A 288,358-nucleotide genomic window follows, 5' to 3' on the forward strand; every position below is an offset into this window, starting at 1 on the left:
GCTATTCTAATACGAAGTTATTAGTCATTGTTTTTGTTATTATAATTTTAAACAACAAATAATTTCTCCCGTTGTTTGTCTCAAGTGCCACCTTACGTTTTGACAAATATTATTCAATCTCTAACTTGACCTTGAAATTCTTATGATCTGTGTTGCGAATTGGCGCCAATCCATAAGTGACTTGTTTTTTTGTAGTAACCAAATCTTATAAGTAGCTATCGCCATCTTTAACTAAGCTGGGGGCTCTATAGCACACAAGAATTTGCCCGTTTTTGGAAAGTGAAAAAAGGGATTTTTTACCAAGTATGCTGTATGACCAATTATAAAAGCTTATAAATTATAATTATAATAATAAATACAGTATGATATAATAATAATATGTCATCAAATATAATATGTCATTAAAGATACAGACAGTATGTTTTATTTCGACTGGATAGTGCTTGACTGACATTCCACCCATTGGAAGTTGCAAATGATTGATGATGATGATTATTATGATAAGGGTTTTTTTTTCGAGATTTCTGTTGAGTTAAATCTTCTATGAATATTCTATACGAAGCGGCGGCAACCTTTGATAGGAATATTTAGGATTTCAAAATTTGTTTTAAATGCTATCAGCTATATATATTGCGCATTATGTTCATCCATAGGCAAAAATTGAAAAATTCGCCCAATAGGCTGTCTGTCTTTTACTTATCCACCTATGAAAGGTCAATTGGTCAGCGTAGGACAGATCTGGTGTAGAATTCATGCTATATAAGTTACTATATTTCAAATGTGTATACCTATAAAGAGAAATTAAATTATATTCATCACCAGTAATGGTATTAAATAGATGGCAGCAATAATGGTATACAGATTTCTTAGCTGGTGAATAGAGAAGCTATTTTCTTTCTAAACGCTCGCCATTCGTCAATTTGCAAAAAAAATATATTTTTTTATTCAAGTATCTAGTGTTCGTTTTTCGTTCAATCTAGAAAAGTTATAAAAGTTTCGTAGAAATTAATTAAAACTTGTGTTTTCTTACTCAATTTCAAGTATTAAATGAAACAAAATAAGTAATAACGTAACTCCCACTTATCATACTGTTAGTTTAATACATTATTCGGGGATTCCCCCAACCATAGAAAATGTGAACATTTATGTTAGAGTTTAGACTTTTAGACGATGCAGCGTAGCTTTGGAATCAGAGTGATTGCTAGGTGGGGTACATAATCAATTAGATAGGATGCGTTCGGAAATATTTTAAATAGATACAAACAGGAAAAGGCGCAGCCATCGATATAATGATATAGTATATGACTTGTAAAATGTATTTTATTTATAAATTTAGATACTTAATACCTCCTGATAAGATTACTCATTTGTGAGAGAAACTGTCCTTCGGGCGCCCTTGAGAATATGGGTCATAGGCACGGGACCTGTGCGCCTTTATTGTCACGTTAGCAGTGACATGACAATACATTACTCTTGTTATTTTTAAGTGATATATATTTTGATGAACGTTGGACTATACTTTGCTATTGTTGAATCAATCCTTTCAGATGTGAATATACAATTTGGTAATATTTTTTTAAAGTTGTCTTATCATTTTTATTATCTGTGCAAAGAAATGTATGTATATATCAAAGGTAAATAAAATGATAATTATGACCTCGGATATCAACTGCGCAGTTTAATGTTACATAACATTGATAGAGGAACTTAGGTTTTGCATTTCAAAGACTGAGAATAATAAAACATCAGGTTTTATTTTACAAGTCGAGTATTTATTACGAACGGAAGTGAATAATATTGTAACTTTTAGGTTCGTATGTTTGCATCATAGAATAAGTATTATCTTTATACTGTATTTTTTATACTCAAAACATTTATTTTAAATCGATTAATATAGGGTTATTCTTTTATGTATGTAGATTAAATTTTAAATAGACAGTTTATTTTCAAGAACCACTGTTCTGGTCTGAATATAAGATATTATCGTTCCGAAACGGGTTTTGTATAATAAATGGAACAATATATATACTTTTAGATTTGCATTTATGTCCGGTGGATCTTTTCACTTTCATAGTTTTCCAGTCCTGTACGACATTTCAGTCCCACTAGTAACTTTATGAAGCCGTACCCAAGTCGGAATTAAGAAGTAATAGATTAGCGTTGTATGGGCATATTATGTGAAGGGATGAATGTCACGTGACAAGAATGTTGGACATGCATGCGTGAACGATGACATGAATAAAGGCGTGACCGTTAAGATGACGCTGATAGTCTAAAGTGTAAGCTAAGAATGTGGTTTGCGGACCACATATAAAGTGGGACCAGGTCAGAAAATAGAAGACCATAAGTCAGCATTATTATACCAAAACATTGATAATTACTCGTACAATATTTTATAAGACAGAAAATTACAAGCAAATTTATGATAAAGGTACCAATATCGGCTTAGAACATCGGAAGAGAGGAGTGGGACTGATGATGAATCGGGTTCAGGAATGTTTTTGCCATGTCCAATAGAGTCTCGAAAGCAACTTAATTTGGTCGCTATTATGGAAAGTTGAGATCTCAGTGAAGATCGGAGTTATTCATGAAACGGGATGGATCAGTAGATATGCCCAATTTGCTGTATCACCTGAGTAGGACTAGGAAGTAAATAATGTAGTGTTCTTATATGGTTCTCTTTTGCCTTGTAATGTTGATATTTTTTGCTCCATTGAAATCCACGAAGATTTAAATTTGTTGAACTTCCTGTTATAGAAACGTGAGAAGAGACTACGAGAGGAGCCCTTAGTGAACTTTTAGATACACGGAGCGGTGCCCTCTTCTTGACGCCGGAAGTTATTAGATCGGAATTACAGTATATGCTTTTGCCAGGCTGACATTGATATTATTATAAATTAAGCCATTTTGATAGAATTTATCAAAAGATCTATAGCCCTAAGTATAGATCTTTATTGAAGTTTGTGGGGCAATGCAGAGGATCGATGCTGTGATATTTGGTTTTGAAGCAAATCTCCAGGACTACTACCTAATTCACACTGTATAGTTCCTTATATGCCATAGTTCGCAGCCTAGTAATTTGAACAGTTTGACTTGACATTCGTTGGTCTTCTAATAGCATTAAGTACGAATGTGACTGTAAAGAGGATTTATATGTGATTTTTAGAAGTGGACATTGTAGGAGGTTGCTCGTAATGCGATCAAGGTCCAATATTTGAAGAATATATACATAGCTTTGAATTCAAAGAGTAATGTTTCTTTAATCCGGGCGACCACGGTCTTCTACGAAAGAAATTGAAATTTTGTTGGGACTGTTGGACTTTTGAAATCTTGGAGGTCTTCTTTTTTAGTTGATTTCAAGGGCAAAGAAGTAGTTACCCTCCAAAGCTTCTAACATCAGCGGGGAGGAGATTGTTGAGAAGGTGGACGTAAGGGCAAAATTTTAACTTTGCAATTACGTCATATATCTTTATGCATTATTTTCTGCCTCGCTCGAACGTCCCTCTAGTCTGTTTAGAACGAGAGAAAAAGATAATCTTTCCTGATCATTTCGATAAAAGTAAATATTTATGGTATATATAATAAGCGTATATTATTCTCCGTCTCGCTCACGCCTTGCTCCACTACTGCCTAGTGTGAGTGAGACAGTATTCCCTGAGCGGCCGTACTCCCCCCTCGGCCGCCACTCTCACAGTGTCTCCTCTGAGTGTGGTGTTGATGTGAGCGTTGTGTAGTTCGGACACCTGTGTAGAACACGCGGCCGCTGGGTCACCTGAACCTGATAGACTTCCTATCCTAAAATGAAAAAATATTTAATAAGTTCTAAAACAAAAAAAATATCATGATATTTATTTTAGAATTTAATCAAAATAAAAAGATACAATGGTTATTTTAAAAAAATCATAGAAATTTAATGGAAGCAATTTTTTGATTACATATTACATATTTTATTGCAGTTCATTTCTTAAGGAAATCTATATGTTACCAAAATTCGTTTCCTGGGTGTGCGTTTCCGTCCCAGGGGTAAGTCATCACTAGTAACTTGCCCGCGTGTTCGCCTGACAACTTGGAGGAAGGCTCTCTGTTCTCCAACTGAATGTTTACTCCACCTTTTATAAGACAAATAATTATAATTTTGCTTAAGTAACAAACCACACGTAGCATTATATTTCCTCCTCGACTTAATTAAATTCTTTTACAAAAAGTATTCACTTAATGTGTGCTTAGTATGAGAACCAATTACTTATTACTTATCTAAGCATAGTTTCAATGTTTCTATATATGTATATATATATATATATATATACCTTTTGGATGTCCCTCGTGATGTATTAATTTCCTTCCTACCGTACCGCTTGATGATTGCTGAAATATACCTGCAAGATATATATTTTTACTAATAAAATTTCTGTTACTATTTCGTTTTTGTTTAACAATGAAACCACACGAGGGTAGTTGTAATAAAGTTACCTCTGACGTCATCAGATACTCTGATATACGAGAAATTAATATCGCTAACGTGATCTATTAAACCTTTTTTAAGGAAATCTTCAATTCTTTGTATGAATGTGAGAATGTACACGTCCGATTGATGTGACGATATACGCCACACACCTAGACCTGGAGGAAAATCATGAAAATAAAAAAATAGTATTAGTTATAAAAAAAAAACAGAACAAAAAGGTTTAATATCATGTTTTATATTAATATTCTCGATATAATCCCTTATTAGAAGCGGTCGTGTCTCTACTGGCCTTCATACGAAGCAAATTAAAGGGATTTGGGGTTTATGAAAAATTATCTCTATTAATAAAGAATATCTAATAGTTAATAAATATTGTTCAGAAACATTTTAATGAAATTATTAAATAGAGCCATTCACGATATGTTTATTAATTAAAAAGCAAAACGTTTTTGAACTATTCTTTTTTAAGCATCCATGCAAGAGATTCATTACGTCATAACTTTGTGTGTGTGTGTGTGTGTGTATGCACGTGTTTGTGCGTGTATACATCTATGTCTGTACGAATGTATGTGTGCTCGTCCGTGTGGCAAACGGATCGGCCGATTTATTTAAAAGCATGTTTCTTACAGTATTTCTTACCTATGTTTTGTTAATACCCTACTAGTAGTGTAAAAGTATCATCTCTTGTAAAATTATGTAATGCATTTTTGGCCTATAATTACTCGACTAAGAGCGTGATTTGTGAGAGTATAATATTAAAATGAGAATTAATGCGTAATATATTTTTTATTAAGTAAAATTTCTAGTCATTCAAACATTCTCATTAGTTTAAGGGTATTATATTTTTTCACTCACCGCATCCAATAACATTAATAAACGCGTTTTTTCCCGTTTCTTTGGCTCTGAACTCAGCTTCTAAGAGTGTTGTATCCGCCAATACGCTAATTCTTTTATAATAGACCTCGTTACTAAATACAGTATTATCATCTATTCTCACATAATTAGTGAGATATTTTTTTTCGTCTGTTCTTATATCTGGCAGATCTTTATAAAGAAGTGATGGAATCTATATTTGAATATTATTTATAAATTAAAATGTCATTGCTATTTTCTTATTACAGTAATAATAAAAGCATATTATTCCAGATATAAAATGCAATAGTTAAATTTATTCACAAGAGAGCATAGACAAAAAAAACTTTATCCATAGACAAAAAAATCAAAGACAATACCAATTTAGAAAGCGCTGATTATAAACCTACAACAGTTTTTATGCTCTTAATTTATGACCAGCTGATACCCGCGACTTTGTCCTCTGCATTTAATATACTAAGTTGTCGGATGTTCACTGAACAAATAGGTCCTTTTAAAAAAAATGTCTTAAAACTTTATATTAATTGAAAACAACGTAACATTTGTTTGATATAAGCCAATTCTAATAAAAATCTACTCAAAACTTTTGCCGTTAGGAAAGCATAACTGCAGAACGCCATTATTTTATTTAATAAAGCAAATGCTTATTTCTGTATCGCAATATTATGGATTGTCTATGATTTTTTTCACTATTAATATGGTTTCCTTACATCGTAAAACTCAGACCACATCTGGCGCCACCTGGAAATCCAGCTATCTGTATTATTATCAGGTTGTCCGAAGCCATTTTGAACAGTGTTTTGGTCTTTCGTTATGAGAACATCTTCGAAATCCATTTTGCGAGGACGTTCAAAACGTGCACCTATAAGACCTAAAAAGTATATATATATATATGAGGGTATTCCAACCAGTACAAAAAGTACATTAAGTAGTACCTAAATATTGATGGAAATCCTTCAATAATAGTTAATTTATTTGAATGTAACAAAAAAATTTTCACGGCAACAAGTTAGTCGCAATTACTGTATAGTATAATTAAATTTGACTCAATATTTACATAGAGGTATGTACTTGTATGATGACTTTGTCCTCATATTCGGACATTTTCTTTTGCTTTGTCTATCAGTTATTACCTCATTATAAACGTAACACATTATACATTTTAAGGTTCCTATCGCGAAATATTTAATACGTTAAAGGCTTAAGTTGAGCACCGCTTAAAATATTATTCGATCTATTAATGATTTTAATGTAATTTGACAAAAATTTTTTTTTGTCAAAAACCCAATTAAAAAACATCAAAAAAATTGGCTAATATTTTTATCTGTGATCCTTTATCACGTAAGCTAGGTTTAAAACTTTAGCTTTATCCCATACTAATGTTTCGTCTCTCACTCACCAATGATAACCGCCTCCTCTTCCACTCCGTCCTCGTCCACGACTCCCGAGTTGTTTCTCTTGCCATCATTGATACAGTAAGTGAACCCGCTCACATACAACATAGCAGACAGCTTCATCTCATCATAACTCAAACAATTCTCCAGTAGTAGGGGAGGCTTTTGTTGTAATGTACCTACAGACTCCCATCCCCCTGTACTAAGTACAGTTAAATATTCTATTTAATAGTTTATAATATTATTATCCTATTAGTTTTAAAAGGACATGTTAGAAAAATTGTAATCGATAAAATTGCAAGATATTTTATTTTTGGGCTTGACGTCTATAGGGGAATCCCGAAATTTTTACATAGTCATATAAGTTCAAGAATGCTTTCAAGTTAATTTATTAAATTTATTATATGTTACGACCACGAATTTGAAAGAAATTTTGCAGAAAATTACCCAAAGCATGACAGAAGTATATATTCATTTTATAAAAATAAATATTAAAAGGAATGAATGAATGAATGAATGAATGATTGAATATGATTCAATAAAAGCAATATAACTCACTCTCTTTCTCCAGTTAACAGCACAAAGAAATCTTCCGGATACATGAAAGTGACTGCCCTTTTAAATAAAAGCCTATCAACAAATTGTGGAACTGTCATGTCTTTGTACAATTTTCTTTCAACACTCGATCCATATTCTCTAAAACAATATATTTATCTTATAAATTAGTAATAGGTCACCATTACATTACACACATATAAATATATAATAAGTTGAAAATGTATTCCTATCTAGTGAGACAACCTATTTTTTTTATTATTTTTGATAATAAACCACACAGTTTTGTTTAACACACCTAAAACTTGCCACTTCCTCCAAAAAGTGAACTATCAAATTTTTGTTATCTAATTCAAAAGAATAACATGCAAAATTGATTAGAGATTTACCCACCACAACACTAAAACTAATTTGTTTGATGATTCAAGCTAATAATTTGGACATGGTGAAAGTAATTTTTTTATAAAGGTATATCCTTTTATCATTTACCTAAGTACCTTTTAAAAACTAAGAAATTGGCCATTTGCAGCAAAACTCTTTCATGAACAAGTGCATATGTTGATTCAATGTTTCTCATAATTTTTTCCAATGGTTTTCTTTTCCTTAACTCTGACAATCTGAAATTATATATTACATAATATCTATAAATATTTTTTTACTATCAACAAATACTTCACTAACAATCTATTTAATATAAAGTTAATAATTATTATGGGTGTCCAGGCAAATCAAGCTCAAAAGAAACTGGTTTTATGAAGATTGTCTATAGTGATATTAGACTTTCAGGAACCCTTGGGAAAATTGGATGTTACAACATTAAGTAATAATTGGTTTTCCTTGTTATGATTTGAGATCTTGTGAAAAGAGTTTTAATATGACATATCAAATATATTATCTTTAACAAGTTATATATGTTGCATCACTAACCTTACAGTATGTATAGGGAATGGTATAGGAAAGGAATTACTATTGTTAATTAAAGAATTCAAATCTATTAATCCCTCCTCTTTTGGTATAGATCTACATTGCTTTAATATTTCTTCTGATTTATTTTTCATTTTCAATAAGTTCCAGCACTGTTTGATCCTGGAAAAGTAACATTTTCATATAATAGAATTTGAAACAAGATAAATCATAGAGTTTTATTAAATTATTTCGCATACACTGCTAATAGACTTACCAAACAGCGCTTTTGAAATTCTGTATGATATCCATTTTATTTGATTTCGTTTATATTTGTTAATAAATATAACTATTTATTTATTTTATTATTTTTTATATATGATTAAATAATATTAAAAAAATGACATTTAAGTTTCATTCGTCACAATTTATTGCAATAATGTTAATAAAGCAAAATATATTAACTACCTACAATATAAGAATTGATAATGATAAGTGATAACAAAACGTACGTTGCTGACACTTTCAGCAACACATTTAAATTAAATAACATAATTGAAATATACTTCAGTTAAGTCCATGACGTAAATTGGTATCTAAAATAAATTTTGTTAATTCCCTAGTTAAAGTTATTGCTAAATATATTTTACACAAACCTTAACATCAAAACCATTATCGCTAATATGTTGTTATTCGAGATTTATTCTCTTGTCATTTAAAGTTTAATTTCTATATATAAAAAAAAATAAAATACGGCTTCATTTACAACAGAAATGTGGAATATTTTACAAATTTCAACGGTTTTATTTAATGAAAGAACTATATTATATTTTTGAATATTATGAGGACTACAAGTTCTTGTCTATAGAATCGACGAGCCTATGGGCTATGACATCTACCACAAACATATGATATGTGACATAAGTTTGACATACAGCCGATTTGCGTTTTGCGTATCAGATTAGAGTTAGACGATAGAGAATGGTTGCAGGTTTATAAATTGCTATGTATTGCACAATAAGCGGCTGTGTCTGTTCCTAAAGTACAGAAATTTAACAAGATTTTGAATCAATAACTTCATCTCGTACAGAGCGACCGTTTCAATAACCTATTTCGTGGTGTAAAAAGTATTATACTTTTGAATAAGTATTTATTACATTAACGTTTATTTAAATATCCGTAACATATTATACGATGGATATTTTACGCCATTTTCAAAACATTGCTTGGTAAGCGGTGATATAAATGCATTAATATAATATTTACGTTAATTAAAATATACCTCACCTTATGAAGTGCTTTATTACAGGAAATGAAATATAAATATTGGTATTTCTCTTGCAGATATACAAAAATTTATGTTTATGTTAGATTCTCAACATTATTTTATATTTTAGGTGTAAGCCGGACTGGTGCTATCCAAGTATGAGTAAAGAAACGAATGAATTACTGAGACAGTGTGTTGACTTGCCACAAGTTGAATTAAGTGATGACATTGAAGAGATTATCAAAAAGAGTAAAGCTTTCCCCATTCCATTTCCCATAAACACAGTAAGGTAATTAATTATGGATATATTTAAGATACTTTGTGTATTAGGTACACATCTTTTTTGAATATAAATAAAGTTGAGGTACCTTATTTAATCGTAATTTTTGTACATTATACAGAAGGTGAGCTTTAAATCTGATTTATATGTACAGGTTGGAAGAGTTAAAAGGACGCAAATCACTAGATAAGTTAAAAAGGAACATTGTTTCAACATACCCCTTAATACATGAGAGAGTACTGCTACTGATGACTCATTTCCTCATTTATAAAAGGTTAGTAATGATGTTGGAATTTATCTCATAATGTTTTAATGTTTCATCTTAAATGAAAATGATATATATATGTGATATTTTTATTAAAATTGTTTATTTGAATGAAATCATGAGTAATATTAATTTTTAATTTTAGTTTTACACTTTATTTATTAATAAGGATACATATGTGGTTCTTTAAAAAAAAAATTCTTGAAAAAGTATATATATATTTTTAAATTTCTATACTTTATCTTAGAGAGTTTGGGTCCAGTATTGAAAAAACATTCTACAAAGACATGACTGTGCCTGAATTAATTGAAAGAATATTAAAGAATAGAGCAATATCGTTCTTAGGCCCACATGACAGATACCAACTTATTACTGGAGAAACTGGGTAAGTAATCAAAGGATTTAAAAGAAAATAATTACTGTAAATATTAATAGTCTGTGCTAAAAAAACCCGAGAGGAAGGAATGAAGATATTTAAACACATCATTCATTCATTCTTGCATTCACATTCATTTAAGTAAGATTTCAATGGTCAGTTCTACTTTAACCATATCCCAATATGTAGTAATATTTATTTTTAAGTACTTATTTGATTTCTAAATTTAGCTAATAATTCTACCTATGTTAACTACTTGTATGTATGTGTTTATATATAATATAGAAAATAATTCTATGTTTGAAATTTATATAATTTAGTTTTCCATACCAATCAGTATGAAACCAATTTTCTTTAACCCTTTCTGTTTTTCATTTATAAGTCAATCATATGAATATATCCAGTAATTTATGCAAGAAAACTTGATAATTGATAGTTGGTGTACAGACTGTAGATGAACATTTTGTAATATTAATTTTTTTTATCTTACTCTGTGAAATATTTTTTATCTATGGTAGGCATAAACCATACCATCATTTTTTTTTTAATTCTATTTATAAGATAGCACTTTGTTTAATATATGCGGCGGAAATTTGGTCATTATTTATTCCCTAATCATTATATAGAATTAATTTGTTTCAATAGTTCAGAGGGATGGGAGTCTGTAGGTACATTACAACAAAAGCCTCCCCTACTACTGGAGAATTGTTTGAGTTATGATGAGATGAAGCTGTCTGCTATGTTGTATGTGAGCGGGTTCACTTACTGTATCAATGATGGTAAGAGAAACAACTCGGGAGTCGTGGACGAGGACGGAGTGGAAGAGGAGGCGGTTATCATTGGTGAGTGAGAGATGAAACATTAGTATGGGATAAAGCCATAGGTTTTAAAAGCTGGCTTAAGTGATGAATGTAATAAGAATTAAATAATAGATATGGTTTTAGTTTAAAAAAAGATATTTGAAAAGAAATCAGATACTATGACTGAAATATAATAATATTATTTTTATTCCTTGAAACATACTTTTCTTGTTAATTTCTTACATTGCGGCTTATTTAACGCTCTAAATGTGTATTATAGCCAGTAGGTTTGTTAATACAGCATACGTTCGGAACTAATCTATGTATTATATGAAAGGGCTCATTGGACCTCGTTTCCAACGTCGCTGCCGGATGGACAACGAGGACATTCTGATAACGGAAGAGCAGAATTGTATTGAGAACGGTTATGGCGAGGAAGTCACCCCAACCACTTGCCTCAATGTATTGAAGACTACGTACGTTAGAAATAATCAGTCGTCGAAACACATGTGGAGACAGATGTGGTCGGAGTTTTATCAAGTTGGTGATATTTCATTAAATATATGATTTTTTAAATCCATCTTTAAATGTAAAACTTTTTGCAATATATTGTTGTGTTCACACCCTTATAATATAAATTTAAAGGTCCACAGTTACACTTATGAGGAACTTTCATCCTATATAACAATACATGATAAAGATAAAAGGTACATGGAGAGATATGTAAAGAAACCAAACAGTGAAGACATATTTGACAATGAGGTGTATTACAAACGGATATGCATTTTAGCCGAAACCACTCTTATGGAGGCCGAGTATAGAGCGAGTGAATGTGGAAAGAATGCATTCATTAATGTTATTGGATGCGGTAAGTTCGTACATTTGTCATTCATTCGTTCTTTCATTCATTAGATCACTTTCTCATATCTATGGTTTATTCAAAGTGTTCACTTTATTGATGTCATTTAACAATCTAATACTATTCCAATTATGGTGTTAATGTTTTTACTTACGTTCGTTTTGCCGTTCATTCGTTCGTTCGTTCATATATATATATATATTATTTGGCTTTGTGTCATTGCAACTTCTGACAGAACCTATGTTAAAAGCAAACACAGAGGTAAATGATAAAATCTTATGAGGCCCATCACTAGCAAATTTTTTTCTAATATCGTATCTATCGATAAAAAAATATTTTTTTAAGGTTTGGGTGTATGGATGACATCCCCCCATCAACCGGATGTGTATATACTTACATTCTTAGAGAGGATCCGGGCTTTCCTTAAGAAGGACCTATTAAGCCACGTCACAGACGTTAACTTTTCCTATATACAAGCCAGTCCAAGTATAGATGGTAATTTTTTTTTTTATTGCAACCATTATTATTTAATACCTGAAATGATAAAATTCTGAATATTTCAGCTCTCTTCACAAATTCTGAGCAGAATGATTCGCCGGTTGATAAGCGTATATTCTTTGAAAGTAAACGACATCCAAATGGTGGGTAGATTTGAATTAGTATTCAATATGGGAGGCAATTTACACATGGTATTTTTTTTTTTAAATAAAAGGTGGAATAAACATTCAGTTGGAGAACAGAGAGCCTTCCTCCAAGTTGTCAGGCGAACACGCGGGCAAGTTACTAGTGATGACTTACCCCTGGGACGGAAACGCACACCCAGGAAACGAATTCTGGTAAGGATATTTGCATTTTGCATAGATGTTTCTTGCCTGTGGTAGATTTTTATTATTTCAGGTTCGGTTCGCTGAAAACGTCAGGTGACCCAGCGGCCGCGTGTTCAACACAGGTGTCCGAACTACACAACGCTCACATCAACACGACACTCAGAGGAGACACTGTGAGAGTGGCGGCCGAGGGGGGAGTACGGCCGCTCAGGGAATACTGTCTCACTCACACTAAGCAGTAGTAGAGGAAGGTGTGAGCGAGACGGAGAATAATATATCATTAAACATACCATAAATAGACATGTTATTATCGGAATTGAGAGATCATATTGTCCGTTTCACTCGCACTAAACAGAGTAGAGGGAGGTGCGACCGAGATAGAGGATACTTTAAGCTGCATGCTCCATTTATTGCAAGGTTGAAATGGTATTCAAAATTAATATGTTCTCGTTATAATTCACATGTACATTAATATCATGAACAAATGACACAAGCTCTACATGTTAATATACCTTATGAACTACATAGAAAGATATGAAGAAAATTCACAGATGAAATCTGTGTCTACCCACTGTAAACTGAAAACTATAATCCTTCCAAGGTTGAAGAAGCTGGGATCATCAGGTGACCCAGCGGCCGCGTGTTCAACACAAGTGTCTGAACTACACAACGCTTACATTAACCCGGCGGTCGCCGGTCACAACCTGAGGGTGGCCGGTCGCAGGGGAATCAAACCACTCGCGGAATACTGTCTCGCTCTAACATCCGAATAACTCGTGTGTTCGAGCGAGAGGACAGATTTGTGGCTAGTGGAACTAACTCGCTCTTATCCAATTGTCGCTAGCAACATAGAATTAAGTCGACTAGTAAAAGCCAAATAGTATTTTGAGTTTCGATTTTGTCACAAAAGCAAGCATGGAAATAAGAAGGTTATAATTTTTTTATTTCCATAGTATTGACGTGACAAACATGCTTTTTGTCGCTCCAAGACATTATGTATTCTTGTTTTATACTTTTTTTTACCGGTGTTGCCACTAGCGAATGTACGAATTTCTTATTGAATATAAAAAAAATGTAGATTAAATAATAGAAATGCAATTTAGGTGCGTTCATATAATCTATAGCGTGTTATTTTATGTCAATTCTTAATATATAGTCCGGAATTTAGGCTGTAGCCAATAGGAATATGAGAATCGCACATATAGTTAGTTAATTAGTGGTATTTTTTTTTGTATACAATTTTACAGAACATTACCGCTATACCTAATACGTTTAACATAAATTTTGGCTATCCCATGACGAATAAATTAAAGTATTATCTATATTCTAAATATTTTAACAAATACTTTTTTTGTTTTTTACGTTAAAATATAAAAATATATATTTCAACGGCACTAATAATCTGAGATTTCTCGAGATACCCTCTCGTTATGCAAACGATTTATAAGTTGTCAATTTACCTACATGATTTTAATTTTTGTATATCAAGTAATATATAAGTCACTGAAATTTTATATTATTGAACGAATAATATAAAATCAAATGACAACATTATATTTTAAAGCTTTCATAAATAATCTGGTATTTGTAACGGATGAAAATATTGACGGTAGTTGCAAAACGGGCTGTTGCTGTTGTGGAATATAACATCAGATCTATCAATGTGGGTAAGTTATAAGACTGTGATTTGTATTTATAATGACAATTATTAGGTAATATTTTAAATTCTATGAAATGTATGTATGTTGACATTATTTTATGCATTTATTTCTATGAAGGCTATATACATATATATGTAACTTTTTGTTCTATATAAGCATAATAAAATAAGCCTAAACTTGCTATACTTTTAGATAGTATATATAAGTGTAAATCATATATGAAATATTTTGTATAACTATGTATCGTTTATTTATATTATACGACGTAGTGTAGACAAATATAATATTAGACCGAACATTAATGTTTTATTTTATTTTTTTAAACTATTAAAACAGTTTTCTGTCTCTTATTAATAATCGATGTAGGTAGTTCTTGAAAGAATCCAATGAGTGTTTCAGTATAATAAGTATGTTATTGCTGGATTTTATTATTCTCGAAGAAAATAATACTTCACACTGCACCATTAAGCGAATGATGGTGTGCGTTAACATGGTGCACACTAGGGATGGCATAAAAAATATTTTATGTTGATAACGGTCTATTGGGACCACTAAAAGAGCATGGGATGTTCTATTTCTCTTTCCACTTATGAGTTATATGTGAATAAAGACGTTTAGAAAGGTTTATATAAATATTCTCATATTTTCCTGGCGATGTATTTTATGCAAGATCTGAGGGTAGCTTGAAATATTTTGGGGGATATTCATAATGAATTTTTAAAACGCTCTTTTGACTTTGCGTCATGGGCTCTATTAAAAAAGCGTTTTTTATTTGAAGTAGACATTCCAAAAAGATAACCACGAGAAAGTTTGATAAAATTTTTAGTATATTCCAAAACACGGACTAAACCCAAATTATATACACATGATTGATATAAAAAAAAAATGCCTGCAATCCCTCCGCGCGGAAGAATTGAAGCTTCTTTATGTTTTAATGAAAACAGGAAGGGGTAGAAATTGATTTTTGAGGAATTTTTGTTTTCTTTAAAACAAATTTTATTTACAAGTCACAATTTATTGCCACGCCACTGCGCCGATTGGGCGCCACGCATTCCCTCCCGCTTTGTCTCTTTTAACCCCCCCCCCAAGAAGCCTAAAACATTTAACGCAACCTTGTAGGAAGTCGCTTAAGAAGTTTCATTCCTGAAACTGTATTTGCTTAAGAAACCTTTACCCTTCATTACTTGTCATCCATTCCTTTAATCCAAAGCCCATGAAGGTCTGGTGGTCGTGGGCCTTACTCTACTTGGTATCAAGGAACATCTCTATAGAAACGTCTAGTCTATGACAATTGACACAAACATATTTGACATAAGTCATTAAAAGTTACACAAAGTATATCATTGGAGATTGGCAGAATATACTGTGCACGTCTTTCTAGGGAATTTAGGCCTTTAAAGCCATATTTAAAAAAAAACAAAACAACTATATTGATATATGAATGATAAGTTGATGATATGTGCTTGCATATAAAGTGTATAAATTAAACGAGGTTAATAGTATAAACATTACGAACAGTGTGTGATGACGTGATACTTTATCGAATAAAATACACTGTACATAACTTGAACATAGCATTAAGTATTGTTTATTTACAATTCTGCCTAATATAATAAGATGGATATTTTACGCCATTTTGAAAATTTTCCTTGGTAAGTTTTAAATAAAATAATTTGCATTAAAAAATGTGACAACAACAATGTTTATTATTTAACAAAAATAACCCAATCCATAGAGGTAACATTCTTTTATATTGTAGGTGTAGGCCGGACTGGAGTTATCCCAGTATGAGTAAAGAAACGAATGAATTACTAAGACAGTGTGTTGACTTGCCACAAGTTGAATTAAGTGATGACATTGAAGAGATTATCAAAAAGAGTAAAGCTTTCCCCATTCCATTTCCCATAAACACAGTGAGGTAATTAATTATGGATATATTAAATCATTTAAATCTAAATGGTAATCAAGTTTTTATGACAGATAAGATTTGATATCCAAATTGATATTATTACTGTAAGTTTATTTAATGACAAAGAACGGCCCTCTAATTCTGAAAATTGATACTATCTTGTTCCAACCACAGATAAATTAACTAATCGTCTTTTTGTGCGTTTGTTGTGCGGCCGCAACGACATGCTTTTGTTATGTTAATAATAGGCACGACATTAATCATAAAACATTTTAATACTTGTTCTGAAAAAAGGCGTGTGTGCAAGTCACACGCTAGAAGCGGAACTTCCGAAAAGTCCCTGACTATAAAACTTATTGGAAAGTATTGAAAAAATTAATAGCCGCTTCAACTAAACTGTATATTTATAAGAACATAAAAAAGGAATTAGAATTACTGAAAACAATTAAAATTTTATCATTTTCCATTACTCTTCAATGAGTATTTTTGATCAGGGCTAGGCTATGAGAGATATATGATTTGAACTTTCGTAAGCTATGTTGCTTCTAAACAATAATAATATTGACAGTTAGACAGACCCTGATAGAGATTCTTCTTAATGCGGATTTATAGTTCTGCTTAATTTTTAGTAACAATTACATTGTTGTGTTTACGTAAGGCACTCAAAATATACTTATAAGATTTTACAAATATACATACATACTTTCAAATATAGAAGATGCCAATATTCTACGTCTTCCCGACAAGAAGCCGTTGTTGTCTCAAAATAGATTACCCTAAATTTAAAGACGGTTAGGCTCTTTCTTGCTATGCATTTAGCCAAAAAAGACGTTTCAAAAAGATTGTATTTCCCATCAACCAAAAAGTTACAGTCTCGGGACAGTTCATTTCGTGAACCTAATGCCATTGTTTCCCGGACCTATCGTTATACTTATAGATTTCTTTCCTGCCGATATCTGAACAGGATACTTCTAAAGAAAATGATAGGGACTGAGAAATACCCTTGTTTCTTTAATCAATAATTGGATAGAGCTTTAGTAACGTATCATTATTGGGGACAAAGTAATAGATGGTTAACACACTATACCAGTAAAATCGTACTCGGTGCTACTTTGAAGACATCGAAATCCCTATGATAATGTGTTCAATGGTAAAGCAATAGATAGAACTGTAATTAAAATTTAAATAGAATATATAAAACGAAAAATGTAAAGGTGTACGAAGGACCAAGTTTGTAACTCCATCGCGTTCAGTTTCTTTACTCATTGTGCTATCGTGCCCTACCTCGATTAAGTAAACTAGCATTTATGAAAATTGAGCCGTGGCATTATAGAAATGGCTGACAGAAAATATCTATATAATCTCAGAGAAACAAGGGCTGCTCCTTTATGTGGCACCTGGGTTCTCTTTATAGAGTAATATACAATCTTTTTAAAATATATTACTATGTGATAAGTTCTGGTCTCTATTAGCAAAAAACTGTAATTTTCTTTTTTTACAATATTTCCTAGTGGACCATTGTTTAATAATAAAGAAATGTTGCATTGCAAGAAAAAGATAGTAATTGCTTGGTGCTAACTTCCCACCCAAGCTCCCAAAGTTTGTGGTCACTGGTGGTGTCCTAACATTGTCCTGGTGGAACTTGTCACCTGTCCTGTTAGCCAGCCCTAGCCGTTTCTGTAAGACCCCTACCTTCAAACGGTTAAGTGGTTGATAGCAGTGCATTTACTGTTTGGCCATATAGAAGCAGCTCATGAAAGAAAAATAAAAAATGCGACTAAAAACTATTTTAGGACCGATTTTATGTTCCCGTGGGATGTTATGACTGCTAACATCGCGGTCAACCTCGATCATTTATCCAATTTTAGCAACATTTTTGACCACTGGCCTACCTATCGAAAATTCCTGAACGGAATCTACGAAACTACTGCATCGAGACCCCTAATATTATTCACAATTATAGCAGCCTATCTTGCATTTAAGCCTTAAAAGAAAAGTTGTAAAATGTACCGACGTTTCTCTTTGTTCAGTCCCATTTTTAATTATGGATTTCTTTTTCTCCAACCTATTATAAAATTATTCTGTTGTGTTTGTATAAATTCATGGTTTTCGATGTACTTTTTAGAAAAAAATCATTTCCTAGAATTGTTCTTTTTTTTTTTGAAAACTTGTTATACTTCTCTCACCAAATTTTTACAGCAAGGAAAGAATTATTTATACTGTAATTAAAATATGTCATCCTCTTCTAATATATCTTCAGGTTAGTTGAGCTAAAAAAGCGCAAATCACTAGATAAGTTAAAAAGGAACATTGTTTCAACATACCCCTTAATACATGAGAGAGTACTGCTACTGATGACTCATTTCCTCATTTATAAAAGGTTAGTTAAAACGAAATAATTTACCTTACGAAATGAGATCTAAGATTTTCGCGAGTATTCATTTAAATGAAACTAGTATTATTCGGATTTACTACGCGGATTTTATTATTTAAAAATAATAATACTAGTTTCATTTAAATTTACCTTACGATTTTATATAAATCCTTTTACATTAAAAATGTTATTTCTGATCTTTGTAACAGTGATATGCTTATTACACAAATAATTTTGTATTTAAATTTTTCATTAAAATTAAATATGCAGTTAAAAAAAAATTATTATAATTTTATAATTTCCGCAAAACCCAAATGCGTGTGTGACGTCTGATAAGATAAAGTTTTTATCATTAATATATTTCATATAAATAGAAATATCAACTCTTATAGGTTATTCCCCTCGTATGGCAACATTTTGCACAAACACTCCACAATTTAACATTATTACGTCATAATCAAGACGACCAATTTTGGCGAGATTGAAGTCGGGTCATGAAAAAAAAAATTATTTAAGGGATCCAATTTTCATTTAAATTTCTTGCTTTCCATTGTTTTTACAACATCAACATAATTCTTACCAATAATTGTAATGTATACAATATTTTTTTTGAACGACTCATTTATTAATATAAATACAGCTTTCGTTTTTTAGTTCCAAAATATCTGTATTTATTTATTTTGAACATTTTGTCACAGGCAGTTTGGGTCTAATATTGAAAAAGCTCTTTACAAAGATATGACTGTGCCAGATTTCATTGAAAGGATATTAAACAATAGAGCAATATCATTCTTAGGATCGCGCGACAGATACCAACTTATCACCGGAGCAACCGGGTAAGGGATAAATCCTAGCTAGGAAATAGACACATTTATGTAAAAAAAAATCTTTTGAGTGAAACATCAACGAGAAGAATTAAACGTGTAATTCACTTATATAACCGATTCATTTATATATTATATATATATATATATATATATGAATTATTAATAACTATGCCCAAATAACACCAATATTCAGTTATAATTTCATATTCACTTAAACATGTCTATATAATGCTGTTATTTATACATTTTTTTTTCTTTTTCATAAAAAAAATATTTTCAAAAATAGAATATGCTAGATTACTCGAAATATGCACCTGAAAATTTCCATTTGCCATTTGCTTAGTGATTCTTCTGATGTAATTTATTTAGTCCTTGTAGATTTCCCAACTAAATACTTTCATTGTATCACTAAGAGAACACTTACCTGTGTATATTCGAACTTCATAGACAAAGCAGAGTGAATAGAGGTATAGAAGTTTGTCTATTACGGCTACAGTTCCGCTTTTCATTTATATATTTTTTTTATAACATAGTTCAGGGGGATGGGAGTCTGTAGGTACATTACAACAAAAGCCTCCCCTACTACTGGAGAATTGTTTGAGTTATGATGAGATGAAGCTGTCTGCTATGTTGTATGTGAGCGGGTTCACTTACTGTATCAATGATGGTAAGAGAAAGAACTCGGGAGTCGTGGACGAGGACGGAGTGGAAGAGGAGGCGGTTATCATTGGTGAGTGAGAGATGAAACATTAGTATGGGATAAAGCCATAGGTTTTAAAAGCTGGCTTAAGTGATGAATGTAATAAGAATTAAATAATAGATATGGTTTTAGTTTAAAAAAAGATATTTGAAAAGAAATCAAATACTATGACTGAAATATAATAATATTGTTTTTATTCCTTTAAACATACTTTTCTGGTAAATTTCTTACATTGCGGCTTATTTAACGCTCTAAGTGGGTATTATAGCCAGTGGTTTGTTAATACAGCATACATTCGGAACTAATATATGTATTATATAAAAGGGCTCATTGGACCTCGTTTCCAACGTCGCTGTCGGATGGACAACGAGGACATTCTGATAACGGAAGAGCAGAATTGTATTGAGAACGGTTATGGCGAGGAAGTCACCCCAACAGCCAGCAACTCAGCGAAGTATATGTGGCGGAAGATGTGGTCAGAGTTTTATCAAGTAAGTAATTCATTTGTTCACTCTTTCATTCACCCTTTCATTCATTACACCCAATAATTATACACAGAATCCATTTTAGCCTTAACTGACGATCTCGCATTACTGATACGTAACCCCAAACACTGTCAGGTACTATTAGATGAAGTGGATAAATTCTCGCAGCGGTAGACGGAATACAAAATATACCTCATACGATCCGGGACTATCGTTAGGCGGTCAATGTGTTTCTACGGTTACGGAAAATGCTTCATTGAAATTTTTCGGTCGTAAGTTATTAATTTAGGTTATACTCCATCCTTAGAAGGAATAGTAGATAGCTTTTTAAAAGATCTTATCAAGATAGATAACCAACCGATGAGTAACGTCAAAAAAGCTGGGATCTACGATAATTACCTAAAGTTGGATGCAAGCGGGAGAAAGGTATTGAAGTTGTGGCTCTTGCTTGCGCTATTGACTGATTCGTCAGTTTTATTCAGGTATCGCAATAGTTTTGGGATGAATTTAAAAAGGCCATCGGAGCTCTGTAAACACCTAAGAGGTTCCAAGAGACATATCCTGGGGAAATCCCATGATGACGTCGTTACATCGCTCCCAAAAGACAAGAGCTAGAGTCAAGACTTCAATTCCATAAACAGTTTATGATAGGAGCACAAACAAACAGAGTAGGATTAGGATTGAGTAAGAGGGCCCAAGATACGGATATAGAGAAGTCTTTTATTCGGCAAGACGAGAATGCTAAATATAAGACCAATAGAGCCAAGAGCTTAGAAATGCAGAACGAGTGGCTATACATTGCAGATCTTTGCATCTCATTAGCACTAAAATGGCGCACCTTAATTCATCATTCATTGGTCGCCAACATTGCTAAAAAAAATTCCAATGCGTTCCAGATAACTCTCCCACATCAGAGTGATTAGGTAGGATGGGGTAAAGGTACCGAAAAAACTTGCTACATCTACGGGGAGGTAGTTGGAACTGCAAAGCATTTGCTGGTGGGATGTAGGGTACTCTTGGGTAGCGGTCAATACTCGGGTCGTCACGATAGGGTTTTAGGAACGATAAGTAAAGTGGTTAGTCTTTCGGTAGCCAGAGCGAAAAAGAAATAAACACAAACAAGCTATCAATAGGTTTTGTGAGAGGAGGTACGAGGGCTGCAAAATCAAACGTCAAGCCGTACTCACAAAAGCGGCTCAGGATTGGACTATAATCACAGATACGTATAAAAAGCAATATAAAATCCCAGAAGATATTTGTGCGTCGGCGTCCAGGCCAGATATATATTTATATTCGCGAATTTTATAGAGCGTTGTGCTAATAGAGCATACGGTTCCTAGGGGAACTAACATGCCCAAAGACCATGCCATCAAGGTTATGAAGTATTACGAACTCACTAAGAATATGTTCGCTGTAAATTTGTACGCTGTAGAAGTGGGAGCGAAAGGTATAACAGCTAAATCTCTCTAAAATCTACTAAAAGATTTGGGCCTGTCCAGAACTAATATCAATTCATTCTTAGAACGTACTTCGAAGGCAGACCTTGTAGGTTCGTATGTATAGAGAAGTGCTTTTACTTTGAAGGTGGGCGTTTAAGGCTCGTTAGATAGGAGCCCCTTAAACCTACACCTGGGTCGGAAGTCCCAGGCGCTGTTGAAGCTCCTCTCCCTGCAACGATGGACCCGGCACCCGCACGGTGAATCCATGAAATGCTGAGACATTTCATCTCATCTCCTTATACTGTAATTATTGTCATAGTGAACTTGGTTGGGGAAAGTGGAAGGACAATAGAAATTTGAAAAACTAAGAGGAAAAACTATGATATAATTTTTTATATGATATACTATTTAAATTAACATCTCAAAAATCCAAACACCCACATTTGTGTACCCTCAATAATTAATTTTCAGGCTAACCGTTATACATACGGCGAACTATTATCGCGAGTAAAAATACAAAATAAAAGTAAAAAGTACATGGAGAGATATGTAAAGAAACCGAAAAGCGAAGACATATTTGACAATGAGGTGTATTACAAACGGATATGCATTTTAGCCGAAACCACTCTTATGGAGGCCGAGTATAGAGCGAGTGAATGTGGAAAGAACGCATTCATTAATATTATTGGATGCGGTAAGTTCGTACATTTATCATTCATTCGTTCATACATTAATATTCACACATCAACGTTACATTCAAATATGTGTTAGTAAGAAACTTTTATTTTGGCTGTTTTTATTCACAATAATATTTATTTTTGTAAATCGTATGTAAAATAGAAGTTTTATTTATTGAAATTGAAATTTTACTCTACCATTATGGTAGTCCATAGACCATAACTAACTAGACTTGTAAAAGGAACGAAACAATGACTGACGAAAGTCTAATTTTTCTTCTTGACAATTTATGCCAGCATTAGCCAGGGTCTGCCATATATGGTCTGGCATATAGCAAAAGTTAATACAGTTCAATAATATATAAAGTGTAAAATGTTCAAATAATGTGACAAAATCCTGAATGATTTGCTACTTAGTGCTGGCCGCTGCACGGTTTTAGACTATTTTTTAAAATATTACTAAGCTTTATATTATTCGCAAATTCTGCTGACTTTAAGACTAGAAAGATAAGGAAATCTCCAAGGTTCTTGCCACTCGAGTGATCTTGAAAGATTTGGTTAAGAAAGTTCATCTACCTTCACTGCTACAGATCGATAATAGATAATTTATGCTATTTAATTTCTTAAACTGAGAGATTACATTCCTTAGTAGTATATCGCATAAAAAGACTAACGAAGAACAAAAAAAAAAATCTATAAGAGCTAGTTCAACAGAATAAAAATTTTAAAAATCAGTCTTTCGACATCTCTATACTTTTTGATAGCACATGTTGCATAAAACTGCAATATTTTAACTACATACGTATAAAAAAGGTAGCACTCACAAAATAATTGCATGGTTCAGGGCACCTTTACCCTTCCCATGGCAAGAAAAGGAGAATGGAAGGCTACTTAAGACGACATCAGAAAGCTAGTTTCGATTCATACACACTTACGCCTAAAAGAATCTCAATGGGGATTAGGCATTATATAAATATGGAGCGAAAAGAGTTGTTGATTGGTCCTATGGTCTCACTTCTGATCTAAGCCCCACGAAATTTAACAGTTTGTATTTTTAGATGAGTGATATCTGTACCTGAGACGGAATATGTTTGAAGGGTTCAGATTTTCGCGGGTCCAACTGTACTTGTCCAATACTAGCTATTTATTCAATCTATTCGACTTTTTAAAAATACATACCTATTTATCTTTTTTAAATCTCGTATATCTGAATGTTCGCAATATAATTTGAAATAAAGAGACTAGTTTCTTGGCAGTGATAACCGATAGTAGCAAATATCAATCACCGAGTTAAATAACGCACAACCAATTAATTTATAATTTTTTTCCAGGATTTACATAATGTTACAGTCTAAAAAACACCTGACCCATGAACAACGGTTTTATTTGTTGCTAAGCCGTATACTCTGCAAAATATTTTTTTTAAGGTTTGGGTGTGTGGAAGACATCCCCACATCAACCGGATGTGTATATACTTACATTCTTAGAGAGGATCCGGGCTTTCCTTAAGAAGGATCTATTAAACCACGTCACAGACGTTAACTTCGGTTACATAAAAGCCAGTCCAAGTATAAAAGGTAACTCTAAGTGTTATGTTTGGTTTCTTTTAATTTCATTACATTTTTGTAAAGAATGCTCAATAAATGTGTCTATATTACAGCACTCTTCACAAATTCTAAGAAGAATAATTCGTCAGGCGAAAAGTTTATATCCTTTGAGAGTGAACGGCATCCGAGTGGTGTGTATCTTTTAAGCCAATAGTAGAATAGAATTCAATTTATATTGTACTGTTTTTTCTATTAAAGGTGGTATAAAAATACAATTGGAGAACAGAGAGCCTTCCTCCAAGTTGTCAGGCGAACACGCGGGCAAGTTACTAGTGATGACTTACCCCTGGGACGGAAACGCGCATCCAGGAAACGAATTCTGGTAAATTTTTAAAAAATTCCAAAATAGTCACCTAGTAGTGCATTATATAGTTCTCTTACTATGTGCATTTTATCATGAATTAAGGAATCAATAAATATTAAAACTTATATTTCCGAATTCACAGGTTCAAACTCTTCCGTGTCTGTACGTTTTTAATCCTGTATTTTCTATTTGATTTTTATTCCAAGCTTCTTTATAACACAGATAAACAATTTTTAGGCATAGAAATTTTACAGGTTTGTAGCGTTGTTATTAATCTGTAACATCTGTCTACCCGCTATAAATTAAAAAATTTAATCCTTCCAAGGTTGAAGAAGCTGGGATCATCGGGTGACCCAGCGGCCGCGTGTTCAACACAAGTATCTGAACTACACAACGCTTACATTAACCCGGCGGTCGCCGGTCACAACCTGAGGGTGGCCGGTCGCAGGGGAATCAAACCACTCGCGGAATACTGTCTCGCTCTAACATCCGAATAACTCGTGTGTGACAATTTTTATATTACGTGACATAATATAGTTGTATAATTATTTTCATCTGAATTATAGATTTATTGCACAATAAAATACGCCACAAATAAATAAATTTACATAAAATATAATTACGATGTGAAATATTTTACGTAACTATGGGATTATATATGTGTATTATATTAAAGATAGTTGTTTTATTAATCTTTAAACTTTTTTCTTAATAAAAGTTCAACGTTAGGTGTGTGTTTCGCTATTGGATTACTTTTTTTTATAATACCGTGATTTTTTAATTGAGTTCCAAGGACTTTTTCCAGCGAAATTTGCGAGTCATATACTAAGTAGTGTTTAACTTTCGTTGCTCTTTTCAAAAACCGATCCTATTAAAACAACTTGTAGATTTAATGTGTGATGTTAAAAAGCAATATGCCTCTTTTGTTCTTATAGATTGTCTCAATAATTTCAAACCAAATACTTAATCAAGTTTTTAAACTTACGATTTCCGATTTACAAATATTGAATGTCAATGTCAAGATAAACGTCAGATTATGTTTCATGTTTTGTTTTGGCGGTTTCATCCCGCGTTTAAAATGAACAATTTTAAGTTTTGTTAATGTATTTTTTACTTGTTTTTACTTAAATAAGCTGAATATAAAAGACAATGGCAGACTTGCAAATTGTACGTTCTGAAGTGAATAGCGCTTTCAAACTCAACGGGTTTACAATTCGAAAAGAAGCTAGCACTTTTGTTGCTGAGCAAGTGGCTGCGGTATCAAAAGAGGAACGTAAAAAAATACTAGATAAATTAATAGAGCACCTTTTACACCAATGTTTGTCTCAACCAGTATTAGAGAAGCAGCATCTAGAAGTGGCCTACAAAGAATGTTTGTCTTCAGGTCTCGAAGAAAGCGAAACCATATTAAATGTCATTGATGCTTTGAATGTCCCCAAGCTTCGTTATGATTGTGATAGAAAGAAGTTTACTAAAGAAACGAATGTCAAGAATAATTTATACCCGGGACCAAAGTGGCAGGCACAGCTTTTTATCGAACGCTATACCATCATTCAGCAGAGAACATCACGTAATAAACTATTTGCGAGAGAGGCTTTGCCGTCCATGGAAAATGAAAATCGTTTTCAGTTACGAACTATTGAGGTTTTACAGAGTTCTTCAAGTCGAGTGGATGAGGTCATTGTTTTGGGTCTTATAACACAATTGACGGAGGGTAAATATTATTTAGAGGACCCAACCGGCAGCGTTCCTTTAGATATGAGTCAAACTCGCTATCATTCCGGTTTGTTTACTGAGAGTAGTTTTGTCTTAGCTGAGGGTTATTACGATGATAAAGTTTTACATGTAATGGGTCTTGTGCTACCACCTTCTGAGACACGAGAAACGTCATTACCATATTTTGGTAATTTGAATACATTTGGAGGTATATCAAAAACTTTATTGAAGCATTCAAAAAATTTGTTAAAAATTGAACAGGAGAATGAAGATGGTATGATAATATTTCTATCAGAGGTTTGGTTTGACAATATAAAAGTGATATCGAAGTTAAAAACTTTATTTTCTGGCTATAATGATTTTCCTCCTATAGCCATAGTGTTTATGGGTGAATTTTTATCTTGTCCATATGGATACGAGCATAGCACACAGTTAAAAGCTGCTCTTGGTAACTTGTGTGATATGATTCTTCCTTTCAAAAAGCTTAGGGAATCATGCAAATTTATATTTGTGCCAGGCAGAGGTGACCCAGCGGCTCCGAACATACTGCCCCGTCCAGCTATACCGAGTTTCATCACACAAGACATTAAAAGCAAATTGGGTGATTCGGTTATATTCACAACGAATCCATGTAGAATTCAATACTGTACACAGGAAATTGTTGTTATAAGACAGGATTTGGTGACAAAGATGTGTAGGAATTCGGTTCACTTTCCTGATGCTGGTGACATACCAGATCATTTGACGAAGACATTGTTAAGCCAATGTACATTATCACCGTTATCATTAGCCGTCCAACCTATATATTGGAAGCATGCGGACTCTTTGAGTTTATATCCAACCCCGGATTTAGTGGTTGTGGCTGATAGCTTCCAACCTTATACCAGATCATACCAGAATTGCCAAATAATTAACCCTGGATCATTCCCACATACGGAATACTCATTTAAGGTTTATGTACCGGCCTCGAGACTTGTTGAAGATTCACAAATACCTAATGAAGATACTTGATAAATAAGTTTAATTCTATGCATGTTTATGTTTTTGAGGATATGTTGTATAAATATATATATTATTTATTTCTGAGTTTTTCATTACGAGCCAAATTATGTCCCCGGGTAGAATAACCTAATCTTATTTATTAGTTGCAATTACATTGTAAGGATCATACAAAAAATCGGAAACTACAATAATTTGGTTTGTCTATATTTTAAAATTGGCAATTTTTTATTTGCTTTTTAATTTGTGGATTGCCATATTTAAGTGTTAATAAGTTAAATAACGGAGATAAAATTAAAATATCAATAAAACAAAAAAATATATATTTTTTTTATTAACATTTATTTACATTATCTAAAATGGTAAGGTCTTATATTAAAAAGGTATCCATAGCCAAATTAGTCAATTATTAATTGTCAATGTCACTTGATGAAAGTTGCAACTCAAAAATATAAAAAACAAAAATCTGTATGAAGTATTCCTTCATTCTCAACTATATTTAAATTTGTTCGGAATATAAAAACTTTTTAGATATCAGCAATTTTAATTCTTGGGGTAACTCAATTTAAGCTACACTTTCAAAAATTTCATCATTGTGTAACAATCGCAAAATCGCCTTATAATTTTATAAAATTATTATTATTATGAAATGTGTAACTTATACTTAATATAAAATGTATAAACTTTGGACGGATATTAAATAACTTAAATGAAAATAGTGTAAAAGGTTTGTAAAAGTCAGGAAAAGGATCACAAGGGTGAATGATATAACTATAGCAAATAAATATGGACAATAAATAAAAAAAATTAACTTAATAATAATATTTGTGCACTGTACAATTTGTAATATAACAAAGTTGTCACCTATTATATAATACTTTAAGTTAACATGAGTTTAATTCATTACAGGTGCTAAAATAATAATATAAAACTTTTTTATTTGTAATCTTGATTCATGAAATAAAAAATGTTTTAAAAATGGCAACATTATACAGGAATGTCTTTAAGTTCCAACCATGCCAGTATATCCAGCGATTGGCGCCAACGCCACAAGAGTGATCATAGCGACTGTGAAAAGTAAAATTATCGGTGTGTAAATTCCCAGCAGGTTTTTTCTGAACGACGAGAACTGGAAAAGAAACAAATTATAGTAATTAATTCTGTGTTATAAAACAGTTGTGGAGTACGCGTATGGAAAGTTATAATAAAAAGATGACTTATTTAGATTAATAGAAAAGAATTACAAATGAATATTAAGAATCCCTCAATCCTTGACGAGAATTATTTCGATAGAAAAAAATAAAAAACTGATTTTGCTTTTGCGACAGTATCTTCCATAACTAATTTATAATTATCTAGAATTAGAATTAAGGGAAGTACTTTTATCCGACGCGTGTTTATATTTCTTTATTTTATATTAGATTCTAATAAAAAAGGTGTTTTTTTTTATAAAAAAAATAAAAAAGGTTTTTTTTTTATTTGAAGTAGCTTCAATAAATCTGATTAAATTTTTAATAAAATAACAATACTTTTAACTCATGCAAGTAAAAAAAAATATAGAAAAACATGCAGAGAAAGTTTTAAATAAAAAAAATTAGATTACACTGTCAAAATGCTCAAACGACATTACTGCATCGTGCATACAACCTTAAACCACAATAATTAAAAAAAGTAAGATTAGTTTAACGTAATGACAACGAAATAAGATTATGGTTAATTATAGATGAAATAGGTGAATATGAAGAAGCAGTATGTAAATGAAAAAGATTGAAAAAACCATAGACAAGAATATATTATTAATCTATAGTATAGCGTCTATCTCACCGGTGCGTCAGCGCTCCTGTCAACACTAGTGACCTGTCTCTGACCCATCATGTCTTTCATGGGGAAGGAATTCACACGTCCGTTGCTTATTCGACCCTCGGACACACAAACCGTCAGCTACAATCACGTCAAAATTACTTGTTATTTATGAAAAATCACTTTATACTTACTAATTTATTAATATATCAAACATTTTTTCCTTTTTGCATTGCTCTAAGAACTGGTTCCAGCATTTTAAAGTTTTATTTTTAAATTTAGAACGTTAAATCCGAATGTCTTATGGTTTGAATAATAAAATATTTATTAAATATTTTGTACGATTGTCGTTTTTTTTGGTTTTATTAATTTATTTATATGAATTAATGTTAACAAACGATTTAATTTTAATATATACTTTTAATCAAATTCGTTTCCCTAACGATTATAACTTATATGGCTGAAAATGTAAAACCTAAAAATTTTTTTTTTGGGGTCATCAAAATTAAAAAGTTATAGAATTTATGTGCATAATTAATTCTATCTAATTAATATGAATTTTAAAACTTATGTCCGTATAATGTAACTCACCGATAGTACGATGTGTGTTATAACGTGGAATATCACGTATGCCGCCATTATGAAGACGGCCCAAGATGGCAGATCAGTCTTCACGAGATACACAGAGAGGAAGATGCTTGCGACTGAAACAATAAACAGGTATCCGGAATTAACACAGAACTTACAGTACAAATAATTCAACAAAATTCACTTCAATGTTACGATTTTTATATATTGTGTTTAAAATAATAAAAGATATAATTTATGTAGCGTATGTAAACTTAATAGATTTGATTTTTAGATCGTTGCTTTGTTCGAGTTATAGAAATCGTGTCTGGGTGGAAGAGGACGATATTGACGATCAATCTATCCTCAATAGTCAATACCACCCTCTCTTTAAGTCTTTAAAGACGTCATAAGCCGTCACGGCCTTATTATAGACACCCTTGAGGGGGTTCCCCGGACTCTTTAGGAGTTAACTTTATGCGTCAATCTCATTCAAACATCTTTCCTATCCGGTGATTCTATCCACGCGATTAATGCTAACAGACACTTCAAGGTATTTCTTTCACTGAATATACACGAACTAGTCCAAATACATGAAAGTTAAATTAGAAAACATGCTATTTGAAGTTCTTAAATATATTTATATAAAATTTTAAAATAAATTTATTTACGTTCCAACAGTTATGACGTGTAAGTATGAAATATATTCGTGTGTGTTTAAAAAATGTATATGTCAACAATCAACGCCATCTATCGTCCGTGTAGCGTAACTTCGTAGAAAGTATGACTGTTGCTGTTGTCTCGCATAATTACATCGAATTTCAGAATTAATCATAGCCTATAATCATATTATTTTTATCTTATCTATAACAGTGAAAAAGTTTCATAAGGATCCGCTCGGAAACTTTCGGAACGAACGTCCAGCAATACACTTCTTCCAGTGTATAATATTATTAAAAATGTATCCAGGAAGCATTATAGATTGTTGACAGATAATATTTTAGTTATTCTTTTTTTAAATTTCAAGCATTGAAACGCATTAATATGCCAAAGCACAGATAAAAAATGTATTCAGTTTCTGTATAAATAATCAATCAGAATGTTACTTAATAGATTGAATGAAATCTTAATAAGACGTATATTATTTTAATTAGCAAATAATCTGATAACTCAAGTATAGTACAAGATTTTGACTTACTCCCGAGTATGTGTGCCGCGTTACCAATGAACCAATGGATCCAGTTGAAGAGAGCTCGCCGTTTGGTTCCCGGGTGAGGACGGAAATACGCACCTTATGATACAAAATAGGACGAATTTAATAAAAAAAAAATAACAAAAAAAAAAAAAATTTCGGTTTTTTGAATTATATCAATATAAATAAAATATGTATATATAAATATTAAGTTCCATTGAAATCTTTTTATGCTAAATAACTCACGAACATCTTGACACGTACACGATAAATATGCATCTATAAATACCATCTAAACACATATATATATATATATGCTATCATTACCGATAGGTTGTATGAAGCACAGTACTACAGTGATGATCCCTGTGATGGCGTGTATGCTGTCCATTCTAATGCCGCCGGCCTCTAGCACTATCAGGATACAGGCGATTATGGTCAACACCCACGTTAACATCATCAGTATTCTGTGAGACTGGCAGATAAAAAATACATATATATAGAAACTCGTTTCTAATGACATTGGCAGAATACAGTGTGCGCGTTGGTGACAGATGAAAGAAAAAAGTTTTAAATTAAGTAAGTATAAATTACTTTATGAAAATTGTATATATCCATTATTTTTTAATCTATATGGACTTGTACGATAAACTGCTTGGAAATATTCGAAGAAAAAAAAAACATTAATTTACCAAGAAACAATTGACTTTAGGACTTTCATTCCTATTTTATAACAAATGAAGAACGTAGAACTTTATAAATCTTACATTGAAATCTTTCACTTTAATCAGGTTCTAGTTTAATACAAATATATAAAAAATACGTAGTATATTATATCAGACAATAGAGAAATACATTAGTGTGAACCCGTCTTTATTTTTATTATTTATTGGCAATATTACGTTAATCATTATAAGATAACGAGTAAAGAATACTTACGCCGAACCATACATCTTTTCCGCCAAGAGTTTTTCCTACCCACGTCTTTTTGAAATATCTATAATCAAAAATATACTCTATAGTGATACGCTTAAGATAGCATTTACAAATGATGGATCTATATATAGTCTTATTAGTTTTACATTTTATTCATCACGATTATGAGTTGAATATTAATACAAGTCTCTTTATTTTATTAAAATCTTTTAGGTTGGTCCAAATTGGACAAATATGAGCACCAAGTGTATGCCAAATATGCCATTCATAAAATCAAACTGGTCAAAAATGGTCACACTCACCTGGCCAATAAGATTCCCAGCGAAGTCGCTCCCATCCATGCAGTGATCATGAAAGAACCGTGTAGTTTAATGAGCAGTCTAGAGGCAGGCGCCGCCGCACCGACTGTTGCGAGCGAGTACGGCGCGCCGGACGCCTCATAGGCCAGGTTGTGAAAACCGACGCGGTCTGCATCTGTGGGTGGAGTTAGTCTGTGGTTAACTTAGATATTATCACCATAACCAGCGATTTAGTACGAGATAGATTTTGTTGTAACTGTAATAGACAAAGATTTCGATCATCGTAAGATCTGTTTCTCTCCTCTAGTTTGTGTTTTTTTTTTCAATATGTACCTTGCAGATTCAATGATTCGTTGGGACGAAAGCGCAAAAAGAAGACATATTATAATAAATCCAAAAAAAAATTGCGAATTTATGACTGTACGATATACATTACGTACCCTTCATGTCGCTACCGGACAAAACCATCAGATAGTACTGTTCGTTGATCAAATCAAACGTTTGTCCGTTCACGGTCGACACAGCATCTCTCCTGAACTTGCAATACAACTTCCCGTCTATGACCGAAGATTCTAGCAACTGCACTATATCCTGCGGAGACTCCGACCTCCGCACATACGGCTCCACCTTCGGGTAGGTCCACGACGTGAACAAACTGACCCTGCCATTGTCATTCCTAACACACTCCATGGCACTATCGTCGCCCATCTTGTTGTTGGTACTCAATCCCGCGGACACGTATTTAGGGTTGTCAATACCCTGGATTTCGAAAGTGTAAGTGTCGCCGGCCACGAAAACAGCGACGACGGCTTTGCAGTTCCCTGATTGAATACAATTTACGGGAACGCCGAAACACAGTTTGGTGTCAGCACAACCCTGGTATATTGTGTCGAGGGGCGCTTGAGTGGTTTTAACCTGGAATTATTAATATTATAATAGATTTAAGAGTAAGAAGCAGTTACATTTTGTGAGAGAAGGTTTAATACAAAACAATTTGTATGTACGGAAGTGACTGTTACGAGTGGCGCCATCTGTGACCTACTAATTATAATATACTACATTCCTTATAATTATCTTCATGACTGATTATAATTAATCATAATACTGAACCATTGTGATTTTGCAATGGCAACATTTAAGTATCAATCTGTATTTGAAAACTATAAAATGGTTCCGCCGTTTTGCAGGGCATTACTGGAAGTAACGCTGAACATTGAAAGCAAATCTGAATCTGTACCTCGGACGTATGCTTTCAGTAAAAATATATAGACACATATGAATTTAAATAAACATCTCAAGTCAACGGTATAATGTAACTTATGTAATTAATAATAACAGTCATAAACAAATATGTTATTCTTTTCAGAACTAATTTTATTCAGTCCCATATACACAACAATTACTAAGATTGTATTGACAATTCTCAAACTTTGGCGAGAAGAGATTTGAAGAAAACTTAGTACGTTTTTACGTTACGTCAATACATACTTATGTTACGTAATTTTTTATAATTATCAATTTAAAACTATATTTTACTAAGGTAAATCTTACGAAAATATACCACAGATAACTAAACTTCTTTATCGATATAATTTTTTATTTTTCAACATTACACTAAGTCTTTCTATGACTGATCATTTATTATCACTGTATATTAGTCAGCATAAATCTCGATATATTAAAAAAAAATTAAAATCATATAAAACTGGCCGTTCATCAAAGGTTACAAATAGTGACATTACCGTATTCTGTGTCATAACTGGCGCTGGTGGTGTTGTCCCTTGACTGGGGGCTGGTGGCGAGGATGTCGTTATAACTGTATCAGGAGTTACGACTTCCACTAACGAAGATTCAACGTTCGTCCAAAAAGTGGCGTAACTTTGTGCCACAGTAGCTCTGCATAACAATAATTTTAATTGAACATTACTTATCTATGTTGACTTCCTCAGAAAATTGTTATTAATGTGACGAAAATATAAACATACATATATATTCTATTTTAAACAATGGTAATATTATGTCACAGTATGCTTAGTCTAAGAATACACGATAAATACGGAGCGTTAACAGTTCATACATAAATCTTCCCACATTATAGTATTAACGTAGGTTATTGAATGACAAACGGGAAACGCTTCGTGTGTAGTGTGACGATGAAGACTTGGATTAAGCGCACAGGACTTAGTCTAGCTAACGGTATGATACTCATAGACATACATAACGAGATCTAAGACTTACGCTAGTTTTATTCATTTAAATGAAACTAATATTATTCGGATATACTACGCTTGCTTTATTTTTTGTTAAAACTACATGACATCTCGTCTGCCCGCGATCACGGTTGCTGAAAAGTAACCGAAATGTCGGGAGTTTAAAGTTTAAAGTTTTTTTACAAAAAAAAGCACGCGTAGTATATCCGAAAATATTAGTTTCATTTAAATATACCGACTCGACATCGTTTTACATTTCAAGACTTTTTAGTTTTCATATTAAGTAAATAATGTACCTACCGTCCTGACATTTATGGTGTGATATTTAAAAATATGCTCGTTTTATTAGTAAATATAGTTTTAAAGAAACAACACGTCCATGAATCGATTTCTAATGTGAAGTTTAATTATTAAATGGAATCCATACTTCATGTTCATTTTAATAATTTTTCATATATATATATAAAATTACGTAGAAAACCTCTAGTCTTAGTGTCCCATGAAAACTCCGAGTAGGTATATCCACTGTTACGTCATCACGCGGAAATCATACGGAATATCGGAATAAATTAAACTATAATATCTTATATTATGTCATGATTCTGTCAGAGTTTTATTAAAGGAAAATTCCTTTAACGTACATTCACTAGTTTTCACCGTAAAGGGACACGAACATACATAAATACTAACAAATTTTCGCATATAATTAAGACTTGTATATGTCATTTATATTAAACTAATATTTTTTGATTACTACGCGAAACGCTTAGATATCAGTATGTGAACCAGTACGAAATGGAAATCGCTAACAAAATACACCGGTTCGTGTAACTCAAGACGTAGGTAGGTAGGTAGACCTCAAGTAGTAAACCGAAAAGATTAGTAACATTTAAATGAATAGTCGCGGTAGTCTTAATCTCACTGTATCTTCTACCTGAACTCGATGCCGCCAAGGAAGTCAGCGGGCGCGTTCCATACGAAGCTGAGAGGCGGTTTGTCTTCGGGGGACGTGTGAGTGACTGTGTCGTTGTCACCGCGACATGAGCTTATTTTCGCCATGTCGCTTGGCACCCGAACGAACTTGCCAACTATTTTGTCTCGATCCTGTAACGTTTTGAGAGCAATCATATAATGAGTGTAGTCTTTGGATCAATCCGTATTAATTATATAAATCTAAAAGTATTTAAACATCCGCTTGTTCGTTGGCTACTTGTAAACCGTTGAAATTATTTAAATTAAAGTTTCCCGTGAAGATAGTTGGCGAAGGACTTATGATTTTTGAAACAAAAATAATATATTTTTCTTATTAAAATATAAAAAGGTTTATATTACAATGTTTTTAACTTCTTTCTCTACATAGAAATATTATATGGCAGCATTATTATGAGCTCTTACGTTTTAGTATACAACAATTTATTTATATGTATGAATACCTGTATGGTCCTAGCCTGGAGAATGAAACCTCCAATGGGTGTGGGTGCACCAAATGGACTTCCAATAGTAACATTGAGGGTGTCACCCTGACGCACTTGGGGTGACGTAAAAATGGAGTACGGAGGCGCCGAGGTTTGAGCAGGAATGTCGCTGTGACGTGGAAATTGATCTAGACATGCCTGGAATCAATATATTATATTTAGTGATGGATTTAACTTGTCGGTGTTAAAAATTATTAAATTACTTAAATTTTTATATTTTAATTACTTTAAAATGAGATATGGCTATTATAAAGTTGCAGGCGTTAAAAATATAATGATATGAGATCTCTATATCTTTGTCTTTGAAACTATTATATAATTTAGTATTTAAGATTATGTTTTAATAGAGGATTTTTTGTGTTTTTAAGACATGCCATCAATTAATGATTATGTCAAAGTTACTAACAAAACAGTAAATGAATTGTGATTAATTTGCAACAACAGTAAGGCTAAAGAAGCAGTACCTACTTATTAAGAATTTAAGGCTAATACAAACTGTCACGCTTTACAAAAATTAAAATAATACGTTTTAAGTTTGTCTATGCTCTTAGAAATAAATCTTAATTATCTATGGGTTCAGGATTAAACTTGATAAATCTTTCTTCAAATACTTTTCTGAATATCCAAATTTAATTAAAACATAATATTTTTTTGATATTTCTTTTCATAAATACTAAGTTCATATTCTTTCTTAATTTTTCTTACCAATGGCGGCGCCCCGGAACCGTATTCTTGTGAGAATTTGACAAGCGATAGTAGTGACAGCAACAATAGCATTCTTTTACGCGGCATTATGGTTGCTGAAAATTAAAAAAATAATAATTAAACATTTATATCTATTTGTTGTATGCAAATAATTAATTTATTATTTTTAATAATATAGATAAAAAATGGTATATTGTTTTGGTTTGATAAATATGGAAAAAATAAGATTTTCGGATATACTACGCGTGTTTTATCATTTATCAAGATGAAAATGTCTAATGTCAGACATATTGATCTCGTCTGCCCGTGATCACGGCTGCTGCAAAGCGCAAAGTAACCGAAACGTCGGGAGTATGGAGTTCAAAATAATAAAAAAGTATAGTGTAGTATTCGAAAATATATATATTTTTTTAATGAATACACATAAAAATCTTAGACATCGTTAAATAAATATGGAATTTTAAGTTAAAGTCCAAATATATTCGATACGACTAAAAATTAAAGAAATTTATGCATGATAAATTACAAACAATAATTCCGTATTTAATTTTAAGTCACCGTACGTATGTACGTAATTAACGTCACGGGTTTTTTCGTCAGTCATACCGAATGGTCTCCGGCTGTATCAGCCAAGGATAAACGTACACCCTTTCACTTACCGTGACCCTCACTTCCTATTCACGACGCAAGACAATGACGAAATGAATTCCTTTATCACTTTATTCATTTAAAGCGACTTTTAAAGGCTAACTTTGTATGTACTTGTAAGTTGTGTGTTTATGCTTTTATTTTGGTACAAAGAAAAATGTTTCTCTTAGAAATGGTTTGGTTTTATGTCATAAAAATTTATGAACCACTTTTTGGCTGAGACTCTTGAATATTTCTGATACTTAAGGTTTTTTTTTTTAGTTTGAATGATCAAAATACTCAGACGAGTAATATGCAGGGGCGTAGCTAACATGGCATGGTCGATATGGGGCCAGTATAGGGGGCAATAAATGTTGTTTAAAATATCATTTATTATTATTAATTTTCACGGGAATAAACTTGAAATATAGAAAATGTAGAAATAGATAGTAGATAATCTAAATTAGCTTCACTTGTAGCTTTTTTGTGATCAACAGCGATGTTGTAAATAGGTTAATGTAAGTACGTAACAAAGAGGCACAACCAAATTTCAATAAAATACCTTTCAAGGGTTCACACAACCCTGCTGTTAAGTGATAGCATACAGTTCAGATTGTATTGTATACTATACGATACTTTGTTAAGAGAAGCGTTTATGAGTTATCATCTATCAAAAATAAACATTACAACATTAGCAAGTATAAAAATTAAGGTACTGAAACCTTAGTAGGCATTTATATCCTCAACTTAAAACTGACAGTATGTTTTGTTTTCCAATACTTTATATGTGATAGTAAATCAATAATAATAAATTGAAGTAATATTTCGATGTCAATAACTTTGCGATTGTAAAAATAAAAAATCCATCGTAAATACAAGGAGTTCCCAAAAAATATTTTACAAAAACCGAACCATTACTGAGATCTACGACTTTCGCGAGTATACATATAAATAAAAAATATTATTTGCGGATTACTACGCGTTACTTTACTGTTGGCTTTTGCCCGCGTTAGTTTCATGATGAGAAAAATCTAGCTGACCAAGCGAAGCGTTTCGATTGAGAGGAAGTAAATAAACAGATTTTGGATTTTATTATCAAATTTTTTGATTTTTTCGGTCGAACGAATTCAAAAGTATCCTATGTCCGTCTCCCGATTCCAACCTACCTCCCCACAAATCTCCAGCCAAATCCGTAGAGCCTTTCTTGAGTTAAAAAGAGTTTAACTGACACGACTTTCTTATATATCTAAATTAGATTTTAAAGTAAACTATCCCGACTTTTCAGTTACTTTGTAGCAACCGTGATCACGGACGGACGCGATGAGAACGAACTATTAATTATTAAGTAGTAGGTGTTGTTATGATTTCTGAAGTGTAATGATTTAAAATGTATTTTAATAGATTATAACTACTGAACATTCAGCCAATATTCTTTAGGATTACTTTGTTTCTTTCAACATTTTCGTGTTTTATTATTTTTTATGTAGGTCTTTTTACGTTTCCATTTATTGTGAGGATTTTATGTGAGCACTTAAAGATTACTTACGTTATGTTTGAATTCATTACTTCAATGGACTTAAAGAATTCTGCTCGCGATATTTAAACGCATATATTTGGGAGATTTATTTTAAATTTTTGTGTACGAATTGTAATAATTTCGTAATGTTAGTCAGATTTAGATTTTTCAAAAAAAAATTTATACTTTGCAAAATTTCAAATTAAGTAAAAGTATATGTAAGTCAATGTAGGTTACTGTAAGTGTAACATACTTTGGAAATATTTACCAAATCAAACGACTTCCCTATCGTATGTTCAGTTGATCTCGGACTGGCAACACTGATGGATTAGCTTTCGACATTAAAAACACATTTTTATATTTTATAACGTATTTTTGATATTTAAAAGGAATATTTGCTGGATGGAAAGAACATTAAGTAATTTATGACGAGATATCATAACAAATATACAAAAAACTATTGTTTTTAAAGACTGAACTCTTATAATGTGGTAGGTTAAGATAAATATGAATATTTCAGTTATAAACTTATATTAAAACTATTTTATACTTTCATAAAAAAAAATACAAATAAAACAAATTTAATTATTGTAATTAATTAGTGACAAATAAAAAAATATTGTGCGTGGTGTCCCTCCGCGCGGAAGAACTGGAGCTCCTATGATGGAATGGCATCAGGAAGGGGTAGAAATTGATTTATAAGGATTTTGTAGTGTTCCTTCAAGACAAACTTTATTAACATTATTTACAACTAAGCCACAATTGATAGCCCGCATGCGTTTCTCTCGCTCTGTCTCTTTTTACCCCCCCCCCCCCCCCCCGGATTGTAAAAGTTTTACGCAGCCTTGTTAGAAGTCCCATAAGAAGTTTCACTTCAATATTAAATAGATATACAGATGTCTTATATATTATAAATAAATAAAAAACTAAATATATATATATATAACTGCTTCTTTTATTTTACAAAATAAACGTCAGTACAGATCTACGTAATGTTATCGTTTATTTTAAATCCATTTATACAACAAAATTTACGAGAAAAAGATATTTTTCATGTTATCTTAATCCATTTTTATCTTCAAACAAATAACCGACTTGTATTATTATCGTACAATCGCCTCCAAATTCTAAGTTTATCACCATGTATCAATAGTGTATACAGTTCTAAGAATTTAGCGGGTGCCAGTGAAGGATAATCTCAAGGTTCTTTCAAGCACCGCGAATCTGGCTGTGACCTTTGGCGGTGTTCAGTTAAAGCTGAATTAACTAAAAAAGAATAATATCAGCAATAGAGGATTTATGAGTACTCAATAATTTTATATTAAAATTATTACTATTTCTAGTTAACAATCGATTCGTTACTGACATTACTGACATTATTGACATTGACATTCATTACTGACATTAACGTCATAGAAATATTAAAATCTTTTATCAGAATATTATAAATTATATTATTATCTATGAAATTTAAGGAAGTATGAACTAATGACAGGCGAAAAACATTACAATTAAATGACTAGACAATGTTGACCAATCAATATCAATATATACTTGGAAAAATGTCACAAATAATGAGATCATTCGTGACTCACACAATTTTTCTATTTGATAAAGATTTATGGAATTGCAAACGTTTCTTATGATTGCCAGGCTAAAAAAATAAATAAATTCTGCTGTAAACTGATATTTTTGTCAAAAAATATCATATCATTATGGAAGATCAAGAAAAAAATAATAATGAAGGGTTAAAAAAATATGAATAAAAATCTATGTTAGATGTACGTTTCTGTATCTTGTAAAACATAAAACAAGTTACAGTATCGCCACCTATCAAGATAAAGAACAGATAAAAAAAATTATAACTTCCTTGTTGTATATAGTCATAAATTATAATTTAGTTTTAAACATTAAAAATATATGAAAACTATTAAATATATTAAATATTTTTTAATTAAATTTTCTTTTATTTGTCATCAAAAACATACATTTATCCTCATCGTGTCGCAGGAAGTTATCTCAATACTTAACATTAATTTATAGGACAGTTAGACATTGTTACTTGTTAAGTCAAGGTTCTGTTTAACAGGTAGTTACCTCGTGTAGTTTTATAGGATTTCAATATCTTAGATCAGGGGTTCCCAAATGTATTTTGTCTATTGCCAACTTTGAGAATATTTATTTTTTTAGCGTACCCATTTTTTTAAATTAAATACCACTATAATTTATCCTAAGTCAATAAAATTACAAATCAGCCCCTTTTTTTTTGGGTCTCTTACCGCCTCCCTTACCCTCCTTTGCACTTTGGGAACGGCTGGCTTAGATTAAACTTGGTTTATCAGTCAACATCAAATCAAACGGTTCTAATAAAAATCATTATTTTTGTTACAATAGTAGTAGTTGAGTTAGTCATAATAATTAATTTAGTATTTTTTTTCCCCTTTTCTTTTCAACTTTTCGTAAGATTTGGAATGAAGAAATTTTTTTTTTCTTAATTTTGTAGCAAATGTAAGGGCAAGTCTCGACTTATGTTATTACTTATAATTCGCTTATTTTTATTTATCACACATAAGTATGTATGGTTAAAAAATTTCGTAATTGTGAATCATGATAATGAGAACGTTTGCAGGCTATTTCCTTTGTTAATATAATTATCTATTATTATTTATATAGGATATACCAAGCGGTTAGATTAAGAGTTTAATTAAGCTATAAGGTCCTTGTCGTTTAATACCGGAAACCGGAATTGTATACGTATTTTACGGACACCATAGTTTCCGGCATTTTTGAGTCGTTTTGTTAGTAATAACTGAATGGAACATTAATTGTTATTATTGCATAATAATCTCGATGATTCAAATAAAGAGATGGTTTTTAAATAACTAAATTAGGTTCATATCAAAAAGTAAAAAAAAAATTGTTGTAAAAAATATATTAATACCAACGGTATGCGCGTTTGTGAGGTAAACGCTATTAATACGAGTTATTAGTTTTTTTGTAAAACGATCGAAGATTCATAATAGTTTTCTTATTTGACGTAATTTAAAAACGTAAGTATTTCTTAGACTACATCACAGATCGAGGTCAAGCAAGCCTGTTCTGGTTGACCTTAACTTACTGTCACATTTTTTGCATAAAAATACAAGCTCTTAAATAAAATTAATCTGTAAAACCTTTTTACTAAGTATTAATTAATATGACATAACGTCTGCCTTACTTTAATATGGTTTGGTTTTATGTTCGTTAAGGCTGTAAATATGTGCTAATAGTAGCTATTAACACATTTTTATAACCTTTAACTACACAGATATCAGTGGCTTCATTCATTCATTCTATTTTTATCCGTACAAAAAAAATTGAAATTTTATTGATAATATATTTAGAAGTGTAATTTTAATTTTGTCATTTCGCTTCAAACGAAAATACTTACTTAGTTTCTTTTGTTATTTTTGCACCTAAATGATGCGGTATAAATGGTATGCAAAAATGTTTTACGAAATTTAGGGAGTTAAAATCTTTGTTTCACATCAAAATAATGGGGCTTAATTTTATGTTATGTTCAAATATGACATGGCTAAAAATATGTTTGTTTGAATTCTTTAAGAATTAACATCGAATAACCTAACTAAATAACAAAACTTACCTGTCATTACATTTCATTTAATTTTTATTAGTCATTTAAAACCAAGAATCAGAATTTATCAGAAATTGATTAAAGTCGGACCTAGTAACCTTCTTGGAAACTCCTTACGTTTTATAATCTGTGTCAAAGTTTTAACATGTAATTTGTTATCTGGGTCGGTCATCGACTTCAAAGAAATGTTCCTTAGCTTAACAAACAGGTAAATTAGGTCATTTGTATGTGGGGTAGTATAAATATTATATTACAACCGTTGTTATAAAAGACCATTGACTTATACCGAGTCTTTTGTTTTTATAGAAACAGTATTAAATTACAGCGAGCAACACGATTTGTAGAATGTTTGGTGAGTCGAAACACTTTAGTTACATGTGTAATATTATCTAAGGTCTTGATTTGGGACAGATCTTATTACGTTCTGATGATAATATATTCTGCTTTGTTGTTATAACATTATAAATTATTTAATAACTTGCGGGATATAGTCCCTAGGGGATAATTATGATTTCGGTGATATTAGGAGCGATTTAAGTTGTACTGTCATATTTTTTGGACGACAGTTCTATAGATTTATGACTTTGACAGTTTAATTTTTTTTTTGTTTTAAGGAAATATTTTACGGAACATTGGCTGAATAGTTTTGGCTAGCCCGAATTTGGCCAGTATGAAGGCCATATATGTAGGAATTGAAGTATTCAAATACGTTTCAAAATATTAATGAAAAACTCGTACGTTTTAATTTATAAAGAATGTTGAGGTTGAATTGAAATTGAGATAGAAAATATAGAATGCAAATTACATCCACACACGAGCTGGTTTCGAATCTGCAACCTTCGAATTATTGCCTTTCAGTTGGTTTACCCATTAAGCTATCGTGCCGTGACTAGAGACGTTGAGTTAAGCGTTACATAATATATATGTGAATTACGAATGAAACAATCAGAAGTAAAGTTTGATATGAAAATACGAATTTCTAAATATGTTTTAAAAAGAATGAAAGAAAACGTAGTTAAGGTTAGTTAATAAACCTTATAAGTCTTGCAGTATATTAAGACGTGTATCGTTCTGTACGTTTACTACTTGTTCGCATTAAAACTAAATAAGGTAATCTCACTTTATAGTGATGTAGGTTAGTCGATATGAAATTGTGGTAAATTTACCGATAATAAAATGAGTTATTACAGTATGTAAGTAAGGAAATCAAGAATTGATATTAATTACAATACGAAATGTCTTTATGAATCAGTTAATATAACAGGATACTTTGTAGACCAATGAGCCAATATTATTCGTTCTATTTATTATTAATATATAAAGAGTATTTACTAATATTTAAACTGAAATATATTATGTATGTATAAGTTTATTTATAGTCTGTGTCACGTGACTTCATATGTAATGCAAATGTCATCAAAAGTGACTACTTATAGCTATATATTGGATAGCTCGTGTCTTAGTATGTTCAAGATCACTGAAGTTTTATAAGAATCTTTTGAGTATTTTAAAAATTATCGCTTTCATTTTGTTAGAAGAATTAGAACATTCCTAGTAATAATATTTATAATTAAATTAAATGTGTCTTTGGGTAAAAAAATAATAATATTATAATATATATACTAAGTTTTGAGGAAAAAATATTCTCTTTATAACTCGGTTTGTGGAGGTGAGCTTTTAACGCGCGTTAGATACTTAAATCCACACCTGGGTCGTAAGTCCCAGGCACGGTTGAAGCTCCTCTCCCTGCAACGCGGTGGACCTGCCGAATGCTGAGACGTTTGCGCCTGAACAAACTTATAATGTATCCAAAACTGACGATTTCATAATATTTATTTATCTAAATATAAAACACCAAAAAGAATCTATGGATTACATTCTATAGGATATATCGGCGCAATTGCTATTATTTGAATAACTAATAATTGAGGGTAGTTGAAATTATCAGGTGTCACCCGCACAACCACCTGCGGAGCTACCTGTGCAAGTGTAGTCACAATGATGTTGGTATAAATAGTGGCGAGAGTATAGAATAGGGAGGCCCGCTTCCGCACATCCCTCGCGAGAGGGCATCGGTGGCCGTCGCTGGCAATCCCTCCTTAATCCACAACGTCCTAAGTTCGTGGTCCGAGCCTCACTTTTAGCAGGCGCACTTAGAACGTACGTACCCTAGGGGCCCTTCAGGCCCCTTCGTAATGGGCCGGTCCCAGCACAGGCCCACTCTTCCGGTGAGGCTGTAAAAGCCGCAGGGCTAACAGCATTATACATTTAAAAAAAAAAAGAATAGGGAGAGTCTCGCTCGAGCCGTTGCAGGGTGCGGACCTCTTCGAAGTAAGGTGTTCGTATAACCGTCTACGAGGTTACCTTGAAGAGTCTGAGATCCTGATGACAATTAAAAATATTGGCATCGGAGACGTCGGTTATGCTGACGTCACTCTTCAAAAACGACGAAGTGCTTCCTACTCCGACAGATACGTTTATATTGACCCTGTCTTGAGAAATAATCGCATGGGAATATTTGTAGGGAGGTAAAAAGTATGAGAACCTACTACTTGAATGTCAGTTTGAATAAATTGTTGCTTATGGTATCAACGTAGGCTATTGAAATAAAAACGGGAAACGATTAGTATGTGCGACGATGGAAACATGTGTTAAGCATACAATAGTTAGCTGGTTGCGTATATCACTTGTCATTCAAAGGTACACTAACATTGTTACTATCACGTACGTCAATTTTTTCAATATCCGCCTGTATTTAGTGTATTTGTTCAAACTCGTAGTAATCGTTCCGTGCAATTGTTTAAATGAATTCATTAATTTTTTATTTCTCCCGCCTTCTATTGTCCTAAATATTGGTTTTTTAAATCACATTATTACAGAAATATATTGAATTATGTATAATTCTTTAGCACAGTGACATTTTTAATAGTTTTAAATATTGTATTATTATATTATAAATTAGGAAATAGTTAAGTAATGTTTCCTTTCCATTTCGCTATAATAATTTAGCAAATTATTTTTATATTTTCTAAAAAATTCATATGGTCAAGAATTTAATATAAATGTATTATGAAGTACATACTTTGAATTGATGACTAAGGAAAGTATTTAAACAAATAATATTATATATATGCAACAATTAATTCTTATGAACATTATATTATAACAATATACTTAATTCTATGTTTCTTATTCATAACCGACGTTAATACTTTATTGTGACAAGATTTATGAATGAAATTCTCTAAACAATAAGAGTAAGCAAATGTAAAATAAAAAATTTGCTAAAACAAATGTTCGTAGCAAGACACAAGGCACAAGACACGACCACATAGAGACTAAGTTCTTTACAAATTTACCACATCATTATTATTAAATGAAAATTAATATATCCACGATAATACTAACATGTGCGAGAGTATGAAGGAAACTGTCGGTTGTTTAGATTGACGATAACATAGAGAGGGATAACCTCGTGTTAAGGAGACAACCCGAATAATCAGCGTGCTCCTGAAGAATCAATTTCTTCTCATAGAATGGCATATCCTGTATGGTATCCCAGAAATAGCTACGTTTCTTAATATTTAATAGTGATGCGACTTAAAAGTGTTTAATATATGGGAATGTACGGCGTTGTTTAAAAGCACATTAGTATGAGTCATGGTTCATCAAGGTCATACAAACAGGTTTTATAGCGAATAAAAAACATACACACATCTGTAGTAACCTATCAATAAATGTAAAATGATTGTTTGCTTTTATAAAACTGAAAAAAAAATATGTCGCTCAAATTTACTATTGCTTATATTTGATATTAGAATATTTTTGGTTACGTTCTGAAATTTAGTTGCATGGAAATAGTTGTTTTTTTATATATAATCTTATTCTCTCGCTCTTTTAGTTATTGGGTACAAACTTATCAAACAGACAAAATATTATGATGTAATGAATACTTCAAACTGAAAAGTCATTTTATATTCACCTAAGACATACAGCCAAAATAAAAAAAATAGTGATACCAAGACGGACAAAGGCATAGAATATTCAGCTAACGCAAATTAAATATATAAATAAAAATATCATAGTATTACAAATATACAGAAAATTTTTACCTTATTAATTGTTTTATTTATCATACGCTAGATTTAGTAAGAGCAACTATTTATTATTTAAACAGACATTTTTATGATTTCTTTAATATAAATTCTAATTAAATTTAAGCAGAATAAAATAATAATAATTGTCATCTGCTACAACGGTTGATGTTAAAACGAAATAAAAACAAAATACACTTATTTTTTTAAATATATTAATGTATCTTACATATTTCATAACAATTAATGTTCATTATATTGTTTTATAGGAATAACGTCTTGTATTATAAGATTTTATTATAAATAGGGTTTATTTTCGTCTGAACGTATATTACGCTCGATGTGAAAATTATTCGCCAGTGTTCGCTTTCTTCAAACATTGCTTTCACTTGTACGTCTAGTTTGATATTATCTGTGTGTGACCGTCTTAATAAAGGGTGTTCCACATAAATGACATTAACATAGCGAGTTACACCTTCGTGTAACACGGCTATAAAAGATGGACTTACTATTGTTGAGGAAAAAATATCAGTTCGTTTATTGTATATACTAAGTAAAGTAGTAAGATTTTGAGTCATTGTGGTAGTTTGTTAGTTGTTGCGGTCTTTTTCATACAATTAGCACTTGAATATCTGTAGATTTATAAAATTTTACTAATTATGTAATTACTTTTGTCTAAATAATTAGGTCTTTTAATATTAAATGTGATTTAAAATATAACCATGTAAATAAAGTTCAATGACCTAGTTCAATTATAATAGCTTTCAAGTAACACGCGATGGCAGTCATTTTATATCTATAGGAATTTCACAATAAAATGCATTTATGTTTTTTTTTATAGGGAAAAAAGTGAAGGTATAACTTCATACAGCCGGATTCAAATAATTTATTATAGTTATTAGTTTTAGATTTATCTTATTTGTGATAATTCAGTAAGAAAATGTTCACTGTATTCAGCCAATGTCATTTATTGAGACGAAGATTGTTTTCATTATATTAATTCTATTCGCATCTTTGCGAAATTACAGATAAACAGAAAAAAAATAATTAATGTTAAATAAGTATTTTGTTTTGACTTATAAAAATAAGGTTTTTATTTATACCTAAATATCAGAGTAGGTATTTTATTAAAAATAATGAAATGAATAATTAATAAGTACATACAATTTTTAAAACATCTTCAAACAATGGAATTATTTCTATATAAATCGTACGGTTCCTCATATGATGCCAGTGTTGATCACAATCGAATTAAGTCAATTGTCTTCAACGGCTTCATTAAAAAAACCTATGTGAATTTAATATAAATTTAATTTATTAAATTTCTAATAATATATTTCTTTATAACAATTATTAATTTACATTTAAATTCGTTGGTTGCGGATTATATAACATAATCATGTTTATGTTTGACAATGGATTTTTTTTTTTAAATTTCAACAAAAGCTATGCAACATACCATAGTATTCAGCCATCAAATTTTATAACGTATTAAATTTATAGATTTTATGATTATCAACTGTTAAAAAAATATATATTTTAAAGTGAATTGTTTTAATTAACATTTTGTTAATTGTACCGACTTTCACATAGTAATAAAAACACTAAATGGTATTCTTTAGTTTAATCACTTATACTTATGTGCGAATTAATGTCTGGAATTACGAATGATTTTCTTTACCTTGGCAATTTTTTTTACGTAATATGTCGCGTATAAAAGAATGTATCACAGATTAAAAATGAAATTATATTCCTTTCTAAATAATATAATATACATTACGTACTAAAAAATTGTTACTTAAATTCTGTTATGAAAGGAAGTTGTTTATAATGAGGTTTATGTTAATATGGAGGTCAAAAATATATAAATTTTATAACGACCTCACTACACAGACGGAAATTGATTACCATATTTGATTGTAGGTCGTGTGGGAACGCCTTAAATTATTGCGTTTACTTATATTGGAATGATGAAAAACATATTTAATATGTACTTACTGGGAAATTACTTATATTTTAAAATGTATTATTTATTATAAAACTGTTATTCATTAAAATATGCTTCAGTTGAATTAGTGCGATGAAAGGTTTTAATTTCGTTGTCAGTTTTATATTTTTTTTTACATATGGATATGATATTTAGAAGAAGAATTTCACAAAACATGACTAAATCTGATAAAAAACACCATATTAACAAATTTAGCTATCCTTAAAAAAAGGTTATATAATTAGGTTAAGACATAATAATAAGTAAAAAACATCAAAACACTTAATACGAAAAAATATCTGCGATTATGAATATAATAAAAAAAAAAGTTGTCAGATTTAAATTTATGTTTAATTAAATTAGGAAAACGGTAACGATAAGAGTTTGACTGATTACGCAGCGTTTTGAGTTTTCATTGATTAATACATTTGAATACTATTAATATATCACTGACATATTAAATGTCGTAAATTCTCCCCATTCATGTAAATATTTTGATAGTAATCTCGTAGATGAAGCCGGAGACATAAGATAAAATCAAAACCAATAGCACTTTTTAATTATTATTTTTTCTTGACACCATAGTAGCAACTGTTATCGTAAGTATTATAAGTAAATAGTTTTTTCTTAAACACAAATACACGTATAAAAATTTCGTGTATGTATGTAGCGTTATATTTTGATATTGGTTTTTCATTCAGACGAAGATAGATTATATAAAATTCGAAGCTTTTATCAATATAAAAAAATTAATGAATTTTTTTGTCTTTCAATCCTAAATGTTTGTTAAAATTGATTAAAACTCTAATGAATATTATAATATTTATTTTAAGATTTCATTAGTTTTTACAATTACTACCTGACATGTGTCATAAATGTCAAAACAAACGTCATTTTTATGACAAATGACATTCCGCTCGGTTAGACTATTACGATCTGGCAGCTTTTAGTAATATTAAAAATTCCTAGTATTCAATATTAGTAATGTCCTTTTAAATAATTATTTATATGTAATAAGTCGTTTTTTATGAAGTAATATTAAAATTATTATATTTTTATAGACTATTGCTTTAAATTGTTAGATATATTTTAATATTTTTTCAATTTTATTTATAAACGTGGACTCCTTTACAAATATTTTTGGTGGAACTACGTCGAGATACTGTATATTTGTATAGCTTGAAATGAACCGAATTTATATCGAAAACAAAGATTATAGAATAATATTTATTCCTATTTTAAAAATTTACTTACTGATCACCACACGTCTTACAGAATTACAAAATGTTTGCCGTTCCTACAACTATATTTGGGTATAAGGTGCGAAGATTTATGAATGGAAAACTGGAAACGCTACGTGTGCTGTTTCGATGCAGACCTGTGGTGGTTCAGCCAAATAAGAGTTCAACGACATACAACTCAAACAAGAAATGGTTTAACATTTTGGCATACGAGTGGACTTAAAAGTATAAGGTTGATATTTAAAGAGTATTTATATTTTTTTTAATTTAAATTGTACCTAATTTTGTGGGTTACATCAGTTTAATGTTTGGAATTGAAAAAAAATTACGTCAATATTTATGGATGCGAAATTCATAAAGTTTATAATTAAATATATATTTCATTATCGATTCTTAAAAGTGAGACAAAATAATTGCACGTTTAACCTAAGCATGTAGTTTTTCACAATAATTACGTCTTTGAATTCAAATCTGAAGGTTTTGTCACGGTGTCTGAGTTAGTACGTGTCAATGACATAGTTTTGTCGGGGCTAGGGTGACGAGCATTTAAACTAAAATTAGGATAATATATAAAAAAGAAGACATAAACTAGGAATGTCAGTTTGTACTATTAAAATGGCCGCTTCGTATTAACTGCGGCTGGGCCGATTTTGATTAAAATTTCACAAACGGATAGTTCTAGTAAAAATAATTTGTTACTTTTTTTTTTAGCATTTTTCTTTTTTTTAATTTTAAATTCGATATTAAATTAAACCTAACTATGTATGTACACTTATTTCGTGTTTATCTAACTAATGACGTTTTATGGTTAGGTAGTTAAAAAAAATATATATTCGTACTAATACATAAATTTTTATTGCCTTCATAATTTTTATTCCGTGGAATGTCAATTTTTCAATTACAATTAAATATTAATTTCCAATAAGTAATGTTAATGTATACTAAATAAATCTCTCGCGTGAGAGAAGAATTTAGAACGATAATTATATAATTGCACTTAAATGAGTTGAGCGTATTTTTTAAAACGTAATTTACGAATAATTTCATCTTTCACGTCAATTAAAGTACTGTGAAAAAAATATCTCGTCGAATAAAACGCAATTGTAATGATTGATATTTATAAATCTAACCTTAAGCATTATATACAGTTTTGTGATATACTTTGAAACCATCAGTTTATCCGTTAGGACGTCATAGCTAGTGTTATTTCAACGTATGCATCGTCAAAATAGATATCTAAAGATAAAAGATCATTTATCCATAAATTTCCTTACAGTCAATAATCGTATTTTATTTTTTTTATTGTGATATAATAAAGATGAAAAAAAAAATCTGAAAAAAAAAAGATTTATTTCATTTAAAATTTAATATTAATTTCAATTAAAATACTTTAAACGCAAATTGTGTTCGTCTTAAAAAGTTTGTATATATTTTGAAACTTTTTCCTCATCTGTGCTTCAAGTAGTGAGGACTAATAGTATACCTATTGTATAGGAATGAAGGTGACAAAAAAAATATTTGATTATTTTTTATACGGGCAAGTATATTATTAGCACTTTGGGTTATAACACCAGCGTATTTTAAAAATATAATAAATCAAAATTAAAATACAATTTTATGTGAAAAACTACGCAAGTGATTTTAAAAATATATTCTTAATAGAATTGTTAAATTATTTTACATATTATTCTAGACACATCAGTTAAATAAATAGGTGTATTATATAAAGTAGTTAGGTTGTCGACGAAAAAAACAACAATTCTAATAAAATAAATAAGTATAGTTATAAAGTGTAAAAGCGTCAAATCCTATTTTAAATAGTTTGTAATATTAAATTAACATAATTAAATACCAACAAACCTGTCCGTATGTGATTTCTAAACGCACAATATTTTCACACAAACACACATATATCACATAAACAGTAGGAAAGTATAAAAACTATTTGTTTAAAAAAACTCATTCATATTATAGAAGATATGCGGTTTTCAACAACAAAAAAAGTTTTATTTTAAAGTTTTCAAACCTATATTTATCGAGCGACACAACAACTCGCCCTCAAAGTTTATAGCGACTGGTTAAAAGTTAAAACTGTAAACGGTGTCGAGACTTTATAGTGTTGCCAGTTCTCCAAGTCTAAAATCCCATGTAAAATAACAAATGTTAAGGAGATTAAATCTCATTATGAAAAGTTCCAAAAAGGTTTTAAATGGATAAAATAATATTTGATATTCTATGAATTACATAATAACTTAATATTCATTTGTTTTTGATCATTTTTTTGTTAGGATCTATTATTATAATTTCTATTATACGCATAACACAAATTATTAACGACGTATTCTAGTTACAAATTTTATTATTAAGAATAAAACGAATAATAATATTGAGTTATTGTACCAATTTTTATTCTTCTTTTATTTAACATTTGTTTCTTTTTTTCATAACTGGCAGCACTGATCGAGTGACTGACCAACTAATGACATTGAAGCTAGTAGGCTCGCACTAGCAAATGTTTTGCAAGTATGGTTTTCCCGTCGGAAGGCTGTGTTACAATTTTGATTCACAAAAACCTGCGTGACGTCATCAAGATCATGCCTTGATTTTTGTATTAGTAGTGTTATAAGTGGCGCCATCTGCGCCGTACTTGTTATAATATATGTATTATAATCCTAAGAATAATTTTTTGGACTGATTATAATGAATAATAAATTAAGGTACTTTTGAATACTAAAATTAAGTAATACAGTAAAAATATAATTTTATTGAAATCAATATTTGTTTATTTTGTGATGGCAACGTTTGGGTATTAATTTGTATTTAAAAGCTATAAATACTGGCTTCAGACATTTTGTAGGACATTACTAGAAATAGTTTAAGAAAACTAAAAAAAACACGCTTTTATAGCTAACCGAACTGATAAATAGAAAATAATTTTCAATAACAAAGAAATTTTATAACAGTAGTACAAGGTCAAACAACCATTCATAGTCGACCACCTCAAAATAAAAGCCTAATAAAATTTAAGTTATTAACAGAATAATTTAATTCAGAGTAAAAGCGTGGTTTGCATTAGACTATATTTCATATCTTTGCTCTCATAGATAGTTGCCACTAGAGTGATTGTAACATTCAATATCAAGCACCCCACGCTTTTAATCTGAATTAAATTATTCCGTTAATAATTAAAATATTATTTTGAGTTGATTAACTATGAATGATTGTTTGACCTTGTACTACTGTAATAAAATTTATTTGTTATTGAAAATTATTTTCTATTTTTCAGTTCGGTAAGCTATAAAAGCGTGTTTTTTTAAACTATTATTTATTTTTTATTTAGATTAATTTTAAAAGCTTGTTTTTCAGTTTTTTTTAACTATTATGGAACTTCAGACATGCGCAGTCCGCGCACTAGCTCTATCTCTCTCACTGGCGGTCCTTATAAGGATAATGGAAAACTGTAATCAAATTATTGCATTGTCATCGGTTCTCGATACGTACGCGGAGTTTCAAATTATTCAGACTTCTAGAAACTAGTGAAAATTAAGCTTAAAGACTCCGTTACATACATACATACAAGCTAATAAAAGCGTGTTAAAAACATCGAATATTAGGAATGAAGGCAGAAACTTTGCCTCGAACAAGAGATCATCGAATAACTAGTAGTAATGTTTTGTAACGGCTGTCTTTTCCTCTTAATGTTACTTATGGCATTTGTTTCAGATGAGTATCGAAGTCCGCTTAGAAAATTTATATTAATTATAAATGTCCTATAAATCTTATAATTTTGCCCATTTACAAGTTATTAAGTTGAGCCCAACGACTGACTGTATTTCATCCAAATGCCTTGATGCAATTTTATATAATATAATGATAAATTAAAATAACACATTTTAAACATCGCGGAGTTCGATATTTTCATATAAACTGTATAGACGATTAACTTTCTAATCAATAATTGATTTTCGCACCTTTTAAAGGCTCACGTAAATAGCGTCATGGCTCCGGACTCTTACCACAATTTTGCACCGTTACCTAAATGCGGGTAGTCTATAGTTTTTCATGTATATTAAATAAGAACCGGAAACTGTCCGTATTCAGTTAGATTCGTCAAACTTTTGGTAATAATAACGTGTAGTTATAAAATAAATAAAACACATTATATATATATTTAATTGATATAATTTTTGTACAAATAACGGCGTATAATACATCGGACAGGTCTCACATACAAAACTAATTCTAGTCAAGCTATTATGTCACAAGATCTACACAAAAATAATTTATACACAATCTAATCAAACGTGATAAAAATTGTAAACATTTTCTTGACATATTCGACTCGTTCTGAAAGGAGTATTACGTACATTTAATTTCACAGAAGAATTAATTTGTATTCATTAAAAGAATGTACGGAACGTTACATTTAAATTCATTAATGTTATGTGACGTACGAAGAATGAATGTATGAATGGAAAAAAAATATTAAGTGAATGAATAAGAACGAATGAAGGTTATTGAAGGAGACCGCAATGAACATGTATATAAATAATTTTAATAACCCTGTGAAGTATATAATTGACAGAAATTATTGGTGAAAAGAAATCCCTCGAGGGAAGACTTAGGAAATATACAATATAAATTAACGAGAATTATTTACTAAATTTTATTGTTCTTTGGTCAGGACGCTGTCATTAATTCAATGATAAGTCGATATTTAAATGTTAGATACGATTAGAATTTACCATATCATTCGTTTCGAGATACAGTCAGTTACATACAAAGCGCGTTTTGAATTAATTCTACGAGATATATTTCCGTCTATGTATATAGTGCTGTCGTTAAATAAAGCCACGCGAAATCCTGCAAAATATACACGTAACACTTACAATAGAAGCTCAATAGTATGCTATATTTATTTCTACGTACATTCTTCTAAAACTTTCATATTAAAATCCAGTTATACAAACGCTAGTCTTAAACTAACATGAAAACTATCGTAACACTCTCGGTGAAATGAAAAAAAAAAAATTTTTTTTTTTTAGATTAAAACGATACGCGTGCTTTGTTACACTAATATACATTAATTTTATAATAACGTTAGTAATATTTCATATCTAGATAGTAAAGCACTTTGAAGAGTTCTCATACAGGTGGAGTGAATTAAACCACGACGATTGTATGGAAAGATAAATGTTCCATATTTGAATTTTTTTTTTATTTTTTTTTATCTAAATTGACTAAATAGTTCTCATATAAAATTCAACTGACGAGACCATATATGAACGAATTCATTTTATTGCCTCCGAATTATATTGATATGTCGTGTCGTTAAATAATTTTCTTTATTCAGACTTAATAACACAATTTATTTGGTTTAAATGAAAACATTTTATTATTTATTTATTTATAATGAATGTAAATGAATTGCAGTTCATTTATTTATGGCGTGCATCTGCCGACGTTGTTGGTTATTGTGTGTGGTAGTTTCGACAGTGTGAGTGGTATGTCGAAGTCGCCGCTCAGTGATATCTGAGACACGCATCCTATGAGACCGCTCTTGTATTTCCCCATCGCGTTCATTTCTATCGACGGCAGACCACCTGGGACAGATAATTAAAATTGTTGTTATAACTTATAAATAATAAAACAGAACTCCTTTATGTTCAACTTTATATGACATTGGCAGAATATTTTGCATTTTTGCATTCATGAGGAATAAGAATAATTTATATTATTAATTCCATAAAAGTGACAGATTGTAAGTCAAAAAAAAATTCTTTTCGTATGTATCTTATAAACAAATTTGTCGATCTTTTTCACGTCGATCACGCTAATAAATAAATGAATTTCAAATTAATGAGTAATTAATTTTAAGTAGCTGGTGCTAAAAATATTTTTTTTTTTTTTTTGATTTAATACAGTGATTTTATATGAGCGATAAATGAATCAAATGATTATATTTTCCAACCTCAACAACACCTACCGATATAAAGTCCGTTCTCGGTGTTCAGTTGTTTCAGTTTTCCAGGTGATATTTTCCCAACAGACCCCAAGCCGTCTACTTCCAGAACACCTGCTTGTCTGTTCCTAGAATATAATAGTATATAACAGCCGTAAATATTTTGATTGCATTTCCGAACGAAATATTTTTTTTTTATTTTTTTTTTTAATGAGTTCCTTATTTAAAAGATTAAGTTGTAAATATTAAAATATTGTTATCTCAACTTGAAGATTTCCAATGGACATTTTTTTTTTTTTTTTGAAATGTGATTCTGTTAAGTTCTGAACGGATATTCAAACAAACGTGTCTCAATGTTAAAAATCAATATTAATATATACATGGTCATAATAAAGTAAAATATTTGAAATTTGATGGCATCACGAATGTATAAAACGACCTGTACGTTATAAGTACACATATAAATATATTTATATATACAGCATATTCACCTGGTTGCTCTCGCTCTGTGCCACAGACCGTCGTCCACTTTCGTGTGGTTCGCTATAATGACCACCTCGCCGCTGCCGAGATCGTATCTGGAATACATTATCTCATCTGCTTATATTATCTAACAAAATAGTCCCCGATTTATTACGTCTATAGTTACGTGTATATTTTTAAACTAAACCGTTGATATTTTTTATCTATTTAATGTACGAAAGTTTGAAGGTAAAATATTGATTTAAATGTTTTCCGTACGTAAAGAATATTTATCACAGGAATTTTTATTGAATAATAACTGATATGAAATTTATATTTTATATAACGTATTGGGTACGTGATAATAATGAGGTTTATTTGTGAAATAAATACTCGCAACGTTTCGTATTAAGTATGACGTTTGAAACTTGTGGTAGGGATACTAGATTTATACGGATGTTTGAATATCACTAATGTTATTCTATGGCTTGTCTTGCCAAAACTATCATTATTCCATGTATCCACCGTGCGGGTGCCGGGTCCATCGCGTTGCAGGGAGAGGAGCTCCGACAGTGCCTGGGATTTGCGACCCAGGTGTAGGTTTATGGGGCCCCTATCTACCGCGCGTTAAACGCTCACCTCCACCGTCCAAACTCCTCTCTTAATTTAATCAAATTTATATAAAACTAAATTTACTAGGGCTGCCTAATAAGTACGTTCCAAGAATGTATTGATGTGAGTTCTGGACAGGCCCAAGTCTTTTAGTAGGTTGTAGAGAGATTTTTCCGTTATACCTGGCGCTCCCACTTCTACCGCGTACGAATCCACGACGAACCTATTTCGAGTGAGTTCGTTAGTGAGCTCTTAATATTTATTGACCTTGATGGCATAGTCTTTGGGATGTTGGTTTCCCAAGAAACCGTAAGCTCTATCATCACAACGCGCTTTAAAATTCGCGAATACATAAATATGTTTGATCTAGAGGCCGACGCACAAATATCCTCTAGGATTTTATATTGCTTCTCATACGTATCCATCATTATAGTCCAATCCGAAGCCGCTTTAAGGATAGAGAAAGGATTGACGTTTGTTTTTATTACCAAACAAGGAAAGTGTATAGACATATATATATTATATACCTGAATACAAGCACGGAGTTTTCCACAGCCAATGAAAGGAAGTCGCTTGTGTGTGTGTTCGTGTTCATATTGTTCTCTGTGTGCGTGTGTGTGACCCGACCGCTCCACACTAACAGACCGTTGGAGGACACGGAACGGAAACGGATGTTGATGTCCAGGGTGTAGCTCAGCAACCTGCGGATAGTTGTATTAGTTGATGGGATATTGATACTTAACTATATAAAATAAGATTCATTTTACCAGATACGATTTATCTAAAGTAAATTATGCTACATGGACGTTATGGTTTAATTTCATATATTTTTATTTAAGACGAGAACATTAATTTTTAACAGTAATAAAATTTAAACCGATATAAAATTCTCGGTTCCTGAGAAATATTCATACAAACAGACATACATAATACAATGTATATATATATATATATATAATCTCACCTTTTCATAGTCTCTTCGTCATCTATATGTATAAAGCTATCAGTTCCCGTGAAACTCGGGTAGGTGTTCGTGTCCCCCCAGTTGATCTCGTTGGAGTCTAGGTATTTCACTTGCATGTATGTCCGTCCGTCGTAAGGCTGTTCCGTAACACCCTTGTCTATATCGTTCTGCATATGCACGCCATTTTGTACGTACTTCTTAGGATATTTCTTTTTCTCGTGATGTTTTTTAGTTTTGGTTTTGTGATTTTTGATTTTGAATCCTTTTTTCGCGACTATAGAGTGGTGGATGGCTGATACCTCGCGTGGGTATTCTGGTGTTTGGTATAACGTCTCTTTGCAGTCCCTAACAACACGAAAGATAGAATCAGACTAGGAGATGAGCATCCGCATCGAGTGCAATTGAATGAAGCGACCTTAGCATTTCGTTACCGAACAATTTTTTGGGACATGGGTTTCGTTTTCAAACCCTAAAATTAATATTAGTAGTCCAATATGTATATATTTTTTAATAATAACCACCCCAGATGACAAAAAGTCCCGGTTCTATACAACATTAGGTTATCGAGGTCATATCTGTGGATGACCTGACGCGCATTATAGCGTTAATCGCTTAGATCGCTTCACTCAATAAAGAAGTAGTTTGTAGTTTTGGCCCCAAAGAGCAAATACCCTTATAACATATATTGCTTTACAAATATTGTAGGCGCTAACAATATATCAATGATAAGGCGGTATAAGTTCCATACGACGGTTGCTACTTTAATTTTATTGCTGTCATCAGTCATTGAATGTCAAAGTGACAAATAGTTATTAATTTGCCAGAGTTTATAAAAAAAATTGTTATAATAATCAATAAGATTGATCAAAAACTATTTACGAAACAAAAAGTGGGTAGGACTGTTTTTGTATCACGTGATATTAACCAATATTTTATATATAAATAGTCCAGTTGAGGAAAATACACAAGTAAACTAAATGTTTATGGAATTGTTTGGACAGAATATTTTGAAGCCTACAGAAAATAGTGACGTCATCAACAATGACGTCATTCTTTTTAAGGGCAATGAAAATGGGAATTAATACGCATCTTCCTATGTCAGTTATCGAAATTGATTTGTTATTATAATTATGTAGTAAGGTTCTATTTTTAAACTACGCCTGTATTTACAACTTCATAGTAAATAAAATTATAGGTATTACAAGGATCCAAATGTTATTTTAAATTACTTTTTTTTTACAACAAAACTTTTTACTAAATAAAATATAAAATAGTATGCCATACCTAGAAAACATTTTTAATTGTTTGTCTGTCCGTTTGTCCAGCTCATCTCTAGAACGAATTGACTTATTTTGAAAGAAATTTTACTCCGAAGTAGGTTATGTCATAAAGAGTAACTCAGGCTACTTTATAACCAACTTCAAAAGGAGGAAGTTTTCAAACTATATATTGGTTACGACGTTACTCTTTCATTTTAATGTAGATTTTTATAAAATTATTATTTTTTGATTGAAATATCAATATCATGATGAAGGGGAAACTCTAGGAAACGAATCAAACTTCATAGGAATGATAAGTCGTATCTGAACCGGGGTTCAATATGCGGGCAAAACCGCATGCAATGGCTTGTTGGAAACTGAAACGGTTATATCTGTGTGTGTGTGTATGTGTGTGTGTGTTCGTGTTAATATACATACGTGCACGTGTTGTGAGGCGCGTCACAGTTGTCGACATCAACGCCGCCGAGAGCAGCGGAAACTACAGACAATTCCTCCTCGTTGATCACCAACTGAGGATACATATTTAGAAGAACTGAACGAATGAATGAATGACTGAACGGAGCAATATACTTGATAATTAATGTTTTGCTTTTTGTGAAATCATTCGAAAGACTATACAATTTCAAAACATATCACACTGGTGAGCAAATTTCATGTGATTTATCGAATTAATCATGAAAATTACTATAATAATATTGATAACGTAACTATCTAATAATGTTATTATAAATAAACCACGAACCTTGCCCACGCAGCCACTGAAGGAGGTTTTCAAGGCGAGTCTCTGTGGCAACGGGTAGGGCGCGCCTCCTAGCAACATCGGCTGGGTGAGGGTGAGTCTCCTCGCGGCGCCGCGTGACGTCACCGATCGCGTCGTATCCGTCACGTCGCTCGTGTCGTAAGATCTAACGCGGATCGACGCGTGACGACCCGTACGGCTTATTGATATGCTATGCCACTTGTTTGGTGACAGCGGGTAGGCGGATCTGTTATTTATACGTATTATATATTAATAATACCGTCAATGAAAAATTGTTTTGAAATCTTGTATTGAAATGTTTATTAAGAATCATGGATTTAAATATAGAAATAGTTGAAAGTGAATATATAATAAAAAAAGGTGCGAGATTATTAAGTGAAAATATATTTCAGTAACCTAATAATTGATAATTACCTCACAAGAGCGATCCCAGATCCAAGATCGAAGGCGAATTCGACGAAAAAATCACGAAGATGAAGGGAGAAGAAGTCGCCATCGCCGCTGGGGTGTTCCGCGTCATACAACAGAAGCCCATCACCGCTAGTCGGTTTTACGGTTATCTAGAAGATAAAGACATACATACACACTAACACGTACAGACAGATAATAGAAATATACGACAAACGATTGTAAAACAATCGTAATGTGTAAAATGGGCTTAGATTAATAAATAAAAGAGAAATATTGTGTCACATTGACGTATGTAAGTGTCAAGTACACGTCACTGTCATTGTAATGTTTTTTTTTTGACTAAACTACAGTCAGCGGCCATGATCGCAAGTTAACTTCCGTTTTTGATCGATAGACTATTATATTTAATGATTTGGCAACATTCAATACTAGGTCAGATAGCTATAAACAGTGTATCATGATACCCTGGGAAGCAATAAACCAATTTAAAAATATTATTTTCGAGTTTCCCTCATAATCTTAAAATATTGAAAGGGGTTCTTTGGTGATGTGAATTTTGCATGAATACTTTTGACCATTAAAGCTTGTTTTAAAAAGTCAATTCTTCTTTTGTATTTATTACAAATGTTTTACTGTATAATAGCGTTGTTGTTAGTCTCCTTGTTTTATTAAGCATTATATTTTGCTAAATATACATCGGTAAGTTTAAGTCTAGACGTCTCGTGTAAAAGTCCTTCGCTGAGAGTAATTTCACACTTTTCAAAGACTACAAATAAAAAAAGTATAAAGGAAGTCGCGAATTTGATTTCCTTGTTATTTTTCTCTTTCACTTTGTACGGTTCAAGAAAAAAATCTTTATAATTTGCGAATACCCTTCATTTAATTATTTTGATGAGTAGTTACGGTATACTAGAAAATATTTCAGTACTTTCTGTCATCCCTCCATTAGAATATTATGATATTACTTATAAATAAAAGTAAAAAAACACGCTTTTAAATCAACGAAAAGTAGATAATCATTTTTAATTACAAGAAGTTTATGTTACACTTCCATAATCGTGAACAATCAATCATAATTTATTACTTCCAAATAAAATTATCATAAAAATTTAATTCAGAGTTAAAATTTGTTAGAAAAGAATATCTTAAATAATAGGCATTGAGACATGTGACAGTGGACGGCGATCAAAGAATGTGACGTCACGCCTTGAATGTGGGACAAAAGTTTTCAGATATCTCCTCTCTTAGATAGTTGTCAATGGGATCAACGTTTTACATAAAAAACCTACAATACGTCCTAGACCTAAGTCCTAGGATTTATGAATAGAAAACTGCAAACGCTTAGTTACTTACTTAGTTTGACGATGAAACTTACGGTAAGCAAATTATATAAAAATCAAATATAAGTTAAATATAAAACCATAGTTTTATTAATAATTCAAATATGTTTTTTGCAAATTACAAACAGACAAAAAAATACTTTTTTTTATTAATAATATTATTTTTATTTGATGGCTATTAAAGAATTTCTATGATATATTTAACTTAAAAAATATAAAGTTTACCTTTTATAACATAGCCGTAATGTTTTTGTCCATCTATTGCAAGTCGCATTACATCCGGCCGCGAAGTGAGGCTAAAGTAGACCGAGTTCCGCATGGTCTAAGTAATATGGCCTAAATACCTCGCGCCAGTGTTTATTGACGACCGTACATTTATTAAAGTTCCCTATTTTTCGCATTATTCAGTAAAAAAAGCGATTTTCTCGAACACGAAATCTTAGACATTTTATACTTAAACTTGAAAGAAAGTTTCCCTTGCACTGTGGTTTAAAACAGCCACAAAACACTTTTTTATCAATCTGTGCAGACATTTTCATTTGAATATATTATGTTATCTGTATTAATAATAGTATTTTCAAATTAAACATACCCGAATATCCAGCCAAGATTGCGCTGTGTTTCCCAGACCGGGCAATCGTAAGTACGACGAACCGTTGAAGCGTGGCACCTATAAATTAATAATGTTATTATTTTTGTAATAAAACAAAATAAGGAATTTTAAGGTTGAAAAGAAAAAAGGGAATTAGAACATTTCGTTCGATGTTATAATAAAACGTAAATTCCTTTGTAAATAATATTCAGTATATTATATTTTTCACAATAGTTTAATTTTGATGCCGTATTCTCTTTACGGAATGTTCAAAGGCAGAAAATTTATAAAAGCTCCGTATAAAGTCAAAAGTAATTACTTAATTTCGTTGTATAAGGAGTCTTAGAGTTTTTTTAAACTTCTTCTAAAGTTGAACGCAAGGGAATGTATTTACGTTAAAAACTAAAAGGACATTTACATGAGTACTTCTCGGAGGCTTTAAATTATACTGCATAAAGCCCCCTTTCAATACGACGTCTGTAATTTATAAATTTAATTTCAACTTAGCTGAAAGGAATTCTTAGTGCTCTTTGCCTGTGACATGCACGGGTCAAGAGGGCGGTTCGAGAAAGTTGAGGTAAATATTATTACATTTTTTTTTTTTATCAATACCTCTTATTCTTAATGAAGTAAGAAGTTTAGAAGCAATTATTGAATAACTGTCTTTAGTAATATTTTCCTTAAAAAAATATATGTAAAAATAAAAAACATGTTTTTTTTTTAATTAATTAAAAAAAAATTAATTAAATGCAATAATTGCAATTCATTATAATGTCAGTTGCAAAGCTATTTTTCTTCAGTTACATTATAAGTAGATCAAGCAAAATAACACCAGGAATTTATTTCTAAAATTATAATTTTTTCAATGAAAAATATAATTTTTTTGTGTTATAAAATAAATAATTGCAACAATTAAAGCACTCTACAGAAACGTCTTCCGCTACAGTATTTTTCCCTTAAACAAAAGAAAATTACCCCCAAAATTAAATCGCGCAATTTATTACAGCGACAGACGTAATGAGAGGAATTATGATCAAAAATAAAATCATCTCACAATCTTAATGATTATTATACTAATTGTTGCATTCTAAGCTTTCCTTTACACAGCAATTTTTCGCAAATAATTCGTTCACGCACACATACAGAACGTTTTAATGCATTGTAATATATTTATAGTCTTAATACAGTAACCCCCCCTATAACACGGTACTCTTATAACGCGTTTTCATATAACGCGATTTCATGTCCCTCGTATAACACGTGTTTTCCCCCATATAACACGGGGATTCCCAAATGTTCTTGGTTTGATTTTAATAAAACGCATATATTTCGTTCATAACATAGTTTTTCCTTAATATTCGATTTAAACCCTCTTTAACAAGAAAAGTTAAACGTGAATCATTTGTATATAACGCGTTATACGAGGTCATACGAGCGCGTTTTACGAGAATTTTCGTACAACGCGTTTTCCTATAACGCGGAACAAATATACCGTGTAATAGGGGGGATTACTGTATATAGTACATAAAGAAGCAAAGGTCTTTATATATTATTCCCTACCATTATATTTTTTCCTTTCAAATAAACGTCATTAATTTTCTCAAAATATAATATGCTGAGTCACCTTTAGGTCCAAAGTGATTTCGCATCTCTCTCCCGCATATCCAAGAGGACAGAGACAGCCATGTTCCACACAACCTCCCCCATGCTCACATTTACAGTCCTGAACACTCAGTTCATTATCAATGTCATTGAGTTTCTTATCATCAATCAAGTCGTATTTGTCATTGAACATTTTAACGTTGTAATGTATGGAATTGTCCAGTTTATTGTGGTCCTTGGCGTCTCTCATAACTATGTCGTTGTCCTCAAAGTGTACTATATCGTTAATGTCATATATATGTGATTCGGTTTTAGGTCTCCTTGGTATTTCACTGGTCACTTCGCTCGGTCTCCACGGAGCGAGGGTTGGTGCACATTCAGCTGTAAGAATAGATATATTTTAATACGTAATGACAATGTATAGCTATAATTCAAGCAAAGTTCTCCATTGCTTGCCGGTAATTCAAACAAAAGATCGAAAATTCATAGAGAATAAAGTATTCTTTTTCGTCGTTTGTATACAAAATCTTCAATTTTTATTACTGCTAGCAACATTTGGCCTTTCCAAATTCGATTAAAGAGGATTTATTGTCTGGTATTTTTTGCAATATAAGATTTGAATCTTATTCCCTCTACGGACAAGAAACAGTGAGGTATTCGCATTAGAAAAAAATAAAGTAATGGTTGGTTTAAGTTTTTGCAATTATTATTATTGGTAATAAATCTCTTGTAACTGGATATTTTTCGATTTAGTCTGCTAAAAATCAAAAATGGTATTCTGTGTTGTATACACACATATATATATATATATAATTTCATAAGCCATAAGTTTTAGCCTTATAAGGCTCAGAATTAATGTCTCTTATGGTATTTTTTTTGGAATTTTTCAAATTAATCATACTCTTGATAACAATATAGAAAAAAAAATAACTAAAGATAATGATTTAGCATAACGTCATACGTTTAGGTTCGTAAAAAAACAAACAGGTTATGTTATTCTTGCAATTATCTGAAATGAAACTTCTGTGACTAAAATTGGTATAGACAACCATTCGTATAAAAAAAGTTTTATTTAAATATCGAAGTATGTATTGCAATATTTTTTTTTGTGATTTTGACAGAAAATAAAATGTGAAAAGATAACAAGCAATTTGAATGTCATGTAAACAAAAGAATTCGATAACTTCATATCCTCTGTGTAAATATTGATTGTGAGCCAGCAATGATAGAATTTTTTTGGGCGGAATATCCTTAAACCAATATCGGAAAGGTGATTTTTTTTTTTAAAAGGTTTAGATTTTTTTTTTTATGAAGTTGACAGTTACATAAGAATGTGTGCATATTGTTTTATTATTCAAATATACGAGAAAAGAAAAACACTAATCCTCTTTATTTATTTCAATTATAATTATTAATTTAGTACATGATATGTACAAATATGTATAACAGTATTTTCTTTATATCATAATATTTCCATATAACAGTTACAGCGGTACGCCCAAAATTCTTTCAAGAAGAATCATTTTTTACGTTTAACGTCAGCACTAAATCATTCAACTCGTATTCTGCCAGAGTTAATGATACAGAAGTTTAATATCTTGTATATTGGAAGATTAAAATTCACTTTGTTATAATGAAATATTATCTTCATAAAACTGCATTTATACATTATTAAAACTATAAAGATTATATTAATATTTATAAAATACTGATTTATATTTTTTAAATAGATTATAATTTTATAATATGGCGGCTTGACATATGTCAGAATATAACAATTGCCAGATGACATGTGACATCAGCTGGTCATTTACTATTATAACTAACTTACTCCGTACCCTATATATATGGGAGTATTTACGTCCAGGAATATATGGAGTAATCTATATAAACAATGTCATTGACCCCAAAACGGAGTTTGCGAAACCGAATTGTATAGTTTCCGGGCTTGCACTGTTTTGAAGTTGGATTGTTCTAGACTGTTCGGTTGAGTTAATTTTAATAACAAGCGTGAGTTTGTATTTACTGAGTGGTATACGTATATATATTTACTTATCAGACATCGATATATTTATGTAATTATTGTATTTGTAAATATTGTCTTACATTAAGTGTATATTATCTAGGATTTCAATAAACACTATATCAGACAAGCCTTTGAATCTAATTAGATCGTAATCTGTCCAGAACTACTTCCAAAACAAATTACATTTAGAAATGTTTAGTGGTTGATGAAAACAGACAGACAGACGTAATTATTTTCACATTTATAAAATGAAAAAAAATGTCATTTTCGATATACCAATTACGTAGTTAGGTATAAAACAAAAATCACCATCAGGATCCAAAGTAATTCGCCGTCATTGCGGTTTACAACAGATTGTTAAAATTTATATATTGTTAACCTGCCCGTTAAAAGTTTTAGAACCGAAAAAAAAATAAATTAGAATTATTTTAATAAAAAAGAACACCTTCAATTTTTTATTGAAATAATCAATATATTAAAAATGTAATAAAACCCCCGACCCAGAAAACGTACGTAATTATTATGACGAAAGGTTAGTGTTTCAAATGTCAGATCCCACGTATGTTTGCAAGCAAACTGTGCGTGTAACATTCCTATCACACGTAATAAACGACCTGATGACCTTGAAGACCTGAACCGATTTCCACCAAACATGGCTAAGAACACTCTCGACGGATGTACCTTTCAAACAAAAAAAACCGCATTTAAATCGGATCATCCGTTTGGGAGCTACGTTGCCTCAGACAGACACATACACACATAGACACGTCAAACTTATAACAACCGTCGTTTTTGCGTCGGGGGTTAAAAAAAATATTCTAAAAATTAACACATTGCCATGTATTTCAAAACAATGTCCTATCCTACTAAAATTATAAATGCGAAAGTCTCTGAGGATATACGATAGTATGGAAGTTTGTTGCTCTTTCACACAAAAACAACTAAACAGACTTCGGTGAAACTTCATAGTAAGGTAGCTTAGAGATCAGAATAAGACATGAGCTACAGCTATAGAAACTTTAGTACATATATACACCATTGAGTGTAGTTCTTGTAGATTAAGTCATACCGGTTGTTTGATGTATGAGATCACGTGTCGAAAATAGAGACGTCATATGTAATGTCTTAGCAAACTTTAAATATACCTCACTAAGTGCAACACCAAAGACTACGCGGACCAATTTATTAATGTTTTAGACAAAATCTTAATGCATTTCTTACGTACTGATATTTAAACACGGCATAGACGAAATATTTGCAATGGTTCATGCGAAATAAATTTGGGTCTTGTTGTGTAGTGAAAACACGATTTTTTATATAAGTTGATATAGATTTTTGATTTAAAATAAACGAATTATTTAAACCTTAACAATAAGCTAATAAGGAAGGTCACTTGGACTAAACAATAACTTATATTTCTGGGGATTTGTTTCTTGATATTTGTCTTTAGAAAGATCAGTGACAGTTTAGGGTCCGAATTTTATTGTTTTCATCTAACGGTTAATGTTTTAAAATAGATTTTTTTATTTATGTATGGTAAGTATTACGTATTTCCAGTAATATATAAGAATATTAAAGATAATTATATAGGAATTTATGAAATAATATCTATGGAATTCTTTGGTTTGCTATTTTGTATGGAAATTTAATTACTGTTCATTTTATTTATTTTTTTCAATTATACGTTAATAATATTTTGTTCTTATATTTCACACTTCTTTGACATTAGTCACTCACTCATATCGAAAATCTGAGTTTAATGAGCAATTAAATTTTATATATATTTTGCAAATAATTCGAAGGTATGTTAGTAATAGTTATTATCATCATACAATTTAAATGTCTTTGCGCTAAACGACTGAGTTTTAAGGTAGTTTATATTGATGGAAAAAATAACAAAAACATATTTCATTTCTAAAATGGACGAAATAAAATATTTTCGATATTTAAAATTAATCATGACAAAAGAATTAAATAAAATTAAAAAAAAACTGTCTCATTCAGCCAAATGAGTAAATAATAATTAATAGTTCATTCATTTATGGAATAAAATATATATGAAATAAATCCATTGAAAATATGGATTTATAAACAAAAAGCTATATACCTAAAACGCATTTTTGCATTGTCACCAAGCTTGACAATACTGTCCCTGTAGACAGCTGTCAAAGTCATGAGTTTGCATATTTAAAATAAACTTAGACAGGTTCGTAAAAACTAGACAAAACTGTCTGTGTTAAATTTGACGAGGCAAACTCTTGATAAGGGCAATGAACATCACGTTTAATGTAGATGTGTGATAAGAAATAGTTTGTTAAAGAATAAAGCGACGACAGCAGCTTTAAAGCAAACGAGGACGATTATGATGAGCATGTTAGACAGCGCTTCAGAGATGTTTCTAGAAAGGTTTCAAGGTATTGAAAGCGTACTCAAACATTCATTTCCCCATTTTTGTTTATTGGTTTGGCTTCAATGGAATTCTAACCTGAAAATCAATTCCCTCAAAGATATTTTGATATATCGTAAAGAAACATTCACTTCAGAAATAATATTATCATAAGAATATTTAAAAATATTTTTCAAATAGCAGATTAACAAGTAAAATAAAAAACCAAACACAATGTATGAGAGGTTTGTTCAAATAGTACTGAAATGTCCAATCGTTGGATGTGGAATGGGTAAACTGATTGAAATGTCAAGATGAAAAGTTAAATCGATCCACTACATGTGTTGAATAAACGTCGTAATAAATAAAATGTGGATGAAAAAAAAATTCGAGCACAGATTAAATATAATTCATAGCAATCATAAAATTATGAATGAATATAATTTTAAGGTATTTGTCATCTGTGAATATATATATTTTTTAAACCTTGTCACCGTCATTCCCAGATCTGACATTTCAAGAGCTCAATTGTCAAACGCTCGTCGAAAATATGTGAATTCTTCCCGTTTCAAATATCTCAAATCAAAATCTATTTAAGAATGCTATAGGCATCAAAAGTATGTTTCAAAAAATTTGGATAAAGTTATTTACTGTTGTTAATATAACATTTTTTTTATTATGATTACTAGAAGTAATTGATAATAATTTGGTTACCTAGGCAAATTATTAGGCGTGCACATTTAGAGATAATTACGATTATATTTTGGATATTTTAAGATAAAGATAATATTGTGGGGAGTTTAAATAAATGCTCGAGACTAGTATTACGTGACAGTTCCCTAGAAATTGTCATTCGTTTGAAATCTGTATCTCTACAGATAACAAAAACATGACAAGGTATTATATTATTTTGTTGGTATAATTTAATATTATTTATAAAAAAATAAAAAACGTAAAATAATTAAAAAATTCTCATGACACATTAATAAAATTTATAATAATGTTGAAGAAGTTCTCTCGTATGTAGTTCAGTTTGAAGCTTCATTTATAACGTCATTTCCTTGTCATGCGAGTTGCGGAAACGGAAGAGGGTTATATCATATATTCTAGATTATAAATTGATATAAAGTTTATAAAAATTTAAATGAAACTAATATTTTTCGGATATACTACGCGTGATTTATTTTTTGTTAAAACTACATACTCCCGACGTTTCGGTTACTTTTCAGCAACCGTGATCACGGGCGGGCGAGATGTGACAAAAATAAAGCACGTGTAGTATAACCGAAAAATATTAGTTTCATTTAAATGAATAGAACTCGCGTAAGTCTTAGATCTCATTAAGGTTCTAAAACCCAGACGCTTTTAAATTAAGAGACTTTGCATAGAGAATTCAAAATGTGATTGTAATCCTTTCTTGCTTTAAAGAATGTTATGTTATCGTCATTCTATTTCCAATTTACTTAAACTATAAAACAAATTAAACCAGTATGTTTGTTTGAAGTTAATTTCTGTTTGGTAATCGCTAGTCAGCAAGAAAGTACTCGGTTTGATTAGCAGAGGTGTTTACTGAAAGTTAATACAGGAACCCGCATTGTTTTAATTAAACAAATTTAGTTTCCAAGGAAACCTTATTAGATACAGTCATATAATTCTGTAACTGTACGCGTGTATTATATTGCAGTCCTAAACGGCTGGACCGATTTGAATGGATTTTTTTGCATGCATTTACGTGGCGCCCCAGAGGGTTTAGATTTACAAATCAGCCCGGCAGATGGCGCTGTAATCAGTAATTAGGTTATTTAAAATTATAAGGCTGCATGTCGGCAACTATATGTATTGTAATAACACACTTAATAAAGTTCTCTCAGAGCGCAACTTTGATGTCTACGTGGACAGAGTCGCGAGAAAAAACTAGTTCAATTATAAATAAACTTTCAGTTTGATACAGTTAATAAATAATTATAAAAATCTCACGTGCGTACATACTACATACCTAGACATGTTTACGTATGACACATTCAAAATGGCGATTTGGCATCTGTCAACTATTACAGATCTTAAATTGCTTATCAACAATGCGAATGGCGTAAGTAAAATCCGCTATTTCAAATGTCACTAGAGGGTGGAGAATCTATTCAGTAATTAAATTTGTCACATCCAGTAATGATTTTGCTGTTTCCGAGTATAGGCATCATGTAATGAGAATTAATGATTTTGGTGAATAATAGAATTGCGTGGCCACGACGCATCGACAGCACACTATTATATTTCTACGTAATTAATTCAAAAACATCATTATGAATAAAATTCTTTAGATACAATTACCTAGTCCGTTACATTATTAAATAAAAAATTCAAACCAGTGTTGATTTAAAAAAAAATTATATACATTTAAGAGATGTAATTATGACTTACTTTTGAAAAGAATATAAATATGTCACATAAATCATCTTTTGGATCAGAAGTAATTTTAGGTGGCAGAGCCTAGCTGTGGTCAAGTTACTACAGCTCGGACACGCGCTGGCTCGACCGGGGAAGTACCACCTTACAGTAGATCAGCGTGAAGTAGTCTTAACAGCTGCGTTTCGTCCGATGAGTGAGAGAGCCGGTTGCCCTTTCCTTTTCCCTTCCCTTCCCACCTTTTCCTCCCCTTGTTCCCCAATCAAGGGTGGCAACACATCCGCAAATTTTCGTTTCGGATGTCCATGGGTAACGGCACTACCATCAGATAGGCTGCCTGCTCAGTTGCCCCTTTTAGCATAAAAAAAAGTAATGGCCACCATCTTGACGAATTGGATATCATTAAGAATTATGTTTTGTATGAAAAAATTATTGTTTAAGTTGATTAAGATCTAAAATGACTGCAAATATTAAGACTTATTGTCATTGAACTGTTATATTAAAGAAATGTTGGTGAAAATAGAAAAATGTATTATTTAAAATACAATTCCGATTTTTATTAAAAAAAAATACAGACGAATTTATATACTCTTCTTTGTTTGAAGTCCAAACAGCCAAAATTGTCGGCGATCGTATTATCACAATCTCATACAAATATGTTTTACTCACTTAAAAACGATTTAAATTTAATATAATTTTTCAGAAAAGACTTAATTTTTAAACAGGTTTTTTTATTTAATATAAATGTATGCAGAATGAGTCTACATAGCTATGTAAATATTGTATAAGGTAGTAATAAAATTATATAAGGAAGTGATGAACGCTGGTTTAAGTTAGCTAGCGACAGAATATAATGATTTTCAAAGTCATTCTTTCATTCGTTCACTCAAAAAGGGGTTCGTTCTTTGCAGTGCAAACGCCAAAGAACTAAAGTAGTGCTTGTTATAAGAAATGATTTGTTACAGAATAAAGCGATGACAGCAGATTTAAAGGAAACGGCAACGATTGAAGTGTACATGTTAGATTGTTTGACTTCGCTTTAAAGCTTTGAACGATTTGAAGGAAATTTACGCTTGAAATGCTTCTATTGACATATCCACAATACTTGAACAGTCCACTTGAGAATTCAATAAACATTACATTTATTTAAATCGTTTTCAAATGTCAGAATGTAATAAAATTTAATTCTTATTTTGTATTTCATAAAAACTACAAAATTATTATTTTCAGTAATATTTGGAAACTTTTAGAAATAGTAAAATGTCATCACGTCTGATGTCGTTTGTAGATATAGGGGGGACGTGACTAAGACGTCTTTGAAAGACTTAAGACTAAAGACTAAGACGTCTTTGAAGAAAATGGCATACATTAAAAAACTTTACTATACGTATAGAGTTTTTAATCGATACAGAAAGATGACTGTCTTTTAAGGTTTGTATTTGTGTGTGTGCTTTCGTGTATATATGGGTGTTCTTGTGTTTGTGCTTATGGGTGTGTATGTGTGCGTACTTAAGTGTGTTTGTGTCTGCTCATGCCTGTGTGTGTGAGTATTTTATGTGTGCGTACATTCAATATAACTTTTTTACTAAAATTATTATTTTTTACGCACCATTCATGTAAAATAACGGAGCTTCCGAGGACTGTTAAATGTATTTATCTCCAGTGCAATTAATTGCAATTCGAGTAGCAATTGTAATTATCATACGAATATTATGAATAAATTTAATTGTTTAATTAGTTCGCGCATCAATTGTATTTTACCGGGAATTTAATTTATGCTGTCGTCCTTTTGAATTATGGTTTAAAATGGTCGCTTAAAAAATTTAAACGACAAAGATTTTGTCACTGTGTCACTTTGTTCATAATATTAGTAAGGTGTAGGACTCCATGCCATTATCACAGGTAATCACAATGGGATCCAAATATGGGAATCGATAATTTACTACCGTTGGTTTTTTGAACTTACGACAATTTTCTATGAAAAATTTAGGCGTTCCGGTGTGGAATACTCACCAAAGTATTTTTTTATGTCAAAATAATTACCTCAGTCTGATGTTTTAAAAAAGTCACGTGTTTGGAGTTCTGTGTATATTAAAAAACGAAATACAAAAGGTTTTTAAATGGGTATCGCATGAAAAATTCATAGACAATATTTGGTTGGAGGACCTGCAACCTCTGGAATATGCTCCAGGTGATTGAGCTTTAATTCCAGCGGTTACAATATCGTATCCCGCTCGTGTATTTGCTTATTTACATCGAAATAAAAGTATAAGGACAATTGCTTCATTATCACGAACATAAATTTAAAAAATACCAAATAATAATTGATAGTTTTTTCTATAAAAATATAAACATATACCAAGATATATTTAATATCATTTTAGTGACAACTGTATATAGCATTTACCGAGGAAGATATGGACTTATACGTAGAGCCCCACGAGTAAATACCTCTGACCGTCTTTATTATCCGATACAATACTTTATGTTGTTTGCAGTAAGAGCTACAATCGAATATAATATAATATAATACTAATTCCAGTCACGTATCAGGGATGTAGAGAAGATGCAATCGATCCTCAACAACGAGTAATGTCAGGTTGGTAATATATATAAAAATGCTCTGAAGTTGGCAACACTGGTTTTCTTTATGAGTTTTTTTCAATTATATATCTATATAATGTTTGTTCTTATAAAACAATTGTCCATTTCGTTTATTGACAAACTATATTTACTAACATTTTTATATGCATTAACATTTCGTATAAAAATATTAATCATGTTTTGGCGGTTACTTTAAAAAAATTATTTTATTCATATGATTGTAAAAATATCTTCTGAAACATTTAAAATTATCCATAAAATTTTTGTTCTTAATTTCGTTGGAAAGAATCGCAGTGACTACTTATGACGGTATTATGTTCGGACATCAAAAGTGAAGTACGCCAAGATTTCTGTCGAGTGTTTTAGGAATACCTTTAAATAAATATTTCTTTATGCTTAAAAATGTTTTCAAACTCTATCTGAATTCAATAAAACGTAAGTAGGTTTAAAGTTCGCGGTTCGTCGTAAATATAGAAACTTATCTTCAACTGTCACGCTTGAAGTACTGGTCTTCGTTTGACTCATCTACATTTTTTGTAACTTAATAAATTTTTAGAATTTATTGTTGTTCTAAATGCTGGAAAAAATATTACTAGAGTCTTCTTTAAACTAATAATAGTGATAATAAATTAAATAAACGCATTTATTCAAATAATAATAATAACAAAATAAAACAAACTCCTACGTGTTTTCTCCACACAGTACTCGAGATTATAATTCGTCCAACAAATAAAGACGCTGACATTCGCAAAGTATTTCACGATTCCAGTGCGAATGAAGCCTTAGCTTAAAAAAAATAGCACCGATTTGATCGTTTTTTGATGGTCACATTAAGCCTTACTTTTAAACGCTTAGTATATAGTGTAACGAACAAAATCGTTTTATACACGCAGGCCTAAGCCGATTTTTAAGAAATTATTATATAGAATTTATATTATATAAAATCTCATTTCTGTTTTTCATATTTAGTTTCTAATTTATTCTTCACATTGTCTTATATAAACAGTATTGAATAAAATTCATAAAACATAAACATATGCATATTTTTATACGTTTAAAATTATTTATATAAGTGATACGTTTGAACTAAAATTTTGCTTCAATAATGGCATTGTGTTAGTAAATTAAAAATATCTGTTTCATAACTGTCAAACTGGAGAATTCCTCTGAAGTTCACCACTGAATCGGAAACTCTATCATTAGTACAAATACATCTTTATATTTAATATTCCATAGCTCGTTATTCGCCGTTAAATTGATTTAAAAAAAAAAGTATTTCGTTTCAAACCCGTTGCAATGGAAAGTTATTATTTTGATATTTTAATATTAAGTGCGGTTTTTGTTCGACCATTTTGTTTTTTGTTTTTTTTTTAATGTACGAATGAGCGTATACTGTGAGGTCGTTCGTTTACCAGCATTAAATATAATATGTAATCTGTGGTATTTGATTTTTTTTTATCTGTGTAATATTATAATATAGCTAATATTTCATTTATATTAAGATGATTTATTTTATACATTGGGGAAAAATAAACAACACGTACTCAAATCAGAGCAGCAGATTTAAACGACGTTTTGCTATTCTCATTGATAACAAAATAAATGTAATTAATCGATTTCATTACGATTCAATTAATAAGATTAGATAACTAATCGATTACGAATAGCATCAAAAGCTTTACTGTAAGTCTGAATTGTAAAAAATAAATACGATGAGTATAGAGTTTTTATTCACAAACCTCCATAAACATTATCATTTGCGAAGAATATATTGGAAGCCTGCGATAAATTTTCTAAATAACTCACCGATATCAAGTGTGGAGACAGCATCTTTCACTAAACGGTAACTGTCACCGTTAATTCTCAAGAAGTCGACGCAGCCGAGCAATCCTTCGGAGAGGCCGAGCTTGTTCTGCAAACCAGTAGTGTTACCAGCACCTCCGACCCACACAGGCTCCCGGAAGGTCATCCGCGAGAAGAGGCCCTTGAATGACCAAAAAATTAATGTTACCAAAATTGTTCACTAATGTCTATGGTATAAAACTTCTTAGCATTCTATGGATTCACCGTGCGGGTGCCGAGTCCATCGCGTTGTAAGGAGAGGAGCTTTAACAGTGGCTGGGACTTGTGACTCAGGTGATTTTTAAGGGGCCCCATATAACGCGCGATAAACGCTCAAATCTACCGTCAAAGCGTCCCTCCCGAACCAAATTTGAAAAGAGCCTACTAGGTCTTATTATTCTTAATATTAAACCGACGTTGGGATTGCATTTTAAATAGATAAGACTGCTTCAACTACCGACTTGAGTTCCACTATAGTTTAGGTGCTAAAGCGTCTGGAACACGATATTCCAGAGGTTATAGGTTCTATGTAACCGGCAGCGAAAACTTTTTTATTCCATTTGATTAATATACATATCATAAAGCCGCAATATTTTAAATTAATTCATATAGTCCATAAAATAAAGTATACCAGTCCCAGTTATGAAAAAAAAAGATTATAATTTTTTCTTACAATAGTAGAAATTTTGAAATTCACGTAAAATAGAGAAGCCATTTGATAGGACAAGCGAAATTGGTGAGGCCTGGGATCTTATTGATATATATTTTTCATCCCAGCGACGCGACGCTCCAATCCGGATTCAATTTGGAAATAACCGAGCGTTAAACTCAAATCAAATAACCGTAAAGCAAAACCACAAATTAAATCGCACCCTAATATTGCACTCGTACAGCGACACTTGTCAACCATTATCCGTTTTATGGCGGGAATTTCGTCAATTATTATACAACATTAACTCTGTGTAGCGACAATTACCGAATGGCAGAGGTTTATGCCTTCGGGGCATAGGATCAAGGCGCTTTGCATCCATATAAAAGTATGTATATATATATAATTTTTTTATCAGTTAAATAGTTTCGTGCCTTAAAATTTACATATATGATTATATACGATACATTTAGTTCCTGTTACAAATATAAAGCGATGCTTTTTTAATACTGCATGTTAACAAATAAATAAATATATATTCCATTAAATCATGAATCCGTGAGAATTTTCACAGATAAATATTATTATAATTAAACCGATATCGCTTCCGCCTGTTCCTTTGAAAACCACTCTTAAGTCTGTTCCAACTTCATAGACACAAATATTTTTAATGAACGGCAACACTTTGTTAAAAAGTATATTTTGTTTATGGTACTCCCGAGTTTCCTTTGCGATGTGGAGGTTTAAAAAATAATGAAAGCAAAAAGGTCAATTACAAAGTATTGCTTACACAAAGAGTATATTCTGTATCTTTAATATAATTTGAAATTAATATCGAATAAGATATTGATGTAATTTTCAATATAAAAAAACTTCGTCTCAGACGATATTAATAATAAATAATATCACAATTAATCGAATGTCTTTTTTTTTAATAAATTCTTACACGACGGATAAAATAATTGAACGATTTTGTCGATTTTAATATCATGATGATTTTTTTAATACAGCTTAATTAAGGAGATACATGATTTTTTTAAATATGTTACTTAAAATCTAAATAGGCTTAGTTTAAATTGTTATTTCTTGCCGATATAAAAAAAAATCTACATATTTTTTTAGGAAAACACTTCGAACATTTGTCTAAAGCGACATAAATCTTAATTGACAGTGACAGTAGATAACTGTCTCAAGTCTTCAAAAAAAAAAGCAATAAACCCAAGCCACTAACTAATATGAAAGAAAGAAAGCAATAAACTCTAACATAACATTTTGTGACTGGCCAGTATTAATAATTAATTAATATATTTTTAAAAAACAATAAAACTTACTTTCGATCTCCCGCGCACTCGTTTCCCATTATTCAGTTTGAGCCAGGCGTCCCATCTGTGTCGATAAACAGATATGGTGTTCCATCTACCAAGATGAACTGGTTCAGGAGACCGCAGCACACCTGCGCCGCTACCACAATCGAATCTGTGAACATTTCATTCATTCATTCACTTTCATTCATTCACGTTCAATCTGAAAGACATTACGAACTTAAATTATTTATATTGGATTTCTAACTGTTTTTTTTTACTAAATTTCATAGTATAACATACATTTAGTTAAAATTATTGCAGCTATTTTTCAAGTTTCGGTTATTTTATTATGGAAATGTTTACGATGCAATACCTTTTCGTTGTTTCATATATGTCAGTTAATATTAGAATATCAAATATCTTCAGCCCCTATGTATATACTCCCACGTAGAACAAACAATAACAACTATGAGACGGTTTCAATAATTCTTTACATAATGATGTCTGGATTACGGAGGAAACAAAGCGTACATTAATGTCACATAATAATGTATGATAGATACATATAACGTCTATTAAAATACGATGTTATTTCAAAGTATTTGCCGAATTTATTTATATTTATATTTAAATTTCATTTTGCTTAAATTAAAACCTTCATGGTAACATTCTTAGTAATTCATAAATCGAATATGTGTAAAATATGTTTTAAATTTCGAAACTTTGTTCAATTTGAATGATGTATTACGACGGATGTGACGAAAAAAAATATAGTGCGACGTCATCAATAAAGGATATTAACGTATTTTTATTAACGATTCGTCTGCTTTGGATTCTAGGGTTGGATTAAAATTTAACTTTGTTTGGATTCATATTGTAATGGTTGTGTTTGTAAGGAAAGAAATGTTGGGCTAAGCTTGACCTAAAGTAAATTGTTTTTCAGTTGCATAATCCAACTATCCAATCATTAAATTCCATCGAAATCTCTGAATCCGATGTTCCTACTTCCATATGATAACACAGGAGGCATCCTTAATAAATTTAACTGCCTCAAATACGTGATTTAATCTAGAGATGTCCGTAAACTCCCGAGCTTCCTTAAACTCGGTAAACTTCAAGAACTCCAACAACGGAAACCAGTTAAACTTAAATGTATGGAGCGTCTGATTTGACAATTCATCCAGCGTATGAGAGCTGATAAAAATGATAAAAGTTCCATTGAGTTTGAAATATTCGACATTTTAAACATCGTAATAGTTTTAAATTTGATTTTGGCGAAATTTTTACGTCTCTCTTAATATAATATAAACATCTCTTTTCCAATTTGAAATTATTTAATTCAATTTTAATTGCGATCTATACGGATTCATAAGGCGCACAACTTTATGTTACAGTAAGTGGTATTCGATATGAATATTATTCTTTGTTTGACTTATTTGCCTCATAATTTGGAAGTCAACTAGCTATAACTAGCTATATATATATATATATATATATATATATATATATATATACATATATATATAATTGTTTACTTTAAGTACTATTAAATCAGAAATGAACGGAAAATTATCAAATTCAATTTTCCACAATGACCGATAGACAAACATTTATATAAACATAACCGGGACACATCACACGAACATTACCGATGGAGTTAATTAGTTTGTCGGGTCAAATTCACCTCGATTGTACACTGAGGGCTTACAATGAAAAGGATTTAGATTTTACGCTAACAATCGATTTTAGGCTTAACTTTAAACTTATTATGTATATAATTTTGAATTTTGAAGTTAATCCAGAAACTAGTAAATATATATTTGTTGCCATTAAATTAATTTATGCATGTTTATGTAAAGATATATTGCATGCATAAATTAATTTAATGGCAACAAATATATATTTACTAGTTACTGGATTAACTTCAAAATTAGTTTCAGAATAATGTACGAAGCTATTTTAATCAATAGCTTCGGTGTATCCGCTGGGATATAATGTACAAGTCTCCATGTATGTAGATTCTATCGTGACTTGATATTCAATGCAAGTATGATTCCGTGATGCACAAAGAATTCCGTAATTAATTATATCGTATATCTTATTCTGATATATAAGCTACATTGCTGTAAAGTTTTATCAAAATCAGTAAAGTATTTTTTGCGTGAAAGAGCAACATACATACAAACATATTCACCAACATCCACATTTTTATTCTTATAATGTAGTCTAATCATCGTTAATTTCGAAATTATGTAGCAATTTTCCCAATGATGAAACTAATATTACTCGGATTACTACGCGTATTTTATTATTTTAAAAACCATTTTCCACGACGTTTAGTTACTTTGCAGCAACCGTGATCACGGGCAGACGAGATCTCAATGACGAACCATGAATATGCCAGTCCCATATATATATTACTCTTTCAGTTATCACTAAAGATATTCTAACTAGCATCCTAGGAGAGTAAAAGGATTTAACTGTTGAGATTTCTCTATCAGTTAACGTCAGGACCAGATTCTCTGCTAATATTTTTATCTATTATCAATCAATTATTCAAACACAGTGTTTTATATGATCATTTGAATTCTGAAATTTTCAGTCTAAAATGCGTCTTATTAACCGACTTCATATAAAGCGGTATAATGTTTATCTCCAAGTATATTCTCATTACCGTTTATTATATTTCAGACGGCGTAACATTTAATATCTCTGAACAGGTCTGTGTAGGTTTTTACGGCGTTATCATTATGGGTTTTCATTATGCGTTGCCGTTACTAGAGGCAGACACAACGAAATTGTTCACTTATATTAATATGAGAAATAATTTTATGCTATAATCCCGTTTATTGTCTATATTCTTAATATTTTTCTCACACATATATATATATATAGTATTGGTGTTAAAGAGCAGTCATGCAATAGTTCTGTATAGTTACATAACTCCGAGACATCCGCCAGCCAATGAAACTATCTTAATAAGCAAAATAATTAGTTATCCAATATAATAAATTATCAATCATTAGGATACCAACTATATATAAGGCAATATGTACATTGCCATGATTATATATGTTTCTTAAACTATCTAAACTCACCTTAATTCAACATGTCCATTCCTTAGTATCAACGCCAGGTAATCCCCTGATAGATCGTCGTGTTCACCCGTCAGCAATAACACTCCACGGGTGCGTTCTGGCCGCACCCTCATTCTTAATCGCACCCTTTTGTAAGCGCCCCTTAAAGCACGGAGCGCTAGCCATGACGAACCCGAAAAACGTGGCGTCGCTATTTGCGTAGCTGGAAATAAATTCGTAATTTAGTACAATAAAGTAAATTTATTTGTATGTACATATCTTTAAAATTACTATATATATTCCGTTATAAGCTATTCCGAATGCGATTAACTATGTACATACGTATATGCCGAACACAATTTAATTTTTATGAATGTTCTAAACGATTTCATTTTTATGTAAAAATATATATATATTAATTCTCTCAATAAAATCAATATTTTATATAAAAACAATGAATTATATTAATTTTTTTGTAATTAAACACGTATGTACCTACAAAGACATGGCGAAATTTCATTATACATATATATGTACCTTAAAGCGGTATTATTATCTGATGAATTGGATTATATGAAAATTTAATTCAAAATTAATATTTTAACAACAAAAAAAGTAAATATACAAAAAAAAATATATATTTTTTTTTAAGGAAATTCACAAAATTACTTGAATAGGTCGCTGTTAGGGATTTCACGACGTGATTATATTTTTATAAAAAATTTAATAACAAGAGTATAAATTTTATATTATAAATAAAGGATACAGAAATTTTATCAGAATTCTTAGTGCAAGTTTGCATCGTCAAACTACGTACGTAGCGTTTCCCGTTACTCATTCAATACTACGTCAATATTATAATGTTATAAGATTTATGAATTAATAACTATTAACGCACCGTTTGTAGTCTGACGATACGAACTAAAAATAAGCATATAGAAGATTCGGAATGTAATATATTTTCCAAGTTTAATTAATTAACCACATATGAAATTTTAAAAATATATAAAATTATCCTTGCAACCAACAAAAAAACCAACCAAACAACCAGCAACCAACAAACACTTATTTTACTGACTTTTTTTTAATGCTAAGGCTCCATTCGCATTGGAAATGTGTAATATTTTGCTAATGTCAACGTCTTATTTGTTGAACGAATTATAATCTTGAATTTTACTGACTCCACTAATCTCAATTGACGCTGACACTTGAAGCATTGTTGAAAGGATCATCTGTTTTACTATATTAATATCAAAGGACTTAAATTTATTGTCACTCCTGTTCTAGATGGCAAAAAAATATTATACTAACATGAAATTTTGGGAGCATTAAACGTGTAAATATTAAAAGTACTGATATTAAATTGAAGTCGGAGATGTTTGATTGTTTGTCGTTTAGTTAAATTTTATATTAATATTAATTTATTTATTTTTAAATTTTTATTCAACTCATTTGAATCTTAATACAAACGAACACTGAACATACATTTAATTAATCTAAAAAAAAAATCATATTTTATTTCAAATACGTTTTCCCAAATCTATCTTTCATATACTAGTTAATTTGATGTTATCTTGAACAAGACGTGCTATTATAAAGATGGCAACTTTAAGAGACTACTATGACAAATCAATAAATATATCAACATTTAAAAGCAAACGATAATTTAATTCATATTAAATACATCGAGCTGACGAAATGAAGGAAACGTTACAAAATAATATTTCGTAACAACAGAAGATCTGATATAACATCGGATAAAAACATATTCGTACACAGAACAGCCATTTATTATAACTTCAAACGCTCCCGAACTTTCTGACGCGGGGTCATGTGGGATTTCGCAGCTTAAATAGGACCTGGTCTTTGGCATTTCACCCTTTTAGCTATACACGTTACAAAACAATGGAGCTATTTGTAACTGTGATATAAACTCAACAAATACGGATGATAATTCGCAACCTATGATATTATATACAAAATTACGTGTCTGTAATTTTACGTTGTGTACCTTTGTGTAGTTTACAAAAGTGTTTGACAGGTTCTAAATGTTTTACGTTAAATATTAAGGTAGTTGATTGTTGTTGAATCGTTGAATCAGTGATTAGTTTGCTTCAATATAAATTAAAAGTATTTAAACATATTAAAAAATTGTTTATCGCTTGTAATATACCTTTTACAAATTCCTAGTCTCAGCTGGTCACTGATCGTGAGCGCTGTACATTATATAGCTCCTCACTCAAAATGGAGTCTAGAGTCTAGACTGAGTCTGACGTGAGCGGACTACATTAATCTAGAATGAATGATTCTTTCTTTATGAGTGAAAAGCGTTTAATAAAATATTATTTGAAATTAAAATGTATTAATACTCGTATTCCTAAAAAAAGAGTTCGTTATCATAATAATAATATGTGAAGTGAAATCTTACTAATACCTGTTTAAGAAAATTGCATTAAATGCACATGGATTTTAATAGTTAAGGTTTATATGAAAAATAGTAAAATTTTATATATATCGACGCTATCAGCTTTAATGACGGATGGAACATGAAAAAGACTTGAGGCTGTCATCGATTATTATAAAAACTTATTGGTTAATATAATTATTGTTAAAAGTAAAACGAAATCGAAGACTGTTTGAAAGGAGAATAGAACTATGTTTGAATTCTGGTATAAATATGACGTCTGGACGCACGACGGCAGAGTTCAGTGAGTGCGGATCATAAAGAATGTGATCATGAAGAACCTTCGAGAAATACAAGAACATTTAGAAGAATTGAAGTTTCATTTTAAAATATCTGGAACGTACTGAAACAAGTGACATTTGTATTAAATCCGATATATATACATATATATTTTAAATACAATATATTTATTGAATAAACATCACACACACTACCGTGACTTTAACACACGCATATATAATACGTCAGTCGATAAAGATTCCTTTGTGTGACTAAATGTCAAACGTAATGACATTTGCATTCTAGTATTGGACCTGAAATAATCAATTAGCTATGTAATATTATATTATTCCAGTGTGAATGAAGCCATAGCTCAAAACGAGAACAAAATTAACTATGTTCAAGTATAGATAATTCGGTAAAAATATTGTACAATACCGAATTCGTATAATAGAATTGGTAACAAGACACATTTTTTATATATTGAAAATAAATATTCACCACAATGTTACGTACGGGCATCATTAAAAATAAGGGGGTCCACCACAACCAGTAGAATTTTGAAAGTGGTCCACGAGAAAAATAAGTTTGGGAACTACTGAAGTCAACGAATAAATATTTTTGAAAAAACGACAATTCCGGATACTTTTTGAACACATCTTGTTATATACGGGCAATGTATTAAAAAATAAATGAACATCGCCGGGACAAAATCGTTGTATGGATAAAATATCATATTACGAGTGACGTCACTGACTCCGCGGAACGCGACCAAGCCGTGTGAACCAGAAGATCCCTGACACCACTCAAGCTATGGAATGGCATTGCTATCCTAACATCGGGGCAATCATGTAGTCTTAGGTATAGGTTATAAGTTTTAATATGTAATTCTTATTATAATATACATATAAGTAAGTTTCGTAGTTTTCCCAAGCCTCTGGTTGCCACCCTACATAATTACAAAGCATTCGTTATAAATTAACTCATAATATATCTTTAAGATAATGACGTCATTCTAACCATTTTTTTTATTTCGCATTATCCAAAGATTTATTTCGCTCAAAGATTAACTTCTTGGTGTGATGAATTTTCATTATAATATCAAATTAAGCCGCTGTAGGTGCAGGGAGTGTCTACTCTCTAGTATAAAATGTGCCTTGCTATAAATTGAGCTCGGTAGATATTAAATTTTATATTAAAATTATCGTAAGCAAAATATACGTATGTGTATTTTCTTTTATTTGGAAAGCAAATTTATTATTGTTATTATTTTTAATGTATCTTGTTAATTTGGGTAATTCTTAACCTTAGATTTTTAACCTTAGTTTTTGCTGAACGTGAAATAATTCATCCAATTTTTTGTTGATTGGATTTGCGGATGTGTTGCCACCCTTGATCTGGGAAGAGGGGGAAGTGGGAAAGGTGTAGGAAAGGATGGGAAAAGGGAAAGGGCAACCGGCTTTCTCACTCATCGGATGAAACGCAGCCATCAAAGACTACTTTACGCCGATCATCTGTAAGAGGATGGTACTTCCCCGGTCGAGCCAGCCCATGTTCGAGCTGTAGTGACTTGACCACAGCTAGGCTCTACCACCTACAATATATGAATGTGAGACTAACCATTAATATATTTTATTGTTCCATATCATTTGTCAGAGGTTATCGCAAATAGACAAGTATGAATACTGCAAGTTTGATTTAATACTCGTACACGTAACTACATACTACGTGTTAAGAGTTTTTTAACTCATGAAATTTACACATTTTAGTATAAACATTATTGAATGATAAACGAGAAACATTACGTGTGCAGTTTGACGTTGCTAAACAGCGCTGACCACACCGATTTTGTCTGTATATGTGTATACAGCTTTATTTAATAACTGTTGTTCGACTTTAATTTTTTTAGTATAAAGAAAATTAAAGAAAATTGTGTGTTTTGAAGCGAATGGTGCTATATTGAAATGAAAATTCAGTTTTCAGTTTTACCTAAGAAAAATATACTAGGATACTAAGTAACTAGAATTGAAAAATGATGACGTTCTTAAAATTTTTTTAAGTGCCAATTTATATGAACAAAATTATAGTTTCGAAACACTTTGTAACTAACTTATATTATTATGAATGACACAAAAATAAGAGATATCGGAGGAGGAAAATCCAAAGCAATATCCATTTAAGAAATTAGTTCAAAACGAAGGCATTTATATACATACATGAAAATCAACAAAAAATATTAAATATAATGAACACTACTAAATATTCAGTTATTAAATTTACTTTAGTGCCTCTTTAAAAAATACTATTGTCAATAATCGTGTTTAAAAAGTCAAAATCAAAAGGGACGTAGCTTGACAGTAAATAAAACTAATATTTTCGCGTGTATGTATGTATGTCTGTTCTTATTTAAAGCTGCATATGTCTTGGACGTTTTCATCTCGTCTGTCCGTGATCACGGCTGCTGCAAAGTAGCCGAAACGTAGAGAGTATGTTATTGGTAAAAAAAAAGAACGCGTGGTAATTTCGAAAATATTAGTTTTATTTGAAAGAATAATCGCGAAAGTCTTAGATTTTTTTTCTGTATATCGTTATAACGAATAAAACACAAATAATAGCCGTAGATTATAAATTATCTATAACTTGTTAAAGATCGCTATAGGACAGTCAATTTACTGGCAGTATAGTAAAATTACATATATCTTCTTCTTCTTATTAGCGTTTGTCCCAACTTATGACGGGGTCCGCTCTCCAAATTTTCTTCTTCCACTTAGTTCTATCATGGACATCGTCTTCCAGAACTTACTTCTTACGCTACTTCTCATGTCTTGTTTTACAACTCAACCATCGTAGCTTTGATCTGCCCCTGCGCCGTTTGCCAGATATAGTAAGATTGACTGCTGCGTTACCTACGTACTCAGGTGGTCTCTTTTTGACGTGTCCATACCAGCGCAGCAAATTACCTTGCAACTTATCCGCGACATTGCGTACGTCAAGACTACCGCACATACTCGTTACGGACCTTATCGAGCCTGGTCACTCCGCACAACCACCGCAGAATTTTCATTTCGGCTACGTGAATGTAGTCAATGCCTTTTCGTAGGTGCCCAGTAAAATTACATATATACTACGTAACAACTAACACACTTCATTTCGTCACAATATTCGAAGCTCAATTATATTTATATCACAAATAAAAAAAAACAACAAAAAAATTCTGCTTTAAAGCTACGTACATATAATCATTTAATATAATTTTCATACTTTAAAAATTATTCGTAATAATGTTATTATTTAAAATATTTTTTCCATTATTTTATACGATAATTGAGAGACGTTACGATTCGCCTCGAACGGCTACGTCTGGAACTCATTAAAAGTTTTCCTTTGTGTTAAATAACGTATCTGTTACATTAAGAGACAAAACAAATTGTTTAACTCTATACTACTTTTATACACTATTAATTAAGAGTTATCAAATATTATATAACGTATATATATATATATATACGTTTGTCAACAATCAAACTCTTTAATTTTTTTTTTCCCACGGCATCTAAAAGTAAATAGCGTAATAACGCACAAAGACGCTGAAAATAATTCGATTCTTTATTAAAAATTTTATTGTATCGAATATTTTTTATTGGCAAACTACCAACATTGAACATACCAATGTATTTCTTTAATTATAGTCCAAATAAAGCAAATTCATCAAGCTAAAAGTTGCCATAAAACTGACATTATTTTATAGATAGCGGTTTAAAAAAAAATAAAGACGTCATAATCCACAAAACTTTACAAAATAAAATGTATTTTTACTAATTATTTTATATTTAAAGTTAAAATTTAAATGAATTTTGAGACACTTAAGTATAGATTTCAAATGATAATGTTGAAGAGTTGCTCCTACTTCTATAAAAGAGCAATAACATTTTACTACGGCACTTTGTAAAATAACGAAAAGGAGGAATTAAATTACCGTTTAGTTCAGTAAAATCGTGCCTTCATAATTATTAATACCAAGTGAAAATTCTTACCTTCATAATGGAACAGATAACTTATTCATTATTAAAGTTTAAAATGGAAGATTATTGTGCAATAGTATTTTATGTGATGAAAGAAGTTTGTATACGATAAAACCTCCTTTCTACTTAGAAGGGAACTGATTGAAAAGTTTTAATTGGCTAGGAAAGTTGCCACGTCCTACGTCCTCGTAGATACATGATAAAACGAATTGATCACGTACGACCTCTACTGGAATATAACGAATGAACTGTCGACCCCGCACTTTAAACTTATTTCCCATATTAATATAAATTTATAATTGAGCTATAAACTCTATATGGCATTAAAGTTCGCTTAATAAAATGTAGAAATTAGCACACATTTCAAATAAACTTATTTATCGTGTTCTGTTTCGTAGGTACATGAAAACTTTAAGGACATAGATAATAAATCGATATAAAAGTTTAATTCGGTAAATTAAAGAATAAGGAATTAAATTAGAAGAAAGAAAAAAAAAATATAATAAATAAAAACAGTTTTTTACACCTGAATCGAATAGATTTTGATACAATAAAAATAAAATATGACGCTACAAATTATATTATGACGTATTTTTGTCTGGCTGTAAACAGTTACACCGTATTTATATAAACCGTATTTATATTCACACACACAGGTGTGTGAATATAAATACGGTTAACTCACACGAACATTACTTCGCAAATAAAGAAAGTTATATAATGAATGATCAAGAAGTGACGTCACAACTAAAATATAATCTTCATCAAAAAAGATTCGGTAAACCGATCAAAATTTTAATACTTTCAGTGCATAATGAATGTCTTGAACATTTTTTTATCTATTTGCCTTCCATTAGCATTTCTTACCTGGCTTACATTTCCCAGGGCAGACGCATTTTATCTCAGTACAATCGCAACTGCAGCTCTCAACTGCTGTTGTTCTGGAAGGCGAGGAAGTACCGCCTGGCACCTGGCGAATCAGAAACAACACTAGTATTATACACGTTGATTTAATTGACATATCAATATTCTATAGAAACTTAGACGATATAAATAAATTATTTATATGATTATTGAAACAGAATAATTAAGAAAAAAAAAGTATTATCTTAGATATTGTATGTATATATTTCATGAAATCAAGAACAAATAGATTTTCACAATATTACGTCTTAAAATTTTCATAATATCTTATTTTTAAATAATTTTTAAATTGTCCAATTTTATTTATTAAATAATATTATTGTTATTTCATTCATTCTGTGTGTAATGTAGTGTTGACAGACAGACGCCTTCGTCGCGTTATCCGGTGACAGTTACTTTCGACACGTCTTCCCTTAAACACTATCGGCGAACTCACGAAGATGTCGGATTTAAATCACAATGCCACCAAGTATACGCGACTGTTTTAAGTGCCACTTCTGTGACACTATTTTTTATTATTAATAAGGCTTTTTGTACATACATTTATATGCATTTTTAAATTGGGGTATTTATCTTATCTTTTGTAATTTTTTTATCTGTGGCTTACTTTGAAACTTATGTTATTCTGATATAAGATAGACGTGTTTTCAATTTTATTTCTTTTTCTAAATGTAGGGAACGCCGGAGCCAAAAATATACATATTAAATACTATTTATATTTATACATTTATAGATTAAATATTGTTTTGTTTGTAAATGTAAAACAAATAATTGGCTGTATAATCTGATCCTTTGCCTTACCTTTTGTTCCAAGCTGGGTCCCAAGGTAGTAACCTTATCTCTCCTATCAGCGAACACATTGTCTCTCTCAGCTATGATGTTTAAATCTATTTCGCTAACTCCGTCCTCTATGAGACTGTTTAAACCGTCAACTTCTTTGTAAATCTCTCCCGTATACGTGTAATTTCGTTTGGTCTGAAGGATAGTGGGGAGTGTTGCTAGTCTTTGATCGATATGTATTTCGCTTACATTATTCTTATTAAATCTATTGGACGGGGCTATTTCTAGTTCAGCCGAGAAAGAAACGTCTTTCTGGTAAAGCACATCTTCTTGCTTGTCGGATGAGCTCTCCGTTGCCTTCGTTGAATTCAGTTCTAGAAAATAATGAATTAATTTTATGGTTGTCGGAATAATGAAAGTAATCCTATGCATGCACTGGAAATAGATAGATGGCGCTGTGTTAAAAAATTCTAATAATTATTATAAGTCCGTGAGTTAAACGGGCTGGCCTTAAGCGTCTTTGCTTTATACAAAAAAAAAAAAAAAAATCAAAGCAGTGAAAATATTTAATAAATTGAATTACATATGATAGAAATTAATTATTTTTATAGATTTTTTATCAATCAAATGTTTTAGGACGAAAAACACGTTCACATAAAAGCTGTACGAATAAATCTATCATCTACGTATACATAAACTAGAGGCGATAATAAGTTGTACCAGAATATTCTAAACCCCGTCGAACTACTTAGACATATTAATAATTTATTACTATATAATGTATGTAAATCTCAATGAGGAGACTCCGTTTTAATCCGGGATCCACTTCTTCGTGTTTTCTAGCACGTAATACATTTTCTAGACTTTGCATAATTTAAAACTTGACAGCGTTTAAAACGTAATTTATAAAGGTTGTACTGGAATATGCTTTACAGGATTACACGTGAAAAATATCATTTCATTGCCAGTCTCAGGAATAGCGATAGTTTGAAACACATTGGCTCGTGTGGTTGTTTGTCAATAAAGCGAAAAATAATGTAGAGATGATGAACCGTATTTGCATAGCTATGGCTGAATACATTAAGACATTATACAAAAAAAAATCGATCATTATATTTATTAATACACCTCTTCCTTCATTTTGCGAACAGCGTTGGATTGGAAGGGTTTAATACAACTTCAGTACAACTTACTACTTGGAAGTCTTTAAGGCAAAAGTAGATTGGCTCTTGAGATGGTGGGTTAAGCAGTTTCTACTTCATTTCCATATACCACCAGGCTGAATGGATCTCAACCACTGTCCGGTTTTCATTATAAAAAAAAACATTCAACACAAAAACCACGACATTCGTTTTTTAAAATTTACGAACAGGAATAAAGCTAGGAATTTATTTATAGACACAACTGAAAAGATTTTAATAATCTTCTAGACGTAATATTAAGAGTAAATATTAATAAATGATAAATTGTTTCTAATAAAATTTATCGAGTATTTTAAATAGTTTTAGTTGAGATTGTCGAATGTTTGTTATACGTACGTACATATTCTAAAATCAAAATGTTATTGCTAGAACTTCTATGGCCCGTGAAACTATCACTTAACGTGTCCCATGACATTAATAATTCATTTACATGTGTGACCCAATTAAATTTCAAAAGCAATTTTCATGACGAATATCGTTAATAGATTATACATAATTTAAGATTTAATAAATATTTTTCGTATGAACGAAAAATCGATTATATAATATTACCGCTCTAATATTGTATGAAAATATTTAAAAAGACTCACATTGAATTAAAAAAAGTAGTTACCTGTTTATATATAAATACTAAGAATTGTAGTCTTCGCTTATATATTAATTCTTTATTAATAATATTATATAGATAATCTGTTTTCACACAAATAGATTAACAACGAAACACTAATTCGTAAAGAAATGATTTTGAACTCAAGAATACACACACGTACACACATACACACAAGCTATAAGACATTCAGATACACGCACACATTCGTACATAATAAAATATTTTTATTATATCACACTTCTAAAGATCTTTTTATTCAGTCTCCAACATATTTTAAATCGAACTGAAGATGAGTAGTCCTCAAACACCTGGCGAATTACACACGTTTGTCACATTCGTTAGCACTTAAAGCGGAGTCAAGCAGCGCTTATGCGCTTTTGAAAGGTCAATAGTCTCTATTTTGCAGCGAAATTTTAAAGCGATTTTCGCTTTTATCCCCTTGTTAGTCTGAATTTCTGTTATTTAGAGGCGTTAAATAACAAGAAGAGCCAAGTGTTAGTTATGGCTTTTAGAATCATTGCCATTTTTTTTGGCAGCGCTGCAGATTTTAGGCTGCGCTTAAAATGTATGGTCATATAATTTTTCCGTATAAGTTCACGTTAATCTAGTTTTTTACGGCTTCGTTTGTTTGAAGCGTTTAGTTTTGACGTGTTTTTTATGGATATATTTTATAAATGAGCCACATCACAGTATATCTATTGCAAAAACTTGAGTTATAACATTACCACGAAATGTGTTTTTTGATTCTCAGTCTTAAAGTCTCTTTGAAAGAGTTTTAATTTAATCAAATATTTGTTTTCTATCTGACTCTCAACGATCGCTATAAAAATACTCACAATAAAAACCTTAATCGAAAGTCTTTGATGTCTTATTTTTTTTCAAGGAAATAAATTGAAAACCTGTACTAAGGGTGGCCAAAGTACTAAAGTTGATCTCGAAGTATGGACCATTATTCTCCTCGCAATCCTTTTCTATATCTAGTGTGTTCCAACCTTAATACGTCGGACGTCTACAGCAAATTGAATAAGACAACTCCCTTTGATGTGATTTTTCCGATTTGTTTTATAATATATAACTATCGTCTTTAAAAATAAAACATTTTCACATCACATATACGTTAGACCGAGTACACATTCATTGTTATTCAATATATTTAAAATACAATATAAGTTTCCTTAATATCATTTTAATTTCATATAATTAAATTAAATAGATTAATTTGATTTAAGTCCCGAAATATCATATCAAATTCAACTCCACGGTTAAAAGTTGTTTTGTTTGTAGTCAAAGTACTTTTAAATACGTTTTAAAATAAAATATCGTTCGTAACAAATGTCTTCCAGACTTTGTTACAGCATAAAACCGTTTTTGTATTTACAGAAGACAGATACTTGACATTTGATCTCCACTCGTTCGGAAACTTGTATATAATTTAACATTCTGTACTGTCGCGGTCGTAACAAAATGGTATTTTTATTTATTTCTTTTGAATATTTCTTTTCTATATTTTAACAGAATTATATATTTATATTTAAGGGTGTTTAAAATAATTTCTTTTTAATTAATTTTACAGGGTTTAAATTAATTAATTTGCATTGGAAAATAATAAGACTTAATAAGACTAGTCGTGTCAACTGACAGCTGATATTTTACATGTACTATAAATATCTTAATTAATGGAACTTCTACATATATATTACAATTGAATTAAAATATCTGTATCAATTAAAACTGTGTTCAAAATACCGATAGCTAGTAAATAGCTTACCATCCCTTACAGCTTCAGTTGTAATAACTTTTCTTCATTTATTTAATTATATTTTAGTAAAAGATACATTTCATCGCAAACCATCTGAATTTGAATCGCATTATAGTGAGCTGCTGTTTGCTGTAAGTCTAACGAGAGCTCGGCACTGTCTTTATGCAAATCATACAAAGTTTTAATCTGAAAGTATTTTTGGCACATATCTCTAAACCTAGTTGTATGTCGTGAGCAGCCGAGGAAATGTTTAGTTAATCTCGCAATGGGACTATTTAAACTAAGTATGGCGGATATTTTGTGGTTAAGTTACTTAAAACGGCAAAATACCATTGTTATAACAAGTAAAGATAGTTTCGTTTAATTGTTGGAAATGTTACTGGTCGAATGTAAGAGGAACAAAATTGGCTTTTTCGAATACCCTTAAAGACATTTTTTTTAAATAACCTATTCGATACCAACAATTATATTTAAATTTTTTATAAAATATCAAACGTAACTAACACGGAAGTTTAATTAAAGTGCTATCGGAGCAACGAAAATTGATTGATTATCTGAAATAAATATGAAAACTGAACCGAAAAATATGATTCTAATAAATAGGGAGCATCGGGAGTGGATGGTCTGATCATGATTTATGAGAAACAGGCGGTTCCTTATTAATGGCTTCTTCAATACGGGAACCGCGCAACATTTTATCTTGAAAAAATCACAAAATTTATACACGTAAACAAAACATTATATATATTATGTTTCATATAAAATTAACTTTTAATTATAGCATTCAAGTGTGTAAATCAAGTGTCTAAATGGAATGAATATTTTCTTTTAAATCATCTATTACAGTAGTTTGTGATGTATTAGCTTAAAAAAATATACAGCTGTATTAAATCAAAATTACAAACGTAGACTTAGACGTCAAATGAAAAATTAATCACAGTTTAAAATACAGTTAAAAAAATACTAAATTTGTATGTTTTTGCGTTCGAGGGAATAATTGTAGAAAGATTTTAAAGGAATGTAGAAGAGAGTTTAATTAATTTGATAAGATAAAGAGATAAGAAAGTGGAGATCTCTTTAAGAATTCTTAACATTATTAGTATAAATGAAATCAAAGCCCTTTGATTTAATTGTAAAAAACTTATTTAAATATGTTACTGTTGATTTTCTTGATTGCAAATGTATGTTAACTTTCGATTTACCATTGATATGTTTAAGTAAACTTTCGATTTACTTCAATTGACTGTTGATATACGCGTGTTAACTTTCGACTTACTGATGTTAACTATTGATTTAGATATATAAATTCCGAGTTAACTCACCGACACAGCCATAGCCATCTACATGCAGCACAAACCCTGGCCCGCAGCCGCACTCATACGTCCCGTCATGAAGTTCTCTGCACAGCTGTTCGCACGGACTGCCTTCACCACACCTTCCTGTAAAGAACAGCATCCATTACTCCTGATCTGAAATCTTCCAATCTGACTAACAAGAGGATCGCAGATAAGAAAGAAAGGCAGTATTTTTATTAAATCACAATTATTCCTTTTAGTTCCTAGACGAATTTTAAAATGGGTTAATTAAAAAAGAAAATTTGGTCAGCCATAAAATTTTATAAATTCATATTAGATCTAATATGTGTATTTTTAAGTAATTATTATTATTCATGAGTAGATATTTATATGGTATTTAAGGGTTATAAGAATATAGACATATAAGTATTTATATATATGTATATAATAGCTTCTAGTCCCGGCTTCGCACGGCTGTACATATTTTTCGTGGTTATATATATATATATATATATATATATATAACGAAGTACCACATAATCCTTTCTATCAATAAATAAAGCCTATGTTACTCAAATCGAATGAATTTTGAAATCAGCACCGCAGTTTACGAGTTTATTCGTTATAAACATACAGTCACACTAATTTTTCATCCTTATAATATTAGTGTAGATTTTCATTCCTCGATGTTACTTTGAGCATCTGGTCCGATCGTTGTTTATACTGGACAGAAAAAGCTCAATAAAATGACCCTATGTGGTAAGCCTTTGCCACAGCGGTTTAAAAAAAAACGCCAAATGCATTATAAATATAAACCCTTGCCTTTGATGCGAATGTTTAAAAACTATTCCAGTCACTGCGAACAAAATCACATATATTTTTCTATTATTATATATTGTTGAATGTAAAAATGTTTAAATCACACTTTCACACTGTCTTCTTCCTTTATAGATATATATAATTAATATTGTTTGTCTGTTGGTACAGCTAAAAACTTTTTGACGTCAGTTCTATTGATTTGTACTGAATAATGAACTCCAAGCCTGAAGTTTTTGAATAGTGAAACATGATAATGTACTCTTTGAGTTATAATTTAGGTGAAAACCTATTAAAGGACCTTTTTAAATTTTCACGTTAAACTTGAATGAATTTCAAAAGTTACGAGAATTTTCTTTACCACATCATAAAAGTATTTTTTCTTTATATGGCTGGAATCTTAACAAGAAAATACGCTATTTTACTAAAATATAACTTTATCATAATTATAATTCACAATTTATTATATATCTTTTGACTTTTACACGAATTACAAAAATATCAAAGATAAGGTGAATAAATGTATACTAGATATAAGTTTTTATAAGGAAAAAATAGCAAATTCCCAAAAGAAATGGTTACAGCGGATTAAATGATACGTAATTGAATTTATTATTTTCTATCGAAGAACAATAAAGTATTTATTAGATATTACATAAGAAAAATGAAGTAACGAATGTAATAATCGTAGTTACGAGAGTAGCAAAGAAAAAACTTAAATGAGATCGTCGATTTTGTTCGACATATCGGCGCGGCGCCAAAGAATTACTAGGTCTAGGTACATATATGTATTTATAAAACACAGTTAAGGCAAAATAAACACTATTTGAATTAGTATGTTGTTTAGAAAATAAACATTACCAGCAAACAAACACAGGACTGATAGAGTTATGAAAAAATTTAATTTATATAAGTTTAATTTTAACCTAAGATATTTGATGTGTTACATAATTTTAATTTAATTTCATCATCTTCATCATCATCATCATCATCATCAGCCTATAGGAGCCCACTGCTGAGCAAAGGCCTCTTCTCACATGGAGAAGGTTAGAGCATTAATCACCACGCTTGCTCAAGACGGGTTGGCGATTTCAATCTTATAATTTGAAATTATAAGACCAGGTTTCCTCACAATGTTTTCCTTCACCGTCCGTCAGTGGTGTCTAAATACTCTTAGAAAGTACATATGATTTAGAAACATCACATTAGTACTTGCCAGGTTTCGAACCCGCGCCCTCACGTATGAGAGGCGGGCCTTTAACCTCCAGGCCACCACGACTTTTAATTTAATTTACATCGATTCAACAATTATTTGCGAAACTTCTGAGAAATATTCACGAATAGCATCGCTTAATTGAAAACTTATAATACGAGCAAGTTCCTTAATATATTAATATTCTATATATTTTCTTTGTTTTCAGTCACGTGAAAATATTTGATAATTTATTTTAGCTTATTCTGCGTGCCTTCAACACAATACGCGGGAAAACTATGAAATTGTTAGCGCTAGGTGACAAACGGCAAGATTAAATGACAGACAGTTACATTATCTTGCCTTTGATCACGATAACCGTAATGTAATGGAAACTTCGCATAATATATAGGACAAAATAAACGAAGTTATATCGTAAACTAGTTTCATTATGTAACTTAGGTTTAAATTATTATTTTTTTGTATTTTTTTAACCATTTCTTTTATGTACGTTCAGTGTAAATCTTCCACTGGATAGGTGCAGGTTATTTTCAATGAGTAGAGAATAAATACATAAATAACCTAAAGCTAGTCTTAATAATAAGATAGAAAGAATAACACAATTAATTTTATTCTTTCAAAGAAACAAAACTTTGACACATGTTGTGTTAAAATGTCAATAGTGATTTTTTTTTTTATTAATACTTACGATTACGAGTTTGTTTTAACAGCTTCTAAATAGATTTTATACTTGAGTTATACCTTAATGAGGTATGAAAAATACTCTTTTACCTATACATAAAAAAAAATCACATCCCAAATAACTTTCGCTTATTTGAAAACGATATAAATATTATAACTTTGTTTTATATTAGGGTATCATGTATGTAATACTGCCTGTAATTTTTAAAGCAACTTGAGCCACGTGATGCGAGATTGATGGATATTTTTTTCTCGTATATTTTTATTCCAAATTTTGGTAACACGGACTCAAGTCACAGACTGAAGCGGTGATTCATAAGACTTAAAGTAGTCTCGTTAGTTGAAATTCATGTAAAAATGAAATTAAAGAATACAGTATTTTATTTTAATACTGTCTATGTATATTGTATTCTAAATTCGAAAATATAATTATATATATCAATATTAAAGAAAAAAAAAAAAACCTACGAATTAAATGTTCTATATTTAAAATTACTTGTATAATTTGTTTCATGGGTATTGAAATTTATGATAATTAATTATTTCTTAATATTTTATATTATATTTTGTGAAAAATATATTATGCATCCGAGTATTAAAAAAAAAAACTCGTGGCTGTCGTACGCTCGATGAGGGATGTGATTTTAATGTGACAGTATACGCTCATGCCGATAAAAATTTAAAGTCATTCAGCCGTTATTCTGTAATATCTATGAGAATCAAAGCATGTTATAATTTTTAAAAACATTCTGATTACAAATAAGAATAATACAGACATAAAAAAAAACTATTTTATCGAAAAAAAAAAAGTGGGATTTTATATTCGATTTATTGTTATTTCACTAATTGGAGTTATAAAACCTTTTTTCATACATTTAATAACTAAAAATTCTACTTTATTTAGTGTTATGTAAATAGGTTTCACCTGAATCTATTAATTTATTTTTTTTTTTGCTTCATCTAGGAACTTGTAAAACGCGCTCCTATTATTCCGTAATAACATTTTGAGCTTCGTTGATTAATGCGGAACACGTGGTGCTCATACTAGCAGAGACTCATTTAACTTTATCATAATAAAATTAAATAAACCAATTTATAACAAATAAAAAGCTCAAACATGAAATGAATAGGCAGATTATGCGTAAGAATCCTTACGTATTTGTGTGAAACAAGGAATAAAGCTGGCAAGTTTGTTGTTTTATTTCGTATAATAGTAATACAAACTCTTTTATCCGACCTCATTACATTTAAGTCGAATAGATTTTTCCCATTTCATACGGAAATAGGCTTAAATATATCAAATGTACTTGTAGCTTTAGTTCCCCGTTCGTAAGGGCTTTGTTTAACCATGTGCCATTTGTATTTTATGATGAAGCCTTGCAACTGGCATGTTTAAAATATTCTGATGTATAATTCCAGCAGGTTGTTAATAGGTCTCATCCTTGATATCTTAATAATTAGTCCCTTACATGACAACATTCATATGCGACCTTCGTCAGATCTTATCCGGCATGAGTGACGGCTTCCTGTATATTACACCCAACATATATATGCACGACACTAACTTAATAGTATTATATGTATATATACTATATATATATATATAACTTCAACCTTGTAATATTTTATATACAATATATTTAAATTGATTTTCCTATTCAAATAAATCAATTATAGGGACTGTTTTTTCTACTAACAATCTCGTAAAATATATGAAATAAAAATATTCTTTGAAAATGTTATATGTAAAGATGTTTAATTAAGCTAACTTCATAGCTTATTTATATATAAACCCTTTAGAAAGTATTTTTTCACTATTATCTTCAAATGTCGATTTTAAGGACAACAGAAATAATTTTAAAATTTCCATTTCCCAATTTTCTCTGTTATTTATAATATATATTTGAATTATTTTTTTAATCTACATATACAAAACATAGTTTAGCAAGGCGCCTAGATAAGAGAGATATTTATAGAATAAAATAGTATTTCCTACTTATAATTTCTTACAAAAATATTAATCAGAATATATAATTATATGAATAGTTTTGGTAATAAATCTCTGTTTACTAAACATTCTTCATTTTGTTACAGCATGATTTACTTCAAGAGTATACAACGAGTTTCACAGCACGGAGAATAACTTTTCTTAATTATATTCTTTGAAGCTGCCAGAGAAACATTTCTTTGAGTAAAACAGCCTTCAGAACCAATACTTGGCGACTTCAGTGTCACAACTTTCTCACCTTTTTCCAACCTGATACCTAATTAATATTTTTTTTTTATTCTTTCTGTTATGTCATTGGAGGTATAGTTTATAAAGATATTTTTTTTTATCCGTCTGAAAATACTCGATTCAATTTATTTATTTAATACGATTATTTTCTATCAAAAACATGGGAGTTTCCAGTTGTTATATAAAAAATCTATTATTAGTATCGAATAACATTTTTATTTATAAAACAAAATAAATTAATCTCTCCAAATCCTATTTATACTGAAACATTTTTGTTTTCGTCGGTTAAGTAAATTATATGGGATTCGGTGAGCGTTAATTATTAATGCACAAACCTTAACGAGAGCTAACAAGGTTATCGGTGTCTAGATACGGTTCGGTTATTCGGTTCGGTTCGGTTATACGCGGTTGATTTTCGGTTAATCATAGATACTCGCCCGATATACTTATTATTTATTTATAGAATCTACACATACAAACTTAGATAATTCAATATATTGGACGTGCTGCACATTACAGATAAAATATATTATATTTTTTTATAAGATATACTGCATTTAATTTAGTCTATACGTGATAACAATTCATTACTATTTCAAATTTCTTCATAATTTGAATGACGTCATTAGGCTCTCTTCATACTACTATATATATAGAACAAGTCAATTAAATCTAATAAATTCTTTCATTTGTCCAAAATAAACTATAATTTGAAATACATCAAAGTGAAATTGCTTTGAAAAAGTTAAAGAGGAAATCAGTTCTTATAAAAGAACAAGCCAACAAAGGACACTTAACGTGAGCTTTGAAGTTGAATAAAATATATTTTAATTATTTTGATGGTGAACATTAGCCTTTATTTACTTACACTTAGGTAAATTACATATGGTGGCAACCAGGAAAACTACGTAACATACTTATATGTATATATATAATAGGAATTACATATTAAAACTTATATCCTATGCCTAAGACTACATGATTGCCCCGATGTCAGGATAGCAATGCCATTCCATAGCTTGTGTGGTGTCAGGGATCTTCTGGTTCACACGGCTTGGTCTCGTTCCGCGGAGTCAGCGACGTCACGTCATGATATCTCATCCATACAACGATGTTCATTTATTTTTTAATATGTTGCGCGTACGTAACACTTAGCCTTTATTGTCATTCCTAATAATACCGTATTACAATTAAAAATTTCAATTTTTTAACGAACCGTGTGCTATGAAACCTTTTTTTATATTAATGAAATAAAAATGGCGGATCTTTAGCGAAACATTAGATTTTTTTTATTCCTTTTCTATGGATATTTGTGTATAAGTCAGCTTCATATAAATAAAATTTCCATTTGCATTCTAAGAAATTAGTTATTTTCGTTCTAAGCCCATATAAAGTCCCAGTTGTAAAAATTCTTATACTTAATATTATAAATAGCAGCAACCAATTTGTCTCGTCTTCAGAAAACGAGAATTTAAGAATTCATAAAATTTTCCAGTATTTGTTCATAACACGGAGGCGGTGGATCTATTTGGCTTCCACAATTAATTTTGTTTCATCTCAAGCCATTTTTAATAACATCGTTTTAATTCAAAGTTATTAATTAATACTCAAAGTACAAATAAGTAAATAAAGTTTATAGAAATGTGAAAAATATACTAAAATTGGATTTAATACGAAGTTTAAACAAAGATATGATTTTAATTTACAATAATATTTTAACAGGAAAATATTAGATATAAACTTAATGCAAAGACGTCGTTCCGACATTAAATGCGAGAATTAGTTGTATATATACAAGATTGTAAGAGTATTCAAGACACTTTTAGCATATTACTTCACAGAGTAAAATAAATTAATATTTTATAGTCATATGACAAAACTTATTCAGCACTGACAACTGCTGTCAAAAACTACATGTCACTTGTCAATATTATATACATACAACAGATATAAAAAAGTCGTACTTTTTTTTATTGTATATAATTTTCATCGTACCTTTTTCTTTTTTATTAAAACGCATATTATTATTTTTATTACAAATTTAACATTTACACGTTTAATTAGAAATAATAATAAATAAAAAATATATTTAATAGGGCACACAAACCTGTTATTGTATCGTTTATCATAATGACTTTAAATTAAAATAGATATTAAACCTGTTAACATATTATTACTATAAAGATTTCCTATTAAAATATTCATATTTCCTCATACATTTTCCATACAAGTGACTCTATCCAATTGAAATGAGCGCATCGTTTAAGTACATTTCCCGTCTAACTGAGCACACGATTTGTTTAACACGAAGATATGAAACATTTTCAAACTATTTTATTAAAAAAAAAACCTAGAATTTAATTATTTATAATTCTTATTATATTTTTCATGACATAAACATACTATTGACCAATAAATACTGTGTATCTCTTTGTTATTTTCACATGTATCAGTTACAATTAATAATTATTGACAATCGCCTACAAACAAAATGGCCGCCAACAGCTTCAGGAGATTCAACAGAATAATCCAGATTTAAAGTTGGAATTTAAATACTTAGGTAGTTTGTATACAGTTCACTGAGATTTCAAAGTTAGTTAATTCTTTCCTTACGTTGTTTCCAATTTCAAAGGGAATTTTTAAATTATATCAGAAATGCGTGCTTTTTACTGATTAACATAATTTAAATTCGCTAATCAGTAATTTATAACATAGACAAAAAAAAATGTACGCACGTATAAGATTATTATTTGAAAAAGTATAAGTGGAACAATAACATCTTTGAGCTTATTTGATGATTAATCAAATTTCACGTGGATGCACTTTATTAACTAAACTCAAGGTTTAAAGAATCACCTAAATATATTAGTGAAAGACGTGTTTGTTACACTATTTACTCAAGAACGGCTGCACCGATTTGGCTGAAAATTTGTCGGAAGGTAGATTAAAACCAGGAAACTGATATAGGATACCTTTCATCCCGTTCTGTCGAAAAAAAATTAACTTTATAAAACCCAAAATCTGGTTAACCACGGCTTCTAAGGCGGAACTCAGTTACAAATGTCAGTTATACATTTTTAATTCTGGAATTGACACGAACGAAGTCATAAAATAGCTTTATATAAAATGCATTAGACATATATTTTTATATAATATTTTTTTTAATAAACAACACACACACTACCACGACTTTAACACACACATATAATACGTCAATTCATGACTATGCCTTTTTTTTATAATGTGGCTTTCATCCGTGCAAAGACGTGCACAGTATATTCTGCCAGTGTCGAGTAGAATGGAGAAAATACGATCCGGGATTGACTTTTGAATGAAATAAAATTGAACAGTCTCGACTGAAGTCACAATTAGGAACTACATATGTTGGTAGATCTAAAACAACACAAATTCAATTAAATGCAAACATAGGAGAATGACTATTCCTTAATATGTCAATTGTCATTTGTCACTAAATGTCAAACATATTGACATTTCTATTCTATTATTGCGCTTGAAACAAATATGGCCGAGCGTTTACAGTTCGGTGATAAAATATATTAAATAATAATTATTATCACATTTACCAACAAAAACAATGAACTGTACGAAATAAGACCATAATGTAAAATATTGAATTACATTACGTAGAATCGAATTCGTATTTAATAAATACATTTAATATTTATTAATATTTATGACCGAAGATGGCAACAAAATGAATTGTGGACGAGCAAGTACGGACAGCAAATAACCCTCAGTCGTCCTGAATACGATTCACTTTGTTTGCTGACTGTACAAAGCCATTTCAGATATTCAAATTAGAAAGCTGTTTGGTACTACGGACGCTGTTGGGACTGAAGAGATCTTTAGTAACACTTGTACTATATATAAATAAAATATTAAAGTCTCCAGTGTTGCCAACATAACGACAGAAGTAATGCATGGATTACTATAAAGTATTATACATTTTATTTTTGATACACTGGAAAAAAAATGAAAAAAAAATATGGAATATCTTTATTTGATATAATGTTTCTATTTTCTGGCACATGGAATAAATTTGTCAAACATGGCGGATATAGTCAATAGTCAGCGAGTATAAAATAAAGCAAAACAAAACGTAGTCATTGATTGATTTTATTTATTATATTTCAGAAGAAACAGAGTTACGATACGTTGTTCCAATTAATCAGACACGAAATAATTTTATTTTGTTGTTACTTCGTTTCTGGGAAAACGATATAAATAGCAACACAGAAAATAATGTTCCTACAAAAAAATAAGTTTCCAAAGAAGCACAAAAATAAATATAACAGGAAAAATCTTAGTCAATTAACATAAACCAAATTTTAACTTAAAAAGTTTTACATGTGTTAAAATAGATATATTATTAACATTTGTAAAATGTTTTTTGTACAGATAAAATATTTATTTAGTTGTATTATATATAAAGCCAACGAAATAACCAGAACGGCCTCCAAACGTCCGTTTTAATTCGAAACTCTCCTTTGATATCAAATTCCAGCTGTAAAATCAAGTCACTGAGACATTTTTCATATATACTGAATAAAAATTTTAATTTTTCACAAGTTTCCCGGTCGGAAAATAATCGCTGGGTTTGAAAAATTTATTAATTTTTGTGTGTTTCCCGTGTTTGTTATTTGTGGAAACTAAAATGAGGTTATGTTTATTGAAATGTAAACATGAAAATTTTCTTTTTTTTTAAGATTAGATTCAGCTGTATTGCCATATGTGTTCGTCACACAAAAACTACCAAATCTATGTAAGATCGTTGATATTGTATTTTAATCTGTAGGAGCCTTTTTCTGTGAAAATAATTTCAGGATCGAATCACCTAAAATAAAAAGCTTGATTATTTGTATTACTTAATTACTTGTATATATTTCGGAGTTATTACTACTTCATCGTTACTGAAGGTAACCTCGTAGACGGTTTGACGAATCTTACATCGAAGAGGTCCGATACCTGCAATTGCTCGAGAGAGACTGTTTTTATTCTGTACCCTCATCTCTATTTACAGCAACTAACACTCATTGTTGCGACAACACTTGCAGAGGAAGGCCTTTTAACCATCCGATATTATTAATAAAGTAAATAAAAAGTAATCGCTCCGATATATATGTTAATGAAGCAATGAAGTAGATTTGTTTACTCAATTTACTCAATTTACTCAGATGACACATACAACTGTTATGTAAGTGGTATTTTATTTCTAGAATATATAACAGTAAGTTTAACATAGCTATATGATAAATAATAATAAGAAAGATTTCCATATCATACACTAATGCCCATTTCTATTATTGCGTCAAAGTGAGTTTGAATTGAAGGCAGTCGACTTGATTTATTATCGGTTTTCATTGTTGTTCTGACATAAATCTTTGTGAATAGTTAAGTGGCCGAATACGAATATAAGGCTATGTTTACATTGATTTAAATAGCGAGAAATATATGTTAGAATTTCTATTTGAATTTTTTTTTTTAATTTTATATATTATTAAAAGTGAACGCATCTTTGCAGTTTAAATACGTTTTATGATATAAATAAGTTGAAATGTCTAATATATATACATATTTAGAAAATGTTTAGAGTTTAAGAAATTATAAATTTCCTTATCGTCGTAGTTCACTCATACTTCGGTTATAGTTTTAAAGTTGATTAAGAAACTTTATTCTGTCTGAGAAAGCTAAAATTTTTCAAAGGCTTTATGAGTTTAATATTAAGAGAATTAAATAAAAAGTTAATTTAATAAAACAGATAAAAGTTTTTTTTTTTTTTTGAAAACTTGCAACACTGACATCGAGGAACCACATTTTCTAAGATTCTAAGGCTTTCAATATATGAGGAAGCAAGTTATTCCTAGCTTGAACTTTGAGAGAATTCAGAAATTTGGCTTCAGTGTGCAGAATTTTTCCTAACTATTGAGCTATCTAAAAAGAAAAAAGAAGAGGCCGAATATATCAATTTACAGTGAAGATCACAAATATAGGTTAACTAATTTAGGCTTGTCGTTATTGTGGCGGGTATAAAAAGTTCTTTGCTCCTTAAATCTTCTATGAAAGAGGTTCTATATATCAGAGCAGAATGCAGCTTGTCAAATTACTAAAACCAAGCTCTAGATTTTACATTTGTTTGAATAAATCAGCTTAAATTATGCAAGCCTTAAAAGCTCAGTGATTCAAATCACTATGAATAAATTAGCTTTTAGCTAGTTGCATAGAAATATATAGGTGTGTTTAAAATTTTTACCATTGACTCTTTAGGGCTATACTTTTTTTTTCATTTTTTATTCACATAAGACAATAATTATAGTAAAAATTAATAAAAAAAAACTTTTTAAAACGAATAATATTTTTTTTTTATTTGATTTTCAATGTAACAAAAAGCAGATTTGATGTATTAAAACTAATGTGGAGACGATAATAATTTAAAAAAGGTTAAATATCTCCTGTATATTATCTCTACCGAATCCGAATATACAGAATTCAAACCAAACATTTTTTATGGTCTACTCTATGATATTCTGTATCCTTAGGAACTAAAAATTTGCATTACCAAACTACCCACGTAGTATTTAAGGTAGTTTGAATCTGCAATCTTGTGGTAAGGGTGATATAGTCTAGTCTTAGCGCACTGAAAGAATACAAATTGTTATATAACAAAAACATTATTTCGTTCCTTTGTTTAATTTTTTGGCATAAACATAAGGTCATTGACCGGTCTATATAGTACGATTGCCAGATTTTTATGTTAGACAAATATGATAAATGGTTATTCGTAAGGAAATAACATATGTTTTTAATTTTGAATGTATTAATTTAAATAAACAAAATTATTACGTTATCCTAATTAAATACTTAGAAATAAATAGTAAGCAGATCAAGTTAGAAATTTTAATGTACCTATATTTTCAATAGTACTGAATGCACAGCCTGTATGTAAGTATAATAAACAAAAATTCCTTCGAATGGATATCAACAAGAAGTTTAAAACAGTTAAGACCTCAAGTTATACAAAAATTATTTGAATCTGTAAATACTTGAAACAGACATTACCCTGATTATAGGGAAAAAATTACTTCATTGTTATATCAAAAAACACGTGAAATTTAAAATATCAGTAAAGATCTTGTACATGACCTTTTAGACAAAAAACGAATGAGATTATGTTGTGGTAATATGAAAGATTATCACGTGGTTTCAGCCGCGCTTGTTGTTTATTAAAATGAGACTCTTCTGTAGAAAGTACACAGAGAGCCAATGTAATAATAACCATTGGAAAAACAATTCTATGTTTATATAACTAAGATACTTTTCATGTAACCGAGCGTGTAAAAAAAATATTAATATTAAATATGGAAATATAAAATATTTAAATGAAACTAGTATTTTTCGGATGAACTACGCGTGATTTTATTTTTGTAAATCTCGTCTCATCTCGTCTGCCCGTAATCACGGTTGCTGAAAAGTAACCGAAACGTCGGGAGTAGGTAGTTTTTTACAAAAATAAAATCACGCGTAGTTCATCCGAAAAATACTAGTTTCATTTAAATGAATAAAACTTGCGAAAATATTAGATCTCATTAATATAAAATATTATTGGCATTAAATGACGTATATACGTTCTGAAATCGTAATAAAAATCAGGAGCATACGATTGATAAATAATACTACAAGATGGCGACTGTAATTTTTTGTTACCAGTTTTCGATGAAATTACATTTTTTTTTAATTTTGTTATTTGTTTAACGAAAATATGAACCACAATGTCATTTCTACTCCAACATAATAGTGTTATGATAAATTTTTAAATCCATTTTAAAAATAAAGTGTCCATGCAAGCTATTTTCAACTAAAGCAATAGGACTACAATTTTTGAAAATGTTACTGGACAATAAAAAATTTATATCTATAATAATATAACAATTGATGTTTAATACTTGTTATCTGTTAATTAATTTTCTGTCTTTCATTTTAATTCTAAAAATAAGCGTCAACCTTCAGACGTTTCTTAAAGCCGTTTCTTAATACTCTGTTTGAAGTTTCTGAACGAGAATAAATTCATTTTATAAAATGTTATACAGAAATATGAATTTCTAAACGAAAAACATTGCAATATAAATCAAATACAGGTACGTGATATGAGAACGTTTTTTAACCTACATTTGATTTAAAAATTCAATGTTTGCACGGAAAGTTTTTGTTTAAACGGCCGCTTCCTTTGAGGGACTCAATTAAAATCGGTTCATTCAAATACCACAGATAAAGTGATATCACACTCGTTAAAAACACGTACAAGTAATTAGAAAGGGTATTTTGAAATTAGTTTGTTTTGATTTATTTTTTTTTTAGATGACAAAGTGAAGGCATAAGTCAAAAGGGTTGAGTTTGTATTTACCTAGTCTATCAAGGGAATTTTATTCGGACAAATACAAAGCAAGTAAAATTTCAGCTTTGTTATATATGAAAGAAAAATAAATTAATGCAATTTTGACTACTGATCGAATTTTGTCTAGTTTTGAGCTCACTTGCTGATTTTTTGACGTTTCCGATCTTATATGTAAGTGTTTTTTTTTTTTATATATTAAAAAACTATCAGTTATTCGAAGTTCGACATCCCTTGACTATTTCCATCATTATGTCGTCATTGTTCTAAATAAGTCAAATAAAACTAAGTATTCGTTCAGGTGTTTTCTTGAGTATGCAAAAACCCTTTTTATGTATCAAGGAACAAATAAAGTCACGGGTCATCAGCTAGCAATACTAATATATATATATAACATAGAATCAACACCTCCTCGAGCCACGAACTTAAATTTGCTTCGACTCTCATCTATCCATTTTGCCATTCAATATTTCATAATAAAATGTTTCAAAGTCTAAGTGGTCTTAAGTTTCTTTTGAGATTTCATAACAAGCATTCTGTATAAAATAATAAGAATACTTGAAGAACAAGTTATATTTTTTTCGAAATTAAATTTATCAAATAATAATATTAACATTTCTAATATATATATATGTAAGAAATGGTTTAATTAAACAGTAATTAAAATATGTTTACCAATGTAATCCACTAGCGTCTAGCTGCAGTTTTGAAATGAATCTACAATTTTAAAATTCAAATAACCACTATATTATATTAAAAAATAATAATTAAAATCATTATTTTATTTTTTACAAATATCTCAATCGTTCTAACTGTGGTAGTAACTAAAAAATGGTAATAGTTTCGGATATTTAATCGTATGACAAATTATTGATATCAATATATTTTGCAGCGGTATATACCTAATAAATATTTTTTGCACGATTCCAGTGCGAATGAAGCCAAATGCCAAAGCATAAAAATAAACATTTCAAAGTAAACCACCCTCACTCCACACAGTAATCAAGATTATAATTCGTCCAACAAATAAAAACGTTGACATTCGCAAAGTATTTCACGATTCCAATGCGATTGAAGCCTTAGCATTAAAAAAAAAACATGTTCATACTTTCAACAATACAATTCGACAAGCCATCAAACAATTCGTCAACATCAATACAAAATTCATAATAAAAATACAAATTGCCACATATGCAATAAAAACATAATTCAAGCCCCTCTTTGAATCCTGTCTTTGATGACAAACGAGGTTAATATCAGACACACCTTACAATTAGTGTTGCCAGTTCATATAATTTGCCTTATTAATTATTATTAACGTTCTAACTAATTAAGGTTCGCAGACGGAGGATAATTCATGAACACACGAAATGAATAATTCTCGGGATAAATGTGGGAATATATCGGTCTAATTGTGATGTATCGTTGTTATTTATTAAACATTCAGCATGTCTAAGGGACTAAAACTAACATTTGTACACTTCTATGACCAAAAAAAAAACTAGTCTTTGTCAGTTGTGGCACAATAATTAGGATCTTCAATTTATTTTCATTTTTAAAAACCATAAATTACATAATAAATACTCGTCCATTTAAAAATTTCTCGTCATCCTTCTTTCAGTAATAAAAAAAAAGTTACAGAAATTGCCAGAAAAAAAAAATATTAATTTAAATAATTCAAAATAGCAGAATCATTGTAACACTTAAAGATTTAAAAAAAGAAAACCGAAATATGTCATCGTTATTTTCCTGTAATTCACATTGAATGCCCTCAGGCTCTATGAATGAAACCCATTACCCTTCAAACCGACTAGAGGTATGCTTTTATTCAATAAATATATTTTTTTCTTAGAACTGTTTCATTTTGTTTTTATAAGATTTTGTACACTCATATTGCTTGTATATCTGTGTTACCATATATTTATTTGTTGACTCGTTATATTCAATAAAGATATTATTAATCTTTTTGATTTATTTTAATGACTGTTATAAAACCTACGTAGAACAAATCAACTCTGAATGAACTATTATTAAATTTATTCAGTAAAGGATAATCTGATTCAAGCTCTTAATGGTATGTTATACATCACTGATACCTTATATTTTTATTTATAACTTAATCATCATATTTATATGCCTAATAAGAAAATATTTTTCTCTTAATTCAAATTCAAATAGTTATAAAATTTGTAATATGCCCGTAGTAGGATTTTTTTTAAAACGACACATTAGCAGAAGGTCCAACTGTATGAGTCCAACTATATAAGTCTATCTATGGTCTATTGATTCTTAAAGGTATTTTTCCAGATGTTTTGTAACTCTGGACTATATAATAATTGGTAAAGGACTTATCAATTTATTTTTAAAGGAACGGAGGATTATGGCTTGCGAAACTGCTGTGATATTACTCCGATCTTCTGTGAGCGGACGAGGCTATCACCACAGTTGGAGATCAGAAACGAAAAAGTGTATTGATGGTTATCAATAATATGTCTGATCAAACAATGATTGCTTTAAACAAAATATAATAAAAACACATATATACTTAGGGCCTAAGACACAAATTTGATCACCCGGATCGCGCAAAGTTATCATAAATTACTACTTTATAAAGATATGTAGCTACAAGTAATCGAACTGAAAATTTATACACATTCAGTTTGAAGAATTACAGGTACAAGCTTGAGTATTACATCCAATATAAAATACCTTAAAACTACTTGAGTGTTAAAATAACAGAAAACATTATTAGCATTAAAAGCTTTTTCCTTTTAATCTTAATCTGTTATCTTAAAAGATATGCTGTGTTACCTTGAAAAGCCGCCTCGAACAGTAGCGGGTCGGTGGTAGGCGCGCGCGAGGTGACCGTTGCGACCAGCGCCAGCAGCGCTACCACCGCTAGATCACCAGCCATCGCCCATACTCGACAGACCCTGAAATGACAATATAAAACTTAAAAAGATACATATATTTATATTTAAAACTAGGTACCAGCCCCGGCTTCCCACGGGCTCTTTACAAAAAATATAAAATAGCCTATTTAATTTTGAGAATTATTAAACTTATATTATGATAACTTTCAAATAGTACGCCCGATTTAAATGATTTAAAAAGTAATTTAGAGATGCTTATGTAGGCTTGAAAACGAAGTAATTTATTTTGATAAGACTTAATACCGTACTTATGTAAATAGCTTTCCAATAAACGCTTTGGGAATGCCAATTTTTAAAAGTTGTAAAATGGATATGGTATGTTATCCTTAAGGTATAAAAATATGCCACCGTGGACTTTTCTGTAGACCTATACAAGATACACAATTCCACCATATATTATTTTGTTATATCTCAAAGACTTAAGGCAGCGTTTTCCTTAAAAGCTCTCAGACAGCTCATGTTTTCCCGACATATTCAACAAATATCGTTAATGTACACACAAGTAAATACAAAAACTTAACAAATTATATATTTAAACCTTCCTCGAGAATCACGCTATCGATTGGTGATAACTGTTTGATAATCGATGCTGTAGTTTTCTGTTTATCGCGAACAGACAGACAGACAGACGTGGCGAGGGACTTTGTTTTATAATACATTGACTACAATTTAAACAAAAACCCCCGAATCAGTTAAAATATTTTTAAAATAAGAACGCGAATGTATGTGGAATTTTGAATTTAATTTTATTCAGAAAATTATAGCGTTATATCAACGTCAACTTTTGTGCTATGAAATTATTTATCGATATTTAGGCTATAGAAATTTTATGAATATATCGTAATGTATGTCTCGTTTTAAATGATGTTGTGTAAAATTTCTTTAGCTTGACTATTCGACGTATTATACTCGAAAAGTTATTAAATTCGCTCAAAATCAAAACATGTCTATGATTAACAAAAATAATATCAAAATAACTATTCTTATTGACCTCCTGCAATTTCTTCGAATTTCTTTGTCAGTTTCTGAACGTATGCATCCTCATAAAGATTTTACTTCCGTCCATAAATAGTATTCAAACCGTAACGGAAGCTCCGCAATTGCGGATACGGAAGTCTGCAGAATCTGCTTAATGGTTAATTATAAGCTACAAAATGGATTTTATTTCATTTCTCACTTCATCATTTTTAAAAGATTGTAGCTGATAAATAGTTATTTTAACTCAAAAATAAATGTGAAAGCGATTACTTTTTTATTTAACATTAAATCAAATTGAATAAAAACATATAAAAGTTTAAGTTTGTACTTACTTAAAATGTTCATTTTGAATAAAATGTCATTTGCTGATAGTTTAATATAGAGTGATAGAAAAATGATAAACCTATTGTTCCAAAAATAGAAGGTTTTACAAACGATAACAGATAAAAAATACGGAGCAAAAACAAACCAAATGTCCCTAAATTCATGTGCTCAAGTGAGCTTAAAATAAGTGTAAAGAAAACTGTTTTATCCTAACATAACAAAACATAAAACGTAGCTAGCTTTCTTCTAACATTTTACAAAGTATCACGTTTAATAAATTTTCAAGGAAATAGATCCAATAAAAAGAAATTCTTTTGAGATCCATTTACTTTTGCAACATAACTTGTAAGACTTATTCTCGGCTTTTTCGACTTCTAGATGAAATTATACTTGGAAGGCTATAAGGCGCAGGGTTCTTTCGACCCTTTACTTAAATCGTCCGGATCGACTGTTGTAAGTAACATTTTATTTTGTTCAACAATTTCTTCAAGGAACGTGACGGCTTGCTTTTGTTATGGCTTTAGATAATATTACGATAAAAGTTTATTTATTTCAAAATGAGGACGAATCTCATTTCTAAAATCGATATATTTTTTTTTATTGTATCAATAAATTACACAAAGTCAACGCTAACGGTTCAGAACACAGCGCCTTAATGTCAAAATTGTCCAGTGAGAATTAAGTAAATATTTAGTCATATTTCACTTCAAGTTATTTTTTTTTTCGAGAATAATATTATTTTAAACGTGTCGAATGTTATATTTGTTTGTATAAACAGACAAATCAAACTTTTATCATTACTATAAGTCACCTGTCACGAAAACTATTATTTTAGAATGTTTCTGTGTTTATTTTTATTTATTGTTTATTTATGTGGTGTGAATTTATTAAATAACGGCCTGGCACAGAAGCCTCCCATGGGCTGGATGTCATGGGGATACTATATGTGTGGTGTGGACTGTAAAAGGAATCCTCATAAGTGTCTTAAGTATGACTTCGTAAATATTGTTATTTTCATATCATTATTAAATAGATAGCATGGCCAAAAGACCTTCAACTATTTTGATAATTTGGCTAAATGAAAGTCTTACCTAATATAAATATATGAGCCCTAAAGAAAATAGATAACTTACATGAAATATCACAGATATACTCTATTAGTTATGTGTCTTATATGGCACCAATTATAAAGTATTTGAACAATATTTAATATTGTCACATTCATCCCTATATTAATGATTTACACAATTACACAATACACAATTAATCTGTGAAATAAACCTTTATAATCATCTGTATCATATTAATTTTTCAGTGAGGAATTAATACTATCAGTGGTTGACTCGTTTTACGATGAAGGGTATCAGGAAGCTGGGTACGAATATATCATTATTGATGATTGCTGGTCGGAGAGAATACGTGATAAAAATGGTCGTCTCGTACCAGACAGGACAAGGTTTCCGAGAGGCATGAAATTTATCGCTGATTATGTAAACGGCTTATTATTTTCATTATAATCTCCTTATACTAAATGATATGGAATGTAAATATATATGGATAGATAAGAAGTAAATTAAACTAAAAAGATGCATATAGCATCTCAGCTAAATTATATAAATAACGCTATGTTAAATAGAAAAGTATTTTATTATTGTCTGTTTCTTTCATATCCAGATACATGCTAGAGGTCTTAAATTTGGATTGTACACTAATGTAGCGGACACCACATGTATGGGTTATCCCGGTTCAAGAGATCATTTCGCCATCGACGCCAAACAGTTTGCACAGTGGGAAATAGATTATCTAAAAGTCGACGGTTGTTTTGTCAGCGAAGAATATCTTAATATTGGTATGTTCGATGAGACAATATTAATTTATAATAATAAAACTATTTTAATTACCATTCCAATATTTTTGTTACTTGAATAAAGTCCTTTTGTTTGTAATGAAATGTATGACAAAATATTATATATATATATATATATATGTGTGTGATTTTTATGTTTAAATATTTATATACCTTGACATAACTATATACTATAATTCTATACTGATATTATAATATAGTTTTTAATAACTTGATTAATAAACAGTATCATGAAAATGATCTTTATTAGAAATGATTTAAGTTCACTTTAAAAATGTTTGATAAAACTGTACATAATAATCATTTATTGGATAATAATATATGTTTATAAGTCATACAAATTTACAGCCTATATAAAGCTTGGTGCGCACCTAAATGCCACTGGTCGCCCCATACTATATTCCTGCAGCTGGCCTTATTATATAGAGTTTATACACCATAAAACGGTAAGCACACACTCATGATTTATTATATTAATAAAGTAATAAAAGTTTTTACATTTCAGTTTTATAACTGAATTTTTATACTTAAATGTTATCTAGGGTTTCTTTTTTTTATTATCTATAACATTCAACGGTAATAAAATATATATTTACTGTGGCATAATCCTAGCCAGATTATAAAAGTGTGGCTGAATATTGCAACATGTGGCGGAATTACCACGATGTGGCTACATCATGGGAGGCAGTTAAGGCCATTATAACACACTATCAAGGGGTATATAACGATATTAATGGTTATCATGGACCAGGCCATTGGAATGATCCAGATATGGTTGGTACTTTGTGTACTTATATATATATATATATATATATATTTAAAATTGTGGTGTGGACTTGTAAAAAATAATATCTATTATGCCAACATCAAGACAGATTTAATTTTATATATATAATCTACATACTGGTTTTATTTACATAATTTAAATAAGGTTTTTTTATGGTATCTCTATTTTATATATAAAACCTCTTTGTTTTGAAAACCCGAAAAGATCCATATTTTTGTATTAATATTTGTTATTTCTCCTAAAAAAAAACATGCAAAGAATTTATACTGAAGGCAGTTTGACCAAGCGTTTTATTTATTATTATTTAATAAATATTATTTGACAGTTAATATTTGGAACTAATTCGCTGTCGGAGAGTCAGAGCAGAGTACAAATATCAGTATACTCAATGCTTGCCGCACCGTTGTTGTTAAGCTGTGACATGAAAAATATTAATGATTACGAGAAACAGATGTTACTTAATTTAGATCTAATAGCGATAGGTCAAGACGATCTGGGGATAATGGCGCGGCCTTACGCGGTATGTCCTCAAGCATATACTGACTTCAGGATAGGAGGTTAATAAGACAAGCTATACTCATCTAACAAAATATTTCAGTTGCTTAAGAGTTATAAATTCAATGTTTGAAATAAATTTTCATATAATTAGTAACTAGACTGTTGATGATCTTTATATATTTTGATTATATTAATTTAGACATTACTTCATTAAAATCGAAGTTTTTTTGAATATATCTAAGTCAGTTATAGTCAGTTATTTTTTTTTATTTATAATTTATTTTCTTCAAAGAAGCTCTGTTTTTATTTAAATACATTTTTCTACTATTTAATAGTTAGGTTCAATAACGCTATGGGTGAAGCCGCATTTACCGCGAAAAGGTGACAGGTATCACTCCATCTCTTTCGCACTTGTTAATTTACACAATAAAGAGCATGCTGCCTCTTTCACTCCCGGCCATTATGGAATGAATTCAACTGACGTTTATGTTGTCATGGTAAATTTTAAGTTATTATTTACTTAAAAGTATTTCATTTCATTATTATAATATATTTCATTTTCAGGATGTGTTTTCTAAAGTTTTTTTAAAAAACATCACAGTAAAAGATGTCATACATATTAAAGTCCCGCCTGAAGGTAATTGTCTTTTTGATCTTTATTATTTTTTTTATAACATCTTTTTTAATTTTTTTTTTTTTTTATTTCAGATGTCGTTATGTACACGTTGTTCCCGCTGTGATTGTATTAGAACCTACTTCGTCGAATTTATTAAAATATATTTGTCTATATTTATTTACACATCATTGATTGAGTCTTTATTTTTTTGTTAAGATACATCTTTATACATCTTAATCAATTCTATAATGACGCCATTTAAAGCACTACTAATAGTTTTTTTATAATCATGAAAAATATGAAACAGATTATATAAACGTCTGTAACTATTATTCTTGTCTAATAATATTTTTTCATATATTAGTCTGAAATGCAAAAAAAGCTTACAAATACAAAGTAGAACTATTAGTTTTTCATATGAAGACCACAAGTTAATTACTTTAGTAATAAATAAATACATATATATATATAGATAATTTAATATCTTAAGCTACACATTTCTGATATGGTTAGTTGTTTTAAATATGGCCGTCATTCGTTTAAAGACGTGCATAGTATATTCTGCCAGTGTCGTGACATTTCTTATATAACAGCTATGACAGCAACTTTGATAAGAAAAATATATTGACAAACATAAAATAAATAAAAAAAGCCTTCTGCAATATTTAAGTGAGAATCGCACTCGAGTCGGTTTAACCATTTTTTGACATTTAAGAGTTCAAACTTACAAACTAAATTGACAATATTATCATCTTGCTTACTAATGCGTTAATAACGTGTCTCAAAAGTTTATTTTACATGTCTAGAGACAGCATTTAGAATTTTATTTATGTCGATATTTAATATTTTTATATATGTATTTTATGTCAATATCGTTCATTGTTTAACTATCGTAGAGCCAACCTCAGAATTCAAAATTCAACATAATATTAATTCTGTCACATTAAAAATTTTATTATCTTGAAATACACTTAGTTCTTATCTATCTTAACCACGAGGGGCGCCTGCAAACCAAAAACTGTATTTTCAGTGCTTTTTAATAAACGTTGATATATTACGCTTGACGATTCATAAATGAATATAATATGAGAAATGACTACCTTTATAGCAATAACACAAATTATACTTTTTAAATTTAAAAATTTGCAAACAATTCAAGTTTTAAAACATATTTAAAATCTTTTTCCAAGTATTAAGAATCAAATACCATCTTAATGTATGCCGTCCTTAATCCAAGGAAGTCGATTGTGTTGCCAGTGAATAAATTTACATAAAAAAGGTAGGGATTTAAAAGAATTTCATCTCTGATTTTTCCTCCACAACAGGAAACTTAAATATCAGATGAGGGTTTATATTATTATAAAATGATATAAAACGTGCTTTGGATTTTTATTTCCTTGTTGCATGAAAATTGGATTCTTGTATGCAATTCGTTGCCAGTATTTTATTTTTTAAGGAAAGTGTTAGTAAGGGTAATTGTTAACAACGAGGATTTTAATGTTTTTAATTTAATTATTTTTCGAACAAAAATTGTTACGGTTTTAAGTACACATTCAGGAAGGAGTTCAAAAGGAAACATACTATAAAATTATTTCAATGTCACGTGTTAATAATTGTGAAAATAGGTGGCCTAATTTCACCATAAATAAAGTATCAAATTTATTCATTGTTCTTTACTTTAGTATTATAAAATATTTTTAGTATAATGTACATACAATATATTTAATCTAAAGTATAACCTTGTATTATTAGGGCGTGTTGAGCTGAAACTTTCAAGACCTACCTGTCACAATGACAGTAACAACGAAATCAGTGATAGTAAAGACTTTAGTACAACGATCATTTGCAGAATATAAAATTTTAATTATGCTCTAACAAAAAAAAATACTAAGTTCAAAGAGAAAAAAAGTTAATTACTATATATGCATTCAATTTATTTTGGAAAAATATAGATTGAACCTAAATAATAAGGCTAATTAGAAGTTTTTTAGCTCAAAACCTTAGTACTTAATAAAGGTAGACTTATATAACTTTAAACTGTATGAAAATTATATTTAATATTAATTTTACCGTACAATCATTTTGAATTTCATTGTTTGTTTATATTAAATTTTCTTATAGCATTGTTTATAGACCGCCAGCAATTCAATACGTGTGAGCTTGCTTTATTGCGTTAAGCGAAAGGCATTTTAATTGCTATGTAGCGTTTATATGGTTAGTTTCTTCTGAGCATTCTATGAATAAATTTACGCATAAGGATAATAAACATACGTATTTTTGATGTAAAAAGAATTCACGTTTGTATGGATTTATATAGTATGATTAACTTATATACATTATATATTCAAAAATATATATTTAATTACAACTTCTGTACAATTTCTAAACGCATATGACATTTGTGATCATATGACAGTATAATCCGAAGATCTTATATCCGACCTTTTAACGACAAAACTGAACTAAGCGGGCCTACGTGATCGACATACACAGACATTTCTTGTAATCTGAGAAACTGTAATAAGGCTATATTTTGTCATATCTAGCTTGTGTATTATTGAAAATGAAGGTTGAATATTTGTTTACTATATAGATTGAATATTTGTTGGCTGAATAATTTGAATATTATTCTTTTTAGCAAAAAATCCGTTTATAAGTTTAAAAAACATCCCTGTAAATACACGCTAACGTTCAAAAACTGCAACATGTTGTCTATGGTAATGGTCAAGGAATAAGTAAATGAATATATAAAAATATTAATACGTTTATAACGTATTAATTTCATGTTATTTTATTAGTTTAGCGAACTCGATCTCTGATTGAATCAGTATTCCAAATCAGTACGTTGTAATTGAGGGCAAATCCCACATTAACAGTCATAACTATAAAAGAATAATAAATTTCCTGGAAATGTACATACCTAAGACTAAACTATTGCTGCTTGAGAAAATCCGTTATAAGTGAAAATTCTTCTTTGACAAAATAGTTTAAAAAGAAAAAAATATGTCTAAATAATTCCTAACATTAAACAGTAATTAAGTTAAAAAACTTTCATATAAGCTAGGATGCATTTTCATAAATGTCTATGTAAGATTATTTAAACAAAAAAATCAATTGACCATTTCAAATATGGCATACAAAAATTAGTTTTCAATAAATTAAAGCGGTCTTCTTCATTTTTTTTTATCAATAAAATATTCAGATTAATTAAAAAAAAATTATATTTGTGAAATATAACAAATTAAATCAATATTACTATGTTAAGTCAAAACCGACGATAAACAATTTACAACTCTGATACTGCATTCAACATAACTGACTATAAGTTTAATTATATCAAACAAGCTGGCAACATCTAAACTTACAAGTCAAAGTTTGTTGAATCAAAGGATTGAGATATGTTTATCAAAAGAGGTTTGTTTTAAAAAGTTTTAATGGTCAAAATGAAGGATAAATAAAGATCAAACATTAAGACGATATCTTATTTAATATTTAAAATTAAAAGGGTGAGGTTAAAGAGATATCAAGGTCATTTCGCAGAGTAAATTTTTTCGATAACAAATTACTTTTAGTATCGAATATCAAGTCAAAGTCAATAAATTTGAAACTTTCCTTTATATTTATTAATTACTCTAAAGTCTTAAATAACAATTGATTGAAAGGAGGTTCATTTCGGTATATTTGTGGTATTTATATAAGTATTTTATTTAATTTCCTGTCTAATCTTTTTACGTTCTTGTAAGATACATTCTATGAATATTGATCTGTAAATGAAATGCTGTATGCGTTGATAAAGGTCATTTTATTTCAAGGATTGGTCGCATTTCTTGTATCTAACTTTTAAAATCTTACAAAGAATTTTCTTATTTTGGATTCATTTATTTGTTAAAGACAATTCAATGTTTACTGTTTGCGACTTAATACAAAAAATATTACACAATTCATTGCGTTTGCGATCATATATGCAGATAATAAAATTTACATATTTGTCATCTAAATATATATAAATATAGATTAAACTCAACTTATTTAACTTTTATTACATTATTTAAGTCAAAACTAAATGAATACTTTATTAGGTAATTTTATTTATTTTGTTTTAATAAATCAGTGACAGACGAATTATTATTATAAAACAGGGAACGAATTATAAGATTTCATTTAGATATTCGAACATTTACCATCATTTTGAATTATCGAACTCATTTCTTTTGAGAGTATCAATATAATATATGTGAATGAAGAACTGTCAAAAGTTTGACAGAACAACCAAGTGGTAATTTTAAAATGTCAACACTTTCAGAATTAAACCCTTATGAATAAAAATCTTTACTTTATGATGAAGTTATTTACAAATTTCTTCAGCGTCTCGGAGTGGAAAAATATACTTCATATATGTTTTGCGATTACAAACTTATTTACAGTTGGTATACTAACTGCGATCGATATATGAAGATAACAGTGTTCAAACTACGAAGTTATGTTTGTCCTACAATTTAGTTTATCTTTTACTTAAGAGGTATGTACAATGATTTCAGGAGCTGTCTTAGGATTTATTGATTATTATAATAATCACCGCAATTTAATGCTTTATCCTAAATATAATTTGGTAATCCATAGACTTATATTTTAATATAGCAATGTCTAATAAAATTTGGCAAGGAAAAATTTACATTCAAATATTAATTATTGAAAATAAAAGTTATTTAAATAATTAAAGTAAGTTGTTTTAAAATAAATTATTTTTCAATCCTTTTTATAGATTGTACACTGGCAATTGTTTTTATTTAATATTCTCTAAATGTAATTTTTATGACAAATTGTTTATGTAAATATATTTGGAAATAATTAATTGTAAATGGTGTTTGAAATAAAGAAATTAGTAAGCTCTCGTCATAATATAATTTAATAAGGATAATAAATTTATAGGAATAAAAGGGGAATGTCAAATTTGACGTGATCAATTTACGACGTATTGATCGGTAAAGTGTCAGTTATCTGACATAAATCATTGGCTTGAGGTTCATTTTTACGTAACAAGAGATTGAAAAGCTGCTGTAATATAAAAAACACCGAGGTTATTTCACTTCAAAAATGTTATTCTATTTAACGTGCTGAAATGAATGAAATAAATATGTACACTTAAGTGTTTTGTATCACAAAATATATATAAATTAGGAACAAAATATACATTTAAACAATGTCGATTATTTCTAACAAACACGATAAGGTTCTTGAATTTTATATCAGTTGCAATTCCACACGCAATTCAGATTCCTTAAAGGAACAATGATTCATTTAACGGTCATAATTTTTTTTTTAATTTAAAACGATTTTATTAACAAGGTATCGAAAGAATGCAAGCGAAATTCTTCTGTAAGTTAATACTCCGTTGAACTATTCCCGGGCAGGTTTTGATAAATTTATCAAATAAAAAACTATTTTGATGTTACGTTAAATAATGAAAGGTAATTTAAATGAATCAAATTATATATTAATTTGAAACTACGAAGTCTAGTGATTTAGTTTGTATGAAATCCGTTTAGAAATCAGTTAGTATTTATATATATGTATATATTAAATCTAGTTTAAACAACTTCTAGATTCGACCCGTATGTTTGTTTTGCACCCTTTTCTATGAAACTATTGATCACATACAAATGCGGGTGTCACACTTTCAGCTGTGAAAATAATTAATCCCTAAAGGTTTATATAAATATGATTCAATGAAGACTTTGTATAATAAAAGTTGTTTCTTATCATTTCAATATAACCAATAATTGTTGAGTTTACTAAAAGCAGGAAGTTTCCGAACGATACTGGCAGATGCTCCGTTTGGAAATTAACAAAATTGCGTTGAAATTTGTATCAGTTGTTTGATATTTGGTAAGTTTGAAGCCAAAGGCGCCATTTGGAGTTATATAATGTATAGTCTATTTACTTACAGCGACCAACTTATATTACTAATACAATAACTAGACTATATTCTATATTTTTTTATTATCTGCGTTTTATGACATCTGTCAAAAACAGAAAACATTTTAAAATGCTATTAAAAATAATTATAACTAGCATTCAACTTATTTGCAATAATGGGATTGCATTTGTTTTGTAATAAAAAAATATATAATTTCAATAGGACATTAAAGAAATAAGATTATAAATATTTTACACAACTCTCTAGGCGATGCCTTTCATTATTATGAATTAAAATTATTATCATTATAATTTTTCTGAAAAATACGAGACGCTGGCAAAGTGAACAGATTGACTTATAACAAAAAAAAATCTAGAACAGATTTGAAGGTTTATTTAAATGTATTTAAAAAAGGAATTACAGAAAATATTAAGAAAGAAATGATACCAAAATACAAGTAGTGAATGTTTTATTTAAGTTACATGTGATGTATGAAATAGCAGAGCGTTTCCGTTGACTTAAGTGGAACAATAGATATCGATTTACGGTCTCCATTCGTTCATTCACCTCAGAACACTTGTAGGGGCTCGTCTTGTTTACGTTCACGCTCGTGTGTTACCGGCTTTATTAATTGGATATATTTTTTTTTAATAAATAAAGCAGATGTTTGATTTGTATCACTTTACAGCGATCCTGTGTATTAATTTTTTTATATTCTTTGGAATATACGTTTGAAAATATTACGTAAAATAATTTAAAATAATTATAGTTCCTATAATATAAAGCTTTGGTATAAATACAGGGTAAATAGATTTAATTATCGTATAATTTGCTTATATTTAGGGTAAAAATTATTATCGACACGTCATTATTTGTGATTTTTTTTGTGTTATATATTTAAAAACGTATATAGTGTATAATAAACTAATTGTCCGATATAAAGAAGATTCTTTGAACCCGTTAAGGATAGATAACATGTGCATCGCGTAAATCAAATATCTTTGAGTTTTAATGTAATGAGGACCCTGTAATATTAAAATTGTGACAATTGTGCTCTTCGAATAAATGAAATCAGTATGTTGAATCGTATAAATTTAATCTTGTATATAACAAGTCTGGGATCTTTAAAGCAAAATAAATCTTTATGTATTTTTAACATGACATTAAGTCGACCTACTCTATATCAACTTAATTATATTTTGGAAAATTCTACTTAGAAACTGATCGTTTTGAGTTTTTTTTTAATTTGATATATAAAAGCCTGTGTCAAATAAAATATCTGTCTATTTATTTATAACCGAGAACTGTATGATTACCATAAGTTTGCTTCGACAAAATACATTAACTTTTTCGACTAACTACACACGGCGCGTTGAAAGTTTTTTCATTCATAAATCTTGTCACATTATAGTATTAACGTAGGTTATTGAATGGAAAACGGGAAACGATACGTAAATAGCGTGGCGATGGAAATTTGCGGTTAGCGTAGAGTAAATACCGTAAATCATTTAAAGGTTTAAACATAATTATGTACCTAATTGCGGCTATCAAAGACCTTTGACACTACAAATATTAAAAAAAAAAACTGTCAACGTCAATTGACCGATGATTATTATGTATCAATCAAAATGTAAATCCAGTATATTAATAATAACTCTATGATAACTTATATTTAAATTTAACAAACTTGGATGGAGTTCGCTCAAAGCTCAATCAGAAGATCCTATTCCTTCATAATCGTGTTACGCCTGGTTTAAATGATTTTAGACGTTCAATATCCCAGGATATATAAATATAGATTTTGTATATACTAATAACATTCAAATGTAACTGAAAATCGTGTTAAGAAAAAAAGAAAGCTCGAATGATCGTCTTAATTCGTTTGTTGAAAAAAATAAATAACAAAAATGAAAATAGCTTCTTTTGAAAGTCCATAAAAAATATAGTTCAGTATTACAGATATTTTTTTTTTTTTTACGAACGTAAATAGTTTTGTGTTCCGAAAATTTATATGACATATAGAACGTGGTTTTGTAATGCCAGTTATGTGTCTCGACGATAAAAATGAGCACACCGCATGATACAACACCTCAAGACACTTGAGGCTTGAGACGTGAGGCTTTCGGGGTTCGGTCTAGGGTTGACACCTTCCAAAACATCAGAACATAATAGGTAAAATATAAAAACTCATATAAAATCAATTATAAATGATATTTTTTTGGTACAAAAATTCACGTAAGAACATTTAAATCTAAGAATGTGATTACTTTATTTATAAAAATACAAATATATTGCCTAAATAGTTTTTATTATATGGTATTTCGGTTGGTAGAAATGTTTTGATAAAAAAATCTGTTCTTTAACTGTGACGGCCCTAGTCTGAAGGACATTAAGGAGGTTTCACTCGTGTCTTCTAAGGTTTTTTGACCCATATACCACATTTAAATCCAACAAAAGACAAAGATTTAAATTGATAATATTTCAAATTAAGTTTATTCCGTTTATTCGTACATTTTATGTTTTAATAGCGTTTAACTATACTTCACGTATTTTTAAATAATTTATTTTAAAATTAAAAATTTTTTACAGATTTTTTTGTTGTTTTAAAATATTCTATTTTTATTTTCTAGTCAGAGCGTAAGAGACATTTGGTACACAAAAATTAGCTCAAACCTAACAAAAACGTAAAAAACATTTTTAAATGAAAACTTTTTGTACAGTGATGTCCATCAGATATGTTAAGGCATGTATTCGCAGAATTTTATCCCATTAAAAATTAATATATATGTACATAAATATATATATTTTAAATTATAAATCATTCATAAAAGAATTAATGCAAAATTAAATTCGTCACTGTACAATTTTATTCAACACTTGCTTTGATTCGATCTCACCGAACAAACGAACTTACAAATGCAAGTCGAACAAAACGTCTTACTGAAATTGGCAGAGCAACGATGTTTTTAATTGTTTTAAAGTTCTTAAACCAATTAATTTAAATTAATTATTCCATCCCACGACAAGGCTTGACCTTTTAGAGTGGATTGAAGTTTTGCTATCGAGTTAGGCTTAAATGAGTTTATATAAACGCGCATTGGACGTTTTCCAACAGCAATTACACGGAATTCACTCGCTTTAAGTAGCGATAATTCGTGAGTGTATGAGATCCTGGCTCACTTACATTCAGTAAAATAGTATATGCTTATTTAAAGAAATGTCGTGAATCTTTTTCTTAGAAACAATAATATAAATACATAGTATAAAGAATTTTCAAAATTATATTTCTTTTATAACATTGACGCGAAAATTAAAATGTCACCTTAAAAATGACTTTAGCTACGACCTTGCGGTGATCGCGTTTATATATCACACGATAATTAAGAATTTTATTAAACAATCCTCTATCTAAAAGATGACTAAATTGTAGGACAAAATTAACTTCGTCGTTTGAAAACTGTTGTCTTCATATCGATGTATAGATCGCAGTTAGTCTAATAACCGTAAATATACGCAATGTATTTTTTTTTCTAATTTCACGATATAACTGGCAATCTCGCTTATATCTACAAGTCTCGCTTTTGGTTGTCATACAGAAACACTCGGGTATTCAACTTGATGTGAAGGTCTTTAATCGCGTTCTGTGAACAGAGGTCTATTTAGAGGTATCACAAAACTGATCAGATAAACCCACCTCTTTCCATTTGATGTAGGTAACCCAAAAAACTACAGCGAATTCCCATCAAAACTTCATTTACATAACTAACAGGTGAGGCACCTTTATGTAGATGGGGTATAAGGCTCTGATTAATTCATTCTTTGCGGGAAGCTCTTTACAGGTTCTTCTCGAAATTTTTAAATTAAAGTTTCACCTTTTTCGAAATAATAATTATTATACGAACATATTTATATTTTATTAAGGATTAATATTGCTTAATTATGTTACGATTGTCATTATTAGTTCATTAACGAAGACAATTCAAACAATATTAGGAATTCAGGTAAAGAAAACCGAGTTAGACGTCTGTTTAAAAAGTAAATATCAACACTCGAGTCCCTTTTGTTCTGTAATTAACATTTAAATAGTATACAAAACAATAATACGGAAGGTGTTTAAAATGGCTGTATTTTGTTGTTATACTGAATAATTAATTTTGTTAAATTACCTCCTTATTTGTACATAACAATTAATTTTAAAAATTTATCACTATAGTAAAAAGTTATGATAATACTATTGCTATAATAGATGCCTCAAAAGTTTTTTTTTTTAAACGACTACATAATAACCAAGTTTAACATTATTCAGCCAATATTTTCATGAATGTACTTACTATATTCTAAAACTATTATATACAAATGTAAACAAATTATACATGTAAATTAACTATCATAAATGTCTCAAAAATCGTATAAATCAGTCGTCGGATCCGGAAGTAGTCTAGCGGCGGATATGACGCCAGCGAGTGACAGTTAATATCCGTCGACGTAACTATAGATCGGCCATATTGCGTTATCTTGGAATGGTGTTAGCAATCATAACAAGAAGTGATTTCGCAAAAAACTATTTTTGTGTTTGATCTCGATTATGATTACATTCGATTTTTTTTCACATAATTACAGAAATTTAGATTTAAAATTAATATAACTTTAAATTGATCTGTCTTTAAAAACCCGCTATTCAACTGTGTTGCTATTACAGCGTTTATTTAGTAAAATTTAAAACTATTGTTTTTCGTATCTAAATCAAGATGTCTGCACATTGGCTGTATGATATACGGAATATAGATAAAATATTTAGTCCATGATACAGAAACCAAGTTTATAGACCTACTTGGAGGCTTCACAGCGGATGACATATGTTAAATTCATGAAGGTCTCTATAACTCAAATCTGTCATGACAAATTCAGATTCCTGTTTGTACTTCCTGTGACACTCGGATAATCAGTTACGTGGTATTTTCGCATAAATAAAACTAATATTTTCGGATTAGGTACTACGCGTAATTTTATTATTTTTTTAAATTACATACTCGGAACGTTTAGATTACTTCGCAGCGACCGTGATCACGGGCGGGCATGACAAAAATGTCACACGGTTGTTGAAAGGTAACCAAAACGTCATGAATATGTAGTTTTAGAATAAATAAACCCGTTATACATACCAATATATTAGTTTTATTTCAATCAATACACGCGAAGGTTCGACTCATTTTAATATTTTGCATGTTTAAAGATTTAATTAAAAATAAATAATATATTACACGTACGCTTCGTAAAGTTTGGTTAAAAGAATTCTGCTGACATCGTATCTAAACAAAACAATGTTCTAGACCTTTAGTAATGTGAATTATTTTGTGAAAATAAGTATTATTAAGGAACTATATTTCAGGATAAAACTAGAGCTTATATATTAAGTCTAATGCCAGTTTTAATAAAGACCTACACGGAATCATATTTTCATTGTTATTGTAACGTCATCGTTATGTCTTAGTTTGTATCCTTAGTAAGGGTTATCATGGGCAAACTACACACAGACAGTTTGCTGTTAATCATTAATTTTTTTCGCTTAATTATCAAAGTATATGAATGAAATACTGGAAAGCCTCCGTTAAATTCGTCGTTGTAAATTCGTGGTAAACGTATAGAAAGAAGTTGTAGGAATTTCCAAAAAATTGTACTAGTGTTTACAAACGTTGCTCCTCGAAGAAAATGATATATAGAACAATGTTTAAGTTTAGTTTTTTGGGCACAATTCACAAAAACCTATATTCCATCTTCACAATTTCCTTATCCTACTTAGACATCGTTCTTCCTATATCCTAATCTAGAAATAAAATCCGTTTTTTCTTTTAGAGTACGTCTCATATGTGTCATGTTTACCACGCAACTAAAGAATGATAAACTTTACATAACCTACCTAATGTAAACTACTGATCGTATATGCATTTAAATATAATATAAGAAATCCTAGTGAAACTATGAATGAATAGTTCGTATGTTCTTAGACCCCCCATTTTGTACAGCGGTTATTATCTGCAAGGGACGTCTGGGAATTTGTAACAGATGGTTCATTAAAACTAGTGCCTATTTAGGAAATCTGATGTTTCATGCTATGTCGCTGAAGCCTTTTTATTGTCCTATTAAAGTATTCTCCAAAATCGTTGAAGTTTAGGGTAACGTCACTACAACCAAAAAGTTTTTATAACAGAGGAGGTTATATATAAAATTCACTTTAAAAATAATGATTCTCTTTTTAAATATTTTATCATGTGCAATACTCTATTATGTTTCCCGATAAAATTGTAATATAATATGATTCATTTTCTAGAACACTCTGTAATCTGTTGAATAAACATATTATGAGGATTTGACATACATTACATTTTATGCAAATTATTAACTATATTTACTAATTTTTAATATACATAATACATATATATGTTTTACGAAATAAAAGCTTTACATGTTTTAATGACTTTTTTTTTTAAATAAATAATCTGTAGTTCTGGAAGAAAATAAGTTTTTCCTGTATGACCTCATGAATCATTAGTTTCTGAACATAGTCTACGCAACCGAAGCCGTTTATTTAGGCTTGGGTGATTTACATTTGATAAAGAACTCAAAACCATGAGGCTGACAAGGTCTGGTCTAGCTAATTAAATTATTATCTGTGGAATTTTAAACATTTATTCGTCCAAATAAACATATTACGTTGTAAAGCAGAGACTAATTTATAATTCGAATTCAATTTTACGTTCCATTTTTTCATTCTAAGAAAGTTATAATTTGTTAATGTCAAATAATATAAAAAAACTACGTGCACAGTCAATTCTTGATAATAATAGATACTTCGAGAAATATTTGATATATATATATAGCTATCTTAATTTACCGGAAAGACTTGGTTATTTCAAGTCAATCTAATAGAAGCTTGGATGGCTTTACACTTAAGCTAACCACATGCAGCTAAACTAAAATCCCCACTTTTTATACGATTTCACTTAGTCAAAATACAAAGTATACAGTTTGTCATTAATCATTAATTAATAGTTGATCATTAATCCGTGTTTTTTTTTATATAATCAAAATTTCTCTTCTATAGAAACAAATTGAATTACAGACTATAGCAGTGATCAAAATAAAACAATATTTATATATGTCATAGACAGTTGTCTACAAAGTTGCGATGCTTTATGGTCATAGTACACTTTCGTCAGTACCTATATGTAAATAAGAAAAAAAAAAAAATTCTACGAATAACGACTTATCGTTTCACTCATATAATTTTCTTGTACAACATTCTAAGACAATGAATTCAAATCCGACAATATTTAACAGAAACATTGAAATTATCTGTCCAAAGTAATATAAATATTTATCGGCTGCAGTATTCAGTGAGGGATTTGCTGAATATATTAATATATCTGCTCTGCGTACAGCCACCGCATATACATTGTATACAGATATAATATACAATGTATATATAACCTTAGCACAAGTTTTCGCATCGTCATACTAAATACGAAGCGTTTCGAGTATTCCATTCATAAAATTACGATGACATTATCGTGCTTAAATTAATGTATACAAAAAAAGATGTAACTGTTATTTGCTTCATGTAGACTTTATTGTAAAGACTCAAATTTGGCTAAATAAAGAGAGGAGCTTTTGCAGTGGAGGTGAGCGTTTGACGCGCCTTTTATGGGGGCTGCTTAAACCTACACCTGGGTCGCAACTCCCAGGCACTGTTGAAGCTCTCGTTGCACCGCGATGGACCCGACACCCGCACTGTGAATCCGTTGAATGCTGAGAGGTTTCGTCTCGTCTGAGTACAGGTTTCATGTTGAATACCTACCTATCCATTCCGTATATACGAATGTTGACGACTGTTTGTCTATCACAAAAAAACTCCAGAACAATTAATGGTAACGAGTGGTCATATTGCTTATGTATAAACACACAAGGACTGAATTGTAAACATTTTGATGCATTTTATCTCTTAATATATCTAATTTTAACCCAACAAATGACAAGAATCTAAGCAAGTGTTAAAATTTAAAAAAAAATGTCATCACTGCGAAATCTGTGACAGAGTGCATTTTAATTACTTAAGAGTGAAATTAAATTATTAAAAAACTATGTTTAAAATTTCGAATTATGTCAAAATAACGTACGCCAGAAAAGCATTACCTCGCTTCAGCAATTGGTCAAAAATATGGAGAAACGTCAGTCATTACTCGGAGATAGTAGTATAATTTAACTCATATACTGTTACAGTTGAATCTAATTAGGTTCGGATGTAGAATGTCTGGTATTCACGCAGCTATGCGCGGTCTAGCGATGAATAGTTCATATTTATAGATCTTACACAATACACTTGTCAACATGACAATTTAAATGACAGTTCAGTAATGGGCATTAATCACGTTTTGAAACAGTCTGTGGTTGTTTTATGTAAATTTATTATATATAAGTAAGAGATATCGGTGTATTTATGATTCTTTATTTTTATTTTCTTTCTTCATCCGTTCATTAATATATAATGATATATCTTTTTAATATTATATTTTATATTATTTTAGTCAACTTTGGTCAGAATGATTTATGATTGGTAAATCTTCTAACTGTAGGAGATTAATGTTACATTCATTGTCGCCAACGCTTGGGTAATCCTCACAGATAATAAATATCACGAGGAATATTTCGTGTAACATTTTAATTGTATAACATTTATATTTTACTCAAGTATATTTTATTCTATAGTTCGAGAAATAAAGAAAACAAGATATAATGTGCCTAACAGCAAATAATATTTTCTTAAAATAATAATTGACTGGAAAATTATCTCTTGTAATCATTCTGAATACAAAATTTCATGTAAATTTGTTCCACAGTTCGGACTTAAAAATAGACACACAGGCATATTCAATAACCCACACACGCACACAACAATATATTGATAGCAATCAATGAATTCCTGCGCCCTGTAAACAAGAACCAAGCTTTGACGTCCTAAGATTCAAACATGGCGGTCTCTACAAAAACCAGCAAAACTAAACACCACAAAATTCAAAAGGTAGGGAAGTCATAATATTATTCTGTAATTAATAATTTTCTTTATTTACATTTAAAAATACGCTCCTTTTAAGAAACAGTGAGAATCTACATTGTTCGATTCTATGACGACTATTTGTCAAAATAATTAATAAACGATTGACATGGACATTAAAAAAATGACATATTCCTTTTTTTTTTTAATATTACCGTTGAAGAACTCATTTCTGGTGCCTTATTAATTATTATTTATTCATTCCATTTGTTTTTGAGTTCAATAAATAGATCGGCTTAAAGAATTATTTAAAAGATTTTGTTATTTTTAAGTCTCTCAAATCCTTTTTTCTCGGAAACGTAATATTTTAATTAAGCAAAATATCTAATAAGAAATCTATTTCTAGATTCATTTTGATCACTTTCCGTCCACCTATAAAATTAAATCATAATTATATAAAAATCAGTAAGTCAACGACTTAAAAGAGACCTATAAATTATTTAAGACGCCATTTTACCCGCCAAAACTTTGACGGATGTTTGACAGCAATCATTTTTAAAGAATGTAAGCGTTGAATATACTTTTAGCTTTATTATAAGTATACTAGATGTTTACGAGATGATATAGATTAGCTATTCGTTATTTTATAGAGATTATTTAAAATTAAAAGTAGTGATGTAGGTTATCCGGTTATGTCTATTAAGGTCTACAAATGATTAGGTTATAAATCTGGGTTATCTAGTTGATCTGGGATTCCATGCATGTGTCCGTATGTGTTACAAATTTTATTTATCAAGTTATTAAAATTAAAAACGTATAATGAAAAATAAAATTATTTTTAACAAATAGCAAATATTTTATTTAAGAAGTTTATATGTTTTTCAAAAAAATATATTTTTGTCTTAATGTGTAAGCAGTAAAAAAAAATATCAAAAGTTAGCCATAACAGTTAAGTAGGTATGTTTTGAACTCTCATTTGTCTCGGAAACAAAAAAAAACTTCCCTAAAGCTAAGGAACTGACGTGAAATGCCACAATATAAAAAACCGTAACAAACATAATTTTCTACTGTTCATAAATAATTGCATAATTCAGTATTTAAAAAATTACACTTAAATCAGGCTTTCATATTTCGAACTGTGAATTTTTTTTCTCAAACGTTACCTGTGTCATAAAATATTTACGAGTACCTACATTATAAATTCACGTGTAGCAAAAGTTCATTCAAATAGCTTGTTTAGTTGTTTGTTTGTGTGTAGTTTATTAACAAACATGTGCGAACTTTATGCATTTACTGTAGTAGCTTAATTACGTTAAACATTTTGTTGAACGAAATATATACTTCGAACAGAAATTTCATTAACAAAATAAATATACTTCCTGCTAAATAAGCATTTTTAAACAATCATCAAAAATCAATAATTAAATTGGATATTTGTAAATGCCATATAAACAACATGTTTAACAAGTTGAACTCTGCAATTTAAAATCTATGTTTAAAAACACGCCATTAAAATTAAATTTCTCTATTAAAAACCACAACACGAGCACATATGGTCCAATCAGCGCGCTCTGTTTAAATTTATATCCAATCAAAACGCTGCTGCGGTCTGTTTGTAAAATGTGAATGGCGGCAATTAACGCACTCAATAACACCGGCCTCTGACATGAAGCGATTTTTTCGTTTAGGAATGGAGGGTTTATGTCCTGGGTTGGATGTTAAAAAAAATGAAAAGTTTAAAATAAATATTAAACTGTTTATTCGTCCCAATTTAGACGTTTGGGAATCTGTTTCGAGGTTTTGACAAATGTGCTGTCGTGTTAGAGATAAAAAATTTGCATTTACAAAATCTCCTACGGTATTTTTTTTTTTCGCCAAGCTAGGAGTACACTGACAGATACAAATCGTAAATCTGAAGTTTTACATTTTAAAAATATTAAAGTTGTGCCCTGATTTTAAAATACATAAAATAATGTTTTAAGTAAAATATTTCGTCCGATTATAAAACACTTCTTTCTTTACTAGTTCCGTTATAATATAATACAAGATAGAATATAAGTTTCTTTGTAAATTGGCCTAAATAAGAAATAATCCTGCCGCCTGTGTGATAACTCCTAAAAAATAATTATCTATATTGTACACGACGAAGTTGTACGACTTTAAAACACAAATTATCCTCTTAAACTGAGAAATTACTTTAAAAATAAAATTTTCTATCTCGTCAACTTTTCCAAAACAAATGCCTAATACTAGTTTTTTCAACTTCTTTGTTCGTATTGATTTTTATCTAAACAAAACACTATCCAGCCATTTTTACATCGCAGGTGTCTTTGATGTTGTAAGCGATTTGTCACAACGTCATAAAAATGTTTTCAGGCCACCAAAGAGGACTTCTTTTACTTTTTTTTTTACAAATCAATTATCAAAGTTTTTCTTCTTACGTACTTGCTGTGTGTTAAATTGTTAATATACCAACTTGTCCTAAAATATTAAATTATTAATTTGAAACAAATATTTTAAAGTATAAAAATGTATTAATAGCAGGCATTTTATTACAATAATGTATTTTTTCAAGACCTTGGTTTCATTATTCTGGAATTGTAGGATATTTTTACTAATGTTTAATGTTTTTATTTAATGAACGAATTGTAATTTAATTTTGAACACTGTGGACGATACACAAAGGTGTTTGTGCAATAGGATAGATGTGATTTTTTTAGAGAATCCTATTATATTTTTACCAGCACCAAGAACAACACATAAATAGATAATTGATAATCTAAGCAAATTCAATATCAACAATCATGTGATTGGTCTCGTAAATTATAAAATCACGGCAATAAGATAAAGTATGACCTTTCAAAATCATCTTCAACCCTAAATATGTCACACTCCACTTGACATTGACAACCCTTATACATATATATTTTTTTTATTTTGATGTAATAGAATCAGAGTTTATTGACCTGATAAATATAATCCATATTTTCCTATAAGTATATCACCAAAGAAAACTTTCGTAGCATTTCAATTCCGACCCGCTTATTAGCCGGCCTCTGAACTTTAATGACAGTAGCAACGATTTGCTTTTACCGCTCTTTGTTTGTCAAACAACAGAACACAGAAGTTAAGATTAAAAATGTTTTGCAATACTATTATTACTTTGTAAATGAGGTTATTTATATTCTGATAAATTATATTATTCTGTTACTACTTTTCGTTCTTCGAATAATAATTAAAAACAAACTAAGTAAAGATGTTTAATAATACTGTGTCACAAAAATGTATAATAATTTGCACATACATACATACATTGTATTTATGCAGACAAATTTAATGCAGTGATTTTTTATCTATTATCTCAATGCGTATAAAATGACCACTCCTTCGCTTTCTCTCCACACAGTATTCAATCCGTAGCTTGAAAAAAGGAATTAACGTATGCAAAAACTAAATCTTTTAAATTTATTGTCTCTCAGCAGTATTTTTTTGTAGATGAAGGCCTTTTAACTGAAGTTTGTTTATACGATAACATTTGTATTATATTGATACTTGGTCAATGTATAGAGAAAACGAGAAAAATCGAAATTCCGGATACAGTATTTCAACTGGACTCTATCTGTGCCAAGCAACCGAAGTGACTATCAAACGACATATTTTTGTAACATATCGCATGCTATTTATAATTCCATAAAATTTTCACTATATTTTTAGACAGCGCCCATCCGGAGTCGATCTATTTAAAGCTGATATGAAAATAGGACCCAAGAACAAATTTCCATCAATATCAAAAAGCAGTAAGGCCTTTTAGAAATCTGCTTTTTTATCACTCTAACTTTAAAAGATGGAGAGATTCCACTTACTAATTCCAACTTACAAACGACCTAAGTAAACAACATACTTATTTTTGACATTTCACGTTATAGCATCTAAAATATTCCAATTGTTTCCAAAATGGAACATGATTTTTTTACTCCATAAATTGTTGTCAAAATAAAATATCTTTATAACAAAAATAACGAAAGTGTACGACTCGGAGGCCATTATTTTATAAAATAAAAAGCAACACCCATTAAACATCGATCTGATTCCGTCAGGAAACTACACAGTGTACAAAACATTGATATTTTTTCATCCGGATATAGATGTAAAAAAAAAAAATGTATTCATTACGTTATAAAACTGAAATGTGAACTGAAAATCGCTGAATTTTAATTACAAACGGGACTACGCTTTATAATTCAATTCGTCAGATGTCGCATCGAAACTGGATCCGACTATAGTCATGATCGCGATGACGTCATTCATGATCATGGTCACATGTCCGACGTGACCATGTCATTTAATGACGTGATCATTCTGACATTGCGTCATCATGTCACAGTTCAGATAGCTTGCTTCGGGACGTCGATTAAAATGAAAATTATATACCTCACAATTTTTTAAAACTATATTAATTTTGATATTTAAGATATTCGCGTGTACATATATTGAGTGTACACATAAATATATGTAGACTTGTGTATATATTGATTTTGTACATCTGCGTTGTAATTTAGTTCCTTATGTAATTAGAAGACACATTTTATTTATTTGCTCCAAAATAAATAAGCAAAAAATTAATCATTTAAAAACTTCTACTATGGTCATGCAAGGTAAGAGTTTTCATTCATTCAAAGGGAACACGTGACAGATTTTAATCCCCGCGTTTGATTTCCACGCTGCCAGTAAATGCGCTAATATTAAATGCTAGACCAAAATGGGGCTTGGTGTTTTTCAGTTTTTCACGTTTGAAGTCGCGGCAATTAAGTGCGAATTACTTAGCCGTTTCCCGCCTCACAGCAGCTTTCATCACTCCGATGTTAAAAAAGAGAATTTTATTCCATAAATATTTTGAAATCTTATATAGGAATAAGGAACATCTAAAAGGCATATTTGGTTAAAAATTTATGTACTAAAACAAATGCAGATACAGGCTTAAGTCAGATACGGATATGATTAGATAATTAGCGTTTTTTGCTTCGGGTGACGAGTTTTTTATACAAAAAAAAAAACTTTTTCAATTTTATAAATGTAACGGCAATCGCAATTTGTATTTCACCCTCACACTGCCATACTTCATGGGTTCGAGTTTTCCTCAAGACCCTTCCCCTTTTAAATCACCTTGCAATGGGATGGATGTGTAACTTTCTGTCCATTATAGACCTTATGCTGCACGTATTAAGTGCTACGTATGTCTTTGTAGTTAAAATTGAACGCCATTTCCCTGCCTTTTGGAAAACAATGATGCCGTCTAGCTATTTCTATGGCGGTATTATCTATGGTCTTTGAGGGCGAGGGCAGCACTAAGTTTCTAGTGTAAGGGATGTTGCCAATGGAAAACATAAATCCCTTATATCACGCTACAACTTGCATGTTTTGTTCACTTCTGCTTCATTTCTTCATTATTATACGAACATTGTGATATTTCTTTAAATAATTAATTTACTATACGCAACGACTCCAATCCTAGTTAACCTCAACGGAAAATCTTTACGTGTAATTAAAACTACCCTTCAGTCCGTCTTGGCTGCAGCTAAATTCGAGATATCTAAATTCAAGCTATCTCATTATCGCAAGCCATTTAATCTCATTGCTAACGCTTAACGTAGCTGGACTTACATTTCGCTGAATAAATTTACCTATATTACCATCTGAAATTAGAATACCTCCAATTTCAATGATAATGTACTTTTGTGTTCACGTTATCTTATTTTCAACGTACAGAATAATATAATGCATTGCCTTCCAAAAAAAAAAAAAAACTAAAGATACACTTGAAGAATATCAGAATAAATATATTCCGTATAAAATATTATTGGTCTAGAACGTAGAATGTAAAACGAATACAAAGTTACAGCGCTCCTTAACATAGAACCGATATCTGATATTATTTATCCACAGGCGCATACAGTTGCCAATCAAAATAAAAGTTCAAGAGATATTTCACGTATTTCCCACAGGAATTTTCTAAAAACATCCAACAGATACCAACGTATGGCAGACCGCAGGAATTCCACAAGCACTTTTGTACACACATATGTGTACAAAAGCGGATGTTTAGTTAAATATATTCAGCTGTATAGTTAGTGCCAATTAAGATTTCACAGAGGAATATCTTTGTTATTTTTTGTTTTTATAATACTTGGTTTTATTTTGATCCATCACGTTATTTTCTTTTCGAAATTATTGAAAACAAGGAGGTTAGGTTAATTCGATTGTTTATTTGAAATTGTGTTTTTAAGAGTATAACTCCGTGCTATAGTCATCAATTTTCATGATTCTTTATTTTTAGAGATTTTATTAAAGTTTTCTTAAAGGTACCATGACAAAGAGACCAGGATCTGATAGTAGGATTCTGAACATATCGAGAGAAAACTTCGAAAATTGTATATGAGATGGATATCATATAATAATGCTAGCTAGCTAGTGCTCCGCTGTTTTTCGAACTCTGTTCCCGTACTCTGTGATTTAAAATATTTTAATACAGATACCTATTTCATAACTTTTTAGTTAATATATTTTTCCTTTTTTTCTAAATAGTTTCCATGTACACTTCCGTCTCCACATTCGATAAATGTCCTTAATAGGGCTACACATTATATAAAAACGTTAAAAAGATTAATTTACAACAAAAAAAAAACTGAAGCAGAAAACTGAAAAGTAAAAATTAAATTGACTTATCTCGAAGTAACAGATTTTTTACAATTAAGTAGTAAAGAATAAAAACTTTTTTTGTTAACTGGCTGAGTTTTCTATATACAAATAACTTTGACGTAAAACGACGCTTCGAAGATGAGAAATGAAAATGAACGAAGGAATAAAATCAACGGTTTTGAGTACGCTTAGTGTAAGTTATCATCGTCACACTACACGGAGAGTTAACAGTTTGTCATGTATAAATCATGACAAATTTTATAGTATTAACATAGATTATTATTGAACGAGAAACGGGAAACGATGCGTTTGTAGTATAACGATTAAAACCTCGACTATGAACACAGAATATATTTTGTATTTAACGAAATTATAGACTGAACATGTAAACGTCAATAATTATATATAATCTGTCGTTTTATCCATATTATGAGAATTTATCAAATCATTATATTAAAATAACTGAAGATATTCAGTGTTTATGAAATAAAATTAATGATTTAATAATATTATGAAAACATTTTCCGAAATCGTTGTTTTTTTTCAAAATAAGAAGTAACTACATTAAAAGTGTGTTAAAACTTTTTTCAATGTAAAATATTATATATATTTACCAGTAACAAACGGTTCCTTACTGTGTTGTAAAGAGATGTAACATTTACTAAGTGAGTATTTTTTTTATTATCAGTACCGATTCAACGACATCCAAGTCAGATAAGAATTATTTCCTAGACTGGAATTCAAGCAAAAATTATTTTCGTTAATTTTCATTCATTTCAAATGTAAACTTTATTTACACTTACATATATTTATCAAAAATAATATAAGTATTAGCAACCCTTTACTGTCTATAACGTATTGTTTAAACCGAATTAATTAGCAAGAAATGTTGTCACGCTAGTTAAAAATCCACGAAATGAACAGACTACATTGCATGTGATAATAACACAGCTTTAAACGGAATGTGAAATTTTTAAATGTTAAGCGAATTTAAATATTTCGTTGTGAGAAATATCTTGGATTATGTAATTAAGGATCTATAAATTTCCATTTAAAATGTCACTGTCAACAGTAATGTCACATCTTGAAATAAAAAAAAAAATTCATTTCATAGAATATACAATGTATTATCTAAATTAAAAGCGATCAATAACATACAAACTTTCTATCAATTGATTTGTAGACTTGCAAATCTTAAAAAAAAAAACGAATGAGGTGGTATATGTTTTTCAACCTTTTCGGTATGCTCACTTGTAAATACGATTCTTAAAAAAAGAACAACTCTTAAGCTATTATTTAAAAAAAAAATATATCTGTAACTATCTACAATTCAAGATAAATCAAATGTCCATTTATTATTCCGACGATAAATTATTAATTTACATTTAATCTGTCTTATAAGATAACATTGTTACAATGCTTATTGTTTAGTTTATTTGTAATACGAACCTGGATTTATTTGTTCACAGAATTAATATCGTTTTACACTAAAATATTCTTTGTAACGATGTTGTTATCATCTTATGTATTTATTCATGTATTTATTATACACTTGATAATGATATAATGATCTGTATCTATACCAGCCATTTAGCCAGCAATTCAGATCTTCCCCAAGGACATTTCCATTGTAAGTATCTTCATATCTCTTTAAATTATTAATAGATTTTCATCTTCAATAATATTGGGACAAAATTATGGAATAATTTCTTTCAATACAAACATCTGTCTCCGTTCATATTATTTCATGAATAGCCACAATAATAACTGATAAAAAACACCAGATAATCCTTGGTTTTGTTTAAAGCCACAATTACGGAAAATATTATCATAACTGTTGCTTTCTTAATCTTTTCATTCCGAGAGAATTAATTTCTTCCAAGGAGGTCCGTAATTTTTTTCGCCTCCTTTGTTATCCTCCATATTAAACTCGTAGTCAGACCTCAAGCACGGCTTATAAGAATGTTTTTCTTTTAAAGCATTGTCTAAATGAGACAGAGTATACATTTTTATATATATTTCTATTTATCAGAAGGGTTTAATGAGATCTAAGACTTTCGCGAGTATTCATTTAAATGAAACTAGTATTATTCGGATTTACTACGCGGATTTTATTATTTAAAAACTACATAATCCCGACGTTTCGGTTACTTTGCAGCAACCGTGATCACGGGCAGACGAGGTGTCAGAAGGGTTGTCGATTTTAATGTTTAATTTATGTGATATAAAAAAAATATTCACTTTTAAACGAACTTATAATGATGTAGGAGTAGAAAAAATATGTAAACTAAATAGTTATTAAACTATTTCAATAGAAATACCATACGAAGAGGTTTTGACACAACACATAGTTTTTGTTTCAAACTTATCTCATAATAAAAACAATAAATTTAATTACGTTTAATGCGAGGTTATGACACGATTCCTTTTATGAATATATCGATAAATACAAGGAGACATATTGTTTTTGTTTACTAAAAGAATATGTATTCTGTTTTAACTGCATTTTTGTTTAGTATTTTAATATTATTACATCGAAATATTTAGAATGTATTTCTATTCCGTCCCATCACTATACTATCTCTACTATAACATCACTATCCACTATCCACGACTATATGTAGTGGTATATATATTTTGGAGGGTTAATTGTTACTGCCGTCTGAAAATAACCTACTAAATATCTTTAATGGCTACTTTTATTGGTGAACCGAGGACTTTCAATTTATTTATCTGTGAACCGATAACAATACAAGGAAGAAATACAATACAGCATTTGTAGGTGGTATCTTATGAAAAGAATTCTCAAGTATCCGTAAACGGAGAAATTCTTTTTGTATTAATACAAAGGTATCTCACAATTAATATTTTTAGAGTATTTTTATTTTTAATATACAAAAATATTCATTATTAACATGCCTTATCTACAAGAACTATCTAGTCTCCGCATTTTAAATAGTTTTATTGTGATCAATATTTAAATGTTTTATTATCTGTAATATTTAACATAATACCTTCTTATTATGAAATGAATGATTTTGGAAATTAATAAATTCGATATGGATTTATGATTTAAATATTACACAGATGACAATCGTTATGAAATGACATTCAAAGTTTTTTTTTTTATTGTTCTGCCAACTGTCATTCAGCCTTCTATTTTTGTATATTATTAAATCTAGTACGCAAGATTTTTTTGACATTATGTATTAAGATTTGAAAAATATGTAACGAATAGGGCTTTTAAATCTAGAAAGAGTTAAATTAAATAAAAACGGCCATTATTAAATTGACATAGAACTACATTAAATTAAAATACGCCAAAATGGCGGCGCAGTTAAATTACGTAATGTAAAAATAACTGTTATTATTCTGATGTCATGATAAAAGTGACACTAATGGATTGAACTTATTGTAACAAGCTTGGACTGTTACGAACTAGTACCTAATGAAACTATATAAATTAAAATTAAAATTATGTAAAGAGAATATTATGATTAATTTACATTAAAGGAAATGTAATGTTTCAAAATTTGCCAGATTTATTTATCTTATTTTTAAAGATTAAATTTCGCACACAGATTAAATATAATATATATGTAACGAGATACCATATATAAAAGCAAATAATACCCCAGTAGATTGAATGACATCATATTATACTTCATAGCATTAAAATCGCTTTGTATTGTGGTTTAATAAAAAAAAATTGTCATATGTTTTTATCTCTATTGATTTTTTTAAATATTTTTTTTTTCTCTAATTATACTTTTGTAAATCATAATTCGGAGCTTAAATTAATCCAGCGGAATTGGCTGCGTAAGTTATTGCGTAGATTAATCACCTGGCCTTGTGTGTTTGGACGTTTGCCTGAAATGAATGACAATGTCAACGCTGACAGTATTTGTTAAGCCTTTACCTGTACAATATCTCAGTATCTTTACCATGTATTATGATGGTCAAAAGAATACTGATATTTTTCGGTTTTTTATCCATATTTCTTCTTCTTCTTGATAGTATAACTCGAAGATTTATAATGAAAAAAAACTGAAAACTTTCCGTATTTCATTTGACGATGCAAAACTTATAATAATAAAGTCTCAGATGAGCAATTTTCACAGTGAAAATACCTTGTATTGAACGCTTAAACTTCACTTCAATTTAAGACCGTGATTAATAAAGAAAGTTATAAATTTACATTCTCAATACTAATTTCATGTTCGTATGTTGGAAATTCTTTAACCTAATGAACTGTCACTTGTCACCCAAGCAAATTAAATATCTTTAAATATTTTTACTGTGTGACTACGTTTTAATAATCACTTATTTGGACAAAGGTTTAAAACTAAAGTTTCAACGTGGCCTCTGATCTCCAAAAATATGTTATACGCATCAAAATTTTGCATACAATAAACTATTAACGATATGCAAGACTTTCGCCTGTACACATATATATGAAACTAAGTTTTTGGGAAACTACGCGTTTTTTTTAAATATCTAGATACCCCCAACGTTTCGGGTGCTTTAGAGTAGGTAACCGTGATCACAGACAGACGAGATGAAAGTTATAAAATAATAAAAAACGCCGTAGTATCCGAACGTAGTTTCATTTAAATCTACTATTAAGTTATCATTAAAATTATTCGAGGTGCGTTCAGAAGTTATTATATCACTTTTTTTTTTTGTAAGTGAATTAAAAAATATATTAATTATCCCTATCCTAAGAGACGGTGGAATCTCTGATGTATAATGTAAATTATTTAAAAAGATACTTTTAAAAATTGTCCAACGTAAAATGAACAAGTAATTTAAATATTTAATGCCTGGCTTAAGATGGATTACATTGTAGAATAAATCTTAGATTGTGATTAAAAAAAAAGGTTTACTAGTTTAAAATCCTAACCCATTTTTGAGTTACAAAAAAAAAAAATTAAAAAAAATTAAGTCACCCAAAATCTACGAAGCCTATTAGAAAATAATGGCTTTGTTAAAACTAATAGCCGTAAGTTTGGCTTCAACTAAAAGTTCTGGGTTTAAACCTACTTGAACCGATTTATCTGCCTCTAGTTCACACTACAGTCATCTGTTTTAAAACCTCCTTGGAACCTTCTAATTTATAACTGGTTAAATCTCATTTAAAGGCTGTATATTTCATTTCATTTTATATTCAATCAAGAAGGTTTTATATATATATATATATATATAGCGTATCGACATCTAAATTAAAAGCTTTATATGTAATATTTTTAAAAATTATCCAAAGAAACTAATTAAATATAAATTTTGTTATAACCCACCCAACCTTTGTGGGTTATTTCTATTTATTTTTTATGATTTTAAGTATGCTTATTCTAAGTTTCCATCGTCACACTACATACGAATAGTTTCCCGTCTCTCATTCAACAACCTACGTTAGTACTATACGTTCGAATTTCATGAATGAAAATGTGTTGAAAGTTTTATTAAAATTAGATTTGTTTACCATGTTTCATAATAACCTACAACCTACAGCTAAAGATCTAAAAATGTTATGTTATACTAAAGCTAAGACAAAAATAATATCATTAGAGACACAATTAATACCAAAGGGTAAGGAACTTTAGTTGAAACCTACACTTACCAATGGCTTCGTTCGCAAATTAAAACTATCATTATGACACACACACATCCAACCGAGCTTAGTACAGACTAAAACTATCTCACGTTTATAGTAATCTCAAAAATCTATAATAGAAAATCGAAGAACGAACTTAGTTTATACAAAAGAAATTAAGTCATAGACAATATACCAGAATATTTATTTCATTATTGTTGTTATAAAATGTAAATTGAGCTTTAAATGTATAGACATAATGGTCTCTCCATATCACTGGCATATTGTAAGGTCATTGAGATCGATATTTCGAATTCAATACCACATATTAAGTAACTTCAGACGTCGGATCATTTTACAAATACATACATATAATATGTTATTTTAATATCAATGAACGCGACTGTTTGTTGAGGATCCCTGACGCTTTCATATAGGCACGTAACGGTTACCAAGCATCAAGTGAAAATGGGGAGTGAAATAGCTATCCGAATATACACGCTTTAAGATTTCTTATTCAATGTTATAAAGTAGGAAAGCTCTAGAACAATCTAGCCAACGACGCGTTGTCCGCTTTAAATAGTCCTAGAAACTATAGAAGATACAACAAAAATATCAACCTTACCCTAAAACTTAAGTATGTTTTTAAATGTAAATACCAATACTATCAAAGTGGACATCGTGTTGAATTTTTTTTTTAAATAACAGTTTTAATCATACAGCCTGATTAGTTCTCTAAGAAGGTTTCATTTTAATGAATATATCTTAAATTAAAATCAATAAGAATATTCACGTTAGCGATATTAGTTCAATAATCAGAATGAAACTAATGTTAGTTTATGTGTTTCAATAAAACTATATTAAATAATGTATATATACGTACTGTGCTAAGTAGACTGAATGACAGAACCTAATTTAACAAATAGGTCTAACTACATTATAATGGATTTATATTATTATTCAACAGTACCGACCAAATACATATAACTAACATACAACAGTTTAAAAACCCGTCAAATAACTGTTTCCTGACATTTTGAACTTTCAGATAATTCTATGTCGAACCTGAATAAGTGATCAAAGGCTATTTAGAGACGAAGCAAACAGTTCAAAAGGATCCGTCTAACTTTACACTTGCTACGTAATTTTTCCTCAAAAAACACTGTTCTCGCCTTTTTCTTTTTTATCTTCTACATTTCTTGTATTTACAAACTGTAATTCTAGTACAATTTTTGAACGTGTTATTACTTATATGTCAAAGGATTTCTTCTTGGCTTGGATTGGCCTTGTCTCTTTCTGTTAAATCTGAATTGTCAAAATTTTAAAAGAATAGATTCTAATTTCATTTTTTTTAAGTAATTTTATATACACTTATTTATATCTCTGTTGATATAGGAGATTTTAAATATCGTTTTTTCTAACTGTTTAATAAGAACGAAAAAAATATATATAAAACCTTTAAAGTATCAACTGACGCTCGAAATTTGAAATACGTCACGTTCGGAAACCATGTTGAAGGATAATGCTTACACAAGTTCGATTTATTTCAAAAATGACAGTTCAGTGGCGTGTCGTATATTTGTCGACGCTTTTAAGGTTTCTTTAAATGTATTTAATGTTTTCATACTATTATAGTCCTTATATTCGTACGCATAAGATCTACTATCGTCTACATCATTACAATAGCCTTCTGCACTGGAATACGAGCCTTTTGATTTGTTAGATAAGGTTGGAAGTTGTCTAAAATTTCAAGATTACTTCAAAAATCACAGGAAATGCGGACCTGCCAACTTAATGGCATTTGTAAAAGTTTCTGAATCGGTAATTCTTAAAATAAAAAACATTATTATAATAATATTATAACAAAATTCTTGATGGTGCTTTTAACAATTAATTAGAATGTTAGATATAAAAAAATAATGCAGGTAAAAATGTTCAACATATAAAACATTCGAAACAAAAGCCGCTATTGGAGATAATAAAACATTATCAAAATTAATTAGTTAAAAATATTCGTTTCCAATATGAAGAGCTCTTTTTTAGTTCACATTAATATATCTATATCACGCGGCCTCTAGGTTAAAATAATGTTATAAAATAACAAAGCTTGATTAGTATACGTAAAATTTGTTCATTAATTTCTTTCCAGTCACTCTCATCTGGCTCTAAAATCATTAATTAAAAAACTTAGATTGATACAACCTATTTTTTTTTCAAAACTAAAATTTTAATTAGCAAATGCATTTTTTACGTTTGCAACACGGATGGTGATTAAGGAGATGCAAAAAGTTTCATAGGGCAAGCTGTAAATTAAATTATAACATCTCAAAGATTCAAATAAACGTCAATTGTAATTAAATTGACTGCTGTCATTAATTTTGTCTTTTTTTTTTAATCACTAAGAATGAATGTTGCCAGTGATATAATAATTCAAATAGTTTTTTTTTATTTCGTAATACCTTTTTGGTATGAAGTTCCAAGTACGGAGTACATTTATAATCAAACATTATAATAGGTTTATATAAAAAAATATATGTATATATATCACTTTGACTTATTCAATTTCTCATTCTAAACTTTATATGTATATAAAAATAAATATTTTTATATAAATAATTCGTTTATATATCAAATTTCATATTATCCTCTCACGCCGCAGCTTCTCAACAAGGTGGTAATTCAGACATCAATCATATTGACGTACTCGGGTTGTCAATATGAAGTCCCGGGCGCCGATAAATCATTACGACGATATTCTTATAGATTTCTGCGACCCTGGTATTTGATATTATTTGTTAAGTACTTTTAAGTAAGTTTTTTTATTAACTTGAGTTAAAATTTTAATTTAACTCAAGTAGTTATACTTTTATTATGAATAAAAGAAATATTTGAGTTTATTTTTTTTCATATAAATTTTTTAATGAAAATTATTGTTTGACTATTAACATAATATTTTTTACTTTAGAATTGATTAGAATTTTCAAGCATATTTCTACTGTTTGCTTCATTAATAAATATTTGTATATTTTAATCGTTATATTAAAGCAGCTTTAAAGAATAAGCGATGATTCTTTATATAATACAATTGAAATAAATAAACAAAAAAGTGCAAAATAACCAAAAAAATGCAATTATTTTGTGTTTATAAAAAAAAATCCCAAAATGCTGATCCGGTAAAATGATATTAGTTTAAAGATAACAATTTTTAATCCACAAAAGAGCTAGTTTAATGTAAGGATATCTATTGATCTTTCAATCAAAAATAACAGAACAGATTTCGATGAGATGAAAACAGATTTTACGATAATTAATTTTGTATGAATATTATGTGAAGTTCTGTTTACTTCAAGTAGGATAATGGCATAGCCGTAAGCTAAATCCGCCTTCACACTACACACAAAGCGTTTCCCATTTAATGACCCACGTTAAGAGACGAAACCTCTCAGCATCCAATGGATTCACCGTGCGGGTGCCGGGTCCATCGCGTTGCAGGGAGAGGAGCTTCAACAGTACCTGGGACTTGCAACCCAGGTGTGTGATAAAATTTATGAATTAATAATTGTTAACGCTCCGTATGTATTGGACGATGGAAAATTGGACTAAGTAATCAGTTGTATTTTTTATGAAGTCACATCTCACAGTATAGATGTCACTACTGGCGGGTTGTTACATATATTTCTAAGAACACACTTCATTTACCCAAATCCAATTACGAGGTACACGCTAATTTAGTTGAGCGCGAAACAATTTTATAATACAGTCATAAAATCATTATCGCGTTAAATTTACCAAATATTTACATTTCCCGATCTTCCGTCGTGTTGTCTAAAAATTACGCCAATTGAGACATCAAGATAATTTTTTAAAAATAACACCCGCGAAGATCCGACCAGGAAAACACCACGAAACATAAACGCTCGTTAAAGCTCGAGCGTTTTTATATTAAATTGGGACGTTTAAAACGTCTATCTTGTGATTAAATCGATAATAAAATTTCCTGTTGTGCCCTTTGTGACCTTTGATAAATTTCGTAACGAATAAAAAATATAAAAAAAAATAAAATCTATCAATCTCTGGTTAAATTGAACTAATTTCTAACTGAGTATTCGTATTTTAGAAGTTTTACCATTGAACTATCAAAAATTAGATTTAAGAAGTAAATAATGTTAAGAACTAACTAAGCGAGTGAGTATAAGACACACTTACATACATCAACATTTCGAATATATAGGTATGTATTGATAGAATTCATGTTATTGAATACTTAAATAAGAGAGGAGGCTATCGATCTGTCATTTATGAAGGTATAATCTGTAAAGCACAACGTGCCCAAAACGTGATATCAGGATTAGGTTAATTAAAATCTGAATCTGTTTTGGGATCAAACAATGACCTTGAAAACCAATTAACAATAAGCCCACCACTTGCGGAGGTGAAGAGCTTGCATTCGTGTATAAGTGTCTCTGACTGTACACGTCGATAAAGCAATTTTGGTCACTCAGATCTTGTCATTTGTACATTTCTTTAAGGCCTCATCTTTCCAAGATGGTGCAAGCTTGTCATTTCCTCTGGCGAAGGGTCGGCGTTCTGTGTTGAAATAATTAATATCTGAAAGAAAATGCGGCCAGTAATCTCGGCGCCATTCATTGGGAATAAAAAATGGAACGAATACTACTTTTTTTTAATAGTTTTTTTGTAGTAAATCATCAGAAAAATCATGTTCTAACAGAAATAAATAAATGAAATATTAGAAACAAAAAAGGTCTAATCAAAAATGAAAACTACGTATATTGTTATCAGTGTTGCCCGTAGCAACTATATAATGATTTCCGGAATTGTTCACTCTAACGAAATGTCAAATTAATTTTCGTTTATAGTAATAATTATTCAGTTTCGCTCGCCATGTTTATTCAAACGATAAAACGTATTTCTTTATTTTTGTATACAAGAAAAAAATACAAGTTTCATTTTTTTAGTAAGTGTAAGTGTAATAAAATATTATAAGTTCAGCTAATATGTGCCTCCATATTGGTTCTATTTGCTCTGCCGAATATTTTTTATCTCTATTTCACTCCAATACAATAGAAGTACTTCTTTTTCCTATCACTTATACCTGATAGAAAAATTCAATGCTCTATAGTCAGATATCAAAAATTTTTTCTTATGTGCATTACTTCCGTCTATACTCTATGTACCCTTATTGGTATTCATGTCCAACCAAAAACCAACAGTTCCCAGTCACTCTTAATATCTCACATGACAGTATCAACATGTACATTCACTTAGATGAAAAACTTAACAGACAATGGGAGCTCGTCATTAGGGTTATGTTAAAAATATTACTATAATATTTCTATGACTGGATTTGTATTATAATAATTTTACTTAATTTCGAACATTAACCATCGCAAAAACAGACACACATGTTGTATTCATCTGTTCTGTATGATAAAGCTCTGACTGAAACTCGCTCATTGTTTACTAAATCTTGCTTCAAGGATATATGAAAGCAATATACTAAACTTCTATTCTATTCTTATTTGTTCAGGTGCGCTATAGATGTCACCTCAAAGCTTTGATCTCCATGCAAAAAGGCTTTTTGGTGATTAAAATTTCGTTTAACCAAACCAGTCAGTCTTGAGCTCTGATATACACATATTGCAATCTAGGTACTTTGAAGTGTGTAGCCAGGAATTGCACAATTTAGTACCTCATAGCCAATTTCATATCGAACCTGACGCGAGTGTCCATCCTTTCTATGTAAAACTTCGATTTCTTCTTCATTCTCATAACACGAGACTGGATTAATTCAACTGTCTGTGTGTTTCTTTCTTAATACTTGTGTCTTAAAGGCAGGAGTGAAAGCCTACTATGCCTTAATTGTCATCCAAACTCACCATCAATCTGTTTTTATAAGCTCAATGTCTTTATTAATTCTTATATGTGTAGTAATATTCAAAATAGAAAATATCTTACTAAGTTTCAGCGTGGATTACATTCAACGCTTTAAAATCGTAAGCAAAGTATTAGCCGATCGATAAACGGAACAAGTTGTTCCGTAAATGGACTTAAAAACTTTTTGAATTTCCCTCTTGTCAGGTTTGGGAATCTCTTTGAGGTGATGGTGTGAATTTGCATATATATAATATTAGCTACACCAGTATATATAAAACATACGAGTGACAACCCTGATATTAATACATTGATATTCACTCATTCATTCGTATAAACATGTTTCAGTTCAATTCAATTAATCCAGATATATTCGGATTAATAATATATTGATAAATAAAATTCATTAAAAATGTAGAGTCATGGTTTTTGGACGGATATCTCCATGGGTAAAATAAATAAAGGTTTTTAAACGTGAGCTATGTTCGTCATTATAATGCCCTTTATACAAAAGCAACAGATTTATCACATTTGTGAAAAATACTGATAAAAGTTGCTAATTAATCTGCTTACTTATTTTCTTACTACAGAAATAATATTTGTTTGGACGTGGACGAAGTCATGAAAAAATTCTAGTACACTGCAAAATATCCACAATATTATTGGCTGAATGTTCTTAATAAATCGAACAGTGGATCACAACTTCCTCGATTCATTGCTTTTTCGTTTTAGGACACGTACAACAAAAACAAGGCAATAGAGACGATATAGAAAATACTTTTTGAATCTATACCGTAGTTTGTCAATGTGAAATACCTGTGTAACAGAACAATAAAATCCAATATATTGGTAGCCATTTTTTTCTTTTGACATTAGGTATGTCATGGCGAACCCATAGAATGTTGCCATATTGAAATATTTTTTTGATTTTTTTTTTTTTTTTATAAAAGTGAAATACGTTTTAACCAAATCATAAATATTTATCGCAGATTGTTTTTAACCTATATCATTTGGTACTGCTATCTAATTATCGGCTGGTTGGTACCGAGCCAAGTTTTCTTTACAGTCTGCGAAGTAGTGTTGTATTTAGACGAAAGATTTCAATGTCTAGTCTACGTCTGAAAGCTTACGTGGAAATTTAAGTCTATTTTTTTTTTTTCGTTACGTATTCATGGACACGGAGAAAATAAAATTATTTTACGTTACATGATCAAAGGTTTTTCCTCTGAATAGGATTTATATATTATATATATTGGACATTAGAAATTAATTTTATAGAAACGGACAAACAGGTCAAAACAGGTCAATAGTCAACACCTCGTCTGCCCGTGATCACGGTTGCTGCAAAGTAACCGAAACGTCGGGATTATGTAGTTTTTAAATAATAAAATCCGCGTAGTAAATCCGAATAATACTAGTTTCATTTAAATGAATACTCGCGAAAATCTTAGATCTCATTAGGTCAATAGATTATTATATAAAACTTATTGAATTGTTTCATACGGAAGTAATGACATGTTTTTGAAAATCTATGGTAGAATTAAGGCATTTTATACCCAGGTATTACATTTAACCGGTAAAAAACATCGTTTTTAGTGCATGATATATCTTTCCCAGACATTCTGGCGACAGGACGGTAATCCAATTTTTGGAGTAATATACTAGAAAGTGAAATTTTGGAGATTAGACTTGCTGTAGAGAGACTGAGGTTAATATCTCAAATCATTCGTATGTTATATAACGAAATATTCTTAAAATACATCACCTACAATCAATATTAATGAAAACTTACAAAAAATATTGAATATATAGCCTTTAAGTGGACTACATCGTGGAAAAATTCGATCAAAATCGTTTTAGATCTTATATTACAAGTCGTTCAAGTCAAAATAGTCCTTTTATAAATGAATTCTTATAACTGAGATAAGTTCTCAATATTCATTATACTCTTGTAATTAAAATTTTAAAAAAAGATTGTCTTTAAATATGAAGCCATGTAATAATGTTGTAATAAAATTTTATCATCTGATTTATTTGGTAACATTTCTGATCAAACCCACGATTGCATCTACAGTAAGCGTGGTCACGAGAAGACGATAGTAATTCTACATCTAGTACACAAAGCTGAACCTCAAAATATAGTTTTACATCAACTTATAATAATAATATTTTAAGTTGATTAAAATATTAATCCACTTTGATCTTTCATAACTATAATTTTTTTTTTCAACAAAAAAATTATGTGATAAAAAATTTATGGCTGGTTATAAAATTAAAAATAAATTATAGATCAATCGTAGCAGTTAGAAACAGTCATGATGATCTAAAAACCGACAAAAAATATATTTTTTTCTACAGACGCCACAAAATAAGTAATGGGAGTAGGTAGTGTAAATCTACAAACGAGATGAGCAAAAGAGACGAAATTCAAAGGACGCCGGGCTCAGAAAGTTTACACAGAACGTGCTTAGTATTAACAAGCATCGTTTGACAAATTCCATTGCCATTCCCTTCGTTACTTATTAATTATTCACAAAGAAACATCATTACAATTGACTATTACGACAAAATTCTACTAACAATAACAAAATCGTTAATATTACATCTAAATTCATTGAACGTATATTTTCTTTGACCATCAACCATACACGAAAACGTCTTAGAGTATTAAAGCGTGCGTAACAAAAATTCGTATGAACCACTTACGGCTAATTCGAACTGGCCCAATCCGGTTAGAAGTCGTTCAGCTGCCGGTTGATTACCACTGTTCACTGTGAATCGTCACAAGCACAAGCACATAAATGATATAGGTAATATGAATTGTGACAGTAATATTAATTGATTACGCGGTAAACAGTGACACTGCTTGGCGTCGATACACGGACTGGATGCCATGACAGTATTACCCGGGTTGTTCTACGCATGCGCCCTGATTACCCTTAAGGTTATTTCCCATTGTTCATTCACGATTAGGCCAGAAAATTGATCACTGGAATTAAGAGAAACCTTTTAACTTACGAAATCCAATTTCAAAATGGACGATTTGGTGTGGTTCGGTTCCCTTTTAAATATTACAGTTTCAGATTTTAACAGTTATATTTTTTAAGCGAATGACGTTTTTTTAATTCATTTGATCGTTGTATCAAGTGAAGGTAAATTGAAATATTAATTATCAAATAAAAATATTGCTTTAGGGACACTTATATAAATTATAAAATTCCATCTCATACTTTATCTTTGTTTGTACAAACGAAATATTTATTAAAAATATCTGAACATATGCGAACGCTTATATTATAAGTATGAAACTAACAAAACATAAATAGCCAAAAAAAAAAAAAATTAATTTGAAATATTAAAGATAAGGAACAAACAAAATAATTAAAATCAAATTTAATATCGAACCATTAAATTTTGGTATAATAATAATTTAAACCCCAAAAGTAATGCCAGAATAAAAACCCCCTATCTGGCCGCGCCCTTACTGCCACCCTTAACTTCGCTCCACTAAAGCAATATGAGGGACATATCAAATTGTGTCCGCCGTTCAAACAGGATAGTAATAGAGCTTCATTGTCTTGTTATGCCTTAGTTAACAATTATTCCATTATATTACACATTTAACAAGCAAATAAATAAGCTTAGAAATCATTCATATTATGAATATGGCATAGGTTTTTGATGTTTTCCACCCTCGAATACCAACTTTTTTCAACCGACCAACACGGTCGGATATTCCATCTCACTGACAGTCCTTTACTAACAGATGACCTAGAATCTTTAAACATCTGAAATGTTTTGTACCTCATCTGTACGAGAATAACAGAAAATATCAAGTTTGTTCAACACAGCCACAGCTCTTTAAGTTCTCGCATAAGCCTGCTTTCATCGGGATGGATTTTATCCTAAAAACACGATGCTCTCTCTTTTACTACGTACTTGCATGGGAGATGATTTTCTTTAGGATTTTTTTTTAAGAAGTTTAAATATAGTTCCATAGGATTTTTTTGTCAAACTAACTAGAAACAAAAAATTTGTAACACCGCTTCTTCATGACATAGTTTATGACCATTGCACATCATTAGTCTGTGTTCCTTTTGCTGCATAAAACGGATTTCGATCACCTTATAGTCGGTTTTGCAAAAAAAAAAAATCCCCAGCAACAGGTGATGTATCTCCAATAATTCCAATATCTGTGCAGCCATCGTAGATTTCTATGTGAGCAAACAAACGACTGACCTGTCACAAACATCCGCTAAATCAGTCGCACTCATTCAACTCATTTCACTCTCAATATTAGTGTCTGTGATGTTTTTGAACACTGAATGGACACAGATTGAACGATATTAATACCAACAGGTAGTTTTGTAAGACAGAATCTAAGAATGGCTATGTATAAGAATGTATTGGCCATAAATATCGTTGAAATACCTAAAAATTATTATACGAAAAAAATAAATCGATGCCGTAAGAAAATACAATAAGATATTTAAAAATAAATCGTTGTATATAGACTGTAACATAAAGAATGTTTATTCAAAAACATTTTTTTGAAAAAAAAAAAAATGACATGGACTTAGAAATTGCTAATATTTTTATATTAAACGCAGCAAACGAGCAGACGACCTACCTGATCGAGGTAGTCACCGTCTCCCATGGACATCTGCAACATAAGGGATGTTGTGGATGCGTTGGCGACCTTGATTGTGGAAGAAGTCCCCCTCTTTCCTCCCGGAAAGGGTGGGAAAAGGGAAAGGGAAAGAGCAACCGACTCTCTCACTCATCAGACGAAACGCAGCCATTTAAGACTACTTCACGCCGATCTTCTGTGAAAGGGCGGTACTTCCCCCGTCGAGTCATCCCATGTTCGAGCTGTAGTCGTATGGCCACAGCTAGGCTCTACCACCTTACAAGCCTCTAGTATTTTATATATTATATATACATCCATCTATCCAAAGTATTTCAAAATTTATTTAAAATAATATCGAAAAATCAAAAGGTTATAACCAAGGCCTTACTATTATCGATATTTTTTAATGTCAAATATACAAACGACTTTGGACAATGAAAAAAAAAACAAAAATACAAAAGTTTGTGTCTCGCTACAACCAAAAAAATATTAGAAATATCTTAAAAGAATTGAGAGTTTATCTCCATATTAACTTTTCACATTTCCTGTACCTCAAACTTTTTTTGTTAATTAAAGAATTAGTTTTTAGAAGAGCCACCAAAAATCTGTGGGAAAAACTATCGGATAATCATAACTGTTTTTTATGAACAATCTTTATGATGTCATACGAAGACAAACAGTCGTTACAAAGAAAAAGTTCTCTCATAAACCAAAAAACATACATATTATATTGTATTATATACAAAAAATAAAGAATTAACTTTTAACGGCTTGTTTGTATAAAGTAGATGAGAAAAGAAAATAGGTTGAATTCTGTACGTCTACGTTAGCAAAGACCTCCCACATTCTTCCACGAGCGTGTCACTATTTATTGTCACAGACTAAAAAACATATTTTACTCGCATACAAATAAATTGACGAAAATATAAATATGTAATAAAAAAAATTAAAAATTATAAGAAAATTTATATCCTTATACGTGAAATGACTTACACGCGTAACATGAAGCGGTATCAAAGTTTAAATTTATTATTTGAAAAGAAAATGTCTCAAAATAAATATATTGCATGAGAGATTATATATTTGATTATCTAAAAAAAAGTATTTTCTCAATATTGACCACTAAATGATATATTTTAGTGAATAACTGTAATATTAAGTTTGAACTTCCCATTCATGTCTGAATTATTTAATTTATAAAATTTTGTATATAATATAACTTATTTTGTCTAATCGTATAAAGATCCAATGGCCATATTCACGTTGTATCCTTTCCTCGCTACATATAAAATATACATACTTTAAAAATACAAAATAATTAAAGAGCGTAAAGAATGGGATTCAAATAAATAAACACCACATTATTATTTTAATAAATTTATATTATATTGTTAATTACGTATGTAACTAAAAAAGTATAGGAAATTTTCACATTTATTAACATTTACGGTAAAAGTTAATTAATTTACTCTCTATGGTACAATAAATGTATAATTTTCAAATCAAAATAACCTTTTCTTTTCTAGTATAGTAATTTGAATAACTGTCAATATTATTACATATATATATATCAAATTCTGAAAAAAAAAATCAAATGCCTTTGTGTTTGGTTTGAAGACATATTTATTACTTTGTGTCAGAAATAAGCTTACATGTTGTCATAACACCCGAATTTACTTTTATATAAACTTATGAAATCTCGAAGAAATACAAACGGAATTTATTAAGTAAGCCTTAATTCAAAAAACAGCGTACAAATTTTGAACAAAATAAAATAAATAGAATATAGCTACAGGGTATATATTTAATAAAAGAAAATGGTGAATTGACGTTTTTGCTACTAACGATACATACGTAACTAAACGTAACTTAATAAATATACTATGGAAGCCTATAATTTAAAAACAGAGTTCTCGTAAAAAAAGTTCGTATATATTTCATACTATTATTCTATTTTTAATCTGTTATTTTTTAGGTAACCAAATATATTAATGTCACTCATGACTTTGACATTGACTTTGTGACAATACTATTGAGTGAACACATGCAATTTTATCATTTATCTTTAGTGGTATTCATGTTTAATGTTTCATGAGGAATACATAACATTTCAAAACAATATGTATCTCAAACTTCTATTTATATAATCGTCACCATATTTCATGTTTACGTAAGAGATTGTATACAGTATTCTTATATGAGCTTACAAAGGCTGGATTAAAATAAAGCTCTTCGGATTTAACTGTGAAGCGAGACGCCGATACTATACACAATATACGTATTTGAATATTTGCATTGGATGACAGCCAATGACGAATAAGTAATAACAATAAAAAAAACGCATTTTGTTTGTGGTATAGAAGCCATATTGCTTATGACCTCGCATTTAGAGTTATTAGTATTTTGTTTCGCAAAATTGATATCGTTTAGAAAATAATTTAAACATGGTGGCATTATACATACATCCATATGTAGCATTGGCATTATACATACATGGCATGTCATTATATATACACATATATATAGCTTGAATTACTGATATCGATAATTTTAAACAAATTTACAATATGTCATCGGAAATAAAATTGAAGCTTATTTTTTGTAAAAAAAATCAAAAAGCCGTAATTCAAACGATCAAAAACTATGAACAAATACAATTTCATCAACTGAAAAGACCAAGAAAGATTGCCTTTTACCTTTAATAACTTCAAAATTATCTTTCAAATGAATGGTAACGAATGAATGATTCATCTCCATCACTAAGTACAGCCTTAACGGCTAATGGTGTCACTAATAACGTATGACATAGTATATATATTAAAAGCGTTTTGCAAATGTCTAAAACGAGTAACTTGTACTTAAAATAAAGACATAATCGATGAAAGTTACAAGTAACTAGTATATCTATTATTGTATATTAAACACATAATTTAATAGACATATTATACTAATTATACACAAACACACCAGTGATGAAATTTTTGTTAAAATAAGAAACGATAAATGTCATATGTGTATAAGTGCTATTATTCTGTGTGGCGCTAAACTGGGACGCACTAAAAAATTTGATGTCACTTACACTTATTCGTGTGTTACCGAAAATGGAAAATTTCAGGAATTACGACATATAATAATTTGTAAACTCAATGATATACTAAAAATAATATTATACCTAATGTTTTCATATAAATTATATACAAAACATACAATGTCATTGTTAGTTCAGAATAATTTTTTCTCGTTGAATTTTCCGATTTACCCACTCTCAAATAATCCCGTATACGGGGAGAGATATCACGACATAATACATCCATCCCAAATTTTTGCAGACCATAATAAAAAAGTCCCTTTTGCCTACGCGAATATTTAAATGGCTATATGAAACTAACTCATATATGTATAAACAAAAAGTCGCATGAGAAATTTCATATTAAAAAAAACTATTATTATTAATTTATAGCGTCGTTTAATGTACATATTTAGGAATTACGTTCGAATTTTAAAAACATAACAGGATGACATTTGACAATTTGACAATCAGTTTTTAATTAAAATGAACAAATGTCAAAGATAAATTAACGTAGAAAATAATGAGTTGCAGACACCAGTACAACAAAATTAACTACTTAAAACTATTAATATGTTTAAAATAGCCTCAACACTAACTACTAACACGATATTAACACTTAAAATGCTCGAGTGACTTTTATTAAGATAGACTTCCGATCCATAGTGCGCGTTTACTATGTACCTATATAAGTACGTATCACGCCAGTCAAGGTCATAGGTCATTTATCTTCCTACGGGGCCCTTGAATTTAATATTTGTTATATTACACGTTGTATCTGTTATTCAGTTCTGTCACTAGAGAGTTTGCTCAACAAAATAACCTTAATAATGCTTTTACATCTCTGAAGTCGATAAAGCCTTGTAGCAAGGACCAAAGGGTTAAATCAAGCGCATGTTACGAGTGGCGCCATCTGTGACCTACTAATTATAATATACTACATTCCTTATAATTATCTTCATGACTGATTATAATTAATCATAATACTGAACCATTGTTATTTTGCAATGGCAACACTTAAGTATCAACCTGTATTTGAAAACTATAAAATGGCTTCAGCCGTTTTGCAGGACATTACTGGAAGTAACGCTGAACACTGAAAACCAATCTGAAACTGTGCCTCGGACGTGCAGTCACAATATATGTTCCGTATTATATTTAATATTAATATAAAACTAACATTTTAGGAAAATTAATTGATCACATTAAAACTTAATTCTGAATTTATGAATTCTAATCCAAGCTAATCATTTAACGTATATGTATTAACCGTTCTATGTACATATAATACATAATTATGTACTGGTAAATATTAATTTAATTGGAAAATATCAATAACAGAATCCTCAGGATTCCAAAATACCCTTCACATAGTTGTTTTCGATGAGGTATTTGTCCTCAAAATTGTTCTGATGCCGGACTTAGTCCTGACATTCATTTCTCTATACATATATATAATCATAACAGAATTAAATTATATATATATACTGTTTTAAGCTCTTATTAAAAACAAGTTAAGTGTGAGTTAAAACTGTTTTATAACCCCCTCTATAAATGTATACCTACATTAGGCAGATATGAATTCTTTTTATGGTACAGCTGTAATTTTTTTAAAACACATCTAGTTATTTCAAATTACACCCGCTTTTGTTGATATTATTACTATTATATTATTCTATATCGAATTATTTTTAAAGTACTGTAAAAACCTAAATTATTAAGCATTAAGTATAAAGCTTTCGATTTATTATTTTTTTTAATATATCAATATAAATTACAAAAATATAAACATGCTCTTGAATTTATTCTCGTATGCAATTATTTTATCTGTTCTTTTAAATTAGATACTTTTTGGTAACCGTCATTATTGGCAGATTAGGTGAAACTGTGACACCAGATAATACGAAGAAAAAAACTTTTTAAACCTTATATTATTAAAAAGGTTATATCGGATGAAAAATAAGCAACCATTTTATAATGTTATGAAAGGTCATAATATAATTTGAGAACTATATTCATTCGTCACTCGCTATTCGTGCAAAATCAAATCAAATTCAACTATGACGTCATGTTCTACTTTATTATATTGTACAGAGCTAACATTAATATATTTTCTAGTTATTTTAAATTTTTCCCACTTTTCAATTTGAAAGAACAGAAAGAAATACGTTACAGAAAACTATACATCACGACAATTTAATCAGCAGTAGGTACTTACACTACGACATCTCGACTCGACTCTCTCGTTTTTTAATATTAATTGCTTTATATATAAAAATTATAGCAAATATATCTCACATAATACAAGACTTTGAAATGATTAGAACCTTTTTATGGGTCAGTCAAATAATAAGTAATTTGTTTTGAAATCTAGAAGAATATAAATATGCATGTATATATAAATACACATACATATATGTATGTGTATATATAGGCACGACCTAAATAAAGATGTCAGGATCCGTGTTAAGATAAAAATATTACTTGTTTTTGATCATATGACACAAATATAATAAAAAAATATTTATATATATATAATCCGTTATAAATTTTTCTCATAGGTTTTGCGATGACATAAGTAACGAACATTAAAATACAACCAAAAATAATTTGTCACGTGTAACACGATCTCAAACAGCCATAACGAGTCAGGGAAAGGTGACGTCTCCTATAACGTTCTCGCAGTAATTAATGTAATGTCACTTGCTGAGCGAATGAATGGTATTTACTACGTACACTGACTGACAAAGCGGCTACATCTAAATGTTGAAATAACATCGTATAAGAACTTAAATTAAACAATCGTTTATTAAATAAATAATAAATAAATTCAATGTCACTTATATTTTTTTTTATCGTAAGTTAATGATTACACATAAGGATATGAGAAGCTTCTCTTTAAATCTTCTAAAACTAAATAACATATAATAATATCTGTAACGCCAATTTTATACGGTAAAATAAATAACGTGAAATATTTTTGTCGCGTTTCGTTATGACACCGTTCAACAATTACGTGCTGACGTTAAATGTCACTTTCGCAAGTAATTAGTGAGTGAATGGAAATTAATAGGTTCAGGAATGAGTTTGGATGAAGCGTAACAATAGTTCATTCATAAATTATATTACTTCATTAACTTGAAATCATTTTTGCGAGTGTATGAACAAACTTCAATAGGTTGTGTGTGTGCGTGTGTGTGTTTGTGCGTGGGCGTGTGTGTTTGTCCGTGTGCGTGTGGGTGTAATATCATACAAATTAATATACTATGTAGCCACAACTATTTCCATCAATTTCCAGGAACTACTACTTTAAACCAAGTTATTCAAAATAAATATTAAACATTTATTACGAAACAAAATAGTATCCTAAAAAAGTAAAGCAACAACTTACATAAAACAATATTATGTAAAAAATTATGTATAATAAAATTCTGGACACAATAAAACTATTATGTGGAACGGTTAAAGAATGAGAGATTTACACTAAAATGAATATCCATTGAACTGCAGCCAGGAAAAATACTTACAAAGACTTCACACTAAAAAAAAAACCCTCTTAAGATTATGACGTCACTATTATTTTAAACAAAATGGCGGGTCGAATTTTTATTAAAAACCTTCAATGCTTCTGTTATAGAATTCCTAAACTGTTGACAGCATTACCATTAAAAAGATTTATTAGTTATATTATAGCTGTTTAATAGTTTCATATCTTGAGTGATGGAGTTCTAAAACTATGAAGTGTGAGCAATTTGGGGGACATCTTTAAACAATTATTAAGAGGAAATTAGGCTTCTCGCTTTACGTCTTTATTCATTTACGTGTACAGGCACGAAAAAAGTTTTTACACAAAATAAATAATTTTAATTATTCTATATATATATAATGAAGGTAAAACTACTAAATATATTTTTATTTCAATACCTTTTTCTATACCCTTTGAACTTACCTAAAGTTATATATAGTATATCATGAGATTAATTAAAATTTCAACTTTTATTGTATACTAAGTGAACATTTTAAGAAAAAAACGGCGTTATGAGCACTTCGTGTTCAGTGAAGTGTTTATTTTGCACGAGTTTTGTGATTTGTGAAACCATATACGAAGTTACAGTATAATATAAGTATAGTATAGTATAAGTATAAGCTAGTTCATAAATAAATCTTCAATGACATTAAATTACACTAAGACTTGTATATATACCCATATGTGTTATTTCGATCATATATTTTTCATCGATGTATTGTATGTCACTAGTATATGAAAAATAGAAACCTTTATAATGAAAATAGTGAGTTTAAACTAATATTCAAGGAAAAACGCTTTATGAAAACACTATCTGTCTTTCGAGAACTTATAGTTACGTAACAATAATACCTGTAATGAACAGGATTTTTTTTTAAATAATAAGAAAAAAACATATTTAATATACAGTCTAGAATATAAATCAAGATAACTCGACCTATTTAGTACTAAAGAGTGAAGGTATACGTCCAAGTAAGTTCGTAGCATACTTACCCATTTCTTTGGAACTCGTTTCTAGTCTCTTTAGTAAATTTTATACGTCACCAGTTTTCTCCGAGCTTCATATTTAGCCTGCATGTCACAGAATAAAAAAACATAGGTACATTTCTTGGTACACTGTATATTTTATGCTACTGTAAATATGTATGGTTTTGATTAAATTTGTTTGGTTTGGTTTTGTTGATAGATACATAAGATACCTTAACTTTGTCGATTAGTCTTTTACCACATCGACACTGATGAATCGATTTCGATGAAATTTCTCATGACTTTGGACAGGTCTTTGGAGAAATAAATATATGCAACTTTTTGTCCCGATATAAACGGAATTGCGGGCGAAAAGTAATACTTTCAATTTAATCGTTACTTTACTTTATGTTAAATATTAATTCTTTTAAATTTTATAAGTTACTTGATCGAGATGTTTAAAAGATTTCAAAGAGGTTTAATTCGTAACATTTTATGTCGCCATGGCTGTATATCAGAGATATTTTTAAACATTACAATATATAAAAAAGAAAGTTTCTAATATATATATATATATATATATATATATATATATATATATATATATATATATTAAGAAGATGACAAAACTTTTAAGTTCTTGAATTTTCAGATTATTTCATACAATAAGTATTCAAAAAATTATTATTTAAATTTAATTGGCATATATTTAAACTTTTCCTCATATATTAACGCACAGCTTATAGACTGTTTGTCGACAGGCAGCCATCTTTATTGAAATGTCAAACAAATAATTCTTAAATTCGAAATCCTTTCGTTGTCAATGTGATTAAATTTAGTAACCGTATAAAATGTCTACTAAAATTGTAAAATTAACTATCAAATCAGACAATAAGAGCCTTGAAACACGCACGGTACGTTATTAGCTAAATTGAACTAATATAATTCTAAATCGCTCGATGCACTCCATGTAATGGGGGTCAACGACCGTGTTAAACTAAATTACTGGGGAACATAAAAGAATTTATATTGTATCAACCTCAACTTTGTAAGAAAAACGTTTTATTTACATTCATTTAAGAATATTTAACACTTGTAATAATATAAAGAAATATGTACTTTAAAAAACTTTTTTTTTTTTTGGTTTCGTTCAATTTTCTGTGTAGGACAATTTTGATCTCTCAAATAGAAGTAGATATTTTTTTTACAGACCACAAATAAGTATCAAATACATTGTTATCTTTAAATATTAAATTATATTCACTGTTGAAAATATTGTACTTATCATAAATCCGTAAGTAATTTTTATGTAGCTACACCGTAAACGAAAGACTATTGCTTTAATCACAGATAACTACGACAGAACCGCAGGCAAAATATAGTGATATATACTCATTAACCATTATAATGAATATTGCCATAGTTACGTTAAATCAATCGTGTCGCGAGTGGAGGTTGTAGTTTACATTTAGTGACTATCGTTTCAAGCTACAAGATGGTCGAGTTGAATAAGTTCCATTTAAAATCTTCGTCCGTATATTTTGGACATCCGACGCAGTTCTGGAGGGTAATGTATTTAAAAAAAAAAACTTTTTTTTTTTTTATTAATGCCTGTATGTATATTTTTTATTTTCTATTTAAGTTGTTATTTAAAAGTAATAGTAATAGCAATTAAAGTCATATATTTATATAATGTGTTATGCATTATACGTACATAACTTTACTAATAAAAACTGCTGAAACTAGTAATTTTTTTGTTTGAAGAAAATAATTGTGAGACCGGATTTAATACGTGGATATTTGTTACTCTCAAACTGAAATGCTGAGCAGGTTTCGATAATACTTTCCAGTAATATAGTTAAGACGTAGAATAATCCTAATGTTCGTCTTGTTCCAACAAAACCAAGGCACAACTGTTGTATTTTATGAAGGCTCATGCCGCAAATTGTAGACGACGCTGACATTTACTTAAATATTTTTTAATCACTCCCAAAGCCTTTTCCCACTAAATCGCTATTAAACAATGCAACTTAACTCTCCGTCCGTTATATTAATATAACCGCTTTTCATTAAACGCATATCTATTTACGCCTGCATGGTAAATATACCAAAAAAAAAATCGCAACGTACCTTCCTGTTTATTATTTCGATTAATATTTGAAACTACACAACAAATTAGGACTTTCACAGTCGAAGAACTTATACATTAACTGCAACTTGGGCGACTATTTAAAAAAAAAAAATAGTAATTTAACATAAATGTAACAAATTACTATTCCATACAAACGAAATAAATAACTTTAAAATAAAAATAAATTTATTCAAGAATAAAACTAACAATCATACCCACGATACATAATATACATACATACATTTAATTCACAGCAAAGGAAACAAAGATCTGTAGAGCCAGTTGTAGAGGTCGAGGCCATGAAGAGAACAGCTGATATGGTGGACTACGATAAAATACATTTGGAAAAGTAATATCCATTGTATAATATATAATATTTAAGAAAATCTAGAGTAATATATATGACTTAAACTACTCATAACTCAATAACGGCTGCACGGATTTGGATGGGATTGTTTAGGAGGTAGTTCAGAACCAGGAGATAAACATAGGATACGTCTCATCAGATGTGACCTCATGTGAGACGTCGTACACGTGACTTGAAAAAGAGAATGCGAGCCACTGTAAAACGACTCTTACTCTCTCTGAGTCTTATTCCGAAGTTCACACAGACGAAGTCATGGACAAAAACTAGTATATATATATACATTATAACTTTTGTGGGTTACATTTATTCTCAGATGAAAGTAATTGAGCAATATGAACTTACTTACAAAATCCATGTTACAAAATTATGATCTTGATTGAGATCTAAGACTTTCGCGAGTTTTATTCATTTAAATGAAACTTATATTTTTTGGATATACTACGCGTGGTTTATTTTTGTAAAAAACTACGTACTCCCGACGTTTCGGTTACTTTTCAGCAACCGTGGTCACGGCATCTCGTCTGCCCGTTAGTTTCATTTATATGATCTTGATTTTTTTACGGATAAATCAATTAATATAAGATTTACTTAGTTATATGAAATACCTATAACATAATAAAATAAATGAAAAAACGGTAGCTAGTAAACAATGGTTATATGGCACATTTCAGAGCGATCATAAATAGGGCTGAAGAGAGGGTGAGACAGTTACTGGACAAAGAGGAGATAAAGCTTTGACATAGAAGGGAAAAATTACAACATCTCCTACTGAAAGAACACGAGGAGTTTGTACAGGAACAAGCAGAAAGAGATGCAATAAGAGAGTGTGGTTACTGTGAAAATAAGAATAGAAAAGAGCAATACGAAGAAGATTTAGATAAAGAGAAAATACGAGAGTGCTTGAAGGCGTTAGAAAGAGAAAAAATGTTAATAATTATATACAATTTCATCTTAATTTAAGATAATTTTGATATAATGAAAATAGTACTTTATTTTAGTGCAAAGGGAATGAAAAGCACAAAAGCCGATGAAATTTTCTTGAGGGAAATGCAGAGAGAACAGATGATAGAAAAGAAGAGAATTCAACAGAGTCAAGAAGATGTTGATATGATGTGGCATCAAGTACTGCTAGAAGATGTTAGGATAAAGGTCAATGAACTTATAACTATGGAGTTTGAAATATTTGTAATAAAATATTAACAAAAACGCTTAAAAAATCCCTTTAAATTTTTGTGAAATTTTTTTCAATATAAATCTTTTATATTCTAAAATATATTATTTCAAAGGTATGCTTAAAGCAGGGTAGTACTGATTAATATAATAATATCTCAGGAGGAACAAGAACGGCTGAGAATTGAGAAGAACAAACAAGAAATGATCGAACGTCGATTAGCGTACGACGAACAAATAACTAGCGCGAATAGAAAGAGACGGGAAGTAATACAGAGTGAGAGAGAAATAGAAAATAGGAGATTGGAGAAGATGAAATATAGAATGGAACAGGATTATTATGATGGTACTAATAATGAATGAATGAATGAATGAATGAAAGAATGAAAGAATGAATGAATGAATATATACAATAATATGACTTATTTTTTTTTCATCAAAACTCATTGAATTTTTTTTTTTTAATCCTAATTATTATTAACTTTTCTTTCTGTTTGCTTAACTCAAGTCTGAATTTTCACGTACGAAGAGATTTCAGTTTTTTTATCTAAGAACCTACATCGGTACTATATTAATGAATAAAAAACTGTTTACATACTTTGACTAGTAAAAGTTTGTTTCGACAACACAGAACTGACAGTTTGAAAGTATTAACACAGAAATCTTCGTGTTTATATACTTCGATGTTTGGGAGTATTGTACGAAACACAAAATAACAAAAATATTATAATATATAAGTAATTACATAGACTCGGTTAAACATCTTTGAATATTGGAAAGTTTTTAAAATTATAATTCAATGAGAGACAAAATTTAGACATATAATGCAGAGAAGTGCTACTTATCGCCCCCGAAAAATCAGTCACATCAGGAATCAAATACTAAGAAAAAATAATATATTAATATAAAGAAATACAATGCGCCAAAAATAGATAAAACTCCTTTAACGTGTTTAAGCTATAACGAGGAAAAAGAATCAGCAGATGAAAAACAAAATGAATTACCTCGAAGGCTTTAACATGAAGACGTCCAGGATGATGAATGATAAGGAGATGGAAAAACAAGTTGATGATAGAATTATAAACACCGCCTTGGAAGAATTGAGGAGGGAAAGAGAGCAGAAGATAGCTCGGATGGTATGGAACGAATGAGAATACTGTTTATTTTGTTACATATTCATTCATTCATTCAGTCATTTCTTTCTTTCATTCATTCATTCCATCAATCAATAATTTCTTTAAGTTACACATAAATAGTGGCGAAATAGTTGAGTTTTTTTTTCTAATCCTCACTAATATTAAATATTCTTCTTAACTAATATTAAATATCGTTCTTGTATACATAAAGTTTTTAATTATTTGGTAAATCTGTTTGTTTCTGTATAAATCCTAAACAAGACATAAATCTAGTAATGCTACGAGCTTGTCATCTGAAAAGCATTGTTACGTATCACACAATACACACACGCGTAAGACATTTTGCACTTGAGATTTAGAAACCCAGAAACGATAAGAGTAAGTAAAGTCACGGCTCAAAACTAGATTTGAAACTGTTAGTAAGAACAATTTCAAATATCAACAATACATTTTTTTTTATATCTTCTTCATATTTCAGGAATGTTTAAAAATGGAGAAGAAATTATTCACGGATCATCGTTCACGTGAGAGAAAATTAGCTGAAAATTTGGAAAAAGAAACAGAGAGAATAGCGTTTATGTTGAAACAAGAGAAAGAGAGGGAGGCGGACGACGTCACCAGGGAGATAGAAGTCGGGAGACGAAATAACAGATACGTAAGCCTTTATGAACAATGAAATAATTTATGAAATTAATATAATACATACTTATTAACCTTTAAAATCTATTTTTTTTTAACTAATTAACTCTTTATTGTTATAAACATCTTTAAGTTACAAAACACAGGCATTATAAAAAACAACACAAATATTATCTATAGAAAGCGTCTCAAGAGTACAAGAACCATCTAGAAGATTTGAACATAGAAAGAGAGAGACAGAGAAAGGAAAGGATGGAGACAATGGCGAGAGTGAAAGAGACAGCGCATAAAGAGCTAACAAAGAAGCTAGAACATAGCAAGGAAGAACTGAACAATCAAATAAAATACAGAAAATCGTTGACGAAACAAATACAAGAGAATAAAATTATAATGGTACTTCATTAAGATATTATCTAATACTTCTCCGTGACTTTGCTTGTATGTTATATGATTATTTTCAATCTTTGACGTCGCTACTATGGGGTTTTCCAATAGGGACGCTTGAACTTTGACAGCTGATTGCGGCCATGTTGTTTGAGTGACAGCTGTCAAATGCAGTGTGTTATATTCATTCCGTCCTCCCAAACCACCATGGCAGGTTACAGTGTCGAGCAGCACGTGCAAATCATAAAATTGTTTTATGAAAATGGGTCTTCAGTTCGAGCAACGTTCCGCGCACTTCGCCCGTTTTACGGTCGCGATGATCGTCCTGCCGAGTCGACTATCCGTCGATTGGTGGACAAATTCGAGTCAACCGGGTCAGTTAACAATCAGCCGGTTCCCGTGCGTCAACGTAACGCGAGATCTGCCGAGAATATCGCCGCTGTGCGCGACAGTGTCCTCGAAAACCCGCGGCAGTCAATTCCGCGTCGCGCATAGGAACTCGGCCTTTCGCAGACGACAACTTGGCGAATTTTGCGTTGTGACTTGAGCCTGCACCCGTACAAGATCCAGCTGACCCAAGAGCTCAAGGTTAATGACCATAGACAGCGCCGTGTGTTCGCTGACTGGGCATTAGAGCAGTTGGAAGTTGACGCCGATTTTGGCAAAAAAATCATCTTCAGCGACGAGGCGCATTTTTGGATGAATGGCTATGTCAACAAGCAAAATTGCCGTATTTGGGACGAGACCAATCCACACGAGGTTCACCAAGTGGCAATGCACCCGCAGAAAGTGACTGTTTGGTGCGGATTTTGGGCCGGAGGCGTGATTGGTCCGTATTTTTTCGAAAACGATAATGGTGTGGCCGTCACCGTCAATGGTGAGCGATACCGGTCGATGATAACCAACTTCTTTTGGCCTGAAATCGAGAATATGGATCTGGACAACATGTGGTTTCAACAGGACGGCGCTACGTGCCACACAGCACACGCTACGATGGAAGTTCTGCACGAGCAATTTCTGGACATGGTCATCTCGCGCGGAGGCGACGTGAACTGGCCACCGAGATCGTGCGATTTGACCCCGCTGGACTTTTTCTTGTGGGGTTTTCTTAAGTCGCAGGTCTATGCCAACAAGCCGCAAACCACCGATGCCCTCAAAGTCAACATACGCCACGCCATCGATCAAATACAGCCCGATTTGTGCGCCAGAGTCATCGAAAATTGGACCTTTCGTGTGCGCGCCACCAACCGAAGCCGTGGCGGTCATTTGAATGATGTCATATTCCATACATAATGGGGTCGATAGACCTTCCAAATAAAAAAAAAATTTCGTAAATATCTTTCCTACATGTATTTTTTTTTTGCATTTCAAAGATCAAGCGCCCTTAATGGAAAACCCTATAGTACTGGGTTCGTATATGTGGTGGGATTAGGGAAATTAACTAACAAAAGCATTGAAACTAAGCTGACAAATAAATTAAATCATAAGAATTTAAATATTTCATCTTCCTATTTAAGATAAAATTTAATTTTAAAATGCATTTAAATGTATGCAACGAACTAAATAACTTATAATCTGAGTATTCATTAACTGATTTTCTGTTTAGAAAATGGAAAATAAAGAGATTCGTGAAAAACAGATGCCGTTCACGAAAAATATTGTCACTTTCAAAGACGCCATGAAGGATATCGCGAAGTTTGGGACCAACAGGCGAGTAAATTATTATATATTATTATTGTTACCTCTCATAACTTCTAATATTAAGGTTAACATATGTTAGAACATATTTTTTTAGTAACTAATATAACTAATAAACTATTAACTAATATCTATACATAAGTTGTAGTGTTTAAGTTTTGAAGCAGTGCTTGAAGTAAATTTTCAATTGACCATAACTTCTTTTTCCCTTAACCGATTTTGACGAAACAAAGTTTTAAAAAAGCCTCTAATTATATGTAATCCAACTGTGAAAACCTCGTTCAAATCCGTTGAGAAGTTTTGAAGTTATAACGTATCAGACAGCCAAACAAAAATTCCAAAAATTGTTTTTTTGGTTTCTACGACTCTTTAATCGCCTCCTAACATTCGATTTTTTCTGTCTTATTATATTATGTATTATATAACAATATATATAACAATTTTTGTTTTTAAACGACTTTATTATATTATATTGTTATCGATGTTGAATAGAATTTAAATATATTGCATTGTGAAATTAAAGTACGTTTTTTAAATAATATAAGTCTTTACATCAACACTCGCAACTACACTGCTTTATAGACTGCTATTAAATTTTATAGGTTATATTCCTTAGACCAGTGGTTCCCAACCGGTGGTCCGCGGGATTCAAAAAGTGGTCCGCGAACGAATTTAAAAACTGTTTTAAATTTTATTAATGTTTTAATAAAATATTTTTGTCGATACTAAACACATTGAGTTTTTTATTAAAGTTTATTTCTTAGTCATTCACTTTATTTTTCTTTTACGTCGTGGTCCCGTGCGAACAACAGAGAATACAAAGTGGTCCCTAGTCAAGAAAAGGTTGGGAACCACTGCCTTAGACACTTAAAATAGATCAACATATTCATTAAATATAAAATTACTAAACCTTTTTATAAACACCACTTATCAGTAAAGTGTTAGTGTAAAGTATTTTCTTACATATGGCATACGTTTATTAACAACGGCCGTCTGAAATGCGACATGCGATAGGCGGACAAAAAATTGGATGCGATGTAACGTAAAAGTTTATATGATATGTTGATATATTCCTGTTCTATCATTTACAGTCAAAATCCAGTCCATCCGTTTAGAAAGCTGATGCAGGCACAACCAGAGAACCCCAAGTCTTTACCGCTAATTAGAAAGCTCAACTAAACTTGTTATAAATTTACTACACTATAATAAAATAAAATATGTATTCATAAACACACACCTTTTTATTAACATCCTTATTATTACCAAATCAATTGAGATTTTATTATATTTTTGATATTTCTAGTATAGAATGAAAATTCAATCTAACCTCACGTCTATGACATTTAATGCGTTTGTTTGACACCAAATCATTCAACACTTTCGTTTCATCTAAACTGTTAAATGAAGTGTGACTTAATATTTTTATACTTATTTAAATATATTTTATTTCAATATGTCTATTTGCAATTCATTTTTTATTTGAACCCAGAGTGGATTACTTTAAGAGATAAAAAAAAAATGTTCTAAATTTTCAAAATAAAAATCGAAGTATAATTTAACAGTAAATTTTTTTTCAGCCAGTATTCGACATTTATTATTATCATTAATAAAGCCAATCGAATAAATAAAGTACACATGATAGAATAGGGAACGTAGTAATAATAATTGCTGTCGTAGCTAATTGCACATCCCTATTAAAAGTAAAAAAGTAAAAGTTATTATGATCTAATGAAAAAAATATAATTTGTCAATATTGACACTTTGAGTGATGTAGGTAAATTATTATTGAGTTATTATGTACGCAACATCATCATTTAATAATTATGTTTAAAAAAATAATCGATAATATTTTAAGCAGCCTAAGAAAATAGTTAAAATAATACATGCATGAATGAGAACTTCCAGTATTATTGTTCTCTATAACTACTAGCGACATCTGGTAATACTTAAGGAATACCATCACAGCAGATTTTCAGTTTTTTACTTCCTTTATTAAAAAATAAATAAATAACTGTAAATAAAAAAATATATTCTATCTTTTTAAATTATACAATTATTAATTAATAATAATTTTTTTGAATATAATTCTTGCATTATAACATTATAAATGAAACCGTATGTCGTTTCTTCATATCAAAACAAAACAAAAAGTAGGTATGTACATCAACTTCCGAAGACAAAGTTTATCTCGTCTTATAAAGATTATTTGCTTAAAAATAATTCAGGTGAAGTAATGTTTTAAATTAGATACCGCTAATTATGTTGTGAGGGTATTTCTATGAATACTAATAAGATGACTTTTATAATCATTTAATTATTTTGTGTGCACGTGTAACGGTTATAAATAACAATGGAAGACGATGATAAAAAGAACAAAGTGTTTTCTTATAGCAATCTGGAAAATCAAACATATCGGTATTTACAACATCTAGCTAAATCTCTTGAATTACCGGCAAATTTTAAGGTAAAATTTAATTTTTAACAACCATATTCATATCTAGCCTTAACAATGATAATACAATATTGAATAAATATCTACAATTAAATTAATTAACCAATTAGGTACTGTATTAAGAATGAGCTATCATAAATTTAATTAAGTTATGAATCTGTATTTCACACTAGGAAAATTAACTTTAAATGCTTATATTATTTAATTTGTAAATTATGTACCATATATTCTCTTAATGAATAAAAAGTGTCGAATGTTTTGGAAAGCTGAGGATTTATAAAAAATATATTAATAAAATAGTATTGACAATTTAAAGCATTTAAAGTACAATAAAAATCATTCCAGAAAATATATCTTATAGAATTAATACTTGCCAAAAAACACAACACAGATGTTGAAGTGAACAACATCATTAAAAGGGTAAAAACTGAAAGGCTTCAACTTGTGTGTGCAAGAAAGGAATGGTTGAAACGTAAACAGGTGATATATTATATTTATAAATTAATTAAAATGACTCTTATTATTAATACATAATTGTGTTAAAGATAAATTAAATTATTGAAATAACATTAAATTAAATTTAAAATGTATTTTAAGATATAATTAATTAAGTAGGTTTTATTAGTGAAGTACTAAAATTTTATAAATTTTTTAAATATAGAATATAATTTTTAAGTTTTTTTTTTTAAGTTTTTTTATTGCGTACAGCATTTATATATTTAAGTGTTTAATTATATATTTTCTTACAGATTGTCCACAAATCTTCACCACCGATAATGTCTACACCAAAACGTTTCAGTTACAGCCCTGAGATGAGAACAATCTCTTACAACCCTAAAAGAAATTTACTTAGAAATATTTCCGCTAAAAACTCATGCGACAGAGTCTTAAGGAGCTTCGATATGAAAAATTACACCTCAAATTCCATAGACAATTTGAACAAAGAGTCAAGTATAAAGATCATAGCTAACGGCGGATTCCCACAAATTAATTTAGCCAAGTGTGTTATGAAGCGACATAGGCCGAGCATTCTGACATCCAACACGGGATTGAAGAGGCAATTGATGCTAACATCGGCGATGGTGAGATATTATCTTTCTAAACTACATGTTCTATAAATAAAATAGCTTAGAAGGATGTTTAAACATAAAACAGAAATTTCCATATATGTATTAACAAAATACATATTTATTGAGAACTCATACAAACTTAATATAAAATTAAATATCCTGATATGAAGTATTGATAAAAATATAAAGATTTCCTTAATATTATTTATATAATCTTTATTTAAATAATTGTTATATACTATATTTGCTCGCGACTTCGTCCGGTAGGAATTCTTAATATGGACACAGAAGTATGGTGTGTTAGAACGATAGTTATTATAACTCGCCGTTAGCGCCATCTATCGTCAGTATCATGGCACTTCATACATTCAATTGATATACAGTTATCTTGCGGGTAACTCACGTAGTTCCGAGATAAATTATGGCCAGCTCTAAGTTTGATGTGTTATCTTCAGTACCGTTGAAATTTTATAAAAAATACGCTAAATAGCTTAAAAATATCGATAAAAAAAATTAAAAATATCGATAGGATGAGATAAAAAAAATTGTGTTCTCTGTTTAAATGGACATGACGTTTTGCTTTATTACAAACAAAAACATCATTAAATTTCTGCTGTGTGAGTTTCAAATAAATACATATGTCTTGTTTGTTTGTCACTACACATAGAGAGACAAGTCTTGATAAAAATATTGCGAGACCTTATACTAATTCAGAAACGTTTTAAAAACAAGTGGACGATCTTTTCCTTCCTCCATTTTTACGTAGTCCGTGATCCCGTACCGTGAATTAATGTTTGTGTGTCGACCAAAAAAAATATTGATAAAGCTAAATAAAAATTTTAGTTTATTTAACATGGAAAAAAAAACTTTTGAAGTATATATAACCAAAAAATTTAACACTTTTCTTCATAATTTTAATTAAAATTGCGAATAAATATTACATGTTCTTATATACAACAATACAACTATTTTCTAGTTAATAGAGCTATGCGAACAATCACTTTAAGTACGGTTCTTAGTGTCCCCTAAATATTTTTCCATTTAGTATGGAATTAAAAGTCCGGGATATCACGACAGCTCCGTCGGTAAACGATCGGAACGCGATAGTTCAATATATTCATAACAAACACGTAATTTACGTAAACATAAATGACAATAAATATCATTAAAACGTAGAATTGAAATTAAAATATATATATATATACACACATATTATAGGACACTATAGACCAACCGGCGAAACGCAAACGAACACTGAGCGGCATTTATCCGATACAAGACCTGATACCAAGAAACTTAACAACAGACAGCGTCTGTTTGAGAAAAATTGACGGTAGTTTGGCTAAAATAAACGCTCTGATACAAAAAAGCAACAGTACAATGCCGATACAGAAAAATAGCTACAGAAACCAGGACGTGAACGTGCAGGAGATAATAAACTGCGTGGAGTCTAGCAACGTGCTTCAGTACCCGAACATGTCGGCGCTGGACACGAGCACAGCCGACAGCTACAGCGACGCGGACCTGTACTCCATACACTACCACAAGAAAATAAAAGAGCAGATAAGATGCGAGAGGATAAGAAACGTGTCCGAGAGCCAGCACCTGCCCGACATCAGCGAGGTGTTCAGTCAGCTCAGTCAGCTCAACAGAAAGGATCTCACGGCGCCGCTGTACGTGCAAGTCAGTTCGGAGTCCGAGAGAAGTATGACTTGCTCACATAAATAAATGTCTTAATATATTTATATGGCAAAAAGTTTTTTTTTGTATCAACATGAAGCATAAAAAATTCGCTTTATTTTGTGGTAATGAAAATATATTGTAATATATATTTTTTGTCCCAGCACAAAACTACGTGTACAACATGCCGCGTGGCTCCAGCGCCGTGATGCTGGAGACGTTGTATAATTTTAAAAACCAACTAATAACCAACACGCCGCTCTTGAAGATAGCGTCTACAGCGAGCACCAAGTCTGTTTACAGCACGCCCACAGTCGTCACAGCGTCAGTATACATATATACTTTATATAGGGTGTATAAAAATGTTACCCCGAGGAACGCCCACAGTCCACTACTTTAAAATTATCATCAACTGATATTATATTATAATAATCCTTCTCCATTCCTCCTATATAACGTATGTTAATTTAATGCCAACATTATCATTATTAACAATATCATCCCGATATCTTGTCTCGTTGGTTTCAAACGCTCTGCTATGTCTATGCTATTTGCACTAATGTTTTTCTACCTCGTATATATTAATCCACGCTTTGCATGTACAGCTTGCCGCAACCTTCCACTGTTACCGCCGACGCTTACCCCTGTAAGTCTATCATATTCATCTTGCATGCATGCGTCATGCTACCGTGCTTATAATTTTCAAAATATATGCAAACGAAATGCACTTGTAATCCTAAGCATAGTGTGATTTGAATTCAGAATTTAAGATTAACAAATTTATTTATCAAAAAAGTATATAAATGTCGAATGATTATTTACAATATTAACCCTCGAATTTTTGTTAATTGAATGAGCTTTAGCGTACAATATTTTTTGGACATAGAATCCGTTTTAAAGCCCTAAAATTTAAATATTTGGTCCCGTCAAATTTTTATGATAACAATCACCCCATACAACTGGGCTATCGAACAAAAAACCTAGACTCGATCCTACATGGGGTGGTAAACATAATTTCCGTGTATCAATAACCCGAGTCGCCAGTGTAGCGTCAGTCGCTTCACAGAATTACGTTAAAAACAATGCTATACAGCCGGTAAAACTATAAAAAAGTATTTATTAATGTCCATACAGATTCATTTCCCTCATCACGGTCTCTAAGTAACGCGTAGAGCATCATCAATATTAGTTTTATTTATATCTTTAATGTTATCTCGTTTTTTTTTTCTTCGAAGCTGAAAACCGTAGGTTGGAGGACGTGTACGAATTCCTTCAATTCTCAGAATCCACATTAAGAAGATACTCGCAAGGTATTCTGTTGTTGGGTTGTGTACATTTTCTGCTATATTCATATAACCGACACAAATTAAATGTGATCAAAGATTCAACGTTTATTCCTTTTTTATATCTACATAATTAAAAAAAAAATTAAATTTAGACACATTAAATCCTTATATTTCAATCATAACAATATTTCTCTTATGAGCATAATTCTCTTACAAATGAGTCTCATTCGTATATTCCAGATCCCGATACTCCGATGTCTCAGAGCTCACAGGATATAAACACTTGTAGCATACCGGAGATGGTGGAAGACGCTATGGACATCATAAGGGGGGACGGGGTAATGCTGTATACAGCAATCATATATATATTTAGAATCCTAATTAAATCATTAAAATAATATAGTTGTCTCATAAAACCAGTACTTTCAAATGACAAATCAAACCTTAACTAGAACAAACTAATTATAATCTTTGATAAAATACTTTCCCGCGCAAAACTGAACAAACCAAACGTCATTGCTGTAACGTCACTTCGGGTGCGTTCGGGAATTAAAGATTCGGTTCAAATGAAATGTATATATACAATACATATACAAAATTTAATAGGAAATATAGAATAAAAAATTAATATGCTAGAATCAGAACATGATAGATCAATTGTAAAAGCAACTATACAGCGATATTTCAAAAGTCTAAGGTTCTAGTCCAGCTTGGATATATGAGATTTTCATTATTTTTTGTGTATACTTGGGCTAAACCAAGTGTGCTATCATCTGAAAAATATTATTATAGGAATGTATGAAAAATTTGTACACATTTAAGTTATAAAAACCTGTCCTCTTGACATAAGTTAGAATCGACAACCCGAATTCAGATTGTTTTTAGTTTTTTCCTTTATAACATATATACATATCGTGTGAAGATTTATGAAAAAAATTAATATTAATTGTGCGTGGAGTCCCTCCGCGCGGAAGAAGTGAAACTTCGTAATGTTGAAATGAAAATATGCCTTGAGATTGATTTTTAAGGAATTTTTGGTGTTTCTTTACTAAAACTAACTTTATTAACTCTACTTACAAATCAAAACTGATAGCCCGCATGCGTTCGAGCGCCACGCATTCCCTCTCGCTCTCTCTTTATCTTAGGAACGTTAAACATTTAACGCAACCTTGTTGGAAGTCGCATAAGAAGTTTCACTTCAAAAATGGAAACTAATATTTACTTCAACATGTGTCTGGGGTCATTGTACTGGAATTAATTACTTACATTAACTTAATTATATTGATTCCATACAATTAAATTTTTATTAATTACAGAATTACATGCAACAGATAGAGACGGAGTCGGTGAGATGTGTTCTGTGTCAAGAAGAAGCGAACAAGCTCACTATAGAAGGACATGTTAGAATGGTATTGAAAATGCATTTTGATGATAATTTATATAAATTGAAGTTTTTTTTTTGGTAATAAAATACTTATGAAAATACAAAATCACAAAAATACGACAGGATAAGAAGACTTATAAAACGTTAATGAATAATAAAATAAAAATATAAACACGACAGGTAAATGAGCAAAGCAATCAAACACGACACTTTAGTCTCAGAAACGAATTCAACATATCATACATACATCATACAAGTCATCATCATCATACAAGTCATCATCATCATACAAGTCATCATCATCATACAAGTCATCATCATCATACAAGTCATCATCATCATACAAATCATCATCATCATACAAGTCATCATCATCATACAAGTCATCATTATCATACAAGTCATCATCATCATACAAGTCATCATCATCATACAAGTCATCATCATCATACAAGTCATCATCATCATACAAGTCATCATCATCATACAAGTCATCATCATCATACAAGTCATCATCATCATACAAGTCTTAACTTATACATCATCAGCTACTCTAATGTTACAAACGTCATCACACAAGGTTATCTTTATGTTTATTGTAACAGGAACACCCCGAACACATCCACCGCGGCGCCAGCGAGTGTTCCGTGTCTTTCCGTCTGTCCTCTATCTGCGGCTCCTGGTCCAGCGCCGTGGTCGAGCTGGATGATGTGCTGTGCGTGTTGAACGTCAGGTGTCATGAGGATCATCTATGGGGCGTACTGACGGTGAGGGAACTAACTTGATGTGACGTACAGTGACGTTTGTAACGCAATGTGACATGACATGACTTTTGTAACGCATTGTAACATGACATGACGTTTGTAACGCATTGTGAGGAAATGGGTGGTTACGTAATGTGACACGAAATGTTTTCTTGTTATGTAATGTAACGTTACGTGACTTGACCAACACATCAAAACACATCAAATCTTCTGTCAGCTGCATCAATATAAAGTTATTTACTCATAAATGCTTTAATACCAAAAATGTAACGCATTTGCTTTTCCAAATTGAATGATAACATTTTTAAAAAGCTACCAGAGACAAATAAAAAAATTTCATCGTTATTAATAATAAAAAGTGGCATATTAGAAGTATTTTTCAATATTATAATCTGTGGAGTATTTTCTTTCTTGTGTAATGTTACCAGATGCATGAATTTAAAACATAACTACCACTGTTCTAAACTTAGGTATTTTTATTTTCAGTCATTATCATCGGATGCTGTACAAAAATTTGGCAAGATAACAATATATAACAAGCTTTCCGGGGAGCCGTTCTATTGGTACGGCCCTATACATCCATCATACCACCAGCTGTATGAAAACGGCACGAATTGCATCAAAATAGGCCTATCCAAATTAGATTTGCTACACAACAGTGCAAACATAAGATTTGTCAACAGCGAGCTGGTCAGTGACACAAACAGCAAAGTTATTGTCGGACAGAAAATTCTAAACGACATAACAATTGATGTGTATGTTAATGTCTTTTGACATTTTATGTCATTTATTGTGTCACATCTGACATCTATTATGTCATACGTTATGTAGATTAAATTTTAATCCACATATTTATATTGTCTATTTATAAGAGATGATTTTTTTTTTATTATATATTTTTTTTGTCTTTACCGGAGTTGATTTTGATGGTTTTGTTTTTGTTTTGAATTTTTTATGAAGACGATTTAGAGATTTATTTCAGAAGAATTACTTACAAGCCTGATTATATCCAAATATATCTTTCTTTGTTATTGTACGGCCATTTTGTATAATTTTTATATCTTTATAATGGTTAAAAAGTAGAATAAATGTTCTTATATTTATTTTATTTTTTATCTGTGGTCCAATATTTAGTTTATGAGATACCTTTCTTATCTCGATTAATAAGACGGGTATTCATATGTTTAATTTCCTTTGTATGTTGTGTTATTTGTTACGAACTATTATTAAAACGAATCTATATTATTGTTTTTTATTTAATAAAATATACTATAAATGTTAGAAGCGAAGCACCTACTTAATTTTAACTTTGAAAACACAGTCTCACAAAAAAAATATATACAAATAGCACACAAATAAATTTATTGCTTGTATGATCTCAACTTATATTGCAATACTGAACTTTTTAAAAAAGCCCCCAGGAAATATTGCAAAATTATGTTTTATAAACTGTAGTATTCAATGAAACTATATTAAATTCGTCGTCTGTATTCTGCTAAGTAGCAAACTGACTGACAGAGACAAATACAAATAAATTAATCTACCTACATTACACTTGACATCATATTATTTTAACAATACCGAGCAAGTATAACTAATACATTTTGGTGTCGGGATGTGACGACCCCATCGCCCATCGGGTAACCAGTGCAATCAGTCACGGGGGGGAGGACCTTGACCTCATTGTGGGGTCTTGGTCCAGGGCTGGGGGTCAGCCCATGGAGGAGGCTGCCGTCCACGGCTGCCGCGTTTGGCGTCGGGACGTGACGACCCCATCGCCCACCGGGTAACCGGTGCAATCAGTTACGAGGGGGGGGTTCGCCGCTGAATGCGGTGAACGGAAACTCAGGCCTCTTCGGAGGTCCGGGTCGCTTGATGGCCGGTCTCCGCTCTGTCTGCCGTTGGACGCTTGCGCTCGGCGGTGGATAGTTGGAGACTGGCCGCGTGGGCTTGGGTGGGAGAGGTAAGGGGTTAACCCTCTCGCGATTAAGCAAGCCCGCCAGGCGGGAGGACGCTCCTTGTCACGTGGAGTGGGCCCTCGGGGGGAGGTGGCCGTTCGCGGCCTGCCGCCGGATCGTCGCGGATGCATGCCTTGAGAGATTCCTGCGTCGATCCACCAGGCGGTGAGGAGAGTGATCGCTGGTGTTTTAGTGGGTACCGTGGGCCCTTCTGGCCCGTGAATCCCACATAAGATCCTCCGTCTCCCCTGGACGGAGGGGTAGGTATAAAACCTTTCACCGCGTTAACAAAAAAAAAAGTATGACTAATACATAACATAAACTTAACTATATATTTTGAAAATCACATTGAAATCTGTATCTTACCAGAAGTTTCCAAAATCACGTTGCATACGGAACGTCTTCAGTATATCATACGAAAACTCACGGAGATACTGTCGTCCGAGGTACAGTTTAAGATTTGTTTTCAATGTTCAGAGTTACTTCCAGTAATGTCCTGCAGAACGGCTGAAGCCATTTTATAGTTTTCAAATATAGGATGATACTTTAATGTTGCCATTACAAAATAACAATGGCTCAGTATTATAATCATTCATAGAAAATAATTCTAAGGATTATAGTATATTATAATTAGTACAGCACGGAGATCGCGACTTGTACATTATCGTCAGAAAATTTATGAATTAAAACTTTAAACGCTTGGTATGTAGTCAGTGTGACTATACAAACGAAAGGTAGGAAAATAAATAACATAAATCCTTTTTGCTTGTCATATATTTTTTTAATCTTAATCCATAAAACGTCACTCGAAACTGAAATCAAAGCCCAAGTTGTTTTACTGTTATTTTTAATATTAGTTTATAAATACATCATAAAATGTCCAAATTCGTGCAACCGCCTCAACCACCGCGGCAGAAAATACCTAAAGATGGCCCCGGACCTAGAGGAGCTCCTGATTGTTATTATGTGAGAAATATAATATTATAAAAAATACTTAAATTAAAGTTAAAACAATCCTTTATCAAATGGTAGTTCTTTCTTATAAACCGATTTCCAAAATTAGCTGGTACTTATGTCTCTTGATGCTTGGAGTCCGCTGTAACTACTTGACTATGTTACTGGCATAGGACGTCAGTTTCGATAACGTAAATCTCATGAAATGCAAGACGGAACACGTTTACGCAGTGCCCAGTTCCGTCAAAAAATATAATGAGATCACACTGTGATAGTTGTTATTAAAATATTAAAAACTCTTATTCAAATCCACGATTATAATTCTTTAAAATTCTTCATGTGACGGCACTTTCTTCATATTTTCTTTCAAAAGATTTAGTCCTAGCGATAACATTCCCGACTATCTAACAATGTTGACTTATTAGACGTCAAGAGTTCTGAATTCCACATTTCGCTACGTGAAATTCGTGAAAAAACTCCGAGCTCTAGAGGAGGACCAAAGAAAAGGCGCTGAAAATAAGTTAAAAGAACTCAAAGATCAACAAAACAGTGACTTCTTTATAAGATGTGATCGAAGGTAATACATTGTAATGATCTGACAATGTTATGCCAATTGTATTTAAATGCTTTTCGGAATAAGTCAATCACAATAAAGCCCAAGTAATGAGAAAATAAACGTGAATGTGTGTTCACTCGCATTATTGATTCAGTTTGTAAGAAATTGTTTTTTAAATTTACTAAGGATTTTTTTGCTTAGAAATACTTTGCTATTTTCCATGACTCCAATAAAATTAAAAAAAAAATGCGGTTCGTTACGACTTTTAATCTATGTCATTTAGGAATTGTCAAGTTGCATACAATTGCGTGTAGCTAGCAACTTCCGTCATTACAGAATTTTGAGGTTTTATCCGACTCTAAATATTTTCTTATTTTAAGCAATTATTAATTCAATATTCGTGAGAGTTCTGCGTGTAAAAAGTGTTATACTAAAAAGTACACTTACGTATTTTACTTCTTCTGCCTTTCTTTTTGTCGCTCTAAGCTACGACCAGCAAGTTTTTTTATTAAAAGGTTAAATTTAAATGATATTACCATGACTAAAAATATGTATCAGAAAAAAAAATACATTAAGTTTTAAATTAAAAACGACTAAGTTCAAATTAAGATTATAAGAGAATAATTTTGTTTGAAATATTTTTTTAGGCATACTTTTTAAGTACATTTATTTAATACGATATATATATTGAAAGATAAAAATATTGTTGTGCCACAGATCTCTAATAAACAACGTGGCGCGTCGCGTGGATCTCTGCATGGCGTCATATGAAGATGATTTGAAGGAAAAAAGGAAAAGGTTACGAAATTCATTTATTTTTTTTCATAGTAAATTTGCAATATTTTCAAAAATTACAACTAAGACTATTTAAATTACTTTGAGTATTCATCATAACACAAGAAACCATGTCGTTAATTTGAATTGTATATAAAATAAAACATTTTTTTTTGCTGTGGTTGTTACTGCTTGACAGATAAAAAATAAATGTTGATCTCTGAAACGAAAAAGTTTGGTTGAAAAAAATATATTACAAAATATTGTAATATCTCTCGACTATTTTTTATGTTATGATCAGTGTCAACAAAAAAACGAGATGAATCCTTCAAACTCTATATATAAGACAAGACAATAAATAACTTGAATAAAGGTTTGTAGTTATCATCTCGTGACCCGTTAATTTAAGCCGGAAGTTATCATTTTCATACGATAGTTACCTATATTAAAACACCATCCTGAAAAAAATTTTTTTTTAGCAAATTGGTTTTGATTTGAAACGAATGCTTTATCCAAAAGACTAATAGATTTATACCAGCGAGAGGAAGAAGACAACATTCGCAAGTTCGTGGAACAGGCCCAGGCTGGCGCGGAGGCTGTGTGGAACGACAAGATGAACCGGCTGCAGTACTTGTTGGAGAAACGAAAGAAGGAGCACGAGGAGAAATATAAGGATACACCTCTGTTAGTGGTCACTGCCGCACTTTGTTCGTATCTATGGACTAACATTATATAATGTTTAAACGTGTTTGTCTCTTGCTTTCACGTTATTTATTTCAATAAAGTCTTTTTTATTTTATAATAGCATAAATTAAAACATATTGAAATGAAAAATAGTGCGTGGAGTCTCTCCGCGCGGGAGAAGTGATACTTCGTAATTGTAAACAATTCTCATTCACTAAATTTCAAAATAAAAAAACTTCCCTATTTAATATTATATGTGTCACGTCAAACGGAGAAAATAATGAGTTTTATAAATAAATGTAAATGTTAATGTAGAGCAGCAAGTACATATTTAAGATAATTTCATGCGCATGCGCTTGGAATCTACCGACTCATTCTCTCTCTCCTACTTTCTACATTTACATATCTGTCTCTCTCTCCCCCTCAGTGTAAACCTTGTTGAGAGTCGCATATGAATTTTCACTTCAATAATTACTTATACACATTCAATAGTTTTAACATGTGACTATAGCCATGTAGCGAGTTACATCACCGGTCTAATATATTTGCATCACTTCATTGTATTGTTTAATGTTCGATTATGTTCTTCATAAACAATTTTTTCAAAGATCCAAATGCGTGCACGTCCTCCCCTGTATATACAAACTCCGAGCCAAGGAAGCTGAGGAAATACAATTGTATCAAATGCGAGAGAAGCAAGCGAGGAAAATGGCTGAAATTGAACTCGACAAAATGTGGCACGAGGTCGCCATGAGGGAGGCCGACGCTTTGGTAAACACAAGTCACATTAAGTACTATATTTTTAGGTTTAGAAGACGAATTTTATTAACAAAATAATTGAGTACAACAAATTACAACTATTTATTGTTATGTTATAAATTTAATTTTAAATTAAGAACAAATAATAGTGCGATGTCAATATTCGTAATTAACAAACAGGCATTAGTCACATAACATTAATCCATCGAATGTGGGTACACTGAAAACTACTCACTGCAAATAGAGCCGACATCTTACGAGAACCTTTCCGTACGAAAGCCAACTAGCAAATGCCTTGTCCTATGATCCACCTTCACTTTTATAATTTTTGTAAGGTGTCGTTTCTACTTCCTAAATACAAAATAAACCCTAATTATCCTTACAATATACAGTCAATTACACAAATATTTTACTAATCCATAAGTTCTTTTCTCTTTGGTAACAACTAAAATATTTTTATTTGATCCTGACGCTGTGTAGGCTATCTTTATTATATGCAAGTTCATTATAATTAATATGACCTTTTTAAATTTAGACATTGTTTAAAAAAATTACGACCAGAAAAATGATAGTTTACTTCGTAAGTTACGTAATATGTTTTCTTTGATCATTAACAGGCTGCTAGAATGGAACAAGATGCCATCGAACGTTTAAGAAGAGACCTTGACTGTAAAGAATATACAGATTATCAGCTGGAGCAAAGAAGAATACAGAGAGAGAAGGAAAGGGAGATGCTGATACAAGAAGCCAAGAGATTCAAAGCTATCTGGGATGAAGATATAAGGAAAGAGCAGGAAGGTAAGAAGGAACGAAATATATTAGATATACACCTATTATCTGTCTCTTTTTCATCTGATTCTTCTTTAGTCCATTTGGACTAAAGCTATGTTTATTGGACATAACCTCTCTTAACCTTTAAATATTTAGGATATTCTGCGTGCCTTCAGAGTTGCACGCTAGAAAATTGAGAAGTTTTTGGAGGTAGATGACAAAAAACTAGATTACCTGACAGTAGTTTAAATTTTTTCTTTCCTTGATCACGGTTACGTGATAAGTCGTTAAACGCCGGGAGCAATTTGAAATGAAAATACACGTGTTATATTTTAATTTTTTTTTTTGGGAGTGTAATCGCGAAAATCTCTGAAAATTGTATAATTATAAACTGAATTCTAATATCCGTGTGAATGAATATATTTATATCAAGAGAATTTACCAATAATTTGTAATGAACGGTAGATTTAAATGAATAAATAATTTTAGCTGAACGTCAAGCGGCAGAGAGGAGGAAAGAAACAGCTGTAGAAAGAAAGAAGATGATTGAGGAGAAGCAACAGCTACAAGCTGATATGAAAGAACAAGAAAAGAAAGTTAATGACACGTGGGACGCACTCGCGGGACAAGGAAGAGAGAAAGAGATTGAGATGATGGAGTTGAGAAAGAGAAAAGAGGTGAGATCTCTTGTATCTTATAGTATTTGACGTTTACTCGGCGGGCAAATCATAAAAGATGACCTATGGACACTAGTAGAAAGTATTATTACTTATGATCTTGTTTAGATGATTTTTTTTTTGGTATCTCTTTTGCATCGACCGATAATTTATGTACACAAAAAAAAAACAAACAATTGAAGATATTTCTATAACTCCTAGGTATATGAGATGTAAGACTTTCGAAACTAATATTTTTCGGATTACTGCTAGGTTAAATAGCGTTTTTGAAATGTTGCAGTCATTCAGTCCACAAATTTAAATAACTTTTGAACGGATTTAAAATATTTCAGAGAGAACTAGATATATGCAACAAGAATATCATAGAACTAAAGAAGCAGTACGCTGAGTGGGAGAAGACTAGTGAGGCTCCCTTAGCAGAAGAAGCGAGAAGGAGACAGGAGTATATGGATAGTAAGAGATGCGAATACCTTAGTTGGGCGCAGAAGACTAATAAGGTAATTATACAGGATGTTACATTAATAGGCCATGAATAGAATTACTTGGACTACATAAATATGGTTCTCGCAGTGACAGGTGTAGTAATACTGTATCCGAGTTAACGTAAAAGATAAAAATATATCAACATAACTGAATCTACCGTCGACCGTTAGTCTTACATGATTCCTCTGTTCGGGTTAACTAATGAATATTCCACAAGATATATCTTAAGATAGCTCGGACCATATCGGGACGAATAAATAAAGTGATTTCCAATTATAAAAAATTACAAGAGCGGTTTGAATACATTACAAATTTTTTTCAACAATATTAACGTTCAGAAATTCGAATTATTCTAAGATATAAATTTTCGAAGTACTTTTTTCGAAAATGCGTTTATTATTTTAGTTAAAACAATTCTTAAACCGTTTTGATGTTTTTTTTCTTAATTCTAAAACCTCTTTTCTCTACTTTTATGATTTATATCCGAAATTATTTCGTTTATGAATCCGGTAACCATATTTCGTACTTGGTGGACGTCTGTATTAATTTTTTTAACGATTATAAATATCTTAGACGACACATGAAAAGTTACCTCCTCGAACTAGCACTACATTCAGTCGAACGTGTAAAATACTTTATTTGAAAAACCTATTTTGAAATTATCTTTCATATTTTATTATACACGTCGTTTATGTTGGCTACGAAACTTTGTAGTATAGATAACTATTGTGAAAGCGACTATTTTTAATATTTTACTCAGTTCGAACATATTTTGGAGCATTTCTTGTAAACATGAATTACTGTCTCTTATTTTCAAAGCTTTTAGTGATGTTGGACATTTTTTTTAATTTTTTTTTTTTTGACAGAAAAATAGCAGACAAAGTAATGCAAAAAAAAATAACACTTATTTCTTTTAAACATACTCAATGTAATAAGCTCATGTCTATAATAATATTACTTAACGTCAGATATAAAACAAGAACTTTTTTTTTCCTTAACCTAATTAATTGCCTTTAAAGAAAATTCTCGAAAAAATATATAAGATTTTCTGTTAACTAAAGTTTTCAAAATCATCATTTTATTGAGAAGTTTACAAAAAAACATTTGGAGATAACTCGAGTATAACCTACTTATGATAAAGATCGTTGATTGAACTTAGCACCTGAATAAAAAAAAAATATTTCGGTATGTTTTTTTTTTCTATGCGGCCTGTTTGTCCCGTATAATTTCTAAACCTATAATTTGGGAATTTACTTATGGTAGGTATTTTTATGAAACCTAACTTTTTAACCGACTTCAAAAAGATGTTATCAGTTCGAACAAATATTAGTATCGCTAAAACTCCTTCAATTAAATTCCGATATTCAAATATCAAAATTAATATCGCACTGCCAGGGTTTTTGACAGACGCTGACATCATACGCACGCAACATATATTATTAAATTTAATGTTGAAAGTTTCTATTGTTCGTAATGTTTTTAAAGTTGAGTAAAACTTTTGACAGTAAATTTGATATCACTGTAATTATTTAGGTCGTTGGATCACTAAAATGCCAACCTTCTTACTGCACGATTATAATTTTAATAGATATGACCTCTAAGTACTTATTGTCTTTTGCCTTTCAGATATTTTTATAAAAACTACAAAACATCCTCATTTCGTAAGAGATGTTAGAGAAATCCTTGATGCTTGATTAAGGCCAATAAATAAATTGTTTTCCTATAAAATAACTGATCGATTGATATTATATTATTTTCACAATTTTAATTGATTTATATATAATGTAACACTAAAATTCAGACAATAACAAAAACAGAATCGAGATTACATACGCGTATATTAGGTGAAGATGCATTTATACTGACTTGTTATTCCGACGAAGTAATCAAGGTCAAACCAAGTCTAGCAATAAGTACTTAATGAGATGTATATTTAATACACCTTATCTTGTAAACAGTTTCTTGGCATATCGATGTAAAATTAACTTTATCCGTCAATTTTAAACAACATTTCCAAATAAATGTCATTGCTTACAACCACGACATTATTGAAATCAATGCAAGCTGTTAGGTGGATAGATTATCCGATGAGTACTCATAAACTTATTTGATGCTTATCAATGATGCTAGTATAAAAACAAAACAGTATTTGTTGTACCAAGGAAAATGACGAACGACCTTAGAAGCGCGTGATTCATCACCGCAGTATACACTGACACGAACTGGAACTGAGACAAAAGTAGATGAGGAAATACGGAAAAGAACAACAAGGAACTGATGCACCACTTTAACACCGAATATAATCACGTTCAGAGTCGTTGTACTCTCATAACACGTGAAACGAATTTGTTTATCGTCGACTTACATCGTGACATTTGACAGCTTATAAGTTATAACTGTCAATTTGGCAGTTTTAATTTGTCAAAATATAAAACATGGCGCCGTTGTTAATGAACCAAAAATTATTCATATAACGCTCTAAAAAGTGAGTTCTTTAGTTTCGATATTGTTTCTTTTAACAACCTTTTATGTCCCTTATTTTGATGTCCCATTTGAAATTTGATGAGTTGAGAAAAAAGTATGAAAACGCATAGTATAGATATGGTCAAATCAAATTTTAACGTAGATATTATATGCCAGAACTATCCATTACAATTATATTAGTATATAAGTAACGTTTACATTACATTAATCAAATAAGAATTTGTCCAATTACTTTTTAAGAAAAATCCAACCCATAAACTTACAGGAAGTTCGTGAAGCGATGGTGGATCAAATAAAAGAGCGTCAGGAAGCTAGGGAGAAGTTGAAACAGAAGATTGCTGAACAAGACGAGTACCATAGACAGCTGTTCGGACAGCTGCAACAGTTGGTTGACCATAAACAAGTAACAGACGCACAGAAAAGAAAAGAACACCAAAGGAATCTATTAGACCAAATAGAATACAACAAGATGTTAAAGGTTCATTATTATTATTATTATTTAATTTTATATTATCTTTTTCGTTCCAATATCCGTATTTACCTTGAACTCAAGTTTAGTCAAGCAAATATCTTTCTGACTTGTATTATCAAATATCGTCTACCTCTCTGTATAGATGGCGCCACTTTCTTTAACATAATTATATACACACTCAATTCATCACCATCAATGATTACTATTCTTCATATTTGAAGTATTTTTCGCGCATTCCACTAGTCTGAAGATTAAACGCTGAATTACTTAACAATGGTGTGATATTATAAAAGTGTTGCCATTTTTATATCAACGAGGTGCCTCTTTAACACACATATGTATCTTATAATGAAGATCAATGAAAAGGGAAATTTGAAACTAGACAGTAATAAAGAAGTTTTAAACGATTTAAATTAGGATAGTCGCATTGATTAATAACTAAATTAACTAAATATAGGTACTATCTGAAATTTGCAACCACAGTGAAAGTCGCGGTTTTTTCTAAAGCAAACGATAAGATATGTACATTCAAAAATTAATTGAGTTATTCAATTGCGATGATTGATGTGGTATTAAATTTTGTTGCGCCTAAAAGAAATATATATCTACCCCCGGATTCGTAGAACTGTCCGTTTATGACGAATTAGCAGGATTTGAAACAGTAATTTTATATAAATGTCCTATTCACTAAAACGAACATATACTCCATTAATAAAAGCTTGCTTGCTTGATCAAAATACAGAATTACGTAAATTTAATAGCTTCTTATCAATGTGGCGATTGAGTAAAGAGAATCTCTTAATCAAAATTCGCTACTTAGGATGGAATCACTAGTGTCAAAAGATTTCAGCTGCAGCGGGATAGGAATAGGTTCTGGTAGACAAGGGGACTTAATTAATTTGGGAAGAAATTACTCGTAAGAAAAATCCCAGAGGAGATTTATAGCAAAGGTATTTATAAAATACCCCCAATTACAGAAACTTTGTTAATATTGAGTCTATTAAAAATTGCTCTACAAAAAAGAGGTAAATTAGTTTTTCAATACATAAAATTGTGAGTTTAAATTAAAACCTTAAAATATTAAATTACTAAAGAAAGTGCAAGTACACAATCGGATGACTGTTTTCAGAATAAAATCTAAGAAATCTCAACTGAAATCTTTCTTTAAAGATAAACGTGTCTGTTATGACTATTTGAGGTTTCGACGAGGTTATCTAAGGCAATTTGGCAATGGTCTCGATAAATTTTCTTTTCAGCCATCTCAAAAACAGGGATCCTCGAGTTTGTGGAATAATCTAGCAACTAACTTACAATCTTCTTTTAGTCCCAATAAAAAGAGGGTTTTCGAGCTATCTGGAACCTGAAACGATTGAACTAGTTGGTGAAAATAACATTTTTTCGCCTGTTCAATCGTATTCCAGTTCCAATTTATTTACACCGCAAAGACTATACCTGTGGTAAAATTAGACATCAGATAAGTCTAGTTTCTTCCGATACTGGAACGTCATAGGCTTTTCTTGCGGCTCAATCACTTACGTGATCGCCACCAGCACAGACGATCCGTTTGCCCAGCTCCGAAAACATTCGCTTCTGTAACGAATTTGGTATTAAAACTATCGAGGGTTCATGGTGTTAAGAAATGATAACAAAAGGCTCTATAATATATTATATGAAGGGGGTGATTTGATCTTTTGGCCAGTTCTTGGCTCCAAATCTGACAATACTAACCAATTGGAACCACATCCCAATCTAAACCTGACTACTATGTTTTACATCGAGAATATTTTCTCTTAATTCAGACCTCAAAGACGTAGATAATCTCTTTATTACAATAATAGGTATTGTGAAAGTCTGGAACAATGATTGGTTGGGTCAAGTCACTTAAAAGATGCTCGTATTGAAACGTCAACAGGCTCAGTAATAACACTAGAGGCTTCACTTGATTATGTTGAAAACTTTACCTTGGCTCAAATACGAGTATATTTTATTTGAAAATCATTCACTCCTTTCAGAATCTCAATCAGAGGGAGTCAATTCATGATAATTCACATAATTTGAATACATCTGTGTCCCTATCTTATTATTTCAAAGCAGTTAAGTCGAAACATAAGTATCTCTAAGATATGTGCTGTTTTGCTCATTCTTATAAACATTATATTATAGTAACAACAATCCTAACAACGATAACATATCGTACTATTTTTTCAACAATGTCCGAAATACAGGTAAAATATAACTGTTGCATGTTTAATGTTTTAATGAAAATTATTCATTAATTGGCTATTTTATATGATAGAAAATAAAAGAAACTGGCGCCATCTGTATACAGAGGTATTTTAAATTTGCATTTTGTATGGCTTTGATATAAGATTTCTTATTTTAAAATACCTATGGAGTCAGCAAAACGAATAGACGTGTGTCTGATTATTTATTACAATTTAAAAATATAGATAGATCACGCTACGCGTTATTCTTAAGCGTTGTTTATCATCAGTTTTCTAGTTTGTAAGAACTTGGTTATCGCAACTTTAAAAGACATACGTCGCTTTTGACCTTGAGCGTATGAATCTAAAGACATCACACCGCTTAAACCTATTCATTTTACCTCTTACATAAGTCATTATATTATACACACATATATATATATATACACATAAGTTTTTTAAGCAACAATACACCTTGAAGGTTTTAATTCGTTACCAATACAACTACGTTATTGTTAATGTGTACCCATCCTTACATAATACAGGAGCGTGCACGTCAAGAAGAATTGGAACAAATAAAGAAATGCCAACTGGCCACAGAAGAATACCAACAAGAAATAAATAGAATGCTTTGCAGGTATAATAAAGATATTTAAATTTAGAATCTTATATATATAAAAACTTTTCAATGCTGTTAATGACATATGATAGTTGTATAACTATCGTATTAAAAAATATAGTATTTTTTATTCGCTTACTTGTTAATTAAATACTATTTTAAGAATACAAGTATGATAATGCAATATATATTTAATTATTCGTATTTACATGTGATTACTGCATTATATAATGAGATGTAAATATAATCCCTGGCAATTAATATGAAAAACTCGTGTGTTGAACACACGTGGCGCTACTAGTAACAAATAGATTATACTTCAAAATTCAAATATAGAACGTATTTAGCTGATTGGTACTTATTAATTTTATTTCTTAATGATTAATATTATTTTTAGGCTTAAATTTTTTTATTAATTAAAGTGCGTTACAATTTTATTTAAAAATGTTTTCTGATTGTTCTCACAATTAATTCAAATAGAAAAAAGTTTTACAACGAAATTAAACCACACATTAAGTTTAACTCATTTTGTTTACCGAGTTACATTGTACAATAAAATATAAATAACCAAAAAAAAAAACAATGCGAATGTGATTTTTCTACTCTTAATTTGAATTTAACCGAAATAATAATATAATTTAGAAACCTTGCAAAATGTTGTTAGTAATTGCTTCCGTAATAACTTAACGAGATTCCTATTACTTTTTTTTTTAAATTTAGACTCCGATCAAAAGAATTCGTTTTTTATTACACTCGTTATTCTAGAATTAAATACGACCTAAATTTTATCAAGACGTTCATGGACCGACATTTTCGTTATTCCAAGAAGGATTTATTTGTAAAGAAAAAGTAACTTTCAAAATTGAGAAACATTTTTTTGTTAATTTTTGCGCTCCTACTAATTATTATGAAGTGATAGTCACGAGGAGAAGCTTGTATCGATAATAAATATATTTTCTAGGCCATTCTTCAGCGACGAAATACATCCGTTTATGAAGCAAATGGCCAAGGGACTTAAGATGAAGGAAAAATGTCCGTGTTCCAAACCTGATTATTGCAAATAGTTTTGTTATTATATATTATAATTTTTATTGATATAAAATTTTACGTTTAATAAATTATTTTTTATAAAGGTTTGATTATTATTTATATACGCTGGGATAACAGATAATAAATATATTTAATATTTATTATTAATTATTTACTTTCTGGTCAGAGCTTCAAATGTAGAGTTTAATAGAACTAAATCTAATTAATAACTATAATCTATATCGGTAGTTACCTCAGACTAAAAATCTAAACGAAATGTGACGCCTATTTATGACCTTCGTGAGAATTTAAAGATAAAATAAACCAATCACTTTTTAAATAAATTACCTATTAAAGTAAAAATGTATCTAGAACCCTTTTTATACGAAAAGAATTTTTCTGAAATTACTTCATCGACACATATTATAAAACAAAGTCTCTCGTCGCGTGTCTGTCTGTTTGTCTGTTCGCGATAACCGGAAAAACTACTGCACCGATTATCAAACAGTTATCACCCCTCGATAGCGTGATTCTCGAGGAAGGTTTTAGTATAAATTTTGTTAAATTTTTGTATTTACTTGTGTGTACATTAACGATATTTGTTGAAGATGTCGGGAAAACATGAGCCATCTGAGAGCTTTTAACGAAAACGCTGTCTAAAGTCTTTGAGATATAACAAAATAATATGTGGTGGGATTGTGTATCTTGCATAAGTGTACCGAATGTTCCGCGGTGGCATATGTCTACCTTAAGCATAACATACTATATCCATTTTACAACTTTTAAAAATATTTATATAAATACGGTATTAGATTTATCAAAATAAATTACTTCGTTTTCAAGCCTACATCAGTATCTGTAAATTACTTTTTAAATCATTTAAAACGGGAGTATCATTTGAAAGTTATCATACCTAATATAAGTTTAATAAATATCAAAATTAAATAAGCTATTTTATGTTTTATGCACAGAGCCCGTGCGAAGTCGGAGTTGGGACCTAGTATATGCATATTGCAAGATATTAAGTAACTTTCAATGTTTATCTATGACATGAGATTTTATAGCGATAGGATAACGACAAAAATAGTGGCTAGGTCTTAGAATAATATATATATATATGTATTAAAAATATATAGTACATAATTGCCCTTGACAGTTTTATGTTTGATCTGATACATCTCGGAAGTTACGTGTCCCCTAATATTCATTCGTCTCACGTAACACGACTTAGACCTCATGATAACGATGTACTTGTGATAAAACTATGAGAATACTTTGATATAATAAACTCGATATTTGTTTTTTAGCATTAAAAAATATTTTTTTCTGTCATCCGAGTATTTTTTCCCAAGGTCATCGTATTAGAAGCATCTTTCATTGGAAGATAGTTTAACGGATGCAAACAAAATGAAAAAAATAATAGTAAATATAGTATATATGGTGAATATTTAAGAAATGTTTATTCCTGGGGAATACAATGTTTATTTTAATTAGAACAAAAAAAAAAACAATAAATCAGATTATAAAGCATTGGATATTTTGAAGCAATGCTGAGTATGATCTGTCAATGACTGTACATTCATTTTCCTCTAGGAAGGACATAATTTATTCGAAAAAATATATATTTATTACGAAGGCGACTTGTAACTGTTTCATTCTACAAATTTTCCTCAAACATCTCTAACTATATAAGTACCATATTTCCGAACAGCGTCATTCACAGCTCAGCTCTCAGAAGATGCATTTCAAACTAATAGTGTTGTTGTCTTTGGTTTCTTTTGTAAGAAATCACGATGTGTCCATCGGTTCAGAGGGGGGAAGAAAAATATTTGAAGACACGCGATACGCGGGTCCAGCGATTTGGAGACAAATTGAAAATATTACTGTGATGGCACCAGATAATGAAATCATAAGCAAGGTTAATATTACTGACCTAAGGCCGGATAAAGATGGCGACGTGAAAATAGTTGATGGCGGGAGTGGTGAAAAGAGTGTTACAATAGAACTTAAGAGTCCCACAGTATTGAGAGGCTATGAATTCCACATTGAAGTATATTCAACACCCACAAAGACTGATAGTAATAACGCTCAGACAGATATACCAGATGGTATGGACAAAGACTTTAAAACAACAGAGGCTCCAGAGAGCAGTGTGTCAGAAAGTTCTGAAGTTATACCTGCATCGATTGGGAAAGATTCTGATATATCTAGACCTGCGAGAGAAACCGGTGATATACAGCAAACGGAGAGTGAAACAGAAGCTGTGAATGAAAGTACCCCTGAATATACTACGACAACAGATCCTGAAGACAAATCTACGACAGAAGAGAATGAGGGTTCTGGGGGTGAAGATTCAGCTCCGATTGACTTGGACTCTGATTTGCTGAGACCTGCCCGTCATGCATCTGAAGGGGACACTATAGAAGATATTACAACAACCACTGAAATGGATTATTTTGAGATCAAGGGCACTTTGGAGTATATTCCGACAACTGAAGAAACAGGCAGTGAAAATAATCCGACAACCAGCACAGACGATGTAATACGACCGGCGCGGGAAACAGACGAGGAAAATGAATCTGACGCAACAACTGAAATTGTCATCGAAGATCAAAACATGGATACCGCACCCAACAACAATGATATTAATAAAACTAATTACACTAATATGGACATACTGGAGTACATCAAGAGAAAAGAACAAGGTCCGAGACAAATCCGTCGCACAGATGACGAGGAAGATTCAAGCGACGAGAGTAACGAAAATTCATCCGAGAGTTCAGCAAACTATGAAACCGTAGATTTAGTTCCCCCAGAAGAAAACTCCAGTTACAGCGATAACTTCTACTCAGACAGCACAGAGACTACAATGGGCTCTGTCGAAACCACACTCAGCAATAATCCTAGATATGTTCGGAGATTAGCGTCGGACTTAATGTTTGACACCACGACCGAAGCCAAAGAGAATACGGATGATGTAACCGAGGGAACAACCATGGCGGATGTAGTTATAACCGAAGCTATAGAAAATACCAGAAACTCGCGAAATACTGAAAACTTACTGAACAACGAAGATCTCGATTTGAACAACGAAACTAGTGCGGATACGAATATAATGTCAAACGATAAAATCACGAGCGGTATTGTGTTGTTAAAAGGAAACGATATTATTGTTTCAGCAGAAGGTAAAGAATTGAGATTTAAACTTCCAATCGTACTAATTATAGGCAACGAAAATAACTTTCCGCTATTCAATATGATTGACTCCCAAGATATGGATAAAAGGGTTTTGAATCCGGATTCGGAAAATATTATGAACGATAATTTGGATGAAAATGTTCCCGAATATCCATCTGTCGATGCCGAGGCAGCCAGTGAAATCATTATGAATGACGATTCATATTAAAACTGCTCACGAACAACCTTTTTTGTTAATTTTTATTCGTATAGATAAAAAAAAAAATTATGTAATAAGTGATAACATGTGAATTAATTTATAATTTGTAATCGTACTCGTACAACTTTTAATTTATTTTTTAAATGTTAATAAACACATTTTTAATATAAATGTTATTTTTATTCGTAAGAAATTAAAAATAAGCTTAAACTACATGAAATGCCTGTTTTGTAAACTTAATGTGAATAGAAGGGACGTATATTTTTTTCATAAATTACCATCATTTCTTAATAGTATAATTTATATTTCAGTATATTGAAACAGAAGTCATAAAAATATGAACATGTACAGTAGCTCCATCTGTTATTACCTCCTTTAAACTCGTCTAGACTATTTATTTATACTATAAGAAATGTTTACAATATATGCAAATTATAATTAGATATGAATTTTAATACAAATGTCATATAAACTATTAATCTATAGTATTAGTATTTAATAGTGTCTTTTGATGTTCATAGCCGTAATAATAATATTTAGAATTATATTTTTGATATACATAATTAAAATATTGTAGTAAGCAGTGGATAAGTATTCTCACAACTTACTAAATTCAGTTATTATTATATTCCTTAATTCTCATAAAACACTTAAAATAAAAACAAAAATCTTATTATTCATTAATATTTATTTATTAACATTATAAATGTACACAGCCTTAAAACCTTTGAACTTTAGTGTGAGAATGTTTAAAAATTGAGCCATTGTTTTTAATCATAAAAGAGAAAAAAAAATCCCTACATAAAAATTCAGTAATTACATGATATGGAAAAATATGTATATGAAAAATATAAAATATATTAAAATAAAATATGTTTCTAGAAATCAATCATATGTTATCAAGGAATGTACGGATACATCGGGATTATTCTTCCTTCCATTCAAGGACATCAGCTCTATAACAACTAAACATCCAACGACATCGGCCCCACATTTCTTTAGAAGTGTTGTCGCTGCTTTGATCGAACCTCCAGTAGCCATGAGGTCATCAATGATGAGACATTTCAGTCCAGGACGAATAGCATTTTTCTGAACTTCCAAAATATCCTGTTAATATAAAAAATGATTATTTTTCTTCATATTAAATACATTTGTGACATATTCCATTTTTAAATTAGTTTGAATTAAAGAGCAAAAGTTTTGAAAGGTTGTTCCAAAGTTAATTATATTTATTTAAATAGTTATTTTGATAATTTTTTTATAAGTATAGGTTATTATTTTTGTGTGAATAGATAAGGCTATTAGCAACTACATTATATTGAGGTTAAGAATAACCTTAACTTTTTATTATTTAATACATATTATATGTAAATTATATTTTATGATTTCAAATTGTTTTCAATAATTTCGTCGTGTTTTTGGTATTATGGCAATGAATAAAACATTCTATTAACACTTTAAACAAAAATAAATAATGTTTATTAATACTTACAGATCCATATTCTAGTTCATATTTATGTGATATAACTTCACCAGGTAATTTTCCTTTTTTTCTAACTGGCAAACAACCGACACCGAGTTCAGCGCTAAGTGAGAATGAAAATAGGAATCCTCTTGATTCAACACCTACAATTGCTTCTACATCTGGAAACTTTTCTTTTATAACATCAACTAATAACCCTTGAAGTAATTTACATGTGTGACCATCTGAGATAGCTGAGAAAATATCCCTGAAAAAATGACAAGTAACGAGACTAAGTTGTGGACATTTCTTTAATTAAACTTTTTGATATCAAGTCTTCTGTCTTACCAAAACAATATCCCCTCCTTTGGAAAGTCTGGGAAACTTTTTATTTTTGCTTTAAGTTCGGCAACTCTTTTTTCGATACTAGAATCCATTTTCTTAATTTTCTGAATGTCGATTTAAACATATATTAAGTATATTTTTATTTCACAATTTTTGAAAAAAACAATGCGCAAAATTATAGCAAAAACTCAAAAGATGGTGCTGTTCGCTTCTGGCACTTAAGTGAGTAGTGACACCGATAAGTAGATGAAACGTCATAATGTGAATTGTGACTGATATTGATAATAGAAAAAGTTTTCATACTTAGATGTATTTAATTTTTAGTTTATTGAAATTTTTAGTTATAATAGATATTTGTTTTCTATTTATTGAAATCAAAAATTTTTGTTTGACAATGAATCATTACAGTGATAATACGAATCGAAATATACAATTTTGTATTGACAAAAATATTAAAATTTATTAATACCGTAACAGAAATTATTGATATTTGCTTATAAACAAGAAATAATAGAATGGAGTCTAATAAACCAATATTTTTTTAGATGTAAAGATTTCTAGTTACTTATGAATGTCAATTTGTTAGACGTATTAATGACATCTGACAAGTGACAGTGGTTAGTTTAAATTAATTTTAAATTGCTCATTGGCGGTTAACATATTTATTAACATTAAAGAGACTTATTTTTATAAACGTATCCTGAAAGATGATAAGAATCTGTTTTGTCAATTAAATGCTGAAGTAATTGTTTTATAATTTAAATAAAAATATTTCCCGCCAGAAAGTAGTACCTTGAAAATTTGACTCACAATGTTATCTACTGAAGATTTAGAAAGGCTAATTACCACTAAGAGGCGTGAGATAGAGCAGGAGAAAATCCAGCTTGGTCTATCGGAGCACAATGTAAGTAGAATATTAAAATCTTACAACCTGTTGCTTTCTGCAGTGAAAGATTACAACCCTATTGATTTTCCGCCAGTCGCCGGCCGTTGTTATAACGACTCGACGTGTTCGCTGGTCATTATAAAGTTTATTAAATTTAGTTATTCTCATATTTTACTATCACAACGGAAGTAAGTAAACAATTATTCGCTATTTTTCAGCGTTTAAACCTTCTATATCGTGAATGTGTTCATTTTAAAACATTAACTAAATTCGTTGAAATGTTTATAAACTTCTAAAGACTAGAGACTTCTTCATAACAAACTTGTAAAATAGGGTGGACTAAATTGTAGTAGCACAGTCATTAGGCAAACATCATGTTCATAAACATGAAATTAGACTTTTATTAAATTATTACTTAAATGTAGTCCAGTATATTACTTCTGACTATCAACCTATTCTTACAGGATGTTGATAATAAAACTTGTGTTGGGGAAGAAGAAAAAAAAGTAGAATTTAGGCAAAGAGCACTCTCTGAAAGTAATGCTTTACAGAATACAAACAAAAATGAAGATATACCACCCGATCTAGAAAGATACATAAGAGTAAGTATTATTTTTATATATATATATATTGTAATTAAATAAAATTCACATTTTAAATGAATGTTGGAGATATTAAATTTCATTTAAACACTATCTGAGTAAAACAGTGTTTATATATTGCAACATAATAAGTACATATGAATATTTTCATAAGATATCATAACAATTAATAACAATGTTTCTCTTTATAATATTAATCATTATTATTAGTCATTTTCACTTTTTTATATATATTTTTTTTTAATTTATAATTTCTAGACATATTAATATATTTTTGATAATAACTATACAATCTAATAAATTAAAAATTATTCATATATATTTTTGGTCTAAAGTAAAATAAAAGGTTTGTCTTTACTAAATAAATACATTAAATTTTTTTCATATCCGTCTAAAACAATGACCATACACTATAAATAAGTAATATTATATATATTTGCAGCATTTTAATTGATATAAATATATTTGATTGTATTTTTTTTTATACGGTATTTAGTTTGTTTAAAAAAAAAATATGCGTCATAAAATAGCCCCTTATTTATTACCTAAGATATAAAATGTAATTACAATTTCTATGGTCCAAAAATAAAAAGTTTGTATATCAATTGTTAACTATAGGGAACGATGTTTTCAGAAATAAAGGTCGTGAATACTAATTGAAATAAAACTCAATTTGTTTATCTCGCTAAAAAAAAAAAACGATAGATTAAGGTAATTTATCATTGACAATGCCATATCAATATACGTATAAACTTCGCCGCCTCCACGTTTGATGCAAGGAGGTCTTAATGTTTTATGTTCGTAAAAAATTTGACCTTCACTTGAAAAAAAAATATATCTGGCTGGTTATTTTAGGTCAATTGAAAAAAAAACATATATCTGGCAGGTATTTAAGATCAATTGAGTGTTTTGAAAAAAGAATCATCTTGTTTATTTAAAGTTATTTCATGGTTCGTAAATATCTCGTTCGTTGTGAAATTGAAAATATATAAATTGGAAATTTGAGGTTATATTATTTATGTTCGATATTTTGAAAAAAGAATTATCTTCATTATATTTCTCTATTAACGCATGTATTTATTAATCCAGCAAGCGTTTATTTTTTGTCAACTACGTAGTTGAGTGATGCTTTGTGTAGCATTGCGCAAGTCGATCCAATGCAGATATCCTCCCATTGCATCTAGATTCTAGAATATTCCTGGATGTGTCGTATCTAAGATTCAGATTTAAGAATCTATATGTTTTAAAATAAATTTATTAAATCTCGCATTCAAAGCGATAAATAATAATAAATTTATCATCTAGATTTGTTGTTAGTTTAAAAAAATAAAATATTATTTATAATTACAACTCAAATTACCGGATGTCAATTATATGAACAACCTTTGTGAACGTTTAGTGTCACTCACTATTCAGTCAATGTAAAAACCTTTTTATTCAAGATATTTTTATTTATATAGTCATAATAATACTATGTACTAGATTCGAGCATGCTTTAAGTATTGTTTTGTGTATTCATCCAAAAAACCTAAGCCTATATAAAATCAGTATACTTAGTCTAATTTTCATCGTCACACTACACACGGAGCGTTTCACGTTTCTTATTCAATAACCTACGTTAATAATATAATGTGACAAGATTTATGAATGAAAAACTTTTAACGCGACGTATGCAGTGTGACGATGCTAACTAAGGGTAAGCATACCGTAAGGTAACGTAAACCAAGCTACTTTTTAATATTAAAATCAGAACGTACTACACAAACGAATAAACTTAATATTTCATATAATACATTAAAACACGTTTCGGTAAAGGAATATGGTTTCTATGTCACTATAAATAAAGACGCTATTCATTTATAACAATCTCTTTAAGGTTCAAATCACTCACCACGGCTTTTAAACTTCCAACTAAACACGAACAGTTTTCAGCCTATCATTCATAGATAACATGATAGTAACAACGTAGGAAGTTTTTTCATTAATGAAAACTTCAAACTGATCGTATTTAGTTTGGCATAAGTAAGTGTAACAAAAAAATTATATATAGAATATATATAACGTATATATAAACCTCTTTATTATAATTAAACGTAAAATAAATAACATTTGTTTTAAACGATTCGTTTCAACACAAACAATCCGTGTCATATATCTAATATTTAATACCTTTGTTTACAACACAAGGACAGTCTGTATTCTTAGTCTGAGCTATAATCGTCGCACTTACATTTCGTTAATAGTATTTCGTTCATACTTTGCAGCAACCGTGATCACGGGCAGACGAGGTGTGAGGGTTTTAAATAATAAAATCCGCGTAGTACATCCGAATAATACTAGTTTCATTTAAATGAATAAAACTCGCGAAAATCTTAGATCTCATAACATTAACGTAGGTTATTGAGGAACGTGTAACGCTACGTATGTAGTTTGATGAAAACTTGGAATTAGCACAGAGAGTTATTACGAGATCATAAAACTTGTAAAATTAGTTATAATAGTCAATAGTTAGCAATTATTGTTTTTTTTTATATATTGTTAATTGAAATATCAATTGGGTCTGAAGTATAATTCCATAAATCACGTGATTATGATAATTTTTTTTTTTTTTTGTGGGTAGGATGAAAACAATACGCGTGCTTTATTTTTGTAAAAAAAAAGTACATACTCCCGACATCTCGTCTGTCCGTGATCACGGTTGCTGAAAAGTAGCCAGAACGTCGGGAATTTTTTTACAAAAATAAATCACGCGTAGTATATGCGAAAAAAAATAGTTTCATTTAAATGAACAAAACTCGTGAAAGTCTTAGATCTCATTATAGGAAGAAAATACACGAAATACAAACAATAATTTATTGAAAACAGAATTTGAAAAAAATATCTATATTAATTAACACTTTTATTGGATCGTTTAAATCTTTGTCATAGAAAAATTTAATTAAACTCTGGCCTGTTTTAGCTCATATGTTGCTTAAGGAACATTCTAAGAGATTGTTTTGTATTGAAATCTTATAAGAACTAATAAAAATTAACATCTTATATTACACTTATAATAATCGTCATACGTATTTGTGTATTTAACAAGCAAGTCGTATAAATAACAATTTGAACATTCATATAAAATGTTCATTAATTTCTCCGCCATGCAATTCAATCCCCTTTGACCTCTTTCGCGTTGAATTAATAAAACCCCTCAGTGCATCTAGTATGTACAAGGCGGGCTTCGTCAAAAGATTTTAAAACGCATTAAATTTTAACCCTTATCGTACACGAAGTGTAATAAAAACGAAGGTTTATGTATACAATAACGCTGAAAATATTCTGAGCTATAAAAAACAGTAATTAACTTCAATTAATATAAAGATGTATCAAACATTATTTGAGAGTATAAATAATTTATCTCGTTTAGATAGCGACGCCTACGTTTAGAACCTATGACGTAATACCTATACGTATCTGGCACGCAGTTCGTAATATCCAAGCTTACTACGCGTTGATAACGTCACACTACAAACGAAGCGTTAATTGTTTTTGAATGAGAACCGTTCTATTACGAGACTAATAGAAATTGTAAATAAAAGGGAAGAAAATCTTTTAGACAGGTTATATATTATGATTAATTTTATTATCTGTGTTTAAAAAAAAATAATGGTATAACCTTTTTTATAACCAAAAACATATATTATGACCCATGTTCTGTATTTTTATGATATATTCTGTTTCATGGTACTAAGTTTTAACGAGTAGGAGTAGAACAATTGATGTAATTCATATGCAAATGATCTTATTAGTATATATTATGAAAACCATGTATTGTTTTATATTTATACACTAACTAGCTGCCGCCTGCGGGTTTTGCCAGCGTTTTGAACTCAAATTAGGATTATTTTTGATAGGTTTCATATGTGTGGTCGAAAATTTCTTAATTAGTGCATGACTTGGATGTCCAGATATCAGTGGCTGAACTAACTCTCAGCATAATACTCTTTTGATTTAGAGCATCTTCCTTTAATTAAGGAGACGAAACCTCTCATCATTCCATGGATTCACCGTGCAATTGCCAGGTCTATCGCGTTGCAGGGAGAGAAGCTTCGACAGTGCCTGGGACTTGCAACCCAGGTGTAGGTTTAAGGCCCCTATCTAACGAGCGCCACGCTCATGCTCACCTCCACCGTCCAAGCTCCTCTCTCTACCCAACCAAATTTGAAAAGAACCTTCTAGGGTTAACTTCGAAGTACGTTCCAAAAATGAATTGATGCTAGTTCTAGACAGGCAGTAAAAGCGTAACAAATAGTCGAATTGAAAACTTCCTCTTTTTTGAAGTCGGTTAAAAAATAGCCTTACTTACTCCTTGTGACATTATCTGCTAGTGATATTTCCGTTAAATGTTACAGCCGTTCAGAAGATAAGCCGAAACAAACAGGCAGAGAGACAAAAATATAAAAAATACCATTTTGGTTATAGTTACCTTTCATATGCATTAAGTGAAAAGAGGTTGAATTAAAATCACAGACAAGACACTTTTATTTTAAAATACACACACACACACACACGATATATATATACATATATATATATATATATATATATTTGTTTATACGTATTTGTTTTAATTCAATTAATTCACTGTGACGATCTGATTATTTTCATAATGAATAGTATTTTATAACATTTATAACTTTTTTAAGTCTGTCCCTGTGTCATATGTATGTGTGGATTAGGCAGCGCGTATAAGGTTATTTAATAGATCAAAGCTAAGAGTTGTGATATATAAAAATATCTTCCTTAATTACAATTTGAATATAATATTCTATAAAGCAAAATCACTTGTTTAATATTCAATAACTAGGCGTAACTTCGGGGTGTGTTGTCTGAGGCGCGTCCCAATATAACGGCTACTTAACTAAATTATATACCCACCCTAAAAACGCTGCGGGTAGTTTTATATTACCGTTACATTAACAAAGGATTTGTTATAATAATGTAAGTATAATGGTATGAGTAAATATAATTTGGTATTGTCATCAATGGAAGTGATTTTTAAAACACCATATATATAAATAGGACTATATATATATAGTCCTATTTAAAACGTCATTCTACTAAAGAAATAACATATTAATGGCATTGTTCTAATAAATATCTAAGTACCACTTAAGAAATAATAACACATTACTTTAAAAGTATTAAGATTTGAAAGTAACTGAAAGTTCTAAAGTAATCAACCTGTAGCGTGCGAACACCATGGCGTGCTGAAGCCAGTCCGCGTTTTGATGCCGGAGACGTTGGTTCACGTTTATATAGCGATTCGGAGTTCGATATTTGAAATGTGATTTTTTTTTACAAATATCGCGTCTTGTGAGCCGAATTGGAATTAAATAATTTTCGTGAGGTATGATATGTTTGATACGTAATATAATCTATATGTACGCTTATAGGAATATATTTAAAAGAAAAAGTTTTTACAAATCGTACATATAAAGTCTTTGTGCTATTAATGTCTTTCATCGTAGGTAATTTCCTGTTCAAAGGTTCTCATGTATTGTTCTACTTCATACAAAATTCCATCGGCTTTATTATTAAATTTCCTGTTACCCTTTCGCCGGTTCTACACGATATTATATCCAATGTTCAAATCAATTATTTACAGCCGTGTAAACCAACCTTTACCTGATTAATATTTTAATATATATCATTAAGAAAGTGTTTGTGAGTTGATTTTTACATAGAAATTCTAATATGTATTGAAATAGTTTTGATTTCTATTTAATGGTAACACAGAAAATTCTTTTTTTTTTAAATTATTTTATGTCCTAAAATATTCACTACAAAATGTTCCTAAAAAAATTGCTGAGAACGAAGTCAAAAAGTAGATCGCAATCAGTCTAAGTTAATACTTTCTTATTTACACAATATTTAAAATTCTACACAAAAAATACGATAGTAAATAGTTATATGAAATATACAGCAAAACACGTACACAGTGTAGTTAAATAAAAATTATACTTAGTTTTTTTTTAACTCAAACAAACACTATGCCTTACATATATTATTATATACTTAATAATGTAAAACACAAATAAATAATATTTGACAGAAATCGTTAACTCATATTTTCGCTTTTATTATTTTGCTAAAACTAATATATTCGTATTAAAACGTGTAGACACTAGCAAGTCTATGCACATTAAATAAACATTACTGAAAATAAGCGAATATTTTCATATCACAGTCTAGACTGAGCGTGTATCGTTTTATCATAATTATAAGAGCAAAGACTTACGGGAATAGAATAATTAGAGACCAATTATGTTATTTTAAGCACATTCTAGACTCTGAAGTCTAGACTGAGCGTAGACCGTGTCACAATGCTAACAAAACAATTTTTACTAGGTTAATGAGTTTTGTTAACGCGTATAAAATGTTATCTAAGCATCTTGATATTAATGTAAGTGAAATAACTAATTTATTTTCCTTATTTACCCTTGAATAATGTCGAAGGTTATAAATACGAATAATGTATTGTGGTTTAGTTTATAGTAATACCTATTATATATATGTACATACTGTTGTTCACTTTGGTTATTATTATTTGTTTGTTTGTTTCGATTATATTCTAGAAGGCTTTGATGTAAATATCATCCTCAGCTAGGTAACGTCATAACGAGTAACTTGGGTTACTTTTTATATTAGGTATTAAAAAAAAGGGGAAATTGAATTCGATTATATGTTTCTAACTGTACTGTTTACTTCTTAAATAAAATGCTGATTTTTTTATTGAAATCGAGGTTGTTAAAATCGTAATTTTCGAAAAATCGAAAAAAAAACGTAACAAGAACGATAACGACTACCAAAAAAAAAATTTTGTATGAGGGCAAAGCCGCCGGCAATAGCAAAGTTTTTGAACAAAACATCCAGAGAAGTTAATATATATACATACATAGTTAATGTCATTCATCTCGTCATACTTTACACAAGTAATTTTTTTAAATAGTAAAACCCTTAAAAAACCTGACTTGAAAATGAACGTTATGTAGTTATATTTTTAGTCTGTAAGATTTATTTTAATATATGAAAGAGGGTAATCACTGACTCAAAATACAGATTATACTTAAATTATTACACAGACTGTAAAATATGAATAGCATATAATCTGTTAACAAAAATTTTACTAAGGACATGTTTGTTTTAATCGCTCAATAATTTATATTTTACAATTTCATGAGTCCGGCTGTAAAAAAATAATATCATAAAGATTTTAAATATGTACAATTTAAACCACTGCAAATATTAAGCGGATATAAAAATAATTAACGCCCCTTTTACAATAGTAAAGTTAGCTTTTAAATTTTATTTTTTTTATTAAAAAAAAATTACCATAACTTTAATTATAACTTAATAAAAAAATCTATTTAGAGAATACTTCACGTACATTACATACATGAAAGTAAAAATCCTTATAAATGATTACATAATGAAGTGGTCGTAAATAGTAACGGCTCTGAACGCTCTGATAATTAACATATAACATTTCGTATGTCGAAATATATATAATTTGTAATGTTTCAAAATATTACATATATATATATATATATATATATATATATATATATATATATAGTAATTCAATCATTAATATCTTCGTTTAACGAATTTAAAGTGAATGTTAAACGACAGACTTAAGTTAGTGTAAAGTTCGGTACAAACTTGTAATAACACTTCATCTTACGACGTCGTCTTAAGAATTGTCTTACAAAATATTTCGTAACGGTTAAAGTAATGCACATCTCATTGCAACAGTTTCTCTGATTGAGGAAATATATTCTCTACTAAGAAAAAAAGAACCTAAATTCGTCTAACCAAAACATAGCCAAAAATTTTTTTTTATTGAGAATCTATAATTCTATAAAAAATATATAATACAAACAATTTAGCGATAATTTTGTTAAAAAAAAAGTGAAATAAGTAAATTCTTAATAATTTTTTTCATATTTCTGTAATTTTCTTCCCGATGTAATTTACGATATGCAAAAAAAAATGTCTCTTGCCGGTTGATGAAACAAAGTAATTTAACAATCAAATCTTTATTAAACTGTAATTCCAGTAATACGCTTCTAATATATTAACATTTATCACGCACGAACACGGTTTAAATTTAACTGACAACGTTAACTGTCCGGCTAACGCTAGTATATAACCGGGGTCGTTGAACTCATTGCATTAATTATGCAAATTCCACCTGTGTGCAGCGTTATTGGTATAAAATAATATGTTCCACGGCGGATTTCTTACTGAGTTTATTAAAAAAAAAAAAACAAAAAAAAACTTTTTTTTTTAATTTAATTGGAATAAAATTTAAAGAATATATAAACTATTTTGAGAATTTAATATTTAATAATTCTATATTTTTTTTAATTCATTTTAAATATAAATATATATATAAATATATATGTTACAATAACATAAAAGTTACTTAGATTGGATTAGCTAGAAATAACTCCTTTATAGCGTAGCATTAACCAACGAGCCAATTTATACAGCCCACGTGTAGACTAAAAAGGATATATTCAACAAAGGAGGTAATAATACTTATTGTTATATAATAATGTAAGACAAATTATGATTTGTAGACGGACAATGGTTTCATATGAGGATTATATTAAAAAAAAAAAACATTTTGATTGAGCAACTACATCGTTTATGAAGGAAATCAGGTATTGATTTTACAAACGTATTTCGTAGGACATGTTTATGATACAAATTTTATATAAACATATATATAAAATAACGAAAGCATTTTTTTTATACTACTCTAGCCGTTCTCACGAGGTTCGGCACGCTGATATAATTTTTCATCTCGTCTGTCCGTTGCGGCGGCTGCCAAGTAACCGAAACGTCCGGAGTATGGAAATAAAATGTTTAAAAAGACATAGTAAATCCGATGATATTTGTTTTATTTAAATGAATACTCGCGAAAGTCTTAGATCTCCTGGTATAATTAATATGACAGGAATATAATGTAAAACTATTGTTATATATGTATAATAGGGATGCTACGAATATTCGGCAACTATTCGGCCACTCTTGAATAGTCAATTCGTCCGAATAGTTCGCAGTATACGGCCGAATATCGAATAGCAAATCATGAAAAAATGTCATGAAATTACTCAAAGAGAGACATAGTTTTTCACATGGAAGTTAATTTTACTAGTAACTGTAGCAGAAGCACTTTTCTGCTTCTCGTTTTCATCAGAACAATTCCTATAAGATTGTTTTGACAAGACTCAATCGATGACTCAGTTTTGCTATATACATATATATATATGATACTATTTCCAGCGTTACATTGGCCTGCCGGGTATGTTGAAGGCGGGGGAGTTCTCACCAAACAACCCTCTGATCAGGGAGGAGTGGACGGGGGGCGACGTGCTCAGGTCCCTGGGGGAGTACGAGCGTAGGAGGAACACCCTCAGGAGAATCAGACAGATACAGTACAAGGAGTACCTCGACCAGGTCTGTTATATTTAAGTCTTTGAATTATACACCTAGATATTTTCTACTAATATTATGAATGCGATAGTTGTTTGTATATATATATATATGTATATGTGGCATGGCATGGCAAGATCGAGTAACAAATTGAGTTGCTTGACGCAAGCAATTTCCATTTCCCTCGATATCAACTATTATATCTAACGTGTCCAACGAAAGAAGATAAAATATACAAACAAAACATTTGTTCCTACCATTCGTTATGTTCCACCAAATATCATTATTGTAAATGAAAATTTTGTAGAAATGATTAATTTAAAAATAACTACGGAATATAAATGTAAAATAACTATAAATATAAAATATAAATAACGGAATATAAAATAACTACGTAATATAAAACATTAAAAGATACTGAGAGGGATTTAAGATAAATCAGATAAAAGATAATTAGAGAGAGTATAGTTTAATAACTATAAATTCTACTATCAAGATTAAATTTAATTAAATCTAAAACCATAACGAATATATATTTCTCCCTCTTGTATCTATGTATAACTATGCTGAAGTCTATATATAGATATGTAAAGATAATATATATATATATATGTTTTCTTGCTGACCACATTTTCGATTCTGTCAATTACACAATGTATATATATATTTATATATTTATATTTATATATATATATTAAGATATAATATACTGTTGATGGGAATAAGGCTTTACATTTTATATAGATTTGTTATTTTTTTATTGAGATTCATCAATTAATTCTTCTCCATGTAAACTAGTGCTTTTTTTTAACATCACTGTTATAATGAAATTCACGTTTTAAAACACGGTTGTTCAAATGCTTATATTAAGTCGTTCATAAGGTCCCTTAGTCTGGTACTGACTTCACAGAAAGAAACCAAACATAGATAGTTTGAATATTCATTTGTATATCTTCACGTGATGGTATCGAGTTACATATATAAATTAATATACTTCGAACTGTCCGTGTTGAGTTTGGCTACGTGAACTCATGGTTACCCTACTCATCTTATATATAATACATACCGTGAAGCTAATAATGTATCAAAATAAATCCACTTCAACTTGAATCGGTAAAATTCCAGCAAGCGAAGAAGAAACAAGAAGCTAAAGAAGAAGCTGAAAGAAAACAGAAGGAGAGGGAAGAGAAAGAAAGACTAAAAGAAGAGAAGGAAAGAGAAAAAGAAAGTATAGACTTCAGAGATAACAGTCCCGTTATAAGAAGACGTAGTGTTAGCGTTATAACGAACGAACATTATATTAAGTGAGTATTACATATATGTACACACACAAACACACACAAACACACACACGCACACACACACACACGCACACACAGACACACATATATATATATCAAATCAGCAAAATCTGTTTTCTTTTCAATTTTTGTCTGTCTCTTTGTTCTGGGTGATCTCTAAAATGACTGGACCGATTTTAACTGGATTTTCACTATCACTAGCTGATGCAATGGACTAACTTGGACTCTTTAGATATAGATAAATAATAATAAATAGCTATTCCAGGCGAGCGAAGTCGCGGGCTAACAATATATAATAAAATATCTTTTTTTTTTCATTCAAATAATAGTTAAAGACAATTAAAACAATAGTTTTTTTTATTTAAACATAGTTTTATTATATATATTACGTGTTTTATAGGAAGGTCGATACAGGAGTGCAAGTGGATAAAACGAGTAGTCCGCTATCTGTGGCTGTACAAACGGACACACAGGACAGTGTATGTATATATATGTATATTTATGTACATATATTCTAATCTAAAAAAATATGTTGTAAATGAATAAATTAATTTACTAATAATAAAATGTATTCCTTGAAATAAAATATAAATTTTATTTGGTAGCACATATTTTGATGTAATGCTCCAATAATATAGCTCGCACTCAGGAGAATGTACGGTCTGATCGATACCTAAGCTCCGTGTAATAAAAAAAATGCTCATTCATATGTTTATAAATAACTTAAAAAAAAACTTTTTTTTTTTTTGAGAAATAAAGATTAATTATGTCAATAATTGTCAATACAGTCACTCGGAACACTGACACAAGCTGAGAGGGAGTTGTCACCGAGGTATGTGGACTGGCACGAGAGGAGGAGAAGCCATGGAGACTGTGATGGTGGTAGTGTGCATATATAATATATATAGTATGATAAGGGAAAAATATATTAATTCAATAATACATATATATATTAGTAACTAGCTGACCCGGCAGGCTTCGTACTGCCTCATCGATAAATAAAAGACCTAATCTTTTGTATAAAATGATGTTAAAACAAACAAATCGAATCCGTATTTAATACGATACATCATGTTGCTTACTTAGAAAACAGAGTTTTCCTGAAATACTGGCTATTTATAAGGTTTAAATTTGATATTCACAGACACACCCTGTTAAAATACAGTCTGTTAATTAATTTAAAGCTTTCTCATAAACTATATTTTTTGTTTTGTTTTGTGGTGCGTAAATAAACAAAGAAGACGGTTTTCCGACGCGCGAACACGCGACGTATAATTGTCCATGCGCGAAACAGGGAAACTCCAAGTTGATTCCACAAACTTCTAACGACTGTCCTTGCGATTTATTTATGCTCATCGCAAAGGCCAGACGTACTGGAAATTGTAAACGTTTAAAATCGAATGGTAAGTCCATTGGAATCATCGGTATCCGCGGAATCAAGACATCCTCTCCTTTGTATTTTCCTTTTATGATTGTCGCCTCAATGACGTTATTCATCAGTCTTTTCACAGCTAGTCTTGTTCCATTGCATAGTCGAGGTTGATTAATGTTACGCAGCATGATGACAACTGATCCTACTTTTAACTGCAAATTGTGAGGTGGTAATCCAGGCAATTCCAGTGAATTTAAGAACTCAGTGGGATAGTTGATTACGTCATCCTGGTTCATTACGGTGTCGACTGATTTGAAGGAAACCAACTGTCCTGGAAGAAAATTCTGAATTGTCGCATTAAGATCCTCGACATCTTTATTTTTCGCTGCTAATATTGCTCGTTCACCCAGCCAATTATGGTTATTGAACTTTTGCGCTATATCTGGGAAAACTCGCTGAATAAGCTCCGCTTTTGAGTCTGTGATGTGACAGAAATCTATAGGTAATGTGATGAATCCGGTCGAGGTGTCCACTGCAACTTTATTATTTCCAATGTCTAACAACTGCTTCGCAAACACATTTGCAGTTTCATCTTGTTGCAAAAATACTCGCATGTTAGTTGTTAAGTGGAGTGTCTTTACGTACTGCCACAAATTTGATGATTTTAGGCATGCATTTAGTTCATCAGCAACAGTTGATCGGGGAATAACTGGAAGAGTCTGACGAAAATCACCTGACAACAGAATCATGGCCCCACCGAAAATATTTTGGTTGTCACGAAGATCTTTCAACGTTCTGTCCAGTGCCTCCAGTGACCTCTTATGGGCCATTGTGCATTCATCCCAAGCAATCAATTTGCATACCTGTAGGATCTTGGCCATTGCGCTATTTTTGGCGATGTTGCAAATTGGTGTTTCGGTGATTTGCATGTTTAGTGGTAATTTCAAGGCAGAATGTGCAGTTCGCCCGCCTTCTAGCAGAGTTGCAGCTATTCCAGATGAAGCCAACGCTAGAGCAACATCATTTCGCGATCTGATCCTCGCCAAAAGCAATGAAATTAAAAACGTTTTTCCGGTTCCTCCGGGAGCATCAAGGAAATAAATTCCACCAGATCCACTGTTCACAGCTTCTATCAAAGTGTCGTACGCAATCCTTTGTTGTTGATTTAATTGTGGAACATTTGTACGAACTGTTTCGGCCAATGCTTCAATGTCGTACTGATGTTCTCTTTGCAACTCGTGGTTTAATGCATCGTGCATATGACGATTGGGTGCTGTCATTCCCAAACACGACAATACTTTATTTGCCATCAATAAACACATATCTTCTATCATGATCAATGTGTCATTGTAAATTTCTTCAGTCATTTGTAGTGTAGGATTCAAAGTTTGACGGCGCACACGATGCAAAACATCCTCAGACATGTCATCTCTATACTTAACCCACAAATCTTTTGGATTCGAGGGGAAACATGTCGATATGATAATCGCAAACAATGTACGAATTTGATGCGGCGACAAAGATATTACGGAATCCTTGAGCGTATCATCCCAGTGCGCATCGTTCTCAAGTAAATGTAATAGTTGACATGCCTCATGGTAAGTCGCACACAGCTGTCCATTAACTGTTCTCAGTTGTTTAAACGATGTCGGACCACGAACATTCACCAACAACAACCGCAAATAATAACATTCATCGTTATTTGGATGTACTGTGTAGATGCGACCCAGAGCATCTGAAGCAAATACATTTGGATGTCCTTCAACTGGTGTTCCTTGTTTTCGACGCTGAAACGATTTCGATGATGCGTTCCATGTGTAATAGCGTGGCATGTCAGCATACAGCAAAGTGCGAGCAAAATCATCAGTTTGACAGACTGTGAAGAAACTTGTTAATGTTGTCGACGGTGGATGTGCCGCCCTGTCTGCCGCGTTAGATTCAGTAAAATAAACTCGTTGACCATTTTCTAAATGGACTGCCAAATGGACTACTGTAGGGTGTCTTTCATGGATCGCAAATGAAAATATACGCCAAATAGCTTCGTTGCTACTTACATAGCGACCCATCTGGTACTGTGATATTTCATCATTTGCATTGGTTACACCGAAGACAGCCATATCACTACCTTTATTAACATATTTACATATGTACTTTATCGACTTCACAGAATTACAATATTCCACATTGATGTGAGTCTCAAAAGCTTTGGACAATATTGGCGAGTATGGTACAATCCAACGATTGTCTACATCAACATTTTGTCCTCTTACCTTCACAACTACCGATCGCCCACTGTCCGCAACTGATCGCCGACGATACAATGGGTATCCATCATTTCCCGTTATGGTTTCAGCAAGCAGGTCTCTTGGGTATCGCTTGGAACACCTACCGTCGACCATACAGGGTGAATTGTAGTTGAAATGTCCGCAAGGTCCATGTATCATGTGTTTGGTAACTACTGCATGCAATTTTGGGTCAACTATTTCATCTGGGATTTCAGCTGAAATTATGGAATCAATCTCATCTGGCCTTATTTTGTCCACTAACCAGACTAAAATGTGCGCATGTGGCAATCCACGCTTTTGCCATTCTACAGAGTACATCCAACAACGGACTCGGCCATACACACAATGCTTTATTAAGAAATTCATGAGAGATTTTAATTTTTGTTTAAAAACTCTGGCAGTTATGTCATGTCTATCAACTGGTGTTTGGCTATGTAGTAATTCCTTCTCGATTTCGGACCATTTTGGGTTACATGTGAATGTAACAAATAAGTCTGGGCGGCCATAATGCCTAACATATGACATAGCATCCTGAGCATATTCATGCATGTGGCGTGGGCTTCCTATATAAGTAGCTGGCAAAATTGTCATTCTTCCTACATTATTCACATTGCCATCAGCATTTATAGCATCGCGGAGATGGATGTATTCCTCTGACCGAAGCCGTCGTTGGTTCAAACGGATGTATGTCAATCGTTCAGTCTCAATTTTGACATACATATCAACTGCAAACTGATGAAAAAGTCGTTGACACATCAAAATATGATTTACTTCACCTTGACGGATCATGAGTCTGTATGAATAGAAATTCATAGCACTAACTTTTTTATTGGTTTCAGCACCTGCAATCAAAAATGATAAATGTTTAAATTGTTACTTAGATGAATTCAATTTAAAAATAGTATTTAATCTTGTTCAATTCATTTACCTGTTACTTGATTTACCATTTTGATATTAAAATGGTATCCATCTTCCCCCTGCCAGAATATCAAAGGATATTGTAGTGCATCATAACTCCTATGTGTTTCAGATACACGTTTTAAATTACTATTCCGACGATGAAGCACAATATCTCTAGATTGTAAATTTTCTCCCACTATGACAACAGCCACTTCATCAATAGTAGGTGAATTGAACCTCCTTGTGTGTTCACCGGCAGGTGTTTTGTCAGCTCGAATAATAATATTATGGCTATCAGATGGCATCCGATCCAATGCTATTTTGAACATGTTTACTAAATTGTTATACTGATGAAGAAACATTTGTAATTGTTGGACAATGGTTCTCTTCACTGTTGGATTGTGAGCACAACGATTATTAATTTCCGCATCTGAATTGCCCATAAAATAAATTTGTAAAAATTGATGATCTGCATCAGGTAGTGGTAAAAGAGTTCCCAGTAAGTGATAAATTTGTCCTTGTATCTGTAATTTTTTAAAATTTGTCCATTAATTATTTCCGATATATATATTTTAGTACAAACTTGAATAATATAAAAAAATATTCTTATATAATACCTTGAAAGTGGGCATGAAATTGTCTTGTATAATATGTGTAGCACCAAATGATGTCATCTGGAAACAGTTGTTATATTTCTGAATGTTGGTCAAGAAGTGCTTAGAATCATTTCCAATCCCAGAAACTAAAGAGCATAAAGGATCTGGTGGTGGGACCAATTGTGGCAATTTTACTTTGCCTTCAGCACAACATAATCCAGTAGATTCACCAGTGTATTTTAACGCCTTACAATATTTACAAATTGTTTTCATTTCCCCAATTGTTACCGATTTGTCGGCACAATAATCTATTGCCGAATCATAATGGAATGCAGCTCGTTCAAGAATCACAGGAGCACTGCGTCTGCGCATTCGCTCAATTTCATTATGTCTAGCTTGCTGTTGCTGTGTTTGATGTGCACGAACTCGTCGCATTCTAAGCCTATCTCCTACATTGTCACTCACTAAAGAACGCAATTCTGACATAGCAATACGACTATTTTCTTGATCTGTTTGTCTCTGGTCATCAGTGCGGTTAGCACGTGAGGTAGCTCTTCGCACATTTGATTGACTACGACGACCTAAGTCAGGTCGTCTTCTCCTCGGCATCGTAAATTGTAATTAATCAAAGTGAGAAATTTTGCCGCTCATTTAGCAGTAAAGTGTCACTATCACAAAAAAGAGCACATTACTTGGAATGTCACTATCACAAAGGATCACCAAAGTAAAGAAAGTTCTCGCGCACGTAGCCACAAAGATAGATATAATATCGTAATAATACTTTTTTCCGTGCTCTGAAATGCGACAGGATGGATTGACATATTAGTTGGTTGTCAAATCTAATGTCAAATATTATGATTGCGATAAGAAATTTAACTTAAGATTTATAATTTAATTTGTGACAAAACTTAAGATTTATCTTTTGATTTCTATATATCTTATTGAAAAAAATATCTGACAGATTAACAACTGAAGTTAGCTAAAATTGAGTTTCTCGAAGTCGACCACTATTTATGTACTATGTATTTTGAGACTATGCAATTTTATCACTTGCACTTTCACTTTTGTTGAGTTTCAGAACGCGATATTAGATCCTCCAACGCGCAGGCGTGTTTGAACTTTATGCAGCGGTAATAAACTACAAATTGACTATGCATTTTATTTAGAAAACGTTTGTATGAGAAATAGAAAAATGCTGTTTTGAGGATTTTCCCGGCAATTATTCGAATTATTCTCACCTTTTAAACCTTCCCTAGACCTCCACGAATAATTCAAGACCAAGATAAGATAAATCCGTTCAGCCGTTTTCGAGTTTTAGCGAGACTAACGAACAGCAATTCATTTTTATATATATAGATTTAGTAATGATAAAATGTTCTCAAAATCATTATAATAAAATACTGTTTGCTTTATGTTTTACTTATTTAAATTAAAATACTAATATACATTTTTTATTAATGTAACTTATAAATGTCTTCCCTCAGATTATTCTTATGTTATCAACAGCGCCATCTGTTGACGGCAGTGTTGTGAAACAAATAAAATTAACTAAACTAACGTAGAAAGGTCTTTGGACGAGAACTCTATACGTTATGTGAACTGTACATAAAAATATACCATTTTTTATTTTAAATTTTTACCATTTATTTCATAGACCGCACTCGTGTGACGTCCGTCTTTGACGAAGACATCGTCAGGATGAGGAACCTGCGGGCGGAACAGGTATCACTCACAAAACACTACTTACTTACAGTTCGGAGTATTCCATTACTTACATTGTACTGATAGTATCGACGCAGAGGTGTCAATTATATATATATGTGTTACTGTAAAAGCTCGAACTGTTGGAAATCCTAATATTTGTCAGTAAAACCTAAGATAACCAAAAAGGTATTAGATAAAGTTATTTGAAGTAAACAAAATAAAGATATCCTCATTGTTCCAAACCTAAAACCAACATTTACCACCTGACAGCAGTAAAACCTAGCATGTACTGAATTCGAATGATTTAAAAAAGAAAAAATCGTCCTATTTTCAGAAAAACTTACATTTAACAAACATATCGGTAAATCCTAAGACCATATCTTATATATATTAAATACCGCCTTAACTAGTGATGTGCTAGATACAGTCCGCGGATCGTAACAACGGATCCACGGATACATCTCTAGCTGTCCGACCTAAAACTAGTATGTCCTCATAACGATTTAATTTTAATTTCAGGAAGCTCTGGAACGACGTCGTTACTATCAGAAGGAATTGCAGAACCAAATAGTGGAACAACAGAGATTGAGAGACGAAAGAAAAAATAGGGAGAAGTATGTCGAGCAATACATTGGCATTATGCTATGTGCTTGTTAACTTGTGCTTGCTGTGTGGCTCATGAAGACTACTGAACTGATACCGATGAGACTTACATTATGTAAGACAAGACGAAAGCATAAAGAATCAACTGGCGGAGAGCTAAGTTGGATACGCTTTTAAATTATAAAAATATAATCTGTGATATCACATTTCCAAGGATATCGGCAACTATTGTTATAAAATAAACGTATGATATAATAAAAACATTGAATTAAATTAACATTATTTTCCAGAATGTTGGAAATGGCTGAAATGCGTCGTCTAGAGGAACAGCTGAGGTCATTGAAGGTGGCTCAGGAGAAAGACAGACGGACACACAGAGAGAGACACGCCGCTGTTAGTAATTGTATAAATAATGTTACCGATTTATGTTGTCCTATGGAACGTCACTAGACAACACGAACTGACAGCTGTCAGAAACGCAAACTCGGAGTGGCCGGAGCTGACGTACATACATATGTCATGTTAAAAAACAAACTTAAGACTGAGGCGAATAATTAAATAATATTTTGATTGTGTATCGTTTTCAACTATAACTATTTTAAAAGGAGACTCGTGATATTTTAATGTGGTATAAATTTCACGAGATACATCAGTTCTATTCAACAGTTCTGAAACTTATAAAATAAACTTATATCCGTTACAGATGCTAGACCACGCTTTGGAATACGAAAAGACAAGATCGAACCTTCAGAAGGACATTGACTACCACAATAACCTGCTGAAAATACACGCAGACGGACATACACGCGGCGAATCACCTAAACTGAAATATTACAAGGAAGATAAACCATTTTCAACAAACATACCCGACAGTTCAATATTCTCGGCCAACTACGACGTCGAGAATTATTTGAGAAGAAATTTGAATCCTTACAAAGACATCAAAAGAGACAGAAATATTGAAAGCAGTATTAGAGATAGGAACGTAGTGATGGAAAAACCGTCAGAGACGAAAGATAAAACCGATAAATTCGATAGCTTAATACCGGTCTTGAGGCATACGCCGAAAGTTACTAATGATAGGGAGGCAGATTTGAATATCAGCGAGAAAATGAAGATCGTGGACGACAAATGGAAAGTTCCGGCCGTGCAGAAAAATATATTGAAATCTATAAACGACAAAGGGAAGAACATCAGCATCCTGACGCAGCTCGGCTCCATACGGAGACAGCTGCAGCTGGAGCAAATGAAGCTGGACGCGTTAACAAAGGAATAGGTTTAAAAAGTTAGCTCCACAGATTATATTATCATATAACATAAGTCAATTCGCACGGACAGAACAAACATGGCGTCTCTCACAAGGCGCCGGGTGGAACGGTGGACGCTTTAAATAATAATATTATTCATAGAAATTGTGATATTATAATATACGAGTATTGTTTGTATAATTTTAATTATGTTAGATGATTGTTCAGATGTTGGAATATTTTTTTTTTATATAAGTTGCGAGTCCGAACAGGATTCATGTTCGAAATAATTAATTATTCGTAGTTGTGCGAGTGATTCCTATTATTACGCGGTCGTCAGGAGTCCCAGTTACTATCGCCGCGGGGAAGGCGATGCGCGCCGTTTTGGGTTAAAAAACGGTATTCTGACGATCCCTTCCTCGTAACCATCCTATGATATAATTTATATATAATAATTTTATATAAAATCCATTCTATAATGTACACTTCATTATAAAAATTTAAATCTCAGTACGTATTACAGCTGATAAGGAGCTAACTAGATTATTTTACGGTTAGTCAGTGTAGTGCCAAAACAACTTTCTGCTATAAATTTCCGATTAAATCCGATAACGTTCTGTAGTGATCTCATTAAGTAGAAATTTTAACTGTTATTCCGTATTCAGCATATTCTACAGTAGTTACCTTGTATAGAATCCGTGTTGTAGTAATCCATGTCGGAAGCACTGGTTGGGATGTTGTTTGGTTTCCGCTGCATCCCTGAGAGACTGCGGGGTAGGTTAGCTGACGAGGAGCTTGGGAAACGAGAAGTGATATTTTTGTAAGGGCTGTTATTATCCACGAGCTTTTTATTGTAAATGCCAAATAAATTGTACATCACGTTATATGCATGCTATGCAATGTTTTTAATTCAATAAAATAATCTTTTATTAGCATTTTTTTTTTTTGGGGTGGGTTATTATTGACGTAGAGATCTTTACGACAGTTAGTCGGGCGGTTATTTGGCCGTATTGATGTTTTATTTAGTTTAATTTTAATTTTAAACTATTAGCACATGTATTTATTTAATTATCTTTATTTATGAAAAATAAACGAAGATCAAGTAATACACAAAACAGTACATAAAATTAGGGATATTGTATCTAAAGTTTGGGAGCAAGATGTGTAGTGTGAGCGACTTGTATGTGTGTATGGTCCAGCGGCGTGCACACCATAGATGCAAATAAGCACTGCTCACCCTACTCATATGACAACTAAACCTATATTGTTTAATTCTTACTTACATACTTTTAATCGTACATTACGAAATACAAATGTTTATAGACATTTAAAATGAAATTTGATTCATGATTTGTTAAAAGTGCCATCTATCAACGTGAAAACGAATCATTGTCTATCGGCCGCTGCTAACTGCTAGCGCCGCTATGCAGCCAGAGCGGCGCTATGCACACCTCTCTGCTTATTCTCCATACAAAAATTCTCAAGGACTCAATCTCGTGTTGTATGCAGAAGTGTTTGTATGTGTGAGTGCAAAACTATGCATGTGTTAGTGTTCGAGAAGCACTGCATATTTTTATTGTTTAAAATCTCATAGAAAGTGCGTTTATTGTCAAATGAAACGGAACTCTCTGATTGGTCGGTAATGTTCATATTTATTTTTTTTCGCCATTTTAATATTATTGTCATTTGTCTTTCTAAGCGCAAGTGAATAAGTTTTAATTAGTTAATTAGTGAACTTATAGCTGTGAGCTATGTGCTGGTGATGTGTGTTCATCGAAATTAATTACGAGTAGATTTTCCATATTGTCGTTTGATAATAAAATTAAAATAATTGAAAACGGAATGTGTTTGACCAGTTTAAAATTAATTAAAAAAAGAGGTTATGTCCCTCGTTGTTTTAATAAAAAGTATTATGATAGTTTTAATTGGCTAGCAGGTTGTGAACACACAAATAAGTTATTGTGTTTTCCTTATTTGTTGTTTTCAGATAATAATAATAAGAATGTCTGCATCTCCACAGGATATTCCAATCTAAATAATTTTCATAAACACGATCTAAATATTTATCAAAATATAGGCGCGTTGAATTCGTTTATAAACAGTAAGGGATTATTTATTCATGTGCGCAAACGAAGCATTCCTAACACCACGGCCTTTACAAAGGCCACTTTGTATATCATTTAAATGACTCGTTTTACCATCAATCCTTTATTTCTATATTCACGATGGCCCCAAACAAACAGCAGATGATCATCATCCTGGCCGTGCAGTTGAAGTCATTTATCAATAGAAGGTACTGAAATTATGCTGAAAATTGGTAAGTTTTTTTTCAATCATATATTCTGCTTCCGCAACCCCAAACCTGTGTGCTCACCACTGGTATGATCAGTTTCACGGTTGGAATTAAAAATGTTGTCAAAGTTTAGTTTCGTTTCTTACTAAGTCACTGCGTTTAGAAGGGATGTTTTTAAGTTTCTTGATTGGTTGAGAAAGTTATAGGAGTTTTAGAGGTGTTCTCGATATGACAATAATAGAGGTGACGAAGATAGAGAAAAACGCTTTGACAGAGTGAGATAGCGTTAGTGGCCCATGAGGATCAGCTAGCGTGGATTATTTATTTATCTCATGTTCTTTACTGAGATAATAAAAAAAAATTATGAGGGTTCCAAATATGAAACGATAGACGTCTACTTTGATAAAAGATTCTTTTCTGAAAGTTTGTAAACCGTAAAATAATATCAAAAATTAAATAGTTTTGGAAACAACAAAAATTATAATTATTTTGTAAGTTATAAAATTTTGTATTTAACTTTTTTCTTTGTTTCGAACACAATTCATTTGGTACGTCCCATTATAAAGCTCTGTGTATATTATATTATCTGTATCGTATTTTGATTGACGTTTGACATTCATTAAAAAAAATAATGTCTTAACACGAAAGGTATTAAGAATAAGAATATTCTTCATATCAACATCGTAATATAATTTAGGATCGTATAATATTTTCAAATGTAATATTTTTTTTTAAATTGGGAAATTTTTATTTCAATAAAAAAAAAATATACATTAAAAAGTTTTAATGGCAACCATTGATGAAAAGAAAAAAAAATCAACAAAAATGAAAATATCCACATGTTGTGTGACAATGTTAAAATATTCTCACCAAAATATATTATGGTACTTTGAGAGATTACACTATGAAGAAAAAATAATATATACTAGCACATGCATAGGACAATGAATAATCATAGCAAGTATTAAAATCATTTAGAAATGGACTTTTTTAAATATTTTCAACAAACTTTTAATATATATATATATATATATATATATACAGGGTGTCCGAGGACTCAACGTCAAACAGAAACGGAGTGACAGGTTTGATTGTAACTATCATGAGAAAAATCTATCCCACGCAGTTTGAAAAGTTATAGGCATTTGAGAAATACCTAGACAATCGGTCAAACGGTAACCATCTCTCGGTTGTTGTGGTCCTAGGCTAGGTTTATTGTTATTGTATCCCGCGGCCAGACTTCCCCAGACTTCAATCCTCTCGATATCTTTATCGGGGCGTTCTCAAAGAAACAGTTTATTAAGAGCGAATTGAGAGCGGCGCCGACTGCTGCTGCTGAGGACATCAGCTCCCCAGGATATGCCCGGTTAGTAAATAGATCTTTTTTAAGGAGACGTAGGGCGTTGACATTTATTGCAACAAAAGCTGTTATATCCCTATCCAACTTTTATTCCCATAAACCTAGCCTAGCTCGAGATTTTTCCTTATTTTATCAATTTTACTTTCTCTTGTTGACTTTGGTAGGAGCGGCGTCACTATCTGTCTCGCTCACTCATGGCTGACGTGTCCACGATCCATCTCTCATCATTTTGCCGTAAACCAAGTACCTGCCATCAGCTTGTGCGAATAACAAGCACTTGAACTGAGTAAAATGGCTTAGAAAAATCCACTTACTTGAGTTTTTTATTTTTTACTCTTGTTTTCAGTGTGAACCTAACGAGTACTGTAACTTGTAACGCCACTCGCTTTGGTGCTTCAGTACATTTTTTTAAAAAGTAGAACCTTCAAAGTCGAATAATTTTGAAAATTTCAAATTCATAGTTTAACTAGTAGTCTTAATTCTAGAACTCGTGGTCATTGTGTCGTTATTTTTGACTGTGGTTCTAGAAGTGTGGTTCAGGGTTACGACTCCAGAGTTTAAATGAACACAAACAATGAAAATTAACCACAACAACCGAGAGATGGTTACAGCTTGACCGTTTTTCTAGGTTTTTCTCAAATGCCCATAACTTTTCAAACTGCGTGGGATTGATTTTTCTCATGATGGTTACAATCAATCCTGTCACCCCGTTTCGGTTTGACGTTGACTTCTGGATGTTCCATATATATATATATATATATATATGAGAATTTTTATGATTGACATATATAATATAATATATTTCGGTTTGACGTTGACTTCTGGATGTTCCATATATATATATATATATATATATATATATATATATATATGAGAATTTTTATGATTGACATATATAATATTTCCAGCGAACCCTGATATAAGTCTACACAACAAACCGTATAGTCGATGGAAACAGTTTAACTAAATACCCAAAGTTTGTTATAGAGACGGAATATCAGAGACGTAATTTTTTTTTAAACTATAGATGATAATTCTAGCATGTTGCCAGTGAACTATGATGGATGCCTGAGGAACTGCTCAAGGGGGGGTCCGTGTCTGCCGAGGGGATCCTTGGGGAACATGATCATGTCCCCCACCCATGTGAACGGGAGAAGTCTGTTCTCTATGACAAACCTCCACCTCGGATTCTCTTGAAGTAAATCTCTGTAGTTATCACCGGACACTATGACCCCGTCGAACTCCGCGGCGCACTGGACGATGTATCTATGAAATTATATTATGACAAACATCGCAACATAATATATATATATTGATCTTAATGTTAGTAAAACTTCAATTTCAAGTATATTATATTGAATTAGCACAGAACTTATTTATTTATTACAAAAATACATAATTCTATATCAATGAATACTACATTGGGCCGAGCATACAACTATACATAGCTATATTTAATTTACAATTAACAGAAGAAGGTAAAAGAAATAATAAAAAAAAATTACAAAATTAAAAAAACAAAAAAATTACTTAAATTTAATTTAATGTAATACAGGTGAATCAAGTGTGAAGATATACAAAGATATCTTTTATATTAAAAGTAAGAAAAAAGATAATCAGATACTCACAGCTCATTATCTTTGACATATAAATCTATCCACCAACCTGTCATCGTAGGAGGTGATAAGTTTTCCTTGCACCTCTCTAGACGGAGTGTACACCACCAGCTGCTGCCTTTCCAGTTCACTTAACAGCTTACCATCAGTGCTTTTACCGTGCCTACACCTGCCGGGATGCTTCAGTAATATATCATCAGAATATCACGGGATAGTAAACTAACAGAAGTAAATGTTACCTGAAGTGAGGCACAAATGCCTTTACAATGTGACCGCGTTTGACAAAATAATCAATGCAGATCTTGAGACCTCTCACTGAGAACACCCGCCCCTTAGTGTGCCTGGCGAATGTGACAGACATTAATAACTACAAGGACATATACTGATGACATAGAAGTACAAAAACAATGAAAAAAATTTGTTTACTAGATAATTTATATATATTTGCCCTACAATATGTTTTCTTAATCGAGGACATGATACAATCTTAGGTATTTTTTAAGCTAAAAAAAGGAGTGTTCTATCTTGATGTACATGTGTGTTTGTCTGTCACATAATAGCTCTGAAATGTAGTAAGCGAGCTCGTTTGACATCCTCTTTCCTTGTGGTGGTTCTTAGCAATATTATATTAATGTCTGTTCAGTGGTGAGTGAGTGTTATCTGTTTAAGATTTTTGGCATACATTACTTGACTGTGCACATCGCCCATGCAAATTGTGTATAAATGCCAATTTATATACAGGGTGTTTTGTTTTTTACTTTAATCAATGCACCGTAACAACCAAGTACATTAAACAATGATGTACTCACTGCATTGCTACATTACTTCCGTCGATCACTACCATCCTCAATCCGGTCCTGTTCCGTTTGTCTCGCACGGGGTTGTAGATGTTACTGCCAATACTATTACGGGAAGGGGATTTGCCAAGAATCACTTCCTTTATGTACAGATTCTCTTCCGTCTCCTCACCTTCTATTCTATTCTAATGACCAATTTATGAATGCATTTACTTTTACTATAACAGTTTTAAAACATACAAAACTATATTACCTTGAAGCTGTTCCAACTCCTTGTACTGCAAGGACTTTTGCATCCATTGAATATCTTCTGTGTGATGACCTCTAACAAGCGACCCTTCTCCCAGGAACTCATTTTTGATATGCCATTAACAAACCTCTTAATATCTTTATTGTTTTTACTTTTTTCTTTCATGTTAATAACTGTTACATCCGAGTCACCGCTCATAGATATACTGTCGGTGGACAGTGTAGCTGTTTGTTTGCTACTATCTAAATCTATGACAGTGTTCCCGAACTGGCCGGTCCCGTTTAAACTGTCGTTTGTAAGGTCTATAGTTAAGTAAGAATCTATATTAATTTCCTTAGTTAAGTTGATGACATCTTCGTGATTGCTTTTTATGGAGTTATTGGCATCTTCGTTCGTTCTTCGGGTATTTGGTGTTGAGCACTCGATGGGGCACAAGTCATTGTTTATGAGGTCATCATCGTCGCCTATAATTATCAGACTTTCATCGTGTTTATTAGTGTTTTGCTCTTGAAGTTTAGAACACTCAAGGTCTACTTCAATGATAGTGCTGTTAAGTGAATTAGTTTCATTGCGAAGTTGATTGAACAATGTCTGGATACACCTTTTTCTGTTCTTCATCAATGTCTTTTTGCTTTTTTTATTCCTTTTATTAATATTTATCATCGTAATTGGATTCGATATCTGAAACGTTTTGACTGTGACTTATACAAGAAGTAAGATATTTTTAATGTCAGACGAAAACCTTAAAATTCAAATGTTCAGTTCAAGGACACATTTCTATTCAAACACAATTCCCTATCAGTTTACCTTCACAAAACATAAATACTAAGTAAATATGATGTTATATTTTGAAATCATCCGTTCTTATTTTATAAAATAAATTAGAACAACAAACGCCAATTAAAAAAATACACTGAGCTTACAGAGAGGTGTCTGGGTTTACTTTTTCTACCCATGTTTATCACGGTTTTTTTTTTAATTATTAAATTTAACACACGTCCAAGACTTAAAGCGAATAAAATAAAATAGTTTTCAAATGATGCTCGACAAATATAAAAACACAATTCTTTAATATAAAAATTTTGTTAAGCGATAATCTGTCACCCGTCATCACATTTTTTTTTTTTGTAAATTTTTTACGGCTCTGGATCCGAGTCCTTTTGAGCCTTAATGTTACAAATTATCATTTTCTATTTACGACAGTTCATTTGACAAAACACACTGAAAATCTGTTATTGTCTGTCACAGTTAGTAAATCACTTTGTATTACCAATGTGATTTTTGAGAGTCATATGTACTTTCTAAGAGTATTTAGACACCACTGAGAGACGATGAAGGAAAATATCGTAAAGAAACCTGGACTTATATATAAAATTCTCGTGTCACAATGTTCGTTCCCGTACTCCTTCGAAACGGCTTGAACGATTCTCATGAAATTTTGTGAGCATGTTGAGTAGGTGTGAGAATCGGCCAACATCTATTTTTTCATACCCCTTAGTGATAAGGGTTGTCCACCCTTAAACTTTATTTTTTATTTTTGAACGAAATTTTTTGTTTTTATTTTTTATAATGTGGCATCAAAAAATACATACAACCCTCAATTTTTGCTTTTTTTTTATCACCAACCCCTACTTTTTTATATATGTATGTATATGTAAACATAATACGAGTGTATGTTTGTTTCGACTAATATCTAATATGGCTGAACGGCGTTTAACGGGACTTATTGGCTCGTAGCTGATGTAATAAAAAGTAACTTAGGGTACTTTTTTTCAAGATCCCGAAATTATAACGCGTAAGTGGGAGGCAGGCCGCATACGGGGCTTTAAAGTTTTGTCATAGTTTCTTATTATTTTCCTTACGCAGACAGAGTCGCGGGTAACAGCTATGCATGCAGTGCATGTCTTTGCACGGATGAAGGCCATAAAAAAAACAGTGTATTATTTAGACATTATAAAGTTTCCACAGTATTCGTAATAAATTTAAATAGCGGGTAAAAATATTTCTCCGTAGACAGTAGTGACTGAAGATGTTGTGGCACGGGCACACCATCGGAGACGAGGACAAGTTCACATACAACTATCAGTCTTTGTACTAGATATGCTGGACACTGAAAAACTATGTGCTGCAGATCTGCAAGATCATGTTGGCACTTCGGGCAAGTAGGATTTGGTACTAATTGCAGTTTATATAAATGACTGGGCGTCCGGCAGTGGCCGAACCTTAGTCTGTTGATTGTAACTATAAATTTTCTGTTATACTGCTTTAATTTGTTATACCAAGGTTGGGCGGGCGGGGCTCTCTGTATGTCTGCGTACCATGTTCCTTTTTCTTTGCTTACAGTCTTCCAGTACTCTTTGTATAATGATTTCAGGGCCATGGTGAATGTGTGGTGAAAGTCAGTATATGGTGTCTTCAATGAGTTGCTGTGGTTTCCATCGGCGCGTCCTCTGGTGGCCTGATCAGCCAGTTCATTTCCAATGATACCATTATGTGAAGGTACCCATTGTAATTGGACTACTTTACCATGAATGTGCATATCATATAACATTTCTTTAATTTCATAAAGAATATAGCCTACTGAACCATTTAAAACATAGTCACTTTCAGTTATTTGATCAATTAGTTCTGAATTGGTCAACTTTGTTTTAGCTTCCTGTACTTTTGGTTTTTCACGTCTAGTGATATTTTTGGTTGTGCTACTTTGTATTATTTCCGGTTTCGGTGTTGCTGCTGGTGCCTTTGTAAGTTTTGTTAAAGGTAAACTAGGGAATTCTGTTGAATTCATAAGTTTAGGCGTATTAACTATTTGTGAGTACGACACTGTAGAGCATTTTTTTCTTTTTAAATATACAATCCCGAGATACTGCAACATATGTTTCTCCACAGTTAATACACTTAATTAGTGAATTTTCAGGGCATTCGGAATGGTGATGTTCCTTAGAACAATATTAGCACTATGATTATATCTAAAACATTTGTAACATTGCATAAGAGGAGCTTTGTACTCACTGCAAGTAAACCTGTATAAGTCTAGGTATACACATTCAGGTAATGTAATAGTTAAAAAAGTAATGCTGATTGTACCTAATGGTTTTCTTTCTCCGTTCACCCTTTTCATAAAACTCCTGACACCAATAATTTCATGTGAAGATGAGAGTTTTTTAAACAGTTCTTCATTAGATATGCTTGTGCGAACAAATCTTACCACTCCCATTGTTTCCACGGCCCTAGCTGGTATGTAAGCTTTTAAATCATTTTTAGTATGAAAATTGGATTTTTTAAGAAACGCATTGGCATATTGTTTGTTCCAGCACTACGCTCACTTTATTTGCATTGACTCGTTTAATATTTTTCACGCCCTTGACTACATTTTTGAATAAACTGGCAAGTGTTAGTGGATTTTGGTTCCCAAGTTTAGTGTCTTTAGTGCTCTCAACAAAAACAGAGTACTCACCCTTGCTAGTACTTTCAGGAAATACATATGGGCGCGGTTGTGGATTCCGAATTATATTTATATAATTATATATAGTTATTTTTTAACTTTAAGTGAGTTTGTAATACTTTGTGCTACCCTCTTCTATACATTATTAAAAATCATCTGACACTGTCTTTAAAGGGCGAGTATTGTTAGTGAGGATTCATTCTATAGGTGGCACCAAGCGAGAAAACATTGTAAGCCGAAACTCTCGAAGTCTGAATACAAATCTGTTACTGTGCAGTCTGTGGTATTATTTCTAAAGCAACCTATAAAGAAAATGGATCCTAATAATAGTCCGGAGCTCGCTACTCCGACGTACACGTGTGTATCCTTGTTTATATTATAGTTTATAATACTTTTCACTGTCCTCGCTGCTATTGTTCCACGAAACTTCGTCTCCGGAATAATGTCTTTTAGGTGGTGGAGGCCTACAGAACCCACGGTCGCCCGGGGGGTGGGGTTACCCCGGAGCTTCAAACATATTTTACACTATTTATAATTTTGCGTATTATTTACGACTACTTTTTACAACAACTATTATTAAAGTAAATATTTTAAATTTTCCCGCTTGTACTTTTGAAAAGCCCGCCAATTCTCCATCACAAAAATTGTGATGTTAATATTGTTATAAACAAAAAATAATAGTAAAAAATCAAAAACACTAAGATTTGATATGCAATAAAATTGTATTATTAATTCTTAAGGTTCAATATATTTATAAAAATGTTACAAGGCAACATTTATTTATAGCTACATATATTGTTATTAATTTCAAGGAATGTGTTCAACTAGAAAAAGGCTAGTGAAGTTCACATTAAAACTTTTTGTTATTCAAAAGCTAGTGTGGTTGTGACATTAAGAAATTAATGGTGACAGTAGTGCGTTAGGTGTAAAGAAAAAAGAAAAGGGAGTAATTCGTAGGTATATAATAATGCTGAAATATTGATGAATAATATTGAAAAATTGTTGTATTAGTACAGAAACTGAAAATAAAGAAATTTGTGACAGCTCATAGTATAGAATAAGATTATTAGATACTTCTAAATCTAATTACCCGATGAGTTCCTTTTCTCGATAACAAACTGAAAATAGTTTCAATTCGGTTTCAATTCAAAACAAGTGAACTATTTATGTTCAAAAAATTAAAATATTAATAAAACTCTCCTTTAATTTGAATAATATTTAAAGGTTAGTTCAGGATTATTATTTTAATTTAGTTTATTAGGTTATCCATTAAAAGACTATTAATAAAAAAAAAAAATATTTCGGTATACGGATTTTATTTTATTTCATTGATCGTTTCATCGCTATTCTAAACCTTATTGAAATCAAAATAATTAATAATTAAATATTATATACATTTAAGATAAAAAAAAATGTTTCTTTAAACAACTATACTATAACTATAGGGAGCCTCAATTGTAGCATAGATTATATTATATAGCCTTCTAAGTTTGAATTGAATTTAATATTAATGTATGTGAATTCACGTTAGTTTACAGTTTAGACATATGTCAGGCAATTCTAATATCCTAGCAAAAATTACGAACCTATTTAAACTTAAGAACTATTTTTGTTATTTTATCTACATTAAATATGGCTGCTATTTACAAGCTAACAATATGATTATGAACAAAGTAAATGTATAGAAGATAATAAATATATTTTTTGATATTAATTAAATTTATAACGAATAAAATATGTGTGAGTATGATTAAAAAAATTAATGAAAATATTCTCTCTCTCAAGTTCTCCAGATTTTTTTTTAATAATTTAGTTATAAATTATAGCACTTAATTATATATCGAATAATGGAAACTAAAGGCGGAATCAATATATAAATAATGTTTTACGTGATCAATCAAAATTAAATAGGCGTAATTGTTTTAAATCCTACAAACAGAGAGTATTAAAATAATGAGTATTAACAATAAATTAAATTATAATAATTAAGTACTGATCCGTCTTTTGTCATTTTTGATCGTATTTCAAATTGACATTTAGTTGTTCTGTCAACTTGACATTTCGAAATGACAGAAAAAATAACAATCATTATTCGGTCAACATAAAAAATACACAGAATTAAATTAAATAACATATCAAATATTAGCTAAATCTATTTACAAGTGTGGACCTCGACGGTTCTAACGCAAGTGTTGCAATCAACGCGGCAGCACCAGTGGAATTTACACTCGCATCTCTCCCTGAGGACGGTTCTGTGTGTGTTGTATCCGCGGCCGCAGCACATTAGCGCACACCCCTCCAGCCCTGATGAAGTCCTGGTACATTCCCGACCCGTCGTTCCCAGAGATCCCTACGGATAAAAATCGCATCTCATATATAATTAATTAAAAATAAAATTTGTGTTCGCAACATTAACGAAAAACTTAATACGTTCCGTATAAAGTATTGTGTAAACTGGTCATAAGGGTATAGACGCGTATGATATTATTTTTAACATAATACTAGTGACATTGCTATCAGCTGCAACTAGATTCTCTTTATTTCGGAGGCCATAGATTCGGTTCCCGATCGTGTCAAATAATTTTTGTATTCTATTGTGCATTCCCTACTAGATATTTCCGTCGACTTTGCCCGTCTAAAAAGACAACTTAAAAACAATGTACTTTCGTTTATAAATAATTGAAAATAAGCGTATAAAATCGAAGGAGCCGTAACGTAACAAACATGATTATAGTGAAATTGATAACTTCCTTCATTTGATGTCGGTTGAAAGTAATCTAAGTTACTTTTATCACTTTACCTACGTAAGGACAATAGTCGCTTCAAATTATATAATACTATAAACAAAATCATATGCGTTCAGTGAAGAGCTATTTAATTTTAAATTACAAACAGAAACTTTAATTTTATTCATTAGTAAAGATTACTAAGTTTTAAATTTTAGCAACTCTACATAGTTCAGTATGCTTAGCACACGTTTGTACCGTAACACTACATACGAACCGTTTCCCGTTATTCATTCAATGACCTACGTTAATACTAAAATGTGTCAAGTTTATGAATGAAAAACTGTTAACGCTCCGTACGTATTGTGACGATGCCCACTTGTGGTAAGCGCACGCGTTATTCAAAAGATTGCCTCCGAATAAATTTTTCGTATAAATTACATTCTAATAAAGATTCTCGTTGAATAACGAAACATATCGATGAAAAAGTTCGATTTCAATTCGTAAATCATATATCTTTTTAAATACGATTCAAAAACCATTTTACTTCTACAGAGTAAAAATAAATTAAGCTAAATTAAGTTGATATGATTTTTATATCAATAAAATTACAGAATAATAAATTTTAACAGCTTGTATTATTCTATATTTTTCTTAAAAAACATCACACGAAATTACTATTCACCATAGTTTCGTTGCGTATACAATAATTTGGGGATTCCTCTAAATAAACGAGATCCTGAGCCGTCGGCATACTGTAGTTCGGATCGCCGAGACGTAGCTTGCCCCGTCTCGATACTCTTACCTCGGTAGCACCTTCATATTTATCCCTCAAGTAATCACCTGCAGGAGATGAAACAAATTAACATATCAATAACATCCATTTTGAAATAAGTTTCTACACAAAAAGGTTGTATTACATCCGAGAAGAATATTTGAAATCACTGTCTCTTTATCAGCATTTATTGCAGCTATCAAATATATTTATTATAAAGTGAATTTCCTATTCCGAGAACTATTATAATATACGGCGTGCAGTGTACATGTAGCAGTTTTTAATAAATTATATTTAATTATAGCTTTGGGTCATTGAATGTTTAATAAATAATGTTACGCCTAAACCGAATGTTTTGTTTTATGCCCGCCGGCGACTATTAGAGGAAAGTAGGGCTGTCGCGTTACACGATTTCTTAAAAAGACAATTTTACGTCACTTCCTTTCTAGCTGTCAAATAGGTGGTAAAAGATCTTACTTTATGACTAATTAATAAATGTTTTACAAATCTTGTCAATAAATGATTTTTTATTTTATAGATATATTTTTAATCCGATAGAGGTTACGAAGATTTTTTTTTAAATTTAATATACTAATATTATTGTCATATTTAAAATTACATATTATATAGAATGTTTATAACTCTAAAGATGTGCCCCGAGTTGATTTACGCAGCCACCCATGCAAGATGTCTCACTAAACTGGTTTTGTAATAATTTAATAGCCGTGATTATTGCTTCTTGGACTCTTTTAATTGTACGTTGTGTTTTATTTAAATCACTCCGCCACTAAATGTCAGGGGATAATAAATGACACTAAGGAGTTTATCAAAAGGAGTTTTACATAAGCTGCGTATAAAATATATTTTTAATACAACAACTAGATTAGTGTTAATACTGAAATATAGATCCATAGCAGTTTCTTAGATAAAATAAACCAATCTTAAAATAAAGAGAAAATTTAAATTTTAATATAATAAAATATGTATGTCAGTCAGATTAAGGCTTTAGAAGATATTGTTGGAGTCGTAAATAAGATACTTTATGGATACAATCCCTTTAACTTCCTACTGTATTGATAACTTAGATAAGTTTAAGTGGGATGCCATGTCTTAAGGATTAAGTTGTGTTAAGCTTACATTTTAGCAAAGATGATTATTATTATAAAACCTTCACATTTTAACTTACTTTAATAATAAGAATCTTGCTTACTTATATAAATAATAGTTTTTTTTTTATTCGAAAAAGTAAAACCTTACTTACCTTCACTCTTACTTTTTGGAATAAAAAAAAACGAATAAGTGAGGACACAAATTAACTAGCTACCAGGAGACCATAATACGCGAGGAGTATTAATGAAAGCCATCAAGTTCATAGTATCAGATCAAACACAGTGCACTATCATTTACAAAGTCACGGGTTCTTAATTCGAATGTCTGTCGCGAATGGAGCTTAATAGAGCGATTTATATAAACTTATAGACGGCATTTGTACTCCAGTGAACTCATGATCGCCTGGTAACTTATAGCAATTTATCTTAGCCCCTTTAAATGTTAAAAATAGTAGTAGTAAAATGTTTTAAAAATATTGAGGGAAATAACGTAATTATTGAAATTCACATATTTCATTCATTCTTTTTATTTTTTGTCCTTCCTATTGAGTTATAATAATAATACAAACACAGAAAAAAACAGATTTTTTCTTTATTTCGGGCTCATTATAAAATAAAATGACCTCATTTTAACCCTGATCTCGACCTTACCTATTTCCCTAAAACTCGGCAACTGCTGCCAGCACGTGATGAGGCTGCAGGAACCGGAAACGCCATGACATTTACACGTCACCCGGGACTTCTTTATAACAGCCTGGGACAATTAATTCAATTTTAATCTGTGTAAAAAATATTACAGATGTCTGGTTGAGTTAAATAATGGGATATTTTGACACTATATATATATATATATATATATATATATATTTTGTAAGTAATAAAAAAAAGGTAGAGCTTCAGAGTTTCCAGAAGTCGTAATATGTGCAGTAAGAAGGTTTAGGGTCAGGAGACAGGTAGTAAGTTTGAAGTGGCAGAATAGTGACAGTACATATTAAGTAGACAATTTGTATGTACAGACGTGCATACAAATTGTCTACTTAATATAGTAATTTCAATTTTATGTCCAAGTTCGTTTATTGGACGCCATTTTCCTTAGTTTCATATTATTTAGTTACGTAGTTATCTTTCAAAATAGACACTACATATATATATATTTAGATTCGGAAGAATAATTAACTTAAAATGGTACTAATTACAAACAAAACTTTTTAATAATTCTTAAAAATTAATGAATTAACTAAAGTATCTCACAGAATCTAATAAAATATACGAAATGTCTCACGTTGCCGAAATTACAGAGCTCCGAGTGTTCCGACGGTTCACGAGGAATGCAAAGACTCGATACAAGACTACAGGTCTTTTGATCTTTTTAAGAAAAATTAATTAGTGGCCAGTGAGTACTTTAACAAGTCAAAAAGGAGGGTTGCTTATAATATATAAATATTCGTTCAATATAAAGTTACTATCGTGGTGGCCTGGAGGTAAAAGGCCCGCCTCTCATACGTGAGGGCGCGGGTTCGAAACCTGGCAAGTACCAATGTGATCTCTTCCGAGTCATATGTACTTTCTAAGAGTGTTTAGACACCACTGACGGACGATGAAGGAAAACATCGCGAGGAAACCTGGTCTTATAATTTCAAGTTATAAGACTGAAATCGCCAACCCGTCTTGAGCAAGCGTGGTGATTAATGCTCTAACCTTCTGCATGTGAGAAGTCATCCAGAAGAACATCCAAATCGATACAGCTAGCTGTTCTTGAGTTTATAAATTGTGCAACTAATATGACCTTATCTACATATATTATATATAAAAAAAATTGAAAGAATTTTTGAAAAGGTTCGATCTATTATTCCAACATCAAAAAAAAGCAAACAATTTAATCAGAAAATTTTACTACAACTTTTTCATCTAGTTAAAAAAATATTTAAATTTTACGATTTCATAAAAATGGACAGGATACCTACCAGTATAAGCCAATATTTTAAAGTTTTTAACAAAATTTCTGATAAATCGTAAAACATTAAATAGTACAGTCTCCACGTTAAGTTAAAAAAAAAAGGATAACTATTCATAAATAAGTTACAATTATTATTCATTCGACTAGTGTATATTATTATACTATTAAGGTATGTTAGGAAATAAGAAACGTAAAAGGCTTCGTGTATAGTGTGGCAAAAACTTTTCCTAAGCACTGATCATCGTGTAATGATATCAAAGATCTACATTTAACTTGCAAATATTATTGAAAGTGGTTTCAATAAGACTAGCAAGTTAAATGTAAAGTTTATATAATTTGTATCCTTAGTACAAATAACGAGACTAAATACAGGCAGTTACAACGTTAATTATATAAGTGTAAAAAGTTTTCTAAACTAAAATTCAAAATGTGTCACCAAGTTGCTATCACTGTTTATAGTAAATAAATAGATCAAAGTAATGTATTGTTGAAAATTATCATATGCACATATAGATATATAAATATATGCGTGTGACATTTAATTTGAAAAATTATAATTAATTTGATTCAATAGAATTACGGTTTGATTGAATATGGCATAGTCAATAATATATAAGAAAATTTTCAATGAAAAACTTCTACGATTTTCGCATTTAACTGTATAAAAAATAGATTCGTTTCACCTATATTATTACGAAGTTTACGAAAATATGTTTATAATTAAATTTATTTACAGGTTTCGAACCCGAAAACGGTTTTTCAAGGTCACGCATCGTAACCACTGCGCTATAAGCTCCTAGTAGTAAATATATTACCCGTCTCCCGGCCTCGTTGTTATGTCTATTCATGAGCTGCCTGCCCTGCTCTCTGCTGCCTCTCTTGACTTTTCTCTCTCTTTCCCTGATGTCGACGAAGTCTTCTGTGAATCTGGTAGAAAAATTTCAATTAAAAAAAAAACACCTTTTAAAAATATGTTACTAAAAGTATTAAGTTTAGAAATAAATTTTACATAATATCTGTGTAAATGTGATAGTTTAATTGATCCATTCATAAGCACAAGTAATGTCACATAAGCAATGCAAAGGGAACATACAATTAATTGAAGTAAGGCCACACTGATATACAAACATCCTCCCTATACTAAATAAATATATGTCAGTCTTCAAAAACACATGACTTATTGGAATCATTGCAAAATATTAATTTTCTTTCCATTAGTGTCAAACTTTGCCAACTTAGATATCAGCTCCTGGTACCGAAGAGTTACCACGTGAGAGAGACAACGTTCAGAAAGAGATGGAAATAGCTCGGCTACGCCCACGGTTACACAAGCTCTACGGGTTATCGATTCGTAGCACTGAAAAATATTTTATTCAATGGAAATTAAACCTTAAATGTAACTGCTCTTAGAATTATTTTAACTTGAAGTTGTTTTCATATTTCATAAAATGCTTTTTTTTTAATCTAGGTTTATTTATTAATTATTATTCTTAATAATAATATTATTGATTCATTTTACAGTCTATATAAGTTTTAAGATTGAAAGAATTTAGTTCGGAAATAAAATTTCTCTTTCTGAAAGTACCTTACAGGTCAGTCTCGTATGTAAGCCACGAAATTTTCCGGATTAAATACCACCATGCGTTTATGTGTCCCTGGTAGATGATAACGGATAAGCGTGTTTAACACGGTTTAACCGGGTTTATCCGGGTTTTGTTTGTTCCAACGATTTATAAAGAAAATGCCACCTTTTATGTTAATTTTAAAGGTTTTTTATTTTGTTTGATTAATTTCAATAATAAATAATTTCCTTAGTTTACTTTACTTATTTTTACTTATTACCAAAGAGCTTTTATTATAAGTTTAGGCGGTAAGATGGTTCCTGACAAGATTATTAATTATTGCCACCATAATAAATTAATAATAATTTTTTAACATTTTCATGAAAATATAAGAAAGATATAAAATCCCTCGGAATCCAAGACACATTCCACAAATTCTTTCAAACCTTCTCAGCATTTATGATGTCCTGGTGCGAAAAATATTCGAATGCGGGAAATATCTTTTAAAGTAAGGAAGGAAGGAATTATTCGTCTATTTTCTTCAATAGCTACATTCCTGTCATATTTAAACTCCTATTGATCCTACTACCCTGGTAAAGAAAATTCAAAGAACCGAAATATCGACTGAGCTTTTGAATTTTTCCAACTAATAAAGCTTTTGGTACGCATGTGTGACTGGAAGCTCCGCCCCTTTTGTGTATGTATATAACCGATAACGTATACACGCTCACCATACATTTCCCTGAAGGGGCTGGCTTTTCCCGTAGTCTTTAGACTCCTCATATCTATTGCTGCCCTGGTAGCGAAACCTCAAAAGTGTGACGTTTGCTTACATGTGACCATATGTGTAAGTTCGTCACACTACTATTAAGTACTACGATTCTTACTACTTCTTCATACCAGTTTACTAGAATTTCATAATATTTTTAAATGTTATGAAAATGTATTTTTTTAATAATATGAAGAATCATTCAATCAACTCTTAAAATACATTAAAATTTAAGGTAAATGGAACATTTTTATTTAAAAGCAACACATGCAAGACATCGATTACTGCGACGATTTTTCAGACTGTATTAGTAAATCAAATAGGAAACAAAACCTACACACATATAATGAATTATGTTTTTAATTTAAATTTATCATTTACTGAAAAAAATATGTACGATTCATGCATTTTGAAAAATGTATGCATTTTGTGCCTAAACATATAACTTCTTTTATAAAATTTTACATTAAAAAAAAAAATTGATTTATATTATATGAAATAATATTTACTATCTCAAAATTTATCAAGTGTTAATTATTTATTAGTTTAGTTATAATAATAAGTTATTAATTAATTACGTACAATTTTCCTAAAGTAAGGTTGTATCAGAGTTAACCAAAGTTGTATTTTTTCTATTTGTACTTAGTACAAACACTTTCTGAGTATTGAGAGAGAGAGAGAGAGTTAAGGATATAAATTTTGATATCCTTGAACACAGACAAACAAACACCATGTCAACTACTCACCATATATACGTCTGTTTTAGTTTTTTTGCCTTTTGAACCAATGAACCCTTTCCATACTAGGAAACGTCATAGGAGTTCAGATATTTATAGGAGGTAATATTTTTATTACTCCCCTTTATATAGCGTAATACAAAACTAGTGGCGACAAAAGGTTTAACATTAGACTCGGTTGAAATCATCACACTTCACACTACATACGGAGCGTTACAATTTTTTCATTCATAAAACTTGGCACATTATATTACTAACGAAGGATTGAATGACGATTGTAACTTGTGCTAAGCATACTATTACGATTAGTTAAGAACAAGCTAAAGGTATCAGTAGACAAGAAACATCAGCCGTCTTAAGATAATTCAGTAAAAAACAAATATATACATATTTATTTTTATTACTGTTAAGGAGCAAATGAAATATTTGTGCCGCTCCTGAACCGCACTGTCTTTGAATTCGTTAGCGACCTCTATCTCCGCTCTGCTGCCCTGGTACCCGACCTGTCTTAAACCATGCTTTGACAACCGTGAAGATATTCTGACAGTTGCAACTTATTTATTTATTGGCAGGTTAATTTAATGTGTAAAAAGTATCTCAATTGCCGTCGTACCTTAAAAAAAAATAACTAACTTTATTATTCCTTGTTTGAATGGCAAATTATTTCAGCATTCCAGCTTGTTTGTTATAAAACCTCTTTACAAGATAATTTTTTGTAAATAATTTGTTTGTGAATTAAATTAAATGACTTAATTTCATCAGTAAGTAATTAGGTTTAATGATGAAATGACATGTGAAGGAAGAGTACAGGTGAAAAATTCACCTTCGATACTTCGCTCCCAAATACTAGGAGATAAGGAAACAGAAAGATATATTTCATACCTTCGCCAGGAGTATCGGGACGATTTATCAACCAGGTACGTTTACTTGTGTGCTTCGACGTGACACAACACGTAAAATGATACAACACGTAAAGTATATATTATGTCTCTTTCTAACATAAAGAGAAATCTGAAATGGACTGAACGCACACACACACCCATTAATATTCACGGAAGTGTGTATGTCGTGACAGGTACATTTTACCTCTCACGGTTTATTGTTATCCTGGTATACAGGTACGAGGTAAGACAGGTGGATTCTACCTTTGAGGGTAATTGGCATAAAAAAATAGAATCGCAAAACAGCAAACAAACGGAAGCAGATTCTAAGGAAAAAAATTAAATTAATTTAAAAAAATATTAATTAATTTTCCACTAATGAATTAACGTGAAAAACGCAAATTTTCCTACAACAAACTCGCAAGGCTACCAGGGCTGCAGAGACAACTAGAAGTTTAATAAATTCCAAGGCTAAGAGGCGAAGCGAAACATAAAAATCACATAGTACCAGGAGCGCATAAAACTATAGTAGTTTTTCAACTAGTATTCTAGGAAATATATTAGTATTCTAGTTGTAACGAAGTTCTGGGTACAAGGATAACATGAATCGGTAGAGGTTTACAACTACTTCAAGTTGTAATAAGAACTATTTGTAAGGTAAAGGAAGCAGTTAAGAATATATATAAATTCTATGTTAATGCTGTTTACTTCAAACTGTGATTCCCCTTTAAGTCAAAGGGCATGAGATAACTTTCACATGTATTTATTTTATTTATTAGAAATGAGTAATATTTATTTACGTTATTATGATAATGTATATAATATTTGCCCCTTTTAAGGATTAAAATATGAAAAAAGTATTGTCTTATTTGCAAGGACTTTGCTTCTTTCGAGGCTTTATTTGTTGAAGTCTGCATCTGTATATCTCCATGGGTAATTTAATGTTATATTTTAATTAACAGTTATTTCTCTCAATATATTTGTACCCTTAGTACGACTTATCATCCTCTAACTAAATACAAAAAGTTTGTTACTATCGTAATTCTTCTTATAATTCCACTATTTCTTAATAAAATCATATACCTACTTCCTTTTACAAACATTTATGAATGTAAAACTGAAAGCTCAGAAAGTAGTTTGAAAATGCACACTTGTAGTAAGCACGGTAATATTAATTTCTTTACAGATAAAAGCGTACCAATACAGACATTGACCTGTATATAATCTTTTTATATTAAAACTATAATTATTAAAAAAAAATTATAACTAAATATTAAATAAATATTTTTACCATAACCTATAATCAATGTAATCCCTAAAATAACACGCCATTGCAAAAAAATTTTTATCTCTATCTTAATAAGATTTATTTTTGTAGAACTACCTGTATCCGTATTCCAGGTCGTCTCCACACCCTCCCCAGAGCCAGTCCTTGTGCAGGTGTCTGGGCCTGTTAGCTCTGCTGCATCCACAGGAACTGAGAGTGCCGTCGCGACACGCTCGAGATAGGGATAGGCTTACACCAGCTGCTGTTATAGCGTGGGTGAAGGCTGTCTCTCTTGATGCTGGAAAATATACTCGCTTGGATAAACAGGTTCTGGATTAGACCTGGAGAGGGTTCATACTACAACGAGATACGAAATGTTGAAATTATCTTATATATATATATATTTACAACACTACGAAGTTTGTTTTTAGATACTTTCTATGAATATAAATAATTCAATATTAACATTTTAATATTTTTTTGCAATAAATATAAATGATTGATCTGTCATAAACATCGGCTTACTAAATAATTAATATTATGTCTTAAAAAAATGCTTTTTGAATCCCCATACTGTAATACTCAAAGACGTGTAAATAGTGAGTAATCCATTTTTTATAGTGCTTAGTACGAGTTATAAAACCATCTATAAATCAGTTCCCGTCAGCCAAGAGTCTGCAGCCAAGATTTAGGGTTTGATATCAGCTGAAACTTCAAACTGTTCTCAAGTCGTTTATAACTCTAAGTTTTAAAGTTAAATCTGAAAAGACTTTTGAAGGTTTTTTTTTAGTTCAGTTCGCTCGTTTCACACAGGTGAAGTTTATAATCTGAATATTTAAGTACAGATATCCGATTGTTACGTATTGTTTGATTTAATATGGTTACCAGCGTTAATAGTTTTTCACACACAAATCTTCGCTTATAGTATTAACGGTGGTAACTTGTGCTAAGCATACAGAAAAATTACCAACCCTCTGTTTTACGTTAGACGTATCAACACATGATAAGGGTAAATATATTGTTTGCCATACTTTGCACATAAAAGTATATGTCGAAGTTATAAAACATTTAAATGAAACTAATATTTTTCGGATTTACAGACCTACTACGCGAATTTTATTACTTTAAGCACTACATAATCCGCGCATTTCGGACATTTTTCGGCAACCGTGATCACGGGCAAAATTCGCGTATCAAATCCGATAAATACTAGTTTTATTTGAATGATTGGAAAAGTCTTAGATCTCATTTAACAACACTGAATCAAAAGCGAACGATATAATCAATTACTTTAATTCAATAATGTACATTGAGATCGAAAAACAGAATTAGCTAATGGCATCCGGGGAAGAAATCAAATAAGATAAAACATATAAAAGATAGTAAATAAAGAAAAGATATGATCTTCCTCTGTTTTTATATCATTTTTATTGTGTCCGTAACGCTCCTGGCCTCCGTTAGACAAATATATGTCCACATTATGTGATGAGTGAAAATATAGAGGAATGGGAAATTTAATGGAATGGAAACATCGCTTATTTTTTCATTTTTCAGATGTACTAACAAAATAATTGGATTCGTTTTTAATGTTAGCCATGTTTACTTATCAATATTTTGTAAGACAGTCGTTTTATACACACACACACACACACACACCCACACACACACACACGCACACACGCACACACGCACACACGCACACACGCACACACGCACACACGCACACACGCACACACGCACACACGCACACACGCACACACGCACACACGCACACACGCACACACGCACACACGCACACACGCACACACGCACACACGCACACACGCACACACGCACACACGCACACACGCACACACGCACACACGCACACACGCACACACGCACACACGCACACACGCACACACGCACACACGCACACACGCACACACGCACACACGCACACACGCACACACGCACACACGCACACACGCACACACGCACACACGCACACACGCACACACGCACACACGCACACACGCACACACGCACACACGCACACACGCACACACGCACACACGCACACACACACACACACACACACACACACATATATATATAATAAGACCGTTTTTGTACTGGCTATTATTTTATTTTCCTTGTTAAAGATTTTTAAGGCTATGTAAATGAAGCAATATCTTTGTTACTTCCAAAAAAATTACATTGAACTGGAATCTGGATAATGTCAATATGAAATATAATTATAATATTACCGATCAACGTCAGTGGACCGAATACGGTTTCGTCCCGCGTGATGGAGCAGTTCCACCTTCTATCCCGGAATTGATACTGACATTCCTGGATTCCCTTCCTGACACCAAGGCCGACGGCCGGCATATGGTCCTTGTGTCGTCTGCAAATCCGACGCTGTCCCGGGGTCAGTCCAACTAGCTTGGAACACATCCGGGACCTGTCTGAGAACGGCTCCGTCTGATTCGACCATTCCTCAAACTCCAAGAGACCCATGTTGCTAGAACAAAAAATATACTTAGTCTTCTTACAAAGATTATTTTTTTTATTTAATTCTACGTAACATTTATAAATGTTATATGGTGTTAGTCTAATACATTAATATATTTAGTATATGATATTTAATACATGAATATATGTCATATATTAATCCATATATGAAGTGGTCTTCATTGGTTACACACTGTCCTATAAACGTTGGGGCCAGTTATCTAGAGCAGCTCACACTCTTCGTGGGGAAGTTCTTCACTACCAATCATATGATTGTTTTAGAAACTCCAAGTTATGGTGGCGTTTATAGCAAGACTGACTCTCTTAAACTAATCTTCAATAAAAATACAGTGGATTAAGATCAGGACTATCTGATGGCTCTTCAGATCTGATGAAGTCTAGAACGTTCGTTTTACAAAACGTAAAATGTAACAAATATTTTACTGTGACCGTAGGTATAAAGCGTAAGTAATTCTTTTCCTTTTACCATCCTATATATCACATCAATTATCACTTCAGAAATAACCAGTCCGTCTCTTATTAGCTGCTAGTCCTCAGTCATCTTACTAGAAGATGCACCTTTGCATTTTTTCTCGCTTCGTACAAGTTGAATGAAACGAGCTCATCGTTTCGCTACCGAACCCTGTTTTTTTGGATATGGGTTCCGTTTTCCAGCAGTAAAATTGAAATTGGTGGTCGGAACATTTTTTTTAATAAAACCACCCCAGATAACTGGGCTATCGAACAAAAAACCTTCGACTATCGGACTTTAGATTGTCGAGATCATCTCCGTGGATGAACGACTGAGTCGCCAATATAGTTCCGCTCGCTTCACCCAATAAAATACGCGATATGGTTCTAGGGAATATTTTCATCTCTCGCTATGAAATCTTATTCTTTCAGACACTACTCCTTTTAAGTCTTTCCTTACTATTTTGATCGTCTTTGTAATAGGAACACTAGTCGTGCGTGGAAGGAGATATTTTTCTATCACAGACAGATGTGTCAGTGAACATCAATAAGTAGATGCCCAGATACTTGACTAATACTAAGAGTAAGGGCCATTTTATTTTTTATGCTAAAGAGGGACAAACGAGCAGACAGTCGATGTAGTCACTATAGCCCATGGACGTCATAGTTTTACGGATGCGTTGCCGACCTTAATTGTGGAAGAGGGTATGGAAAGGGTGGGGTAAGGTAAAGAGCAACTGGCTCTCTCACTCATCAGACGAAACGCAGCCATTAAAGGCTACTTCACGCCTATGTTCCGTGAAAGGGTGGTACTTCCCCGGTGGGACCAGCCCATTTTCGACCTGCAGTAACTTGACCACAGCTAGGCTCTACCACCTCGATATTGTATAAATATCTCGGGTAGTAGGTAGGCAGATTCTTTATGTAATTCAATATCAATAGATCACGGTGCACCATTTTAATATTAAAAAGTATTTAACAATATTTTAATATATTTAGAAAATATATAAAACAATCAATCTCATAAAATCAAAGGTTCTAAAATAATCGAACCATTTTGTTTATTTTAAATTACGTAAACGTAGTGAATTAATGGAATCCGTACAAACTGATCACGTGTTTGAATAATTTTAAAGCAATATAATTGCAACAGAATTCACGTAAATATGGAAAAGCTCATATTGTTTTATATTTTTTGCTATGAATCATTGCGATGATTATTTGATTTTAATCAAGTCAAAAGTTGTTTCACATTTTTATCAACTTTTTAAAATCTTAATAGGGATGCATGAGTGATTTTTATTTTTCGTATTTTTTGTAGTTTAAACTTCATATAACATAAATAATTTCATTTAAAACTGAAAGTCAAAGGAAAATAAACCTAATTGAAAAGAAATCTCGAGCTAAGACAACAAGACACACGAAAATAAAAAAATTTTTTAGAGTCCAAACATCATTATAAAATTATACTTCTCAATATTTGATAAAAATAAGAAAAAAATATATTTTAAGTACATTTTATTAAAAAAAAAACTCTAAGAAATCCAAGCCTTTAAATTGATAACTGGATAAAAATAAACATTCCCTTAACTTCAATAATTAAAACTTAATACAGATTCATTAATAAAATTTATATACCTTAGTTTGAGGTAATAACATTTTAGTTTAATCCTTAATGTACTATCTGAATGAAACTATTTTATGTGTACTGAGTAATTTTATATTATTAGAAGGTTATCGTCCATTTACTCGCCAGTATGTTCAAAATTTTAAAATAATGTGCGATTTAAAAAATTATGATCGTATTAATTTTTGATTTTTTAAGGTCGCTTGAGATAAATGATATCAAATTAGTTTTAAAGGTATAAATAGACCCAAGAATGTTGGGTTAAGTTAGCACATCTAGAATGACGATGTCGGCTGCTTGAGATGAAATAAACTTAAAAACTATTGGATCAATGAAAATTAAATTTTCTGATTTCCAAAGACCAACATACAATGGTATTAAAAAAATCCCAAGGGAATGACAACTACGCAGGTAGTGAGATCTAACACTTTCGCGAGTTTTATTCATTTAAATGTAACTAATACATTTTCGGATATAGTACGCGGATTTATGTAGTTTTAAATAATAAAATCCGCGTAGTATATCCGAAAATATATTAGTTACATTTAAACTACGCAGGTACTACGGAGCGATTTCCGCGGTAGCTTCAATTGTCAGCGATCCTTCGATTTCTCTGGAACGCCATCACAACCTGGTTTCCAGACCGTTGGAATCCTGGAATATTTCGTAACCACCGAATGAGGAATCATAGAAAAATCTACACGGTCGAAATGACCGAACTCCTCTTTCATATCAGTAAAAAAATCAATTACCTAATTATTTTCACAGTGTTTCACCGATAGCTATATCGAAACGATTAAATTCCTACAACATCTGAATTACCTTTTTATTATGTCCTTATCGCTAATTGTTATAGCACATTATTTAATTGTTTCGTAAGCGTTCACAAATTGCTTCTGGCGGCCATCTTGCTTTTTTTATTGCGCATTTGTTTTTGTCTTTTTGAACATTCCCTTTGTTGTTTGTTGTGTTCCTGCTGGGACGTGTGTCTAATTTTAATAAAATTTTCCGTATATAAGATTATTGTTGTAAATACATACGTCTGTGAGTATGCTCACTGTTACATATAAAGCTACTGAAGGGTTTTTAATGAAAATTTACAATGATAAAGCTGAATATATTTTCTATAATTTATACCGGCAGGCAGTCAAATCAAGTAAAGTCCAGGACAATAGCTAGTGTAAATATTATATATATATATGTGTGTGTTCCAATTTTGTGGTTTACAAAGTAGGACAGCATAAAATATTATAATACTACCTTTCAAAACATTATAAAAAAGTTTTTAAATTTAAAATAAGGTTGAATGAAAATACTGTTATTGATTTTTTTTATTAACTTAATATTAATACATTCAACTTTACACCTGCGCTTCTAATAAGATTACAAAAATACTAAGTGAGTGATAAATAAGTATTTCTTAATCTAATAAATACTCCCAATATCCTCTTGGAACAAGTAAAATGTCATATTCTTAATGAAATAAGCTAAAGAAACAATATCCAGAATATATGAGCGAAAAGAAGAAGAAAGTTTAATAGTGTCGTTTAACAGGTCGCTTTATGATCATTTTAGTTAATAGTAAAGCGTTAATGTTTTCATCTCTAAAAAAAAGGCATCCATCTATTGCATGTCGCATTACATTGGCCGCTGAAAAAAGTTCTTATTCAATGTGTTAAATAAATTGGAAAGTTCACATAAAAATTAAACAAGAATCAGTAAATATAGCTTGATTATATTTAATTTAAATTGTCATTCGTGACTTTCTAAAGTCTTTCGTTATTCCAAAGAATTCTCTTTTTGAAGAAACTTAAAAGAAAAAAGAAACAACACAATTACGGCATTGAAAATTAACGATACTAAATATATAAAAATTACACTTTGAATCTGTCTTTGATGACTTTTAAATTTTCGTTAAAACTAAGAGGAAAATTATAGTGTTATTTTTAACATGCTGCCTGAAATAGTGACATATAAATTTATCATAAAGAATTATTTGATGTATTCTATAGTATAGATTAAAAGAGTAACTATATATATATATAATGTTGAATTCAATGCTCGTCGAAAGAGTACCTATAATAGAAATTTTCCTGAATGATGTCACCAAAGATGCACACTCAAGGCGAACAGTTACGACTCGCCGCATATAATATATATTCCCAACAAAAATAAAGCAATGTTTCCTCAGACTTCTTAAATACAAAGTACTCGATGCATTCAAGGTTTTAAAACTCATTTTTGATCTGAACTCACCGTTTATAACTATTTATGATTGATTAAATACATCGCTATTAGTCATTTGTTTTCTAGCGTCCCTTTTAATGAACACGTAATTTCATAAGCTATAGAAATAAGAGAATATTTTTTTTATTTAATGTCTTTTTTTAGCATAATAATTCACGTAGTGTATCACAAGGCTATGTATAGTTTCGTGCAAAAAAAAATAAGTACATCATTTACTATAAGGAAATTAAAGCAAAATAATATATATATGTATATTAATTTGTGAAAAAAAAAATAACACACAAAAAAACTAAATTAGTTAGGTTTTATTATATATAATCATCACGTCAGATAAACCTATAGAGATAATTTTTTACCAGACATGAACTGAGGGTTGAAATACCTGATCTAAAACTTCCTAGCGTACTGTCCGTCGTATAGAGGAGCCGAGTAACCTTTGCTTTGGAGTCTAAGATTAGGATTATTAGAAAACACCTCAACTTCAAACCTATAACCACGTAAAATAGATGGACTTTTAAGTTCTATGGTAACTGATTTCGCGCCAATTCCACCGGTTAAGATAGCAGCTTCTCCATCCTTATTGTCTCTTAGATCTGTAACGTACACCGCACTGATGACCTCGTCGTTTGGAGCGTTCACAACAATGTCTTCAGATCGTCTCCATAGAGCCGGTTCTGCCTCCTTAATTTCACCATAAATCTTCTTAGAATACGCCATCGTGTAACCCAATCTGATGTCATTGCAGTTGATGAGATTTTGCGATATAATTGTAAGTAAAATTATTGCTAAATACATTGCTGCGAGCGTTTTAGATGACAAATGATTCAGCGACGAATGTCTAAAGGGATATGGGACTTATATAGCGAGGCTGCCGTCATATAGTGACAAACAACGCGAGGTGCTATGTTATGTAGTTACTAATTTTACGCGGAAATCTGATTTTAGTTTGTATTTTTTGTTATGACTTTACGCATAACATAATATTTATTCTTTATTACATATAAATTTTAATCTATTTAAACTGTGTACAACACGCGGATTCTTTCGAAAATGTTTAATATTTTTTTTATATTTTCTTTAATTTATAAACTTGTCAGTATGTCATGTGCACACAGCTATTACTGTACATACAAATCGACAAACGTTAGCACTTTATATTAGTAAAAACCAATAACGAGAAAACGTTGAACATAATTTATCTTATATCAGAGGTTTGTACTCACAGACATGTATATAAAATATATTTTTATGTCTGTTTATAAATTATACCTTAACTGGCTCGACCATTGACGTACAATTAGCACCAATACGTTAATCACCTGAAGATTAGTTCCATCATTTTGGGTTCCATCATCACAAGACACGGACGTGAACATGTTTGTCATACAACTCCTAGTATTATCTGTTGCCCTGGTACTCGCGGCGACACACGACATTTTCCTGGGATATCCTGATATGGCCTCCAAAGTCATATACAGCAAGGTTCATCAGGAGAATCCGGCGATATGGGTCAGATCGGATACATTCACCGTGAACTGTTCTAAGAGTGACGTCATCAACGCCGTGAAAGTACTGGACCTGAGGGAAGACAAAACCGGCGAGGCTTACATCAAAGGAGGCGGTATAGGACAGACTTATGTCACGGTAGAGCTCGACAGTCCCAGCATCTTCAGAGGTTATAATTTCCTGGTACAAGTATACGCTATACATGCTAATAATTTTTTATTTCGTCATGGAAAATAACTAATAAATAATTTATTTAATAATTGTTATTTGAATAATTCCATTTTTATTTTATTTATTTTAAAATAAGGTTTTATTTTGTACACAATGAATAAAACAAATATTTTTAATTTATAAACACTATAACAACCTTTGTTACCATTTCAAATTAATATATAAATAAATAGTAAATAAAAAAACTGTTTGACTTGAAAATTACATATTTGTATTTATAGCTAATATTAAAATATTATATAAATAACAAACTTTGTTTTATTTATTTCACAGTTCCTTTGTTTCGTGTTCACCTTTGTTCGGATTTTTTATATAGGTCATAAAAAAATACAAAGTATGTTAAGAATTCCAAGAAAGACGATAAAGACTTAACAAACATATGTTATTTATTACCTATTCTAAAAGTATTATTTATTTGATAATTCACTGAAAAAAACAACATATCTCGTGTAAAATTCTCGTGTCACAATGCTCGTTCCCGTACTCCTCCGAAACGGCTTGACCGATTCTCATGAAGTTGTGTGAGCATATTGAGTAGGTCTGAGAGTCGGCCAACATCTATTTTTTATACCCCATAGTGATAAGGGTTGTTCACAATTAAACTTTTTTTTTAATTTTTGAACGAAATTTTTTATTTTTTTATAATGTGGCATCAAAAAATATATACAACCCTATTTTTTTTCTTTTTTATCAGCAACCCCTATTTTTTTTATATATATGTAAACAAAATACGAGTGTATGTTTGTTTCGGCTAATATCTAAAATGGCTGAACCGCGTTTAACGGGACTTATTGGCAGGCAGCTGATGTAAAAGTAACTTAGGGAGGCAGGGCGCTCCCAGGGCTTTAAAATTTTGTCATAGTTTCTTATGATCTTCCTTACGCAGACGGAGTCGCGGGTAACAGCTAGTATACTATAAAATATAAAAATAATGTATCCAAAAACTCCGTATATTAAAGATAGAAAAAAGGAGCCGAGTGACAACATAATTATGTTAAAATAATAAAATTCCTCAAAAAATTTTTTTTATGTAAAAAAAAAGTATCCATTCAAATCAAAATGTATCTCATGATATATATACATAGTGTTATAAATAATCTTTTATTTTTCGGGACATTTCAAACGATGATAACATTATAATATATAAATATTCTTTCCTTAATTTAAATTAACTTTAAATATTATAGTAATGATTTATTTATTGTATAAATCAATTCACACAAACGACAGACGTGTTTACTCGGCCTTGTTACAAATATGGTGACGTATGTTGACCGTAATTAAATGTTTAACATATGAATCAAGATATAACATATATATATAAAATATCTATTGTTAATACTTTGTTTGTAGAACAAAATATAGATTACTTATCATTCTTAGAAATAACATATAGTGTGCTAAAACAATATATAAGAACATTTGTACAAAATACTACTTATGAGAATCGAGAACCGGGTTAAAGTACAGCTTGTATGTTCTTATATTGAAGCTAAATTACTATAAAGTCTCATCAAAATCAGTGCAGTAATTTTGTATGGACTAGCACCAAATGAATATTAGTATAAGAGATTGTTTATCGTTAAATAAGTTTTTTTTTTGTCAATCAAATACAAGTCACGTTATCATAAATAGATACGTATTTAACATTGGATTATTTTTTTAGTAACGTTCAGGTTAGATTTCTTTAAAGATCGTAATAAAAGACGTGTTTGTAATGTCTATAGTTTAATTCTAACTTACGATCAGGCGTATATTTCTATGAGGTATCTGTAACCCGAGCCGCGCTCGCTCTTGAGTTTTATGTTCACGAATGGAAACCCAATGCCTCCTCGGTTTATCGAGGGTTCAGCCAGTCCGTTGTCCAGATCCCTTATCGCTATCCCCTTGATCTTCTGGTCTCCCACAGGATATTCGAAGTAGATCTCCTGCTCCCGTTTAATGAGCGGTATACCACCAGCTTCGACCGTCTTCTCGTATATTTTCCTAGCATTATATTCGCCGACCTGTCCCACGAAAACGCTTTTAGCGCACACAGCACTCACTATTGCGAATAGTATTAATATTTTAACGAACATGATGTCTGTTTTAGTCTCCACTGCGACTTGTTATGAGTGAGGTCGCGTAAGTCGCTTTACAAGGAAGCAGTCTCGGCTTACATGGTGCTAAAATCTCGATCATTAAGTATATAAAATGTCTAAGCCAATAATCATTCCTATGTTTTTTCTTCTTTTGCATTTAAAATGCTTTGATATGTACTAGGTCTCAGTTTTTCTATTATTAATTAATTTTGTCTCAATGTTGACTGACCTTGACCGTTAAAATTCGTAACCAGATTAACAGGACTGGCTTGTCTGAAGTTTACAAGCATTGTGGTAGGTAACTTGTGTATTATATAGTCTATAGACTTATTTCTTCCAATAAAAAATGTCCATATATATATATAACGACATATAAACCTCTCACATAAAATTAATTCACATTAACTAGTATCACTGGATCGCGGACAGAGGTCGACATCTGACTCAGTGTTACATCCGATGAAAACAGACTCTAATGCACAGGAATAGGGTTGAATATCGTCCGATATGAGAGCAGACAATTTATTTAATGCCCCAAATGTGTGATTAAAATCAGCTAAACAATGAATGGTTGTGGTAAAGAGTCGACTTTATATATTTGTATGTTATTATATATATAATAAAAAATATTATAAAATTTGTATGGAGATAGCTCAGTCAGCTCTGATTACTAATAATTCGTGTATAGAAACGAAGTAGAAGAATTGAGGTTGGTCGAGAAATGATAAGAAGCCTTCCGTTTTCATTGATAAAAAACGTCCGTATAGATGCTTTACAACAACGTATGTTTCCACTGTCAATTATTTGTGAACTATTGCCTGTTTGGAAATTTTAGAAATATAGACTTTTAAAAAATTAACATTATTTGGATATTTTTCCGAACATTATTTAAAGATTATATCAATACCGTATCTAATACACGATCAGTATTATCATTGCGCGGTGCAATCATATCGTTTGGAACATTTTTACTAAACGATTTATTCTATGTACTATCACGAAAAAGCTATATGAATATGTGTGTGGGTAATTTTAGGATAATCTCTTATCTGATGTTATCAATAATCAATGATATCTTTATCGATCACACAAGAAACAGTACGATCCAAAATGGCCGCCTATATTTACGTTATCCTAATGGTGCTTTATGGTGTGAATACTGAGAGTGTGTACGAAGGAGAGCGGTACATTGGTGACAGATTAGTGCATGAGAGTGAACACGTTAAAATACCTTATTACTTCATAAGGACATCTGATGTGGCGTTCCCTAAATACAACGAAGATGACGGCTATATTATAACAGCTATTGATGTTATAGACAACTCCCATGAAGGTGCGACTGCTGAGATTGATTATGGCGGTGTGGGAATGACTTACGCAAATATACATTTAAGAAGTGCTTTATTCTGTGGTTTCAATTACACTATAAGGATATACGGCGTTAAAATGGACTGATATTGTGACGTTTACCTTCATGATTTTTTTTTATGTTAAACGCCTTCCAAAAGGTGATAGCAATGCGTGTAAAAAATGACTTAACTATTTATATTTTTTCAGAAATAAATTGAATAAATAATATAATATTTTTATTACTGTAACACGTATTTTATATAAACTTGTGTTAATAATAATCAAAGAAAATTAAAAAGCTAAGGTATTTGTTTTAACTTTCTCTTTTTGACTCTCATTTTTTTAATTAAAAAGTAATAAATTTATTTACATTATTATCCCATTATAATAATCATATTGTTTTTATTTGACCAGCAAAGCTTATTCTATAAGAAGGTATAATTTCTAAGAGGTTTTAATGAACCTAGATAGATTCAATGAAAGACTAATTTGGCATTTAGTTAAGTATATATAAGTATTTCAAACTAAAATTAAGGTGTACTTTTAAAGAAAATAACGACGTCTTTATATGAATATTTTAATATTTTTGACCAAATTATTAATAAATAAATAAGAAACTACATAATAGTTACAATTGAAAAACAATCTGTTATTGATTAATTGTTACTATAAGGCATAAGCTTGTATGGATCAAAGTCATTGCTGAATAAATGTTCCGTATTATAATTACTTATAGTATTAAATTATTCTGGACATTAATTTGAGATCTTTAAGCCTTTCTTATAATCTATTTATAAGTAAATTTATGCTTATCAATCCAGTTGTGTCACGCGGATTTGCTTGGTACGATGTCAATCGATATATATATATATATATGATTAATTTATTTTCTCTTTTTATTATATAATATCGTAATAGTATCATCCTATCTATACATAGGTATGTATAACTAATAAATATATGTACGCATTTTAGGCGAGCGTAAAAATATAAATCTATTGATATGATATTAGTTTATCGTGACGAAATAGCGTCCATAGACCATAGATAACGTATAAATGAAACTAGTATTATTCGGATTTACTACGCGGATTTTGAATGTCTGTCAGTTGGTCCTTGTTATTTATCATCTATCTATCTATCTATTTAGATGATAAATAACAAGGACCAACTGACAGACATTCACACCTCGTCTGCCCGTGATCACGGTTGCTGCAAAGTAACCGAAACGTCGGGATTATGTAGTTTTTAAATAATAAAATCCGCGTAGTATATCCGAATAATACTAGTTTCATTTAAATGAATACTCGCGAAAATCTTAGATCTCATTATAGATAACGTAATAAGAACTGTGAGGTTCTTCATAAAAAAAGTAACACGAATCAACGTCTAAAAAGGTTTTATTAAAAACAAGAAATTTTAAAATCATGGATTAATCAATAATATTGTATGTAAAACTTTTGTTAAAAGTATGTATACATATAGTAAATGTTTATTACGGTTTTATATGTATTACAAGTAAAATTCAGAGCACGCGACCAATAAAGACATTAAACTTTTTGGCTACGATTCCTTTTACAACACCTGAACCGTCTAGACCTAGCTGTTTATATACAAGTGAAACAGCGAGCAAACACGAATGTAACATAACGTATATGTACTGAAGTGAATAGAATTATATTCTTATACACATATGACGTGTACATATAAATCGCAGCGCCTGTTTGAATTATTTGTATTGGGTAAATTGATTGTGGGTTACGTATTATTTGTTTTAATATTATTATTTTTTTTGCTAAATATACGGCGATAGTTTGTGTTGTGTTTGGAAGACTTGAGAACGAAATTTGATAAACAACCTCGCTGGTCGACTGAAACCTTCAATGAGGATGTTAGAATGTTATCGAAATATTTATAAAAAAAAAATAACAAAACTTGTCTATGATCTTGGTCTATTTGTTGACGATAGGAATAAATTATTCTGTTTGAAAAAGTCAACCAACGATTTTAGAGGCTCTTTTATAACGGAATGATGGAAATGAGGAAGAAGGTGGCAGCAGTTAAGAAAATTAATTTTATTTTAGAACACTACCAGTGGTAGAAGCGATAGAAAATGCACACATACGCCATATCTCACTCAAAGAACCTCTCGTTAAAGAGGATTTAACCATCGATGATTTGAGTCACTAGCCCCTGAATGAGGTTTACAGGAAGCTGGTACTGAAATCCTCACAGGTGTAAGCTATACTCCAGAAGCGAGCCAACTTTTACCACATAAAATTGTACCCTGAAGGTATCAGAGCAGTATTCATATGATTTGTTTAGCTGATCCAGCTCCTCCGAGGATAATTTGGAAGCTTCTTTACGACCGCAAAAAGAACATAGCCTGAAATGTCGATAACAACATACCGATTTTGGCTGGATTAAAAATTTGCGGAATATGACGAATGTCTTCTTTTTGTGTATTGAACTAACAAAACGTTAGACTGAACTAAATAAAATCAATCCTATGATAAAGTCCATTTATAACGAATGACAGGCCGGAGATGAGTAGCATGAACATTGTTAGTGATGGCAAGGATTACGTCTTACAGAAATTCCACCGCTCCATTCTCTAGCAAGATCCAAGAAGTATAAGTTTCGGATGGAAACCGCTTTCGTCTCTCCGCCATAACACAGATACATTTTATAATACAGATAACAACACAAATAAAACCAATCTTTTGACAGTGACATTTATATTATAAATACAGATAGAAACTTAAGACGAGCTCTTTGACAGTGACATTGACGTTTATAATACAGATGATAAATATTTACGGAATACTCACAACCAGCTGCCGTTAGTCCAGGTGTCTCTCCGCCTGGCGTCGCCGCTCACAACAATCACTAGCAACATCAGTGCGATAGATAACCCCATTTTATATCACATCTTGGAACACTTCTGATACAACAACTAGGTACTTAAATCACTTTACAAATATCAATGGAATTATAATAATAAAAATATATATAATGAAATATGAATGGCTAAGAAAAAAACTCTTTAATATTCATTGTTACGCCTCGTTCTGTTTATTCGATTTTGTCAAACAAAAAAATAGTGTCCGCAGACAGAGGTTGATAAATTATCTCCGTAAAACTATACATAAAACTCTTTATACTAATTTGTTTGATCACAAAATTATTTATTATATATATGAGATATTAAAAAAAAAAACAAATGACACTAGTTGAGCTGTTAAAACTGAATTAACATAGAGTTCGTTGACCTGTTAAATTTATTGTTATTGTATTAGGGTCAATGATATGTCCATTAAGAGACTCATAACATATTATATGTTTATTGTAAATAGACAAATAAAAACAAAAAAAAATTAATAACAATGCGATAAAAATTTATTATTTCCTTAGATATATTTTTCTTAAAGGGATCTACCGATTTTGATGTGGTTTCTTTTCATTTGAAAATCAGTTCTCGACCGTATTCAGCTATCACAGTCCCAGCAGCGTAAGAGTACTAGATCTTTTTAAAATAACATAAGTCATTTCGGTCTGCGATTATTCGACAAATAACTCAGCGTCAATAACATTGTAAAATGACAGTTAATGTGTTCGGGTTTTTTTGTCATTACAGTCTTAATACTAATGTTTTGAATCTTTTTCTTTAAAAAAAAAATCTTAAATTTTTTTCTTTTAAATCTTAAACTAATTGTATCTGTAATTTACATGGCTCTCTGATATAACGTATGTCTATGTTATTCATAATTTAACTGACTATTAAAAATTTAACCTCATTCAAAACTTAATTAACTGTCTAGCATTAACTGAGACCTGCCACTTATATAAATATATGAGGTGAACGGTCAAAATTATTTGGTTATATAATAGAATAAAAATTTCTTACTTTATTAATTATTTTAAAATAGTGTCCATTTCAAAGATGTTTCTTCAATGCTTTGAAAGGAACAAGTTTTAAATGTAAAAGTCTTTTTTTACATTCGTTTCTAACAAAAGATTCCAAATATGTATCAAAAATCCAAGTCCAATATTCAGAAAAAAATATCGATTATTAATCGATTAATAATCGATTTCCAAGTATCTTTCCTTGCTACGTATAAAAACTACCTTCGTCAAAACTCTCTTTTATTCAAATGTTACTGGAACAATAGCGAGGACTAAGTCCAAAACAACATACGAATTAAATCTATTATATAAAAACCAATCTAGACTTATATATATTATCTTTATTTATATCAAATATGTTATTAAAATTGATATTTACGAGAAAAAAAACCTTGCTGAGATAGATTTCGTTAATCGGTTTAACCCTTAATTATAACGTGGTGTGCTCATGAGGGGGTGGTTCTTAGTATTTCATTATGACAGACGAGATGGTGAGTTGACCTTTTTTTGTGAAGTTTCTTACAGCGAAGGTAGAGTTTTTTAAATGTTAGTTTGATATGAAGTTAATTTCAGTTTATACAACGATGGAATTTAAATTAGAACGTCCAGAAGGAAAAATTCATACACGAGGATTCGAACCCGCTATCCTTATAATGTTGCGATCAGTGGCTTTACCCATTAAGCCATCGTGTCCTGTATCGGACAGGTGAATAAATTTGTCGTCCCGATATAAAGGTTGCCTGTTTAGAATGACCAATTATATATATATATATATATATATATCACATAAGTTAGAAATAAGTTACGTTTACCCGACAGCTCAAATATTCCCGTTCAAAAATCTTCGCAAATGGCATGGCTTATCCAAAAAGTTAGCGTTTGTTGACGAAAAAACCTCATTGTAAATATTTATTCGCTATAATTGCTTAGTACGAGTTTGTACCATCACACAACATACTACGCGTTTCCTTATTGTCATTAAATAACTTACATTGATGCTGTAGTTGAAGATTTACGACTGAAAAAACGTTAACGCTCGACACATAGTGTGACCATGCCAACTCGGTGTAAGCAAATAGATTGATAAGTTAGACATAGCATGAAAAATATCACTCACTATCAACAATCGGTCAAAAATTTTCAGCTAAAAGACAAAAAAAACGACTTAATATTTTGTTACCAAAAACTTAAATTATCACCTATTTAGTTTTGCTAATTAAAATAATATATACATACCGCCTTTTCTTTCATATTATTGATATACAACGGATAGGAGTGAAGTGTATAAAATAATGTTATTATGATTTACAACACACGATTACGACACGATTTATTTATACGACACGACATTCGAGATAGTTTGAAAGCTTTGTTCAAAACAAATGCACACAATACACATTTTCATATAAACCGATGTTTTAAATTTCTGGGTTTCTTTATAGTTTACAACATGTAATATATCGTCTTTTGTAAAAGAAAATATAATTAAGTACATATATATATAAAAAATAATTAAAAGCATTTAATTACAATTAAGGGTTATGTAACAAAAAAATATATAAATAAAAATCTTTATCGTCTGCATATTACTATTTAAACATTTTCTTATTTTTGTAATTCGTTCATCATGTATAATATTAGTTATACATTTAGTAAAAATGTGTTCCGCTTGTATCAGAGACGATATCAGTAAGTTATTTCTATATGTAAAATCCGAACTATTTAAGAAGTGAATAAAAATTGTGAGTTCAAAAATCTCTGTACGGTTAAAAACTTAACGTGTTTCTCTCATTTGAATATTAACATCATTTGTGATGCTGTTTTAACCGGATAATTGAGACATCTTCACGTAAATAATATATACACGTATATGGTGTGGCTCACTAGTACATTTTTATATATTTAAATTAGTTATGAAACGGAAATATTTGCCTCACATAACTGCTTATTAGAAAATGATGAAACGCAAAAGAATATTTTTCATGTATTTCTATTAATAATTAATAAAATTATCGTTAATAAAAATTAATAGCGATTTATGGATTAATCTTAAATATTCATCGTGTTAAATTTATTTGACGTCCTCTTATGATTCCATTAAGAACATAGATATATAGATACTCAATTTAAACAATTAAAAAATCTTTGTATTTCATAAAAAAAAAAAAAAAACTTTTAACACTGACACAATATAACAGAACAAAACTGTTCGAAATTTAAAATATTTATAGCGTCGGTAACGTATTTAAAAATATATTATTATTTTGACTCATATATATAAACTCACAAATCACAATCACACACCGATGTTAGGTTCGCGCTGTGTCGGTCACTACGTGCGTCCTTCGCGACGTTTGTAATAAAACTAAGTTAGTTCACAACTCACGAGCGACTCGACAGAACTAGTTTGTATCATTAAATTATTTTTTTTACATTGTTTTTTATACCAGGGTTTGGTATTTGGAATCATATCATACGGGAACGATAATGGAATTCTATATCGTAGTGATTTAAAGCAAGTCAATATTATGATATATTTTTATTTATTTGATTAACACACATTTGTTATGGAAAAAATGTTTAAGTTACGTTTTTACCGACTCAAGAAAAGGTATTGCGTTTGTTATGCATCTGTCATGATGATGATTTTGATTAAAAATGTCATGCTATTATAATGACGTAATTGTTATCACGACTTAATAGCTAGTAGTCCTTCAGTGCACTGAACAGAGCGGTAGAAAAATACATGAGAAATTTTGGCAAACGCCTTGGACGCTCTTAAGATCCACCTGTTCTAAAAAAATTAATCCCATAAAGTAACCGGCTATTTTTCCCGGAGAGTGAAGGCAACCGGCTATTTTTCCCGGAGAGTGAAGGCAACAGTCTTATTTAGAATAACTTACTCAGGCCCCCCTGGTTGTGATGCTATGCCTTATTCACCTTCCATCTTTCATCATATGTCATACGTACTTTGGTACGTAAATAAAATTCGTACTAGACTCGGATGATCTAGAGTCTAGACCAGTCTTTCCCAAAGTAGGCGGTAACTGGCCCTCATATCATATAAAGACAGTAAAATACCCTGAAAAAAAATGGCAGCGTTGTCTAGCGGCATTCGGGTGATTCGTTATTTTGTTTAGCTATAAATAATTTCATAAAAAATTCCTTCACAAAAAAATAATTTAATCTCAAAATAGACAAGAGACAAAATAAGTTTGTGGACCAATATTTTTTGGATAAACTATGCGTGATTTTTTTTTTTTTTTTTCTTAAATAAATCACGCGTAGTTTATCCGTAAAATATTAGTTTCATTTAAATGAATAAAACTCGCGAAAATCTTAGATGTCATTAAGTTTGGGAACCTCTGATCTAGACATCCGTTCAGACTAAGATTTCGACTTAATTTACTTAATTCATAGACTGTAATTATATCACAGTGATTGTTTGACGGGCGTCAATGTTGGACTATAACACTCGTCACATAGAGACACCTTCATGGGATAATTGATCAATATTATCAATCGATTCTGACTTCACGCCCGGACCCGAGACTTCACTCGTCACCGCACGTGTTATATATATAAAAATTTTTATAAGAACAAATAATATAACCATTTAATATTCAAGTATAACAGACAAAAAAAAAACCCGAGTATTTGAAAAACACACTTTAAAAGTGTTATTGGACCATACAGATTATACATCAGTTTACTACGTCACAAAAATATTGTTTTAAACTCGCTTTATATATATATATGAGTTTTATTACAATTTGTTTTATATCTTATATTTTAAAACATATTAATATTTTTCAACGCATAATATAAACCGTAACAAATTTAATCAAATTCATTTCTACAGTTATAAATCAGTGTTGCCAGCTTGAGAGTTGAAACACGTTGACAGTTGGAAAGCTGTTTATGGCAACACCGTGATTGTGTAAAGAAGATTATTGTAAAACTAATACCTGCCTACAGTTTTCCTCGTAAATGAAACATTAATATAAATCTATATGAAGCGTTCATCATAACATAAATAATAAAAAATAAAATACTTAACATTTGTAAATGGTGATATATCAACGTGTTCTCTAAACCCAGTCTATCTGAATGAGTAAGCTCCATGGCAATAGAAAAAGTTATCCCGCTGAAGAAAATATAGAATAATAAACGTTTTATTACATGAATAGTAAGTTTAAATGTTATATACATATATATATATATATATATATATATTAATATATATCCTTTCAATATTACAATATTACTTATAATAAATTCAATAAAAACAGTAACTATATTTATACTTATTGTATTTTTTACAAAAAGGTTGCGTGCTCATGAATGAGTGCCCTTACCACGGGTAGAAGTAGAACTACACTCGAAACGTTTCGACTCGTTTGTTCGTAAACACTATAAAGTGAAAAGGTTAATGAATGAGTACTAACTCACCATATTTACTGAGACTACACACACATGGTAAGCCAGGATTCAACTGAAAATGTACTTTACTCTGAAGACTAATACTCACTTTTTATTAGTGCTTAGTCCAAGTCGGCATCGTTATCGTATGGTGATATGGAACGTTAACATTACTAACGTATGTACGTTATTGGATGCAAAACAGGTAACTCTACGTGTATGGTATAAAAATGGAAACTTGTACTAAGTTTCGAATACAAATCATTTAAAAGTAAAAAACGCTGTACCATCTGTTTTTATTGTTTCAGTTAACGACGACAACACGTATTAAGGACGGTTCGTAACAAACTGACAGTTACGAAACATTGTATATTCATATTTAATATATCTAAGTGCGATTCCTCTTATAACAACCTCTATGCTTTATTTGAGAGAGTTTTCAAGTTTATAAGTCGAGTCTCGATGAGAACAGACACGTAGTAAGGGCTTAATGTTATATCAAAACAAATATACGCCGTAAGAGATAAAATTAATGAAGAATTTTGATAATTTTACAAAATTCCCTTATATTTTAAAAAAATTTATACAAATAAATATACTGTAAGTTATTTATGAAATTTGCTTGTATACTATAAATTCAATCTCAAATTAACTTTACACATTTATAAAGATAGGTACTTAAAAATTAATTGTAATTTAATTTTTTTTTAAATAAATATATATACAATGGAAAACTTATGGCATTCTCATTGAATCTTCCAAGGACACATTGTCTATATAATAAAAACATTCAAATAGTTTTTTAAATGTGTGAGTATAAAATATAAATACACACAAAAATATCGCGTTTATAAAATTAAAAAAGGATTTTTTTATTATTTTGTCTTTGATTATTCTTAAGGACAAATAAATTTCATCAAAATGGATACAGCAAGTCAATGTATAATAAGAAATATGAAAATAGACATCACATTCAAACTTTTTATCATAAAAAATGTGAGCATTGTATATAAATACTTTAATATGAAAAATCTGAATTTTCGATTTCTTTATTTTCTATATACTACAAATGTTTTTATAAACAATAAGAATATATAAAATATTTTTTTAATCTTACTTTGAAATTAAATTTATTAAACAAACCAAGTATATAACACAAAGTCTTATAAAATAATTATTGACCGTAAAATATAATTACTTCAGATGTATTTAATTCTTTCCCACATCCATCTCTGTGCTGACTGTCGACCGCTAGACGCTAGACAAAACACGCAGGACCACTTTACCGACTTCAACAACATGCTATCTTATTGAACATACTCTTATGATTGTTTTAATTCATTATTTATTAACAAATAAATAAATATATATAAGTAAAAAACAATTAATATTGGGACAGGTAACATGATTTAGAAATATTGTCTAGCAATGTTTATTTAATGTTTTGGTAAGACTATATTAGGATTTTTAATATAAGCGCCATCTATTTTTTCATTTTATATACACATAAAACACAAGATCTATCAAATATCTGCTGACCGACGTGTGGCGCTTTCGTCTCATTTTGCTATCCGTCACTAGATGGCGTTGAAACATTTTTTCAAATGGTTTGTTACTTTTAGTTATAAAATTACCTGTACAGATCAAACCATAGAAATTTTGATGCATTATTAATTTACTTATGTTAACAGTAATAAAATATTATCAAGTTTTTTTGTGTCTGCTTTTGATTTCTCAAATCCGTTTTTCAACAAAACGGTGCTAGTTTTAATTATATAAATTATATCTCTATGATAATATTGAATATATATTTTTTTAATTGACAGATATATACAAAGTAGTTCATGACAATAATCTACATAGTTTTTAATTTTTTTTATATTTTCACACAAATATTTCTATAATCTAGTTTTCCAAATATAAAAATATATAAGATATTCTTTCCTTAATTCACAAAGAAAATAAATATCATATTATGTGAACAAGTTTACAAATAATTTCGAAGTTGTACCCACCGCGTCGTGATTTAGTGGCAGTCTGATATGACTTTTAATGATATGAGTATAAAGTGTATATTTACATGATACGGAATCGCGTGTACCATATGGCAACGTCTCAGGTAGGCGGGAAAAAAATACTACAAAAACAGAGCCTCCGGCTGTCATGTCGCGACGAAAAAAAAATATTATGTGAATCATACGTTCAAAGGAATGTCGGCGGAAAGCATGTTCGAAATTCAAATTCGGATCACGCATCGACAAACTTATTAATATTATTTGGAATTAAGTTTACGTTATGTTGAAATCTTAACGAGAAAAAAAAATATTGCATTTAAATAATGTTTCTATAATGGTCTTAGGTTTTTTCTAATGAAAGTTTTAATAAAAAAAATTAATTGTTACAGAATTTTTATTTTCTGTTCTAAACTTCCTATTTTTAATATTTTAAAACCTAGAATATTATGATTTTCCAAATTCGAATGTTTTATCATCTATAATATAATGTGATTATATATAAATAAAAAATGTTTATATTCATATGCGGCAATAAACGTTTACATAATTTTATTAAAAAAACTACGCAATACCGATTCATATATATCAATACGAATAAAGAACTATAGAATGTATAAACAACCAACAAAAATAAGTTTTTTTAACACCATGGATTTATAAGACCAAAGAGGTTTCTATCATTTAATAATTATAAAGTCAAAAACAATATGTTATTTAAAACACGAACCTATTTCCCGATGAATTAAAAAAATGTAATTTTAAAAACAGAACGAGTCAAGTGGAACGGTTGACTGCACGCACAACGCACACATACACAACAGCTGATTTACATTCTATGTTTACAGCAAATTGTCATTTAAATTTCAATCTTATCATAAGTGCAGAAGGTTTATATTTATTTATAGCATCATTTACAGAACACTCCTTTATTATTTAGACACTAAATAATTTTAGTATCTATCAACCTATATATAGGGTCGCTTTTACAATGTTAGTATTATAGGGTGCTTCTATTGTATCACTTACTATTGATTAGGAAATTTGAACTATAACTTAATGATATAGAGTTCATTTTTGTGATAATTAAAGGAAGTTTCCTATTCGGTATTCGAATACAGCTGCTTATGGAGTGATAAGTGTGTGTAATTTTACCTGTATTATAATTTAAACATGGCCGGCTTATTTTTATTTCATTATAATTAATTATCACATTTTAGGCATATTTTTATAAAATATCAAAAACATATTTTTTGGGTATTTAGCGGTACTGGTATAATTTATGTTTATTATAAAGTTAATGACTCATAAAAATACATTACCGTTTAGTAAAAAATTTTTAAGTTTTGAGACTTATTTGAAATGTCAGTATTTTTCTTTCTTTGACTGTAAACGTGGTTACTAAAATATATGAATTTTATTATTTCATTTGTTTATTGATTATAAAGTTTACCTGTAATATGTATTTTAAAATGGCCTAACCGTTTCGCAGGTCTCACTAGTCATATCCTTGGCTGGCAAGGTTTATCACGACAAACAATTTCCGGTTTCATATCATCATTTTTTTGTATAACAATTTAAATATCATTAAAAACATCATAACTCTGCCATTTAAGTCACGAAATGTTTTTTAATATTGCATTAATAATGAGAAACTTTAAACTATCAATTCAAGCAACCAAACAAAAAAAAATAACGCACTGTAAATTTTAAAAATGGAACCGTTCCTTTCTGGGCCGATTGAATTCGAATTTCGAATATCATATTCAGCCAGCAACCGGTTGCCCTTGTAATAGTTGGCCGATGTTATCAGGCGGCCAATTAACTGGACCTGTGTCATAGTCCGTCGATTTCCTTATGGCCATATCCTTAAGAGTGTCGCGAGCAGTGATAGGGGTCATTACAAAATGGTCCTAAATCGTCGGCAAGTGCAACGCGAACGAAAATATACGGCGCGCTGAGTTGTTTTGCCGCCTTATCACTAACTTCATAGATTAATAAATTTTATTTGACATTTTATACTTAACGTTATCCGTCTTTCGTGAAGAACAATTAACAAATGTTTATAATTTATTTGTATAAAATAGTTACTCATGAAACATTAACAGAAATTCAAATACCTATACAGTATAAAAAAAAAAAAAAAGTATAAATTGACAGTAATTGAATATTTTCACGTCTTTCTTAAAAAAAAATTATAAAAAATATGTTCTAAAATAAAAACATTAAAGTTTTAAAAAGTTCTGCAACAGGATTTATAGAGAAATAAAACCACGTATAAATCCGTAATAGTCATAAAGACAATTAATCACGAAGGTTGACGTTTTACTTAAGAAAACTAAATCTATTACATTCTTATAAAGATCTTGAATTATTTCTACAACCTACTAAAAGACTTGTGACTGTCCAAAACTAATATCAAATCCTCCTTATAACGTTTTTTCGAGTTGACAGTAGCTGTTAGCCCTATTGGCTTTTACAGCGTCACCGGGAACCTTATAACGTACTTCGAAGGCAACCCTAGTAGGTTCGTTTCAAAATTGGTTAGGTAAAAGAGCTTAGACGGTGAAGGTGAGCGTTTAACGCGCCCTTGATAGGGGAACCTTAAAATTACACCTGGGTCGCAAGTTCCAGGGACTGTTGAAGCTCCTCTTCCTGCAATGCGATGGACCCGGGACCCGCACGGTGAATTCATGAAATGCTGAGAATTTTCATCGTGTCTGAAAATGATACCAAAGTTGAGGAAAATATTAGAATTTAAATAGAAACAATCATCTGAAAAGCGATATTCCAATTATATATTGCAATTTGTGTTGTAATTCATATATTCTTAAGATTTTTTCGTTTTTGTGTCCGAATAAAGAAACGTCAAAATTTGACAAAATCACAACAGCTGCTAAATGAAACTGAACTTTGTAAAATATCAAGATTCAATAAATTATTGATATAATCTGTGGGTAAAATTTGATATATTTTTGTTTTAAAGTTATACTCAGCATGAGATTAATGACGAAAAATAGTTAACTCCTGCGACTGTTATTTAGTTAACTTGTTAATACTTGTTTTAATAAAACTAAAACAAGTTTAAACATGAAGAAAAAAACTTAAAACGCTTTGTTTTGTTTTGAATTAAAATTTTGTTTTTAAATGGACGGTTGGTTATTTCGCACTTAAGTAACGTTTTAATAATATTATTAATTATATGAGATTTAAATATAATCTAAATGTAAATAGTAACGCAATCAATCCAACATATAATGTAATTCATGTACAATGTACAAAAAGATGATGTTTCACGACATGTCTAAAACACCTGAATACAAAAAACATTCAAACAGATAACATAGAATTTACAGTATGTATAATAATCATAATGTTGTCGGTTCTGTGTTATTGTTAATCTCTGTATATCGTAGCCCGTGTGGCGGGGGTGGTGGTGCGGGGCAGCGGGGCGGCGGGGCGAGGGAGTGGGGAGTGAGGGGGGGTCGGCGGCGGTCTCCGGGCTCCAAGTTAAAAATGCCGCCGCAGAGCCTCCGAATCGATACACCGCGCGTTACGTGCGTCAGCCAATAGTAGGACGGCGGGAGGGGAGCGGCGACGACATCGTCAGTAGAGCGCCGCGGGCCGAGCGGAGCGGTCGTGCGGCATGACGTGGTGACGGTAACGTTGAGATGACTGCGTGGACGGAGGAGGTGCTGTCCTGGCGAGACGAGCTGGGCATCACCGAACTACATACCAACCGGAGGAAGAACAGAACCGCGCCGTATAGACTGCACCGGCCGCACCTTGCGAGTCACGTGCCGGAGCCCGAGGTTCAGGGGACGCATATATCGAGGCTGTACCCGGAACTGCTCGCTTTGATCTTCGAAAGACTGCCGGTGAGGGATAGAGGCAGGGCGGCTCAAGTGTGTCGCTCGTGGAGGGACGCCGCGGACAGGCGGTCCGTGTGGCGAGGTGTCGAGGCCGCCTTACATCTTCGCAGGCCTGCCCCCGTTCTGTTCGCGTCGCTGGCGAGGCGAGGTGTGAGGAGACTACAGGTCCTGTCGCTCAGACGAGGACTAAGAGACGCGGTAGCAGCTCTCCCGGGCTTGGAGTCGCTGTCGTTGAGTGGTTGTTATAGTGTTACGGACGCGGCGTTAGCGAGCGCCTTCGCCACAGAGTTACCGGCTCTTAAACGATTGGATCTGTCTCTGTGTAAACAAGTTACGGATTCTTCTTTGGGGAGGATAGCGCAGTCTCTGAAGAACTTGGAGGAACTGGAACTGGGAGGGTGTTGCAATGTGACAGACACGGGACTGTTGTTGATAGCATGGGGGCTCAGGAAGTTGAGGAGGTTGAACCTCAGGTCGTGTTGGCATGTCAACGACGACGGTATAGCGCATCTCTGCGGAGGCGGAGAGGCGAGAGGCACACCGGAGTTAGAGCATCTAGGACTCCAAGACTGCCAGAGGCTGACGGACGAGGCGCTGAAGCACGCCGCTACAGGTCTTCCTAAACTGAAATCCATTAATCTATCTTTCTGCGTAGCCGTCACTGACGCCGGGTTACGACATCTGGCGAGGTTACCTCACTTGGAGGACGTGAATCTCAGAGCGTGCGACGGAGTTTCCGACGCTGGTGTTGCACATTTAGCGGAGAGCGGCAGGCTGAGGGCTCTGGACGTGTCTTTTTGCGACAAAGTCGGTGACGAAGCCCTGTCTCACGCGACTCTCGGCCTGTCGGGTTTGAGATGTTTATCGTTGAGTGCGTGTCGCCTCACGGACGAGGGTCTGGAGAGGGTGGCTAGGTTATCGCAATTAGAGACACTTAATATAGGCCAATGTACTCAAGTGACGGACCGGGGCCTGAGAGCCCTGGGGGAAGGTTTGAAGAACCTGAAGGCCATAGACTTGTATGGATGTACGTGCATAACTCACGAGGGTCTGGATCACATCGTGAAGCTGCCGAGGCTGAGTGTTTTAAACCTGGGCCTGTGGCATGTGCGGTGACCGTTAAAAAACTTGTGAGTACGGACATATTATAAGGGAACGGCCATTTTGTTTTGTTATACTGTGATTTAAAATTGTTCCGGCGGCTAGTCGATGAGAAATCCTAGATCTTTTTGTTTATCATTCAACGTAATACTATTAATGTTTCACGAAAAGGTCTGGCATTTCGCTTATTGCTCCATTAGTTAAATTAGTTATTCATTTAATTGTTTTTAATTCGACCTTATGATGCCACCGGTCCGCGGCGTGGCGTTGTTGTAATCTAATGTACTATAATGTAGATATAGCTCATAAACGTACCTAATTTTTAATATTTTTACAGTAATCTTGTACATTCCCGTAATATAGCATTTTTCGTATTTATTAGTTAATGCGATTTGTAAGATTTTTAATATCGTATGAACTATTTGCCAAATAATCTTAATGTATGAACAAACCGAGTCTGGTCATAACTATAAGTTACGTTTCATTTCTCCCCGCCATTTCTTATATTGTAATTTTATTTTTTCATGTTTTTTTTTTTTTATTATTTCTGTGTAAGGTCGAATTAAAATGTCTCCTTTTTTTATTATTTGTTGTACAAAACTATTGTAATATAGATGAATTGTATTAAAAGTCATTGTTTAAGTTGCTATCAGTGAAATTTTATTTATTTACCCTTCAATTATCAATATTTCATACTTAAAACGTTATTTACGTTAATCGTTCCGATGTTATTACTTTATTAACGAATAACACAAACTAATTATATAATTATTCGTATTCCTCAATCATTATTATCGTATTAGGATTTAATTCGACATGCAATTTCAATTTTGTGCCTTTTTTTTGCAGTCTATTAAATTTAATTAATACGCAAGATATTTAACATAATAAGATAAGACGATATTTAATCTTTAATATCAGTATTGTAACTTCTGATATTCAAATAAAATGAGGTAAAATTTTCACTTGATTCACTTGAGATACTTGATTTTTTAAACATATATTTTAATGACAATATTTTTGTAACGGATTTAATGAACTTAAGAAAACTTCTTTTTGGTTAATGGCGTTTCCTTATAGAATTCGCCAATGTCATGAGCCGATATACTGAATTATGTAAAGAATGATATGTGAATGAACAAGGTTGCGACTAGAGACTAAGAACTTTGATACTGCTGAGAATGTTCACCGAGAGCTAAAATGTTGATGTATCTAAAACAATACGATAACGTCTTGTACATGGTTTGTGATATTGACAGTTGACACTAAAAACAAACATGGCTACCTCAAACGTAAACATTGAAATATGTTTCAACATTAAAATAATCATCTATAGCGCTTTCGATATCTTCGACATATTAAAAAATTGCTATTATGAAGACATTTTCAAATGTATTTGAAATTTTCATAAAAACTATTATTCATAATAAATATGTACAAATATGATTTTTGACGTAATTAAGCAAGAGAATAAGTATTTTTTTAATTATCTGTATATTTAAAAGATCTGAATAGACTAGGAGCAGGAATGTAAGGCTCAATGTATATTATTATTCAGGTTTTCTGAACGGAGTGTATTTCTTTTGATCAAACTCTGGTTATATTTGTAAATGGACCTACTGTGTCTGTGGTGTAAAGTCTCGCTTATAAAGAAATGAAGCGAGTCGATATAAAAATAATCGTAGCTTGATATGTTAGAGGGGTATATTATTAAATATTTATTATATAAAAAAAAATTACTCAATCAGACATGAAAACTATGCCAATTCCAAATTAACGACTTCAAAACATAACTTCCTTATTAAATGTTGCCTTTTTAAACTATCCGTCGCTTAACGTCTGACAACAAAATACAACTTAGTGTAACTAATTTTGATATATTATTTTAAATTTTTCTTTATAATGGTATTTAAAATTTATTACAACTCTCACTCGAACTGGTGGAAGAGAAATTTTATGATCTCTTTATATTTTTGTTTATTTTTTCAGTAACTGTCCTTCTAACAATTGAGCTTTGCTTATTGTTTGAATATTCTTCGAAAAATGTGTAACTGTAGTTTTCAAACGAAGGAAATCTTCCGTCTCGCTCACTCTAATGGATAATGTATTGCTCTCTTGCTCTATTTCCCAAAACCATTGTCGCTTCGCGGTTGTAGAAAGAGATGGAATGATGACATACCCGTACATGCGCAAGAGACGGCAACGTTTAAGCCACCGTCGGCAGGATTCATATAACTAGAAAGAAAAAGTTATACTGCTTTAATCCAGCAATAAAACAATAAACCGAAAATATTTCAACGATTCCAAGAACAAAAGCGAAAGCTATAAAAAGATTCAAACAATGCGTTGCTGGGATGATAAGCCGTTATTCACAAATATGCTTCACGACTTTTGTTGTGAAGACGAAATATTTATCATATTTAACAAAATGTGAGTTATTGTCACCATTTTTACTTACAAAAACAAATACACGAAGCAGAAACAATGCGAGATACGGCTAACTATAATTTAAACATATAAAACGTAGAATTAAAGAATCACACGGTATTGCGGGCTGACAGGATAGAGGGAGACAAAAAATAACCGGTACACGTATGAGTGAGATAGAAGATGTTAATGACGTCAAGATAAAATATCAAAAATGTCACCTTTACATTTGACACTTCGAAATACAAAAATTACAATGAGTTTTAATATAAAGCTGATTTGACACTCGCTGACGAATTTTAACAAAATTTTCTTTGTTGTTAGTGGCATCAACTTTGTGTTTTTTTCTTATCATGTGTAGGTATAAAAGAAACAAACAAAGAAATGAGCGTACAAATACAACGGATCAATTAATCTTTAAGTCAATATCAACTGATATCCCTTAGTTATTTTTTTTGAAAATAACTTTTGCTACATTTCCATACATAAAGTAAATTAAACGCAAAATATCGCAGCATGCACTTGTATGTGGATTTCGTTACCTTAATAATTATATAAAAAAAAATCAATACATGAATTTAAATTTTATATAATCTGCCAAGAAACAGACCATAAAATATATTTCTATGAAATCCAATTAAGAATATCTCATATATAAATGTTAAAGTTTGTCACCGACACATTATATAGCTGGCGTACATCAATATATATATATATATATATATATAGGTGATTTTGTCATATGTCCTCAGGACATATTATTATGCAACTGTGAGGTGGCGATAAAAATATATAATACTAATGAAATATATATTGTTTGTATTTACATATTCACATTAATGGAATATAACTAAAGATGACGTCGCCAATACGAGGATAGAAATCACACAACTGAACTGTATTTTAAATAAACAAATTCGTTTTAGAAATCATATGACTACGTATTTTAAATTAAACAACTGCATATAAATTAATTAACCAGTAGTATTAGTGAGAAACTTTACACATTGAATTACGTATCTCCTTCAGGACACTCAAATTTTTTGAGGTGTATATTGAACAGCTGTGTCCTTAAAAAATGTATTGACTGGTAATAATAAAATCAGCCATTTGAATTTGGTTTAGAAAAGTTTAAAAAACATTTTTTTTTAATAAAATGATTTTTCTATGTCTGGAACGACTGGACCGATTTTAATGAGAATCTCACGGGCAGGTACATATTATAAGTAACTTGGGCTACTTCTTCACAGCCTTCCAAGATGAGAAAGTTTTCAATTTGACTGGCAAGGGTTACGCTATTACTACTTCAAATAAAGGATAATTTTATCTGTGGTACTTCCTTCGTCACTAAAACAGGATCATCGATATAAGGAATGAACTTTAATGTTTCAAAAAGAGTTTTAAGTGCATGCAAAGCCAGACACGAGCTAATATTACAGAAATATATTTAAAAAAAAAAAACAATATTATTGTCAAACTGATCTCATAAAATATATTTATTGACAATATAAACCAATCAATATTTTATTGAACAATCTGTAATATTTATACTCTGTTTTATTTTACATGTTCTTCACAAAATACTTTAGCAACTAACGGTCTCATGAAAGTATATATTTTAAGAAAATTTATTACACATATTATTTTCGAATACGGAACCAAGTTTATGAAATCGGTAGCTATATATATGGCTGTATATCTGTCCTACAAGACAGAGTTAACTCTGAACGTTCAACGTTAATGCCCCATGTACTATTTCAAAATTTGGCAAACATATATATGTAAGATTTGTGTTTAAAACTTTGTTATTTCATTATAATCAAACACTTCAAGAGTATTGATATATTTAAATATAATACCTAGTTTATAAATAAAAATCATATTATATTGAAAACAACATACCAAGACTTCATATAATAATATTGTATATATTATATAGACAAGAATAATACTGTATATATATATACGTACAATAACTTGTGGCAAATGTTCATGAGTGTTTCGTAACGGGAAAACAGGCTGATCTCTTGACTGTTTGCGAGTTATTGTCGAGTTAAGAATATAATATATACCTATATATATATTTTATATATTTATATTATCACATGGCATATCATATTACGGATAAATTATTTAAGATATGCACATAATTAAATCAGTTGTTACGCAGAAATGTGGATTGTCTTACTTATATAGTAATTTAATACGGAACCATAAAACGTTAGGAGCGAAAAAAAATAGCACAAGCATTTTAGTTGTATATATCTAAGCCGACATCAAAGTCGCCTTTGATCCGCCGCTATACTACACAATTACGTCGGCTTTGTTTGTACATATTTAACTTTGAGCTAAAAAAAATTTCTAACCTGCAATAAACTAATGAAATTTAACATAAATGATGACTTACAATTGTTCTCGCAGTCCTTTCATTAACTTTATAGATGTCAATATCTTTTGTTTTCTACAATATCTGTTTCCATGCTATACTTATTCTTAATAACAGGGTCGGCTACGAGCGATTGACGTCCACTGTCTTCAGAGAACATTAAAGGAATAATAAAACAATATAGAACCTGTACATCAAATCATTTATTCTTCAGCCTGAGCTGCTGGTGGTATGGATTACGATAGGACGTTATACTTGACATCGGAGGCCTTTAAGTTTTCCGGTATAGAGATGGGCTATAAAAGGATACCAGGATATTTGAAATACCTATATCATTTTAACGCGTTGTGGCTGTATGCGGATGTTTTTGGGGAGTTCTTCTGGCTGTGCGAGGGTATAGCCATGGGGAAGAGTATAGACTTACTGTCTAGGGTCGCGCCATGCTCAGCGCTGTGCATCTTGAGCACAGCGAAAACATTACCGATGGTTACAAATAACGATATATTGAAAGACGCTGTCTTAAAATTAAGAAGACTCCATCAGGGTGTGGATTTAAGGAATAGTTTTGAATGTGATGAATTGATGAAGACGAGCGCCATCCTGAAGAATATTATCACGGTGCTGGTTGTAGGGTTCGTGTGTGCGGTGGTGTTGTTCACGTCGATGCCAGGTTTCCTAATGGCGTATGACTTCTTCACCACCGGCACCTACCAGCTACAGCTGCCGTTCTTCACTAAGTATTTCGTCGACGTGTTCGCTGATGCTAGGATCTATACTTTCGTGTATCTCCATCAGTTTGTGTCGAGTGAGTATGATGATGGGGTGAAGTAAGCTAATGAGATTCTATATATTTTTGTATATAATTGTTGCTGGCCGGTAAAAAAGAAAGTTAACTTACAATTAGTTAATAAAAAAATAATGATCTAAGGACATTTTGTATATTATATATTTTTTTATATAATTAAAGATTGGTATGCGTATGATGATGAGGTAAAGTGAGTTACTAAGAATTTATTATTATAATAGCTGAACTTAGGAACTATAATTTTTAATAAGGTGGGATGATAATCAAATGAGATGTTTATAGTAATTATTACACAGTGTATCAGTCAGTTAAGGTTTTAAATTTTGATTCCCAAAGTAGACCCCTAGTCATTCGGAGTTTGGGATCTGCGTTGGAGTGACGTAATAATGGGGGGTCATAATTCATAAACGGGGGTTCACTAAAATTTATGGTTATTGTTTCATCGTGAAGAACTTAATGTTGGTTTGACTTTGTCAATCGATGTAGGCAGATATTTTTTTAAGCAGCTTCGAACGACTGCTTGTTGTAACAACTTGTATAAGAAAAATGTATTGGAAGCCCTTGTATGTGTGTGCATTGTCAAACTGTAAACGTAAAGTATCACATTCTAAAACAAATAAAACATAACCATAAGCTTAGAGAACTAGTAAGTGACTTACTGAGAATCTTTATTTTAGTGATGGTCACACCACTAACAATGCCTCCGAATACTAATACATCTAAGCACTGATAACTGGTACATCACTAATTTATACCAGAATAACTCTTCCAGCGGTCCTGGTAGGTCTGAACATATTCGCTGCCGATACATTATTCTTCGCGTTCTGCTCGTACGTGAAGATGCATTTCAGGATCCTTGGTCATTATTATGAGAACATCGTGGGACAGAGCGAGGGTGAGACGAGGAACAACTTGAGGAGATGTGTAAGGACACATCAGGTGCTCATAAAGTTAGTTCGTATAACACGTTTTATCATAAAAACAAGACTTATTTAAAAATATTATTTGATGAAAGTAGTAATAGCGGTCTCGTTGTTACGAGAACGGTTACGTTATTATTAATGAATAAAAATTACATGTTGAGAATTAGTAGGAGTTATTAGTTATGTTTAGATGTATATTATCCATTTATTAAAATAATTTTCACTATTTAAAAGACATTTTATAGTATAAGTTAATTAATACATACTTGTTAATACAATCACTCTTAACTTCACTATTGATTTAAAATAAATAATTCATAGGATTCTAAATTCAAAATGTTATTCAATAGAAATATGTAGAAAACCAAAAAGATTCTATATATTTTTATACGTTCATGTCACTGGCCGGTAAACATGCAAGTTAAATTAATAAATAAAAAAATAATAATCCACGGAGGTTTTATATATTATATATTTTTTACATATATGATTATAGATTAGTGAACCAGATCAACATACTGTACTCCAAGTCGACGCTCGTCAACATCATGACGAGTTCTTTTATAATCTGCCTGTGCGGTTTTAATATAACGGTAAAATTGAGATTCATGGTTAATTAAAATTATATTTAATTTTCACATAAGACATTACCTATTAAAATATCTGTTGACATAACAACAGGTTGTAAAGTTTTTTTTTTATATATATTTCTATTTCCTTATTCGAAATTTATTTTTTTACAAACAGTAAATATCCCATTATTATAGGTATTATAATATCCTCTGTTGTAAAGTAGTCATCTGAAACGATTATCAAAGTTAACTTTATGATCATGTATGAACAATTAATTTTAATAGCGTTTTGGTTTAATTATTTAACTGTGTAAGGTTTAAGTTGAGGTTAAAAAAGAAGTAACAATTGATTTTTTATTGGCATTTAAACGATTTATATAATATACTTACTTAGGATTTTAAAATTTATTTTATTTTTAAAAGGATACAAATTTTGCAACTCAGACTAACAATCTTTAATGATACCCTACCAATTTTATACAGAATGTAATTTGTATTTTAAAAACATAAACTATAAAATTATTTAGATATTAAAAATTTTTTTTTAGTAGAAAAAACGTCTAGAATTCAGTATCGCTTGAATTATTAATAAAATATATGATCTTAGAAACAACTAAGCCGATATTAGTGCAATTTCAAGTAATATATAGTACGTTTATATAAAAAGTATGTTAGTTAGACATTATATGTTTTAGATAACAAAGAGTAAGGACATGAGCACATATCTGCTGTTCATACCGTTCCTGATGAACAGTCTCACCGAGATATTCCTGATGTGCTTCTTCGGAGACCAGATGATAGATTCAGTAAGAACGCAAAATTAAAAAATTTTAATAAAATATGTGATAGAGAATAATGAAAAAAATATATATTATGAGTATTTACATTAATTAAAATATGTTATTAAAAAGTTTTATTATAAATTATCAACTCGCTAGTAAATAGGATGTGAATACACTTAAAACTATATATATATATATACACACACACACATATATATATTTATGTGTGTGTGTGTGTAGGTTTATTTTAATAAATTATTTTATTTGTTTAATAATTGTAGAGTTATAATATAACTCAAGCCGTGTACAGCAGCCGCTGGTACGATGCCGGCGAGGACCTCAAGAGGAGCGTCTTGTTAATACTATTCAGGTATTACAATTACTGTATTAGGAATTATTTTGTATGTTTGTCTGTTTTTCATAACTCGAGAAATATCAAAGATTTGGGTTTTATTATGAAGTGTGATAATGGTTATAATTAAATAACGGTTTGTGTATAGTTTCAAGAATCACGATGTTATATTGAGGGTTCAACTCATATTTAAAATTATGTTACTAAATTAGTACAACAGTATGAAAATCCTTTGTAAATTTTGATTGAGAGTAAAAGTCATAATGTAGATTTGTTACCTTAAAAAGTCTGAACCGATTTCAATGAAGTTTGGTGTTTGGATGGATACGATCGCGGAGAGGGATGGTCGTTTTCCAATCTTTTACTATAATAAAGATGAATATAAGTTAGTATACTTACTTATAACGAATATAAGTTAATTAATGTTGAAGTAAGTTATCAATAAGTATGTATAAAGATACACAGACCGACATACATATATGTTTCCTTAGTGTTTTTTTTCTTTAGATCTCAGCAGTCCTGTAAGATAACAGCAGCCAACTTCTCTGATCTGCATCTTCGATCTTTTACCACGGTTTGTGTATACATTATATTATAACCCGTGTATGTCTGTTGGATAATTACACCAAAACTAGTGAACAAATACCAAGGATTTCGTATATACCTTTAAAGCTAAACATATATATATGCATATGCACCGTCTTTGTTTAAAAAAAAATTATGAGTTTCCAGTTTTTTGTTATAAACAAACGCCATTTTAATAATCAACACTTATACATGCTTAAGATTAAAAATCTAATAATTGTGTATGACTATTAACGATGCACCTGAACGCGGCGTGGACAAGAAAATTCTGGCCAGAATTACCACGTGTTTAGATTTTCTTTATTTTTTTTGGCAATTCAATAATAATCAGTTTTGATTCCGTTTTTGTGATACTACAAACCACCCATTCGTTACGAGTCGCTTGGACAAAGCCAACTCTCTATAAAACTCCAAAAAGGTGCAAAAACTTAAAAATTTCTTCAGATTCAATCCTTGTAACATCTCCTCAACGTCTCCGCTATAGCTCTCTGATGCATCACTAATAATATCCTTATAATTAATTATTTTCTACAATCAAGATATTTAAGAACTATCTGGTATTTAATAATGTGAGTAGGTGTATTGTTCTTGAATAGTTCCAAATGTGTGTCATGTTTTTGTAATTTTTCTTGAATTTCATTAATACTATGCACATTTGTAAAGAGTCGGGCTTTGTTGAATCTTTAAGATGTTTTGCTTGTGATATATAACTTCGGATATCCATGAAAAAGGCGATCTGACTTTTTCGTTTCTTCTACTTTCAATATTTTCCATTCAAGCCATGCTAGATTATAAAGATTTACTGTACTGATGTTGCTAAAAATATATAATGACAAAGCAGGCTTTAATTCCGGACGTTTTTTACTTACGAGTATCAATTTGCTATTCCGCCTAGGTATAACGTCTTGCCAAAATCAGAATTGACCGAATAGTTTGGCCGAATATTCGGTTCGGTACATATGCGACCGAATATTCGGCCGAATATTATTCTCTCGACGCCTCTACAATAACGAAACATGTAACAGTTTATTTCGACAGAAATTTGTCTTTAATGTAATTTTTTAATAACGGCTACGTAATGTTAATATAAAATCGTTATTGGATCGTGACTGCATATAGTCAATGACTAACTCACTCAGTATACGTGGCAGTAATTCAAAGTTTTGTTATATTTAGCTATGATTCAGAGTAATTTGCTCTGTAATTGATCTCTTATGACTCATTTGTTTGGTGCCTGTTACACTTACAAACATACATACATAATAACATGCGAATATAGACAATTTTAAATTAATACAATTTTAAATCATCGACCCAAATTGGGTTCAAATTTAGGATCTTCCTAGATATTTCAGATTAATTTATTTAATTTTGCATGATAAAATAATTTATTATTATCACATTTAAAAATAAGGAACATTTATTATACTGAAATATATTTTAAAGTTTAATTATGTACGGAAATTACATTAAAATGTAATATTATTTTATAATTATAGTAGATTATTGTCATCATTTATGGCAACACCGGCGTTATGTGAGAGGTTCCATTTATATGTAAACCGATATAAAAATATATTTATTTTCAATTTACCGATAAAATGACAGTAAGTATTAAATATACATATTTTTTTCAGATTTTAAGTCGTTCCTGGTCTTACTTCGCTTTGCTAAGAACAATGTACGATTAGTTTAATATTAACTTAAATAACCACTCGAAAAAATAAATGTATCTAAATATGTAGTTTTATTTAACCAAAATGTCTAAGATATATGAATTTTAATATTACTAATATATACTAATATTTTCTTATCAAACAAACAAACAAACACTATTTTATCAGTTAAAAGTAATTTTATATACAACTATGTAGGCCACTACCAGACGACGCGGACGGAGAAAACTACGATTCAAGGGTCCAAATACAACTTTAACTTACACACATCAACGACTCTAGTATAACGAAATAAGGTTTAAAATTGACTGAATTTAATCAATAACAAACCTGTTATTAATACCATACAATGAAATCATAATAGAGTTAAGCCTTATAACCATCACATTAAGATATATATTCGTTAAGCAGATTTTATTATGAAATTCTTAATCAAAGATCCGCAACACCTGTAATAGAAATTGAACCCTATTGTAAAAAGATAAGATATATTTTTAATGAAAGTAATATAGCTTTATATATAACACAGTAAAGGCTGCTTTCGTATAACAACCGTTTCGGCGCGAACTATACACACCGCGTTATATAATGCGTTCATTTTTATCTGTATTGCATAGTTATAAAGTATATTTTTGTATGAATTTAAATTAAAATAATTTTGTATATAACATGACAGCAAGTCGTGTGCGACGGAATGCAACGGATATCACGCTATATACGAGATAAATAATTAATGGATTTAATTATATAAAGAACCTGTTAAATTTATTGTTTGAAAATATTTAACATTTATGTATAGAATATTTTCAATATGTTACATGCTAATTTAATGTCTTAGTAATTTATTGCTTATATTCTATAAGTTTCTAAAGCGGTTGTGATCAATAAATAGCTTCGTAACTTCGTTATATCTTGAGATATATCGTTCGATGTTATATCATGTGACGCGAGTTTGTGTTGAGTTTTAGTTTTTTTCACTTTTCTTATGAAATCTGTATCGAACAATTTTTTTTTTCTGAATATACATACATCGATGAGAGTTGTTTGTTCTCGTGATTTGCGTCTGAACGTTTCTTTGTTACTTCATAAATAATTAATTTAGTATTAAATATAATATTAACAGTTCAGGACGTGTGCGGGTTTAGGTTGACCTTACTACCAGTTTATTGGATCACGAGTACTAAGTTTTTTCTCATATGTTGATGAATTTAGTCAAATGTTTATAAACATAAAGACATCTATATAGTTGTGATCGTATACAGGTTAAAGATTACTAAATAATTTTACGAATTATATTCCTTTGAAATTTTGACCTTACATAAAATATATATAGTAAAGTATACATAAGCAATAACTATTCTTATAAGCACGTGTTTAATATTGTATTTTCTTGTACGCAAGAAAACTTTTTTAATATAACAAACACGGAAAAAGTAGCGTGTAACAGCCAGTCAGTAATGTTTGCTTTCTTACATACATTATGTAGTATTAATTACCGTTCAGACGGGTTTGTATCGTGATACTAGATATTTAAATTATTAACGTTATGAATTGATAATTCAACGTCCGTATTAAATAAGATTTACGAGCGAAAAAACTCTCAACTTATAGTTTTTAGTTTTTTTCATTTTATTTGAGATAAAATTAAAACATTTTATTTATATAACTTAAAAATTTAATAATGATGTATAAAACAAATTTTCCTAAGACCTCAATAAATTAATGATAAAATTACTATTTCAAAGAAGCCATTAATATAAATGATTATTCAATATGGCAAACTTAAACAGAAAAGGTGTTACTGGCGTTGTTATACGAAATATCACTATATATTATTAATATTCAAGTACACTATAAATATAAAACACACGGTACACTATTATAATAAAACTATTGTACAGATTTATCATTGGAGCAAATTCTCTTTAAAACTGTTACAATTCTAACAATCAACGGAATTCTGTTAATTTTTCAAAATAAAATTCCACGCATTCAAATTATTCTAAGAACACACGAAATGGAACGTTATTATAGAGATATTGTATTATGACGCTTATTGCTTTACGATACGGTTTAAATTACTTGTCATTGATCTCTATATGATTAAAGAATCTAAATTATATCGTATTGCATTATTTATAAGGTGTATTTTGTATTGTCGTATAGCACATAGGTCTGAACCACATGGCAAGGGACCCCAAGAACAGGTTCCTTTAAATTTATGGCTTGTCAAGTTATTCGTGTAGCCGTGTGAGTGTCGTGCGTGTTTGTCTTGTATGTGTGTGTGTACACTTGCCAAACACTGCAGGGGCTTGACATGCAAGGGGTGTGATGGCTGTAGGGTTGGCACTGTTAATTAATTGTTATATATATTTATTTTCAATTTATTGATCTTTTAATCTTTTATTTTATTTTAAAGTCACTCAGAGGATATTTCGCATGTAGCTAGAGGCGCCCGTCAGAGCAGCTACAGCTTACATGGGGACAACAATGGTTAGGATTTCATATTGCATTCTGTATTGTAATATTTTCTTTACATTTTCTAATTATTGACACAAAGTTTTTTGTTAAATATCAACATACCGCAAAGATAGCTCCTTTTGCGTCAATGTTTTATGTAACCACAGAACTCTATAAAATGTGTTAAATGTATTGAATTTAAATTGGCAGTATATGCAAATTATAATGCAACAGTGATTTATGAGGTCCTGGGAAAAAAGTAACGAAAATAAAATTACAATCACGGAATTATGGGGGATCGCGTCAATGGTTCCAAGTAACTATTTGGATTACTTATTCTTACTAACAAAATTTCCAATAAAAAGTTATCCTAATTATGCGACCCTAATGAAATAATTAATTATTAATAATAGCGAAATTAATCAAACCCGTGCCAGCCCTGATCATAAATTCCCATAGTCAATACTGCACAGCAGGGGCGCCATACATTACACACACATACCACATGCATGTGTGTGTGCTAGACAATGTTATGTGTATACATGTGTCATATGTCAAAAATGACGTGACTTTGACAGATATTCCAAGGACGTACTTGAATAGTTTTTTTTTTGAAATGAAAGGAAACCTCTTTTCAAAGGAACTATTTCTTTAGCTGGATTTTTTTATTCTTGTAGCTATTTTATTACAAAATTTAAGTGAGTCCGCAAATAATGTCAGTAGTATTGGAATACACACATATTATATTTAATTGAGAATTTATGAAAATACTCAGACAATATTTTATTAAAATAAACATATATATATTATATGTATTAAATGATAATATCTAAGTAGCACTCGCCATAAATTATTGTCTGTTAATATATAATAATTATTATTATTGTTCCATAGTAATTCACGTATAATATTTACCAAATTTAATTACTATTCTTAATACAATAACGTCAACTTGTAATTTCGATTTTCTTTTTGTATTTTTGGGGTTCCATCAATAATGTTTTATATATTAATCAATTGTGGGAGAGTTTTTTGTTTTAAAAAGATACATCAGACTGTATTTTTAAGTACCTATCCATATTAAAAAGTATAGTTTCAGAAAGCAATAGGATGTATTCATAACCATGTACATATTTGTCTGGGGATCCGACCGAGCAATATTCAATACGAACGCAAGCATTGTAACGGACGCGTATAATTAAACTAGATTTTGCCCGCGGCTTTGACATGTTATACACACAATATCTTTGGAAATTAAACTCTATATGTTATTCTGATGCATTAGTAATATATATATATATGGAATCGCTAAATACAATATCAGAATATATATTTTTTCATGTGATTTTGTTTATTGTTTACAATATATTTTAAAATTCGAACTCCGTTCATGAAAGTCAGAAGTTTTCTAAACCAATGTTTATGGCCATTACGAGACACATTGTTCGTTCTTTATTTAAAAATATTATTGAAATAAAAAAAAAACAGTGCGTATCTGTAATAATTGCTGGCTGCTACATATTAATTATATGTAATTATATATTAGTTAATATAAAAAGTGACTTCAATGAATAAAATTTGTTTTATTCAACATGTCTTTCGACGAGAGCATTAAGAAGATAGAATTAGTTTTGTCTTGTAACGGATTAACTATAAGGAGTAGATACAACAATGTGAGGACGAGATGGAAAAATCGATTTTTATTTATATTTAACATGATATGGTTTAATTCAGAAGCTATATGTGGTGTAGCGTGGATGGTGCTGCGTCTTAATGAAGGTGGTACCATCGCGGAGGTCACGTATATGGCACCCTGCGCCCTTTTTACATTGTTATCTGTTCTGAAGGCATTACTGTTTATTTACTACGAAGATAATATATGCGATTTAGTAGCGAGTTTAAGGAAATTAGATATTAAATATAATAATAAATCGATTAGTAGTGAAGATATCGATTTTCTTCATTTCACTTTAAAATTATCGAAGATTCTAAACGCCATGCTCTGTGTCGTGTTCTCGTGGAGTACGTTGGTAGTGTCGTGTATATTCTATATCAAAGATGGCGTATTTGATGTGATTTTCCCGCTGAAAGTAGAATATCCGTTTTCGTTTGATCACAACGACGCTAGACTTTGGCCTTTCGTGTACATACATCAGTTTTGGTCTGGTAATAATTTTAATTAACATTACTAAGTTTTAACATATTATTACGTGTTCTGGTTAATTTTGAAACTTTCAGTATGATTTTAAAGCTGCTTAATAAATTGTAAGACATGTTTTTGTTATAACACTCTTTGATGGAAATTCCTTACAATATGTATATTTTATTTAAGTCATAACAATTTATAAGTATACACCTACAAAACTATTGTGAAGAATTGTTGTCTGAAGGCGTTTGTTTGACGAGCACGAAGTTATAATAAATATATATATATAATTTATTTGTTTATTTGATACGAATGAAATCTTTTAAACAAATTATTTGTTACTATACATAGTATCGTGATGTCTTAAAGACTATGAAGGCTTTCTTGATAAGATGTTTATCACACTGAAACGTATATTTAGAATCAATCTTAGTTACTGAGATTATAGATATCAAACAAACGAACATATTTATAATATCTATATTTTTCAGTGTGTCTTGTAATTTTCATCATCATTGGTACGGATTACCTGCTCTACGTGTGTTGTACCTACATCAAGGTACAATATCGTCTGTTGGCAGAACACTTTCAAAGGACCATCAACGAAAATTGTCATTCACGTGAGAATATCTTTGATGAAAGTTGCATACCACTGATAAAATGGCATCAGTCGCTGATCGAGTGAGTGTTGTTATAAACTAGTCTGTGACCGCCACTTCGTCCGCGTAGAATTCGTATTTGCGCCCAGAGATGTGTATAATGTTAAAACAATAGATATGATAACAAATCGTTCGTGACTTCTATAGCCTGTCACGTAGGTCGTGACTTCATAGACAATACTACTCTTACGCCGTAATACAACTATACATATTTCTGGGATAAATCGTAGCTGCTATCGCACTCTGATGTCTAAGCTATAATAATATAACGTTTCATCAAAATCCGTTTAGTAGTTTTCGAGGTATAACGGAATAAACATCCATACATTCATCTACACACTCTTTCGCCTTTATAATATTAATAGGGCATAATTTTACTTGGATAAGTAAGGAGTATGGCACCTGTTTGTAATAAGTAGGTAAAACACTACAAAACTACTAGATAAATTTCATATATACTGAATAGGTTTTATTTATTAGTAAATTCCCATTTAAATATTAAATTATTACTATATTTCCGTTTAATATATATATTTATTGAAATTTAAGAATCAATGATTTTCAAAACCATTACGTTACGTACGAGTACGTTAACGAAGACGCGGGTATTGGTAAGCTAGTGAATGGGTAAATATAAAGTTAACTTTTTGTTCACGTGAATAAATTGATATGCATATTGATTTAACCGAACAAAGACCGAGTGAATGATATATATCGAATAAACTGTCAGCGTATATGTTAGTGAATGAAACTAATGTTATATTCAATGTACATCTACAATGAATTGAATGATAAAGTATCGTCGCGAGTGAATGATAAATGTCAAACAAAATTTCAGTACGCGAATATGTTAGTGAATGAAAGTATGTTATATTAAGATATCTTATATATTGAATTTTTAAAATATAACAGCAATATAATTCTTTCCAGACTCGTTGATAACTTGGAGTTCGTGTACACCAGATCATTTTTATGCAATTTCCTTTCGAGTTCAATGCTGATATGTCTGACTGGTTTCAATGTTGTTGTAATTATAACTTAATTTCATATAATATTAAGGTCTAAAATACACTAATATATTTGGATAAATTTAAATTGATGATTGGTATTGAGAAAATCTAATACTTTTGTTATAGCCACAACGAACTTGACGAATGTTGGTTCAAATATATATATATGTTGAGTTTTTATGGTACTGTAAAAGCTCGAAGTACGGTAAATCTGAAGATTTTCCAGTTAAACTTAGGATTTACCGATATGAGTCGGTCATTGCTGAAACTGGGCCAATTTTCTCGGGTTTTTACCATTCGAAATCACTATGTACTAGGTTTTAGTGTCGTCAGCCGTCAGGGGTGGTGGGTTGGATTGGATATCACAATCTTGGTTTTAGGAGTAAAACAATCAGAAAAACTTAGCTTTTCACTTCAGTCAACCTTATATAATACCTTTAAGAGTCGGTAAATCTTAGGTTTTACTGGAAAATCTCAGTGACCGCATTTAGAGCTTTTAGAGTACCTATATTGTTTTTAATATAAATGAGTTAAACTAACACAAAGTTCATCATCGTGTAGTATTTAGCATACCTTATGATATGTAGTTATATTAATATATATACAGGGAGTTTTATTTACATGTAATACATGATTCCAGTCAATGAAGAACGCCGAGGTTACGTTCATGTTTCTCGTCTTCCTCTCCTGTAACCTCGCGCAGATATTCTTACTGTGCTACTTCGGTGATCTCGTTATGAAGTCGGTATGTTCAATATGATTGAAGTCTCAACACTTACCACACGTGTCCTCACAATATACACGTAAAACTCATTATATTTAGTTTAAGGATAACTTGTATTTAGTACGTTTATAATCGCTACTCATTTAATAACCTACGTTAATACTGTTAATGTAAAACGATTAACTCTACGTGTGTAGTAACTAAGGGTAATTGTTTTGTTAGATTGAGTACATTTGTTAGGGATGAATACAATAAAAAAATTTCAGAGCATGGAAGTAGGTTCTTCAATATACAACAGCAGATGGTACAAAATGGACGCCAAGTCCGTCAAAAGCCTTCTCATAATACATTTGAGGTAAGTCAAAACATTTTAAAAGAAATGTCTACACATAAAAAATATTTTCACTATCAAGTAAGCTGAAGCCATAAATATGGCTCAGCCAAAACTGAAGGATCAAACGCGTTTCCCACTCTTTAACCGTCTCTGCTGTTTGCTATCTAATCAATAACTAAATATATTTGTATATCCATTTAACATAACTCGACAGAATAATTGTAAATAATATATTTCTTACCTATTAATTTTTTTTTAGTACATCACATTTATCATTATAATTTTTATAACTTAGAAATGATTAGGACAGACTTATAATATATAAAAAACAAAATATGATCTTAATATATGAGACAATTAATTTAGAAATATATATTTTACATATATAACAATTGAAATATATATAATATCTTCTTACGTTATATATAAATAATACATTATATATATGTATCTATATAGGTCTCTGAAGCCGTGTAAATTGACAGCCTTCGGATTCTTTGACGTAAATCTCAAGTCCTTCATGAGCGTGAGTATATATATCTAACCGATTACGAAATAGCGGTATTGTGTTAACCTCACATTTATATGTGAACGGTTATCAAAAACACATAATGCAATTGTATAAGGTTATAGTTTGCATGTAACGGATTGTATAGAGTTAATTTGTTTGCAATTTTTTATTCAACGCCACATTTATTACCGTTACAGTTTGTTAGTTAAAAAAATTATTAAACTATTAAATATATATAAGGTTCATTTTACGTGGTCTTCATTGGTTGCAATATTAAATATTGTTTTATCAAACAAATTTAATTTGGACGGAGAGATTTTCTATCAAACGCAGAGCTGTCAATGTACACATCAATAGTCCGACACAAGAACCTTTAACTTATACCAAGAACTTGTACAATTGCAACAAATTAGCGTCAAAAGAAAAAAAGTAAAAAAAATATTGATTATATCTAAACTGTTTATATCTAGATTAGATATTTGTATAGTTTTCAATTAATTAATTTTTTAATGACATCATTTTTATTATATATTACAGATTATGAGCACATCGTGGTCCTATTTCGCTCTGTTAAAGACAGTCGCGACCCCAACCAAAACCTGATAACATAACTAGTATATGATTCTAAATAAAAAAAGCAACCTCTCAATCACTATATGTACCTAGATGAACACTTCATACGTTTGTTAACATAGCACATCAAAGATATTTTAATTTATATAATTTAAGAACTAAATAAAATTATAGCTAATAAAGGTTTTAATTTATTTATTTTGTCAAAATACGTGACTCGTGGTATGAGGTTCCGTTTTTTGGACAAACTTTATGCGATCATTAACTAATTTTTCCTGAATTCTTAATTTTAATTTTTTATGCCATTACATGCCTATGTATACAGCATACGTTGGAAGAAAATGACTCAGTGTACAACAACTTACAACATAACCAATGTGAATAATTCAAGCAAAATAAATATACGATTTTTAATGTTAACTCAAATCAAATATAGTATTATTTTTTTAACTGTTGATACAGGAAGTATTATAAATAAAGCATATAAAGGGCAGACTTCACTTAGTAAAGCGAGCGGAGACGAAACGCAAAGATAGCTCGAAAAAAAGATCTATAAAATCAAAACTATCAATAACTGTCGGTAACGCTTTTCATATCTATATCATATAGTTATAGGTTTCTAGAATTAAGACCTATTTAAATTTATTTTTTTTACGACAAACCTATATGACTTGAAGTTCTTAATTTTTTTAGCTGATTTAAAATTAGTAACAAAATTTCCTAGTTATTAAACTAACTCCTTTTAGTTGCATAACCATAAATCAACACGATATACTGATTAGGGTTTTAAAGCAGTTTTTAAGGATCATACGTATTTAATTTAAATGTAAATTTCGGACAGTTTAAAACATGCTAGGAAAAGCGAGAGGCAAATAAAGTCTGTTGTATACTTAGAGAACGCGTTCGGGTCGATACAACACGAATTAAAGCTATTCGCGCCAAGATGGTACAACTTTCCACCCCTAGTTAGTGATATGATCGCGTCGTATTACTCAAAATTAAAGTTTTCTATAACAATAAAGAAGGCCTTTCAAAAACTCTCAGTTACAATGTAGGACTATTTCAAGGTTGTTTATCTCCAATAGCATTTAATATTGTAATTGATATCTTAGTAGATAAACTAATCAGCAATATGAAAAAAGGGCCATATCGGTTCAAGTTCAATAATAAATACACAGAATCGATTTTAGCCTTCGCTGACGATCTCGCAATAATGACTAACCCCAAAGACTATCAGGTACTATTAGATGAAGTGGATAAATTCTGTAAGTGAGTGATTGAGGTCAAAATCAAGTAAATGTCACTGTCTGCGTCTCGGTAGGCGGAGTACAAGATACTCCTCATACGATCCGGGATTATCGTTAGGCGGTCAATGCGTTTCTACGGTTACGGAAAATGCACCATTTAAATTTCTCGGTCGTAAAATAGATAATATAGGTCGTACTCCAACTTGAGAAGGAATAGTAGATAGCTTTTTGAACGATCTTAACAGAGAAGGGTAAGGATCAAGTGAGAAGGCCCAAGATACGGATATATTGAAGTCTTTTATTCGGCAAGACGAGAATGATAAATATAACATTCATTCAGTGAGTTTAAAGATGCAGAACGAGTGGTTCGAGGTGGAATGAGGAGATTTTTGCATCCCATTAAAACTAAAATGACGCACCTTAATTCGTGATTGGAGGCCAGCATTGCTAAAATTTTATCTTAATGCGTTCCAAATGACTCTCCCAGATCGGAGTAATTTAGTAAGATGGGGTAAAAGTACCGAAAAAACTTGCTATATCTGTGGGAAGGTAGTTGAAACTGCTAAACATTTTCTGGTAGGATGTAAGGTACTCTTGGATAGCGGTCAATACTCGCGGCGTCACGATAGGGTTCTGGAAATCATACGTGAAGCGGTTAGTCTTTCGGTAGCCAGAGCGCAAAAGGGAAATAACCACAAACGAGCGATCAGTAGGTTTTGTGAGAGCGGGCACTAGGGCTATAAAAACAAATGTCAAGCCATACTCCATCCTCAAAGCGGCTACGGATTGGACTATAACGATGGATACGTATGAAAAACAATACAAAATCCCTGAGGATATTTGTGCGTCAGCCTCCAGACCAGACATATTCATGTATTCGCGAATCTTAAAGCGCGTTGTGATAATAGAGCTTACGGTTCCTTGGGAAACCACTATCCCCAAAGACCATGCCATCAAAGTCAATAAATATTAAAAGCTTACTAAAGAACTCACTCGAAATAGGTTCGTCGTGGATTTGTACGCGGTAGAAGTGGGAGCGAGAGGTATAACGGGAAAATCTCTCTACAACCTACTAAAAGACTTGGGCCTGTCCAGAAATAATATCAATTCATTCTTGGAACGTACTTCGAAGACAGCCCTAGTAGGTTTTTTTCAAATTTGGTTAGGTAGAGAGATGAGCTTGGACGGTGGAGGTGAGCGTTAAACGCGCGTTGGATAGGGGCCCCTTAAACCTACAATTGGGTCGCAAGTCCCAGCCACTGTTGAAGCTCGTCTCCCTGCAACGCGATGGACCCGGCACCCACACGGTGAATCCATTGAATGCTAAGAGGTTTCGTCTCTAAATACAAAAATGGTAATAGTTTAAAAATGGAACACATTTAACGCTCACAAAACAGCAACCAATAAATAAGCTTTATTGAAACTCAACAATCGTTCCACATTCAAAAATCAAGTTTCAAAATATTCGATCATTCCAAAAATAAAACAGCGTTCTGTTCCGGTGTAAAGGTGATCTCTTTAATTCCTATACAGAAATAAATCACCTGGCTCGCTCCTGTTACTTTTTTCGTTGTTTGTTGTTAATTTTTTTTCTTTTGCATGCAACAAGTTGCTGTTAGATTTCCTGAATTTCTATTCCAGGTTGTGTTGACGATTTATGATTGTTGATGAATTATGAACATTATATGATCTTACTTGTGTAATAAGATTTTTTTTTTATCAAATTCAGCCAAACATATTTCGTTTTTTTTATACCAAGGCTAAGGCCGCACGTGCTGCCAACTATCAAAATAACTTAAATCAAAGAAAATTACGAATTAATATAAAACATAGTAGTCAATGCTATCTCAGACTTGAATAACTTCATTTAATGTTTACTACAAATGACGTTAATGTAAATAGTTGTAAATTATTTAGTAGCGCTATTTCCTTATCCGCCATTTTAATGTCAATAAAACTTAAGTGTCTTAGAAATTAATGACATTCAATAAACGGAACAGAAATAAACGATAAATAATGATTATGCAACATATTGTATACTAAATAAAAAAATATTTTATTGAGAAATTTCCAACAAATTAAATAACAAATTCTTTTTACAAAGGTTATTTCACAACGTGAATCAAAAACCTAGAATAGGACGTAGTTTTTAAGGCTAGACGTAAATAGAGTAAACACGCCAACACGTGCTGATGGTTTTGTTTTGCGTTTGTCATGTATCTTACAGGGAGGTGCAATGTAGGTATAGCGAGATTTAATAACGAAAAGTTTTCATACTAGCTTTATAAGATTATATTTAACGTGACTATTTATATACATCTGGAGAATTCGTTATAAAATTATTTCATATTGTTAATAATTGAATTATTTACACAAAAAAAAATTGTCTTTCATATGTCATTCAATTGTGTTAAAATAACAATATGAATATAAAATTAATATACCTTAAGTATTTGTA

At 30.8% G+C, this 288,358-nt stretch overlaps 22 protein-coding genes across 40 annotated transcripts; 12 read left to right on the forward strand and 10 right to left on the reverse strand.

Moving 5' to 3' along the window:
- Positions 1–2,026: 2,026 nt before the first annotated feature.
- LOC116773412 (uncharacterized) lies at positions 2,027–12,211 on the reverse strand. 6 transcript variants are annotated; one of them, XM_061528802.1, is made up of 12 exons: positions 9,826–9,855; positions 8,468–8,487; positions 8,215–8,373; positions 7,785–7,904; positions 7,291–7,428; positions 6,738–6,934; positions 6,049–6,209; positions 5,321–5,531; positions 4,471–4,620; positions 4,308–4,376; positions 3,986–4,109; positions 2,027–3,795 (listed from the first exon to the last, which is right to left on the reverse strand). In XM_061528802.1, the coding sequence occupies exons 3-12, from the start codon at positions 8,343–8,345 to the stop codon at positions 3,624–3,626; spliced, it is 1,473 nt and encodes a 490-aa protein (XP_061384786.1). In that variant the 5' UTR covers positions 8,346–8,373; positions 8,468–8,487; positions 9,826–9,855; the 3' UTR covers positions 2,027–3,623. The 6 variants fall into 6 exon arrangements, with proteins under 6 accessions (XP_061384786.1, XP_061384787.1, XP_061384785.1 ...); XM_061528803.1 differs by lacking the exons at positions 8,468–8,487; positions 9,826–9,855 and adding an exon at positions 12,192–12,211; XM_061528801.1 differs by lacking the exon at positions 9,826–9,855 and having other exon boundaries at positions 8,468–8,700.
- On the forward strand, positions 9,112–14,821 carry LOC116773410 (uncharacterized). 5 transcript variants are annotated; one of them, XR_009753784.1, is made up of 12 exons: positions 9,112–9,419; positions 9,588–9,746; positions 9,892–10,011; positions 10,250–10,387; positions 11,024–11,220; positions 11,516–11,718; positions 11,824–12,046; positions 12,383–12,532; positions 12,601–12,678; positions 12,750–12,873; positions 12,935–13,281; positions 13,466–13,592. XR_009753784.1 is itself a non-coding variant. In XM_061528799.1 (12 exons), exons 1-11 carry the CDS (start codon positions 9,385–9,387, stop codon positions 13,104–13,106), a joined length of 1,599 nt encoding a protein of 532 aa, XP_061384783.1. In that variant the 5' UTR covers positions 9,112–9,384; the 3' UTR covers positions 13,107–13,115; positions 13,466–13,599. The 5 variants fall into 5 exon arrangements, 4 of the variants coding, with proteins under 4 accessions (XP_061384783.1, XP_061384782.1, XP_061384784.1 ...); XM_061528799.1 differs by having other exon boundaries at positions 12,935–13,115; positions 13,466–13,599; XM_061528798.1 differs by lacking the exon at positions 12,935–13,281 and having other exon boundaries at positions 13,466–14,821.
- Positions 14,822–15,850: 1,029 nt separating this feature from the next.
- Positions 15,851–25,522, forward strand: LOC116773409 (uncharacterized). The gene is made up of 11 exons (XM_061528858.1): positions 15,851–16,177; positions 16,285–16,443; positions 18,695–18,814; positions 19,507–19,644; positions 20,169–20,365; positions 20,660–20,826; positions 22,731–22,953; positions 24,364–24,513; positions 24,597–24,674; positions 24,742–24,865; positions 25,173–25,522. Exons 1-11 carry the CDS (start codon positions 16,143–16,145, stop codon positions 25,342–25,344), a joined length of 1,563 nt encoding a protein of 520 aa, XP_061384842.1. The 5' UTR covers positions 15,851–16,142; the 3' UTR covers positions 25,345–25,522.
- A 358-nt stretch (positions 25,523–25,880) lies between these two features.
- LOC116773459 (DNA polymerase epsilon subunit 2) lies at positions 25,881–27,644 on the forward strand. The gene has a single exon (XM_032665896.2). The coding sequence runs from the start codon at positions 25,997–25,999 to the stop codon at positions 27,572–27,574; it is 1,578 nt and encodes a 525-aa protein (XP_032521787.2). The 5' UTR covers positions 25,881–25,996; the 3' UTR covers positions 27,575–27,644.
- A 224-nt stretch (positions 27,645–27,868) lies between these two features.
- On the reverse strand, positions 27,869–51,924 carry LOC116773538 (putative ferric-chelate reductase 1 homolog). Its single transcript, XM_032666014.2, has 13 exons — positions 51,706–51,924; positions 36,747–36,841; positions 36,000–36,179; positions 35,501–35,670; positions 34,099–34,252; positions 32,797–33,271; positions 32,360–32,531; positions 32,061–32,118; positions 31,449–31,596; positions 31,128–31,220; positions 29,954–30,066; positions 29,387–29,503; positions 27,869–28,691 (listed from the first exon to the last, which is right to left on the reverse strand). The coding sequence occupies exons 2-13, from the start codon at positions 36,831–36,833 to the stop codon at positions 28,566–28,568; spliced, it is 1,893 nt and encodes a 630-aa protein (XP_032521905.2). The 5' UTR covers positions 36,834–36,841; positions 51,706–51,924; the 3' UTR covers positions 27,869–28,565.
- A 2,076-nt stretch (positions 51,925–54,000) lies between these two features.
- LOC116773441 (pikachurin) lies at positions 54,001–150,776 on the reverse strand. The gene is made up of 18 exons (XM_032665871.2): positions 150,606–150,776; positions 109,561–109,682; positions 93,424–93,540; positions 88,552–88,904; positions 87,694–87,796; positions 80,143–80,344; positions 77,072–77,216; positions 75,056–75,233; positions 63,853–64,211; positions 62,229–62,306; positions 60,300–60,445; positions 59,868–60,111; positions 59,543–59,634; positions 57,846–58,190; positions 57,409–57,582; positions 56,299–56,385; positions 55,832–55,935; positions 54,001–55,448 (listed from the first exon to the last, which is right to left on the reverse strand). The coding sequence occupies exons 2-18, from the start codon at positions 109,661–109,663 to the stop codon at positions 55,288–55,290; spliced, it is 2,991 nt and encodes a 996-aa protein (XP_032521762.2). The 5' UTR covers positions 109,664–109,682; positions 150,606–150,776; the 3' UTR covers positions 54,001–55,287.
- On the forward strand, positions 111,613–114,944 carry LOC116773442 (alpha-N-acetylgalactosaminidase-like). Of its 4 annotated transcripts, none has more exons than XM_061528830.1 (9): positions 111,613–111,972; positions 112,300–112,474; positions 112,659–112,833; positions 113,200–113,297; positions 113,464–113,625; positions 113,964–114,158; positions 114,472–114,633; positions 114,701–114,773; positions 114,845–114,944. In XM_061528830.1, exons 1-9 carry the CDS (start codon positions 111,821–111,823, stop codon positions 114,874–114,876), a joined length of 1,224 nt encoding a protein of 407 aa, XP_061384814.1. In that variant the 5' UTR covers positions 111,613–111,820; the 3' UTR covers positions 114,877–114,944. The 4 variants fall into 4 exon arrangements, 3 of the variants coding, with proteins under 3 accessions (XP_061384814.1, XP_061384815.1, XP_061384816.1); XM_061528832.1 differs by having other exon boundaries at positions 111,831–111,972; positions 112,300–112,451; XR_009753785.1 differs by lacking the exon at positions 114,845–114,944 and having other exon boundaries at positions 113,964–114,195.
- A 10,743-nt stretch (positions 150,777–161,519) lies between the features above and the next one.
- Positions 161,520–168,843, forward strand: LOC116773526 (histone-lysine N-methyltransferase, H3 lysine-79 specific-like). Of its 2 annotated transcripts, XM_032666000.2 has the most exons (10): positions 161,520–161,655; positions 162,474–162,568; positions 163,258–163,512; positions 163,585–163,735; positions 163,919–164,102; positions 164,714–164,892; positions 165,371–165,547; positions 165,712–165,924; positions 167,522–167,625; positions 168,705–168,843. In XM_032666000.2, the coding sequence occupies exons 4-10, from the start codon at positions 163,595–163,597 to the stop codon at positions 168,790–168,792; spliced, it is 1,086 nt and encodes a 361-aa protein (XP_032521891.2). In that variant the 5' UTR covers positions 161,520–161,655; positions 162,474–162,568; positions 163,258–163,512; positions 163,585–163,594; the 3' UTR covers positions 168,793–168,843. The 2 variants fall into 2 exon arrangements, with proteins under 2 accessions (XP_032521891.2, XP_061384863.1); XM_061528879.1 differs by lacking the exons at positions 161,520–161,655; positions 162,474–162,568 and having other exon boundaries at positions 162,776–163,512.
- Positions 168,844–169,849: 1,006 nt separating this feature from the next.
- On the forward strand, positions 169,850–177,339 carry LOC116773408 (uncharacterized). Its single transcript, XM_061528880.1, has 11 exons — positions 169,850–170,077; positions 170,411–170,545; positions 170,815–171,147; positions 172,354–172,840; positions 172,980–173,139; positions 173,421–173,461; positions 174,051–174,125; positions 174,342–174,439; positions 175,418–175,510; positions 176,091–176,252; positions 176,736–177,339. The coding sequence occupies exons 1-11, from the start codon at positions 169,964–169,966 to the stop codon at positions 177,021–177,023; spliced, it is 1,986 nt and encodes a 661-aa protein (XP_061384864.1). The 5' UTR covers positions 169,850–169,963; the 3' UTR covers positions 177,024–177,339.
- Positions 177,340–177,594: 255 nt separating this feature from the next.
- On the reverse strand, positions 177,595–186,363 carry LOC133320423 (uncharacterized). Its single transcript, XM_061528866.1, has 3 exons — positions 186,024–186,363; positions 178,574–178,703; positions 177,595–178,480 (listed from the first exon to the last, which is right to left on the reverse strand). The coding sequence occupies exons 2-3, from the start codon at positions 178,597–178,599 to the stop codon at positions 177,961–177,963; spliced, it is 546 nt and encodes a 181-aa protein (XP_061384850.1). The 5' UTR covers positions 178,600–178,703; positions 186,024–186,363; the 3' UTR covers positions 177,595–177,960.
- LOC116773407 (golgin subfamily A member 6-like protein 22) lies at positions 179,084–190,776 on the forward strand. The gene is made up of 11 exons (XM_061528865.1): positions 179,084–179,173; positions 179,587–179,738; positions 180,435–180,515; positions 181,011–181,175; positions 181,784–181,946; positions 182,552–182,732; positions 183,195–183,382; positions 183,715–183,879; positions 186,615–186,827; positions 189,571–189,662; positions 190,606–190,776. Exons 1-11 carry the CDS (start codon positions 179,084–179,086, stop codon positions 190,706–190,708), a joined length of 1,593 nt encoding a protein of 530 aa, XP_061384849.1. The 3' UTR covers positions 190,709–190,776.
- Positions 190,777–192,342: 1,566 nt separating this feature from the next.
- Positions 192,343–194,241, forward strand: LOC116773588 (uncharacterized). Its single transcript, XM_032666071.2, has one exon. The coding sequence runs from the start codon at positions 192,412–192,414 to the stop codon at positions 194,077–194,079; it is 1,668 nt and encodes a 555-aa protein (XP_032521962.2). The 5' UTR covers positions 192,343–192,411; the 3' UTR covers positions 194,080–194,241.
- A 497-nt stretch (positions 194,242–194,738) lies between these two features.
- On the reverse strand, positions 194,739–196,112 carry LOC116773665 (adenine phosphoribosyltransferase). The gene is made up of 3 exons (XM_032666164.2): positions 195,881–196,112; positions 195,563–195,800; positions 194,739–195,177 (listed from the first exon to the last, which is right to left on the reverse strand). The coding sequence occupies exons 1-3, from the start codon at positions 195,967–195,969 to the stop codon at positions 194,956–194,958; spliced, it is 549 nt and encodes a 182-aa protein (XP_032522055.2). The 5' UTR covers positions 195,970–196,112; the 3' UTR covers positions 194,739–194,955.
- Positions 196,113–196,531: 419 nt separating this feature from the next.
- On the forward strand, positions 196,532–217,794 carry LOC116773644 (trichohyalin-like). 4 transcript variants are annotated; one of them, XM_061528835.1, is made up of 10 exons: positions 196,532–196,781; positions 197,228–197,365; positions 206,705–206,878; positions 207,980–208,158; positions 208,556–208,634; positions 208,944–209,034; positions 214,963–215,030; positions 215,532–215,626; positions 215,906–216,008; positions 216,319–217,794. In XM_061528835.1, the coding sequence occupies exons 1-10, from the start codon at positions 196,689–196,691 to the stop codon at positions 216,889–216,891; spliced, it is 1,593 nt and encodes a 530-aa protein (XP_061384819.1). In that variant the 5' UTR covers positions 196,532–196,688; the 3' UTR covers positions 216,892–217,794. The 4 variants fall into 4 exon arrangements, with proteins under 4 accessions (XP_061384819.1, XP_061384818.1, XP_061384820.1 ...); XM_061528834.1 differs by having other exon boundaries at positions 196,533–196,781; positions 208,944–209,037; XM_061528836.1 differs by lacking the exon at positions 196,532–196,781 and adding an exon at positions 196,838–196,951 and having other exon boundaries at positions 208,944–209,037.
- On the reverse strand, positions 209,105–214,181 carry LOC116776548 (uncharacterized). Its single transcript, XM_061528833.1, has 3 exons — positions 213,330–214,181; positions 212,741–213,236; positions 209,105–212,654 (listed from the first exon to the last, which is right to left on the reverse strand). Exons 1-3 carry the CDS (start codon positions 213,915–213,917, stop codon positions 209,329–209,331), a joined length of 4,410 nt encoding a protein of 1,469 aa, XP_061384817.1. The 5' UTR covers positions 213,918–214,181; the 3' UTR covers positions 209,105–209,328.
- A 3,559-nt stretch (positions 217,795–221,353) lies between the features above and the next one.
- LOC116773469 (NEDD4-binding protein 1-like) lies at positions 221,354–224,293 on the reverse strand. 2 transcript variants are annotated; one of them, XM_061528828.1, is made up of 6 exons: positions 224,102–224,293; positions 223,182–223,859; positions 222,941–223,113; positions 222,371–222,472; positions 222,181–222,300; positions 221,354–221,781 (listed from the first exon to the last, which is right to left on the reverse strand). In XM_061528828.1, the coding sequence occupies exons 1-6, from the start codon at positions 224,132–224,134 to the stop codon at positions 221,571–221,573; spliced, it is 1,317 nt and encodes a 438-aa protein (XP_061384812.1). In that variant the 5' UTR covers positions 224,135–224,293; the 3' UTR covers positions 221,354–221,570. The 2 variants fall into 2 exon arrangements, with proteins under 2 accessions (XP_061384812.1, XP_061384813.1); XM_061528829.1 differs by having other exon boundaries at positions 223,986–224,288.
- Positions 224,294–227,939: 3,646 nt separating this feature from the next.
- On the reverse strand, positions 227,940–256,671 carry LOC116773537 (protein Wnt-5b-like). 2 transcript variants are annotated; one of them, XM_032666013.2, is made up of 8 exons: positions 256,609–256,671; positions 253,247–253,378; positions 240,656–240,912; positions 238,524–238,704; positions 234,006–234,117; positions 231,885–231,987; positions 230,035–230,192; positions 227,940–228,973 (listed from the first exon to the last, which is right to left on the reverse strand). In XM_032666013.2, exons 2-8 carry the CDS (start codon positions 253,333–253,335, stop codon positions 228,776–228,778), a joined length of 1,098 nt encoding a protein of 365 aa, XP_032521904.2. In that variant the 5' UTR covers positions 253,336–253,378; positions 256,609–256,671; the 3' UTR covers positions 227,940–228,775. The 2 variants fall into 2 exon arrangements, with proteins under 2 accessions (XP_032521904.2, XP_061384811.1); XM_061528827.1 differs by lacking the exons at positions 253,247–253,378; positions 256,609–256,671 and adding an exon at positions 248,728–248,869.
- LOC116773534 (uncharacterized) lies at positions 245,537–246,316 on the reverse strand. The gene has a single exon (XM_032666010.2). It carries the CDS (start codon positions 246,040–246,042, stop codon positions 245,635–245,637), a length of 408 nt encoding a protein of 135 aa, XP_032521901.2. The 5' UTR covers positions 246,043–246,316; the 3' UTR covers positions 245,537–245,634.
- LOC116773536 (uncharacterized) lies at positions 248,696–249,109 on the reverse strand. The gene has a single exon (XM_032666012.2). The coding sequence runs from the start codon at positions 249,060–249,062 to the stop codon at positions 248,730–248,732; it is 333 nt and encodes a 110-aa protein (XP_032521903.2). The 5' UTR covers positions 249,063–249,109; the 3' UTR covers positions 248,696–248,729.
- A 7,599-nt stretch (positions 256,672–264,270) lies between the features above and the next one.
- On the forward strand, positions 264,271–266,377 carry LOC116773547 (F-box/LRR-repeat protein 14). The gene has a single exon (XM_032666025.2). It carries the CDS (start codon positions 264,427–264,429, stop codon positions 265,741–265,743), a length of 1,317 nt encoding a protein of 438 aa, XP_032521916.1. The 5' UTR covers positions 264,271–264,426; the 3' UTR covers positions 265,744–266,377.
- Positions 266,378–270,567: 4,190 nt separating this feature from the next.
- On the forward strand, positions 270,568–276,280 carry LOC116773700 (odorant receptor 67c-like). Its single transcript, XM_032666202.2, has 7 exons — positions 270,568–271,346; positions 272,119–272,296; positions 272,766–272,862; positions 273,537–273,647; positions 273,905–273,993; positions 274,483–274,549; positions 276,198–276,280. The coding sequence occupies exons 1-7, from the start codon at positions 270,773–270,775 to the stop codon at positions 276,249–276,251; spliced, it is 1,170 nt and encodes a 389-aa protein (XP_032522093.2). The 5' UTR covers positions 270,568–270,772; the 3' UTR covers positions 276,252–276,280.
- A 4,008-nt stretch (positions 276,281–280,288) lies between these two features.
- On the forward strand, positions 280,289–284,872 carry LOC116773701 (odorant receptor 67c-like). The gene is made up of 7 exons (XM_061528874.1): positions 280,289–280,862; positions 281,334–281,523; positions 282,432–282,528; positions 283,152–283,256; positions 283,502–283,590; positions 284,029–284,095; positions 284,618–284,872. Exons 1-7 carry the CDS (start codon positions 280,289–280,291, stop codon positions 284,681–284,683), a joined length of 1,188 nt encoding a protein of 395 aa, XP_061384858.1. The 3' UTR covers positions 284,684–284,872.
- Positions 284,873–288,358: the final 3,486 nt, after the last annotated feature.

Source organism: Danaus plexippus (assembly GCF_018135715.1).
Source record: "Danaus plexippus chromosome 22 unlocalized genomic scaffold, MEX_DaPlex mxdp_33, whole genome shotgun sequence".
Taxonomy (NCBI): Eukaryota; Metazoa; Arthropoda; class Insecta; order Lepidoptera; family Nymphalidae; genus Danaus; species Danaus plexippus.

Coding starts and splice junctions, on each gene's coding strand:
- LOC116773412 (XM_061528801.1), bottom strand. CDS start 8,502: ATGGATATCATACAGAATTTCAAAAGCGCTGTTTG. Junction 8,374..8,467: donor AATTTCAAAAGCGCTGTTTG/GTAAGTCTATTA, acceptor TTACTTTTCCAG/GATCAAACAGTGCTGGAACT. Junction 6,935..7,290: donor CTGTTAACTGGAGAAAGAGA/GTGAGTTATATT, acceptor AACTGTACTTAG/TACAGGGGGATGGGAGTCTG.
- LOC116773410 (XM_061528798.1), top strand. CDS start 9,385: ATGGATATTTTACGCCATTTTCAAAACATTGCTTG. Junction 11,719..11,823: donor TGTGGTCGGAGTTTTATCAA/GTTGGTGATATT, acceptor ATAAATTTAAAG/GTCCACAGTTACACTTATGA. Junction 12,533..12,600: donor AGCCAGTCCAAGTATAGATG/GTAATTTTTTTT, acceptor TGAATATTTCAG/CTCTCTTCACAAATTCTGAG.
- LOC116773409 (XM_061528858.1), top strand. CDS start 16,143: ATGGATATTTTACGCCATTTTGAAAATTTTCCTTG. Junction 16,178..16,284: donor CATTTTGAAAATTTTCCTTG/GTAAGTTTTAAA, acceptor TTTATATTGTAG/GTGTAGGCCGGACTGGAGTT. Junction 22,954..24,363: donor CATTAATATTATTGGATGCG/GTAAGTTCGTAC, acceptor ATTTTTTTTAAG/GTTTGGGTGTGTGGAAGACA.
- LOC116773459 (XM_032665896.2), top strand. CDS start 25,997: ATGGCAGACTTGCAAATTGTACGTTCTGAAGTGAATAGCGCTTTCAAA.
- LOC116773538 (XM_032666014.2), bottom strand. CDS start 36,833: ATGCCGCGTAAAAGAATGCTATTGTTGCTGTCACTACTATCGCTTGTC. Junction 34,253..35,500: donor CTTGGCGGCATCGAGTTCAG/GTAGAAGATACA, acceptor ATTGTTATGCAG/AGCTACTGTGGCACAAAGTT. Junction 32,532..32,796: donor GTCCGGTAGCGACATGAAGG/GTACGTAATGTA, acceptor CTCCACCCACAG/ATGCAGACCGCGTCGGTTTT.
- LOC116773441 (XM_032665871.2), bottom strand. CDS start 109,663: ATGGCTGGTGATCTAGCGGTGGTAGCGCTGCTGGCGCTGGTCGCAACG. Junction 93,541..109,560: donor GTTCGAGGCGGCTTTTCAAG/GTAACACAGCAT, acceptor TGTTCTTTACAG/GAAGGTGTGGTGAAGGCAGT. Junction 75,234..77,071: donor GAGTGCGCGGGAGATCGAAA/GTAAGTTTTATT, acceptor TGGTCATTCAAG/GGCCTCTTCTCGCGGATGAC.
- LOC116773442 (XM_061528830.1), top strand. CDS start 111,821: ATGTTTCTGTGTTTATTTTTATTTATTGTTTATTTATGTGGTGTGAAT. Junction 111,973..112,299: donor AATCCTCATAAGTGTCTTAA/GTATGACTTCGT, acceptor TTAATTTTTCAG/TGAGGAATTAATACTATCAG. Junction 112,834..113,199: donor CGAAGAATATCTTAATATTG/GTATGTTCGATG, acceptor ACAAATTTACAG/CCTATATAAAGCTTGGTGCG.
- LOC116773526 (XM_032666000.2), top strand. CDS start 163,595: ATGAAAAGCACAAAAGCCGATGAAATTTTCTTGAGGGAAATGCAGAGA. Junction 164,893..165,370: donor AGCAGAAGATAGCTCGGATG/GTATGGAACGAA, acceptor TTCATATTTCAG/GAATGTTTAAAAATGGAGAA. Junction 165,548..165,711: donor GGAGACGAAATAACAGATAC/GTAAGCCTTTAT, acceptor TATTATCTATAG/AAAGCGTCTCAAGAGTACAA.
- LOC116773408 (XM_061528880.1), top strand. CDS start 169,964: ATGGAAGACGATGATAAAAAGAACAAAGTGTTTTCTTATAGCAATCTG. Junction 170,078..170,410: donor AATTACCGGCAAATTTTAAG/GTAAAATTTAAT, acceptor AAATCATTCCAG/AAAATATATCTTATAGAATT. Junction 173,140..173,420: donor ACGCCCACAGTCGTCACAGC/GTCAGTATACAT, acceptor TTGCATGTACAG/CTTGCCGCAACCTTCCACTG.
- LOC133320423 (XM_061528866.1), bottom strand. CDS start 178,599: ATGCAACGTGATTTTGGAAACTTCTG. Junction 178,481..178,573: donor CGTGATTTTGGAAACTTCTG/GTAAGATACAGA, acceptor ACGCGGTGAAAG/GTTTTATACCTACCCCTCCG.
- LOC116773407 (XM_061528865.1), top strand. CDS start 179,084: ATGTCCAAATTCGTGCAACCGCCTCAACCACCGCGGCAGAAAATACCT. Junction 181,176..181,783: donor AAATATAAGGATACACCTCT/GTTAGTGGTCAC, acceptor ATTTTTTCAAAG/ATCCAAATGCGTGCACGTCC. Junction 183,880..186,614: donor GGGCGCAGAAGACTAATAAG/GTAATTATACAG, acceptor ATAAACTTACAG/GAAGTTCGTGAAGCGATGGT.
- LOC116773588 (XM_032666071.2), top strand. CDS start 192,412: ATGCATTTCAAACTAATAGTGTTGTTGTCTTTGGTTTCTTTTGTAAGA.
- LOC116773665 (XM_032666164.2), bottom strand. CDS start 195,969: ATGGATTCTAGTATCGAAAAAAGAGTTGCCGAACTTAAAGCAAAAATA. Junction 195,801..195,880: donor AAGGAGGGGATATTGTTTTG/GTAAGACAGAAG, acceptor TCATTTTTTCAG/GGATATTTTCTCAGCTATCT. Junction 195,178..195,562: donor ATGAACTAGAATATGGATCT/GTAAGTATTAAT, acceptor TTATATTAACAG/GATATTTTGGAAGTTCAGAA.
- LOC116773644 (XM_061528834.1), top strand. CDS start 196,689: ATGTTATCTACTGAAGATTTAGAAAGGCTAATTACCACTAAGAGGCGT. Junction 196,782..197,227: donor TTGGTCTATCGGAGCACAAT/GTAAGTAGAATA, acceptor CTATTCTTACAG/GATGTTGATAATAAAACTTG. Junction 208,159..208,555: donor ACGAACGAACATTATATTAA/GTGAGTATTACA, acceptor CGTGTTTTATAG/GAAGGTCGATACAGGAGTGC.
- LOC116776548 (XM_061528833.1), bottom strand. CDS start 213,917: ATGCCGAGGAGAAGACGACCTGACTTAGGTCGTCGTAGTCAATCAAAT. Junction 213,237..213,329: donor ATTTCATGCCCACTTTCAAG/GTATTATATAAG, acceptor AAAAAATTACAG/ATACAAGGACAAATTTATCA. Junction 212,655..212,740: donor AATGGTAAATCAAGTAACAG/GTAAATGAATTG, acceptor TTTTGATTGCAG/GTGCTGAAACCAATAAAAAA.
- LOC116773469 (XM_061528828.1), bottom strand. CDS start 224,134: ATGGGTAGAAAAAGTAAACCCAGACACCTCTCT. Junction 223,860..224,101: donor GTAAACCCAGACACCTCTCT/GTAAGCTCAGTG, acceptor AAAACGTTTCAG/ATATCGAATCCAATTACGAT. Junction 222,301..222,370: donor GCATTTGTGCCTCACTTCAG/GTAACATTTACT, acceptor GCATCCCGGCAG/GTGTAGGCACGGTAAAAGCA.
- LOC116773534 (XM_032666010.2), bottom strand. CDS start 246,042: ATGTATTTAGCAATAATTTTACTTACAATTATATCGCAAAATCTCATC.
- LOC116773536 (XM_032666012.2), bottom strand. CDS start 249,062: ATGTTCGTTAAAATATTAATACTATTCGCAATAGTGAGTGCTGTGTGC.
- LOC116773537 (XM_032666013.2), bottom strand. CDS start 253,335: ATGGGGTTATCTATCGCACTGATGTTGCTAGTGATTGTTGTGAGCGGC. Junction 240,913..253,246: donor TGGACTAACGGCAGCTGGTT/GTGAGTATTCCG, acceptor TTTTTGTTCTAG/CAACATGGGTCTCTTGGAGT. Junction 231,988..234,005: donor ACAACGAGGCCGGGAGACGG/GTAATATATTTA, acceptor TAATTGTCCCAG/GCTGTTATAAAGAAGTCCCG.
- LOC116773547 (XM_032666025.2), top strand. CDS start 264,427: ATGACTGCGTGGACGGAGGAGGTGCTGTCCTGGCGAGACGAGCTGGGC.
- LOC116773700 (XM_032666202.2), top strand. CDS start 270,773: ATGGATTACGATAGGACGTTATACTTGACATCGGAGGCCTTTAAGTTT. Junction 273,648..273,904: donor GAGACCAGATGATAGATTCA/GTAAGAACGCAA, acceptor TAATAATTGTAG/AGTTATAATATAACTCAAGC. Junction 274,550..276,197: donor ATCTTCGATCTTTTACCACG/GTTTGTGTATAC, acceptor TATTTTTTTCAG/ATTTTAAGTCGTTCCTGGTC.
- LOC116773701 (XM_061528874.1), top strand. CDS start 280,289: ATGTCTTTCGACGAGAGCATTAAGAAGATAGAATTAGTTTTGTCTTGT. Junction 282,529..283,151: donor TGACTGGTTTCAATGTTGTT/GTAATTATAACT, acceptor ACATGATTCCAG/TCAATGAAGAACGCCGAGGT. Junction 283,591..284,028: donor CTTCTCATAATACATTTGAG/GTAAGTCAAAAC, acceptor GTATCTATATAG/GTCTCTGAAGCCGTGTAAAT.